The sequence below is a fragment of the Acomys minous genome (assembly GCF_964271855.1).
Source record: "Acomys minous genome assembly, chromosome: 14".
In the NCBI taxonomy this organism is placed as follows: domain Eukaryota; kingdom Metazoa; phylum Chordata; class Mammalia; order Rodentia; family Muridae; genus Acomys; species Acomys minous.
The window spans coordinates 77324265-77598362 of record NC_140496.1 but is presented as its reverse complement, the minus strand read 5'-3'; the positions used below and the strand labels follow the sequence as shown (position 1 = coordinate 77598362).

General features: G+C 44.8%; 3 protein-coding genes, 1 long non-coding RNA gene and 1 pseudogene across 9 annotated transcripts; 2 read left to right on the top strand and 3 right to left on the bottom strand.

Moving 5' to 3' along the window:
• Nucleotides 1–23490: 23490 nt before the first annotated feature.
• Nucleotides 23491–60708, top strand: LOC311582576 (interferon alpha/beta receptor 1-like). Its single transcript, XM_084755766.1, has 14 exons — nt 23491–23704; nt 24747–24852; nt 29527–29714; nt 31685–31869; nt 32615–32774; nt 34349–34454; nt 39096–39283; nt 41225–41409; nt 42109–42268; nt 52090–52195; nt 56119–56306; nt 57138–57316; nt 58047–58206; nt 59838–60708. Exons 1-14 carry the CDS (start codon nt 23617–23619, stop codon nt 59945–59947), a joined length of 2109 nt encoding a protein of 702 aa, XP_084611892.1. The 5' UTR covers nt 23491–23616; the 3' UTR covers nt 59948–60708.
• Nucleotides 60709–66484: 5776 nt separating this feature from the next.
• LOC311582577 (tissue factor-like) lies at nt 66485–77063 on the bottom strand. Its single transcript, XM_084755767.1, has 6 exons — nt 76845–77063; nt 75634–75739; nt 71533–71720; nt 69510–69694; nt 68615–68774; nt 66485–67271 (listed from the first exon to the last, which is right to left on the bottom strand). The coding sequence occupies exons 1-6, from the start codon at nt 76930–76932 to the stop codon at nt 67162–67164; spliced, it is 837 nt and encodes a 278-aa protein (XP_084611893.1). The 5' UTR covers nt 76933–77063; the 3' UTR covers nt 66485–67161.
• Nucleotides 77064–96282: 19219 nt separating this feature from the next.
• On the top strand, nt 96283–201538 carry LOC311583879. 5 transcript variants are annotated; one of them, XR_014774703.1, is made up of 5 exons: nt 177763–177863; nt 192846–193259; nt 195293–195449; nt 196872–196923; nt 198230–201538. It is a non-coding gene; the product is annotated as an uncharacterized lncRNA (long non-coding RNA). The 5 variants fall into 5 exon arrangements; XR_014774704.1 differs by having other exon boundaries at nt 196868–196923; XR_014774700.1 differs by lacking the exons at nt 177763–177863; nt 192846–193259; nt 195293–195449 and adding an exon at nt 96283–96425.
• On the bottom strand, nt 125939–135653 carry LOC311583341 (tissue factor-like). The gene is made up of 6 exons (XM_084756839.1): nt 135373–135653; nt 134184–134289; nt 130052–130239; nt 129086–129270; nt 128290–128449; nt 125939–126850 (listed from the first exon to the last, which is right to left on the bottom strand). The coding sequence occupies exons 1-6, from the start codon at nt 135458–135460 to the stop codon at nt 126717–126719; spliced, it is 861 nt and encodes a 286-aa protein (XP_084612965.1). The 5' UTR covers nt 135461–135653; the 3' UTR covers nt 125939–126716.
• Nucleotides 201539–250242: 48704 nt separating the features above from the next.
• Nucleotides 250243–253423, bottom strand: LOC311583129 (peptidyl-prolyl cis-trans isomerase A-like; annotated as a pseudogene). Its single transcript has one exon. The product of its transcript is annotated as a peptidyl-prolyl cis-trans isomerase A-like (transcript).
• Nucleotides 253424–274098: the final 20675 nt, after the last annotated feature.

The following is a 274098-nucleotide window of genomic DNA, read 5'->3' as shown; positions in this document are numbered from 1 at the left end:
AGCCAATGAGGCATTAGATTAGATTTTAATACCCAACATTGTATTCATTCCACTCAAGTAAATCATAGTCTTTCTGTGTGGTTAATTGGGGAACTGGCTGGTTAAAGAGTAATTGCCTCCGTACTGATTTCCTGGAACATTACATAATAATGACTAATTCAACAATGGATGCTATTGTCCAGGCCTGTAGAGTAATGTTTTGAGTGGATGTAACAACTATCAATAAAGCACTGTTTAGCCAATCAGCTGGGCAGAAGGACAGGAAGTGGAAGGCGGGACTTCCTGGAGAGAGGGCAGAATGAAGAATTGACAGTTGGTGGGAGAAGAAGAACCGTCCGAGGATCAGATTGGCAAGTGGTTGGGAGATATATATATATCCCAAATATATATGGTTTAAAGTAGTTTATTTTAGTTTATAAGTCGATTAGAATCACTTTAGATTCTGCCCGGCATAGTGCTTGCAGCTTTAAAGTAAAGTTTCAGACTTTGTGTCAGTTATTGGCTTCCGAGGCCGAACGGATACAATTTATTGTAACACAGGTAGTCCCCGTGAACTGCTCTCTAGGCTTAGAAAAGCCTAAAGAAAGTCCAGATGCTTCCCTCAGAGTCTGCCCCGGCAGGCCACCACTGCAGACTGGCTTCTTTTGTCCATGCCACAAGAGTAAGAAGGACCTGCGTGCAGGGTCTGCGTCTCCTCTGACCTGAACACTAGGACCCAGTCACTCCAAAGGAAGCTGTGGGAGGCCTGTTCTGTGGTCCCAGGTGAGGCCAATGGGCATGTTCTGTGGTGGATGACTCCGGGCTAACAGGGGACTTTGAGGAGAAATGGGAAGAAGATGGAGTGAGAAATCTAGAAAGACAAAATGGCCCACTGCCATTGCCACCACCACCTTGCTCCCATGAGCCGAAAGGGTTCCCCACCTTTCCACCCCAGCCTCAGCTGTTCCAGGATCTGCTAAAATGCTGGACCCTGTCAGAATGGTGACACCTCCTCAGCAGGAGCTATCCATGGTGGGACATCTCTCCTACCACAGCCTACAGGGGCCAGGGGAGCTGTCCATGGTTAAGACAGAAGAAAGAGCAGAGGGGTTGTGCTAACGCTGAGTAAAAGTAATGAAGTAAAAGGGAATACATTAAAACACTGTACCATGACCAAGAGCACTCACTGCTCTTCCAGAGGTCCTTAGTTCAATTCCTAGCAACCACATAGTGGCTCACAACCATCTATAATGTGATCTGATGTTTTCTTCTGGCCTGTGATGTATATGCAGGCAAAACATTGTATATATAATAAAAAAAAATCTTTAAAAAGAATTGCTAGAGAGAGTTATATTTAGAACACAGGATAATGCTTGTATTCTGCTTACACATATAAAGTTGTATTTGGGATACACTGATAATTCCTTGTACCCTGTTCGTATATATTAGTTAACAGTTTAAAAACAACACAAGGCATTACCTTTTAGAAGCAAATCTTGTTGCTTGGAATCTCCTTTTGGTACCAGCCTGTGGTTGGACATGGCACACAGACACCCCAGCACCTGTGGCATGACACTTACCTTCCGACAGTGGCTGTAAAAGTAGTCTTCCACATCCACACTAACTGCACTTGTGCATTCATCCAAAATAGCAAACTGGGGTTTATGATAGAACAATCTTGCCATCTAAATCATAAAAGGAAATAGTCTGTGTAAGTAGAGGCTGACCTAAAATAAAATTAATAAATATAAACTTACTTCATTAAATATGCCTTTTTGAGTTTTGTAGAGCTAAGATATGAAAATTACTCTAACTTAAAGACATCACCCACAAAGATAAAGATAATATAAATAAAATGAATTGTTTTTGCTGTCACCTTAAACAAAAGGAGAAATTTAATGTCTGGGAAATATTTATTGCTAAGAAAAAAACCAGTGTGAGATGGGATTGAGTTTTAAAATGAACACTTATTAAGTAAACAAGTTAACATTTACATGAGTAACAGCAAGCCACAAACTACACACACCTTTTAGGTCTTTAGGAAACCATGTTCAGGGGCTGCAGTAAAGAATTAATACCAAAAATCCATTCCCTACCTTTGACTTGTTATGAAAAATAGTAAGATAACAGCAGCAAGAAGCTAAAAAGAGGAAAATTTGCAGGAGCAGTCTGCAGCCAGCGCTTTCAAATGAGGGTCATAATCCCTACTGTAGAGTCTCACATTGGAATGTGGCAGGAGCTCAGATTGGGAGTGACTGCTCCATTGTGTGTAGAAGTTCTAGGGAAAAATTCCACATGCGTCTGCAGTAACTTGTACAAATACTGAAATAAGTGAGACAAAAGTTTGAATATCTCATGAATAACATGGAACTCACCGCTTTTTTAAACCTCATGTTTTACTGATTCTAAGAAACTACAACATAAAAATTGTGTGTTCCCACTCCAACACAGGAAAAAACTGCACTGTTTCCACTACCAATGGATAGCACTGTGTGGGTAACAGACATTTTATTCATTGTTTCTCTTCTATTGCACTCCTCTTATCTGTCCCTCTAAACTTAGGATGATCTGATTGCAGAACAAATTCTTGTAATGACTGGACCAAAGTGATGCAACTTTGAAATTTTGAGTCACTGTCACTTACCTCAATTTAAATGTGCTACCAAGACAAAACAAGGTGACTTCCAATTCCCTTTTTGATTTTTCCTATTGTGCATTTGACTTGACTTATTTTTAGAGACTCTCCAAGCATACATATTTTTTTTCTTGGCATCAATAATACTATCACTCCTGGAATTTTCTCCAATTCCCTTCTTGGGAAATGGGAAGCATTCTGCCCTAGGTTTGCCCTATCACTCTGGGCCATCTGTGTGCGATAAGCTGGAAGTGTGAAAACAGTTTACACTCAGGGAAGAGGGTGTCCCCCAGAGGCTCAGGAGATGGCTTCACACCCTACCCTGACATTGGACTTAGGCAAACACTCTACTAGTGCGCTACACCCAAGCCCTGTGCCTGCAGTTGAATCTCACCCATCACTGTTTCCAAAGAAGGCAAGAGGACCAGTTGCAGTGAGTCTGGATCAAACTTGAGTCTGTCAACTCAAATTGTCGATTCAAGTCAAATTTGAATTTCAGAGTAACAATGGACAATCTATTTTAGCACAAATATCATTGTGGTTTTAATGTGGGCCTGCCTCCAAAATCTATGTTGAAACTTAATCTCCAATGCAACAGTGTTTAGAGTGAAGTCTGTAGGATGTGACTAAACAGAAGCAGGACTCCACTTGGATGGGACTGGAACCTTTGTAAAAGGCCTGTGGGTAAGGGTTTGCCTTCTCTGTCTCCTCCCTGTGAAGACACCACAGTTTCTTCTCTGGAGGACTCAGCAACATGGTGCTTTCTGGAAACCTGTAACTGACTGTTTAGGAGATCTGAACCTACCAATGCTTCACTCTTAGTTCCAGAACAGTGAGAAATGAAGTTCTGTTGTTTACAAGCCACACTGAGGGTATGCTGTTCGAACAGAGCAGCTGACCGAGACAAGTGCTTCACAGTTTTGCATGGGATGGACACGATTATCCGCTGTTCCCCAGAGAGTCAAATTTAACTGGGTGTCCAGGCTCCCCCCAACCTTCTTATCTTTCCCTCCCTCCTTTTGGCTAAATTTGGCATCTCTAGGCCACACCCACAGCCATCACCGTGATGTGATGTTCTTCCAGAAAGTCATGATTCTGTGCCCACGGGCCCTGTTCTTTACCCGCATGTCTTTCTTCAAGGAGGCCTCCCTGAGCCTGTTTCTCAAGCCTAGATCCCTGCCTGATTTGTTCCCTCACAGCCTGACATCATCCTGTGTAGCCATTGCCCTGTCTGCCTCCTCACTAGCGTGCCTTCCTCAGAAGCTCGGGGGCACATGTCTTGTTGATAGCCATTCCCCCATACAGCCTGGCCTAAAGTGAAACAATCCCCCTCCCTCCCTCCCTCCCTCCCTCCCTCTGTATTTTCTTTCATTTATTTCTCTCTTCAGTGCACCACTGTGAAGAGCAGGCTGGTTTTGAACCTGTGCCCCTCCTGCCTCAGCCCCTGCCAAGTGCTGGGATATTAGTTTGTATAGGTGCCATCACACCTGACCAGAAACGATTCCTTGAATAAATGGCTTGTTCTGCATGATCAAAAGAGATCATGGAGTCTCTATGAAGCCTAATAAATAGATGTAGGAAAAGAAGATGCTGAGAGCATTGCGGGGAAAGACTGGGGAAAACCAGAGGGAGGAGAGAGACAGAAACAGATCCAACAAGTCATGAGAAAAGGCAGATTCGTCCTGAGGTTGTGGTTTCATAAAGAGGCTGTGGGAATAGTCAATGTGCACACCCAGGGGCAGATGCGGGGCCAGAACCTGCGTCTCTTCACCCACCATCCCATACTGAGCTGCTGCCTGGTGCTGCCTGTCACCAGTAAGATCCACTTTGGTTGATTCCATGTCACATGGAAGCACCTGTGGTCCTTGTGGCCATGGTCATGGGTCAGATTGAACATGTGAGATGCAAGTTCAGTGTGAAAGAGGCCATCAGTAGGCAAAGAGAAGCCAGCTGACACTTCTAATCATGGTGGAATAAGTTCTGTAACTGAAGCAATGTCATCACAAAGACTCTTCCTCTTCCAAGGAAGCAGAAGTTTCACAGAGAAAAGGTGGATCAGAGTCCAGCCAGGTGTCCCCTGAGGCAGCCACGCCTGTCACTGGGTCGTTTGCATCATGGTTGACAAACTAAAGAACAGGGAGGGGAGCGTGTGGCATCTTTCTCTAGGGTGTATACTTTCTACTTCGTAGTTTCCAATCTCTCAATTTCACAACTGTCTTGGCACGTTCTCCTTAAATAATTATTTTAAAATTTCTGCATCAAAGATAGAAATATAGATCTCATTTTCACAAATGTTAGTGGTATATTAAAAAAAAATCAACATCTGACTTTGACGTCAAAGAACAACTGGGGAGAAAAGACAGATACAGTGGTTGAGATGTTACAGACAGAAGCTATACAGCCTGGTGGATGTTGGCTAATCATGTGGCTTTGGGACAGTTGTGAATCCCTCAACACATCAGATTATTCATCAATATAATGTGGACGAGGGCAGAACTAATTAAAGAGAATTACTGAAGGGTCGATGAGGTTAATGTACAGCAGCTGGAATGGTACATGTGGAAAACATAGGAATAGGTAGAGGTAAAAGCTAATGTCAATTCATAATAGTATTATTTATATAGTAGAGTATTCCACATCCAAAATTATGCAGAAAGTCCATTTGTCAGTGGGTCTGAAAGTGGCTTAAGAATACTGACAGGGTACAAGAGTCTAGGATGCAACAGGATTTAGGTAATATTTGGCTAAACCTGGTCTACAGGCATCAATGCAAGGTGAAAAGCACATTTTAAGTTAATTTCCCATATGATGTGAAGGAAAGACCTAACCTTATCCATTTGTACATTTCATTACATTTTATCTTTTATAATTTCAGGAAAAAATTCACCCCCATGTCCTCAGATAAAAGGTGTGTGAAATTATCACTGAATTTTTATGAATAGAACAAACTTATGTGTGTGTACCCAGACCGTGAACCAGACACAGACAGAATCCTGGAGGCCCTCTCAGGCCTCCTTTTAGCTCTCATCTCCTACACAGATAACTACTGTCTTGACTTTTATTTATTTATTTATTCTGAGGCAAAGTCTGACCATGTAGCCCAGGCTGGCTTTGAACATGGTGTTGCCTGCCACGGCGTCAGAAATACCAGGATGGCAAGTGTATACTCCAAATGCCACAAATGCTGAGATTGCAGGTTCTTGGCTTGATGGTGACTTTTGTCTGGTGAACCTTGTCTGTTTTTGAGCTTCATGGAAATGCAATCGTAGGGAATATACACTTGTGTGTTTGCTTTCTCTCAGTAAACACCTTGTGTGAGAGGTCCAATCATGGCAGTGCACATAGTGAGACTTCTTTTGTCACCACAGCTGTAGAAGACTCCCTCGTGTACACATTACGTCTCCTTTGTGCATTCTCCCACTGGCATTTGAGGCCATTTTAGGTTGGAGCTGTTTAAGTCATGCTGCTACACACATTTCTGCACATACATGCATTATACATTTACATACATTTCTGCTTAGGATTGCTGGGTACCTGTTGGACCTCCCACTGGTGAAACCAGCTCCCACTCCCACTGAGAGTGTTCTAGAACTTCAGTTGCTTCACAGCTTCATCTCCGTCATTGTAGTATTACGCATTTGCTTCCTTGTCCCTCAGCTGAGTGGGTGGTGGTAGAACACTGTGACGCTAATGTGCTGTCCTGGCTCCATCTTTCTAGGCTGCCATAGCAATAAACCAGAATTTTATAAACAAGAGAAACTTGTCTCATGGGCCTAGTGATTGGGAGACAGACATCAAGCCAAGTGTATGGTGAGGGCCTGTCTTCTGAATCATAGGCATCTTCCTGTGTCCTCCCAGGGGCTCAGAGGTCACTCAGGTTCTTTCATGGAGACATTGAAGCTATAGATGAGGCCTCTGATCCCATGATCTATTCAGATTCCCAAGGCCTGGGACCAGAATCTATCATTTCCACAGCAGGGGAATCGGATTCCAATGTGTAACTTTAGGGGAGATCTAAGCATCACAGGACAGTAAGTCCTATGGTGACTAGAAGTGAAGCATCTGTTTTGTTTTGGTAAGTTAGATATTCAATCTATGGAGTATGCCACTGGTTCTTGGACTTTTCAGTCCTGGTATTTTATATCTTGCATTTCTCTTATCACCAAGGGATCACATTTCCCTCTATTCATTTTTTTTATGGGTATATCTCTCTTTCTCTTTTCCAATTAATTTTTGACATTCTGTTCTTCCTGCAAATCTGTGACAACATTCATCAGGAGATGGAAAATTGGAAAGAACAAGTCGGCACTTCCTTCTGTCTGGGTAGAGCAGACTTCCTCATGTAGGATGGAGGAGCATTGTCAGGAAAGCTTGTACACCCTGGACCTCCTCTCCCTCCACAGAGATGTCCCCTCTGCTCTGTCTATTCTGACACATTTGTCACATTCCTTCTGTGACACTGGTCTGCTCTTCTCCAGTTGTTCATGGTCATGTGCTGTGTGTCCTGCATGCCAATGCATTACTTAAGGTCAAGAATGCTGCTGTCTCCTCTAAATCTCCTTCTGTTTCACCCAGAGCCACTTGTAGGGACCAAGTCTTTCAACATCTTTAAGATCCTAATCAATCTAAGAATTTAGAATTCTGAGTGTCTTATGCTTCAACTGTGAGGCAGTCCTTCCTATGGTCTTAACTCTATGCTTTTTTAACTTGGAGGAAGCCTGTGACACAGAAAACTCTGTGTCCTACATCAGTTAGCAGCCATCCCCTATCATCAGAAATCTGTGCCCAAAGGCTGAAATCAGGGATGTGTTTGAATTCAAGACTCATGACTCTTCTTCTTCCTCAAGCTTTAAGAAAAATATGTTTCCTATGGAGAAGAATAACCATCTATGCATTTTATAGAAAAGATGTGGGTTGTTTTTTGTTCTGTTTTTCTGTTTTTTGTTTTGTCTGAGAGCCTAGCAAAAGGAATATAAACAGTTTCAAAATTACTTTCACACAGTAAGGAAAGTGGTGAAAAACATAAACTTTTATAAATGATGTGATAGAAAGTTTGAAGCTGAGTGTGGAAGCACACAGTTTAACCAAGAACTTGGCTAAGGCAGGAGGATAAGTTTGAAGCCATCTTGGATCCCCTGGGGAGACTTTTTTGAAGCAGAAAAATTATTATTTAGACACTCATCTGGTATATATGTATTTTTAGTGAAATCTAGTCACTGGCTCACCGTTGAGTGCCACACAGGCCAGGAACAATGTTGAATGCCAGTCTTCCTGTAAACAGCCCACATGGCTGGGCACCTTCTTAGAACTGGAATGAAAATTCCCTTCAAGGCTCTCAGTGCTAACACAAGGGTTATTTGGGGCTATCTGTTGTTCAACAAGACTTTCAATGTGTCTCTAAGCGCCAGTTTAGTTAAGTTTCTAAGGTATGGGAAATGGAGTATATTAGAATCTCCAAGCACAGGGTTTTTCAAAGTGGTTTGATTTATTCTTATCAAGTAACCAGGGAATTTCCAGAGACTGAAGTCACTAATCCTGGGGGAATCCTGCTGAGGGTATTCTGGGAGGCACCAAAGCTCAGAGGTTGGGGAAATTGTTACAAACTCAAATTTCTCTTCTCCATGCATATTCTATCACCCTGTGGCTAAGAATTCTGATAAATATGTTACTTCTTTATTTCTCATGGAGAGTAAATATCAAACCAATGCAGACTGAAGAAAGAGAGGGAAGAAGAAAAAGGAGATGAAGAAGCAGAAGGAAAAGAAGATGAAAACAGAAGGAAGAAGAGGAGGAGGAGAAAGAAGAAGAAGAAGAAGAAGAAGAAGAAGAAGAAGAACAAGAAGAAGAACAAGAACAAGAACAAGAACAAGAACAAGAACAAGAACAAGAAGAACAAGAAGAGAGACATTTGTCTAATCTTGGCTGTTAAACACTTGTGCCCATCTGGAGGCCGATAGCTAGAATAACATGGTAGATATGAGGCCCTAAACGAACAAGAGTGTGGCCAATAGCCAGGTGTGACAGTCAAATACTTTATCAAGGTGTGGGCTTTACCATCTACTGGATTGGGGTGGAATAAATTCTGTGAACCCTATCTCTTCATCTGAGAAACCCAAGATAATGATACTTATTTTAATAGGCAGATTTGAAGTCCAAACGATGAACATGAAAACACCTGATAAAACATGTAATGATACATGCAGTAGGACCCTCATTGCTTTGTCGTTTTCTTCTGATCCTCCATAGGAACCATTCCTTCTTCCCAAACCCAAGGAAGAACTCCAGGAATCCAGTAAATATCTTCTCATCTAGGTGAACGCAATCTTGAGTGTATGAATGGATTCTGTGCTTTAATAAGCACTTGAGTGCCTACTTGAGTCCAGCCCACAGCCTGCAGGCTGCCTATGCCCAGGTAGCTAGGAATGTGGCCCAACTCAAAATCATAAACTTACTTTTAAAATCAAGACATTATTAGTGTGTGTGTGTGTGTGTGTGTGTGTGTGTGTACTCAACTGCTCTGCTCTTGTGTGTGAACTCTGTAGACAACAACCTTTCTTCCTATTGTCAAAATTTGTATGCACCTGCTTGATACTGTGAACAAATTAGACAGAAGTCTGGCATGGAAATACCAGATAAGGGAGAGCCTCTGACCAAGTACCTCACTACACAGAGAGGATGCTATCTGTCAGGAGTGTGAAAAGGAGATGTGTGACTGAAGTGTGAGGCTCCCACGAGGATGAGGGTCCAGGTCTTTCTGCAAGCTCCAGTTCCTAGTTCCAAAGACTGAATTCCTTAGGGATGACTTGCCTTTCCAGGCCCTTCACTCAGAATGCCTCATCTTCCTCCCCATTGAGCCATCACTGTGGTCTCAAGCACCCAGGCTCCATGTCAGAAGCTCAGCAACAGCTACAAAGAAAAGCAGTGACCAGGTGTGAAAAGGAGTATGGGACAGCACTTGAGGTCACCCAGTCTTCACCATTAGATCACCCTGGGCAGGACGCTCCACCTGGCTGTGCTCAGTGCCATGCTTTCTTGAGTAAAATGGGACAAAGTCCAGTTTTGTGTACCTCAAAGTCCTTCCTTGTGTGTACATGAAAGCCACGCTCCTGTCCAAACTCGGTGAGACTAACAGCTGCTTATTTCTTGGCAACTTTGCCCTGGTGTTTCTTGTGTGGGTGGAATTAGTCCTGGTATAGTAACACACATTTATGTCCCATGAAAATGTTCCCCCCCCCCCCCGGAAATTTTTCTTCCTTGTCTACACTCTACTCAATGTCCACCTGAACCATCCTTGGCCAACTTAGTAAGAATTCCACTGCAGCTTCTTGGCAGTGGGATTAAAAGTGTGCTGCGTAAGTCAGAGAGTTCACCACAGCCACCACAAGCTACGTCCGGACTTTATGGAATCATTTGCTTTCCAATTCAAACCCACTGGAGTTGACAGATCTACAAGTGATATGAACTCTTCTAAGTCCAAAGGGAAAAAATGCCATATAAAATTGTGTAGTCAAAGACAGCAGGTGGACTCTGCCAATCCCATAGAATTGAGGTCAGTGAGGAAGGCAAGATAACTGCCTGGGAGGAGAAGCAGAGAGCGATAATGTCTACAGTCACAGGGACAGCGACGGGGCCTTCCCCTTCTATATTTAAGAACACAACCTGGTTCTGTCTTTTCATTTAACTAACCAGCAGCTGGATTCTTATCACATTGTGGAAGCCGTGTCTAGATTGCAGAGCTTTCGAGAAGTTATGGAACCTGAAATCCAGACTTTAGATTTCCATTTGAGCATTATTTCAACACTAGCTGTGTGTGTGTGTGTGTGTGTGTGTGTGTGTGTGTGTGTGTGTGTGTGTGTGTGTGGTCTCATTGCTAAGGTTCTGGGAGGGAATACATCCATGAGAGGGAGAGGTTGTGACTTAGCAGGCTCTGTGCAATGTCAGCCATATACATGCGTTCATCAGCCGCCCCTAAGTTCCCAGGCCAGATCCAGCTCTTTACCCCTGCCAGCTGGGCTACATATCTGAAGAAAGAGAGTCCTGCCCAAGCAGAAATCAATCCAGAGGCCCAGGGCCTAGCCTCCTCCTGATCCTTATCCCGATGTTACCCACCTCCTGCCATCAGATTGCCCTCGCTGTTCTCACCTCTCCAGGTTTGGTAGCTTAAATATGTGGTGGGATGCACAGCATTGCCTTTCTTTCTTTTCCAGAGTGATTGTGGACATCCATCAAAAAGATATTCATATATGGATAAAACTAGGAGTGTTTTGTCAATAGATTGTCTTTGGGTTTTAAAAATGACATAAGTCCTGGCTTGACTCACTTATTTACTCTCTCTTGGGATTAAGACCTGGATTGGTAACAAGCCTTCATCCTGGTCAGACTTCCTCTTAGGGGTCTGTTTTATCCTTCCATTAAACCAGTCGCTTCTCTTAAGTGTGTCCAGCCCTCCTGAAACTTGGGGTATAAGAAGAAACATTGTTTTGTTCAACATTTATTATGGATACAGGACTTGGGGGGAAAATGCTGTGAATTAGAAAGGAAGCAAGGGGGTATTATATGAAAGGGCTTGGAGGGAGGGAGGAAGAAATGTGTAATTATATTATAGGCCCCCAAATAAAAATGTACTGAGCATGGGCTGGAAAGATGGCTTAGTGGTTAAGAATATTGACTGCTCTTCCAAAGGACCCAGGTTTGATTCCTAGTACCCACATGGCAGCTCACTACTGACTGTAACTACAGTCCTGAGACTGCAGGTGTGGTTCAGATATATAGGCAGGTGAACCACTCATCCTCATGCAATAATAAAAAATATATTTAAAAAGAATAAATGACACAATAATGCATCTGACTTCTGTAAACAGAACTGGACTTCCCCAGGAGCCAACACAACAAGCCTGAGGAAGACAACGCCAAGCGTTGCCCACCCATTCATCTCAATTCTTGTCTCCACTGACCCTTCCTGTGCTCATGGATGGAGTTTTTCTCCAATCTCTCCTCCTGCACCAAGTACATGGCCTGACACACGGAGCCTGGGAAAGGCTTTTGAAAACTAAATAACTGGTTTACTTTTGACAACCATTCTATACTACATAGGCCCCATTTGTTTTCCTTTTAGCAGATAAAGAGCAAAAAGTGACAGGATCCAAGAAACATCTCTGGGGCCTCAGATGGAAAGAACCTAGCTAGTATGTTTCCAGACCCTGTGTCCTGTCTCTTCTGTGGATCATAAATCATGACACATCTCTGGACTGGCTTCTCTTATCTGTTAATTCAGAGATCAAGCTGGATGATTCTATGATCTGTTCAAACTCTATATACCATAAGGGGTGCCTAAGATGGTACAGGAAACACATTTTAGTCATTGTGCCCGGGAAGGTTCCTATGCTATTTTTATTGTTATTTTTTTCTATCCAACTGAAAGACTTTATTACAGCTGGGTCGGACTACACTCAGGTATTTAGGACCCAAGTGTGGTCTCAGTGGCTAGGGTAAATTTATTCTTTTTTTAATTTTTAAATTTAATTTTTAAATTTAATTTTTAGCACATACATTTATTTTATTATATATGAGTAAAACAAACTACGTACAGCATAGAGAGCCATGAGACAATCATGAGTTATATAAATTGTTAGATTCATAGTGATTTGGCTATTTACATTTGTCAAACTTGAAGTAAACATCTTTCCTATCATGTTGGGTTTAAATTTCTGAATGAAATTCAATATCTATCCTACCTCATCTCTATTAACTTAAATCCTTTATCTTGATCTAAAAAGATCTTATCCCCTAACCAACTAAACTTGATTGTAAAACTAAACTATCTGGTCTTCAAGTCCTCTCAGAGACTTGAGAAGAAATAAAACTTAAATGCCCGAGTGAATCGGTAGTGCAGGTTAGCAGCTTCCAAAATGAAAACATGACTGAGACAGTTTACTGCCTGAACAGTCACCCAACACTCTCTGTAACGTTGGAGCTTCATCTTCAGCTTTCTAGCACAATCTCTGTCAGACTTATCTGTGAGGCAGGAACTATTGAGGACTTGCTTACCTTGTCTTGGCAGAGTTCTACAGTCGACTCTCCCTGCATCTATCCTTGCCCATTTTTAGGCAGAATTCTGTCTGTGCCAGAAATGAGGACATTTTGCCCAGTGACTGGTTTACCACATTTGAAGCCATCTCCATAAGGAGGTTCATTGATGCTCATCATCTTCTTTAGGGTTGGCTGGGTGTTGTCAGAGAATCTTTAGAATAATAAAAACATCTTTCAATGCCATATTCTGAAGGTCTCTGAGGCATTTGAAGACCTTTTTTAACTATTTTACCATATATATATATATATATATATATATATATATATATATATATATATAATCATATCTATCTGTTAGACTTAGGATATATATTCTTGTGCTAAATCAGACTAGTATTTGACAGGACCATGATTTGTATCAATATACAAAATTCAATACCAATGACTTAGAGATAACCTTCTTTGCAAGTAACATTAAGGCCTTCAGTTAAGGAGTAGGTTCAACCATCTGCCTTTTGTTCTATCCTCCCTCTATATTTCTATATATCCCCTTCTTTTTTTTCAGCTCCTATCTCTTTACCTACAGATGAAAGATAAAGGGAAAGAGCCTAGTTTTCTCTCTGTATAAGGCCAATAATAACTTATAACCACTTCCCGATGGAAAAAAAATTGTAGACCAAGAGAGCAAACAGAAGCCTACCCAACCCCCTTAGAGGGAATGGGACATCGTTCTCTTAAGGTTTCTTCAGGCTGAATTGGATGAAAAATACCTTAGAAGGAGCCAAAAAAAAAAAAAAAAGTTGGGAAAAATGGTTAAGCAAGCCAAGGATTGCATTCGTGGTCCATTTTCTAAATATTGAGATTCCAAGCTTAATAGGAGTCCCGTGTGGGACAGATTGAAATGCTGGATCAATTGGGATCAGAAACTTTCTACAACGCTGTCTGGGAAGCTGTCCAATTCTGATGGGTAACAGCAACAGAGGCGTCTGGGGCTGGAGCAAGGAGGATGCAGGATGTCAGTGTGCAGCATGCTGAGAGGAATGGATCCTGCAGGTTTGATCCAGTGTCAGTGTCCAGTTCTTTTGTTTTGAAAACATAATTTCTCACAAGCATCATACAGTTCTAACATTATAATTGTATGAGGTGTATGGGATGTACAGAGCAATTAAGACTGATTCTCTGCTCACTGTATGAGCAGAAGCAAGACATCTGCAAATCTTCCTTCATGTCATACTAAGAATGCCCTCTAGTAAAAAGTCACAGAGAGTCTGTGGCCAACATGAAGCCTCACTATGCATGTACATTTGTATCTCTGCCAGTCTCAGCGCTATTGTCTTGTAGTGGGAGTAGCAATATAAGTTACCTGCTTGTTCTGCAGTTTATTTACATCCCAATTGCCACCCCCTCCCTCAACCCCTCCTGATCCCACCGGCTCCCTCATCCTCTCCTGATCCTATCCCCTCTTTCAGACCCTTTCCCTCTTTCCCCTAGTCCTTAGAAAAGGCAGCCTTCCTCTCTTAACATCTGCCCTCAGCTTATCTCGTGTCCCCTGTACTGTATATAAACTCTTCCTCTGTGGCCTGGGAAGGCCACCCTACACTCTCAACACTGCCCAGTATCTAGCTTTGAGTCTCGGTAACTGTCCCTATCTCCCGCTGGGTGGAGTCTCTCAGAGGACATCTATGTTGGGCTAAAAATCCACATATAAGTGAGTATATACCATGCATGTCTTTTGTGTCTGGGTTATCTCACTTAGGATGATCATTTCTAGTTCCATCCATTTGCCTGCAAAATTCAAGATTTCCTTGTTTTTAATAGCTGAGTAGTATTTCATTGTGTAGCTGTACCACAGTTTCTTTATCCATTCTTCGGTTGAGGGCCATCTAGGTTGGTTCCAGATTCTGGCTATTACAAATAAAGCTGCTATGAACATAGTTGAGCAAATGTCCTTGTTGTATGGTGGAGAATCTTTTGGGTATATTCCCAGGAATGGAATGGCTAGGTTCTGAGGTAGAGTTATTCCCAATTTCCTGAGAAAGCACCAGACTCATATCCAAAGTAGTTGTACAAGTTTGCGCTCCCACCAACAATAGAGGAGTGTTCCCCTTTCTCCACTTCCTTGCCAGCATGTGTTATCACCTGAGTTTTTGATCTTAGCCATTTGGATAGGTATAAGATGGAATCTCAGAGCCGTTTTGATTTGCATTTCCCTGATAACTAGGGGTGTTGAGCATTTTTTAAGTGTTTCTCAGCCATTTGATATTCCTCTGTTGAGAATTCTCTGTTTAGTTTTTTACAGATCCATTTTTAATTGGATTATTTGGTTTGGTGGTGTTGAATTTCTTGAGTTCCTTATATATTTTGGATATTAGCCCTTTGTCAGATGTAGGGTTGGTGAGGATCTTTTCCCAGTCTGTAGGGTGTTGTTTTGTTTTGTTGACAGTGTCCTTTGCCATGCAGAAGCTTTTCAGTTTCATAAGGTCCTATTTATTTATGGTTGAGCTTAGGGCCTGAGCTGTTGGTGTTCTCGTCAGGAAGTTGTCTCCTGCGCCAATGAGCTCAAGGCTCTTCCCCAGTTTTTCTTCTAACAGATTTAGTGTGTCTGGTTATGCTGAGCTCTTTAATCCATTTGGACTTTAGTTTTTCGCAGGGTGATGGATATGAATCTATTTTCATTTTTCTACATGTAGCCATCCAGTTAGACCAGCACCATTTGTTGAAGATGCTATCTTTTTTCCATCGTATGGGTTTGGCTTCTTTTTCAAAAATCAAGTGTTCATAGGTGTGTGGGTTTATTTCTCGGTCTTTGATTCTACTCCATTGATCAACCAGCCTGTTGCTGTGCCTGTACCATGCTGCTTTTATTACTGTTGCTTTATAGTACAGCTTGAGATCCAGATGCAGATTCCTTCAGAATATCTTTTATTATACAGGACCATTTTAGCTATTCTGGGTGTTTTGTTTTTCCATATGAAGTTTAGAATTGATCATTTAAGGTTGGTAAAGAATTGTGTGGGTATTTTGATGGAAATTGCATTGAATCTGTAGATTGCTTTTGGCAAGATGGCCATTTTTACTATCTTGATTCTCCCAATTCATGAGTATGGGAGATCTTTCCATCTTCTGAAATATTTTTCAAATTCTTTCTTCAGAGATTTGAAGTTACACCAAGATACTTTATATTAAAAAAAAAAAAGATACTTTATATTATGTGTGGTTAGTGTGAAGGGTCTAGCTTCCTTAACTTCTTACTCAGCCTGTTTGTCATTTGTATATAAAAGGGCTACTGATTTTTTTTGAGTTGATTTTGTATCCAGCCACTTTGGTGAAGGTGTTCATTAGATGTAGGAGTTCCTTGATAGAATTTTTAGGGTCACTTATATATACTATCATATCATCAGTGAACAGTGATAGTTTGACTTCTTCTTTTCCAATTTGTATGCCCTTGATCTCTTTTAGTTGTCTTCTTGCTCTAACTAGGACTTCGAGTATTATATTGAAGAGATATGGAGAGCGTAGACAGTCTTGTATTGTTCATGATTTCAATAGAATTGATTTAAGTTTCTCCCCCATTTAATTTGATGTTGGCTATAGGCTTGCTGTACATTACTTTCATTTTATTTAAGTATGTGCCTTGTATCCCTGCTCTCCCCAGGATTTTTAACATGAATGGGTGTTGGATTTTGTGAATGTTTTTTCAGCATGTAAGAAGATGATCATGTGGTTTTTTTTCAGTTTGTTGATATGATTAATTACATTGATGGATTTTCATATATTGACCCATGCCTGCATGCCTGGGATGAAGCCTACTTGATCATGGTGAAAGATAGTTTTGATGTGTTCTTGAATTCAGTTTGTGAGTATTTTATTGAGTATTTTTGATTGGAGTTTTGAGGGGTTATCATGAAGCTCATAAGAATTTTTATAAATATGAGTTTAATTCAATAATATGAGCTAAATGTGGTGGAGGAATAAAGTCCATCCCCAGCCCAGTGTTGCCTATGTCCTAATTTCAGAACCTGGGAATATAGCAGGTTGAATGAAAGAAAAGTAAAGTTACCTATGAAATTAAGGGTCCTACGCAGCTGACTTTAGAAGGCACCATCTAGGACCAGACATTCACCAGATACAGATTCTGTTGGTGATCTGATCTTAGCCTCCTTGGCCACAGATATGTGAAAAAGACATATTTATTTATAACCCATCCTGTCTATTTTGTGATTAGCACAAACGAGCTCAGACAATAAGCTGAATAAAATAGGATGGGGAGAAGCCAAAGTACTGAGCGAGTTGTAGGAGATTCATGGGAAAGAGCCCTCATCTCTCAGTGCTCCTGGTTGCTAGGAAACTGCCCCTCTTTTTTCTAGGCATAGTTGCAGAGGGGAAAGGGGACTTCAGAGAACCCAACTACAGAACCTCATGGAGCCAGAGGCTGGCACACTTGAATCTGATTCATACCTGCCTAGAAGGATTCCCTTGCTAGGCTCATCTCCCACACTGGGCACCTCTATGTCCCCAGATGACTCATTCCTCTTCAAAGATCCTGGAGTTATAACTCCAAGTTTCTTTTTTTTCCCCCTGATTTTTGAGACAGGATTTATCTGTGTAGTGTTGGCTGTCCTGGACTCCCTTTGTAGACCAGGTTGGCCTTGAACTCACAGAGATCCATCTGTCTCTGCCTCCCAAGTGCTGAGATTACAGGCGTGTGCCACCATGCCCAGCCCAACCCCAAGTTTCTTTTCCATGCACCAGAACATCCCTTCCCCCAGCTTCTCCATGGAGAGGCCTGGCTGTGCTGCTTCCCACTCATCACTGTCCAGGGCCCAGGTGCTGAGTCTCACCAATAAGGGGTAATTGTGGGGATTAGAATGGGGAATAGATGGCACCATTCCATGGGCTGATGCCCCAGACAGTAAAAAGGACAAGGCAAGGTGAACAGCAGCGCTCCCCTCTTCCTGTTTCCTGACTGCAGACACCGTGTAACCAGCTGCCATGGCTTCCCGACCTTGATAGGCTGACTGCGCCTTCAGAGTGGAGCCAGCTGGAGCTCCTGTCACGTGTCTGTCACAACAATGAAAATATCACCAATACAGGATTTCACTCCCTTGGTGAACACTTTCATTCTGACAGACCAAACACTGACTGCTCAAGCCCCAGCTTTGCAGCATTTCCTTGAGGCAAGAACCATGGATGCTACGTGTGGTAGTCACAGAGAAGGAGACAGGTCATGAGCCACAGTCTCTCAATGAGCATTGGGACAAAGCTGGGACTTTATAGTTACATATATGTATATATATATGTGTGTGTGTGTGTGTGTGTGTGTGTATACATGTATATATACATATATTTCCACTTGCTTGGTAGACATGTCATGGAAACCACAGTGTGTCGTGCAGACTCCAGAAGGTGCCCAGATCCTTTCCTGGTCCCAGAGAACACACGTGTGGGCCTGAAAAGCAGCTGCAAGAAGCTTCCTCAGGCAGCACCTGCCCTGCCAGCAGCTAAACCTTTGAGTACACTAGTGCGGGAGCCATTGTGGTGAGGCTCACGGCTTGACCTAAGACCATCTATGGAGCAAGAAACATTATCACAGATGTGTAGGGTAATTGCAGTCTGTTTCTCAGAGCGTTTACAGCTTCGGTGGGCATCTTTTCACAAGGAAGTGCTGGAAGAAGCAATACCTCAGGGTGAGGGGACAGCTCCTGCAGGTGAAGCGCCTGCCACAGATGTGAGAGAACCTGGGCATGGTCCCAGAGCACACATTTAAAAAAGAAGTCAGATGCAGTGTTGTGTGGCTGTCATGCCAGCGCTGAGCAGGCAGAGACGGGTGGAGCTTGTTGGCCAGTGAGGGAAAGACCCTGCCTCCCATCAAATAATAACCAGGGCCAACCCTGCTTATCTCCTGAGATCAGGGGATTTAGGTCCATCCAAAGTACAAAGTGGACCAAAAATGAGGAACAACACCAGAGGCTATGCTCTGACCTCTATACACCCAAGAATACACATAAGTATAATAATGAAAATAATATATCATATTTTATTGTATATATGATATGTATATTATATTGTAATATTGTGATATAATAAATTATATATGTATGATATAATATGAAATACAGTATGTTGTGAATGTATGATAAAATATGACACATAATATTATGTATTATATCATATGTGTATAATATATCATATATTTAACTTTATAGTATATTATAATCATATATACTAAGGTACACTAGCCTGCCCTGCCTGTTCACCTTATTCCCTCAGGAGTCCAAGAGCCTTCTGCCTACTCTTCTGCCGTTTAACTCTGGATGGGTCTGTAGAGTTGCAAGCAGAATAATGAACCTTTCAGAACAAGAACTTTGCCCCTGGTCTGTACTGTCAATCAGCAGGCCTGACTCCTCCCCAGCTCTGCAGATGCACCTTCTGCTGCTAAGTTCTGCATGACCTTAGTTAGGTGCAATGACCAGAGAAAACCTGTGATCTGTGCCATCCCACTCACCTGGATGGCTAGACCTATCACTGCCATAACAGTTAAGCTAGGGGCCCTTTCTGACCTTAATGATACTCCTGAATGCCCTACCTAGTGTATAGTGGAAAGAGTTGGGAAGAAGGTAACAGGTAGCCTGCATTTGTTAGCTGTGTGATGTTAGTTGACACAACCTTTTGGAGCCTCACTCTATACCTTATAGATGGAAGCATCTGTTCCATCCCATTAGTGTGAACAGTTAGTCCAACTCTACCTCCTCGTATCCTCTGGGATGTGGAGAGTGAGGCTGGAGGCAGGCTGTGCAGCTATTGACAGTCATGGCAGGAGGGGTTGATGTCTAGAACTCACTCAGAGACCATCTTCTGATTCTATTCCGTGTGTGTGTGTGTGTGTGTGTGTGTGTGTGTGTGTGTGTGTGTGTATTCCAGCTGGGTGTAGATGATTGTGCAATTGGCATCATCTTAGAACCTTCCATAGAACAGTGGGCTGAAAGGCCATGTCGTGGTGGCTATAGAAGTGGACCCTTGTCCTCAAGAAGGTCAGAGATCAGATAGCAGCTCTGTCTGTAGCAAGCCTTGTGTGTTGGGTACATGATGGCTGCTTCCCTGGGAAGCAGAGATGATCTGGCTTTGGAGAAGCCTGACCGTGATAGGCTTAAGTCTTTTGGATTGGGAGAGAGTAGAAAAAAAATCACTAAACAACACTATAGAATTATTTTCTCTCTAATTCATACACGGAGAGGAATGCATTTAAACCTTGGGGATCTTGACCTAAGTAGGAAAGACGATATATTTCACAGGACAGAGACTTTTTGTTTTACTCTGCACATCTGTGGTCTAGCACAGCATCCAGAAGCTGCTCAGCATTCGAGTATCTGCTGAGTGAATGGATTGCTCCACATCAAATTCAGTTAGATGTCTCAGGGATGAAGAACTAAGGCAGTCTTGAAACAGTGCTGTCGCACAGAAGTTTAAGCCACATGGTGTCATATTAATAAAAAAAATACTGGTTAAAGATTTTTTAAAAGTGTATTTTGTTACTGAGATTATGGCTATTAATCTTATTGTGATTTATCTATCATCATTGCTTGTACATAATAGTGTTACTGTTTGATTGCTAGGAAAGGTGCATCTCAGGCAGTCAACTAAGCCTTGAGTTTGCAGAGGTATTTGTGTGTTAAAAATTGCAAGACTTAGACTAGAAAATTATTCTCTAAAATTGTGGGTTTTGGTTTTCTGTTTCTGTTTGTTTTGTTTTGTAAGCTGGGGGTTGTAGCACACAGCTTTAACCCCAGCACTCAGGAGGTGAAGGCAGGTAGATGTTTATGAGGTGGGTGCCACTCTGGCCTATACTAGTTCCAGCCTAGCCAGGGCTATGTAGTAAGAACTTGCCTCAAAATGTTCTAGATAATAAATGAATAGATAGATAGAAACAAAGAGTGCTTTTCACAATCCTGGTGCTGTGTGATAACTAAGTAAGTGACCAAACCTGTGAGCAGAATTTTGAATGGTCAAGATAACAGATTTTCACTGTGTAGTTTCTCAACTGATTTTGGTTGAAATATAAACTGTGGATACTACATAGTTATTTTCACAAAGACCCATAATCATAACTGCCAATTTCTCCATGACTAAACCTGCCAGATGTTTCTTTGGTTTTGCTGAGTCACCTTTTCTCCTCCACTCAGAACTCTGTGTTCTCACTAACTTTGAATTCCCTCTGGCCTTTCTCATATTTTGCTTTTTAACCTGAATATATTTTGTGGGAAATGGTAACATTGCTCATTTTACTATATCACTCATAATAGGTTTTAAAAATAATTATTTTCAATTTTACATTTGTCATGAATCTTAAACCATCCTTTTCCTGGGAAGACAGACATTTTGAGGAATTTATGCTAAACAGCCACTAACCTGGCTTTCAGCAGTCTCCTCACATCCCATGACTGGGCAGATTCTGAATCACCCTAGAGTGCAGGCTGTTAGAAAAGTGAAACCAGCCCCAAACTTCTCCATTCTGCCCTGAAGCTCCCTCTCCTCCAGTCAAAAGTCCTGGAAGTCAGAAAGAGCCTCAGCCACCTTGGGGCAGCTGGGACTGGCTGGGGAGCGGTGCCTTTGCATGTGGTGGATTTGCAGGTTCCTGGCAATCAGATCATCTCACTGTAGCTCCTAGACAACACAGCCCTCAGTGATGGAGCTCGTCTCTCGAATGCTGGTGAGCACTTTCAGCTGCATGTGTGGCTGCATGACAATCTTCATTGATTCACCAGTGTGCAGAAAGGACCTCCTAGGTGCTAAGGGCTAAAGGGGGAAACCTGATGCCACCACCCAACTCCAACCAAAAATAGTGTGAATGGGGAAGATTGACATATGAGTGCACAACTGCAATTATGTAAAGCCCTTGATGAACGTGAAGTGGTAAAGATGTTAGCGCACTCAGTAAACGTGCAGAGGAAGTGCTGAAAGAGAGTCCTGGTCATTTGCAGACTCCTCATCAGCCACATTTCACCACTGCTTATGCAAAAGGAAATTGAGCTTTCTACATGTCTTCATGCAAGTGTACTGTAAGGAATAGCCAACAGGATATTTCTGCCTATGAACAGTAAGTTCCTCAAACTCCAGTGTTTTCCACACCGGCTGCAGAATACTCTTGAGTGTCTGTTGATGGAAAAACTAACCATCCTCTACACAGTTTTCTTGATGCAGTCTTCCTTTGCTCGGCTGGGAGTAGGAGAAGGCAAGGTCAGGGAGGAAAGCCCCTGAAGCAGTACATTGAGTAGTTGGGTATTGTAAAGGGATATCTAAAAGGTTCTACCTTGTCCATTCTCAGACTTAATCAGGAAGTGTAATCAAAGCCACTATGACAGTGACAACACCTTAGTAGCTTTTTACACTTCCCAAGGCCTACAAGATGGACCTAAACTTGTCTTTTCTCAAGGAAGATCTATACAGTTCTCAGCCTGTGGCTTGCAACCTTTTTGTAGTCAGGGCATGCTTTCATGAGGTCGCCCAATACCATCAGAAAACACAGATATCTACATTACAATTTATAAGAGTAACAAGAGTTGTGAAGTAGCAATAAAAATAATTTTATGGTTTAGGGTCACCACAACATGAAGAACCGTGTCAGAGGTAGAGGCATTGGGACGGTGAGAACCAGTGGCATAAAAGGAAGGGACGACATGGACAGAACCAGGAACTACAGGAAATCTTTTGACAAGATGTTGGACAAATGCTACCAATAGGATAAGTGACGTCCTCCGGCCTGAACAACTTCACAGCATAGCGTAGAAAGGGAAGCTAGGACATGTGTTAAGAAAACCAAAGTGTGCAAGTGAGACAAGGCTGCCTCTAGGATTAGTGACAGAGTGTGCTTGGATAGGGTGGGATCCTGTGTCCACTCCCAGTATCTTGAAAGGAAACAACCAACGAACCAAACAAAGAACCAACCAACCAAACAAACCCCCATGGAAACCCTCAATGTTATTTATTTTTCAGTTTATTTCTTTTCTTTTTTCTTTCCTTTCCTTTCCTTTTTCTTCTTCTTCTTCTTCTTCTTCTTCTTCTTCTTCTTCTTCTTCTTCTTCTTCTTCTTCTTCTTGTTCTTGTTCTTGTTCTTCTTCTCCTCCTCCTCCTCCTCCTCCTCTGCTTTTTGGAGGAATTCACTCAAACCCGCCACTGTTTTCCTCAACTCGAGAACCATTCTCCTGGAACCCCATGGCTACAGAAGTTACCCTTATATTCTGCCAGGCTTCAAGCTGCAGTTCCTCAGTCACTGTGGGAACGGAGGGTGCGGTTGCCAAGTGGCCTTTAGATCTAATTCAGAGAACTTGTCCATGGCAGACACGTGCATTTACTGCACCACCCTAGGCAACTTACCAAGGGACTGAGAAAATGTTCTGCTCACTGCTGGAAGCTCAGGCAGGGGGTCTTGGAGCTGCTCTGTAACTGGGATGGTCCAGGGGCCCTGATAAATCCTCTGCTAGGGGGCGCAGCCTACATCTAAAGCACAGGAAATGTATGGCTCCCTTGACTTTCAACTCTGGTCCCGCCAAAAGGACTCCTTTCTCCTGGGCAAGCCACCCAGGCTGGTCATCCATGGTTTGCAAGGGAGCCTGGGTCTCCGAAGCACATTCATTCACCTGCGCCAAAGGCTCAGGTGGATGTGCTCCAAGGCTCAATTCAATTTAGTCAGCCCCTTCAGTATCTCTGAAATTTTCTACGGGAGGAGGCTGGGCAGGTGTGTGCACCGACCTGGAGCCGCCCACCGCGAAGGGGAGTGACCCGGGCCGCTGGGCGGGGAGGAGTCGCGATCCGCGCAGAGGCGGTGAGAGAAGCCGGTGTCCTCTAGGCTCTTTAAAAGGCGGACCCGGGTAGCCTGGGTGCAGCTTCACCTCTCTCCTGCTCCCTCTGCTCGCTCCCATCTCGCAATTCTCGCCACCTTGACGGGAATCCCGCGACCTGCCCACTAGCTCTTGGACATGGCGGCCCTCACGCGCCCTCTCCTCCTAGCTGCCCTCGGGCCCACCTTTCTTGCCTGCCTCCTAGCCCAGGTGGCCAGGGCTGCAGGTGACTGGCACCAGTCCTGAGAAGCCCGGGTCGCGCCGCCCACGGGAGACAGGGGACCCCGACCTTGTTGGCTGGGGGCTGCTCTGGTTCGTAGGGGATCCCAAGGTGTCCTGCCACATCTGTGGACTCCACTGCGCTTGACCTGAGGGTTTGAATGAATGCAGGGTTGGGAGGTAGTTGGTGCTGTTGTCCCTGCTGAAGCTGCTGGCTCTGTGTCTTCATCTTGATTGCATTAGGTGATGTGGGGTTCCCACTTTAACTATGAGGAAAAGAGCTTCCTAGGAAGTTACGCCTTTGAAGATGGTGGCCTCCTGGGTCCCTCACTGGTCATGGTCACCTCCTGCTTTGCTTGGCTTGCGTATTATCTTTGACAAGGCATGAGCCTTCTCATAACAAATAGCTGATGTGTGGTTTTTGGTTTAGATCTGATAGAAGCAACGCTGCTGTAAGCCCTAGGAAGACAGAATGCACACCCAATCTGCCCACTCTTTGGGGTGAGGCAGAAACTGAAACCCAAGGACTTGCAGAAAGAGACCTTGATAACAGGGCATTTTAATGGGATGGCATCCCATCATGTGACAGCTGCCACGTGCACCTTGCTCTCCGTGGGAGTTTCGGTGTCCGGATGTTTTAGGTTACACTGGGAATTGTTGCGTTAAGGTTTTTTCCGTTATGTGAATTCCTCACTGGCTGCTTCAGAAGGTCTGGGACTCTGGCACCTGCGTGGAACCTGAGCCTTCCTTCCCTGTCCTTATAAAGTGGGCTTTTCCTTGAGCAGCTTAAAGAAGGACTCCAGGGTCTTGAGCTGTTTTCACCAGTTGTGTGAATGTTGCCAGGAGGACGATTCGGGTCTAGGAAAAAAATTAGACACAACACACACACACCACTCTCTTCTCTATAAGTTATCAACGTTGTTGTGATTGACAACAAGGATGTGCTCCTTTTGAGGGTAGAGGCCAGGAGAGTGTTGTAGACTGTTAGCATAGGCTGGTGACCACAGAAAGAACTACATGCAATTACAGTGCTTTTGTGTCCTCTGTAGGCATTCCCAAGAAAGCGGTTAACTTAACTTGGAATTCAACTAATTTCAAGACAATTTTGAAGTGGGAACCCAAACCCGTCAATTATTTCTACACTGTTCAGATAAGGTAAGCTAGGTTAAAATAAACAGGCAATCACAGTTTGGCTCTTGTGGCTCTTGTGCACTGAAAAAAAAACCTCTTTGAAGCTGATTGTTGGATGAGGTTGTTTGGCTAATGAAAAAGTTTTCCTAGCAATTTTCAGGGGACTGTCAGGTTGCACCAACATTTCCTCCTTCTTTCCTTCCTTCTTTCTTTCCTTCCTTCCTTCCTTCCTTCTTTCCTTCACTTTACATCCTGGTCATAGTCCCATTCCCCCACTTTCCAGCCACCCCCTCCCCTATTTGTCATATAAGTGGAGCCCCCTTCTCCATCCATCCCAAACATGGACTCTGTTGTTTGCTTCTAGATCACTTCCCTCTGGCAAAGCTGCATTGCTCAGCCTCAGTAGAAGAGGATGCAGCCAGTCCTGTGGGACTTGATGTGACATGATGGGTTGGAGGTGGCAGAGGGGCTCTCCCCTATCCTGAGGAATAGGGAAATGCAGGGGTGGGGGTAGAAGAGAGAGAGAGGGTGAGACCTGGAGGAGATGTGCGAGGGCACTATGATTTGCATGTAAAATGAATAAATAAATAATTAATACCTAAATAAAATAAAGAAAAGAAAACACTGAAGGACTGTCTACATTCTTTGCTGTCTAGGGCTGTTTAACTCAATCAAGCCTGTTTACTCATTGACAGTTCTGGGGAACAAGTAATGCAACACTGTTAGTCTAAGTCTCAGTGTTGCCATGTGGTTTCCTTGATGGTTTTTACTTATTCCTGAGACGCCTTTGGTTTCTGAGAGGTTCTAGGAGATGTGCAAGGAACTTGAGAAATCCAGTCGGCCTGGTGTTGAAATAATTTCAGTAGTGGTAATTGGCAAGAATCAGGCATGTTTCCCCTCCTTGTTGTGCTGTTTCGGCCTGTGCCAAGCCTTTTAGAGCACTAGGATGCCAGTCTCAGGTGTGGGCCTTTTAAATGGCTTTCCTGTTTATCAACATGAGCTCCAGGATTACTATTGCCAAATCACAGGGGAAGAGAAGCTGTGTGCACGCATGCGTGTGTGCATGGATAGCTGTGCACAGATACATAGAGATAAAGGAGTTGCCTAATCTATAGTTACCAATGAGGTCAAATGTCTCTGCTCAAAGGCTAATGATACAGTTCAGTGATGCAGTTCTTGTCTGCCCTGTACAAAGCCTTGAGTCCCATCATAATCCATGTGCCACGCCCACCCCCAATTTAGTTGAGCAGGTTATGGTGACACTCTGTAATCTCTGCATACCTTAGTTATATGAAGCAGGGTCTTATGAGTGCAAGGCTACATGTGTGTTCCAGGACAACTGGAACTGTACAGTGAGACCGTTCCTTAAAAATATTCTAATCTTACCAATTCATATCCTAACAGTTGAGAGTTATTATTTCTTAGGAAATTAGTTACTGACATTTACCTTAGACTTTGGGTGGAATTGTTATCTTGTAATATATTGTCTTAATTGGAACAACATTGGAAATAATATCTTGGGTTGAGTTGAACTTTGAAACACGAGCTTTTATTAGCTGTAACATTGAGAGCCTTTTTTGTTTTGTTTTGTTTTGTTTTGTTTTGTTTTCTGAGACAGAGTTTCTCTGTGTAGCCTTGGCTGTCCTGGATTCATTTTGTAGACCAGGTTGGGCTCTAACTCACAGAGATCTGCCTGTCTATGCCTCCCAGAGTGCTGGGATTACAGGCCTGCACCATGGTGCCCAACTAACTTTTGGAGATTTTAAGGTGGGCATCATTGAGATGAGTCAGGCTCATCATCTGCAAACACCAGAGCTCAGGGCACAGCTTAAGGATTCCCACAGGCTTGGGTGTCACCCTCCTCAGGCCCTTGCTGCTGAGCTGGGTGATCCTGGATGCATTTCCATCAGTCAGTGCCTGAGACCTGAGCTAGTCCTCACCCTTCCCAGGGGGCAGGAGGCTCCAGGGCTAAGGGAATCCTAGCAGTCATTTGTCCAGATGGAACTGTGGCTCTGGGAAGCCAGGGCTCACACTGCCTGCCTGCCATGGGTGCGCAGGCTGCCTGGAACTGAGGTGCACCATGTCTGCAGGAGGCTCTGCCAGTCTGCTGCAAGGCCCCACCGCTGGGAGGGAGGGAGAGCTCTGCTCATCACTGCTTCTCCTGAATCCCCTTTATTCTGCTCCCCCACCCACCCACGCCTCTGGAGCTTGGCTGTGTGGTGCTGGCCAAGGGCCGCGCTATGGCACCAAAGCCCTTGGCTGAGTGTCCACAGTATCTTCTCTGCAAGGAGCTGGGAAGCATCAGAGGCCGTGCCATGACTTGTGCCTTCTAGTCCAGAGTATGTGCTGTGTCTGAAGGTGAATATAGAAGCTTCCAGATACAACCTCTCCCTCAGGTGGTGAATGTCTGTTTCCTGTTGGACCTCCTCAGTAAACTAGGAAGGGCTTTTATTTCCAAGCTTGGGGAGTTTATCACTAACCTAGAGAAAACTTGAAGCCTTTTGAAGTGGATGTGCTCTTAGCAACACCCAGAGGACCTCACTGGAGAATGTCCTCTCATTGACCTGTTCTCACAGGGTGATGTAGGCCTGTGTCCTATGTTTTTTTCAGAGAGCACACTTTTTGCAGGGTATTTGATCTCATTGTGAACCTCCAGATCATGACCCATGAAAACCTGTTTCTTGTTTTGTGTGGTTCGGCCCTACCTAACACACACCTTTCCTCTAAAAACATTCTGTTTATTGTAAACAGTGAATTATGGTGTGGCTCAGCCCTAGCACACATCTCTAATGCTAGTGTTTTCTGTACACAGGATTTAATAAAGTAAACACTGCATCAAGAGGTGGAGCAAGAAAGCAGTTGACAGGGATTAGGTGGTACAAAGGAGGGACTTTGATAGAACTATATGTAAGACAGTGTGGAGGAAGTAGAATTTCTTTGGGTTTTTCAGCTTTTTGGCATTTAATTCTTGGCTTTTTCCTTCTGTGCTATTGAGAGAGCTAGCAGGTCTTTTCCTCCTGGGCCATCAGCTTAACTAGCAGGCTCTTTGGCTTTTGGCTTTTCGTTCTGGGATTTAAGTTGAGTAAGAAGGTCAGCTGGGTACTTTCTCTGCCTCTCTGAACTAGCAAGTTTTCACACCAGCATCTGGCTCTTGAGTCTTTATTGGTGAAATCAAATGATTCAGGATTTCTCATTCTTTGAAACAACATGCATGGTCCGGCTCATGAGCTGGATGGAACAAACCAGCGCATCTGTCATGTGTATGTGTTCACTCAGAGCCCGGCCACCAAAAGGCTTCTTTACCATATCCATGGGAAGAAACAATTAAGCTACCATTGGCTTTTGATGTAGGAAAAGATGTAATCAAGGAGCATTTTGGTCATTTTGGATCCAAATAACCTCTTTATATTTATTATAGAAGAAAGATCCAAAATAAAAGAAACTAAACTACGCCAATTTTAATGTTAGTGTGTAGTTAGAGGACAAAAGATATATGTACCCACATTCTTTCATCTGGTTCTTTAAGGTTTTGGAGAATCCATATATGTGCCTCTTCTCTGTAGATAATTGAATCTATGTGTGACTCCTCTGCTCATTGTTAGATCATATTATATGTGTATTGATTAATAAACTCTATCAATAATAATTCCCTGAATAATTATATTCTATCATGATCACTACATATGTATGGTTAGTGAACCCTTGGCTCTTCTATTTGCCAGATATTGGGGTAGGCCCCTAGCACATGTTTCCTCAAGTTACAAATCTCCCCAAGGAGGTGCTGGTTCTTTTCATTTTGTGTCGTCATGGGAAGTGTACTCAACATGAGGGGGAAACAGTCTCATACTTGGCAAAGACCAAAGACTTGCTGCTTGGCAGAGGTGAGAACCAGAACTCTGGGTCCAAGGAGAGCCTGCAGGGTCAGAGCTTTCATGGCAGCAAGGTTAGGGGAGCCACCAAGGGAGAGGTGAGAGCTAAGCAAGGTTATATGGAGATGTGGAACATGGCTTGAGTGCTGGAGTCTGTCTGGCAGGATGATATGGACCCCAGAGCAGTGACTCCTGCCGTCCATTTGATGGGAGTTCAGGGGGCAAGATATAGATAGTGGTGCTCGGCTAATCATCATTTTAGTCCTTTTGAAGAATTTAGTGTTAAGCAGAAAAATTTCAAATTATTTTCTCTTTGATACACACACACACATATACATATATACATACACACAAATATATATACATATATATATATATACATACATACACACACACACACACACACACACACACACACACACACACATGTCCTTTACCCTTGGAGGCACAGACTTTGTTAACTGTCACTACCTGTATTGTGTTTCTCTGATCTTTGTGGAGATGTGTTCTTAATCTTGTAGCTACAGCTAGCATGTGGCAATGTAGGCAATGTGGCAAACAGGACCAGCTTTGCTCCTAGTTGCTGTGTGACTTTGAAAGTCGGTTGGTGTCTCTGTTTTTCCATGCTCACATACATTAAAGAAAAATCTGACTCAGCCACCCTGGCGGCTGGTGACCTTGCATTCCCACTTCAGGGCTCAGGGTGGGAAGTGCTCTTCAGGTTCCCTGTGCTGCAGTTGGTAGCTCAGGGCACTCGGGTAGAAGGCCGTCCATCCTGATGGACACAGAACCCATAACCTCCCATTGCTTTTCTCCTTCCTTCCTTTAGATCTGGATCTCAGGACTGGAAAGACAAATGCAACTTAACCACAGACACTGAGTGTGACGTCACAGACGAGATCATTCAGGATGTGTACCAGACCTATGAGGCAAGGGTCCTATCTGTCCCCCAGAGTAAGACTAAATGGAAGGAAGTGCTCTTTTCAAATGCCACAAAGTTTACACCTTACCAAGAGAGTAAGTAGCTTGGTGCGTGATGTCTTCACTCCTGGCCTGGGTTTCTGCACATTCTTGAGCTTTGAGAGCCACTACTGGACATTAGACTAACGATGTATCTGTACACACACACACACAAACACACACACACACACACACACACACACACACACACACACACACGGTATCTTATAAATAAGCATCTCCCTCTCTGCAGATGGACAGGATGTTCACAGAATGTAACCCTGTGTGTTGATCACTGCATCATCTATGAACTTTCTCCCCCAGTCTCCCTTGGTTCCTACCAGTAACCAGCGTGGGGTCACAGCAAGGCTGGGCATGTGGCTTTTCCTCAGGATACTGTGTCAGGATACATGTCACATGCTCAGGTTTACATCCATCATCAGAGCAGAGATCCTAGGTTTGGATTTCCCACAAACAAGCACAATTCACAGGGAAGCCACTTGTGCTGTAAATAGGCTCATTGGTTCCTCAACCAGCTGAGCTTCATGTGGTCCTGAGATGAGCCAGCAGGTGCCAGCTCTCCCTCATGATGGTTTGAACCTGTGGCGTGCTTTCTTTGTCCCAATGTGCAAGGCTGCCATCTTATAGGAAAATGCAATATCCTTGTTAGATAAACAAGTATCCAACTTTTTCCTCTAATAAGGAATGGAGTGATATCTTATGATGAATTACAGAATAAAAATATTATAGAATAATAATAAATATCCTAATAAATAAAATATTACAATAAAGGAAATAAGTAGAATTCCTGTCAGGCAGGAGAATGTTTTCTCTTTCTTTTTCTTTTTAATCTGAGTGCATGAGAGCGCATGTGTATGTGTGTGTGCATGCATGTGTGTCTCTGTGTGTTTGTGTGCATGTGTGTGTTTCAGAAGCTGATATTTCACAGGCACACGCAGCACATTAGGGACACTATACTCCTTCTGCAAGGCCTGCTGGTTAAAACAAAAGTGTCCTATTTTTGGTGTCCCCTCTCCGTACTCTCAGATTGCTGAGTGACTGGATGGTGAGAAGGATGAGTGACAAGTGACCAGAGTTTTTCATCTGACATTCACTCTGATGGTTCAATTACCCAGAGGGATGTGGCTGTCTTCCTAGGGTCCCCATTGACAAGCCCCTCTCTTATGACACCTCTGTGTTCTTACCCTTATGTTTCTCCATGTCACCTTCCTGTCTGTCATTCTTCCTGAGCCATGATTACCCTTTATAGACCTTAAGCTTTCAGCAATCCAGACCAAATCCTTTGTGATACAAGACAGAAAACACACACACACACACACACACACACACATACACACACACACACACACACATACACACACACACACACACACACACACACACACACACACACACACTCCTGTGACTTGCATAGAGTGAGGGCTTGTTTGACCATCACATAACCAGAGCACACGAGTTGAGCTAACTGAGCCAGCAACCAATAGCTTAAAATAGATTTCCTGATGGACCAGGAAAATTTCTTTGCCTCCCAGCCTCTAATTTACTGTAGCTAAAATATGGAAGCTTGAAAAACTGCATTGTCCAGCATGGTCACCATCACCCAAACATGGCCACCAAAATCTTGAAATATGGATAATGCTGCCAAGGTGAAATATATGCCAGTTTTTAAAGTGTAAAATACCCATAGAGTGTTCATATTAAGTGCATGCTAAAATGCTAATCTATTAATGGATCTATTAAGGTCTGTGATTACAATGAATCCCACCAGCTCTTTTCACATTTCCTAGTGGCTGTAAGGAAGATTCTCCTTATGTCTCCAGAGGATGGCATTGTGCTGTGCTGTCCTGGGACTCAGCTCTAGGACGGCCTCCACTCCTTCTATGGCAGCTGACTCTGTACAGGTGTTCCATAGGAGCCAAGGAGAGGCTGTCAGTTGTGATAACTAAGTGATCTTCTCTTTGTATTGATTTTAATTTCCATTCAAGGGCAATTTTTCCCCATTTCAGCACAAGTTGGACAGCCAGTAATTCATCGGTTTACACAAGATGGTACAAAACTGAACGTGATGTTGGAAGACTCAAGTACATTAGTCAGAAAGGACAAGAATGGGACATTCCTCACCCTGCGGGGAGTTTTTGGCAAGGACTTGAGTTATATACTTACTTATTGGAACAACTTAAATACAGAAAGGGTGAGATGATTTTTCATTCATTTTATGCCTTGTTTTATAGATCCTAGATTCTCCACAGGCTGCTTCCTTCCCAGTTCAAATATACAGTAATAGGGGTTGACATGATGGTATGGACAACCGATCCTCGTTCTGCCTGTCACTTCTGAGGTAGCTGCCTTGTGTTCTTGAGCAGGGTCTTTTCAGAGATTCCAGTTTCCCAAGCAAGTAGCTGGACCAGACTGTCTGCTCCCACATCCTCATATGGGGGATCCCAAAGGAAAAATAACATTAACTAATCTTCATTTATATGCATGCATGTGTGTTTGAGAGTGTGTGTGTGTGTGTGTGTGTGTGTGTGTGTGTGTGTGCATGTTTGTGTGTGTGTGTGTGTGTGTGTGTGTGTGCATGCTCATGCAGCTTGCGACACTGGGCATTGTTACTCAGGACCTTGTACCCTAGACCGGTTTTTCTACCACTGAGTTACATCCCCAGCCCCTAATTGTGCCTTCTTCGGTGATTCCATCTTTCTTTTCCTACAGAAAAAAAAGGGACTGGACTGAGTTGTATGTACTTGTTGTATCTTTAAGCCTTGGCAAAGGTCCCTTAGCAGTTATCAGGGTGACTGATGAGCCAGGTCACTTCTAATCCTCCCTCAGTGATGTCTGCATAGACTCTGCTTAGAGCCCTGGTGTCACCTTCCTTCGCCACTTATGGGGAAGAACTCAGTCTGAGCCTGTGTGAATAAGGACTTTTGATCTTTTCACAGAAAACAGCTGAAACAAAGACTAATGAATTCTTGATTGATGTGGACAAAGGAGCAGGCTACTGCTTTACTGTACAAGCTCAGATTCTGTCCAGGAAAAAAGACCAAAGGAGGCCAGAAAGCACCCAGGAATGCACAGACCAATGGACCAGTATACTGGGAGGTGAGTGGCCATGGCTGGCAGTGCCCTGGGAGGCTTCGCTGCCCCCACGTCAGAGCAACATGTAGCTCTGTGATTCAAACATTCACAGAAGAATGACCTTAGGTTGTTGTTGTTTTGTTTTGTTTTTGTTCTTGTTGTTGTTTTTTGTTTTTGTTTTTGTTTTTGGTTCTCCTAGGGAAATGTAGACTTGATCCCACATGGTTCCCTTGGTTACCAAGTGCTGCCCTGAGCTCCTGCAATGGGCCAAGTTCTATCGGCATTGTGCACATTACAGTTCTGATGTGAGTAGTTAAGTGTCAACTCACAGCTTCTCTGCCTGTTTTTCCTACTGACACAAAGATCTGTGAGGGTAAAGGATGGGGGGAGTGGTCTGTGGAACAGCCAGCTTGTGGACCCGGAAGAGTGCTGGGATTAAAAGCGTATGCCACCATGCGTGGCAAGGCTTGTGACCACTACACCAGCCCTTGGGTGTGTTGATCCTCATGCGCCCTCGCATCCTAGACCTTTCTTGGTTTCCTCCTTTCTCAGGTGACTGGGCTGCAGGTGAGTGGCACCAGTCCTGAGAAGCCTGGGTCATATACCCTTGGGGGAGACAGGGGACAGACCTTGCTGGCTGGGGGCTGCTTTGGGTCCATGCTGTTCTGCCACACTTGTGGACTCCACTGCGCATGCTCTGAGGGTTTGACTGAACATAGGGCACGTAGATAATTAGTGCCTGACCCAGGCTGTTGTCCCCATGGAAGGTGCCTGCTCTGTGCCTTCGCCTTGGTTGCATAAGGTGATCTAGGGATCCCGCTATAATTCTGAGGAAAAGGCTTCCTAGGAAGTTGCTCCTTCGAAGGCGTCTGGCTCCTTTATGCACCTCTGCTGAAGTTGGCATATTTTCGTGGCTTGCATGGTATCTTTGAAAAGGTGTGTGCCTTGCCCTAATTAGTAGCTGGGTTTGTGACCTTCAGTTTTGACTTGATAGAAGCAATGCTACTGTAAGCCCTGGGAAGACAGAGTGCACACACCCAATCTGCCCACTGTTTGGGGTGAGGCAGAAACTGAAACCCAAGGACTTGCAGAAAGAGACCTTGATAACAAGGCATTTTAATGGGATGGCATCCCACCATGTGACAGCTGTCACATGGGCTCCATGTCTACCTTGCTCTCCGTGGGAGTTTCGGTGTCCGGATGTTTTAGATTACACTGGGAACGGTCGTGTTAAGGTGCATTCCACACTGGCTGCTTCAGAAGGTCTGGGACTTTGGCACCTGCGTGGACCTTGGGCCTTCCTTCCCTGTCCTTATAAAGTGGGCTTTCCCTTGAACAGCTTAAAGAAAGACTCCAGGATCTTGTGCTGTTTCCACCAGTGGTTGTGTGGCTCTTGCCAGGAGGACAAATTGGGTCTAGGAAAAAATTAGACCCACACAGCCCTCTGTTCTCTATAAGTTAGCAATGTTGTTGTGATTGACAGCAAGGATGTGCTCCTTTCGTGGGTGGAGGCAGGGAAACTGTTGTAGACTGTTAGCATAGGCTGGTGACCACAGAAAGAAGTGCATGCAATTACAGTGCTTTTGTGTCCTCTGTAGGCATTCCCGAGAAAGCAGTTAACTTAACTTGGAATTCAACTAATTTCAAGACAATTTTGAAGTGGGAACCCAAACCCGTCAATTATTTCTACACTGTTCAGATAAGGTAAGCTAGGTTAAAATAAACAGGCAATCACAGTTTGGCTCTTGTGCACTGAAAAAAAAAAACCCTCTTTGAAGCTGATTGTTGGATGAAGTTGTTTAGCTAATGAAAAAGTTTTCCTGGCAATTTTCAGGCCACTGTCAGGTTGCAGCAACATTTTCTTCTTCTTTTTTTCCTTCCATCCTTCCTTCCTTCCTTCCTTCCTTCCTTCCTTCCTTTTTTCCTTCGTACACTTTACATCCTGGTCATAGTCCCATTCCACCACTTTCCAGCCACTCCTCCCCTATTTGTCATATAAGTGGAGCCCCCTTCTCCATCCATCCCAAACATGGACTCTGTTGTTTGCTTCTAGATCACTTCCCTCTGGCGAGGCTGCATTGCTCAGCCTCAGTAGAAGAGGATGTGCCTGGTCCTGTGGGACTTGATGTGACATGGTGGGTTGGAGGTGGCAGAGGGGCTCTCCCCTATCCTGAGGAATAGGGAAATGCAGGGGTGGGGGGTAGAAGACAGAGAGAGGGTGAGACCTGGAGGAGATGTACGAGAGCACTATGATTTGCATGTAAAATGAATAAATAAATAATAACTAAATAAAACAAAGAAAGAAAACACTGAAGGATTGTCCGCGTCCTTTGCTGTCTGGGGCTATTTAACTCAATGAAGCCTGTTCACTGAAGGACAGCTCTCAGGAGCATGTAATGCAGCACTGTTAGTCTAAGTCTCAGTGTTGCCATGTGGTTTCCTTGATGGTTTTTACTTATTCCTGAGACGCATTTGGTTTCTGATAGGTTCTAGGAGATGTGCAAGGAACTTGAGAAATCCAGTCGGCCTGGTGTTGAAATAATTTCAATAGTGGTAATTGGCAAGAATCAAGCATGTCTTCCCTCTTCGTTGTGCTGTTTTGGCCTGTGCCAAGCCTTTTAGAGCACTAGGATGCCAGTCTCAAGTGTGGGCCTTTTAAACAGCTTTCCTGCTTATCAAAATGAGCTCCAGGATAACTATTGCCAAACCACAGGGGAAGAGAAGCTGTGTGCACGCATGCGTGTGTGCATGGATAGCTGTGCATAGATACATAGAGATAAAGGAGTTGCCTAATCTATAGTTACCAATGAGGTCAAATGTCTCTGCTCAAAGGCTGATGATACAGGTCAGTGATGCAGTTCTTGTCTGCCCTGTACAAAGCCTTGAGTCCCATCATAACCCATGTGCCACGCCCACCCCCAATTTAGTTGAGCAGGTTATGGTGACACTCTGTAATCTCTGCACACCTTAGTTATATGAAGCAGGGTCTTATGAGTGCAAGGCTACATGTGTGTTCTAGGACAACTGGAAATGTACAGTGAGACCGTTCCTTAAAAATATTCTAATCTTACCAATTCATATCCTAACAGTTGAGAGTTATTATTTCTTAGGAAATTAGTTACTGACATTTACCTTAGACTTTGGGTGGAATTGTTATCTTGTAATGTATTGTCTTAATTGGAACAACATTGGAAATAATATCTTGGGTTGAGTTGAGCTTTGAAACACGAGCTTTTATTAGCTGTAACATTGAGAGCCTTTTTTGTTTTGTTTTGTTTTGTTTTGTTTTGTTTTCTGAGACAGAGTTTCTCTGTGTAGCCTTGGCTGTCCTGGATTCATTTTGTAGACCAGGTTGGGCTCTAACTCACAGAGATCTGCCTGTCTATGCCTCCCAGAGTGCTGGGATTACAGGCCTGCCCCTGGTGCCCAACTAACTTTTGGAGATTTTAAGGTGGGCATCATTGAGATGAGTCAGGCTCATCATCTGCAACCATCAGAGCTCAGGGCAGAGCTTAAGGATTCCCGCAGGCTTGGGTGTCACCCTCCTCAGGCCCTTGCTGCTGAGCTGGGTGATCCTGGATGCATTTCCATCAGTCAGTGCCTGAGACCTGAGCTAGTCCTCACCCTTCCCAGGGGGCAGGAGGCTCCAGGGCTAAGGGAATCCTAGCAGTCATTTGTCCAGATGGAACTGTGGCTCTGGGAAGCCAGGGCTCACACTGCCTGCCTGCCATGGGTGCGCAGGCTGCCTGGAACTGAGGTGCACCATGTCTGCAGGAGGCTCTGCCAGTCTGCTGCAAGGCCCCACCGCTGGGAGGGAGGGAGAGCTCTGCTCATCACTGCTTCTCCTGAATCCCCTTTATTCTGCTCCCCACACCCACCCACGTCACTGGAACTTGGCTGTGTGGTGCTGGCCAAGGGCCGCGCTATGGCACCAAAGCCCTTGGCTGAGTGTCCACATTATCTTCTCTGCAATGAGCTGGGAAGCATCAGAGGCCCAGCCTCAGCACCGTGCTGTGACTTGTGCTGTCCAGTCCAGAGTGTGTGCTATGTCTGAAGCTGAATATAGAAGCTTCCAGACACAACCTCTCCCTCAGGTGGTGAATGTCTATTTCCTGTTGGAACTCCTCAGTAAACTAGGAGGGACTTTTATTTCCAAGCTTGTGGAGTTTTTCACTAACCTAGAGGGACTTTGAAGCCTTATAAAATGGCTGTGTTCTTGGCAAGACCCAGAGGACCTTATTGGAAAATGTCCTCTCATTGACCTGTTGTCATAGGGTGATGTAGACCCCTGTCCTATGTTTTTTTCAGAGTGCATACTTTTTATATGATATTTAGTGTCTTTGTGAAGCCCCAGATTGTGATCTGGGAAAACTTGTTTCTTGTTTGGTGTGGTTCGGCCCTACCTAACACAAACCTTTCCTCTAAGAACATTCTGTTTATTGTAAACAGTGAATTATGGTGTGGCACAGCCCTAGCACACATCTCTAATGCTAGTGTTTTCTGTACACAGGATTTAATAAAGTAAACACTGCATCAAGAGGTGGAGCAAGAAAGCAGTTGACAGGGATTAGGTGGTACAAAGGAGGGACTTTGATAGAACTATATGTAAGACAGTGTGGAGGAAGTAGAATTTCTTTGGGTTTTTCAGCTTTTTGGCATTTAATTCTTGGCTTTTTCCTTCTGTGCTATTGAGAGAGCTAGCAGGTCTTTTCCTCCTGGGCCATCAGCTTAACTAGCAGGCTCTTTGGCTTTTGGCTTTTCGTTCTGGGATTTAAGTTGAGTAAGAAGGTCAGCTGGGTACTTTCTCTGCCTCTCTGAACTAGCAAGTTTTCACACCAGCATCTGGCTCTTGAGTCTTTATTGGTGAAATCAAATGATTCAGGATTTCTCATTCTTTGAAACAACACGCATGGTCCGGCTTATGAGCTGGATGGAACAAACCAGCGCATCTGTCATGTGTATGTGTTCACTCAGAGCCTGGCCACCAAAAGGCTTCTTTACCATATCCGTGGGAAGAAACAATTAAGCTACCATTGGCTTTTGATGTAGGAAAAGATGTAATCAAGGAGCATTTTGGTCATTCTGGATGCAAGTAACCTCTTTATATTTATTATAGAAGAAAGATCCAAAGTAAAAGAAGCTAAACTACGCCAATTTTGTAGTTAGTTTGTATGTTTGAGGACAAAGAATACATGTACCCACGTTCTTTCATCTGGTTCTTTAAGGTTTTGGAGAATCCACATATGTGCCTCTTCTCTGTAGATAATTGAATCTATGTGTGACTCCCTAGCTCATTGTTAGATCATATTATATATGTATTGATTAATAAACTCTATCAATAATAATTCCCTAAATAATTATATTCTATCATGATCACAGTATATGTATGGTTAGTGAACTCCTGGCTCACTAGCACATGTTTCCTCCAGTTAAAAATCTCCCCAAGGAGGTGCTGGTTCTTTTCATTTAGTTTGGTCATGGGAAGTATGTATTTACCCTTAAGGGGTACCAGTCTCATGCTTGGCAAAGGCTGAACTCTTGCTGCTTGGCAGAGTGATGCCTTTGGACCAGAACTCTGGGTCCAAGTAGAGCCTGCAGGGTCAGAGCTTTCATGGCAGTAAGGTTGGGGGAGGCACCAAGGGAGAGGTGAGAGCTAAGCAAGGTGATATGGAGATGTGGGACATGGCTTGAGTGCTGGGGTCTGTCTGGCAGGATGATATGGACCCCAGAGCAGTGACTCCTGCCGTCCATTTGATGGGAGTTCAGGGGACTAGATATAGATAGCGTACTTGGCTAATCGTCATTTTAGTCCTTTTGAATAATTTAGTGTTCAGCAGAAAAATCAAATTATTTTCTCTTTGATGGTGATATATATATATATACATATATATGTATGTATATATATATATATATATATATATATATATATATATATACATAACCTGTCCTTTACCCTTGAAGGCACAGACTTTGTTAACAGTCACTACCTGTGTTGTGTTTCTCTCATCTTTGGTGAGCTGTGTTCTTAATCTTGTAGCTACAGCTAGCATGTGGCAATGTAGGCAATGTGGCAAACAGGACCAGCTCTGCCCCTAGTTGCTGTGTGACTTTGAAAGTCGGTTGGTGTCTCTGTTCTTCCATGCTCACATACAATAAAGAAAAATCTGACTCAGCCACCCTGGCGGCTGGTGACCTTGCATTCCCACTTCAGGGCTCAGGGTGGGAAGTGCTCTTCAGGTTCCCTGTGCTGCAGTTGGTAGCTCAGGGCACTCGGGTAGAAGGCCGTCCGTCCTGATGGACACAGAACCCATAACCTCCCATTGCTTTTCTCCTTCCTTTTATTAGATCTGGATCTCAGGACTGGAAAGACAAATGCAACTTAACCACAGACACTGAGTGTGATGTCACAGAGGAGATCATTCATGATGTGTACCAGACCTATGAGGCAAGGGTCCTATCTGTCCCCCAGAGTAAGACTAAATGGAAGGAAGTGCTCTTTTCAAATGCCACAACATTTACACCTTACCAAGAGAGTAAGTAGCTTGGTGTGTGATGTCTTCACTCCTGGCCTGGGTTTCTGCACATTCTTGAGCTTTGTGAGCCAGAAATGGACAATAGACTACCGATGTATCTGTACACACACACACACAAACACACACACACACACACACACACACACACACACACACACACACACACACACACACGGTATCTTATAAATAATCGTCTCCCTCTCTCAGATGGACAGGATGTTCACAGAATGTAACCCTGTGTGTTAATCACTGTGTCATCTACCTAGTTTCTCCCCCAGTCTCCCTCGGTTCCTACCAGTAACCAGCGTAGGGTCACAGCAAGGCTGGGCATGTGGCTTTTCCTCAGGATACTGTGTCAGGATACATGTCACATGCTGAGGTTTACATCCTTCATCAGAGCAGAGATCCTAGGTTTGGATTTCCCCCCAAACAAGCACAATTCACAGGGAAGCCACTTGTGCTGTAAATAGGCTGATTGGTTCCTCAACCAGCTGAGCTTCATGTGGTCCTGAGATGAGCCAGCAGGTGCCAGCTCTCCCTCATGATGGTTTGAACCTGTGGCGTGCTTTCTTTGTCCCAGTGTGCAAGGCTGCCATCTTATAAGAAAATGCAATATCCTTGTTAGATAAATAAGTATCCATCTTATTCATCTAATAAGGAATGGAGTGATATCTTATGATGAATTACAGAATAAAAATATTATAGAATAATAATAAATATCCTAATAAATAAAATATTACAATAAAGGAAAGAAGTAGAATTCCTGCCAGGCAGGAGAATTTTTTCTTTTTCTTTTTCTTTTTAGTCAGAGTGCATGAGTGCGCATGTGTATGTGTGTGTGCGTGCACGTGTGTCTCTGTGTGTTTGTGTGTATGTGTGTGTTTAAGGAGCTGATATTTCACAGGCACACACAGCACATTAGGGACACTATACTCCTTCTGCAAGTCCTGCTGGTTAAAACAGAAGTGTCCTATTTTTGGTGTCCCCTCTCTGTACTCTCAGATTGCTGAGTGACTGGATGGTGAGAAGGATGAGTGACAACTGACCAGAGTTTTCCTTGTGACATTTGCCCTGATTGTCCAATTACCCAGATGGATGTGGCTGTCTTCCCAGAGTTCCCATTGACAAGCCCCTCTCTCAGGATACCTTTGTGTGCTTACTCTTGTGTTTCTCCATGTCACCTTCCTGTCTGTCATTCTCCCTTAGCCATGATTACCCTTTTATAGACCTTAAGCTGCCAGCAATCCAGACCCAATGCTTTGTGATACAAGACAGAAAACACACACACACACACACACACACACACACACACACACACACACACACACACACTCCTGTGACTTGCATAGAGTGAGGGTTTGTTTGACCATCACATAACCAGAGCACACGAGCTGAGCTAACTGAACCAGCAATCCATAGCTTAAAATAGATTCCCTGATGGACCAGGAAAATTTCTTTGCTTCCCAGCCTCTAATTTACTGTAGCTAAAATATGGAAGCTTGAAAAACTGCATTGTCCAGCATGGTCACCATCACCCAAACATGGCCACCAAAATCTTGAAATATGGATAATGCTGCCAAGGTGAAATATATGCCAGTTTTTAAAGTGTAAAATAACCATAGAGTGTTCATATTGAGTGCATGCTAAAATGCTAAACTATTAATGGATCTATTAAGGTCTGTGATTACAATGAATCCCATCAGCTCTTTTCACATTTCCTAGTGGCTGTAAGGAAGATTCTCCTTATGTCTCCAGAGGATGGCATTGTGCTGTGCTGTCCTGGGACTCAGCTCTAGGACGGCCACCACTCCTGCTATGGCAGCTGACTCTGTACAGACGTTCCATAGGAGCCAAGGAGAGGCCGTCAGTTGTGATAACTAAGTGATCTTTTCTTTGTATTGATTTTAATTTCCATTCAAGGGCAATTTTTCCCCATTTCAGCACAAGTTGGACAGCCAGTAATTCATCGGTTTACACAAGATGGTACAAAACTGAACGTGATGTTGGAAGACTCAAGTACATTAGTCAGAAAGGACAAGAATGGGACATTCCTCACCCTGCGGGGAGTTTTTGGCAAGGACTTGAGTTATATACTTACTTATTGGAACAACTTAAATACAGAAAGGGTGAGATGATTTTTCATTCATTTTATGCCTTGTTTTATAGATCCTAGAGTCTCCACAGCTTGCTTCCTTCCCAGTTCAATGGGGGTTGACATGATGGTATGGACAACCAATCCCCGTTCTGCCTGTCACTTCTGAGCTAGTTGCCTTGTGTCCCTGAGCAGGGTCTTTTCAGAGATTTCAGTTTCACAACCAAGTAGCTGGACCAGACTGTCCACTCCCACATCCTCTTATCGGGGATCCCAAGGGAAAAATAACCCATTAACTAATTTTCATTTATTTGCATGCATGTATGTTTGAGTGTGTGTGTGTGTTTGTGTGTGCCCGCGCGCGCACACCCGAACGCGCTCATGCAGCTTTGTGACATTAGGCATTGTAACTCAGGACCTTGTACCCTAGACAGGTTCTCTACCACTGAGTTACATCCCCAGCCCCTAATTGTGCCTTCTTTGGTGATTCCATCTTTCTTTTCCTACAGAAAAAAAGGGGCTGAACTGAGTTGGATGTATTTGTTTTATGTTTCCACCTTCGCAACATCTTTAGCAGTTATCAGGGTTACTGGTGAGCCAGGTAACTTCTAATCCTCCCTCAGTGATGTCTGCATAGACTCTGCTTAGAGCCCCGGTGTCGCCTTCCTCAGCCACTTAAGGGAAAGAACTCAGTCTGAGCCTGTGTGAATAAGGACTTTTCATCTTTTCACAGAAAACAGCTGAAACAAAGACTAATGAATTCTTGATTGATGTGGACAAAGGAGCAGGCTACTGCTTTACTGTACAAGCTCAGATTCTGTCCAGGAAAAAAGACCAAAGGAGGCCAGAAAGCACCCAGGAATGCACAGACCAATGGACCAGTATATTGGGAGGTGAGTGGCCATGGCTGGCAGTGCCCTGGGAGGTTTTGCTGGCCCAGCTTCAGAGCCACATGTAGATCTTTGGTTCAAACATTCAAGGAGAAATGACCTTAGGTTGTTTAGGTTTCTTTTCTGGGTTCTCCTAGGGAAATGTAGACTTGATCCCACATGGTTTCCCTGGTTACCAAGTGCTGCCCTGGGCACTTGCAGTGGGCCAAGTTGTATGGGCATTGTGTACATTACAGTTAGGATGTGAGTAGTTAAGTGTCAACTCACAGCTTCTCTGTCTGTTTTTCCTACTGACGCAATGACCTGTGAGGGTAGAGGGTAGGGGGAGTGGTTTATGGAACAGCCAGTTTGTGGACACGGACTATTTTGTTGTTGTTGTTGACATGGCAGATATTTAAGTGCACTTAGGATGGACTTTTACCACAGGGCTATGTGTGTACGTGAACACACTCTCTGGGTGTGCAGTGTTGTGACTAAAAGCCTATAAGTATCCCTCTGGGCCACTCAGACAAGGGGTTCTGAGTGCTTTCAGGAGAAAAGCATCAGGGGACAGTAGCAGTGGCCCTCTATGGGGCACGTGGACTGTGACAGGGGAAAGTGGTTTGTAGCTAGGGTGAGGTTGAGACATGTCCAAACTCTAAGAATTTCAGTCTTGAGGCTGGCAGTTGTAGGGTCCCCTCCCTGTGTTTGCCTACATTGCCCATTGCAAGTAGTTCAGTGGCTGCCACCCCTGCAGTTTTGAGGTAGTTATGTAACATAGAACCTGGAATTCCTCTCCGTGCAAATAAAGCACTCAAGGCACCTGAGCCCTGACCAGTACTCACTATGGAAACTTCTTCCCACTCCTCAAGATTCCTATAGCTGTTGTTGACCACAAACAATCGCACACGAGCTGGTTGCCTGAGTATCATCAAAGAGAGCTGGACCACTAAAATCCTCAGAGGAGGCTTTCTTCCCATCCCTCCCATCAGCCCTGTTATTATTAAGAATGAGATGCCATACGACAAATACAATATCGAGCAATTGATTTGGGGGAAGGAAAGAGGAGAGCAGATAAGGCCTGAGTGGGCCATGAGCATAGAGAGAGACTGAGGCAGGAGACCGTGGGAGAGGGAGAAATGGAGGAGGCAAGGGTGCACCAGACACAGGGATGGAGAGAGAAAACCTAGGCAGAAAGAGTGCAAGACAGAGATGAGGTGGCAGGTTGGTCTTTTTAATGTGGTGCACACCTGCCAGAGGTTATTAGGAACCTAGAGGCTGGCTAGTGGATTGCTTGTGAACAACCCCCACCCCAGAACTCCCAGCAGATCCTGCAGACCCTAAGCTGTCTGAGCTGCACTTCATCCTTTCTAGCCTGGTGTGCAGTGGCGCCCCGAGGGAAGGAGCAGCACTCAGACTCATAGCTGGCACTCAGGCTGAGTCAACCAGACCTCTGGTTCAAGTAGAAACTTTGAGTGGCCCTCCATGCCCTGAGTGGTCCCCGCCCTTGCCTTTGGCATCGGCCCAAAGGCCCAACCCTCCATACTCTGAGGGAAGACAGTCTTCTTTTTTCCTACTTTGTTCCCTAGATCTTGGGTTTTCTTTCCTTTTTCATTATAATCTAGAAGGATGGACAGTGGCTGGCTGCCTGTGGAGAGGAGAAGAGATTTAGAGTGAAAAGGAAGGAGACTTTTAGTTTTCATACATGTTCCCATTTGATTCAAATTATACAATAAGAGTTAGCTATTATTTTTAAACTTTAAATTTGAACTCACAGCATACTCATAACTATTGAGTCAAAGTCTTGAGATGATTAAAATGTATATATTATTATCTGGTTCCACCTGTCCCAGGTGGTTAACTAAAAAGCATTTTCTCTTAGAAAGGAAGTATACAAAACAGTTAATAGGTATTATTTATTTGGTTAATATGCATAAGAAAGTAATATGGGACAGAATTACTTTACTGAGACATGTGCTCTATCATTTAGGTTATTACTGGGCAGAGTGATGTGACTCTGTGACAAGTACTGAGCATCTGTCTAGTGTGTCAAGAGATGCTGGAGTTAGCTAGCTAACACTCTGTGTGCTCTGAGTGCTCACCTGACTTATTTAGCTAGCTATGTTGGAACCCATACTTTACCTTATGCATAGTAACAGCTGTTCTGATGTAGAATTGTAAAAATTTTATAGAATGGACTAGGTAAGAAAGATGCAAACACAAATACTTTGCAACAGTAATTTTTTTGGGTTTTTTTTGGGGGGGATGGGGGTCGGGGTGGGCAGAATGTAGGAATGAAATGCTTAAAATTGCTGCTTGCACAGGCCTGAGCAGAATGAGCAGTAAAACGTTATTTACACACAGATGTGATTCTCCCCTCCTGAGGGTATTTTGTCAGTTCTTCTTTGTTTGTTTGTTTGTTTTTGTATTAGTTATCTCATAACTATGAGTTGGCAGCCAAAGCCGTTTTTCCTACATTTAAGGTGGGGTCTATTAACGTCTCACATTCTCACGCTAGGCCAGCATATGTAGTAGCGGCTGTTTTTCCCATGAGGTTCCAGGTGCCCATCATCCACTGTGCTTAACACAATGCAGAGAAGCCTTCCCTCGCTATCTGACCTGAAAAACAAACGAAAAACCAAAAACAACAACAAAGATTTATATAAAGAAGTAATTTCTTCCAAAACTATCTCAAACAAGCAAAGCTAGCATTTGAATTTTGGGGTGTCTGGCCCCAAAGACCACATCTTTCCCGCTGAGTCTTGTGTCAATTGAAATCTTCAGCCATGAGTCATCTGCTGGGTTCTTTGAGATACTTGCCCTGTGTCTAGATTTGAGTTCACACAGGCATCCATGGCTGAGGCTCAAATGACCTGAAAGGCCTGGGATTCAGTGAGTGATAAGTGAATATCCACAGCTGCCTCCAGTGTTAGAAAGACAACAAAGTCACCCCCCCCACCCCCGTCTCCTCAGCCTGGAATAATGGAAATTAAATGGGCAGTGTGCAGAGCACAGAGCTGACCCTCTATACCTGTGAGAACCTCAAATGATAAACATTCATGAACAAATTGCATCTACGTTGAACTCATATAGACATTTTTTTCCTTGTTGTAATTCCCTAGTCAGTGTACTACAACACCTATTTAGATAGCACTTGCATCATATTAGGTATTGTAAGGAACTAGAGATTATTTTAAAGTATGCAGGAATAAGTACATAGTTTACTTGCAAGTTCCATATCACTTTGTAGAAGGAAGGCACTATGTTTCCTGGATACTGAAACCATCCTTCAAAGAGAGCCAAAGACAGCTGCATTAGAGTGCCAATTATGACATATATACCATCTTTCCTAACAAACGAGCCGCTCCAGCACGTCAGAGATCTTCCACAAGCAACGGGTTAGCACAGTTACTTTGTGAGGTGCCGATCCTTTTGTGAGAGAGCTTCATCCTACGTGGCAGTTGGAAGGAAAGTGAGGGCTCCCACAAAGTCAGACCTAGGATGTGACATTGTGAGAGTCTGGTCAAGGAAGAAAGAGAGGGAAGGAGGGAGGCAGGGAGGAGAAAAGAGAAAGAAAGAGAAAAGAAGAGACAAAAATAAACCACTCTAGGTTCATAAGCAGAACAGATTTGGAGCAGGGGATTGGTCGATAAGATAACGGAAGAGGTGAGAAAGCAGAGAGCAATCTCAAGAAGAACAAAAGACACGTGATTCCACCTATGGTGTCAGGGGAAAAGGGGAAGAGATGATTCTCCCAAATCCCAGGAGTAGATTTCCCAGAGGCATCTAAGAACCCATAAAACCAGCCTCAAATCTAAAGCCAAAAATGCAAGTGATTGACATTGTCCTGAAATCAACATTGAAGAGTAGATCAGAAATACTCCAGGAGGAGGTAGGACTGACAAAGAGAAGGACTGAATGCCATGAAGTCAACAGGTCCCCTCTGCCACGTGTTCAGTCTCTCCACAGTCCCACAGCAACAGGGCCAAACAACCATAGATTGATACCTCAGAAACCATGGACCAAAATAAATGAACCTCCCCTCTTCTCTAGTTGATTATCTCAGGTACTCGTTAGAGTAATACAAAGACAAATATTTAAATTTTTTTCTTTTTAGAAAAATGAAAAAGATACATAATAAAATGGAGCAAAATTCAGGACATATGAGTCCAAAGAAATGTTAAAAAAGAGTGAGTGAATTCTTGATGTGAAATTAGGCTAAGAGGCATCACGGAACTAAGTTCTTGTGCTCACAATTAATTCACCGTGATGAAGCTGTTAGACAAATGAGGAGGCTGCCAGCTGCCAGAGGAAGATCAGCCTGACCTGAACAGCCAGCCCCACCCAGGGAGGGCTGAGGGTGGAGGCTGAACACCCTGAACACCCAGGCCTCCATGTGGCCGTGCCCATGCCCAGGCTGCAGCTCATGAGGCCTGGATGTCCGTGAGGTAAACAACCAGCGGTACATTCATCCATTCCACAGAAATCCATGGAGTCCCATAACACCCTGAGAACCCCAGAGAACAAGTAATGAGAACATCTCAGCATCTCTGTGAGTCAGAGTGATGCTGTCCAAGACATCTGGAGCCGAGGGGAGGGTACTCTGAGGACAGAGTTTGGCCAAAGAAAAGCACCAACACACACCTCCTCCTCCTTTGTCACTCTTAGTTCTGATGTACACAGATGCTTCATTAATAGATACGTTACCAAAAAACTGTCATGGTTTCTTCTAGGTTCTGTTGTATTCTTCTCAATGCAAGAAGCACCTATGATGTGCCAACTAGAGCTGTAAAAATAAACATTCTTTAAAAATGGCCTTCCTTCCTCAACAAGGTGGAAATGGCACATCTAGGCAATTTAAATTCCGCATATTGCTACCACACACCTGAGTTTCCCCATAGGTTACTGTAAGGTGTATGTTTGTGTGAGTTTCCTTCTGGCCCAGGACAAAGCAATGGTGACACTGGTCAAGGCCACGGGCAGCTGGCCTCAGCCTCCTCGCCTCCTCTACAGCCCTCAGACGCGGCTTTCGGCCATGAGGAAAGCTGTTCACCTCCATGTGTCTTCAGGCTTCAGAACAGGCTTCCAGCGTCTGCAGGTCTGGCAGAGCTTCCTCTCTGTTCTCAGCCCTAGAGGCCTCACTGTCCATCTGTCCTCATCCAGAGCAAGGCAGAGAAGAGAGATCAAGGTATCTCCTTTACAGTGAAGTCTGATTTCCCTCTGTAGTTTAATGCTTTCTCCTTACTAGTTGTGTTTTCAGTACCTGTTAGAGCCACACATACAACTGGATTTTTGCCACATAAAGTCCCATGGTCTTCTCTTTCTGCAACCTCTAACCTCCCGTCCTTCTCTACATCTCTGGATAGTCCTCCAAGGTCACCCTCCTCCTTTAGCCACACTTCTTTGTCTTAGGCCCAGCAGTAGCTCCTGTTTCCTCTTGTGATGGTTTGAATGACAACTGTCTCCCATAGGCTCCTGTATTTGAACATTTGGTCTCCAGTTATGGTGCTGTTTGGGGGGAGGGGGTGTTATAGAACTCTTAAGAGCTGGAGCCTTGCTGGATGAAGTACATCATGAGGACAGGCTTTGTAGCTCCATCCTACTTCCTGTTCCCTCTGTCTGTTTCCTGTGTGGATAAAATGCCATCTCTCTGATTCCTAACTGCTGGTCCAACTGCATATTCCTGCTTTTGTGCCTTCCCCACCCCACAACGGACTCTACACCTCTGCAATCACAAATCCTCTCTGGAACTATAAGCAACTACAAATCTTTTCCTCTTTAACTTGCTTTTTGTCGTGTTATTTATCAAAGCCTCAGAAAAGTAAGGAACGTGTTGTCTGCACAGTAGTTTTTACCAACTTTTTCCTCTGGTCTCAGACCCAATCTCTGCCTCCAAGACAGGTCACATGACGTAAACTTGGATGTTCCTCTGGCAACAGAGATTGCTCACAAGTGGTCCCAGCCTCAAGCAGAAACAACTGAATCCTTTAATAGTACTGGTATTTGTATCCTGGTATGACAAAGCCAGGAGGATGTGAGTCTGGGGTTGTTGGTCTAGCTCCTATGACACAGAAACTGATTGAAAGGAGACAGGGGAGTCAATACCATTTATTCTAAGAGCTTCCTGGGCTCAAGAATGGTAACACATTCCTTTACCTCAGGCTGAGTAGCTCCTGTCACTTGTTTTAGAGTTTCTAACACTGTAGATGTTTCCAGGAGGGTGTTCTACATGGCTCCTGATTTCTCCCTTCAGCCTCATTTTCCTCTCTAAGCCAAGATGAACTTTCTACCCTGGTAACACTCCCAGGAACCCCTCAGCTTCAACATCTCTAAGCTCCTGTAAGCTACCCACCTTTTTGTGTTCCTGACCAGTGCTGCCCTCCTGTGTCCCCACACCTTCCCCTGCTCCTCCTGCCCCACCCATGTCAATCACTAAGCCATTGCTGTTTCTCTCCTTCTTCCCTACAGCTGTCTCTTCCTCTTGTCTTTCTACCACCATGTAGGCTGCGGGTTTTATTTTGTTTGTTTGCTTGCTTGTTTTTATGTGACTTCAACTCAGTTCTTCAGTTCTCAATCCTGCTGACATGCTATAACCAGAAGAGTACGCTTTCTCAGGGATAGCCTGGTGACTGTAATTTCAGGCCTTGCACCAGGGCTGACTATGTGTCCTTCAGTGTGGAGACACGTGCCTCACCTACAGGATTCCTGTACTCCAAAACCCACCACACCACCTCTGGTCACAGCCCTCAGCCCTCTGCCCCAGGCCCTGCTGTTCCTCTGTGCTCCAGCTCACCATGATCTGAGTGTGAGTGTGTCTGAAAATTCCTATGTTGGGACCTCGTGCATGATATGGTACTGTCAGGAGGTAGGAGTGTTTTTCTGAATGTGATTAAGTCAAAAGGTCTCCCCTCCTGGAGTATATAAAGCATCAGTGCCCTTATGAAAAGGACAAGGGCATTCCCTGCCCTCTCTGGCTTTGTGAGGACACAAGTCACCATCTTGGAAGCCCAGAAATGAGCCTCTGAAAAACACCGAGTCTGCTGGTTATTTTGTGTTAGACACTTCAGCCTCAGGCACTGAGATTTACGTTATTGTAAATTATCCAGTCTAAGGGAGCCTTCCCTTCTTCTCTTCTTTCCTCCTCTTCTTTCTTTTTTTCTCCTCCTCTCCTTGTATATGCTAAAGTGAGCACTAAGGTATTTTGTTAGAGTGGCTGGAAAGGATGGATGAAGACATAACTCAAACTCTGCTTTCCCCAAAGAATCTCTCTGATGACTTGGTCAGAAGAGAGTTCTCCAGTGGGTCTGGAGCAGCTTTACATCATAAACAAAGCTTTCTGGACTTGGGATCCTGCTGTGTGCCAGGAAGCCTGTGTGTTACCAAAGCTGACACAGTTGCCACCAGCATGGAGTCCTTGCTCCACTAATGAGATGTGGCTATGCCTCTCATCCTGCAGTTCTGCTCTTTCGGTGTAGGAAGTGTGTAGCTGCCTTTTCTCCCTGAGGAGCTGACAGGCTATTCTACAAAAAAGACCCAGACATCCTTTCTGGTATATTGTCCTATACACAGTAATCCCTTACTAAATAATAAGTTGAATAAATCAGGATCTTTATTACTTCCTTCTTGTTCTTGTTCCTTTTCTTCTTGTTCTTGTTCTTCTTGAAGATTTTATCAAATGCTTTCTCTGCATCTAAAGAGACGATCATGTGGTTTTTTATTTTCAGTTTGTTTATATGGTGGATTACATTGATGGATTTCCATATATTAAACCATCCCTGCATGCCTGGAATGAAGCCTACTTGGTCATGATGAATGATATCTTTGATGTGTTCTTGTATTCGTTTTGCAAGTATTTTATTTAGTATTTTTGCATCGATGTTCATAAGAGAAATTGGTCTGAAATTCTCTTTCTTTGTTGAGTCTTTGTGAGGTTTAGGTATCAATGAGACTATGGCCCCATAGAATGAATTTGGTAATGTATGAAGTGGTCGCAGCATTGGGATGGTTGAGAACCAGTGGGACACAGGAATGAATGAGGTAGACAGTCAAACAGAAACAACAAGAAATCTTTTGACAAGATGTTGGACAAATGCTACCAATAGGCTAAGCGACGTTCTCAGGCCTGAACAACTTCACAGCACAGCCTTGAAAGGGAAGCTAGGAAATAAGTGAAGAAAACCAAAGCTTGCAAGTGACATCATCAATGACGGAGGTGTGCTTGGATTGGGTGAGCTCCTGGGTCCACTCCTAGCATTTAGAAGGCCATAGGAGGTGGAGGTGGGGGTGGAGCAAACCCCTGGAAAGTCAGGGTGTTATTTACTCTTAAGTTTCATTTTTTGTTTCTCTGCATTTGGGAGGAATTCACTCAATTCCTGCCTTCCTCAATGTGAGAACCATCCTTCCTGGGACTCCATGGCTACAGAAGTCCCCCTCATATTCTGCCAGGCTTCAGGCTGCAGTTCCTCAGTCACTGTGGGAACGGGCCTGAGGGGTGCCAGGTGGCCCTTAGACCTAATCCAGGGCTCTTGTGCATGGCAGACATGTGCATTTACTACACCACCCTGTACAATTTACCAAGAGAATCACAGATGATTCTGCTCACCACTGGGAGCCAGGCAGAGACTAGAAACTGCCCTTGGCTACCAGGCATGGTCTGGGGACCTTGATAAACCCTCTGCCAGGGGCGCAGCTTACATCTAAAGCACAGGAAATGTAAGGCTCCATTGACTTTCAACTCAGGTCCCTCTAAGGGGAATCCTTTCTCCTGGGCAAACCACCCAGGCTGGTCATCCAGAGATGGGCCCAGGAACCTGGGTCTCTGCAATGCAAGGATCTGCCTGCACCAAAGGATAAGCCCTTTGCTCAGAGGCGCTTTTGAATCCGGGTTGAGTCACTGCTTTCCGAGTCTCTGAGTTTCCTATGAAAGGGAACAGTGTACATGTATGCACTGACACTGAGCCGCCCGTTAGGAAAGCGAGTGACCAGGCAGGGGGCAGAGAGTCACATTCCTCTGCACAGAGGGATGCTGTGCAGAATAGAAATGTGAGGGTGTCCTTGTGGTTCTTCATATCGCGTCCTACAGAGATCCTGGCAGCCTGAGTAGAGTCCTTACCTGTATCCCACACCCTCGGATGGATCTAGTAGCATAGCCTCCACATGTTGCCTCTGCGGAAGACTTTCTGCTTTTTTTTTTTTTTTTTTTTTTGAGACAGGGTATCTCAGTGTAGCCTTGGCAGTCCTAGATTTGCTTTGTAGACCAGGCTGGCCTCGAACTCACAGCGTGGGAGTTTCGGTGTCGGAATATTTTAGATTACACTGGGAAAGATCGCGTTAAGGTTTTTTCGTTATATGCATTCCTCGCTCGTCTCAACGTTGTGTGGGACGGTCCCTCGTTCAAACTTACGGAAACCCTTCCTGGCTGCCGCTATCTGAGTCTGGGTGCTTCAGAAGGTCTGGGACTCTGGCACCTGCGTGGACCTTGGGCCTTCCTTCCATGTCCTTATAAAGTAGGCTTTCCCTTGAGCAGCTTAAAGGACTCCAGGGTCTTTAGCTATTTCCACCAGTTGTGTGGATGTTGCCAGGAGGACGATATGGGTCTAGAAAAAAGATTGGACACACACACACACACACACACACACACACACACACACACACACACTGCTCTCTTCTCTATAAGTTAGCAATGTTGTTGTGGTTGACAACAAGGATGTGCTCCTTTTGAGAGTGGAGGCCGGGAAACTGTTGCAGACTGTTAGCACAGGGTGGTGACCACAGAAAGAAGTGCATGCAATTACAGTGCTTTTATGCGTTTTCTCCTTCTTCTTTTTTTCTTTTTTCTCTTTTAGGCATTTCAGGGAAAGCATTTAATTTAAATTGGAAATCAACTAATTTCAAGACAATTTTGAAGTGGGAACCCAATCCCATCAATTATGTCTACACTGTTCAGATAAGGTAAGCTAGGTTAAAAAAAAAAACAAAACAATGATTAGGGTTTTGTTCATCTGTCTCTTGTGCACTAATACAGATTCTTTAAAGCTGATTGTTGGGTGAGGCTGTTTAGCAAATGATAGGGTTTTCATGGAAAATTTCTGGCCACTGTCAGGTTTTATCAAGGCGGAAGCATTTCAGTACTTTAAACTGATAGGATAGGAGCCCTGGGTGAGCTCCTCAGTGTCACATAGAATTGGCATGATGTCGCTCAGGAGGTGAAGACAGGCGGATTAGAAATTCACAGTCACTCTTAGCTATGTATAAGGAGTTCCAAGCCATCCAACAACACATGGACTCCTATATCAAAATAAATAAAGAGTATAAACCAAATAAACAAATGGTATGATGTCTGTTATTCAGGTGTAAGTTTAGGAAAATTAATAAGTGCATATAAGCCGTGGAGTGGTGAACCTGCTCACACAGGCAGTCTTAGTATGCTTTGGGATCAATGGCAGCTGATCTCTCTGAGGCACTAGTGCCTTTCCGGTCGCTAACTGTCTAGACTGAGCTGCTCCTGGCATGTGAGGGCGAGGTAGGAGGAATTCCAGTGTCTATATTTGCCTGAAGCAGTGTTTGATTCATTACTGTATGGACTCTGTGAATTAAAATTTGGTTGTACACAGGATCTCTGTGGAGGCCAGACTCCTGAGTCACTGAGCGGCTTAGAAAACACTGAAGGGTTGTCTGCATCCTTTGCTGTCTGGGGCTGTTTAACTCAATCAAGCCTGGTCACTGATTGACAGCTCTCGGGAGCAAGTAATGCAACACTGTTAGTCCAAGTCTCTGTGTTGCCACGTGGTTTCCTGAGGGTTTTTACATATTCTTGAGAAGCTTTTGGTTTCTGATAGGTTCTAGCAGATGTGCAAGGAACTTGAGACATTGGGGCTGTCTGGTGTGGAAATTATTTTAATAGTGGTGACGTAAATCCATGAGTACAACTGACAAAATTCAAGCATGTCTTCCCCCTTTGTTGTGCTGTTTCAGCCAGAGCCAAGCCTTTTATAGCACTAGGATGCCAGTCTCAGGTGTGGGTCTTTTAAACGGCTTTCCTGCTTATCAAAATGAGCTCCAGGTTAACTATTGCCAAACCTCAGGGGAAGAGAAGCTGTGTGCACGCATGCGTGTGTGCATGGATAGCTGTGCATAGATACATAGAGATAAAGGAGTTGATTAATCTATAGATACCAATGAGGTCAAATGTCTCTGTTTAAAGGCTGGTGATACAGTTCAGTGGCACAGTTCTTGCCTGCCCTGTACAAAGCCTTCAGTCCCATCATAATCCATGTGCCACGCCCACCCCCAATTTAGTTGAGCAGGTTATGGTGACACTCTGTAATCTCTGCACACCTTAGTTATATGAAGCAGGGTCTTATGAGTGCAAGGCTACATGTGTGTTCCAGGACAACTGGAAATGTACAGTGAGACCGTGACTTAAAAATATTCTAATCTGGCCATTTCATATCCTAACAGTTAAGAGTTATTATTTCTTAGGAAATTAATTATTGACATTACTTCAGGAAACCATATTCCTTCCAGGAATAAAGATTTAATGTGGAGAGAAATGGTTATCTTCTAATATGTTGTCTTAATTGGAACAACATTGGAAATATACCTTGGGTTGACTTGATTTTTGAATAGAAGCCCTTATTAGCTGTAATTTTTGAGTTTTTAAGGTGGCTATTACTGAGACATCTGCAACCATCAGAGCTCAGGGCACAGCTTAAGGATTCCCGCAGGCTTGGGTGTCACCCTCCTCAGGCCCTTGCTGCTGAGCTGGGTGATCCTGGATGCGTTTCCATCAGTCAGTGCCTGAGACCTGAGCTAGTCCTCACCCTTCCCAGGGGGCAGGAGGCTCCAGGGCTAAGGGAATCCTAGCAGTCATTTGTCCAGATGGAACTGTGGCTCTGGGAAGCCAGGGCTCACACTGCCTGCCTGCCATGGGTGCGCAGGCTGCCTGGAACTGAGGTGCACCATGTCTTCAGGAGGCTCTGCCAGTCTGCTGCAAGGCCCCAGCGCTGGGAGGGAGGGAGAGCTCTGCTCATCACTGCTTCTCCCTAATCCCCTTTATTGTGTTCCCCACACCCACCCACACCACTGGAGCTTGGCTGTGTGGTGCTGGCCAAGGGCCACACTATGGCACCGAAGCCCTTGGCTGAGTGTCCACAGTATCTTCTCTGCAATGAGCTGGGAAGCATCAGAGGCCCAGCCTCAGCATTGTGCCATGACTTGTGCCATCCAGTTCAGAGTGTGTGCTGTGTCTGAAGCTAAATATAGAAGCTTCCAGACATAACCTCTCCTTCAGGTGGTGAATGTCTGTTTCCTGTTGAAACTCCTCAGTAAACTAAGAGGGCCTTTTCTTTCCAAGCTTGTGGAGTTTTTCACTAACCTAGAGAAAACTTGAAGCCTTTTAAAGTGGCTGTGGTGTTGGCAGCACCCAGAGGACCTCACTGGAGAATGTCCTCTCATTGACCTGTTGTCATAGGGCGATGTAGGCCCCTCTACTATGCTTTTTCAGAGATCATATGGTCCAACTTGTAAGCTTAGTGGAACAGAACACTTTCATGTGTTTGTCTTCACCCAGAGACTAGCCACTGAAGGCTTTGTTTGTTATATCCGTGGAAAGAAACCATTAAGTTACAATTGGCTTTTCATACGGAAATGATGTAATGAAGTTACATTTTGGTCATTCTGGATCCAAATATTGCCTCTCTATAATTATCAAAGGAGAAAACTAAAAACTACATGAAGCTAAACTATGCCAATATTAATGTTAGTTTGTGAGTTTGAAGACAAAGGATACAGGCACCCAGGTTCCTTCATCTGGTTCTTTAAGGTTTTGGAGAATCCACATTTGTGCCTCTTCTCTGTGGATCATTGAATCTATGTGTGACTCCTCTGCTCATTGTTAGACCATATTCTATACATTATGTTGAATGGTAAAGACTATCAATAAAAGATTCCCTACCTGATTACATTCTCTCATGATCCTTTTATATTGTTAGTCAACCACTGGCTCTCCTGTATGCTCTTTATACGTTTCTTCATATGCAAATCTCCCTAAGGAAGTCCTGGTTCTTTTTAATGTGTGTGGTCATGGGAAGTGTGTATTCACCCTGAAGGGGTAGCAGTTTCATATTTAGCAAAAGCCAAAACCTTGCTGCTTGGCAGAGAGATGAGAACCAGAAAACTCTTGGCCCAAGGAGAGCCTGAAGGGTCAGAGCTTTCATGGCGGTAAGGTTGGGGGAGCCACTGTGGAGAGGTGAGAGCTAAGCAAGGTGATACGGAGATGTGGGACATGGCTTGAGTGCTGGGGTCTGTCTGGCAGGATGATATGGACCACAGAGCAGTGACTTCTGCTGTCCATTTGATGGGAGTTCAGGGGTAATGATATAGCCAATGGTCACTTTTGTCCTTTCAAAGAATTTTACTTCCAGTGATGATTTTCAAATTATTTTCTCTTCAATGGTGCCTTATAAAAAGAAGGACCTGTCATTTAACCTAGGAGGCACTAACTTTGTTAGCCAGCCCTACCTGTATTGCTTTTCTATCATCTTTGGTGAGATGTGCTCTAATCATTGTAGCTACAGCTAGCACGTGTCATTGTCATAAAACAAACAAGCACAGCTCTGCCCTTAGTACTGTGTGACTTTGAAAGTCAGTTGGTGTCTCTGTTCTTTCATGTTCACATACATTAAAGAAAAATCCAGCTTAGCCAACCTGGTGGCTGGTGACCTTGCATTCCCACTTCAGGGCTCAGGATGGGAAGTGCTCTTCCGGTTCCCTGTGCTGCAGTTGGTAGCTCAGGGCACTAGGGTAGAAGGCTGTCCATCCTGATGGACACAGACCTGGTAACCTCCCATTACTTTTCTCCTTCCTTCCTTTAGATCTGGATCTCAGGACTGGAAAGACAAATGCAACTTAACCACAGACACTGAGTGTGACGTCACAGATGAAATCATTCAGGACGTGCACCAGACCTATGAGGCAAGGGTCCTTTCTGTCCCCCAGAATAAGACTAAATGGAAGGAAGTGCTCTTTTCAAATGCCAAAAAGTTTACACCTTACCAAGAGAGTAAGTAGCTTGGTGCGTGATGTCTTCACTCCTGGCCTAGGCTTCTGCACATTCTTGTACTTTTAGAGCCACTACTGGACATTAGACTAATACTCCCTTTCTACACACACACACACACACACACACACACACACACACACACACACACAGAGAGAGAGAGAGAGAGAGAGAGAGAGAGAGAGAGAGAGAGAGACAGAGAGACAGAGAGACAGAGAGACAGAGAGACAGACACACACACACACACGCACGCAGACACACACACACACACTGAATGAGGACTTGTTTGAACATCAGATAAACAGAGCATACGAAGTTACTGAACCAGGAACCAATAGTGTAAAATAGATTCCATGATGGACTAGGGCTTTCCAGCTCCTAATTTATTGTAGCCAAATATGGAAGCTTGTAAAACGTCATTGTCCAGCCTGATCACCATAACCCACACAAGGCCACCAAAATCTTGAAAAAATGGCTATTGCTGCCAAGGTGAAATATATGCCAGTTTTTAAAAATATAAAATATTCATAGAGTGTTCATATTGAGTGCATGCTAAAATGCTAATCTATTAATGAATCTATTAAGGTCTGTGATTACAATGAATCCCACCTGCACTTTTCACATTTCCTAGTGGCTGTAAGGAAGATTCTTCTTGTGTCTCCAGAGGATGGCATTGTGCTGTGCTGTCTTGGGATTCAGCTCTAGGACGGCCACCACTCCTGCTAAGGCAGCTGAGTCTGTACAGATGCTCCATAGGAGCCAAGGAGGGGTTGTCAGTTGTGATAACTAAGTGATCTTTACTTTGTAGTGGTTGTAAATTTTTTCCCATTTCAGCACAACTTGAAAAGCCATTTATTGAGATGTTTGAGCAAGATGGCACAAAACTGAACGTGACAGTGGAAGACTCACGTACATTATTTGGAAAGAACGACACATTCCTCACCCCGCGGGAAGTTTTTGGCGAGGACTTGAATTATATACTTTTTTATCAGAAAAGCTCAAGCAAGGATGTCGTAAGAGATTTTTCATCCATTTTATGCCTTGTTTTATAGATCCTTGATTCTCCATAGCCTGTATCCTTCCCAGTTCAAATATACAGGGATGGGGTTAACATGGTAGCGTTGACAACAGATTCTCGTTCTGCCGTGACTTGTTGTCTTTTGACCTTAGGAAATGTCCTTTCAGAGTCTCCAGTTTCAAAACCAAGGTGTTGGATCAGACTGTTCTCTCCAACCTCCTCATATTGGGGATCCTGGATGGGAAAATAACTTATTAATTTATTTGCACATTTATGCATAAATATGTGTGTTTATGCATGTGTATATATATGTGTGTGTGTGTGTGTGTGTGTGTGTGTGTGTGTGTGTGTGTGTGTGTGTTCTCCTTCACGCTGCTTTGTGACACTGGGCATTGTTACTCAGGGCCTTGTATACTAGACAGGTTTCTCTACCACTGAGTTACATTCCCAGCCCCTAATTGTGCCTTCTTCGGTGATTCCATCTTTCTTTTCCTACAGAAAAAAAGGGGCTGAACTGAGTTGGATGCACTTGTTGTATCTTTCTGCCTTGGCAAAGGCATCCTTAGCAGTTATCAGGGTGACTGATGAGCCGGGTAACTTCTAATCCTCCCTCAGTGATGTCTGCATAGACTCTGCTTAGAGCCCTGGTGTCGCCTTCCTCCGCCACTTATGGGGAAGAACTCAGTCTGAGCCTGTGTGAATAAGGACTTTTCATCTTTTCACAGAAAACAGCTGCAACAAAGACTAATGAATTCTCAATTGATGTGGAAGAAGGGGCAGGCTACTGTTTTTCTGTACGAGCTCAGATTCTCTCTAGGAAAACTAATCAAATGAGTCCAAAAAGCACTGGTGAGTGCACGGACCAATGGAAGAGTGTACTAGAAGGTGAGTGGCCGTGGTTGGCAGTGCCCTGGGAGGCTCAGCTGCCCTCACGTCAGTGCAGCATGTAGGTGTTTGGTTCAGACATTCAAGGAGAAATGACCTTAAGTTGTTTTAAAGTTTTTTTTTTCTGAGTTCTCTTTGGGGCATTTAGACACTAGACATGATCCCATGTGGTTTCCTTGGTTATCAAACGCTGCCCTGGTCACTTGCAATGGGCCAAGTTCTATGGGCACTGGGTGTGCACATTACAGTTAGGATGTGAGTAGTTAAGTATCAACTCACAGCTCCTCTGCCTGTTTTTCCTACTGACACAGTGATCTGTGAGGAAGGGGGTAGGGTGGGGAGTGGTCTCTGGAACAGCCAGCTTGTGGACACGGAAGACTTTGTTGTTGTTGTTGTTGACATGGCAGATATTTAAGTGCCCTTAGGATGGACTTTTACCACAGGGGCTATGTGTGCACGTGAACACGCTCTCTGGGTGTGCAGTGTTGTGACTAAAAGCCTGTAAATATCCCTCTGGGCCCCACAGAGGTGGGGCTCTGGATGCTTTCAGGGGAGAAGTGTTAGAAGTCAGTAGCAGTTGCCTGGCCCTCTGTTAAGTTTTCAAGTCATTATGTTAGTCAATAGGATACACTCAAGCAGACAAATGCCATGTATGTGGAAACATAGATTTAAAATTATATATATATATATATATATATGTGTGTGTGTGTGTGTGTGTGTGTATTTATATATGTGGGGGGAAGGTCATGAGACTAGAATGGAAACCGTGACAGAGAAGGAGGTGATATAAAAGGGAGGGTAATAGAACAGATGTGATAAGAAGGTAGAGGTGTGGCCTATGTAGGGCAAGGAGCTGGAGAGAGACGAAGGGGTGTGGGAGCCAGGGATAAATGACAACAGAGTCTAATTTTGTGTCAATTATGAAAATGCCATAATTAAACCCATTATAGTACATGCTAAGTTAACCTAAATTTTTTGAATGCAAGAATACATTGTAGTATTCTGCCTCCTTACTGCTATTGACAGAAAGTTCCTCTTCCATTGGAGCCCACGCCCCCATGGGCAGCTCCTGAGCCACAAGCCTCCAGATTCCCTTTCCTAGGCCCTGCTCTAACTGATGCCTCAGCCTCTGCCTCAGTTTCCCTGCCTCATCTCCACCCAAACAGATCCTCTGAGGTGTTTCCAAGGCTGCCTCCAGGAAGCTCCTGACTATACTGGCCAACTACCGGTCTCTTCATCTCCTGCATCATCACTTTGGCTCTTCTTCTTTGCCCTTCCCATCTGTCTTCTAAATTACAATCTCTGCCACCAAGATCAGGGTCTGTTTTGGCCTCAGGGTCACTTTTGGCCACATTTCCAACCCGTGTTTTCACATCCAACTCCTCGGGGTCTTCTCTGGCTGAGGAGGCTCATGTAACGCTGTAGCCACTGTCAGCTTCTCTCAAGCATATGAGGTCAGGTAGATTCTTAATCTAAGAATGGTGGAAACAGTGGAAGAAATAAACTTCTAAGTTTCAAAAATGCAAATTAGTATAGTTTGAGTTCATGCCCACCTGGAAGTGGGATTTGAGCTCCCAAGTTGAATTTGTGTCCTTGATTTTTTTGTTTGTTTGTTTGTTTTTGTTCTTCAGAAACAATCATCATTGTGGGAGCGCTGGTGCTCGTGGTCTCCATGTTTGCCATCTTCCTGTCCATATCTCTGTGCCAGCGCAGAAAGGGCAGAGCAGGGCAGAATAGATAGAACACCCTACCGTGCTTGGCATAGAGGAAGGAGGCTGAAGCTGCTAGCATCACACTGTCTGCATGGCGTTGTTACCAAGACATTGGGTGGAACAGAGGATGCGGGTCATGGAGTTTGAGGATCCTAGTCAGAAAGGCTCCCTTTGTGTCCTGTTATCGCAGCCAATGATTTGATTCTGACACTCGCCTTTGTCACTTTAGAATGTACTGGACTGTACAAACTGGCTAACACTACAGCGCCTTTTGCACAAGGGCTTTAGATTATGTACTCTATACTCAGGAAGGCAAGAAGTCACCCAGGCGGGTGTATCATGTATCATGGGTGGACTTTTGGAGAACATCTGAGAAGCTGACTTAATAGGCTGTAAAACAGTAAATTGTAAATAACAGTTGTTCTTTTGTAAAGTGGTATTTGGTTTCCTTTTTTTCCTCTACTAGTTACTTTTGGAAGTTCAAAGCAATTGGCAAACTTTCATATTAAATGCAGGATATTTCTGCTTCTGTATGATACAGCTGTATGATATATATATTATGATTTAGCACTTTAACTGTCTATGGTGGGGATTAAAAATTTGACAGCCAACTCTGTTTTTATAAGACTGCTATCCAAAGAAACAACACACAGTTTTATGATTTAAGGAATTAATAATGTCTATGGTTAACATTGTATAATTTTATATATGGGATTTTCTATTTATGGAGCTTCTATTTGTATATATTGAGATAACTTATTTAATATACTTTTACATAAATAAAGGTGATTGGGAATGTGACTGTCACATTTATATCTTCCATTTATTATTTACTACTTGGTCTTTGCATTAGGTGACTTTGTTGCGGTAACAATGGATTCCAGCTATCTTAGTGGCTTCCAACAATGTGTAGTTTGTACTCACACTAATGTTGGTAAGTGTTGGTAGGTGGTAGTTCCTTACAGTGTCTTCTCATTACAACACCCAAAGAAAGAGGGGTCTCTACTTGGATCAGAACAAAGATGAATACTCTCTCTCTCTCTCTCTCTCTCTCTCTCTCTCTCTCTCTCTCTCACACACACACACACACACACACACACACAGGGAGGGAGGAAGGAAGAGAGAGATCAAAAAGCAAAAACAAACAAACAAACAAACAAACAAACACACACCCAGGTAGCTGGACCTTCAATGTTTAAACCACTTTTTAAAAATAACTTTTTGGTTATACTATACTTACCTTGTTTTCCCTCTTTCCTGCCCTTTGACCCTTGGACTCATTCAAAATCATGGTCTTGGCACTTCTGCTCCACACTTTGGTTCACATGGCTAAACAAGCCATGTGCCAAGCCTGACAGGACTAGGCCTATTGAGAGACCCTAAGGCTCATGGTGGGGATGTACTTTTACAGAGGAGGAAGAACGCGCTGTGTGTAGCCTAGTAGAGACTGAGAGAGATTTCTCCCCATAGTCTCTCACTTGCACTGTGGATGAGGCTGAAAGAGAAAGAAAACTGCCTTCCATTTTATGTTGACAAAAACTAGAAGGATCAGGAAGGGAGTGAGGTAGACGGGACGAAGTCTCCAGACTGAGGCTTCTTTGTGGGCAACCACTGGGTTTGGCTCATTGGGGAAACTAAGCACAGGGACTGGGTCCTGATGAGTTGACTCAGTGACTCTGAAATGGAGAAGTGAGTGAGCCCTTCAGATGCAGCAGAAGTCTTCGCTGCGCAGAGAGAGGATTCAGACAGGATGAAGATATTCTGAGCTGGGTGGACTGCAAACTTGCCTTGGCTTCCCTCTGGAAGGCCGGGAGTTGCCAAGGGCCAGTTTAACTCATAGGTTTTGTATGTTCACTCGATAACAGACTTTCTCAGTCTGCCCCACTGCAGGAGCTGAACCTGCTTGCACCAGTGCAGTTTCTGTTACCATAGCAACAAGCCTGTGCTGCAGAGTCCAGAAAGAGCCAGGTCATGTCCTCAGCGAAGGGAGCCTTCGCCTTATCTTGAGTTCCTGCTCACATGTGTTGCCCAGGACAAAGAGCTCCATGTACCACATGAAGGACAAAGCAGGCTCCAGGAGCTCATGCCTAACCTTGCATCTCTCTGCCAGAATAATTATAGCATTATGTAAGTCCCTAGCTTCATAATCTAAGGAATTTGAATTATCTGTAGACGGAAAACAAGTCTGGATATAGTAAAGTACGAAGCTGTTCACAGTGGGAGGAAGTCACTATAGACGTGGCGAGGCAGCGATGCAAGGATCAGAAGGTTCAGCGCCAAATGTTGACCACTGCACACAGCCATATTTCTCCTTATGGTTGGCATTAAGCAGCTGCTCTTAGATCAACAGCATTAAGGGCTTTGCAGCTAAAACTAGACAAACGGGGATCTGCTGCCCTCTAGTGGGCCAAACTGCCTGTCTCCTTACAGTGCTAGACCCTCTCAACCTTAATTCATAAGCACAGCTTGAATGCACTCTACAGATTTTTTTTTTCCGTTTTAAACTACTGTTTGGTATATTTTTAATAAACTAGAACTTGTGAACACTCAGTCGGAGTGTCTATCTCTTGCTCCATCAGAAAAAACTCATTTCTAAATAATCTTTATACACGTTCTAGGGCATCTGTGTTTAACATGTAATCTTCCTTCAACTGCTGCCTTTTAAAACATTTAATCTTGGCTCTAATACAGTGGGATTAATCCTATTTAAGGAGAAAAAGCTCTCCAATGGCTGTCATGTAAATCTGTTTTACACAGCAGGAACCCTTGCTTAGTCATGCACAGAAGGACCATTTACCTGTGTGGAGCACATACTAGATGAGCTGTGTCACAAAATGAGGGGACACTTTCGGGGTGTGACATAGACTTCTGGGATATGCTTTACCACAGTCCCTAACATGGACTTTGCACTGGAAATCCAATTAATTATTTCAGCAAGCTGGGCTCGGTTTACTGTTCTCTGTGATCAGGTGTTCTGTTCCTTGTAGTAAAAAACAAAACAAAACAAAAAACCCAAACAAACAAACAAAGAAAAAAACCACCCAACCTAACACTGTATCATCTCTAATATGGATGTAAGAATAAAGAAGAAGCCACCTATGGTGGTGCGAATGACAATGGCCTCCACAGGCTCATACACTCAAAGGCAAGGTTCCCAGTTGGTGGGCATTCTGGGAAGGATTAGGAGGCGTGGCTTGTTGGAGTATGTGTGGTGGGGTGGGAGATGGAGGGGGCGGGGGGTGCAGTGGGGGTGGGGGTGGTGCTTTGAGGTTGAAAAAGCCCATGCCAGCCCCATTAGCTCTCTCTGCCCCATGCTTGGGAGCCAAGACATAAGCCCTCAGCTGCTGCTGCAGCCCATGCCTGCTGCTGCCATGCTCCTCACACCAGCTGCATGGACCCTGCTCCTCTCTGGAACCGAGAGCCCTGAATCACGTGGAGCGTCATCACGGCAAGTGGAAAATAACTAAAACAGGACCTAGAATGGAGCCTCAAGATGCAGAGAACTCCTAGTATGAATACATTTTATTTTTACTAGTTCACAACTATCTAAAGACTTTGCCCCTGAAATCATCTTTCTCTTGCATGACCTTTCTCCCTTGTTTGGTTATTCCTATCAGAATAGGACATATTATTTTCTGTTCCAAAATACACTCTTTCCTCAACTTATAAAAGCCCGTCCTTTGGACAGCATCCCCTGACCTCCAGCTTGTAAATGCTGAGTTGCCTCAGTGCTTGAATGCATCTCCACAAACAGTCAGTTACTCTGCATTATGTCCACGGCCATGGCCTAGGATCCAGAGCGCATGCTGTCTGCCTGCAGTAGCTAAATGTGGTGCCTTCCAAATATGCACTGCAGCCCCCACTTCTTTTTTTAGTTAATTTATTCAGATTACAATTTAATTGTTATCCCATCACTTGTATCCTCCTGTTCCTCCCTCCCTCCCACTTTCACTCTATTACCCTCCCCTAGGTCTATAACCGAGGGGGATCCCCTCCCACACTTTATGGTCATAGGCTATCAAGTCTCATCTTGGTAGCCTGCTTATTCTTACTTTGAGTGCCACCAGGGCTCCCCACCAAGGGGAGGTCATCAAATATGAGCCCCCACTTCTTTTAACGCTTAGAACTGAAGTGCAGCCCCAGCTGCTTACACAGCATGCTTGGTATCCAACAGGGATCTTGTCCACACCATCCAAGGAGGAACTAGTTCCCTACCCGTTTCAAACCTACTTCTCGCCAATCTTCCGCATTTCAGGGAATGACCCCACCATCAGCTCAGGCCAAGCCCTGGCATAATCACCAACTTCTCCTTCCATTCCCTATGCCCCTTCACTCTAAACGAAGTTGGCCAGCATGGTGGTGGTTAAAGTAGATTCCAGTTGCAACAGTTACCTCCCCTCACGTGACTTGGAGTCACTTTGGTGGGTCTGCCCTCCCAGGCAGGCCACCCTTCCTTCACTACCCACCCCCTTACTCCCTGCTGCCGCCATGGCATCCACAAGAGTATCACAAAGCCCAAGGACACAATTGTCATAACATGCTGAACTTTAAGACATTAACATAGGCTCCCCCTTATTTCTCCTAGATGGCAGAAATCACCCAAGCCGTCCAGTGATTCCCCACTGCTGTATGGTGTTTCCCGAAGGCTGTGAACAAACAGCTGCTCACAGCAGATAGGACACCAGTGACAGACCAAAGAAACAATCACACCTTGTTGCTGTTGTTAGTTTTTGTTTGTTTGTTTTAAGTTTTGTGAGACAGGCTTTCTCTGTGTGACAATCCTGGCTATCCTGGACTTGCTTTTGTAGACCAGGCTGGCCTTGAACTCACAGCCATCCACCTGCCTCTGCCTCCCAAGTGCTGGGATTAAAGGTGTGCGCCACCATGCCAGGCTCATAATCCCACCTTGGGCTGGCTAACTTTAGGTCAACTTGACCGAAGCTAGAGTCACGTGAGTAGAGGGAACCCCAGTTGAGAAAAGACCCCCATAAGATCAGGCTGTACACAGGCAAGGTTGTAGGGCACTTTCTTAGTACGTGGTTGATGAGGGAGGGGATAGCCCTGCTCATAGTGAGTAGGGATATTTCTGGGCTGGTGGTGCTGGATTCTAAGACAGCAAGCCATGGAGAACAAGCCAGTAAGCAGCATTCCTCCATGGCTTCTGCATGAGCTCCTGTCTCCAGGTACCTCTCCACCTGGTTTTGAATTCCTGCCTTGGCTTCTTTCAGTAGACTGTAATTTAGGATATGTAAGCCAATAACCCCCTTGCTCCCCAAGTTTCTCTTGGTCATGGTGATCCACCACAATATTAACCCCAAGACATACGTAGATGTAGTTTGCTGAACCAACGTGTTTAACTGAGGTGATATACGGCATGTGTGAGGGGGCACTCACGGGAGCAGGGACAAGTGCTGACAGAAGAGTGATGAAGGGTGAAGCTTGCTCATCGAAGCAGGCATCCTTAGGGAGGGACCTTATGCACCCTCCCTCCCTTAGGATCCCCTGTCTGTAATCACAGCCACACTGATTTGATGGCAACATTTACATCATGCTCGGGAGCAGAGTTAACCAATGAGTTAAAGGGGTGCTTGGAATGGTCCAGCCTTCCACAAACGGAAGACAATGCAGGTTCGAGGCCCACATAGTTCAAAACTTCTTCATGCTGTCCGAATCCTCTCTGCACAGCGAAGACTTCTGTCGCATCTGAAGGGCTCACTCACTTCTCCATTTCAGAGTCACTGAGTCAACTCAGCAGGACCCAGTCCCTGTGCTTAGTTTCCCCAGTGAGGTTGAACCCAAGAGCCAAACCCAGTGGTTGCCCATAAAGAAGCCTCAGTCTAGAGACCTCACCCTGTCTACTTCACTCCCTTCCTGATCCTTCTAGATGTTGTCACCATAAAGACCAAAGGCAGTTTTCTTTCTCTTTCAGCCTCATCCACAGTGCAAGTGAGGAACTATGGGGAGAAATCTCTCTCGGGCTCTACTAGGCTACACACTGCGTGTTCTTCCTCCTCTGTAAGAGTGCATCCCCACCATGAGCCTTAGGGTCTCTCAATAGGCCTAGTCCTGTCAGGCCTGGCACATGGCTTGTTTAGCCATGTGAACCAAAGTGTGGAGCAGAAGAGCCAAGACCATGATTTTGAATGAGTCCAAGGGTCAAGGGGCAGGGAAGAGGGAAAATGATGTAATTATAACCAAAATGTCCTTTTATAAAAAGTGGCACCAACCTGGGTGTTTTGTTTTGCTTTTGCTTTCTCTCTCTCTCTCTCTCTCTCTCTCTCTCTCTCTCTCTCTCTCTCTCTCTCTGTGTGTGTGTGTGTGTGTTCACCTTTGCTCTGATTAAAATAGAGACTTTTGTTTGGGGTCATGCAATTAGAAGACACTGCAAAGAGCTACCACTTCCCAAGACTTACCAAAGTGTAGTGTAAGTAAAAACCGTACATGGTTGTTAGCACTAAGATTGCTAGGATTCATTGTTACTGCAACATAGTCACCTAAGCAAAAAGAACAAGTAGTACATAATAAAGAAAAGATATAAATGTGACAGTCTCATTCCTAATCACCTTTATTTATATAAAAGTATAGTAAATAAATTATCACAATATATACAAATAGAAGAGATATAAATAGAGAATCCCACATACAAAACCTTTAATATTTATATGAATATACAGTGTTAACCATAGACATTATTAAGCACCTCAGATCATAAAACTGTATGAAGTTTCCTTGTATAGTCTTATAAAAATAGAGTTGGCTGTCAAATGTTGAATCCTTACCATTGTCAGTTAAACTGCTAAACCATAATACATATCACAAAGATGCCCCAAAGCAGAAATATCCTGCATTTAACACATTAATTTGAAAGTTTGCCAATTGCTTTGAACTTCCAAAAGTACCTAGTAGAGGAACAAAAAGAAACCAAGATCTCACTATACGAAAGAAGAACTGTTAAAAAAAAAACTCCACCCTATTTCCATTTCACTGTTCTATAGCTTATGAAATCAGCTTCTCAAATATTTTCCAAGGTCCACCCAGCATATATGAAAGACGTCTGCCTGGGTGCTTAGTGTCTTCCTGAGTGTAGAATACATAATCTAACAGGTCAAAAAGGGAGCCTTTCTGATTAGGACCCTCAAACCCCATGACCCGCATCCTCTGTTCCACCCAACGTCTTGGTAACAGTGCCATGCAGGCAGTGTGGCGCTAGCAGCTTCCTCTATGCCAAGCGCACTGGGGTGTTCTACCTTTTCTGCCCAGTTCTGCACTTTCGGCACTTGCACAGAGATACGGACAGGAGGATGATAAAAATGGTGGCCACAAACACCACAGCTCCCACAATGATGAGTGGGCCTGAAAAACAAAAACAAAGAACAAAACAAAATCAAAGACATGAATTCAACTTGGAAGCTCAAATCCCAGTTGCCTGTGGGCATGACCCCAAATTACAGCACCCTCCTTTTGTGAAACTCCAAGTTTATTTCATCCACTGTTTCTACCATTCTTAGATTAAGAAAGAACCTACTTGACCTCACATGTGTGAGAGAAGCTGACCATGGCTACAGCATTACGTGAGGCTCCCAATGTTCCTCAGGTAGAGATGATGTGTAGCCAAAAGGGAATCTGGAGGCTTGTGGCTCAGGAGCTGCCCAGAGGGGCGTGGGCTCCAATGGAAGGGGGAACTTTCTGTCAACAGCAGTAAGGAGGCAGACTACTTCAATGTATTCTTGCATTCAAAATTTTTAGGTTAACTTAGCATGTGGAGTACTGGGTTTAATTATGGCATTTTCATAATTGACATGTAATTAGACTTTGCTCTCATTCATCCCTGGCCCCCACACCCCTTTGTCTCTCTCCAGCTCCTTGTCCTAGATAGGCCACACCTCTACTTTCTTATCACATCTATTCTATTACCCTCCTCTTTATTTCTCTTTCTTCTCTGTCATGGTCCCCATTTTAGTTTCATGACCCCTGCCCCACACACAGATATGTAAAAAAAATGTATATCGTTTTAAATATAGGTTTTGACATATAAGAGAAAGGTGTGGTATTTGTGTTCTTGAGTCTGTCCTACTTGGCTCAACGTAATGACTTGAAACGTTAACAGAGGGCCAGGCCACTGCTGCTGTCCTCTGATGCTTCTCCCCTGAAAGCACTCAGAGCCTCTTGTCTGAGGGGTCCAGAGGGATATTTACAGGCTTTTAGTCACAACACTGCACACCCAGAGAGTGTTTTTACATGTGTGTGCATGCGTATACACACACACACACACACACACACACACACACACACACACACACACACCCTGTAGCAAAAGTTCTTCCTAGGTGCACTTAAACAATCTGCCATGTCTACAAACCAGCTGTTCCAGAGACTACTCTCCCATGGCCCCCTACCCCAACAGATCATTGTGTCAGTAGGAAAGGCAGGCAGAGAGACTGTGACTTGGTATTAAGTACTCATGTCCTAACTGTAATCTGTGCACTCAGTGCTCATAGAACATGGCCCCTTGCGAGTGCCCAGGGCACCACATGGAGTCATGTCAAACACGCCTAAGAGAATCCAGAAAAAAAAAAAAACAACTCTAAAACACTCGAAGGTTATTTCTCCCTGAATGTTTGAACCAAAGAGGTACAAGTTGCTCTTATGTGGAGGCAGCTGAGCCTCCCAGGGCACTGACAGCCATGGCCACTCACCTCTCGGTGTACTCCTCTCTTGGTCTGTGCACAGAGTTTTGCTTTGTGGGCCACTTTGATTAATTTTCCTGGAGAGAATCACAGCGTGTACATTAAAGCAATAGTCTACCCCTTCTTCCACATCAATAAAGAATTCATTAGTGTTTGATTCAGCTTTTTTCTGTAAAAAGATGGAAAATTATTCTTCACCAGGGCTTAGACTGAGTTCTTCCCCTTAAGTGGCTGAGGAAGGCAACACCAGGGCTCTAAGCAGAGTCTATGCAGACATCACTGAGGGAGGATTAGAAGTGACCTGGCTCATCAGTCACCCTGATAACTGCTAAGGATGCCTTTGCCAAGGCAGAAAGATACAACAAGTGCATCCAACTCAGTTCAGCCCATTTTTTCTGTAGGAAAAGAAAGATGGAATCACTGAAGAAGGCACAATTAGGGGCTGGGGATGTAACTCAGTGGTAGAGAACCTGTCTAGGGCACAAGGCCCTGAGTAACAATGCCAAGTGTTACAAAGCAGCGTGAAAGAACACACACACACACACACACACACACACACACACACACACACACACACACACACACAGAGACATATACCCCACACACAGACACATACACATACTCATGAGAATACACACACATTTATCAGTCATTTCCCCCTCTGGTGTCCCTGATATGAGGATGTGGGAGTGGACAGTCTGGTCCAGCTACTTGCTTGGAAAACTGGAATCTCTGAAAAGACCCTGCTCAAGAACACAAGGCAATTAGCTTAGAAGTGACAGGCAGAACGGGGATCGGTTGTCCATACCATCATGTCAACCCCCATTGAGCTGGGAAGGAAGCAGCCTGTGGAGAATCTAGGATCTATAAAACAAGGCAGAAAATGAATGAAAAAATCTCTCACATTTTCTGTACTTGAATCATTCTTGTAACTAAGTATATAACTCAAGTCCTTGCCAAAAACTCCCCGCAGGGTGAGGAATGTGCCGTTCTTGCCCTTTCTGACCAACGTTCGTGAGTCTTCCACTGTCACGTTCAGTTTTGTGCCATCTTGTTTAAAATGCTGAATTACTGGCTGCCCAAGTCCTGCTGAAATAGAAAAACAGTTTGCTTGGTTGGAAATTACAATCACTATAAAGAAAAGATGATTTAGTTATCACAACTGACAACCCCTCCTTGGCTCCTATGGGGCATCTGGACAGACTCAGCTGCCTTAGCAGGAGTGGTGGCCGTCCTAGAGCTGAGTCCCAAGACAGCACAGCACAATGCCATTCTCTGGAGACACAAGGAGAATCTTCCTTACAGCCACTAGGAAATGGGAAAAGAGCCGGTGGGATTCATTGTAATCAGAGACTTTAATAGATCCATTAATAGATTAGCATTTTGACATGCACTCTATTTGAACACTCTATAGATATTTTACATTTAAGAAAACTGGCATATATTCCACCTTGGCAGCATTATCCATATTTCAAAATTTTGGTGGCCATGTGTGGGTGATGGTGACCAGGATGGATAATGGAGTTTTTCAATCTCCTATATTTAGCTACAATAAATTAGGGGCTGGGAAGCCCAGGAAGTATCCCTGGTCCATTATTAAGGAAATCTATTTTAAGCTATATTGGTTCCTAGTTCAGTCAGCTTAGATCATGTGCTGTGTTTATGTGATGGTCAAGGAACCCCTCATTCAATGCAGAGAGAGAGAGAGAGAGAGAGAGAGAGAGAGAGAGAGAGAGAGAGAGAGAGGAGTGAGTTTTCTGTCATGTACCACAAAGGATTTGGTCTGGATTGCTGAAAGCTCAAGGTCTATAAAGGGTAATCATGGCTCTGGAGAATGACTGACTGTCAGTTAGACAGGAAGGTGACATGGAGAAACACAAGGGCAAGCACACAAAGGTGTCCTGAGAGAGGGGCTTGTTAGTGGGGACCCTAGGAAGACAGCCACATCCTTCTGGGTAATTGGACAATCAGGGCAAATGTCACAAGGAAAACTCTGGTCAGTTGTCACTCATCCTTCTCACCATCCAGTCACTCAGCAATCTGAGGGTGCAGAGAGGGGACACCAAAAATAGGACACTTCTGTTTTAACCAGCAGGCCTTGCAGAAGGAGTAGAGTTTAGTGTCCCTAATATGCTGCATGTGCCTGTGAAATATCAGCTTCTGAAACACATGCACGCACATGCACAAGCACACATGAAAAAATAAAGAAACTGAAATTTTCTACTACTTGGCAGGAATTCTATTTCTTTTCTTTATTCTAATATTTTATTTATTAGAATATTTATTATTATTCTATAATATTTTTATTCTGTAATTCGTGGTAAGATATCCCTCCATTCCTTATTAGATGAATAAGATGGATACTTATTTATCTAACAAGGATATTGCATTTTCTTATTACATGGCAGCTTTGCACACTGGGACAAAGAAAGCATGCCACAGGTTCAGACCATCATGAGGGAGAGCTGGCACCTGCTGGCTCATCTCAGGACCACATGATGTTCAGCTGGTTGAGGAACTAATGAGCCTATTTACAGCACAAATGGCTTCCCTGTGGATTGTGCTTGTTTGGGGGAAAACCTAACCTAGGATCTCTGCTCTGATGAAGGATGTAAACCTCAGCATGTGGCACAAATCCAGCCTTGCTGTGACCCCAAGCTGGTTACTGGTAGGAACTGAGGGAGACTGGGGGAGAAAGCAGGTAGATGACACAGTGATTAACTCACAGGTTTACATTCTGTGAACATCCTGTCCATCTGCAGAGAGGGAGATGCTTATTTTTAAGATACCCTCACTGTGTGTGTGTGTTTGTGTGTACAGTGTGTACAGATACATCTTTAGTCTAATGTCCAGTAGTGGCTCTCAAAGCTCAAGAGTGTGCAGAAGCCCAGGCCAGGAGTGAAGACATTACACACCAAGCTACTTACTCTCTTTGTAAGGTGTAAACTTTGTGGCATTTGAAAAGAGCACTTCCTTCCTTTTAGTCTTACTCTGGGGGACAGATAGGACCCTTGCCTCATAGGTCTTGTGCACATCCTGAATGATCTCGTCTGTGACGTCACACTCAGTGTCTGTGGTTAAGTTGCATTTGTTTATCCATTCTTTAGATCCAGGGCTAAAGGAAGGAAAGAGAAAAGAAATGGGAGATTTTTGGTCTGTGTCCAACAGGACGGATGGCCTTCTACCCAAGTGCCCCGAGCTACCAACTGGCAGCACAGGGAACCTGAATAGCACTTCCCACCCTGAGCACTGAAGTGGGAATGCAAGGTCACCCAGGCGCCAGGATGGCTATGCCAGATTTTCCTATATTGTATGTGACCATGGAAGACCTGAGACACCAACCAACTTTCAAAGCCACACAGTTAACTAGGGGCAGAGCTGGTCCTGTTTGCTTTATTACATTGCCTCATTCTAGCTGTAGTTACGAGAGTGAGAATACATCTCACCAAAGATGCGAGAAAAATAATACAGGTAGTGCTGGCTAACAAATTTCATAGCTTCAAGGGTAAAGGCCAGGTCTTTCTCTTGTAAGGCACCATAGAAGAGAAAATAATTTGAAATTTTTCTTCTGATCACTAAATTCTTCAAAAGGACAACAATGACCATTAGTCGAGCACCACTAACTTCCTCCCTGAACTCCCATCAAATGGACGGCAGGAGTCACTGCTCTGGGGTCCATATCATCCTGCCAGACAGACCCCAGCACTCAAGCCACATCCCACATCTCCATATCACCTTGTTTAGCTCTCACCTCTCCCTTGGTGCCTCCCCCAACCTTACTGCCATGAAAGCTCTGACCCTGCAGGCTCTTTTTGGACCAAGAGTTTTCTGATTCTCATCTCTCCGCCAAGCAGCAAGGCTTTGGCTTTTGCTAAATATGAAACTGCTACCCCTTCAGGGTGAATACACACTTCCCATGACCACACACATTAAAAAGAACCAGGACTTCCTTAGGGAGATTTGCACATGAGGAAACATACATAGAGCATACAGGAGAGCCAGTGGTTGACTAACCATATAAGAGGATCATGAGAGAATGTAATCAGGTAGGGAATCTTTTATTGATAGTCTTTACCATTCAACATAAGGTATAGAATATGGTCTAACAATGAGCAGAGGAGTCACACATAGATTCAATGATCCACAGAGAAGAGGCACAAATGTGGATTCTCCAAATCCTTAAAGAACCAGATGAAGGAACCTGGGTGCCTGTATCCTTTGTCTTCAAACTCACAAACTAACATTAACATCGACATAGTTTAGCTTCTTGTATTTTTTTAGTTTTCTTCTCTGATAAGTGTAGAGAGGCATTTGGACCCAGAATGACCAATATGGACCTTGATTACATAATTTTCATATGAAAATCCAATGGTTACTTAATGGTTTCTTTCCACAGATATAACAAACAAGTCCTTCAGTGGCTAGTCTCTGGGTGAAGACAGATGCGGTGTTCTGTTCCACCAGCTTACAAGTTGGACCATATGGTCTCTGAAAAAGCATAGGACAGGGGCCTATATCACCCTGTGACAATGGGTCAGTGAGAGAACGTTCTCCAGTGAAGTCCTCTGGGTGTTGCTAAGAGCACAGCCACTTTAAAAGGCTTCATGGTTCCTCTAGGTTAGTGAAAAATTCCCAAGGCTTGGATATAGAAGTCCCTCCTTGTTTACTGAGGAGTTCCAAGAGGAAATAGACATTCACCACCTGAGGGAGAGGTTGTGTCTGGAAGCTTCTATATTCAGCTTCAGACACAGCACACACTCTGAACTGGACGGCACAAGCCATGGCACGGTGCTGAGGCTGGGCCTCTGACACTCCCCAGCTCCTTGCAGAGAAGATACTGTGGACACTCAGCCAAGGGCTTTGGTGCCATAGCGCGGCCCTTGGCCAGCACCACACAGCCAAGCTCCAGTGGCGTGGGTGGGTGTGGGGAGCAGAATAAAGGGGATTCAGGAGAAGCAGTGATGAGCAGAGCTCTCCCTCCCTCCCAGCGGTGGGGCCTTGCAGCAGACTGGCAGAGCCTCCTGCAGACATGGTGCACCTCAGTTCCAGGCAGCCTGCGCACCCATGGCAGGAAGGCAGTGTGAGCCCTGGCTTCCCAGAGCCACAGTTCCATCTGGACAAATGACTGCTAGGATTCCCTTAGCCCTGGAGCCTCCTGCCCCCTGGGAAGGGTGAGGACTAGCTCAGGTCTCAGGCACTGACTGATGGAAATGCATCCAGGATCACCCAGCTCAGCAGCAAGGGCCTGAGGAGGGTGACACCCAAGCCTGCGGGAATCCTTACGCTCTGCCCTGAGCTCTGGTGTTTGCAGATGATGAGTCTGACTCATCTCAATAATGGCCACCTTAAGAACTCCAAAACTTACAGCTAATAATGGCTTCTATTTCAAAAATCAAGTCAACCCAAGTCTATTTCCAATGTTTTCCCAGTTAAGACAACATATTACAAGTTAACAATTCCTCCCCAAATCTAATCTTCACATCTAGAAGGAAAGAATTTCCTAAGGTAAATGTCAATAATTAATTTCCTAAGAAAAAAATAACTGAACTGTTAGGACATGAATCGACAAGGTTTGAATTGGACTCACTATATATAGCTCCAGTTAGCCTTGAACACACAATGTAGCCTTGCACTCATGAACCCACTGCTTCATACAAGTAAGTTGTGTAGGGATTAGACAGTGTTGCCATAACCAGTTCAGTTAATTGGGGGTGGGGGTGGCACATGGATTATGGACGGGCAGCGCAGACCAGAACTGCGCCACTGAAATCTAGCACCAGCCTTAGGGCAGAGACATTTGACCTCATTGGTAACTATAGATTAATCAACTCCTTTATCTCTATGTATCTATGCACAGCTATCCATGCACACACACATGCGTGCACACAGCTTCTCTTCCCCTGTGGTTTGGCAATAGTCATCCTGGAGCTCATTTTGATAAACAGGAAAGCCGTTTAAAAGACCCACACCTGAGACTGGCATCCTAGTGCCATAAAAGGCTTGGCACAGGCTGAAACAGCACAACGAAGAGGGAAAACATGCTTAAATTTTGTCAATCTGCACTTTTAAAATAATTTACAAATCAGGCAATCCGGGTTTTTCCAATTTTTTTTGGACATGTGCTGGAACTTATCAGAAAGAAAAGCTTGTCAAAGATATGTGAAAAACATTAAGGAAACCACGTGGCAACGCTGAGGCTTAGACTAACAGTGTTGCATTACTTGCTCCCGAGAGCTGTCCTTTAGTGACCAGGCTTGATTGAGTTAAACAGCCCCAGACAGCAAAGGATGTAGACCAGTGTTTTCTAAGCCACTCAGTGACTCAGGAGTCTGGCCTCCACAGAGATCCTGTGTACAACCAAATTTTAATTCACAGAGTCCATACAGTAATGAATCAAATACTGCTTCAGGGCAGTGTAGACACTGAAATTCCTCCTACCTCACCCTCATGCCAGGAGCAGCTCAGTCTAGACAGCTAGCAACCGGAAAAGGCATTGCTGCTTCAGAGTGATCAGCTGCCATTGATCCTACAGGATACTAAGAGTCTGTGTGTGAGCGGGTTCACCACTCCACCTCTTATATGCACTTGTTAATTTTCCTGTAATTACCCCAAATAACTAGACAATGTATCATTCATTTATTTGGTTTATACTCTTTATTTTGAATTGGAGGTCCGTGTATTGCAAGATGGCCTGGACCTCCTTATATATAGCCAAGAGTAACTGAATTTCTAATCCTCCTGCCTCCACCTCCTGAGCACACCATGACAACTCTATGGTATGCTGAGGATCTCACCCAGGACTTCAGCTGTGCTAAGCACATCCCAGGGCTCCTATCATATCAGTTTAAAGTACTGAAATGCTTCCACCTTGATAAAACCTGACAGTGTCCAGAAAATTACCATTAAAAAAACCCTATCACTTGCTAAACAGCCTCATGCAAAACCAGCTTCAAGGGATCTGTATTAGTGCACAAGAGAAAGATGAGCAAAACCATTAATCCTTGTTTTGGTTTTTTAACCTAGCTTACCTTATCTGAACAACGTAGAGATAATTGATGGGTTTGGGTTTCCACTTCAAAATTGTCTTGAAATTAGTTGAATCCCAAGTTAAATTAAACGCTTTCTCTGGAATGTCTACAAACGACACAAAAGCACTGTAATTGCATGCACTTCTTTCCGTGGTCACCACCCTGTGCTAACAGTCTACAACAGTTTCCCGGCCTCCACCCTCAAAAAGAGCACATCCTTGTTGTCAACCACAACAACATTGCTAACTTATAGAGAAGAGAGCAGTGTGTGTGTGTGTGTGTGTGTGTGTGTGTGTGTTTGTGTGTGTGTCTGTGTTCAAGTTTTTTTTTTCTAGACCCATATCATCCTCCTGGCAACATCTACACTGCAATTGGTGGAAACAGCTCAAGACCCTGGAGTTCTTTAAGCTGCTCAAGGGAAAGCTCACTTTATAAGGACATGGAAGGAAGGCCCAAGGTCCACGCAGGTGCCAGAGTCCCCGACCTTCTGAAGCACCCAGACTCGGATAGCAGCAGCCAGGAAGGGTTTCAATAAGTTTGAACCAGGGACCGTCCCACACACGTTGAGACAAGTGAGGAATGCACATAACGAAAAATCTTAACGCGACCTTCCCCACTGTAATCTAACATATCTGAAACTCCCATGGAGAGCCAGGTAGATGTGCAGCCCACGTGGCAGCTGTCACATGGTGGGATGCCATTCCATTAAAATGCCCTGTTATCAAGGTCTCTTATTGCAAGTCCTTGGGTTTCAGTTTCTGCCTCACCCCAAACAGTGGGCAGATTCTGTCATCCCTGAGCTTACATCAGCGTTGCTTCTATCAGATCTAAACTAAAGGCCACAGGAACAGCTTTTTATTAAGGGAAGATTCATACCTTGTCAAAGACAATATGCAAGCAGTGTGTGATCCAGGAGCCTGTCACCATCAAGGGTGCAACTCTTTAGGAAACTCTTTGTTCAGAGTAGGAACCACCAGGCAACCAGGGCAACCAGGGCAGACACACAAAGCAGCGTCAGCAGGGACAACAGCATGGGTCAGGCATCAATTACCTCCCAGTCAGGTATTTACTTAAACCTCCAAGGCACGAGCAGCTAAGTCCACAGATGTAAAGGGACACCTCGGGGTCCTCAAGGAACCAGGCCATCCCCCAGCCAGCAAGGCCAGCAAGGCCATGAGCCCTGGGCTTCTCAGGACCGGGTTGCCACTCACCTGCAGCCCTGGCCACCTGGGTGAGAAGGCAGCCTAGGTAGGTGAGAGCAAAGGCCTCTAGAAGGCGCAGGCACATGGGGATCTTCATTTCCAAAGGCTGTTGGGGAGGTTGTGTTGCTTTGTTCGTGGTGGCGCAGAGGTGAGGTTTGGGAAAGAGCAGGAGGTGCCTGCCTCCAGGTCCTCCAGATATAAAGGGCAGCAGGGACACCCACGCCTCTGCACCCCTCCTTGCCTTCGCGTAGGCCCAGCCTCTGGCCGGGTCACTTATCTTCTCTGCGGGCGCCTCCCACTCAGTTCACACTCCTGCCCCGCCCCTCCCGTAGGAAACTCCCAGACACAGAAAGAGGTGACTCAACTGTGATTCAATAGCGCTGCCTACCCGTGAGCCTCAAGGTGCAGGCAGATTCAGGAGATGCTCTGATTCAGGCTCTCAGGGCAATCCGTGGATGACCAGTCTCGGGGGTTAACACAGGAGAAAGGAGTTCTTTTGCAGAGACCAGAGTTAAAAGTCAAGGGAGCCTTACTTTTCCTGTGCTTTAGATGTAGGCTACATCCCCAACGCAGGAATTATCTGGGTCCATGGACCATCCATAGTCGTCAAGTTCAATTCCAAGGTCCTGACTAAGAGCCCAGCTGCAGGCAGAACTTTCTGTCAGTCCCTTGGTAAATTGTGCAGGATGGTGTAATAAATGCACTTGTCTGCCACAGACAAGTGCCCTGGATTAGGTCTAAAGGCCATTTGACAACCCTGCTCCCCCCACCCCCCACTTATGTCCTAGTTTCCTGTTCTAGGCTTTGCTGTGAAGCTGTTCAGGACTGAGAATATCACGTATCCTATGGCTAAGCATTTGTCCAATATCTTGTCAAGAGATTTCCTGTTGTTTCTGGTTGACTGTCCATGCTGTCCCTTCCTTTACACCAGTTGTTCTCAACCTTCCCAATGCTGCGACCCTTTCATTCTTCATGTCGTGGTGACCCCACGGCATAGAATTATTTTCTTTGCTACTTCATAGCTGCAATTGCACTGTTATAAATCGTAATGTAATATCAGTGTTTTCTGATGGTACTAGGTGACCCCTGTGAAAGGGTCTTTCAACCACCAAGAAGTCCAAGACCCACAGGTTGAGAACCATTGTTTCATATACATTGCTTCATATTCATATAATTTCATATATAATATATATATTAAAGCTTAGGTCTACCGTGAGAGGTGTAAGAATTTACTAAAGTATTGTCACACTCACGGTGGCTTTGATTAGGCTTCCTGATTATGTCAGAGAATGGATAGGGCAGAACCTCTTAGACATCCTTTCCAATACCACTGGCCTAACTCCACAATGTAAACAAATATGGTCCCCTCCTCCAGGGGCTTCCCCCCCTGACCTTGCCTTCTTCTACTCCCAGCCGAGCAAAGGAAGATTGCACCCAGAAAACTGTAAAAAAGATGGTTAGTTTTTCCATCCACAGACACTCAAGAGTGTTCTGCAGCAGGTGTGGAAAACACTGGCAGTTTAGGGAACTTACTGTTCATAGACAGAAATACCCTGCTGGCTATTCCTTAGAGCGCATCTGCGTGAAGACACATAGAAAGCTCAATTTCCTTTTGCATAAGCAGTGGTGAAATGTGGCTGATGAGGAGTCTGCAAATGACCAGGACTCTCTTTCAGCACTTCCTCTGCATGTTTACTGAGTGCGCTAACATCTTTACCCTTCAGTTTCATCAAGGACTTTACATAATTTCAGTTGTGCACTCATATGTCAATCTTCCCCATTCACACTATTTTTGGGGGGTTGGTGGCATCAGGTTTCCCCCTTTAGCCCTTAGCACCTAGGAGGTCCTTTCTGCACACTGGTGAATCAATGAAGATTGTCATGCAGCCACGCATGCAGCTGAAAGTGCTCGCCAGCATTCGAGAGACGAGCTCTGCGTCACTGAGGGCTGTGTTGTCTAGGAGCTACAGTGAGATGATCTGATTGCCAGGAACCTGCAAATCCACCACATGCAAAGGCACCGCTCCCCAGCCAGTCCCAGCTGCCCCAAGGTGGCTGAGGCTCTTTCTGGCTTCCAGGACTTCTGACTGGAGGAGAGGGAGCTTCAGGGCAGAATGGAGAAGTTTGGGGCTGGTTTCACTTTTCTAACATCCTGTACTGTAGGGTGATTCAGAATCTGCCCAGTCATGGGATGTGAGGAGACTGCTGAAAGCCAGGTTAGTGGCTGTTCAGCATAAATTCCTCAAAATGTCTGTCTTCTCAGGAAAAGGACAGGTTAAGATTCATGACAAATGTAAACTTGAAAATAATTATTTTTAAAACCTATTAAGAATGATATAGTAAAATGAGAAATGTTACCATTTCCTCCAAAAAAATATTCAGGTAAAAAGCAAAATATGAGAAAGGACAGAGGGAATTCAAAGTTAGTGAGAACACAGAGTTCTGAGTGGAGGAGAAAAGGTGACTCAGCAAAACCAAAGAAACATCTGGCAGGTTTAGTCATGGAGAAATTGGCAGTTATGATTATGGGTCTTTGTGAAAATAACTATGTAGTATCCACAGTTTATATTTCAACCAAAAGTAGTTGACAAACTATACAGTGAAAATCTGTTATCTTGATCATTCAAAGTTCTTCTGCTCACAGGTTTGGTCACTTACTTAGTTATCACACAGCACCAGGATTGTGAAAAGCACTCTTTGTTTTTATCTATCTACTCATCTATTATCTAGAACATTTTGAGACAAGTTCTCTTTATATAGCCCTCAGAGTGGCACCCAATTCATAAAGATCTACCTGCCTTCACCCCTGAGTGCTGGGATTAAAGTGTGTGCCACCATTCCCAGTTTACAAAACAAAACAAACAAAAACAGAAAACCAAAAAACCCACAATTTTATAGAATAATCTTCTAGTCTAAGTCTTGCAGTTTTTAGCACACAGATACCTTTGCAAACTCAAGGCTTAGTTGACTGCCTGATAAGCGCATTTTCCTAGCAATCAAACAGTAACATTATCATGTACATGCAATGATCATAGATAAATCACAAATGAATCATCGTCATAATCTTAGTAACAAAATTCACTTTAAAAATATTTAACTAGTATTTTTTATTAATACAACACCATGTACTTAAACTTCTATGTGACAGCACTGTTTCAAGAATGCCTTAGTTCTTCATCTCTGAGATGTCTAACTGAATTTGATGTGTAGCAATCCATTCACTCAGCAGATACTCGAATGCCTGGCAGCTGCTGGATGCTGTGCTAGACCACAGATGTGCAGAGTAAAACAAAAAGTCTCTGTCCTGTGAACTATATCGTCTTTCCTACTTAGGTCAAGATTTCTGTTGTTTAAATGCTTTCCTCTCCGTGTATGGGTTAGAGAGGAAACAATTCTATAGTGTTCTTTACTGATTTTTTTTCCTATTCCCTCCCAAGCCAAAAGACTTAAGCCTGTCACGGTCAGGCTTCTCCTAAGGCAGGCACATTTGATCATCTCTGCTTCCCAGCGAAGCAGCCATCATGTACCCAATGCACAAGGATTGCTACAGACAGAGCTGCCATCTAGTCTCTGATTTTCTTGAGGACGAGGGTCCACTTCTAAGCCACCATGACATGGCCCTTCAGCCCACTAATCTGTGGAAGGTTCTAAGAAAATGCTAATTTATTACACAATCATCTATACCCTGCTAAAATATATATTAGGATGGAATAGAATCAGAAGATGGTCTCTGAATGAGTTCTAGACACCAGCCTCTCCTGCCATAGCTGTCAATAGCTACACAGCCTGCCTCCAGCCTCATTATCCACATTCCAGAGGATATAGGAGGTAGAGGTGGACTAACTGTTCGCACTATTGGGATGGAACTTCTGCATGAAACAGATGTTTCCATTTATAAGGTGTGGAGTGAGGCTCCAAAAAGTTGTACCAACCAATATCACACAGCTAAGGAGAATTAGACATGAAAACAGGCTACCTCTTAACCTCTTACAAATTCTTTCCACTACACAACAACCAAGGGAGGGTATTCAGGAGTATCAGTCAGCTCAGAAAGGGCCCCTTGCTGAACTGTTATGGCAATGATAGGTCTAGCCATCCAGGTGAGTGGGATGGCACAGATCACAGGCTTTTTCCAGCCACTGCACCTAATTAGGGGCATGCGGAACTTAACAGCAGCAGGTGCATCTGCAGAGCTGGGGAGGAGTCAGGCCTGATTGACAGTACAGTACAGTTCCTGCCCTGCAAGTTCCATTATTCTGCTTGTAACTCTACAGTCCAATCAAAACAAGCTGTGCATTCATGAAAGCATTCTCTTACTTATATTTGGTTTGTTTCAACCATTATCTCTATGGAAATATCCCAGAAAGAATCTTGGATATGCACATTGTAGTTAGCTATTTTTTAAAATATGAATAATAAGATCAGCTTAGGTAAGTTTTGTTAACAGACCAATTTCTCAAAAATTTGTACAATATTTGAAAACTATGCTGTTTTTATTTCTTGAAGGAAATTGTCCTATAGAATAAAAACCATCTTCTGCTGTGTGATCTCTTCCATCACATACATACACAAACTCTTGGGTAAACCCCCTACTGGAGAAACGGTGAAGAGCTGTGGAAACTAGTCTTACAGTTTAGTTGTAGGTTACAATGGCTGCCAGGCATTGAACATCTGAGCTGTGGGTCTATCTATCCTCAACTGTGACCTCATTTGGTGCTTCTGCAGGCTTTAGTGAGGAAGGACTAGAGATAGAAATCTGAAAAGCCAAGGGATGTGTTTGTCTTGCCCAAGGTCACAGTGGTGGTGAAGGTCATGGCCCATCATACACTCTGCTGACTCTGCCATCCAGACATGAAACCACTGTGAGCTATGGCTGGCAGGTGCCACTGAAGTCACTTCTATGTGACTGCAAGGCTGTCAACTCCTGGTGAATCCCCAATATCTTACACAGGTTAAGTTCTTTCTGACCTGGGCTGTGCTCTGTTCATGGTCAAGGCTGGCCTCCTGTGATGCTCTTTGAATCTTCTCAAGAGCTAGGATTAAATCAGGCCAAGAACCTGTCTTAGGACAGGGCATGGCAAGACCAACTGACTGGTGAGAGAAGGAGAAGCTAACTATTTAAAGCTTCCAAAGCCAAGAGCAAGTAACTAGTTGTTTGTTTGTTTTGTTTTGTTTTAGCACCTTGACCTGTAGAGTCAACTTTAAAATCAGGAGCTCACCTATGTAGGTGCTTGCTTAAGAACGCCATAGTAATTCCTCTTGAGATGACCAACTGGGAGCTGGGCCTGACCTCAAATGATGAAGTGGATCTGTGAGCTGTATTGAAGACACTGGTCCTGGGAATAACCCAAATGTATGTGTGCATATATCTAGTCTTCAATTAGTTCACGGATTTGCTTTCAAATTTGAGTCCAAGGAATCCATTTTGTGTGTGGTGTATCTCCCAAAGAAGACTGTTTGGGCATGGGTTTAAACCAATAGAAAGTGTTTATTAGTTGGCTGGCAACTATACTGGGTGTTGGGGATCCTTGTATAGAACCAAGCCTTTCTTAGGTGAGTTTTAAGCACAAAAAACATGTTTTGGGTTGGCATACTTCAGTTAACAAGTTAGACAGATGCAGAACTAAAGAAGTCAAAAAGCAAGGTTAGTGCCTTTAGAGACTTTCCTAGAACTATGCATTTGATGGATTAGGTCTGTGTTTTCATTTTGGCAGGTGGTGCTGTCCATGTGCTGAGCTTTATGGCCTGAATGGTACTTCCATCATGGAGTCAGTTGTGCTAAGGTCTGGGTCCCTGTTACATCATTCAATTTTCTGGTCTCCCCTGAAGGTATCCATGTACAAAAGTGAGGATGCTGAGGATTGGGACTGGGAAAGGCAAGAACTAAGGCAGAGAGGAACGTCTGGTGAAGACTGGGTCCCTCCTGGAATCTATCATCAGCCGCACTGAGGGTCATCAGTGGCATTTCCAGTAAAACATTGATCCCCTGGGAGAGGAACCTGGAAACAGTTCCTGTCTCCCTTCTCTCCACCCTCCTTCTCCCTTAGAGGTTCCTTTCCCAAGGGAAAAAACCTGAAGCTGCCAATGTGAGATGGCCAGCCTGCTCAGCACCCAAAGATCATGGAGACTGACTCAGTCCCACATAGTGCCCAGGTCTGTTGTCCCCCGACACTTCTCTGAGGGGGCAGCACACAGTTGGGAGGAGGTGAGACTGTCTGGTGTGATTCATGCCAAGGAAGTGGGAAGCCAGGAACATTTGGGTCATGGAATCCTCCCAGGTCATTGCTTGTGCTTACTAAGCCAGACAGTGAGAACAAACACTGAAATCAAGGTAGAAACTCGGGGTCCCTGGGGAGCTCAACCATCTAAGACCTATGGGTAGTATTCCATTGTGCAAATGTACCATTGAAGAATGGATAAAGAAACTGTGGTACATTTATGCAATGTTATCTGAATCAATTATAATAATTTTTTAAAAATGAAAAGACCTATGGGTGACAAATATGACCTGGTGGTGTTACCATTGGCTTATTTCTCTTTTTTCTTTTTTAAGCAATTAGGTGATTTTTCAGAAGGCTGTAACAGGACAGATTCCTGAAGTATATTCCTCGGCTCAGATGTAATCAGAATCCCTCAATGTGTTATTTTTGTCTTGAACAGCAAATGTCATAGAGAAAGTACCAAGTAATGAGAACAGAATCTTAACTAGTCCATGTAACGATAACTAGTCCATGTGACTAGTCCACCAACCAGTCCAGCTGGTCAGTTATTGGGGGGTCGAGGGGGGTCGCAACCTGTAGGTAAAGACATGGGCGAGAGAGATGTAGAGCTCAAGCGAACAGTTGCTTGTCAAGAGCCGTTTATTGAGGGTAATGGCAGGCTTTTTAAAACCTGCTTTAGGGAGGGCGGGGGTACGCAAGGAGAGTAGTGGAAAAGTACAAAATCTTCTGGGTTGAGCCCCGGGAACATTTGCAAGGGGAGGGGTCTTCCAGGTGAAACAAAGCAGGATGTCTCTGTGGTTATCTTAGGATCAGATCGCTGTCTTCTCAGGACTAAGCCGGATGCCTTGCATACCTAATGAGTGGCCCAGCAGGATGTTTGCTGCAAATACTGAATGGGTGGGGGTCAGCCTCAGGCCTTTTGGTCCCTGGCATCTCATCCCTTTTTGTTTGTTTTGGCCTGAGGGAGACCTTACAGCCCAGCGAATGACTTTTAGGAGGTCACCAGTCATTGTTACAGGATGGCGGTATATTTAAGAATCACTATTGTCCAAGTGTTTCAGGACAACAGTTATTCTGGACCGGCCAAATTCCCAAGGAAAGGGGGCCTCGCGATGGCCTGAGCCTGCTAGAGGATCGATGCTCAATCTTACCACGCCTATGGTCTGTCCTCCCACCAAGGACCGACCGACATCTGATAACCGAGACTTATTTGATCGCTCCGTCTCTGACTTACCAGGCACTATCGCGGGTCAGGTCAAGGTGGGCTCAGGCCAAAAGATATAGGGGAGGGCTTGCACAGGTTTACCAAAGGCACCGAGGGCACAACCAGGCTCACCATCCAGCATTCTGCATCCTCGGGAACTGCAAAGGCCGCCCATAGGAACTGCAAAGGCCGCCCATAGTTAACCGACTGAGGCATAGGTGAAATCTCCTGGATGGAAATAGAAGTCTCATTTGAGTCCTCAGTCTCCAGGCTGCGGTAGTGAACCTGGATATTCTTGGTGGCAGCTTCAACCTGACTTTTAACAAACCCTGTAAGACGGTTTAAAGTCCATGGGCCAAAGGATAATAGAAGGAGAACACCAACAAGGGGCCCGAGCAGGGTGGGGAGAAGGGTAGTAAGCCAGGGGGAGGCAAGGTTAGGGTTAGGGAAATTCCCCCTTTCAGAAAATTTAAAAATGAGTCGGGGTCATGAATAGTAAAACGGGGAAGAAGAATAACAAGGACACACCAGTCTTTGGAGGAAAGGAAGGTAGGGGCATAGACGATCGAGGTTAAACCAGAGGAGCAAGCAAAATGGGTGTTATTTGGCGCGGGAATGTAGGGGAGGGAGAGGTAGGGAATGACAGTCTGGGCGCGAACGCCGCTGAGGGGAAGAGGAAGGAGCATATGGGGACCCAGGAGGCAAGTACCTATGCCGGAAACGGACTGGAGGGTAATGCGATTGTCGGGAGCTAAGCCGGTGAGGGTGGGGTAACATTAGTAAAGAGCAAGGTGGAAAGAAGAGCAATACCCTCGTAAAAGGGCGGGGAGGGGGAGAAACACATCCAACATTCAGGAAATGACAAGGAGGAGTCATTTTTCAAGGCCCATATGGAGGCATTTGACAACTGGAGAATGACATCAGCCGAACTGGGGGGGGGGGCCCACGGGGAGGGTAGGTCGGAAGGGAGGGGGTGAAATGGACTGAAGGAGGACGTCCGAGGGGGTAGGCAGGGAGGGAGGCATGGGGGTGGCGGGTTTAGGCAGGGGGGCCAGGAGCAGGAACGGGAACAGGATGATGGAAAATATGATTAGGCCCAACCACTGCAGTGCCCTTATTGGGTACCTTTTTCAGGAGGTGTAACCTGAACGTAAGTCCAAAATCGTACTCTGATTTATAAACACGGAGGCCCCATTCAAATCCACGACCCGTCCAACTGGCACGTTTACCGGGCTCAGTGAAGCGAATGGTCAGGGGGTTGTACCAGCCATTGGTGACTGAACGAGCTGCATTGCAAAGGTCTTTAACGGCCTCACCATAGGGCTGAGGATGAACCCAGGAATCAACAATGATGTAGTCCCAAGAAGAGGATGGCTTCCAGTACGTGTTGCCAGTGGTCTCACACCCCCAAGAGGCACAGTAAAAATCTTGGGCCCCACCACAGCGATGGTTATCAGGACGGGGCCGATGAGAGGGTCCCGGGCAAACATAGAGTCCTCCGGCCCAAGCAATCCCATCCTGGTGTAAGGTTTTGTGGAGCATGATGCGCTCCAGGTCATTACGGCAGCCGGGGCTGGGACCACCAACCGAGCGAGAGAAAGGGGGCGTCTCCTCGGGAGCCTTAGGCCAAAAAATGTCTTCCACGCCCCAAGAAGAGGGGCCTCCCAGGGCCAGGGCACAGAGGTCAACCTGTAAATCGGGCCACTGGGGGTTAATGCCCTGAGAGGAGGAGGAATTAACAATATCTCCCGCTTGGTTAATAATGACCCAGGTAAAATTATAGATTGTATAAGGCTGAGGTTGGCGCAGGAATGCGGCGAGAATCACTTCAGGAAGGCAGAGGCAAAGGAGCAACGCGGTGAGTAGCAACATGATGAATCGGCGGTATCTTTTTTATCCTAAAAAAGAGCACAATTACATCTTTTCCTCAGGGGAGTTCCTTGGGAGAGGGGGGTTAAAAGGTTTGATTAGGCGCTCAGGTAACCAGCGCGCATTTTGTTCTTTTTGATCATAAATGCAGGCATGACCTTTGCCCCAAATAAGGACTGGGTCGGGTCCATGCCATTGGTGGGTCAGTGGATCCTTCCACAGAGCCTTGGCATAGGTGGAGGAGGTGGAAGAGTGCCAAAGGCGATCGGCCGTTGAATGGCCAAGATCATCCTTTTGTAGAAAATTTAGGACGAACAATGCATGATTGAGAAGCAGGCGAGGCCCTGCTGTAGAGGGATATAGGATTCCTTTGGAAAACTGTAATTTATTAAGCATTGTTTTAAGTGTCTGGTGGGCCCTCTCGACAATTCCTTGTCCTTGGGGATTGTAAGGTATCCCCGTAACATGTTTAATCTGCAGTTGGGCACAAAAGGACTTGAAGGCAGAGCTTGTATACCCAGGGCCGTTATCAGTCTTTAATGTAAAGGGTTTGGGGGCAACAGTAAGGCAATACAAAACATGATCAATAACATCTCTAGTAGACTCTCCAGCATACAATAAGGCAATACAAAACATGATCAATAACATCTCTAGTAGACTCTCCATCGTACAATAAGGCAATAAAAAACATGATCAATAACATCTCTAGTAGACTCTCCATCGTACAATAAGGCAATACAAAACATGATCAATAACATCTCTAGTAGACTCTCCATCGTACAATAAGGCAATACAAAACATGATCAATAACATCTCTAGTAGACTCTCCAGCGTGCGGAGAGGCGCAAATAAATCCATTAAAAGTATCTATAGACACATGAATATACTTAAGTTTCTTAAAAGAGGAAAAATGAGTAACATCTATTTGTCAGACCTGTCCAGGCATGAGGCCACGAGGGTTGACTCCCGTATGTGGCTCGGGAAGAAAGGTGACACATGCCTGGCATTCTTTAACAATAGCCCGGGCTTGTTCCCGAGTGATGGAGAACATGTGGCGAAGGCTTTGGGAATTAAGGTGGTGGAGGGCGTGAGCCTCCCTGGCCATAGCAACGGGGTCGCTGGCGGATGGAACGGCCAGCCCTGAAAGCAGGGGGCGCGTGGCTGAGTCCACCTGGGCATTAAGTGTAGTCAGAGGCCCTGGCAGGGTAGAGTGAGCGTGAATATGACCAACGAAAAAAGGCTGAGAGCGCAAAAGAATAAGCTGTTGGATACGGGAGAAGAGAGGGGAGGCATTAGTAGCAGGCTTAATACGAGGAACCGTCTCGAGGAGTGGAACAGAGGACGCGACATAGGCACTATCAGTATATAGATCAAAGGGAGTATGGGGAAGCAATGTAAAGGCGTGTGCGACAGCTTCCAGCTCAACAAGCTGAGCAGAGGTATGGGGGGTTTGTTTTTGCAGGATAGCTCCGTCCACAGAGAGGGCAGCAACCCCGGTAGAGGAGCCATCAGTAAAAACCAGGGAAGCTTGGGGGAGGGGTCTGGAGCGGGTGACTCTCGGGAAGATGACAGGTTGTCGCTGCAGGAATTGAATTAGTTTATCTGGGGGATAATGATTATCTAATAGGCCGCAAAAAGAAATACAGGAGACCGCCCAATCATCTGAATTTTGAAAAAGCCACCTTATTTGTGTGGCCGAGTAAGGCGTGATAATAGAGTGAGGGTCCCTTCCGAAGAGCCTGGTGGCCGCTTCCCGCCCCTGCCGAATGAGAGACGCAACCAGAGTAGGATAAGTAGGAAGGACCTTAGTGGAGGAGGAGGGGAGATGAAGCCAAAAAAGAGGGGCCCGTTGCCAGAGCAGTCCTGTGGGGGCAAAGAGGGAAGGAAAAATTATGAGCGCGAAAGGCTGGGTAGGGTCAGGAGCCGTTCCACCACCTTTCTGTTCTCCCTCCGAACCTGAGGAATCATGCTCACTATCAGAATCTAAAAGGGCCGAGGACGACTGGGAGGGTGTAGGGGCAGGTGGCTCTCCCGAAGCAGCGCCTGAATCAGTGGCCTCAGTTTTCGCCCCGCTCAGGGCGGGTTGGCTCTGGGAACGGGTAAAATAAACGGGGCTGTGGAGGAAAGGCGCGTTGTTAAAAGTGAAAGCCGTTGTTGAAGTTGAAGAATCTTCGTCGCATGGGAGATCTGGTGTTGGAGATGGGCCTCCATCTGGCAAAAGCAGTTTGGGAGGGAACAAGGTGGCGGGAGCCGGGAGGCAGGGTAGGGCTTAGTAAGGGGAGGGGGAAGAGTGAGCAAGGTAGAGGAGGGAAAGGTTGGCGCCGCGCGGAGGAGGCCATCATCGGAATGATATCGAGCAGCCTCCTCCTCAAGGGTGGCAGCAGTATCCGGATCCAAGGGCTCATCTGGGGCCTGAGAAAGGAAAATGGCGGAATGGCGGGAGGCGCGTGAAGGGCCGACCGACGGAGGGGGAACAGGAGAGGCTGGCGGACCGGACCGGACAGAGGGTGTCCTTTTTGGGGGAAAAACAGGGGCACAAAGTGGTGAACACCCGCGTTCCATAGCGGAAATGGGGTCCTCATAGGTGGGAGGAAGCGACGGATAAAGACGGCGGGGGGAAGGGGAAGGCTTGGACGCAGGCGCAGGGGAAAGATTTTTTAAGGGCTCCGAGGATGTAGGAGGAACAGAATCGGGGGGCATGTCAATGAACGTAAGAGAGGAACCCTGCAGAGAGGAACAGGAAGGAACACGAGAAGGAGGGAGAGATTCGCACAGGCAGAGTTCAGCCACGGAGAGGAGCTGCCTCTGTCCGCTTTCGTTTTCGCTGGACTCAATTATGTCCCGTATAAGGCCCCAATAAGAAAAAATACTGTTCGACACCGCTGTATTACCATCTTTTTTAATAAGTGCATTAAGCTCACGCCCCACCTTTTGCCACTTTTCAGAATGAATAGTAGGTCCATCAATCATGAACCAGGGACAGGTCTGGTCAATAAAAACAAAAAACTCAATCAAATGTTTCTTTTTTACCCTAATACCCCTCTCTCTGAGTACGTCCTTTAAGCCTCTTTGCTTCTTTGGACAGCGAATGGCCCATTCTTGAGATATGCGAACGGATGACTCACCTAATGACGAAGCCGGCCGGGCAAACTCGGCTGGTCATGAAAACTCCTGTGGACCGGTCCCTTAATCCGTTCGGGGAGAAACCCGCACCTCGAGCCCCATGTTGGGCACCAGATAACTAGTCCATGTAACGATAACTAGTCCATGTGACTAGTCCACCAACCAGTCCAGCTGGTCAGTTATTGGGGGGTCGAGGGGGGTCGCAACCTGTAGGTAAAGACATGGGCGAGAGAGACGTAGAGCTCAAGCGAACAGTTGCTTGTCAAGAGCCGTTTATTGAGGGTAATGGCAGGCTTTTTAAAACCTGCTTTAGGGAGGGCGGGGGTACGCAAGGAGAGTAGTGGAAAAGTACAAAATCTTCTGGGTTGAGCCCCGGGAACATTTGCAAGGGGAGGGGTCTTCCAGGTGAGACAAAGCAGGATGTCTCTGTGGTTATCTTAGGATCAGATCGCTGTCTTCTCAGGACTAAGCCGGATGCCTTGCATACCTAATGAGTGGCCCAGCAGGATGTTTGCTGCAAATACTGAATGGGTGGGGGTCGGCCTCAGGCCTTTTGGTCCCTGGCAAGAATCTAGAATCCAAAGTGTGTGAGGCTTGTAGAAATAGCATCTAAAGTGGCACAAATATCTTGTCCTGTCCCCAGCACCCAGCAACACTCAGCTCAGGACTGGGCGGGCAACCCCAGCACTGGGCTTCTCTCACCTGTGTACTGTGAATGTACCATTGTTAAGGTAGGAGCCCTTAACTGGTGAGCCAGCCTTGAACTTCAAGTTGATTTATCCAGTACTGGAGAAAATGCGATATAGCAATGCCACAACATTTTTTTTTGAGACTCTGCTTTATAAAGCTCAGCCTGTCATCAAACTTAGGTAGCTGAGGATAACCTTGAATCCTGGTGATCCTCCTGCCTCCACCTCCCAGGTGCTGCTGCTACAGTCACATCCCGCCATGCCTGGTTCAGTGCTCTCACTACTGCTCAGCTAGTGGGAACTTCGGGTGCATAGAAGACGTCACAACCAGCGCCACTCTTTCTCACTTCACAGCTGAGTTCCCTAGGAGACCTCTGCTGAGCATCTGTTGGGAACCTACTTGTGCCTCGTAGGTTCTAGGCACTGAACAAATGAGGATAAATAAAGCAAACTTTCCATCGTTGGCCTCCAGGCTTGAAACACTTGATGAGATATTTATTTCCCCAAGCACAGGGAAGAGAGGCCACTGCCCACTCAATTATTTGCTACAGCCTAGTTTTCTCCTGCATTTAAACCTAATGCTTTACTGAAGGAGTTTCTCTTGCTTGAACTTTCCTCTCTCTGATTTTTCCCACCATGTGGGGCTTGTGTGGGTTGATGAGGAAAGGGTGAACACAAGCTATGTTGAGTGAGCAGATTCCCTCGTGGGTCACCTTGATCATCCCACTGGGGACCTCGGGTAGTAGAAGAGAATGTGCCTCACCTTGTCCACCCAACAGCTGCAGAGGCTGGGGATGTGTCCACACTCACTGCCTGTCAGTCCCTGACAAGCCTGGCCTGCCCTGGCTGTGGGCCCAGCATGTACCTACAGAGAGAAATCCCTCAGGTTGCAAACAGCCTTCAAGAGAAGGCCAAGAGATGAGGAGGAAACAGCAGGCCTGTGGCAGTGGAAGTGTTAATCCCGAAAAGGATCAGGGGAAAGCGACACAGAGGTGACAGGCTCTTGGACTCCTGAGGGAGTAAGGTGAGCAGGCAGGGCAGGCTAGTGTACCTTAATATATATATAATATTATGTGTCATATTTTATCACACATTCACAATATGCTATATGAAATATATCATACATATATAATTTATTATATCACAATATTACAATGTAATATACATATCATATATGCAGTAAAATATGATATATTTTATTATTATACTTATGTGTATGCTTGGGTGTATAGAGGCCGGAGCGTAGCTCTGGTGTTGTTCCTCATTCTCTGTCCACTTTGTACTTTGAAACAAGGCTTCATCTCTGGATGTAAGACCCTGAATGGACCTAACTCCCCTGATCTCAGGAGATAAACAGGGTCAGTCCTGCTTAGTATTTTAATGGGAGACAGGTTCTTTCTCTCACTGGCCTGGGGCTTGCCTCTTAGCTCACTGGCCAATGAGCTCCACCCATCTCTGCCTGCTCAGCGCTGGCATGACAGCCACACAACACTGCATCTGACTTCTTTTTTAAATGTGTGCTCTGGGACCCTGCCCAGGTTCTCTCACATCTGTGGCAGGTGCTTCGCCTGCAGGAGCTGTCCCCTCACCCTGAGGTATTGCTTCTTCGAGCACTTCTTGTGAAAAGATGCCCACCGAAGCTGTAAACGCTCTGAGAAACAGACTGCAATTACCCTACACATCTGTGATAACGTTTCTTGCTCCGTAGATGGTCTCAGGTCAAGCCATGAGCCTCACCACAATGGCTCCTTCACTAGTGTACTCAAAGGTTTAGCTGCTGGCAGGGCAGGTGCTGCCTGAGGAAGCTTCTTGCATCTGCTTTTCAGGCCCACACATGTGTTCTCTAGGACCAGGAAAGGACCTGGGCACCTTCTGAAGTCTGCAGGACACACTGTGGTTTCCATGACATGTCTATCAAGCAAGTGGAAATATCAGTGACTAGAAAGGGTTGTCTTTGTGAGGCCTAGGCTGGTTACAATGAGCCAGGACATCTAGGAACAACACAAGTCATTTTCATGTCTCAACAGCATCCGGACTCAGCAGGGCTAGGAAAGTCCAATTCAAAGTGTTCATCAGGGTCTACACTTAGGCTCTGTTGATGCTGGAAGTCAGTTGGCCTGGTCTCCAGGTGCCACAGAGTGCGTGGTACTTATGAGCTGTTCCTTAGCTTCAGAGAAAGCCAAAGCCCTGGTAGGAGGACAGGGAATGGCAGGGGAGAAGGGATGAAGGAAGGGGAGGGGAAAGCAGTGATGGGAAGGGGAGGGCCGGGGAGGGCTGCCTTTGCCCTGTAAGTGTGTGTGTCTCAATAGTTTGGTGTTTGGTCAGCCACCTCCTGTTTGTGGAATTTGTGATGCCCTCACCCATGCCAGGGCTGTGATCTGGAAAGGGGAGGAGGACTCAGTTGGCATCCACTGACCCGTTTTTCCACCACCCAGGTTCTGACTGTGTGAGCTCAGCTCCTTCAGCGCCCCACTAACCCTTAGAGGATCTTCTCAATCCCCCTGACTCTCAGCTACATCACACCAGAGTTAAACGGCAGAAGAGCAGACAAAAGGTGGCTTTCTTCCCTCTTGACAGAAGAGCTCTTTCTGTCGTCTGACTCTAGTTCCCTGAGCAGGTTGTGGAGCCCAGGGCCCTTTCTGGAATGGATTCTGGAGTCTCCATGGAATCAGATGCTGAGAGGGTCTGCTCAGTCTGTGTTGTCAGTCCTTCCTGTCAGCCATAGACAAACACTGGCCCTGGACTTTAGAAGGAGCAGCAGCTGGTGGGGGAGGGGAGGGGAGGGGAGGAGTGGGCATTCCCAGAAGACCTTGCCTAAAAAGCAAGAAATCAGAGTTGAGCCCGAGACCAGTCTCTGACTGCAGGGACAATGTGTACCTGTACTGTTTTGGAGGATTTTTCCTCTCCTTCAGCGAGTGTGCGATTTGTTGATAAACTGGCTGTGCTGTCCAACTGAGTGCTTCTTTTAAGGACCAGAGATCCTTCTGGAAGGGAGCTCAAACCACTGGACCACCACAGGAAAGAAGAACATGTTCAATCTATCTCAGGTCAAACCATCCAGTTGTCTGGGTTTAGCTGAAGAGAGAAAGGTCACACACACACACACACACACACACACACACACACACACACAGAGAGAGAGAGAGAGAGAGAGAGAGAGAGAGAGAGAGAGAGAGAGAGAGAGAGAGAGAGATTTTTGTTTTATCACATGTCAAAATAGAACTTTAAAATCCCAGCTTTGTCCTAAAGCTCATTGAGAGACTTTGGCTGGTGTCCTGTCTACTTCTCTGTGACCATCACACATGGCATCCATAGTTTTTGCCTCAAGGAGTTGCTACAAAGCTGAGGCTACCAGGAGTCAGTGTTTGGTCTGTCAGACAGACTTCCTGTATTAGTTACATTCTCACTGTTGTGACAGACACGTGACAGGAGCTCCAGCTGGCTCCACTCTGAAGACGCAGTCAGCCTATCAAGGTTGGAAAGCCATAGCAGCGCAAGTGTGAGGCAGCTGGCTACATGGTATCTGCAGTCAGGAAACAGGAAGAAGGGAGCGCTGCTGTTCACCTTGCCTTGTCCTTTTCACTGTCTGGGGCATCAACCCATGGAATGGTGCCCCTTACCTTCAGGGTGGGACTACCCTAGATTGGAGTGAAAGGAGGTTAATAGGGACAATGGAAGTTGACCCAGTTCTATGGGCTGGTTTTGCTCTTTGTCCTCAGGATTCCAGTAGACCCATTAAACAGCAAACAAGAAATTCGATAAAAGTGACCACAATCATATAAGGCAGAACCTCCAAGCATTCTCTGGAGTATATTTCTGTCAGTGCATCTCAAACAGAGTGGTGAACAGCAAGCAATGCAAGGTGATGCAAAAGCAACTCTCTTTGTTATTGGGACTATTTATACTCTCCCATAGTCCACACGGGATGTTTGGCAGCTGGCAATGGGGCAGTTCCCCTTCTAGAAGACAAACATCATGGGCCCTCTCAGAAGTCTGTTCCACACCTCACACTTGAGGACAAAACAAAAACATGTTGGCAACCACTGCTCTCCCCCAGCACATTTAGCTCATATTGCTAAATTCAATTCATTTTATAAATATTCCTATGAGCCTCATGATAATCTACCAAAAATCTGATCATATTTCTCATGAAGAGAAGCATGACAACCAAACAGTAACAAAGAGATTGTCCCAGGTCTTTGTTTATGTCTGGAAGGCCAACGAAGGCTGTTCAATGCCACTTAGGCTGCAATCGAGGAGACTGGAGGACACGGGCCCTGTACTCAGCCCTAGAAGCAAAAAGAGCCAACCACAGCCTCCTAGCATCTTCACCCTTTCCCAAAATCATGACATTCTGATCAGCACCTTAAGCTCTTTATGGGTGTTTTACCATTGCTGTCAGTACTTCATCCTTATTCCTTGACCACAGTCCTACTTGTTACCAACGGTCACTCTCTCTGCCTTTGTTTCCAAGGGTTCTCATAACTCCTGGCCAGAAGTTTGGAAAGACTTTGCAGTCAGAACCTGCTCTCAACTAATAAGTACAGAATCAGCATATAAGCACCCAAGGCCCTCATCCTGGGGTGGGATTTGCTCATTTTTAAATGAGTTATTTATTCTTTTCACTGTTGAGTTATGAGAGCTCTGGGAACCCTTTGCAGATCACATGATCTGTGAAAACTCTCTCACACCCTCTGGCTCTCTTTTTACAAACTCCATAGTATCCTTTTGGTGTGTCTACTTTGGCAGAACACTGACTTGCCCCCTCTTGTCCTTGATTGTGCTTTGGGAGTCGTAACTAAGAAACCACCATCAAATCAGGGTGATGAACATTTACACCTATGTTATGCTTCTTATAGCTTTGTGATGTTGACTATTGTACAAGGACCTTGATCCATTTAAAATTCATTTTTGCATATGTGGTAGGAATCCACCTTGACTCTCTTGCATGGTGTTTCCACCAGTTCCTGAATCTAAAATCTTTCTTTCCCTCCCTGGACTGTCTTGGCACTCTTACCAAGACCCAACTGTTAGCTGATCTTCAGTGTAATAAAGGATTTTTCTGCACTCCATATTCCTCGTATCAGAACCATGCTGTCTTGGTCACATAGATTTTGTATTTAATTTTGAAACTAAGACATACCAGTATTCAAAACCTGCTCTTTTTCCAATAACTTTGGCTATTCTGGGTTCCTTGAATTTTCATATGACTCTTGATATTAGCTTATCAGTTTCTCCAAAATGAATCAGGGTGAATTTTAATCAGGTTTTTATTGTATGCACAGTTCAATTTAAAGAAGAATATTACCATCTTAACAATATTAACTTTTTAGGTTGCAAATATTAGAATTTTTATGTTTAGATCTTCCATTTCAATAATATTTTGTAATTTTCATTGTGTATAAGACTTACATATGCATACTTAAAAGGCTTTACTTGTAAGCCTTTTGTCATTTTTGATGTAATTGCAAATTACACTTTTAAAAGTTCATATATAAAACTATATATTAAATTCATATATATAATTCATATATATACATATACATATATATATGTATAAGTGTATAAAATGACTGGACATATAAGACAACCCAATTTTTTTCTGTTAAAATATAGAATTTGGAATATAATCTCCTCTTCCAATGCACACCCTGTGTAGCAGACTCAGGCATGTGTCTATTTGCAAGGAGGGCACAGACAGCCAGGTGTGTTATTAAATGCTGGCAGACAGCCAATGCCAGCCTACACTGCCCCTTTAAGGTATGCTCCACACTCAACCCGAAGCCAAAGCCATTCAGCCCTCTGAATCGAGTGGGCAGGTTCTGGTAGAGGGCCAATCCATGCTCACACTCTTCTCTTGAGGTATAGGAAGATGTGTGTAGCTTGCTTCTCCTTGCTTCATACACCCTGCACAGAGCTGGGAATTGGCTGCAAGACCCCTTACTATATGCAAAGAAAAGCAAGCTGCAGGTAAGTACTCAGTGTATAAGACGACCCCTAACTTAGGCACAGATTTTTGGGGGTTAAAAAGTCATCCTATATGCCAGAAAATAAGTTATGTACATCTGCATGAGTTTTAGTGTGCTGTGTGCAAGTCCCCTTGGAGCCCAGAAGGTATCACACTCCCTAGAGCTAGAGTTACAGGTGGTTTTGAACAGTCTGATGAGAGTTTGGGGCAAGTGAACTTGGGTCCTTGGCAAGAGCAGTAAGTGCTATTAGCTACTGAGTCATCTCAATGGCCCCAAGATTAGAAATTATGAAATTCATCTTGAATGTCCATTGTTAATGTATAGCCATAATTTAGAATCTTTTTTCCCCTTAAAATCCAAGAATTTATTATTTCCAAGAAACATCTTCCCTATCTTAAGACAAATGATTATTTGCAACAAAGCATGTGAAATTTGCTACTGTCCTTAAGAGAAAAATGGAGGAAGCTCGGGTATTGGGGAGTGAAGAGCATGGTTCACTTTTTCCTTATGATATAGTAAGCTTCTAGAAAGTCACAAGCTTTTGAATGCCTGGGAAGTCTTAGAGCACAGAACATAGGCCTGTAAAAGGGTACATGTAGTGATAAAGTGAAACATTAAGTGATCATGGCTGGTACTATAATGATCGCACAAGAAACACATGCTATAAAATAAAAATAGTATAGGAGCCCTTCCAGGCACAATGACTAAAATGTGTTTCCAGGTCCATCTTAGGCACCACTTATAGCATATAGAGCTTGAACAGATCATAGGATCATCCAGCCTGATCTCTGAATTAACAGATAAGAGTCCAGAGATGTGCTTTGACTTATGATCTACAAAGGAGACAGGGCACGGGGTCTGGAAACACATTAGCTAAGTCCTCTCCATTTTGAGGCCCCAGGAAAGTATTTTGGATCCCGTCACTCTTTGCTTTCTATCTGCCAAAAGAAAAACAAATGGTGCCTACTGTGTAGAATTGTTGTCAAAACAAAACCAGTTATTTAGTCTTCAAAAGCCTTTCCCAGGCTCCGTGTGGCAGGCCATGTGCTTGGTACAGGAGGAGAGTAGAGAAAAACTCAGTCCATGAGCACAGGAAGGGTCAGTGGAGACAAGGATTGAGATGGATGGGTGGGCAACGCTTGGCGTTGTCTTCCTCAGGCTTGTTGTGTTGGCTCCTGGGGAAGTCCAGTTCTGTTTACAGAGTCAGATCCATCACTGTGTCATCTATTCTTTTTAAAAATATTTTTTTTATTATTGCATGTGAATAGTGTTTCACTTGCATATATGTCTGTACAACACTTGCATGCTTGAGGTCAGAAGACAGGGTTGGCTCTCTCAGGGCTGTGGTGGTGAGCTGCCATGTGGGTACTGGGAATCAAACTTGGGTCCACTGGAAGAGTAGCCAATACTCTGAACCACTGAGGCATCTCTCCAGCCCATGCTCAGTTCAGTTTATTTTGGGGACTATAATATAATTACACATTTCTTAATTCCCTTTCCTCCCTCCAAGCCCTTCCATAAGCTCCCCTTTCTTCCTTTCTAGTTTGCAGCATTTTTCCCAAGTGCTGTATCCAGGGCCTGATACATTAGTCTCATAGTAAATGTTGAACAAAACAGGGTTTCTTCTTGTACCCCAAGTTTTGGGAGGACTGGACACACTTAAGAGAAGCAATTGGTTTAATGGAAAGAGAAAACAGACCCCTAGGAGAAAGTCTGGCCAGCATGAAGGCTTGTCACCAATCCAGATTTTAGTCCCAAGAAATAGTAAATAAGTGATTCAAGCCAGGGCTTATGTCATTTCTAAAACTCGAAGGCAATCTATTGACAAAACACTTGTGGTTTTATCCATATATGAATATATTTTTCTACCAAACAAATCAGCTTAGTTAAGAAGACTATTTTAAAGTAGAAACAATGTATGTCCACATCACTCTGGAAAACAAATAAAGGCAACTCTGTGCATCCCACCACACACTTAAGTTGCCAAACCTGGAGAGATAAGAACAGCATGGGCAATATGATGGCAGGAGGCCGGGGTAACACCAGGACGAGGATCAGGAGGAGGCTAGGCCCTGGGCCTCTGTGTTGGTATCTGCTTGGGCAGGACTCTCTTTCTTCAGATATGTAGCCCAGCTGGGAAGGGTAGAGAGCTGGGTCTGGCCTGGGAATTTAGAGGTGGCTAATGAGCATGTGCATGTGCCAGATATTATACAGAGCCTGCTAAGTCACAACCTCTCCCCCTCATAGAGTTATTCCCTTCCTTAGAAATGAGACCCCCCCCTCTCTCTCTCTCTCTCTCACACACACACACACACACACACACACACAAAACAGCTAGTGTTGAAATAATGCTCAAGTGGAAATCTAAGTTATGGGAATCTAGATCCCATAACTTCTCACAAGCTCTAGGATCTAGACACGGCTTCCACAACGTGATAAGAATCCAGCTGCTGGTTAGTTAAATGAAAAGACAGAACCAGAATGGGTTCTTAAATATACAAGAGGAAGGCCCCGTCACTGTCCCTGTGAATGTAAACATCACCACTCTCTGCTTCTCCTCCTAGGCAGTTGCCTGTACCTTCCTCACTGACCTCAATTCTATGGGATTGGAGGTTTCAACCTGGCATCTTTGACTACACAATTTTATAAGACATTTTTGACATTGCACTTAAAGGAGTCCATATCATTTTTAGATTTGTCAACTCCCATGTTTATGAAGTAGAAAACAAATGATTCCATGAATTCTGGCCATAGCTTGTGGCGGGTGTGGTGAACTCTCTGACTTACGCAGCACACTTTTAATCCCACTGCCATGAAACTGCAGTAGAATTCTTACTAAGCTGGCCAAGGATGGTTCAGGTGGACATTGAGGAGCAGGGGAGACAAGAAAAAATAATTCTGGGGAAAAAAACAACAACATTCTTACAGGACAGAAATGTGTGCGACTATGCCAGGACTAACTCCACCCACACAAGAAACACCAGGGCAAAGTTGCCAAGAAATAAGCAGCTGTTAGTCTCGCTCAGTTTGCACAGGAGTGTGGCTTTCATGTACACACAAGGAAGGACTTTGAAGTACACAAAACTGGACTCTGTCCCATTTTACTCAAGAAAGCATGGCACTGAGCACAGCCAGGTGGAGCGTCCTGCCTAGGGTGATCTAATGGTGAAGACTGGGTGACCTCAAGTGCTGTCCCATACTCCTTTTCACACCTGGTCACTGCTTTTCTTTGTAGCTGTTGCTGAGCTTCTGACATGGAGCCTGGGTGCTTGAGACCACAGTGATGGCTCAATGGGGAGGAAGATGAGGCATTCTGAGTGAAGAGCCTGGAAAGGCAAGTCATCCCTAAGGAATTCAGCCTTTGGAATTGGGAACTGGAGCTTGCAGAAAGACCTGGACCCTCATCTTCATGGGAGCCTCACACTTTAGTCACACATCTCTTTCCCACACTCCTGACAGACAGCGTCCTCTCTGTGTAGCGAGGTACTTGGTCAGAGGCTCTTCCTTGTCTGGTATGTCCATGCCTGATTTTATCTACTTTGTTCAGTCTTAAGCAATTATGTCCAACCTTTTGACACTGTGATGCACGGTTGTCAACTACAGAGTTCACACACAAGAGCAGAACAGTTGAGTTCACACACACACACACACACACACACACACACACACACACACACACAGTGTCTCAGTTTTAAAAGGAAGCTTATGATTAAGAATTGGGCCACATTCCTAGCCAGCCTGAGCACATGCAGACTACAGGCTGTGGGCTGGACTCAAGTAGGCACTCAAGTGCTTATTAAGGCACATAATATGCTCACATATTCAATATTACATTCATCTAGATAAGAAAAATATTTACTGAATTCCTGGAGTTATTCCCAGGGTTTGGGAGAAAGGTAGAGCTTCTATCAAGAGTCAAAAGAAAGGAACAAAGAGGCAAGGGCCCTATTATATGTGTCATTTCCTAGCACTCTCACCATTTGGACTTCAAATCTGCCTATCGAAGTAAGTATCTTTATCTTGGGTTTATCAGATGAAGAAACAGGCTTCACGGAATTCATTCCACCCAAATCCAGTAGGTGGTAAACCCCACACCTTGACAAAGTATTTGACTGACACTCTTGTTCCATCAGGGCCTCATGCCCACCATGTTACTCTAGCAATTTGCCTTCAAGATGAGCACAACTGTTTAATAGACAAGATATGGTAGCTGTCTCTCTTGGGATGAGAATATCATGTGACTAGTTACATGCTCTTCTTTCTTCTTGTTCTTGTTCTTGTTCTTGTTCTTGTTCTTGTTCTTGTTCTTGTTCTTGTTCTTGTTCTTGTTCTTGTTCTTATTCTTGTTCTTGTTCTTGTTCTTGTTCTTGTTCTTGTTCTTGTTCTTCTTCTTGTTCTTCTTCTTCTTCTTCTTCTTCTTCTTCTTCTTCTTCTCCTCTGCCTCCTCCTCTTCCTCTTCCTCCTGCTCCTTCAACTTCTTAATTGTTCTATATTCACTGTCTTTTTCTTCTCCTCATCTTCCTTCTGTCTTCATCTTCTTTTTCCTTCTGCTTCTTCATGTCCTCCTCTTTCTTCTTCTCTCTCTTTCCTCATTCTGCATTGGTTTAAGATTTCTACTCCCCTGTCTCGAAAAACCAAAAAAAAAAAAAAAAAAAAAAAAAAAAAAAAAAAAGGAAAAGATTTCTACTCCATGAGAAATAAAGAACATAAATTTATCGGGAATCTTAACCACAAGGGTGATATAACATACATGGAGAAGAGAAATTTCAGTTTGTAATCATTTTCCCAACCTCTGAGGCTTGGTGCCTCCCAGAATACCCCCAGCAGGATTCCCCCAGGATTAGAGACTCATTCCCAGGAAATTCCCTGGTTACTCAATAAGCATAAATCAACCCACTTTGAAAAAGCCTGGCCTTAGAGATTCTTTCTAATATACTCCATTTTTCCAATCCCTAGAAACTTAGCCCCTTAACCTCTAAACTGGCACTTGGAGATACATTGAAAGTCGTTTTGAACAACTGAGAACCCCAAATAACCCCTCCCAGCATCAAGGCCCAGCCTTGTGTGAGTTCCGAGAACCTTGAAGGGAGTGTACATTCCAGTCCCAAGAAGGTGCCCTCCATGTGGACTTTTTACAGGAAGACTGGGGTTCAGACATTGTTGCTGGCCTGTGTGGCACTCAAGAGTGAGCCAGTGACTAGACCTCACTAAAGATATGTTTATCTCAAATGAGTGTTTAAATAATAACATTTCTTCTTTAAAAAAGTTTCCCCAAGAGGGTCCAGGATGACTCCAAACTGAACCTCCTGCCTTAGCCTCCTAAGTACTGGGCTAAAGTGTGTGTTCCCACAACGAGCTTCAAATTTTTCATCACATCATTTATAAGAGTTTATGTTTGTAAACCATATTGCTAATTGTGTGAAAGTAATTTTGAAACTGTTTTTGGTTCATTTCTTTTGCTAGGCTCTCAGGACAAAAAAAAAATCTATTCTATAAAATACACAGATGGCTATTTTTCTCCATAAAAAAAAAAAAACATGTTTTTCTTTAAGCTTGGGGAGGAGGAGGAGTGGAAGGAGGAGTCACGAGCGGGTTGTGAATTGAAACACATCCCTAATCTCAGCCTTTGGGCCCAAATTCTGGCTGTTAAGTGATGGCAGGACAGAGTTTTTTGTGTCACAGGCTTCCTTCAAGTTAAAAAGCATAGAACTAATACTGTAGGAAGGACTGCCTCACACTTGCAGCACAAGACACTCAGAATTTTAAGTTCTTAGATTGATTAGGATCTTAAAGATGTTGGAAGACTTGGTCCCTATAAAGTGGGTGAAACAGAAGGAGATTTAGAGGAGACAGCAGCATTCTTGACCTTTAGTAACGCACTGACATGCAGGACACACAGCACATGACCATGAACAACTGGAGAAGAGCAGACCAGTGTCACAGAAGGAATGTGACAAATGTGTCAGAATAGATGGAGCAGAGGGGACATCTCTGTGGAGGGAGAGGAGGTCCAGGGTTGACAAGCTTTCCTGACAATGCTCCTCCATCCTACATGAGGAAGTCTGCTCTACCCAGACAGAAGGAAGTGCCGACTTGTTCTTTCTCATTTTCCATCTCCTGATGAATGTTGTCACAGACTTGCAGGAAGAACAGAATGTCAAAAATTAATTGGAAAAGAGAAAGAGAGATATACCCATATAGAAAAGGAATAGAGGGAAATGTAATCCATCAGTGATAAGAGAAATGCAAGATATAAAATACCAGGACTGAAAAGTCCAAGAACCAGTGGCATACTCCATAGAATGAATATCTAACTTACCAAAACAAAACAGATGCTTCACTTCTAGTCACCATAGGACTTACTGTCCTGTGATGCTTGGATCTCCCCTAAAGTTACACATTGGAATCTGATTCCCCTGCTGTGGAAATGATACTTTCAGACCCCAGGCCTTTGGAAATCTGAATAGATCATGGGATCAGAGGCCTCATCTATAGCTTTAATGTCTCTGTGAGAGACACCTGAGTGACCTCTGTGCCCCTATGAGGACACAGGAAGATGCCTATGATTCAGAAGACAGGCCCTCACCAGACACTTAGCTTGATGTCTATCTCCCATTCACTAGGCCCATGAGACAAGTTTCTCTTGTTTATAAAATTCTGGTTTATTGCTATAGCAGCCTAGAAAGATGGAGACAGGACAGCACATTAGCGTCACAGTGTTCTACCACCACCCACTCAGCTGAGGGACAAGGAAGCAAATGCGTAATACTACAATGACGGAGATGAAGCTGTGGAGCAACTGAAGGTCTTGAACACTCTAAGTGGGAGTGGGAGCTGGTTTCACCAGTGGGAAGTCCAACAGGTGCCCAGCAATCCTAAGCAGAAATGTATGTAAATGCATAAAGCATGCATGTGCAGAAATGCGTGTAGCAGCGCTATTTAAACAGCTCCAACCTAAAATGGCCTCAAATGCCAGTGGTAGAACGCACAAAGGAGACATAATGTGTACACGAGGGAGTCTTCTACAGCTGTGGTGACAAAAGAATTCTCACTATGTGCACTGCCATGATTGGACCTCTCACACAAGGTGTTTACTGAGAGAAAGCAAATGCAAGTGTATATTCCCTACGACTGCATTTTCATGAAGCTCAAAAGCAGACAAGGTTTACCAGACAAATGTCACCATCAAGCCAGGAACCTGCAATCTCAGCGTTTGTGGCATTTGGGGTACACACCTGCAATCCTAGCATTTCTGACGCCGTGGCAGGCAACACCATGTTCAAAGCCAGCCTGGGCTACATGGTCAGACTTTTCCTCAGAATAAATAAATAAATAAAAGTCAAGACAGTAGTTATCTGTGTAGGAGATGGGAGTTAAAAGGAATCCTGAGAGGGCCTCCAGGATTCTGTCTGTGTCTAGTTCATGGTCTGGGTACACACATGTAAGTTTGTTCTATTCATACAAAATTCAGTGAGAATTTCACACACCTTTTATCTGAGGACATGGGGGTGAACTTTTTCCTGAAATTATAAAAGATAAAATGTTATTAAATGTACAAAAGGATAAGGTTGGGTCTTTCCTTCACATCGTATGGGAAATTAACTTAAAATGTGCTTTTCACCTTGCATTGATGTAGTTCAGGTTTAGCCAAGCATTACCTAAATCCTGTTGCATCCTAGACTCTTGTACCCTGGCAGTATCCTTAAGCCCTCTTCAGATCCACTGAGGCAAGGACTCTTTGCATAATTTTGGATGTGGCATTTTTGACTATATAAATAATACTATTATGAGTTGACATTAGCTTTTACCTCTACCCACCCCTATGTTTTCCACATGTACCATTGCAGCTGCTGTGCATTAACCTCATCAACCCTTCAGTGTTGTTCTCTAACCACTACGGTCCTCATCTCCACTATATAGATGAATAATCTGAGGTGCTGCCAGACTCACAAACTGTGCCAGAGCCACACAATTATCCAACGTCCACCAGTAGTCAGCAGCAGGCTGTCTAGCTTCTGAGTACAACATCCCAAACACTGTGTGTTTCTCTTTTTCCCAATGGTTCTTTGATATCAAAATTAGACATTGATTTTTATTTAAAATGCCACTTAGATTTGTGAAAATGAGGTCTACATTTCTATCTTTGATGTAGAAATTTAAAAATAATTATTTAAGGAGAATGTGCCAAACCAGTTATGAAATTGAGAGATTGGAAACCGGGACGTTGAAAGTCTACACCCTTGAGAAAGATGCCACACGCTACCACCCTCCCTGTTGTTCAGTTTGTCAACCATGATGCAAACGACCCAGTGAAAGGCGTGGCTGCCTCAAAGGACACCTGGCTGGACTCTGATCCACCCTTTCTCTGTGAAAGTGCTGCTTCCCTGGACAAGAAAGAGTCTTTGTGACGGCATTGCTTCGGTTACAGAACTTGTTCCGCCCTGATTAGAAGTGTCAGCTGGCTTCTCCTTGCCTACTGATGCCCTCATTCACACTTGCATCTCACATCTTCAATCTGACCGGTCACCACTCAGGGTCTAGTCAGTCCACCGTCCCTAGCATGTCCAGATCGAGCATCTGTGCTTCCCCTCCTGTGAGAGCATGCGCTTACACACTCTGATCTTTCAAATTTTCAAGCTGAAACATCTTCACCCCTCCCATCTCTCACGTGTCCCGTTGAGTCTGTCCAAAAACTCTACTACAGACCAGGAACATATCACCCATCCCTGCTACGAGCTGTCCTGAGTGGAAAGGCCTCTGGTCCCACAGTGGTTTCCTAGTTTGTCTCCCTGCTTGCATTCTAACTTTGGCTCCTGGACTTATCAAAACCTGATCTTTTCCCTTTGTGTGTTTTGAGATAAGATCTGTGCACCCCGGCTAACTGCAAACTTATACTGTAGCTGAGGATGATCTTGAATTCCTGATGCTCCTCCTCCACCTCTCAAGCTGCCATTATAAGCATGCACCCTTTCAAGTTATGTCTCCCTGCTCCAAACCTTTTACCAGCTTCTCATCCTCCACAGCATTCTGCCCTGAGGACATCCAGGCCTCCAAGCACACACATGTCTCACTGTTTGTTTGTTTGTTCCTTGTTTATAGACACAGTATTTCTCTGGGTAGCCCTGGCTCTCCTAAAACTCAATCTGTAGAGCAGGCTGGCCTTGAACTCAGAGATCTGCCTGCCTCTGCCTGAGCACTGGGATTAAAGGCGTACACTACCATTGCCTGGCTCCATGTCTCACTTCAATACCTCCCTGTGCGTGTCTCAGCCACAACATGTTACTTCACATGCTGGGGACACTCTTGCCTTGCGACCCTGACCTCCTTAGAATGTTTTGCTTTGCCAGCACCCACACAGTGCCGTCTGTCCTACTTTCTTTAGGCTTTGATCAGTGGTACCTTCTCCATGGGTTCTCCCACACCATTTACATCTTCTGCACGTGATGTACTCACCAGTACACCTGTGATGCTGTATCCTGTTACTTGTGACTGTCATCTCATTTACACCTGCCTTGGAACGCTTAAGGAAACTGAGGACTAGAGAGGCTATGGATCACGTGTGGTCTAATCCTATGTGAGTAGTGAAGGTCAGACAGCTGTGAGCTGTGTCCTGCAAGCCTGTGCTCTGAAACTGTGTAACAGCGCCCTGCTTAGCCCTGGCATCCTACAGCCTTTATAGACACCACAGAGTTTGTGAAACCACAACCTCAGGACAAATCTGCCTTTTCTCATGACTTGTTCTATCTGTTTCTGTCTCTCTCCTCCCTCTGGTTTTCCCCAGTCTTTCCCCGCAATGCTCTCAGCATCTTCTTTTCCTACATCTATTTATTAGGCTTCATAGAGACTCCATGATCTCTTTTGATCATGCAGAACAAGCCACTTATTTAAGGAATTGTTTCTGGCCAGGTGTGATGACACCTATACAAACTAATATCCCAGCACTTGGCGGGGGCTGAGGCAGGAGGGGCACAGGTTCAAAACCAGCCTGCTTTCCACAGTGGTGCACTGAAGAGAGAAATAAATGAAGGAAAATACAGAGAGGGGGAGGGAGGGAAGCAGGGAGGGAGGGAGGGAGGGAGTGGGATTGTTTCACTTTAGGCCAGGCTATAAGGGGGAATGGCTATCAACAACACATGTGTCCCCGAGCTTCTGAGGAAGGCACGCTAGTGAGGAGGCACAGGGAATACACAGGGCAATGCTAGGCTGTGAGGGAACAAATCAGGCAGAGATCTAGGCTTGAGAAACAGGCTCAGGGAGGCCTCCTTGAAGAAAGACATATGGGTAAAGAACAGGGCCCGTGGGCACAGAATCATGCCTTTCTGGAAGAACATCACATCACGGTGATGGCCGTGGGTGTGGCCTAGAGATGCCAAATTTAGCCAAAAGGAGGGAGGGAAAGATAAGAAGGTTGGAGGGAGCCTGGACACCCAGTTAAATTTGACTCTCTGGGGAATAGCAGATAATCGTGTCCATCCCATGCAAAACTGTGAAGCACTTGTCTTGGTCAGCGTCTCTGTTGGAACAGCATACCCTCAGTGTGGCTTGTAAACAACAGAACTTCATTTCTCACTGTTCTGGAACTAAGAGTGAAGCACTGGTAGGTTCAGATCTACTAAACAGTCAGTTACAGGTTTCCAGAAAGCACCATGTTGCTGAGTCCTCCAGAGAAGAAACTGTGGTGTCTTCACAGGGAGGAGACAGAGAAGGCAAACCCTTACCCTCAGGCCTTTATGAAGGCCCCAATCCCATCCAAGTGTAGTCCTGCTTCTGTTTAGTCACATCCTACAGACTTCACTCTAAACACTGTTGCATTGGAGATTAAGTTTCAACATAGATTTTGGAGGCAGGCCCACATTAAAACCACAATGATATTTGTGCTAAAACAGATTGTCCATTGTTACTCTGAATTTCAAATTTGACTTGAATCGACCATTTGAGTTGACAGACTCAAGTTTGATCCAGACTCACTGCAACTGGCCCTCTCCTTCCTTGTAAACCGTGATGGGTGAGATTCAACCGCAGGCACAGGGCTGGAGTGGAGCGCACTGGTAAAGTGTTTGCCTAAATCCAATGTCAGGGTAGGGTGTGAAGGGTAGGGTGTGAAGCCATCTCCTGAACCTCTGGGGGACACGCCTCTTCCCTGGATGTAAACTGTTTTCACACGTTCAGCCCAGGGTGATAGGGCGAACCTAGGGCATAATGCCTCCCATTTCCCAAGAAAGGAATTGGAGAAAATTCCAGGAGTGATAGTATTATTGATGCCAAGAAAAAAAAAATACATGTGCTTGGGGAGTCTCTAAAAATAAGTCAAGTTAAATGCGCAACAGGAAAAAGCAAAAAGGGAATTGGAAGTCACCTTGTCTTGTCTTGGTAGCACATTTAAATTGAGGTAAGTGACAGGGACTCAAAATTTCAAAGTTGCATCACTTTGATCCAGTCATTACAAGAATTTGTTCTGCAATCAGATCATCCTAAGTTTAAAGGGACAGATAAGAGGAGTGCAATAGAAGAGAAACAATGAATAAAATGTCTGTTACCCACACAGTGCTATCCATTGGTAGTGGAAACAGTGCAGTTTTCCCCTGTGCTGGAGTGGGAACACACGGAATTTTTAGTAAAAGATGAGGTTTTAAAAAGCAGCAGGTCCCATGTTATATGACACGTTTCAGGCAAGAATTAAGCCACCAAGCTGATAGTTAAACTTTTTGTCTCTCTTATTTCAGTATTTGTACATGTTACTGCAGACACATGTGGAATTCTCCCATAGAACCTTCCAGACTCAATGGAGCAACCACTCCCAATCTGAGCTCCAGCCACATTCCACAGTGAGACTCTGCAGTAGGGAATTAAGACCCTCATTTGGAAGTGCTGGCTGCAGATTGCTCCTGCAGATTTTCCTCTTACTGCTCTTAACTTACTCTTTTTCATAATAAGTCAAACATTGTGGGGATTTACTTTGGCATTAATTCTTTACTGCAACCCCTGAACATGGTTTCCTAATAACAAGTTTAAATATGTGTGTAGTTTGTGGCTCGCTGTTACTTATGTAAATTTAACCTTGTTTGTTTAGTAAATGTCCATCTTAAAACTCAATCCCATCTCACACTAGTTTTTTTCTTAGCAATAAATATTTGCCACTCACTGTATTTCTTCTTTTGTTTAAGATGACAGTAAAAACAATTCATTTTATTTATATTATCTTTATCTCTGTGAGTGATGCCTTTAATTTAGAGTAATTTTCATATTTTAGCTCTATAAATCTCAAAAAAGCATATTTACTGAAGTGAATTTATCTTTATTAGTTTTATTTTAGGCCAGCTCTACTTACACAGACTATTTCCTTTTATGCTTTAGATGGCAAGATTGTTCTATCATAAACCCCAGTTTGCCATTTTGGATGAATGAGCAAGTGCAGTTAGCATGGATGTGGAAGGTAAGTGTCATGCCACAGGTGCTGGGGTGTCTGTGTGCCATGTCCAACCACAGGCTGGTACCAAAAGGAGATTCCAAGCAACAAGATTTGCTTCTAAAAGGTAATGCCTTGTGTTGTCTTTAAGCTGGTAACTGATATATATGAACAGGGTACAAGGAATTATCAGTGTATTCTAAGTAAAACTTTATAGATTTGAACAAAATACAAGGCATTATCAATGCATCCTAAATATAGTTCTCCTTAGCAATTTCTTAGTTGTAGTACAGTGTTTGATTGTATTCCCTATTACTTCATTACGTATACTCAGATTTAACAAAAGCAAAACGAAATAAAACCCTCTGATTGTTCTTTAGTCCCATTAACTTGACCTATTTAACACTTTTTAAATGAAAAAAAACCAATAGTAACCATGTGATAATTTAAATTTTTTTTCAAATTTTTATTTTTTGTGTGTATGTGTTTGTGGCTTATGTGCCTGTGCTTGTGTGTGTTTCCATGTATGGCCGTGTGTATGCATAGGGTGCATATGGAGGACACAGTGTGTGTCCTTAGTCATGCTCCACTTCATTTACTGTGGCACCTGGAGGTTGTTGATTGAGCTAGTTCAGCCAGCTGCTGCCCTGTCTCTGCATCCTCAACACAGGACTACAGGCGGGCCACCATGCCCACCCAGCTATCGCCCACGTAAAAGCCCTCACGCTTGCACAGCAAGTGCTCTGTCTACTGAGCCATCTCTCCAGCCCTCCACGTGGTAGGGTTTTTGTTTGTTTGCTTGCTTTTGTTTTTAAGATCTTCACTTTTTCTTTTTCACGTACAAAGACTAGCATGACCGGTTTCACTGGGTAGATAGACTTGAATAACCAATTCAAGGTCACTTAGTCTAACTTAATGAAGCCTACGTCCTTTGCGTACTGACAGAAACACTGAGGGCTCATTTTCAGCCTGTATTCCTGGATCAGACCTCGGAGGTTAGGGCAGACACAGCAGGAGTGGGAACCCTGCCAGACTTCAGTAGAGCTGCTGGCGACCCGTCTTGCTTTCAGATGAACGATGAAGAAAAGGGCCATTTGGTACTTTTTAATCTACCTTTTTTATTTTATCTGGACAATATTTTACCAATTTATTTTAGTTGATAACTATGAGGCTGGCTGTGCTGCCATTGTTTAAGTACTTGTTCAGTAGCCCTGGTGAGTTTTTGTTTTGAGGAGTTGCTGCAACCATCTGTACTCTTGTTAGATTTGAAAAATATTAGCATATTCTGTTTTAGAGGTCTGGCATAAATAAATGCATCACAGTAGCACCTTAACACTTTCTGTGTATATTTGGGGGGGGTTACAATAAATAAGTATAGTCCTGTTCATACACACATGCTCACATGTACATGCACACACATGCACACTTGCTTGTTAGCAACTCTCCAACTTTGACAAGTAGAACAGCATATTTATAGTGATTCCATTGCTTCCCCAAGCCACCTTGTCACCCTGTCATCCCCACCACCGAGAAGATAGATGAAGTGGCCCACTGTCACCCCCACCTCCACCCCCACCACAGCAGAGATAGCAGCAGAGGCATATGTGCATGCCTCAGAGTCCACGACATCCCGCCCCTCCAACAGGAGGTGGCCCACTGCTGCACAGCCAAAGCAGCCTGCTAGGGAAGCCTGTTGTCCCAAGACATGGTGGCCTCTACCACACTCCCTTCCCCCACCAAGGCAAAGGGATCACCCTGCAGCAGCATCCACAGTGGCCTGCCCAATGTGGTGGCCCAATGCACCCCTTCAACCAGAGCTGGGTCTAGCACTCAAGCATTGGTCCAGTAAAACTTTAAGTGGCACGCTGCCACCCTCTTCTTGCCTCAGCACTGCCAGACTCTCCTTTCCACCTGAGGACTGTGAGCTCCTCCTTCCTACCTGGGACTGTGGAGACAGGAGACAAAATAGCTGTCCATGGTGACTTTTCGTACTTCAGCCTACTGCTATGATGGAGTCTGATACCCTTCCTGCCTCAGAATGCTACTGCCACCATAGGAGCTATCCATGATGACAACACCCTGTCCTGTTTTAGCCCATTACCGTCTTGAAAGCTCCTCTTCAGTCTCTGTCAGGTTATTCCTGCTGCAGGGAAAGGCTTCCCTGCCATGAGCTCTTTGTGCATTTTGTAAATGTTTAAACTTTATAATCCCTCAGGATAAAAAGTGGCCAGAGCCCTGCCTAAGAAACCTCCAGCAGGCAAGCTCCTCCCCCCAGATGTCTGACACTGTTATCTCCAGTAGGACTCATCCCAGATTATGTTAATTTGAGGTGAAAAGGCTGCACAAAATCCCACCAATTCCTGAATAGGAAAGCCCACCGATCCCTGGGCTCCCCAAACTCAGCATTTGTAATCCCATTAATCCTCACCCTAAAAATCTTTGCCCTAGAAATCTCCACTCCCCCTAAGAAATCCTATATAAAGGCTGGGTCTGCCCAGTTCCCTGGTGCTTTCTCCTGGGAGCAGAGGCAGCCACTCCTGGATTCATCCCTCCTCTCCTGGGTTAAATCTCTTCTAAGAGATCTACTTTCTGGTGTGACACATTTGAAAAAGAAAAAGAAGAAAAAGAGAAGATGCCAGGAAAGGAGAGGATCTCAGGCTCCTGGGTTCCTCAGCTTGTCAGGGTTTGGGTTAACCCTCCCCTGGAAGCCGCACTGGCTGGAGAAGGAATGGAGGCTCTTAACCTCCTCGATTCCTTAGAGGTTGGAGTCCCTTCCTTGGCAGCTGTAACATCTCTGCAGAGGAGGCCTCCTCTCAGAGTTGTGTGGTTCCTGGACTCCCTGTGCCTCAGGGTACCCTTGGGACACTGTCCCACCACAAAGCTGTGTGGTTCCTGGCCTTGTAGGTCCCGGAATACCCTTCCATCTGAGTACTGGGAAAGCAAAACAAACCTTTGGTTCCATGACTCAGATACCCTTCCCTTGGGACACTGCCCCACCTCAGAGCTGAGGGAACCTTCCCAGGCCTCAGAGTTGTGGGATTTCTGGACACCTTACCACTGGATCAGGAAGGCAGACCAACCGAAACAGCAACAATAGTATCAAAACTAATTTCATAAAATGGTCTGAAAAGTAGGTGTGATGATGAAAAGCTCTTAAGCAGTCTTCTCCATTGGAAGATATGCAGTGCCAATTGTGTTGGCCTTCCTGACAGGATGGAAGGGTATCCGAGGACTCAGAAGCCCAGCAACCACACAGCTCTGAGAGGAAGCCTTCCCAGCAGAGGCATCACAGCTCCCAGTGGAAGGTGTCCCCAGCTGAGATGAGGAGCCTCAGATCTAATTCACTTTTTCCACTTATTTCTCTTCATTGTTTCTTGGCTTCTTGCTATGAGAGAGTCACAGCAGGCAGCAAGTCTTTTCAAGGAGATTTAGTGGAGGGAAAAATTCAAGGAGGAGAGTGACAAATCCAAGAGTGGCTGCCTCTGTTCCCAAGAGAAGGCAGCAGAGAACACAACCTTTACACGGGATTTCTGATGGGGCATAGCTTTTCATGGCAGAGATTTCTAGAGTGAGGATTTTTGGAATTTCAAGTCCTGAGCTTACAGGGCTCAGGGATTGATGGGTTTTGCTACTCAGGGATTAGTGGCTTTTCCATAGACTTTTCACCTAAAATTAGCATAACCTGGCATGGGCCCTATTGAGGGGCTGGAGATGACCTTTGTGACAATTGGAAACATTGTTATGACAGAGAGGTTTGGGGGAGGGACCTGGCTGCTGGAGCTCTTTGGGCAAGGGTCTGGCCGCTTTCCTGCCTTGAAGGTTTACAAAGTTTACAAAGAGAGTCCAATGCTGGGAAATCTTTCCCTGCAGTTTGGGTCAGTATGAGTACTGGAGAGAAGATGTTGCCACCATGAACAGCTCCCGTGTCGGTCTCTCTCAGCAGGCTGAGGCAGGAAAGGTGCTAGCACAGAGGTAGCATAACAGGATGGCAGCACCCAGATAAGGTTTCACCATTTTGACAGCTTCTGTGGTGGCAGGAAGTGGGGGGGGGGGCTCTGACAGTTCTTGAGGTGCACTGCTCAGAGACTACAGATCAGATTTCTTTAATGGCTTCTTGACTCCTCTTTAGCAATTATTTGTATGTAGTTTTTGGTTTTACAGGTATTAGAGATGTTTGTACTGTTTTCATTCATAAGACCTTATAGACTGTATTTGCCTTGAAGGCTTTTCCTTGTCAATCCTATGTTGTTGGCTCTTATGTTTTTAAGATTGTGCAAATCTGTAAAACACATTCCATTTGAGGGAAGAAAAGTTACTTGGAGTTTTGATGATAATTTAACATTGCCCTGATTATGAATAGCAGAAAATGAGGGAATAAACCCTTAAGTTTATAATCTTTTAAACCCTCTTGTTGATGTAGCGAATGTGTGCATACCATGGTGTCATGTAGGTCGGAGGACAACCGAGGGAGGCAGTTCTCTTCCACCATGCCAGTCCAGGAACTAAACTCAGGTTGTCAGCCTTGGTGATAAACGTCTTTACCAACTAAGGCATCTTGCCACCCCTAGAGCTTTTTCTGAACACAAGATAGCAGAAATTTACAAATGAAATAAAGCAACACTTAAGCTCAATTCAGAATGTTCAACATTGAAGAGAACAGTGGTGCTTCCTTTCTGAAACTAAGCCATGAGCGTGAGATTTCCCTTTGGGAAGGCAGCGTCTGCTTTTGCTTTTGTACTTTGGCTTAAGTAACTCTAGTCACTCCAATTATAAAATCAGCAACAGAAAAATTTGTCTCAGTAGGCTTTTAATACAGTTGAAATGTATGTTTAACAGAGCGATAATGTGCGTATCTTCTTATGCTGCTCTTCCTAATTGTACACGGCAGCCAGACTTATGACACAGCTTAAGGGATATCCCTTGGTGCCAGCAGAATAATCCAGTCATAAAATTTCATGGTAGAAATTATCCAGAACTTACTTAGACTCATCTTTTAAATAATTATTGAAATAAAAATAGAATTAAGGTCTGGAGAGATGACTCAGTGGTTAAGAGCACTTGCGCATTTGACAAAATTCAACACCCATTCATGTTAAAAGTCTTGGAGAGATTGGGGATACAGGCACATACCTAAACATAGTAAAGGCAATATACTACAACCCTCTAGCCAACATCAAACTCAATGGAGAGAAACTGAAATTGATTCCACTGAAATCAGGGACAAGGCAAGGCTGTCCATTCTCTCTATATCTCTTCACCATAGTGCTGGAAGTCCTAGCTAGAGCAATAAGACAACTTAAGGAGATCAAAGGGATACAAATTAGAAAAGAAGAAGTCATAGTATCTATATTTGCAAATGATATGATAGTATACACCAGTGACCCCAAAACTTCTACCAAGAAACTCCTACAGCTGATTAACACCTTTAGCAAAGTGGTTGGATACAAAATCAATTTTAAAAACTGGTAGTCCTCCTTTATACAAAAGACAAACAGGCTGAGAAAGAAATTAGGAAAGCAACATCCTTCACAATAGCCACAAAATAACATAAAGTATCTTGGTGTAGCGCTAACCAAGCAAGTAAAAGACCTGTATGAAAAACACTTCAAGTCTCTGAAGAAAGAAATTGGAGAAGGCATCAGAGGTTGAAAAGATCTCCCACGTTCATGGATAGGTAGGACTGGCATTGTAGAAGTGGCCATCTTACCAAAAGCAATCTACAGATTGAATGCAATTCCCATCAAAATGCCAACACAATTCTTTACAGACCATGAAATAACAATTCTTAACTTCATTTGTGTGGGAAGCCGCGCTCACATTCGCCATTACAAGATGGCGCTGACATCCTGTGTCCCATGCTGACAAACAACTAATCTGCGCATGTGCGAAGGGATTTTCCACTCGTTGTGCTCTGCCTCTCCCGTCGCGTCATCTCGCCCGATGAGCAACAGCCAATCAGGGACTGACAAATCCTAAGCGGAGGACAGTTTCCTATATAAGGGATGGGTTTCTGCTGTTTGGGGTCTCCATTTTACTTGTGTAAGCTTATGCTCTCCCTCTCAAGATGCATTAAAGCTTTACTGCAGAAGGATCCTGTTTGTGTGTGCAGCGTCCTTCTTGCTGGCAAGATGGTAACGCTAGCCACATCTGGTGCCGAAACCCGGGAAGACCACACCATCGTCAGCACCTTCGGAGAGCCCCTGACTACAGAGAGGATTCAGAACTGCAGGGTTGGTAAGTTCGGAGAGGTATGCATATTTTTGAAATTCTTGGGCTGATTCTAGCTGTAATATTTACTGCCGTAATTGTCAAGAGGGCAGTAGATGAAGCACAGGTCGCCCTAGAAGAAGTTCAGGATAGCATGTCAGAAACCGAACGTAGTGAGAGGTTGGGTGCGCGCAGGAAAAAGGATGCCCATAAAAAGAAAAAAGCTCAGGACCCTCCTGTAAAAGGAGTGCAACCCCCCTCAGGACCTAGTTCACTGCCGAGAGAAACATCGCAAAGGTTTTAAGATCCTTTAAAGGATCTTGAGGCATTGAATATTGATAGCTCTACAAGCTCTAATACCTCTGACAATGAGACTCCTGATTCGGAGGAAGAAGCCGAATTAGAGGAAGAGGCAGTCAAGTATGAGGAAGAGAGATACCACCTAGACGAACGAGAGGGTAATAAAAAACCCTCCCTCAATTCATCTCGCAGGGTGGCACCCACTGCTCCTCCACCCTACGAACTGCAGTCTGGATTTTCCTTCTGGCTGGAAAAGATTCGTAAAAAATTACATATTTTTTTTCCTGTGTTTGAAACAGAGAACGGGAGTCGAGTCCATGCGCCAGTGGAGTTCAATCTAATAAAGGACTTGGCTGAATCTGTTCGCAAATATGGGGTTAATGCAAATTTCACCCTGGTAATGTTAGAAAGAATTGGCACTGGTGCCCTAACTCCTTCTGATTGGCAGATGGTGGCCAAGGCCGCACTTCCAGATATGGGCCAATATATGGAATGGAGAGCCCTGTGGTTTGAGGCCGCTCAAACACAGGCTCGGGCCAATGCCCTTGCACTTACCCCTGAACAGAGGGATTGGACCTTTGATTTGCTAACAGGTCAAGGTCAATTTACTGCAAATCAGATAAATTACCATTGGGGAGCTTATGCTCAGATTTCACAGACTACAATTAGACAAGTTTTTCAGTCCGCGGTAAAGCGGGGGAAGGTTCTCAGGCTGTTGAGACAAGTTTTTCAGTCCTCGGTAAAGCGGGGGACCCTTTAAAAGTGGGAAACTCTTCGTCATGTCTAATCAGGGCGGCTCAGAAAGGGCTGCTGAAAACTAAAGACTTGAGAGACTCATGCTAAAAATGGAGTCGCTCGCGCAGAAACAGCACGAGGAGGGTAGGAGGAGGAAGAAGGCGGAAGAGGCCGCGCCCAAACGAGATAATCTGCCATCTTGGCATGCCTCGGAACTGGCACCACCGCCTTATGCGGACACTTCACCTTTGTCAGCACCACAGGGGAACTCTCATTCTCTGTGCCCAGAGGTTTGGAAGCAGGCTCGTGCCACCTTCCCAGTGTTTGAGGATGCCAACACCAATGGCCATGATTAATGGAGGAGCATTTGGTAATGCTACTCTCAGCTGGAATACATCTGACCTTTTTGAAACTTCTAACAGGTGATTCGGCTCAGATGCGAATGAAAATGTCAGGGTTATGCATTACATCTGTGCCAAATAACAATTTTCTAATTTGTCTAAGAGTCTTTCAGCTTATCTCCAGGGGAACTGGTCCGCAGAGTTTGAACATACCCTAAGAGATCTGCACCTCGCCATTGTCACTGTGATGCATCATCTTAAGGAGTGGGCAGGTATCAGGGCTTTAGCTATGGCCCTTCTGATTATCAGCTTCCTCTGCCTTGTGTTCCTTCGACGCTTGGTCATATCCCAAAACAGAGACCGTGCCCAAATTGCACAAGCCTTCTATGCTATTGAGGCTGGACAGTCCCCTCAGGCTTGGCTGGCGGCCTTTAAGTCCTGATCCTCGTCACGTTCGGGGTGCAAGGCAAAGCACTGCACAGGAGGTACATTGTTTGCAGTTAATGGCTTCCTGGAGAGCACGTCTGATTGCATGTGGGCTGACACCCAAAATCCCACCTCCAGAAAAAGGTGTCGGTCAGGTCCAGAGCTAGGCTGGGGCCGAGCCCCTAGCTGAGTTCTGTTGTACATCAGTGGCCAAACTTCAGGGCGGGTTTCGCACATGATCAAGGTGAATAACCTGGGTTATGGGCGGTCATACATCAGTGCCCTCTGGAGATCAGACCTCTACTCTCACCCGTTTCGTCCTGCTCTTACAAAATAAAACAGGGGGGACTGTGGAGAGCTGCGATGTGCCGTGCCTTAACAAGGCGCAGGTTTCCACCATCCCGACGGCAAGCGCTCTCTAAGATAAACAAGTCCTTATATGGCAAAAGGCTGTGCAAGGGTAACTGGTGATCTGATGACGCGCACTCCTGCTCTGACGCGGACCTATGAGGAGGTGACACCTGGCATGAGCTGATTGGCCCTTGAGTTGTACTTAAGCTTGGCCCTTCCCTTCTTCGGGGCCATTCCCACTGAGCTTAATCCTGAGTAAAGATCTCGAGAAGAAGTCTGGTTGTTGGCTTCTTATTTCCGCTGGGTGGTCCGGCGCCGACAAGTGGTTTTAACTGGCCCAACTGGGCTGTGAACAAAAATTCCCTGGACTATGTGTTACCTCGGTTCAATATGAAAATTTCACTAAAGCAGCTAATCTGTCAAAGAGTCTCTCTCAGTTTATTTTACAGAATTGGACAGTGGAGTTTGAACAGACCTTAAGAGAATTGCGGACTGCTATCATTCAAGTCAATTCCACACAGCTGGATCTGTCACTTGCTGAGGGATTCTCATCGTGGATATCCTTAGCCTTCTCCTTCTTTAAAGAATGGGTTAGGGTTGGATTGTTTTGAGCTGTAATCTGCTGTGGATTAGTGTTGACCCTATGGTTGGTCTGTAAACTCAGGGCTCAAACAAAAAGAGACAAGGTGGTTATCACCCAAGCACTTGCTGCTTTAGAGTCTGGGACCTCCCCTGATATATGGTTAACCATGCTTAAGCAGTAAGTCGCTGGCTGCTCAGCTCTTGCACCCTCAGAGTCTCATCTCATTGCACGAGGTAGAGTGAGTAAGCTTCAGCAGCCCTGGAGAGTTGCATAGCGAAGCATTGCAGTAGAATGGCTCTGCGGCATATATGAGCTAATTCTAGGGAGGCATGTCATCTTGCATGAAGGTTGCGTGCCCCAGTGTCCTTCCCCCAGAAAAAACGGCACAGGGCCAGGCTATGACCTCTCCGGGTAAAGAGCTTAGGGGAGAGTTGTGTATGCAGGCCTGATATTTTGTTTGGGGATTTGACCTCTGTCTCCACTCTCCCTGTTGGGTGTCTTATTGCTTCTTAATAATAAGAAAAGGGGGAGATGTGGGAAGCCGCGCTCACATTCGCCATTACAAGATGGCGCTGACATCCTGTGTCCCATGCTGACAAACAACTAATCTGCGCATGTGCGAAGGGATTTTCCACTCGTTGTGCTCTGCCTCTCCCGTGGCATCATCTCGCCCGATGAGCAACAGCCAATCAGGGACTGACACATCCTAAGCGGAGGACAGTTTCCTATATAAGGGATGGGTTTCTGCTGTTTGGGGTCTCCATTTTACTTGTGTAAGCTTATGCTCTCCCTCTCAAGATGCATTAAAGCTTTACTGCAGAAGGATCCTGTTTGTGTGTGCAGCGTCGTTCTTGCTGGTGAGACGGTAACGCTAGGCACACATTTGGAAAAACAAAAAACCATGAATAGCCAAGACAACCCTATACAATAAAAGATCTTTGAGAGGTATCTCCAACTCTGATCTCAAGCTGTACCATAGAGTAACAGTATTAAAAGCAGCATGGCACTGGCATAGAAACAGACAGGTGGATCAATGTAATTGAACTGAAGACCCAGAAATAAACCCACACACTATGGACACTTGATTTTTGACACAGAAGCCAACACCATACAATAAAAAAAATATAGCATCTTTAACAAATGATTCTGGTTTAACTGGATGGCAACATGGAGAAAAATGTAGGTAGACCCTTATTTATCACCCTGCACAAAACTAAAGTCCAAATGTATTAAAGATCTCAATATAAAACCAGACACACTAAATTTGCTAGAAGAAAAAGTGGGGAAGTGCCTTGAACCCATTGTCACAGGAAACAACTTCCTGAACAGAACACCAATAGCTCAGGCTTTAAGATCAACAATTAATAAAGAGACCTCATGAAAATCAAATGCTTCTGTAAGGCAAGTGACACTGTCAACAGAACCAAATGACAACACACACACTGGGAAAAGATCTTCACCAACCCCACATCTGACTAAGGGCTAATACCCAATATATAAAGAACTCAAGAAATTAAACACCACCAAACCAAATAATCCAGTTTAAAAATGGAGTACAGAACTAAACAGAGAACTCTCAGCAGAGGAATATCAAATGACTAAGAAACACTTAAAGAAATGTTCAACATCCTTAGTCATCAGGGAAATGCAAATCAAAATGACCCTGAGGCTCCATCCTCTACCTATCAGAATGGCTAACATCAAAAACTCAAGTGACAGCACATGCTGGAGAAGATGTGAAGAAACGGGAACACTTCTCCATTGCTGGTGGGAGTGCAAGCTTGTACAACCATATTTGAAATTAATCTGGCACTTTCTCGGAAAATTGGTAATAGTGCTACCTAAAGACCCAGCAATACCACTCCTGGGCACATACCTGAAAGATGCTCAGCTACGTTCATAGCAGATTTATTCACAATATCCAGAACCTAAAAATAACTTAGTTGTCCCTCAACCGAAGAATGGTTAAAAACAAAACAAAACAAAACAAAACAAAACAAAAAAACTGGTACATTTACACAGTGGAATACTACTCAGCTATTAAAAACAAGGAAATCTTGAACTTAGTAGGCAAAAGGATGGAACTAGAAATGATCATTCTAAGTGAGGTAACCCAGACCCATAAAGACACACATGGTATATACTCATTTATAAACAGATATTAACCAAATGATACAGGATGGCCACACTACAATACACAGGCCTAAAGGAGCTAAATAACAAGGAGGACCCTAGGGAGGATGCTTAATTTTCACTCAGAAGGATGAATAGAATAGACACTGGAAGCAGTTGAAGAGAAGGAACAGGAAGGGATACCATAGAGATCCTCTGAAAGACTCCACCCAGCAGGGGATCCAAGCAGATGCTGAGACTCACACACAAACTCTGGAGTGGAGCACAGGGAGTCTTATGGAAGAGTTGGGAATAGAGGGACCTAGAGAGATGAGAAGCTCCACAAGGAGACCAATGGAGCAAACAAATCCAGGTACTCAGATGTAGTAGATAGGCAGAAGAGTCTCCTTGTGGATCCCATAATAGGGCAAGTAGGGACTACTTCTGACATGGACTCTGGCCCCCACACATTGATCACTTTCCTCTGGCAGAGCAGCCTTGACAGGCCACAGAGGAAGAGGATACAAGCAGTCCAGATGAGACTTGACAGTCTGAGGTCAGTTGTTAGGGGAGGAGGGCTCCCCTTTCTGGGGACTAAGGGAGGGAGTAAGGGTGGGATTTTGAGGTGACTGTAAGGGGGTTACAATCAGGATGTAAAGTAAACAAGTTAAAAATTAAAAAAATTAAAAGCAAACAAAGAAAAAGAGCACTCTCTACTCAAAGAGGATCTGGATTCAGTCCATCATCCACATGATGGCTCACAACTCCGGTTTAACTCCGGTTTCAAAAGATCTGGCACCCTCTTCTGGCCTCCGAGGATAGACACTGGGACTCGCTATTAGGACTCCACGTGAGAGTGGTATGGAAGAATAGGGAGATAGAAGGACCCAGAGGGTTCTGGAACCTTACAAGAAGACCATCAAGGCTGGCAGATCTGGACCCAGGAGCCTACACAAACTACTGTACCAACCAAGGACAATGCATGCAATAAATCTAGACCCCATATTCATATCTAGCCAATGGATAGCGCATCCTCCACAGTTGTGTGGAGAGCAGAGACTGACTCTGACATGAACTCTGGTTCCCCCTATTTGATCACTTCCCCTTGGTGGGGAGGCCTGGGGAGGAAGGGGAAGCAGGTTATCTAGATGAGACCACATAGGCTGTGATCATATGGTGAGGGAGGAGGTCCCCTTCTGTCACAGGCCTAGGGGAGGGGAATAGGGTGAAGGAGGGGGAACAGGAAGATACAAGTGAGGGGGATAACAATCTAGATGTAATCTGAATAAATTGTTTAAATAATTAAAAAAAGTAAAATGGAAACATGCATTATTGTATGGATAGGCATTCATATTATCTTGAACCTTGGTGTTGGCACCTACTAAATACTAACTTCAGGAAGTTTCTCTGATAGAATTGAAGGAAAAGGGATCTGATGCTCTAAACATTCATGAAGCCCAACATTAATGCTGACATCACTAAATAGATGAGATAACAGTATTTAAAGATGTTTGCTTCCTAGCACTGGCAGAGCTTCCTCAAATCCAGCAAAGAGTCTGCAGATTCTAAAATGTCAACCTCTGTATTTATACAAGAGTCTGAGAAGTTGTACTATGCCCCATAATGTACTTATTTGTTTGGGTGCTGGGTTCTAACCCAAAGTCTCACATGGTCAGCAAGTGCCCACCATGGAGTCACATCCCCAGCCAATACAACCTATAGTTTGAAGCGTCTCCCTTTTTCTGAAGTGTTTGTTGTGTTTTAACTGTCAATAAAAGAAGAATGAAACAATTGCAGACCCTCAAATGATAATACATGCACCCCAAGTTGGCATAGACAGTTTTCTTTCTTAGAGAACTTTTTTTTTTAGTTCATACAACATATGTCAAGGAGTTAGAGGTGAACATGGTTAAATGATGCAAAATACTCTCCTAGGAAGTGAAGGTATTGTGTCTCTGAGAACACCATTCTTAGTGTGGAAAAAAAAAAAAAGAAAAAGAAATGTCCTATCGTAGGATCAATTTCTTGGACCAGAACAAAAAGCACTATCTTAACCTTCTTGCCTTTAGAAGTTATTTCCCCATGGTAAGAGATGAACAAACTTGTAACCATTCAATGATTATTAAAGTAAAAAAAGATATTTAAATTTTGTCTCATTTATTTCAGTATTTGTACAAATTACTGCAGATGCATATGGAATTATACCTTAGAACCTTCTAGATGCAATCACTCCCAATCTGAACTCCAAGCCACATTCCAAAGTGAGACTCTACAGTAGGGATTATGACCCTCATTTGAAGGCGTTGGCTGCAGACTGCTTGTGCTAGTTTTCCTGATTTTAGCCTCTTGCTGCTCTTATCTTACTGTTTTTCAAAACAAGTCAAATGTAGAGGATCTATTTTGACTTTAATTCTTTACTGCAGCCCCTGAACATGGCTTCCTAATAACAAGTTAAAACGTGTGTACATGCAGACAGCACTGTATACATAATAATAAATAAATTTTTTTTTAAAAAAATGGCTTCATTAGCTGTTCTATTCTAACAAAGTTATAGGCTTTGATCTTTTACAAACCTACTTTATTTGTTGTTCTTTAATGACTCTACTTCCCTTCCAACCCACCGACCCTAGACAGGAGAGAAAAGAGGTTAATTGGGAACAGGAGAAGTAGACATTTTTACACTTAATTCCTTGGGCCCATTCCACTCTTCGTCATCAGGATCCCAGCAGACCCATTAAACAGTAAACCAGAAATTCAGCAAGAGTGACTGCAACCACAGCAGCCAGAGCCCAGACCCTCGAAGGATTCTCTGGAGCAGTTCTCCCTAGGAGCATCTTGAAGTGAAGCATTGAGCAGCCAAGAAACAGGAACTGATGCAAAAGCCAAAAGCCACACCTCTGGTTTCAAGACCATCTATATCTCCTCTCAGAGTCCATACCAGGACGTTTACCAGTTGACAAAAACCAAGGTCCTGCATGCAATAGTTCCCCGTCTAGCGGAAAAACATCATGTGCCCTCTCACAAGTCTGTTCCCAGTGAACGAACGTCACAGGCTCTCACACAAGTCTGTTTCACATCCCACACCTGGGATCAAAACAAAACCATGTTTACATTCACTGCAAAAAAGTAGTCTTGAGATTTATTTTTTGTGCCCCATGGTAGTGGATACCAAACCAATAGCAATGTATTATTAAACTATATACCATTGCTACAGGATATCAGTTATTACAGAATAAAAACTTTCTTTAGCAGCTATATTTATTCTCGTTCCTCCTGCCTTTGACTTCAGGAGAGCCATTTGGGTTTTCTCTAGCTAACTAGTAAATGTTTCCCTCTCTCAGACTGAGTTGTGTGAAGGATCTTTGTGGCGGTGTACCTCAATGTGTGTAAGCAATTGTGCTTACAACCTGTGGTTGCACCGAGTCTTCTCAGTGTTTGGATGTTCAGCCCAAGGTCTTATGAGAATTTTAGATTTTTGTGAAGAGAATTGGACCAGTCTATCAGGGATGTGGTTGTGTAGTGGTGAGCACCACACGTCTGTAGAGGCACTACATGAAGTAACGCACTGAGTATGCAATGCAGTTGCTGTCCTTGACTGTGGCTTTCGTTTTTAAAATGCTAAACATTATCATGCACACCGGGGAGTGACATGTCCTAGGAACTGTCTCTGCCTCCTGTAGAATTGCTTTCGTACCTGGATTACTGTGTTGAGAAGTCAGTCTGGCTCCCCGGGCACCATTAATGACTACATGCGTTGTTTGCACGAAGAAGAGCTGAGACTGGACGTGATCAGTTAGTGGTTATGAAATCAGTTTTATCCAGTGGGCTCTGAAAGGGCATTTGATAATCTTGTTTCTGCATAACTCAGAATCACTGGCTACCAAAATAACCTTGGTGGATTGATTCCGTAAATATGTCACATTCTGTTCAGATTAGAATAAAAATTTGGCTAGCCTACCCAAGCTTTGCTTGTTCTTTTTTATCCTTGTGCCTAAATACTGACATTCAGAAAGTGCTTTTAGCACTTAGATGGTCTTTTTTTTTTTTTTAACAAAACCTTATTAAGTGAACTTTACACTCACTATGAGCTCTGGCTGGGATGGGACTCACTGTAAAATCAGGCTGCCCTTGAACTCAAAGACATCCACCTGCGTTTGCTTCCTGAATTCTGGGATTAAAGACACTATGTTCACCCAGTAAATACACACTTTTTAATTTGCATTTTTTCTTAGAAAAGATAATCCCCACCAAATGTTTATATCTCCCAAATGCTACCAATTATCCAGGAGATCCTAAAAGATGATTTGTCCCAGGAAAAGTTTTGAGGCACAAGAAAACTACAAAATTTCAAATTTCTAGGCTACCCCAAGGCTGCCAGCAGACTTACTCATCTTGTCTGTCTCCAAATTTCTTTCTTGTTTAAATCTGGTAACAAAGCATCTCCTCATTTGAAAGAGGAGAGTCTTCAGGAGAATCGTAGTGTATTCTAACATAATGATGGTTTTCTAGGGCTGACTATAGAGCAGTGTTCCCAAACAGGAATGGCACTGCTGAGTCATTCTCTGCATAAGTATCACAAGCTACACTGAAGATGCTAGTTTAACCCGAACAATAAATACAAAAGTAAATGGAAAAGCTTTATGGATGACCTGTGCGCCACACAGATAGATGATCCTTTCGTGTATGATTAAGCCAGGGTTCTGCTATGTTATGCAGATTTACATGACAGTCATTTGAGAGCTTTTTCTCCTTAAATAGGATTGATTCCACTCTATTAAAACCAAGATTAAATGTTTTAAAAGGCAGCAGCTGGAGGAAGATTACATGTTAAATACAGATGCCCTAGAATGTGTATAAAGATAATTTAGAAATGAGTTTTTTTCTGATGGAACAAGAGGATTTCTTAAGAGGTAGACACTCCGACTGAGTGTTCACAAGTTCTAGTTTATTAAACGTATGCCAAATAGTAGTTTTAGATGGAAAAAAAAATCTGTAGAATGCATTCAAGCTGTTTATGAATTGGTACTAAGGTTGAGAGGGCTAGCACTGTAAGGAGACAGGCAGTTTGGCCCACTAGAGGGCAGCAGATCCCCGTTTGTCCAGTTTCAGCTGCAAAGCCCTTAGTGCTGTTGATCTAAGAGCAGCTGCTTAATGCCAACCTTAAGGAGAGCTATGGCTGTGTGCACTGGTCAATATTTGGGGCTGAACCTTCTGATCCTTGTATCACTGCCTCTCCAAGTCTATAATGACTTCCTCCTGCTGTGAACAGCTCTGTACCTTATTATATCCAGACCTGCTTTCAGTCTGTGGATAATTCAAATTCCTTAGATTATGAAGCTAGGGACTTACATAATGCTATAATTATTCTGGCAGAGAAATGCAAGGTCAGGCATGAGCTCCTGGAGCCTGCTTTGCCCTTCATGTGGTACATGGAGCTCTTTGTCCTGGACAACACATGTGAGCAGGAACTCAAGATAAGGTGAAGGCTCCCTTCGCTGAGGACATGACCTGGCTCTTTCTGGACTCTGCAGCACAGGCTTGTTGCTATGGTAACAGAAGCTGCACTGATGCAAGCAGGTTCAGCCTCTGCAGTGGGGCAGCCTGGGCAGGTCTGTTATTGAGTGAACACAGAAAACCTGCAAGTTAAACTGGCCCTTGGCAACTCCCGGCCTTCCAGGGGACGGCCAAGGCAGGTTTGCAGTCCACCCAGCTCAGAATATCTTCATCCTGTCTGAATCCTCTCTCTGCACAGCGAAGATTTCTGCCACATCTGAAGGGCTCACTCACTTCTCCATTTCAGAGTCACTGAGTCAACTCAGCAGGACCCAGTCCCTGTGCTTAGTTTCCCCAATGAGGTCGAACACAAGAGCCAAACCCAGTGGTTGCCCACAAAGAAGCCTCAGTCTAGAGACTTCGTCCCATCTACCTCACTCCCTTCCTGATCCTTCTAGTTTTTGTCACCATAAAGATCAAAGACAGTTTTTTTTCTTTTTCAGCCTCATCCACAGTGCAAGTGAGGGACTATGGGGAGAAGTCTCTCTCAGTCTCTACTAGGTTACACACTGCGTGTTCTTCCTCCTCTGTGAGAGTGCATCCCCACCATGAGCCTTAGGGTCTCTCAATAGGCCTAGTCCCGTCAGGCTTGGCACATGACTTGTTCAGCCATGTGAACCAAAGTGTGGAGGGGAAGAGCCAAGACCGTGAGTTTGAATGAGTCCAAGGGTCGAAGGGCAGGGAAGAGGGAAAATGATGTAATTATAACCAAGATGTTCTTTTATAAAAAGTGGCACCAACCTGGGTGTTTTGTTTTGTTTTCTTTTTGCTTTTTGCTATGTATGTGCGCTCACCTTTGCTTTGATCCCAGTGGGGACCCCTCTTTGATTGGTGTTGTAATGAGAAGACACTGTAAGGAACCACCACCTACCAACACTTACCAACGCTAGTGTGAGTGCAAACTAAACATTGTTCGAAGCCACTAAGATTGCTAGGATCCATTGTTACTGCAACAAAGTCACCTAATGCAAAGACTGAGTAGTAAATAATAAATGGAAGATATAAATGTGACAGTCAGGTTCCCAATCACCTTTATTTATATAAAAGTATATTAAATAAATTATCTCAATATATACAAATAGAAGCTATATAAATAGAAAATCCCATACACAAAACCTTTAAAATGTATATAAATATATACATTGTTAACCATAAACATTTTTAGTACCTTAAATCCTAAAACTATGTAGTTTCCTTGTATAGTCTTATAAAAATAGAGTTGGCTGTCAATTGTTTAATCCTCACCATTGTCAGTTAAAGTGCTGCACTGTAATACATATCACAAAGATGCCCCCAAGCAGAAATATCCTGCATTTAATAATTTGAAAGTTTGCCAATTGCTTTGAACTTCCAAAAGTACCTAGTAGAGGAACAAAAAGAAACCAAACACCACTTTACAAAAGAACAACTGTTAGAAAATTCCACCCTATTCCCATTTCACTGTTCTATAGCCTATGAAATCAGCTTCTCATATGAGTTCTCCAAAAGTCCACCCAGGATACATGAAGGACATCTGCCTGGGTGAATTAGTGTCTTCCTGAGTGTAGAATACACAATCTAAAGCCTTTGTGCAATAGGCGCCGCAGTATTAGCCAGTCTGTACCATTCAGTAGATTCTAAAGTGACAAATACTAGTGTCAGCATAAAAAAGTTAGCTGGAGTAACTCATCAGGAAGGGAGCCTTTCTGACTAGGATCCCCAAGCTCCATGCCCTGCGTCCTCTGTTCCACCAGAGGTCTTGTTAACGATGCCATGCAGGTAGTGTGACGTCAGCAGCTTCAGCCTCCTTCCTCTATGCCAAGTGCAGTGGAACGCTCTTCCCTTTCTGCTCAGCTCTGCGCTTTCTGCGCTTGCACAGGCATACGGACAGGATGATGATAAAAATGGTGACCACGAACACCACTGCTCCCACAATGATGAGTGTCTCTGAAAAACAAAAAACAAGCAAATAACCAAACAAAATAAAACACAGGAATATAACTTGCAGGCTCAAATCCTACCTGTCAGTGGGCATGGCCCCAAGTTATACCACCCTGCTTTTTTTGAAACTTGAAATTTGTTTGTTCCACTGTTTCTACCATTTTTAGATTAAGAACCTACCTGACCTCATATATTTTCGAGGACTGACCATGGCTACAGCGTTACATGAGCTTCTCAATGTTCCTCGGCTAGAGAAGACCTCGAGGAGTTGGATGTGGAAACATGTCTTTGAAATGTGGCCAAAAATGACCCTGAGTCCAGTGGCAGAAGACGAATGGGAAGGCAAAGAGGGAGAGCCAAAGTAATGCGCAGTAGTTGGCTAGTGTCATAAAGACTTAGGAAAGGGAATCTGGACACTTGTGGCTCAGAGAGACCTGGGCTCCAATGGAAGGGGAACTTTCTGTCAATAGCAGTAAGGAGGAAGAATACTTCAATGTATTCTTGCATTCAAAATTATTAGGTTAGCATGTACAATAATGGGCTTAATTATGTCATTTTCATAATTTACATGTAATTAGCCTTTGTCCTCATTCTTCCCTGGCCCCCACACCCCTTCGTCTCTCTCCAGCTCCTTGCCCTAGATAGGCCACACCTCTACCTTCTTATCACATCTGTTCTATTTCCCTCCCTTTTATATCACCTCCTTCTCTGTCATGGTCCCTTTTCTAGTCTCATGGCCCATTCCACACACATATACATACACATTATGTGTATAATTTAAATCTCAGTTTCCATATATAAGAGAAAGATGTGGTATTTGTCTTCCTGAGTCTGTCCTACTTGGATTAACATAATGACTTGGAGCTTTATCAGAAGGCCAGGGGACACTGCTACTGTCCCCTGATGCCTCTTCCCTGATGGCACTCAGAGCCCCTTGTCTGAGGGGCTCAGAGGGATATTTACAGGCTTTTAGTCTCAACACTGCACACCCAGAGAGGGTGTTCACGTGCACACATAGCCCCTGTGATAAAAGTCCATCCTAAGTGCACTTAAATATCTTCCATGTCAACAACAACAAAATTTTCCATGTCCACAAACTAGTTGTTCCAGAGGCCACTCTCCTTTGATACCCTCCCACAGATCACTGTGTCGGTAGGGAAGACGGCAGGCAAGCTGTGGCTTGGTATTAAGTATTCATGTCCTAAGTGTAATGTGTACACCCAGTGCCCATAGAACCTGACCCATTGCAAGTGCCCTGGGCAGCACTTGATAACCAAGGGAGCCACGTGGAGTCATGTCTAAATGCCCCTATGAGAACCCAGAAAAAAAAACTTTAAAACACCCTAAGGTCATTTCTCCCTAATTGTTTGAACCACAGAGATACATGTTGCTCTGATGTGGGGGCAGCCGAGCCTCCCAGGGCACTGCCAGCCATGGCCACTCACCTCTTGGTGTACTCCTCTGTTGGTCTGTGCACAGAGTAATGCTTTCTGGGCTCCTTTGATTGATTTTCCTGGAGAGCAGCACAGCTTGTGCATTAAAACAGTAGCTTGACCCTTTTTCTACATCAATTGAGAATTCATTAGTGTTCGATTCAGCTCTTTTCTGTAAAAAGATGGAGAATTATTGTTCACCAGAGCTCAGACTGAGTTCTTTTCCTTAAGGGGCTCAGGAAGGCAACACTGACACCAGGGCTCTAAGCAGAGTCTATGCAGACATCACTGAGAGAGGATTAGAAGTGACCTTGCTCACCAGTAACCCCTGATAACTGCTAAGGATGCCTTTGCCAAGGCAGAAAGATACAACAAGTACATCCAACTCAGGTCAGCCCCTTTATTCTATAGGAGAAGAAAGATGCCCTGGGTAACAATGCCCAGTGTCGCAAAGCAGCATGAAGGAACACACACACACACACACACACACACACACACACACACACACACACACTTATGCACATACACTCAAATTAATTAATACATTTCCCCCCTCTGGTGTCCCTGATAAGAGGATGTGGGAGTGGACAGTCTGGTCCAGCTACTTGGTTGGGAAACTGGAATCTCTGAAAAGACCCTGCCCAAGGACACAAGGCAACTAGCTCAGAAGTGACAGGCAGAACGGGGATCAGTTGTCCGTACAGTTGTCATGTCAACCCCATTCCTGTATATTTGAACTGGGAAGGATACGGGCTGTGGAGAATCTAGGATCTATAAAACCAGGCGTAAAGTGAATGAAATAGCTCACCCTTCCTGAGCTTAAGTCTCTTCGATAAGTAAGTATATAACTCAAGTCGTTGCCAAAAAGTTCCCGCAGGGTGAGGAATGTGCCGTTCTTGCCCTTTCTGACTAACGTTCGTGAGTCTTCCACTGTCACGTTCAGTTTTGTGCCATCTTGTTTAAAATGCTGAATTATTGGCTGCCCGAGTTTTGCTGAAATAGAAAAACAAAATTGCCTTGGTTGGAAATTACAATCAATACAAAGAAAAGATCACTTAGTTATCATAACTGACAACCCCTCCTTGGCTCCTATGGAACGTCTGTACAGACTCAGGTGCAGTAGCAGGAGTGGTGGCCGTCCTAGAGCGGAGTCCCAAGACAGCACAGCACAATGCCATCCTCTGGAGACATAAGGAGAATCTTCCTTACATTCATTAGGAAATGTGAAGAAAGCCAGTGGGATTCATTGTAATCACAGACCTTAACAGATCCATTAATAGATTAGCATTTTAGCATGCACTCAATATGAACACTCTATGGATATTTTAACATTTTAAAATACTGGCATATATTTTACCTTGGCAGCATTATTCATATTTCAAGATTTTGGTGGCCATGTGTGGGTGATGGTGACAAGGCTGGACAATGGAGTTTTTCAACCTTCCATATTTTAGCTACAATAAATTAGGGGCTGGGACTCTCAGGAAGTTTTCCTGGTCCATCATGGAATCTATTTTAAGATATTGGTTGCTGGTTCAGTTAGCTCACCTTGTGAGCTCTGGTTATGTGATGGTCAAACAAGCCCTCACTCAATGCAAGTCACAGGACAGTGTGTGTGTATGCACGTGTGTGTGTGTGTGTGTGTGTGTGTGTGTGTGTGTGTGTGTGTGTGTACAGATATATCTTTAATCTAACAGCCAGTAGGGGGTCACAAAGTACAAGCATATAAAAAGCCTAAACCAAGAATGAAGGCATTCCAAACCAGGCTACTTACTGTCTCTGTACGGTGTAAACATTGGGGAGGTTGAAAAGTCCGCTTCCTCCCCATCGGTGCCACTTAGTGGGATGGATAGGACCTTTGCTTCATAGGTGCTGTGCACATCCTGAATGATCTCATCTGTGACGTCACACTCAGTGTCTGTAGTCAAGTAGCATTTGTTTTTCCAGTCCTTAGATCCAGAGCTAAAGGAAAGAAGGAGAAAACAAATGGGAGGTTATGGGGCCTGTGTCCAGCAGGACGGATGGCCTTCTGCCCAAGTGCCCTGAGCTACCAACTGGCAGCACAGGGAAACCTGAAGAGCACTTCCCATCCTGAGCACTGAAGTAGGAATGCAAGGTCACCAGCCACCAGGTTGGCCATGCCAGATTTTTCTTTAATGTGTGTGACCATGGAAGGCCAGAGACACCAACCAACTTTCAAAGCCACACAGTAACTAGGGGCAGAGCCTGGCTTGTTTGCCTCATTACATTGCTACATTCTAGCTGTAGCTGCAAGAGTGAGAATACATCTCACCAAAGATCACAGAAACACAATCCATAAGTAGTGCCAGTTTTAAAAGTTCATGCCGCCGCCGAGGACAAAGGACAGGCCTTTCTTTTTTTTAAGGCTCCATTGAAGAAAAAATAATTTGAAAACCTTCTTCTGAAAATAAAATTCTTTGAAAGGACAAAAATGACCACTAGTCGAGCACCACTAACTTGCTCCCTGAATTCCCTCCCATCAAATGGACGGCAGGTGTCACTGCTCTGTGGTCCATATCATTCTGCCAGACAGACCCCAGCACTCAAGCCACATCCCACATCTCCATATCACCTTGCTTAGCTCTCACCTCTCACTCGGTGGTTCCACATCCCCACCCCCACCCCCCCAACCTTGCTGTCATGAAAGCTCTGACCCTGCAGGGCTCATTTTGAGCCATGAGTTCTGGTTCTCACCTCTCTGCCAAGCAGCAAGGCTTTGGCCTTTGTTAAGTATGAGACTGCTACCCCTTCAGGGTGAATACACACTTCCCATGGCCACACACATGAAAAAGAACCAGCAGCTCCTTAGGGAGATTAGCACATGAAGAATCATGCATGTAGCATATAGGAGAGCCAGTGCTTGACTGACCATATAAGATGATCATGAGAGAATGTAATTATGTAGGGAATCTTTTATTGACAGACTTCACTATTCAACATACATACAGAATATGATTTTACAATGAGTAGGGCGAGTCGCATATAGATTCAATTATCTAAATCCACACAGAAGAGGCTCAAATGTTGATTCTCCAAAAGCTTTAAATAACCAGATGAAAGAAGTTTGGTACATAGATCCTTTATCCTCAAACTCACAAACCAGCACTAAACCTTGAATGTTTAATCTTGTATTTTTTAGCTTTCTTCTATGATAAGTACAGAGAGGCTAGTTAGATCCAGGATGATCAAAATGCACCTTGATTTATTTTATTTTTTTCATAAAATGGTTTGTTTCCACAGATGTGACAAACAAGCTTTTCAGTGGCTAGGCTCTGGGTGAAGACATACACCTGAGAGATGCGGTGTTCTGTTGCATCCAGCTCATGAGTTGGACCATGTGCTCCCTTAAAAATATGTAGGGACAGGGGCCTACATCACCCTGTGATGACAGGTCAGTGAGAGGACATTCTCCAGTGAGGTCCTCTGGGTGCAGCCAAGAGCACAGCCACTTTAAAAGGCTTCATGTTTCCTCTAGGTTAGTGAAAAACTCCACAAGCTTGGAAATAAAAGCTCCTCCTAGTTTACTGAGGAGTTTCAACAGGAAACAGACATTCACCACCTGAGGGAGAGGTTGTGTCTGGAAGCTTCTATATTCAGCTTCAGACACAGCACATACTCTGGACTAGAAGACACAAGTCATGGCACGGTGCTGAGGCTGGGCCTCTGATGCTTCCCAGCTCCTTGCAGAGAAGATACTGTGGACACTCAGCCAAGGGCTTTGGTGCCACAGAGCCGCCCTTGGCCAGCACCACACAGCCAAGCTCCAGTGGTGTGGGTGGGTGTGGGGAACACAATAAAGGGGATTCAGGAGAAGCAGTGATGAGCAGAGCTTTCCCTTCCTCTCAGTGGTGGGGCCTTGCAGCAGACTGGCAGAGCCTCCTGCAGACATGGTGCACCTCAGTTCCAGGCAGCCTGCGCACCCATGGCAGGCAGGCAGTGTGAGCCCTGGCTTCCCAGAGCCACAGTTCCATTTGGACAAATGACTGCTAGGATTCCCTTAGCCCTGGAGCCTCCTGCCCCCTGGGAAGGGTGAGGACTAGCTCAGGTCTCAGGCACTGACTGATGGAAACGCATCCAGGATCACCCAGCTCAGCAGCAAGGGCCTGAGGAGGGTGACACCCAAGCCTGCGGGAATCCCCAAGCTGTGCCCTGAGCTCTGGTGTTTGCAGATGTATCAATAATGGCCACCTTAAAAACTCGGAAATTACAGCTAATACGGGCTTCTATTTCAAAAATCAAGTCAACCCAAGGAATATTTCCAATGCTGTTCCAATTAAGACAACATATTAGAAAATAACCATTCCTCCCCAAAATCTAATCTTCATATCTAGAAGGATAAAGTAATGTCAGTAATTAATTTCCTAAGAAATAATAACTCTCAATTGTTAGGATATGAATTGGCAAAGTTAGAATCTTTTTTTTTACATCAGGGTCTCACTATATAGCTCCAGTTGGCCTCGAACTCATAACCCTCCTGTATTATATGACTAACTTTACAGGGATTATAGTGTGCCACCATTACCAGTTCTATTGTATTGGCAGGTGGAGAATGGATTACAGATGTGGCACCAGGCTTTGTACAGGGCAGACAAGAACGCTATCACTGAACTGTACCCCCAGCCTGTGAAATGATAACTTTGACTTGATTTGTAACTACAGATTACGCAACTCCTTTATCTCTATGTATCTATGCACAGCTATCCATGCACACACGCATGTGTGCACACAGCTTCTCTTCCCCTGTGGTTTGGCAATAGTTATCCTAAAGTTCATTTTGATAAGCAAGAAAGCTGTTTAAAAGACCCACGGCTGAGACTGGCATCCTAGTGCTATAAAAGGCTTGGCACAGGCTGAAACAGCACAACGAAGGGGGAAGACATGCTTGAATTTTGTCAGTTGTACTCATGTATTTACATCACCATTATTAAAATAATTTCCACACCAGACAGCCCCAATTTCTCAAGCTCCTTGCACATCTCCTAGAATCTACCAGAAATCCAAAGCTTCCCAAGAATATGTAAAAACCCTCAGGAAACCACGCGGCAACACTGAGACTTGGACTAACAGTGTTGCATTACTTGCTCCCGAGAGCTGTCAATCAGTGACCAGGCTTGATTGAGTTAAACAGCCCCAGACAGCAAAGGATGCAGACAACCCTTCAGTGTTTTCTAAGCCGCTCAGTGACTCAGGAATCTGGCCTCCACAGAGATCCTGTGTACAACCAAATTTTAATTCACAGAGTCCATACAGTAATGAATCAAACACTGCTTCAGGGCAGTGTAGACACTGGAATTCCTCCTACCTCGCCCTCACATGCCAGGAGCAGCTCAGTCTAGACAGCTAGCGACCGGAAAAGGCACTGGTTCTTCAGAGAGATCAGCTGCCATTGATCCCAAAGCATACTAAGACTGCCTGTGTGAGCGGGTTCACCACTCCACGGCTTATATGCACTTACTAATTTTCCTGCAGTTACACCAAATAACTAGACAATGTATCACTTATTTACTTGTTTTATACCATTTATTTCTTTTGGATCCAAGGTCCATGTATTGCAAGATGGCCTGGAACTTCCTACATATAGCTAAGAGTGAGTGAATTTTTAATCCTCCTGCCTCCATATCCTAAGCAACACCAAGCCAATTCTATGTGACCCTAAGGCTCTCATCCAGGGCTTCAAGTGTGCTAAGTAAGTACATCCCGGGCTCCCGTCATATCAGTTTAAAGTATGGAAATGTTTCCACCTTTCATCAGTGGACAGAAATTTAGCATTAAAACCCTACCATTTGCTAAACAGCCCCTCGCAACAATCAGCTTCGACAAATCTGTATTAGTGCACAAGAGACAGAGGAGCAAACACAAAATATTTTTTTTTAAACCTAGCTTACCTTATCCGAACAGTGTAGAAATAATTGACGGGTTTGGGTTCCCACTTCAAAATTGTCTTGAAATTAGTTGAATCCCAAGTTAAGTTAACCGCTCTCTCAGGAATGCCTACAGACGACACAAAAGCACTGTAATTGTATGCACTTCTTTCCGTGGTCGCCACCCTGTGCTAACAGTCTACAACAGTTTCCCGGCCTCCACCCTCAAAAGGAGCACATTCTTGTTGTCAATCACAAAAAAACATTGCTAACTTATAGAGAACAGAGGGCTGTGTGGGTCCAATCTTTCCTAGACGCGAATCGTCCTCCTGGCAACATCCACACAGCAACTAGTGGAAATAGCTAAAGACCCTGGAGTCCTTCTTTAAGCTGCTCAAGGGAAAGCTCACTTTATAAGGACATGGAAGGAAGGCCCAAGGTCTACGCAGGTGCCAGAGTCCCAGACCTTCTGAAGCAGCCAGACTCGGATAGCGGCAGCCAGGAAGGGTTTCAATAAGTTTGAACCAGGGACCGTCCCACACACATTGAGACAAGTGAGGAATGCACATAACGAAAAATCTTAACGTGATCTTCCCCACTGCAATCTAAAATATCTCGGCACCGAAACTCCCACGGAGCAAGGTAGACGTGCAGCCCACGTGGCAGCTTTCACATGGTGGGATGCCATCCCATTAAAAGGTCTCTTTTTGCAAGTCCTCGGGTTTCAGTCTTTGCCTCACCCCAAATCTGGGAAGACTGGGTGTGCACTGTCTTCCCTGGGCTTACAGCAGCATTGCTTCTATCAGATCTAAACCAACGGCTACAAGAACATATCTTTATTACGGGAAGGCCCACTCCTTATCAAAGACAATATACAAGCCACGCAAAAGACTTGGGCAGAGGCGGCCCACCTTCAAGGGCGCAACTACCTAGGAAGCTTTTTCCTCAGATTTAAAGCAGGAACCCCAGATCATTTTAGGCAACCAAATGGACCCACTGGGCAGGCATCTTCACCTGGTTCTAGCACCAACTACCTCCCTGCTCTGTGTTCATTCAAACCATCAGGGCAAGCGCAGCCGAGTTCAAAGGTGTGGCGGGACACCTTGGCGGTCCCCCAAGGAACCAGAGCAGCGTCCTAGCCAGTAAGAGTCCGTCTTCTGTCTTTCGCGGGCCGAGCAGTGTGCCTTGGCTTCTCAGGACCGGTGCAACTCACCTGCAGCCCAAGCCACCTGGGCTAGGAGGCAACCGAGAAAGGTGGGCGCGAGGGCCGCTAGGAGGCGCGGGCGCACGATGATCTCCATGTCCAAAGGCTGGTGTGGAGGTCCCGGGGCTTTGGCGGCAGCAGCGCGTGGGCTGTGATCTGAGGCTGAGGGAGACCGGTACCGAATGCACCCAGGCTGCCCGGGTCCGCGCGGGGCGCGTTATAAAGATCCGCGCGGACACCGGCGCCTCTCCACCGAGCGCCGCCTCCGCAGAGGCCCGGGACTCCCCGCCCCTGGTCCGGGTCACTCTCCTTCGCGGTGGGCGGCTCCCAGTCAGTCCACACCCCTGCCCCGCCCCCTCCCATAGGAAACTCCGAGCCCCCGAAAGTGGTGACTCAACCGTGATTCAGCTGCGCCGCCAAGCACCAAACTGTCCTTTAAGCTCAGGCGGATCCAGGTGCTTCGGATTCAGAGCCTCCTGACTAAAGGGGCCCTGTTGGAGGGACTTGTTGAAGGTCAACGGAGCCTTACTTTTCCTGTGCTTTAGATGCAGCCTGCACCCCCTAGTAGAGGATTTATCAGGGTCCCTGGACCATCCTGGATAGCCCAGGACAATTTCAAAGTCCTCCCTGAGCGGCCAGTGGTGAGCAGAACAGTCTGTCAGTCCCTTGGTACTTTGTGTACGGTAGTATACTAAATGCTCGTGTCTGCCATGGATTAGCTCTAAAGACCACTTGGCAACCCCTCGCGCGTTCCCACAGTGACTGAGGAACTGCAATCTGAAGCCCGGCAGAATATGAGGATGACTTCTGTAGCCATGGGGTTCCAGGAAGGACAATTCTCACATTGAGGCAGACAGCGATGGGCTTGAGTGAATTCCTCGAAAATGCAGAGAAACAAAAAAAATGAAACTGAAAAGTAAATAACATCCAGACTTTCCAGCTTTGTTTTATTTTGTGGGAATTGTTGTTGTTGTCTTTTTTTTTTTCTTTCTAGATGCTCACCCATCTAGACCGCGGAGCCCACCCATTCCTACACGCCTCTGTCACCGAGACTAGCAGCAGCGAGGTGTCACTTGCATACTTTGGTTATCTTCCCTTACTTCCTAGCTTCTCTTTCTAGGCTTTGCTGTGAGGTTGCTCAGGCCAGAGAGTGTCACTTATCCTATTGGTAGCATTTGTCGAACATCTATCTTATCAAAAGATCTCTTGTTGCTTCTGGTTGACTGTTGAACTAGTCCCTTCCTTTATACTAGTGGCTCTCAACCTTCCCGTCACTGCGACCCTTTAATACGGTTCTTCACGTTGTGATGACCCCCAAACCATAGACGTTTTTTCATTGCTACTTCATAGCTATAATTTTGCTACTGTTATAAGTTGTCATACACATATCCCTGTTTTTCCATGATATTAGGTCACACCTGTGAAAGGATCTTTCGTGCACAAAGGGGTCAAGACTCACAGGTTGAGAACCATTGCTTCATTATGTGTGTGTGTGTGTGTGTGTGTGTGTGTGTATTCCTTTGAGTAAAGTCAAACTCAGGTCCACCTTGTAGGCTATAAGAAGTTATAAAGCATTGTCATACTCAGGTGGCTTTGATTACACGTCCTGATTAAGTCTGGGAAGGGACAGGACAGAACCTCTTAGACATCCTTTACAATACCCAACTCCACACAGTACTGCTTCAGGGGCTTTCCCCCCTGACCTTGCCTTCTTCTGCTCCCAGCCGAGCAAAGGAAGATTGCATCAAGAAAACTGTTAAAAAATAATGATTAATTTTTCCATCCACAGACACTCAAGAGTGTTCTGCAGTAGGTGTGGAAAACACTGACAGTTTAGGGAACTTATTGTTCATAGACAGAAATATCCTGTTGGGTATTGCTTGGAGCACACGTGCGTGAAGACACATAGAAAGCTCAACGTCCTTTTGCATAAGCAGTGGTGAAATGTGGCTGATGAGGAGTCTGCAAATGACCAGGACTCTCTTTCAGCACTTCCTCTGCACGTTTATCAAGCATGTTAACATCTTTACCCCTTCAGGTTCATTGAGAACTTTACATAATTGCAGTTGTGCACTCATATGTCAATCATCCCCATTCACACTATTTTTGGGGGGTTGGGGCAGGGGATGGTGAAATCAGGTTTCCCCCTTTAGCCCTTAGCACCTAGGAGGTCCTTTCTGCACACTGGTGAATCAATGAAGATTGTCATGCAGCCACACATGCAGCTGAAAGTGCTCACCAGCATTCGAGAGACGAGCTCCGTCACTGAGGGCTGTGTTGTCTAGGAGCTACAGTGAGATGATCTGATTGCCAGGAACCTGCAAATCCACCACATGCAAAGGCACCACTCCCCAGCCAGTCCCAGCTGCCCCAAGGTGGCTGAGGCTCTTTCTGGCTTCCAGGACTTCTGACTGGAGGAGAGGAAGCTTCAGGGCAGAATGGAGAAGTTTGGGGCTGGTTTCATTTGTCTAACAGCCTGCACTCTAGGGTGATTCAGAATCTGCCCAGTCATGGGATGTGAGGAGACTGCTGAAAGCCAGGCTTGGTGGCTGTTTAGCATAAATTCCTCAAAATGTCTGTCTTCCCAGGAAAAGGATGGGTTAAGATTTATGATAAATGTGAAATTGAAAGTAATCATTTAAAAAAAACCAGAAACCTATTATATGCATGTGAGATACTAAATTGGGCAATTTTATTATTTGTTTGTCAAAAACATTGAGGTAGAAGGCAAAATATGAGAAAGGCCAGAGGGAATTCAGAGTTAGTGAGGACAGAGTTCTGAGTGGGGGAGAAGAAGTGACTCAGCAAAACCAAAGAAACATCTGGCAGGTTTAGTCATGGAGAAATTGTCAGCTGTGATTGTGGATTTTTGTGAAAATATTATGTATTATCCACAGTTTATGTTACAACAAAAATTAGTTGGAAATCTGTATAATGAAAATCTGTTATCTTGATTATTCAAAATACAATTGGATTAATAGTCATAATCTTAGTAACAAAATCCACGTTAAAAAAACCTTTAACCAGTATTTTTATTAATATGACACCATGTGCTTGAACTTCTGTGCGACAGCACTGTTTCAAGACTGCCTTAGTTCTTCATCCCTGAGACGTCTAACTGAATTTGATGTGTAGCAATCCATTCACTCAGCAGATACTCGAATGCCTGGCAGCTGCTGGATGCTGTGCTAGACCACAGATGTGCAGAGTAAAACAAAAAGTTTCTGTCCTGTGAACTATATCGTCTTTCCTACTTAGGTCAAGATTTTAAAGCTTTAAATGCTTTCCTCTCAGTGTATGGGAGGAAGAAAACATGGGTTAAAGAAAACAATTCTAATAGTGTTGTTTACTGATAATTTGTTTTCTCCTCTCTCCCAAGCCAAAAGACTTAAGCCTGTCATGGCCAGTCCATCTAACAGCCTTTTTTTTCTAAAGATTCGTTGAGGTTTTTTTTTTAAGTGTGTGTGTGTGTGTGTGTGTGTGTGTGTGTGTGTGTGTGTGTGTCTGTCTGTCTGTCTGTCTGTCTGTCTATTTGACTCTGTGTGTGTGTGTGTTTGACTCTGTGTGTATGTGTGTGTGTATGCTTGTCTGACTCTGTGCGTGTCTGTGTATGTTTATGGGTGTGTGTGTGTGTGTGTGTGTGTGTGTGTGTGTGTGTGTGTGTGCCAGCCAAGAAGATTGAGATGAATGCCTTGGAGATACTGCTGTACTTGCTCTTAAGCTGCACCAAATGAGTGCTGGAAGCCAAACTCCGGTCCTCTGCAAGGACAGAACATGTTCTTAACCACTGAGCCATCCTCCCAGCTCCAAATAGGTATCTTTCACTTAAACAATTATCTATGAGTTTGAGAGTTCCTTAAACGATTGAAGAAAATTAATTAAATAAGCAACCTAAAAGCAAATGTGTAGGACATTTCATTCTTGTTTATATAATTGCTTATTGACATTTTCTAATAACCAAGTTTACTGATGTTCTTCTCAGTTTTGAAGTCTACCCAGTCACTTTTTTTTGCCTTTGTTGATGGAACTTCATTTTATCCAGAGTTTTTGTTCAAGGAAAGATCTCACAGTGAAGAGTAACTCCCTAATACATGAAGTTATTAGATATATAAGTTGTAGGATGTAACTTAAATATATAAATTTGAATGGTTATAATTACTATCTTAAACCATTATCATTTAATGTAGCATATTGTAAAACACAGTTCTCATGAAATAGCTATTTATTTTTCTCTACCATTAGGAGACTAACAGGATGCTTTAGTGTGTGTGTGTGTGTGTGTGTGTGTGTGTGTGTGTGTGTGTGTGTGTGTGTGTCCCTCTTGCTTCTTCACAAATTTGTAGGTAGAAATCCTAAACTCCTGTATTATGATTAGGAGGTGGGACCATTGACCAGCAGTTAGGTCAAGTGTGGAATCCTCATGGATGGAACTAGTGCCCAAGAAGAGATTCTGTAGAGCTCTCCCTTCCCTTCCACTATGTGAAAAACAAAGAAAAGGTATCCAGGAGTGAACCAGGAAACTGTGTCAGGGAGCCAGGCTTTCTGAGACACCAACTATCAGAATCATAGTCATGGACCTATGAATCTGCAGGACCACCAGACACTCAACGTACAGTCCTCCCGCTCCCAAGTCAGAGATAACTGAAGAGATGCAGGACCTGTGCCGTGGACAGTGCTTGCGATGTCTGGGCTGTGAGTGACTCAGAATGTGGTAAACTTTATGGACAGCTATGAGAGAGACCCTATGGCAAATCTTAAGCTTTGGTTTCCTTTAATCCTAGCACCTGGGAGTCAGAGGCAGGCTTACCTCTGAGTTCCAGGCCGGTCTGGCCTTGTCTATAGAGTAAGTTCCAGGTCAGCCAGGGCTACACAGAGAAACCCTCTTTCCAAAAACCAAGGCGGTGCAGGGGAGGAAAAACAAACAAACAAACAGAAAACCCAAACAGAATGAAAAGCATTTCTCTTTCCAACCACTAGGAATTAACCAGTATCCTGGTTTACAAACTTACTATTTAGTGAGGGATTACTGTGTATAGGACAATGTACCAGGAAGGATGTCTGGGTCTTTTTTATAGAATAGCCTGTCAGCTAGTCAGGGAGAAAAGGCAACTACACACTTCCTATATGGAAAGAGCAGAACTGCAGGATAAGAGGCATAGCCACATCTCACTGGTGGAGCAAGAACTCCATGATGGTGGCAACTGTGTCAGCTTTGGTAACACACAGGCTTCCTGGCACACAGCAGGATCCCATGTCCTGAAAGCTTTGTTTATGACATAGAAGCTGCTCTAGACCCACTGGAGAACTCTCTTCTGACCAGGTCATTAGAGAAGGTTCTTTAGGGGAAAGCAGAGTTTGAGCTATGCCTTCATCCTTTCCAGCCACTCTAACAAAATACCTCAGTGCTCACTTTAGCATATACAAGGAGAAGAGGAGAAAAAAAGAAAGGAGAGGAGGAAAGAAGAGAAGAAGGGAAGGCTCCCTTAGACTGGACAATTTACAATAACAGAAATCTCAGTGCCTGAGGCTGAGGCGTCTAACACAAAATAACCAGAAGACTAGGTGTTTTTCAGAGGCTCATTTCTAGGCTTCAAAGATGGTGACTTGTGTCCTCACAAAGCCAGGGAGGGCAGGGAAACCCTTTGGCCTCTTCATACACTGATGCTTTGTATACTCCAGGAGGGGAGACCTTTTGACTTAATCACATTCAGAAAAACACTCCTACCTCCTGACAGTACCATATCACTCACGAGGTCCCAACATAGGAATTTTCAGGCACACTCACACTCAGATCATGGTGAGCTGGAGCACAGAGGAACAGCAGGGCCTGGGGCAGAGGGCTGAGGGCTGTGACCAGAGGTGGTGTGGTGGGTTTTGGAGTACAGGAATCCTGTAGATGAGGCACGTGTCTCCACACTGAAGGCCCAGTGTCAGCCCTGGTGCAAGGCCTGGGACTGGGATTACCAAGCTATCCCTGAGAAAGCGTACTCTTCTGGTTATAGCATGTCAGCAGGATTGAGAACTGAAGAACTGAGTTGAAGTCACATAAAAACAAGCAAGCAAACAAACAAAATAAAACCCGCAGCCTACACAGTGGTAATGAGACAAGAGGAAGGGACAGCTGTAGGAAAGCAGGAAAGAAACAGCAATGACTTAGTGATTGACATGGGTGGGGCAGGAGGAGCAGGGGAAGATGTAGGGACACAGGAGGGCAGCACTGGTCAGGAACACATAAAGGTGGGTAGCTTAGAGGAGCTTAGAGATGTTGAAGCTGAGGGGTTCCTGGGAGTGATACCAGGGTAGAAAGTTCGTCTCGGCTTAGAGAGGAAAATGAGGCTGAAGGGAGAAATCAGGAGCCATGTAGAACACCCTCCTGGAAACATCTACAGTGTTAGGAACTCTAAAACAAGTGACAGGAGCTACTCAGCCTGAGGTAAAGGGGTGTGTTACCATTCTTGAGCCCAGGAAGCTCTTAGAATAAATGGTATTGATTCCCCTGTCTCCTTTCAATCAGTTTCTGTGTCATAGGACCTAGACCAACAACCCCAGACTCACATCCTCCTGGCTTTGTCATACCAGGATACAAATACCAGTACTATGAAAGGATTCCGGTTGTTTCTGCTTGAGGCTGGGACCACTTGTGGGCAATCTCTGTTGCCAGAGGAACATCCAAGTTTACGTCATGTGACCTGTCTTGGAGGCAGAGATTGGGTCTGAGACCAGAGGAACAGGTTTGTAAAGCTACTGCACAGATGACACATTTCTTACTTTCCTGAGGCTTTGATAAGTAACACGACAAAAAGCAAGTTAAAGAGGAAAAGATTTGTAGTTGCTTATAGTTCCAGAAAGGGTTTGTGATTGCAGAGGTGTAGAGTCCGTTGTGGGGCAGGGAAGGCACAGAAGCAGGAATATGAGGCTGGACCAGCAGTTAGGAATCAGAAAGATGGCATTTTATCCACACAGGAAACAGACAGAGGGAACAGGAAGTAGGATGGGGCTACAAAGCCTGTCCTCATGATGTACTTCATCCAGCAAGGCTCCAGCTCCTAAGAGTTCTATAACACCCCCTCCCCCAAACAGTACCATAACTGGAGACCAAATGTTCAAATACACAAGCCTATGGGGACATTTCTCATTCAAACCATCACAGGAGGAATCAGGAGCTACTGCTGGGCCTAAGACAAAGAAGCCCTTGGCTAGAGGAAAAGGGTGACCTTGGAGGACTATCCAGAGATACAGAGAAGGATGGGAGGTTAAAGGTTGCAGAAATAGAAGACCATGGGACTTTATGTGGCAAAAATCCAGTTATATGTGTGGTTATAAGAAGGCGTAAAAACACAACTACTAGGGGTAAATTTGCATAGATCTTGTTAAGTTTCTCACTTTTGGGGTGCTAAAGCTAGAAAGGAAGCTGCTGTAGACGTGAGAGATGCATATCAGTGATTCAGATCGACTTCCCAGGCTTTGATTTCTCCATCATCAAGGTTACTCATGGTTTCGGTCTAGCTTTCTCTGACCTAAGCATCATTTGTCTAGGAATTTGCCTTTATCTTGCTCTCATACCTAGAAACTCACTGTTGTGCGAAACTATTTTTGGAGAGATATGAGCCAAAGTCTACTCATCCCAGATAGGGCACTTGTGACAGATTAAAGTAACACCACCACCAAAGTCCAGTTCAGTAAACAAACGAGCTTATTAGGGTTACTTAAAGGAGTATGGGTGAAGGCAGGGATGGTTTAAATTCAGCTCTGTCACCAAAGCCCACCCCAGCATGAAAGAAGACTCACAAAAGCTGGGACCTTTTGTGCAACTTGTAGACAGTTTGACAAGTGGGAGAGTATCTCCTCTTCAACAGTCTTTACTGAGTGTATAACCGTGATAACCATGGGAAGGGAGGATCCTTATGAATCTGATAAGTTTTAGGGACTTCCTGAGACTTCTGAGTTGTTTGTTTCCTCAGCCTACCTTTAAAACTGTCTAAGTATTGGGGGCTGGAGAGATGACTCAGCAGTTAAGAGCAGTTGCTGCTCTTGCAGAGGAGTTCAGTTCCTAGCACCCATATCAGGCAGCTCACCTTGTGGCCTCCACCAGCATTGCCTGCATGTAACAAACATGTGCCCTTGAACACACACACAGATGCGTTCACATGCATCTACTTCCTGAGTATTGATGAGCTTCTCTCCATGAATTTTTTTTTAGTTCAAAGGAGGTTGCTATGCAACACCCAAATTCTCAGATGCTACCAGCAGGCCTCAGGCAATAATAAAAGGACAGCTCAGACATGGTTAGGGTGAGTTCTGTCATGGGCAGGATCTTCTAAGAATCCAGGAACTCTATAAATAACTTTGTTACATCTTATTTCTTCTTAACTGACATCATGTGACCAGTGGAAAAAGCAGATGATCATTTGGAAACTCAGAGTGGATCTCAGGACTATGCTATGATCCCCCTGAAACTGAAAATGGCCAGGAAAAAAAAAAGCCATTTATTAGCCACTAAGTATTAACTCATTTAGTCCTCACAGGAATCCCATTTGAGATAGATAGAAAAGTACCTTCTACAGATGGGTTAACTGAAGACAAAAGTGGTTGAACAAGCTGTTCAGAAGTCACCTGGCTGCATAGTGGCAAGCTGGAGCTGCACGTAATCACTGGAGCCCCAGAGTGCAACGTTACAACCACAGTGCTACACTCCCTGTCTCACCAAATGTGCTATGACATAACTTCCCATGGGGGCACTGTAAAAACTGCAGCACAGATTCAAGTCCCTTCCTCTTCTGGCCTCAATGTTCTCTGCCTTGTGAAGCGTAGCCTCTCTGGGGTTCCTGGCTTCACAATACAGGGATTTTCCAAAGGAAAATGAAGCCAACCCTGGCCTTAGTAAAAAAGAAAGGGCTCTTTCTTTTTTTTTTAATATCTTTTTTTATTAATTCATTCATATTACATCTCAATTGTTATCCCATCCTTTGTATCCTCCCATTCCTCCCTCCCTCCTCTGAGGGCCACCAGGTCTCTGAAAGGGCTCTTTCTTTTGCTTTATTTCCGGCTTATTTTGTTCTTGTATTTCCAATCCAAGTTGCATTCCTACCCAGAAAAGAGAAGAGAAAAGGACTTGTACCTTAAAATGGCCCATTTGCCCTGAGAACATGACATCAGCGCTCCCTCAGCACTGTCTGTTATTCATCGAGAAATATGGGTCATGATTCCAACTAATAACCTGCGGTAGGGAGGCCCTTGCAGGCTGACTAATTAAACTGATGAGCATGTTTGATCGTAATCACTCCTGCCTAGCATCCTGCCACTCCGTTTCTTCTTTCTTACCTGTCGCCTCGTGTCTTATTTATCATTATGACACTACCACCCTGGCTCCAGATGGCACTCGTGATGGAGTCACCTGCATTTGCTTTGCTCTGTTTGTTCAGTGGTTCCTCCCTCCCTGAGAACTCCATTGACCTGGCTCGCAAAAACCACTCGCTTCCATAAACCTGATCTCCCTGGTGATGACTTCAGAGCCTTCCTCTGGGACAAGTTAAAGTATTAACATATTTATTTCCGCCTCCTGTATGTATGTCTAGGGGACTAGGGGTGGGGAGAGAGTGAGTCTGTTCCACATGTGTGTGGGTACCTGCAGAGGCAAGGAGTTGGGGCCTCTGGAGCTGGTGTTACAGATGTGTGTGAGGCACCTGGTGTGAGTGCTGGGAACCGAACCCTTGGAAGAGCGGGCTTAACCCAGTCAGCCATCTCTCTCTGGCCCCATGGGGCAGGTTAGATGGCACCAGTTCTTGGGTGTCAGGCTACCTTGTGCTCTTGCTCTGTGGTCATCCTCAGATCACAGCCTTTGGGGCAGCCTAAGAAAAATGTCATTGGTGTCTGCAGAGCCCACAGCTGAGGCTGATCCCAGGAAAGATAACATGTACTTTTTGTCCCTCCTGTGGGAGGCACTTGGGCGTTTGGCAGCCACGTTCCCATCGTCATTAAGGGTGGCGTCAGGAGAAAAAAAAAAACCCAATGGGAAGCAGTTATTATGGAAGCAGAATGTGTTTGTGATAAGAATCGGGGTAAGTCTCCAAATGGCCCAACAAGAGCGAAAGGAACACTGGATAGTAGATCAGAGAAAGTCGCTCTGCCTGTTTCCAGCCACACTACAGACTCTAGTTCCAGCCACTTTTGAGGCTCTTGCGGTAGGAATGGTTTATCAGTCTCCACCACGATGGGGTGTATTGACAGTGAGTGTGTCTAAGAGCACCTCAGGTGTGGTTCCTTCACAGAGCCCCACACACTCTACAACGCCCTCCAACCCATTTCAGCTCCTGCCTCTGTCTCTTTTCCTGATCTCTCAGATGTCCCTGCTAGCATAGGCTTGCTCCTGGACCCCTTTAATCTCTGAAGATGCTGTGCCCTCTTTCCACATGGGAGCAGGAAGAAATGGTTCCAGGACTTTGTTGCAGTGGCTGGGGAAGAACGTTCTGGGCTTGACCTCCTTCCGTGCCTGTGACCCGTTGCGCAGGGTACTAAAATGCTCTTAAGTCAGCGTTTTGGAGAAATAATTACAAGTTAGGCATTTATTTCAAAAGGTTCAGTTCTCCCGGGAGCAATGAACACTGAGTTATGAGGTTATGTTAAGCACCCTGCTTGTGAAGATTGAATACAGATATGGAAAAGCACACCTGCTCCTGACACTAAGGGAGATGTGTGCTTATGTGTCTGCATGTGTGTGTGTGCGTGCATATATGAGTGTGTGTGTGTGTGTGGTATGTATGTGCATGTGTATATGTGTGTGGTGTGTGTGTGTGTGTGTGCACATGTGTATGTGTGTGTGGTGTGTGTGTATGTGTGTGTGGTATGTGTGTATGCGTGGTGTGTGTGGTGTGTATATATGTGGTGTGTGTGTGGTGTGTGTGTGGTGTCTGTGTGTACATGTGTATGTGTGTACATGCGTATGTATGTCTAACCATTTGATTTCTTGGAAATTGGCCTTCTCTATCTCTAAAGCGAGCGTGGGACCAGGGCTTTGATCTTGTATTCTTTGCTCTGCAGCTGAAAGTCTTGATTCTTTGGGTCAGAACTTAGCTGCCCTTTGCCAATTGTATTGAATACTGACTAAGTCCAAGTTTATCTTAAAGTTTTAGTTGTGCTTTACTGGTGTTTAGTGATTATAATTAAGAGTTCCTCCGAACACACCTTCTAAGGTGACTTACTCAAGAAGTCCCGGTGCAGCTGGTTATAATGGTATGATGAAGAGAAATGAACAGGCTGAGCTGGCTGGAAGTCACTCAGACGTGGGGACTATTTGCTCGTTGGTCTGGACGTTTTGCTTCAGTGTTGGCACACTCCACACTCACGGATTGTGGTTGTGCACTCTTAGTATGGTGCACGTGACTGACACTCAGCAGTGTCACTGATCCCGTGAGGTCTGTGGTAGTGAGTCCTTGGCAGAACACCCAAGTGGCACACTGGCAGGACACGTCACACATGCAGAATAAAGGGACACGAAGCTCTGCACCTGCTCCCAGCATCACTTCCCGTTGTAAGCAGTGAGATGCTTTCAGCAGGGGAGACCTTGAGAGGTGCAGGCCAGAGAGTGAGGCAGGAAGCAATTGTCTGGGACTGTGCCTGAGCAGGACAATTGTCAGCCGATGCCGCCTTGGGGTCTCCCTCCACTTCTTCAGTTTTTGTGCTGACAGTAGACACGTACTGATGACATTTCCTCAGGATTCACCACCCGGTAGTGCCACCTTCATGATGTCGCTGCTGACACCAGCAGAGTGCCCTTTGCCTGGACAGTCACTGTTTTATCAGCATAGATAAGCTCTGTCTGGCTGCTCATGTTTACGAGTCAATGACACCTCAGCCTTTGATTTATAGCTCTGTAAACCCTGGGAAGCAGATACCTCCAGTTCCTGTCACTTTCCTCTTGAGGAAACTGCAGATTGCCAAGAGAGCAACACCACTTGCCCAGGATGAGTTGCCAGGACCCATAGCGCTGCGGCTCACACTGCAGTCTGATCTGAGAGTGTGTGTGCTTGGACCTACCCAGCCTGCAAGCGTCTACGCCTAAGTTTCCATAAAGCATCATCACAGGGGATGTCCCCCCCCTCCCCCAGAGACTAGAGGGCTGAGAGCAGAAACATGGCTCTACAGGGCTATGTCACATCCATGACACGTGTTGAACAAGAGTGTTGCTGGGGCTTAGGAAACACTTTCGTGGGGAAGCATTTTTCCTTTCAATCTTATCAGGCTAAAAGGAGTTATTTATTAAAGCGAGGACTCAGAGTTTGAAAACTAGTGAAAGTTTCTTTGTTGCACAAAAAGAAAAAAAATGGTAGCATGGCTTCTAGAAAAGCTGCAGAGCCCCCTTACTCGTGGCCCATGGGAGATAGGGAAATTTTCTTTTTAATTCCCATTTTCGTTTTATTCGGTTTTTCTCTCATTGTCTATTCTCTCCAAAAGTGAATTCGGCTTTGGTTGCTTTGTTAACTGCAGAGGCATTAACTAATGTTGACATAGTGTGCAATTAACACTGAGGGAGGGTGGAGGAGGAACATTCTGGTAAGTTGATCTGCCCTTTCCCACACCTGCTCAACTGCCCCAGCCACTTCAGTCAACAAAACCAACCAAAGAAGCAAACAAGGCCCTGGTCAACCCAGCCCTCAAGTTTATTTCCCAGACACTCATCTTCGGAGTGATGTGTGACATCCTGACTTAGCCATGTAAGCTGGTGACAATAGTTGCTTTGAGTATGCAAAGCTAGAACCTTCACTCATGTCATCAGGTGTTGAAAGTAGCAAATTCCTTGGCAAGTATCACAAGTACAGAGCTATTTTGGACTCAGTCCAGGCAGGTCTCCTTTCTAAACAATCTCCCTCAGAATGAGGCAGCAGGACTCGGGTGGGGGGGTGCCCTGGGTTAAGAGGTCAGCCCTAAGCAGGCATGAAGGAGACCCAGAGAGCTAAGCAGGCAGCCCAGGCAGCCCCCTTAGAGTTATAGGTTGCAAACCCCCATGAGGGGAAGGGTTGGGAAGATGGCAGCCGTCCTGTGCTTTCCTGAAACAAATTAATCAAGAGCTCTGTACAAAGTTTGACTTGATACCCCACATCCTGGAGGTAAGTGGAGACACCCAGCAGTTGCATTCTTGCTTAAGCTTTGCAAATACATAACCTTCCTTTGTGTAGCAAAAGAATTCAACTTTTCAAAGCAAATTGATATTCCAGGAAGCAATTTTTTACACCAAAAAAAAAAAAAAAAAAAAAAAGGCTAGATTTGGATGTGACTCATTCCTTCTTACTAAGCAGACTATAATCTCTACTTTAAGATCACCTTAGGAATGCAATTTTGTGCAAAAAAAAACCAAAAAACAAAAAACAAAAAACACCACAAACCATGAGCCTCATATGTGAAATGAATGAAGTCCTTTATCAGCCACATGAACACTTTTTTTTTTTAAAGAAAAAAGGTTGGCAAAGAGTTTTTCAAGTATATATTTTAAATTATTAATAGGCCAGAAATAGATTATAGTACTGAGTTAAATTACACAGGTACTTTTTAATAAAGCATTAATCTAACAGGGAGAAATTAGACTTCACTGTAAAGAAGATATCCTTGAGCTCCATGCTCTCCCTTGACCCTGCTGGGGAGAGATGCACAGTGAGGCCTTTACGGCTGAGGACTGGAAGGAAGCTCTGAAGGGCCCAGCAAAAGTTGGAAGCCTTTTGCACTGTCTGGCTGTTCTGAAGTCTGAAAGCACAGTGAGAGCAAAAGCTTTCCCCATGGTTGACAGTGGGGGCTGAGGAGAGAAGGAAAGCAGAGGTGGCTCAGCCCAGCTTCCCCTGGTCCTGACCAGTGTCACCATTGCTTTGTCTTGGGAGGAGGAGGGGGGAGCCAGGAAACCACCCTCCCTCCTCACAGAAACCTATAGGGAAACACAGGTGTGTGGTAGCAATGGCTGGATGGATTTGAAGTTGCCTAGGTGAGGCACTTCTGCCTTGTACATCAGAACTAAGTGTGACAGTGGAGGAGGAGGTGTGTGTTGGTGCTTTTCTTTGGCCAAACTCTGTCCTCAGAGTACCCTCCCTTCGGCTCCAGATGCCTCGGAGAGCATCGCTCTGACTCACAGAGATGCTGAGATGTTCCCATTACTTGTTCTCTGGGGTTCTCAGGGTGTCGTGGGGCTCCATGGATTTCTGCGGAATGGATGAATGAATGTACTGCTGGTTGTTTACCTCACGGACATGCAGGCCTCATGTACTGCAGCCTGGGCATAGGCACAGCCACATGGAGGCCTGGGTGTTCAGGGTGTTCAGCCTCCACCCTCAGCCCTCCCTGGGTGGGGCTGGCTGTTCAGGTCAGGCTGATCTTCCTCTGGCAGCTGGCAGCCTCCTCCTTTGTCCAACAGCTTCATCACGGTGGATTAATTGTGAGCACAAGAACTTAGTTCCCTGCTGCCTCTTGGCCTAATTTCACATCAAGAATTCACTCACTGTTCTTTAATATTTCCTCAGACTCATACTTCCTAGATTTTTGTAAATCTCTTTTTGGCTTTGTATTACTCTAACAAATCCCTGAGATAATCAACTAGAGAAGAGGGGAGATTCATTTATTTTGGTCCATGGTTTCTGAGGTATCAATCTATGGTTGTTTGGCCCTGTTGCTGGGACTGTGGAGAGACTGAACACATGGCAGAGGGGACCTGTTGACTTCACGGCATTCAGTCCTTCTCTTTGTCAGTCCTACCTCCTCCTGGAGTATTTCCGATCTACTCTTCAATGTTGATTTCAGGACAATGTCAATCACTTGCATTTTTGGCTTTAGATTTGAGGCTGGTTTTATGGGTCCTTAGATGCCTCTGGGAAATCTACTCCTGGGATTTGGGAGAATCTTCTCTTCCTCTTTTCCCTTGACACCAGAGGTGGAATCACGTGTCTTTTGTTCCTCTTGAGATTGCTCTCTGCTTTCTCACCTCTTATATTCTTGACCCTGCTCCAAATCTGTTCTGCTTATGAAACCTAGAGTGGTTTATTCATTCTTTTTTTCTTTCTTTCTCTTTTCTCCTCCCTGCCTCCCTCCTTCCCTCTCTTTCTTCCTTGGCCAGACTCTCACAATGTCACATCCTAGGTCTGACTTTGTGGGAGCCCTCACTTTCCTTCCAACTGCCATGTAGGATGAAGCTCTTTCTCACAAAAGGATCGGCACCTCACAAAATAATTGTGAAAACCCGTTGCTTGTGGAAGATCTCTGACATGTTAGAGCGGCTCGTTTGTTAGGAAGGATGGTACATATGTCATAATTAGTGCTCTAATGCAGCTGTCCTTGGCTCTCTTTGAAGGATGCTTTCAGTGTCCAGGAAACATAATGCCCTTCCTTCTACAAAGTGATATGGAGCTTGCAAGTAAACTATGTACTTATTCCTGCATACTTTAAAACAATCTCTAGTCACTTACAATACCTAATATGACGCAAGTGCTATCTAAATAGGTGTTGTAGTACACTGATTAGGGAATTACAACAAGGAAAAAAATGTCTATATGGGTTCAATGCAGATGCAATTTTTTATGAATGTTTATCATTTGAGGTTCTCTGGGTCCCACAGGTATAGAGGGTCAGCTATATGCTCTGCACACTGCCCATCTAATTTCCATTACTCTAGACTGAGGAGACTGGGGTGACTTTGTTGTCTTTCTAACACTGGAGGCAGCTGTGGATATCCGCTTATCACTCACCGAATGCCAGGCCTTCCAAGTCATTTGTGCCTCAGCCATGGATGCCTGTGTGAACTCAAATCAAGATACAGGGCAGATATCTCAAAGGACCGAGCAGATGACTCATGGCTGAAAATTTCAATTGACACAAGACTCAGTGGAAAAGGTGTAGTCTTTGGGACCAGACACCCCAAAATTCAAATGCTACCTTTACATGTCCTGAGATAATTTTGGGGCAAATTACTTCTTTAAATAAGTCTTAGGGCCTTTTTCGCAAGTGGAATAGAGAGGGAAGGCTGCTTTGCCTTGTGCCAAGCACAGTGGATGATGGGCACCTGGCACCTCATTGGTGAAAACAGCTGCCGTTACCTCTGCTGGCCTAGCATGTCCTGAATATGAGAAGTCAAGAGGTCCCATCTTAGTTGTAAAAAATATGGCTTTGGCTGCAAGCTCATAGCCATGAGCTAACTCAAAGAAAAAAACAAAAACAAACAAAGAAAGAAAAATCCACAAAATACCCTCAGGAGGGGAGAATCACATCTGTTTGTAAATAAACCTTTACTGCTCATTCTGCCCAGGCCTGTACTGGCAGCAACTTTAAGCATTTAGTTCTTACAGTCTCTCCACCTCAACCCCCAAGAAACCAACTATTGCAAAGTATTTGTGTCTTACCTAGTCCATTTTATAAAATTTCACAATCCTACATCAGAACAGCTGTTACTATGCATAAGGTAAAGTATGGGTTCCAACATGACTAGTTAAATAAGCCAGGTGAGCACTCAGAGCACACAGAGTGTTAGCTAGCTAACTCCAGCATCTCATGACACACTAGACAGACGCTCAGTACTTGTCACAGAGTCACGTCACTCTGCCCAGTTATAACGTTAAATGATAGAGCACATGTCTCAGTAAAGTAATTCTGTCCCATATTACCTTCTTATGCATAATAACCAAATAAAAATAATACCTATTAAATGTTTTATATACTTTCTTGCTAAGAGAAAATGCTTTTTAGTTAACCGTCCAGGACAGGTGAAACCAGATAATAATATATACATTTTAATTGTCTCAAGACTTTGACCCAATAGTTATGAGTATTCTGTGAGTTCAGATTTAAACTTTAAAAATAATAAATACTACCTATTGTTTAATTTGAATCAAATGGGAACATGTTTGAAAACTAAAAGCCCCTTTCCGTTTAGCCCTAAATCTCTTCTCCTCTCCACAGGATACCAGCCACTGTCCATCCCTCCAGATCATTTTCCATGTACATTCATATTCATGTCCACATCTGAAACCTGACATTCTGTTTATCATGTAATTACATAAATGAGACTGAAGAATACGTTCTGAAGAGAAAGAGGGAGTTTCTTCTGCTCGTGGTTTGTTTTCTGTGCCTTAGAAGATGCTATGCTACACATTGACTGTTTTTCCCCTCACCCTTTAAAGAACTGCAAGGGTACATGCTAACACTCTGTGTGCTCTGAGTGCTCACCTGACTTATTTAACTAGTCATGTTGGAACCCATACTTTACCTTATGCGACGGGCTTGGAAGGGCTTCTTCCAGGCAGCCTGGAGTCCTGGCTGCAGAGGTGAGGGTGGTTCTGAGGCACCGTGGGGCTTGACTACAGTGGGTTTCCCTTTAGAGTGTCATCAGGGCTCTCTGTTAAAGCAGCTGCCTCCTAGGAAACCCAGGGCGTAACATCCCAGCACTTACAGCCCTAAGATGGAGCCCCTGAGTCCTGCGTCTTCCCCTCTGCCATCCCATAATATAGAAGGTGAAGTCATGCTTGAGACCAGAAAGACGACTCTCATTCATTTCCAGACATAACCCTGAACTTAAGATACTTAAAGAAACCAAATAACTATTTCTACAAACATCAGACTCCTTTAGTGAGTTCCTTCCTGTGTTTTTACTCATTGGGCCTGTTCATCACATGCTTGCCCTTTACAAAGAGGACACACACACACACACACACACACAAAAGGTCAAGACTGGAAATGTTTGACTTTCATAGCGCAGAGGACTTGGTAAATATTGAACAGTGCTGACAGAAATTCGTGACCTTGACAGATTGAACAAATTGTCCTTTTTTTTTTCATTATGAATTGTAGACTAAATTTCAGCTTGACCAAACTCTAAGCTTGAGGATTTGACATCAGTGTTGTACTCCAACTAGAGCTCTGTTGGATGCACCTGATTTAAGATAAATACTGTTGATTTTATTTGATAATTTTGTTGACTTTTTAAAAGCATTTTATATTTTTTAAATTTATATATTCACTTTACATCCCAATTGTGCTCCCCTCACTCCCCTCCTCTTGGTCCTACCCTCCCACCCTCTTTCCCCTAACCCCCCTCCCTTTCTCCTCAGAAAAGGGGAGCTCCCACAACCCACCCCCAGTACATCAAGTCACATCAGGACTGAGCTCCTTCTTATCCGCTGAGGCCAGGCAAGGGTAGGGTGAAGTGATCGAAAGCAGGCAACGGAGTCCATGCCATAGACAGTACCTGCTCAACTTACCAGAAGACCCACATGAGGGTCAAGCTGCTCACTCCTTGCCCATGTGTAGAGGTGTAGGTCCAGTCCATGCATGCTCTTTGTTTGGTCCTTGCATCTCTGTAAGTTCCCGTGAGCCTAGGTGAGTTGACTCTGTTGGTCTTCCGGCATTCTTGTTTCCTTCCGGCAGAAAGGAGAAGGTTCTGAAAGAGAATGGAAATAAGTGGTGTGTCATCTCTAAGAGGAGCAGGAGACCTGGCATGAGGGAGGCTCCAAAGACTCTACAGGAGTGACCCTACATGAGACTCCTAGCATCAGGAGATATTGAATCTGAAGTGGCAACTTCCTGTAGCCGGGCAGGACTTTCAGTGGAGAGAGGGGAACACCAACCCACCCACAAAACCTTTGACCCCAAATTTGTCCTTCATACAAGGTATACAGGGATAAAGATGGAGCGGAGATTGAGGGAATGACCCACCAATGACTGGTTTAACTTGAAATCCATCCCAAGGGAGAGAACCACCCCCGGACCTGACACTCGTAATGATACTTTGCTATGCTTGTTTAGCAGTCTGTCTGTCTTCTGAGAGCATAGCTGTCTTTTGAGATGCTTAATCCAGCAGCTGATGGAAATAGATGCAGAGTCACATAGGTGAAGCACAGGGAGTCTTGGGGAGGAGTGGAAAAAAGGACGGAGGGAGCCTGAGAGGTCAAGGACACCACAAGAAGATCTACAGAATCAACTAACCTGATCCCATGAGGGCTCACAGAGACTGAACATCAATCAGAGAGCAGGCATAGCTGGATTTACACACCCAACATATATGTAGCAGATGTGTAGCTTGGTCCTCATGTGGGTCTCCTAGCAATTCGAGCAGGGGTGGTGGGGGTGTCTCTGACTGTGTTGGGTTTCTTTCCCCTAACTGGACTGCCTTGCTTGGCCTCAATGGAGAGAGAGGATGTGCCTGGTCCTGTTGTGACTTGATGTTCCCATGGGTGGGGGAGGACTCCCCGTCTCTGAGAAGAAGGGGATGGGACGAGAGAGAGGATACGTGAGGGACAGACTGGCAGGAGGTAAGGGATGGGGCTGTGATTGAGATTAAAAGTGAATGAATAAACAAACAAACAAATGAAAAAATAGAGGGGAACTGGCTTTGAACGTTCTTAAGGAATAGCGGCTTTTGTCTAACTGCCAGAATCTGGGGAAATGGAGTTGCCACTGGACCTGACAGTCTTAATTGGCCATTTAGTAACTCCTACATATTAGATGTCATGCTACAAGCTAGGAACCTTAAAAAAAAATCTATTTACTTATTTTAAGTGGCAGTGTGTATGATTCCTCTAGCCATCTTTTAATTAATGGACATTTAATAAATATCACTATGCTGGACATTTGTATACACATAGCTTTAATATATGACAGAGTGTTCCTCTAGAACAATTTTGTTGTATAATACTAATTTCCCTCTAAAAGAAAATGTGTGCCAGGAGTTTAGCATATCTTACTTATTATTTAATGACAATCCAGTATGTAGTTAAAAAAGTCTAGCATATACATATACATATGTATACACATTTATATATATTTCATTGAATTCCTATATAAAGTTAGGCAGATTTGATCATCTCTGTTTCCCCAGAAGCAGCCATCATGTACTCAACACACAAGGCTTGATGCAGACAGAGCTGCTATCCTTGACCTTCTTGAGGTCACAGGTCCACTTCTGTAACCTCCACCACACTGCTCTGTGGAAGGTGCTCAGCAAAAGCCAGATTATTACACAATCATATACCATGCTGGAGTATATATTGGGCCCTCCCCTATAGATTTCAGTGTCCCTTGGTTTGGGGCCCAACTCATGACTTCTCCATGTATTAGCTCTACAATTATATACGGTTATATATAGATATAGATATAATTCAATGTGTGCTACTTTCTCAAAAGTATAATATCATCTGCGACTTAAAATTTCCTGTTAGCCACATTTCAAAAAGAAAAAGAAAGAAATGAATTTTGAGTAGTGTAAAATGAAATTTTATTCTCCTGTTTCAATCATTGTCTCAGAGGTTTACTGCCTCCTTCTGCTAACCCAGGCCCAGTCCTGGAAGCTTTCAGCCTCCACATAGTCTGACTTAGGCCTAGAATGTTTTCAGCCTCTGAGACTTGCTGTCGAAATAGGCTTATCTTTTCTTGTTCTCTCTGAGCTCTGGGCTGGTTCAACTCAGCTGTTCTGGCTCAAACGCCTCTCCCAGCTGACTTATTCAATCTGGCTTTTCTCTCAGCCTCTGAATTGCTCTGCTTGGCCTCAAACTAACTCCAGCCATCTTTTCTAATCTTCTGGCTCCTTCTCATTCTCTGGTTTGTTCTGCCTTCACCTGTGTCTAGTTTGTTCTCTCTCTCTGCAACCTCTCTATTACTGTCCTGGTAAAAACTGCCTCCCCTCTCCGTGTTACCCCTTAAGTAGCTTCCTTCTCCTCTCTCTTCTCATGAGAGTTGAGTGTATCCTATTCTGTCAATTTTTTCTCTGATATGTCACCTATGCTGCCACTTAATTAGACATCACTTTCAAACATGGGTGCTCCCTTCAACAAACTAACTTTACCTTCATTGCTTGGGATTAAGTGCATGTCCCACCATGCGTGGACCTAAACTTTTTCTTTACCTGAAACTTGCTCTGACCTTGAACTCAGATCTGCTTGCCTCTGTCTCCTGGATTAAAGGCATTTCTATATTCCAGCCAGATCACACAGACCTAGAAGGTCTTTGGATGTGATCTCTTGCCAGAGCAGCCATGTTCTGAATTAAAATTCCTCTAGACAGTACAAGTTTTACTTAACCCAGTGTTTCTCAAACATTGTCCTCTGAATTTGGGATTGATCTAAAAATCACTAATGAGATGTTTGCATGGGTATTGCTTTTTTTTTTTTTGTAGCAAGTCTTCAAACCATACATGGCATCTCAGCTTGGGGTAGCTGCATTCTAGGTTCTCATGTTGCCATTATGAGACCTTGTATGGTCTGTTCATCAGCTCTAGGACATTCAGGTTGGAGCCTAGAGATAGCTCAGTCCCATGGCCATGGGCTGCACGCCTGCTCTGTACGGCTTTGAGGCCATCATGGAATCATATCTCACAGCCTCATGGTGTCACATGTCTAAAAGTTCCCTAGCAAATGCACTGTCGTCGTTTTGAATAGTCTTCATCTCTATTGTCTCTATAGTCTTTATCGGACCCAGACATCTTCCAAAGTTGCTGTCCCTGTTGAGGTGGAATTGGCATTAACACTGGTGGCTAATTTAGTCCAAGAAGGATGGCAACATGCAGTGAGAGAGGAAGGAGACTAAGGGTCAGGCAGAAGCTGGGAGCTCCTTCCTGTATATTTACTCAACCAACCTTTGCTGAGACTCCACTGCTTGCTCCAAGCACTGTGGAAATTGGTGGCCAGAGTTCACAGCAGCGGGCGAGGGGTGGCGGGGGGAGGGAGGGTAGCTTCTCGGGCCACAGGATTTGGACTGAGCATAACAGATGGACTTGTAACCAAAGGAAGAAGTCACGCGTTCAGGTCATGAATGTGTTATTCCTCTGTGGCCGCAGGGAAGACATTCATCTACACATGGTCTTTATTCTCCCGTGTTGGAGAGAAACTGTGGGTCAGGTGCTGCACGTGGCTCATTCTCCCTCGTGATTCTATTTTTCTACAGTTCTGCTTCACACAGAGGGAAGGGTGGATCCTGTTTGATGAAAATTCGGTCTTTCGGAGCTGGATTTTAGCACACAGCTTCTCTGTAATGAAGATGATGTATGTATCATATGAGCCTGGACTGGGGAAAAGTTAAGTCTATAGGTGACTCAGAAAGCTTGGAGATGAGCGGTCAGAGGAGCCGCGGCTTGGCGTTCTTCTCCTGGCCTGTAGCAGCAGTATTGAAGAGTGTCACTTCCTCGCTAGCAATTTAGAGCCTAAGAAAGAGCTCATTTGTGCTGTGTAGAAAATGAGAGGCCTTGGGCTTGAGAGATGGCTCAGAGGCTAAGAGCACTGACTGCTCTTCCAGAGGTCCTGAGTTCAATTCCCAGCAACCACATGGTGGCTCACAACCCTCTATAATGTGATCTAATGTCCTCTTCTGGTGGGCAGGTGTGCAGGCAGAGCACTGCATAGACAATAAATAAATAAATATTTAAAAAAAAAAGAGAAGAAAAAGAAAATGAGAGGCCTAATGTGAGTTGTTGAAGTGGTTTATCCAGATGCCTGCAGTTAATGCAGACATTCACAGCCATCATTTACCCAAATGAACAGACACTGTCATCGCATTGGTGTGTTTTGTGTGTGACGTTTCTATGTTTAGCAGTGCTGAGCACTCAATGGATGTCGTAGTTCTTAATCTCCAAGTGGGATCTCTGCGTCACCTGTTTTAAAACAGGTCCAAAACCCAACCCAAATTTAATACTGACTCCCCATTAACAGCTGGACAGCTGCATTTCATTACTTTAAATAAATTCAGTAGAAGGTATATATCCCTCGAAGTTAGCAATTTAACCTCCTTTCTCTAGGCCCTTCCGGTGTCCCCGTGTTTAGCTGGTATCAGCCCCGTGGACAGCTTGCACTATAGGAAGTTAGTACATCCCTGTGGTGAAGCCGTGGGCTTCTGGCTGGAGCAGGATTTCAAATTCTGGTTCTGTTGCCCAGAGCCCTGTCACTTTGCCAAGTGCTATCTTCTTTAAGTCTGTTTTCCAAATCTGTAAAAGGAAGATGATACCATTACCTCCCTCACTGAGTCATTGTGAAGATGTCGTTTTTCTTAGTTGCATTAAAGTACACAGTAATTAGCACAGAAGCCAGAACTATAGAAAACATTAGCTTGAACTGCTGCCAGTTATGAGTTGGACAGAGACCATTCCACGTCTGTTCATCCCCTGCATTCCGCACAGCAGAGATGATTCCTTTCAGTGTTACTTAAGACTGTATGTTAACTGCGCGAGGCAAAGGATGCTTCTGGGCCACAGCATGGGTCGTTGTTCAACCTGAGATGGTGCCAGTCATTTGTCTGACGTCCCTTTAGCAACACTCCAGAGACTGCTACTTCGTATTGTTGCAATGCTTAAATAGCCAGGAAGAAACACAGTGAAAAGAAATATGCAGCCAAAGAGGGACAAGAGGAATTTCAAAAATTAAATTCCCAGCCTTTAGCCTTTGAAAACAAATTTGTGATCACTTCATATATTTGTTTGTATAGACAGTAGCATACTCTTGATGAAATGTTTAAAATCTTTGAGGTTATACATATAACTTCTTCAAAGCCTTGCTGAGAAGCTAAGCATAAAAAGATCCTCAGTATAAACACATTTCCAAAGTGTTTTCAAACCAGTTATACAAACAGTACTCTATTTTTCCAGCCTCCTCCATCAAATGAACTCTGTCTCTGTCTCTCTCTCTCTCTCTGTCTCTCTGTTTCTCTCTCTCTCTCTCTCTCTCTCTCTCTCTCTCTCTCTCTCTCTCCTTCACCAGTGGAACTTGATTTCATGTACTGGTAATCAGAGAGAAAACTTAGTCCCTTTGTCTCTGCATATATCTCTCTGCATGTCTGTCTCTTTCCATGTGTCTTTCTATGTCTCTCTCTCTCACACACACATGCACATACATACATGTGCACTTACTCCAGTACTAGAGGTTGAACCTAGAGCCTTGTTCATGCTAGGCAAGTGCTCTACCACGGAGCTGCATTCCCAGCCTCTTTTCACTTCTTGCCCTGAGACAGTCTCATTAAGTTACTTGGGCTGGCTTTGAACATCTTGTGTAGCCTAACAGCCCTTGAATTTGCAATCCTACCATGTCAGCCCCTCTACGCCTGGGGTTACAGCTCAACACTGTCTGGCCTGGCTTAAATATATTGTAAATCATTATACCAGGATAAACAAAGACTAGCAGTAAGCTAGCTTCCCCTCAAGTTACTGGAAACTTATTAATATTTTAGAATCTCAAGGGCAGTTTTAATCAGAATATTTATTGCATTCTTGGAAAAAGGAATGAAAATGATCTAAATAGCAAAGAAAAGCTTCACCCAAATTATGTCTAAGATAGGGAGACAAATCTGCCAGGACCTAAAATTCCTAGGATCTAATCTCTAGCCACGGCCTTTTTCTTAAAAATTTTGGAGATAAGAAGAAGCCAGACATCCAAGTTTGGTGAGAAGATAGATGGGAGCCATAGTCTCTGGGGATGAGTGTGGGGAGGTGGGAGGGGATGTCTTAGTCACTTTGATGTGTTTACAGAGCGTTCTGAGAGACCACACGCATCTTTGATGCTTACGTACAATCAGCTTCCAGAGACTCCTGAAGACCCAGGTTCTTCCTAACTCTTTACAACTCCAGACCTTATCTCCCTGTTACAGTTCTGCCCTCACGAGCATCTTCCTTAGGCTGGGAGGAAGAGAGCAAAACAAACCAACAAAGTCAGAACCAATGAAGCATCCCCTCCATTCTCTTCTTCCAACTCAGGGTACAACTCCCAGGTGCAACTGTTTTTGACCATCCAAATTCAGACAGTAAGTTTTGCTTCACAACTTGTGAGCCAAAATGCACAGCAGTAATAGAATATTCTAGGGGCAAACCCACCACAGTGGAATGCATTATGGCAACGAGAATGAACAGCATTCTGTCCATCGAACAGTAGGGTGATGACCACACACATATGGCTGAGGAAAGGAAGCCAGGCAGAGAAAGATGAAGACTATATGATTTCTGCTACATGAAGTCCAGGAAAAGGAATCTGGTTGGAGATTCCATCTGGGGCTTTTCTGGGGTGCTGGATACACTATGTTCTTTGTAAAACAAACAAACAAATTATATACACATCATATGTACAGTTCTATATATTCTACTTCATCCAAAACATTTTAAAAGGTGATTTGTGGAAAGCCGGTGAAGCAAGCCACTGGCCTCAGTCCCTTTGGACTGTTCCCTGAGATCTCTTCCTTGTCACTCAGGCCTTTCTGCATTTTGTGATCCACGTCAGGAGAAAACTCCTCAAGACCTTTTGAAAGTTCCCAAGATAGCATCCCTGATAAGCATAATCAAGAATTTGTAATTTTTGAAGCTTAGTGACTTCCAGAGGTCTGTACTATTAATTTTGGATGCTGATAACAGCTCGTTGTTATGGACATCTCAAAAATAGGCTTTTCCTGTAGGAATCATGTGAGCCAGTAATTAAACCATGTCCTTTCTATGAGTGGATCAGAAAGGGCCATGTGTTTTTGTAGCAAGATTGCTGAGGTGATTATGGGCTGGCACGGGCTCTGTGTACTTTACTTAGTGATATGAGATTTCTCGCCGTTGCCTGTTGTTACAGGGGAGGGGGGAGTAACCCAGCTAGGAGGAAGGCCATCCCAGCCTGTTTTGAACATTGCTCTCTAATTGTATGCAGGTTAGGTGACTTCCTAATTCTTCTAGAGATTATTAAGAAAGAAAAAAAGTGAGTGCCTTAGTTTATATTTATTTAAAGAACAAAATTAGGTTTAAAAGTTGCTTTATGTTAGTGATGATGTAGGAACCTGGACCTTTCCCAAGATCATCAAAAGGACAATCTTGAGATCATTTTTAAATGCTTGAATCTTTAAAAATATCAACACGTGGGGCTGAGGAGATGCTTACCTTGCATGCGAGGGTTTGAGATGGGTGCCCAGGTCCTAAGTTAAAAAGCCATGTTTTGTGATGTCCTCTTGTTATTCTAGCAATGGTGAGACAGCCACAGAGGTCCCCAGAAGCTGACTGGCCAGCTAACATACCACACTTAGAGAATCCCTAGTAGCTTACTGACCAGATAACACAGCATGTTTGTCAAGGGTCCAGTGAGAGACTCTGTCTCAAACAAAAGATGGAAGGCACCTGAAGAAACAGTACATGAGGTTGACCTCTGACTTTCATGCGCTCACACTTGCAAGTGCACTCGCACATGCATGCCTGCACACATGCAATGTAGTTGTTGTTGTTTTTTTTTTTATTAAAAGATATGGTTAGAGGAGAGCCAAATCAACTTTTCATTACTACCACTGAGGTTTCCTAGGGAATAATGTGGAGATGCTCAAAATGCTTTAAACAATTCTCTTTCAAAAACCCTTCAAGTAAAAAACTGTATCTTGCCAAGGATGACAAGTCCCATCTTAAATCCCTAAAAAGATGACTTTGGAATAAATATATTATATTTAAAAAAGTTTCATTTTATTATGGATTGATTAGCAGCCAAATAAAATAATTCGTTCTTCTATATCTTAATGAAACTATTTGAGTTTTGCCTTCAACTTCATTAGCAGGTACCCTCTAAAATGAAATAGGAGAGTATAACTGTGCAGTGTTGGATCTGTCAGAAGGGTTGACTTCCTTGTGGAGTGCTACAGTGCTCCAGAGACAACTTCTATTTTCTCTTGGCCTCAGTTTCCAAATTTGCAAATGGCATCAATAATTTCTGTTCTGGCTAAGTCACAGCTGTGTCTGCAGTTGTGTTGTGAGTGTTATTTAAACCCAGTTTTGAATACTGTCCTTAGTTATTTCAAATAGCGGGAGAGAGGACGGGAAGATTGTAAGAGCCAGAGGATGGCAACAGTATCTTCTATACATGGCAGGGTGTGGCACTCAGGAGCTCAGAGCCACCGTGGTTGCCTGCACAAGACCTGTGCAAGTTTAAGCCAAACGCGTCCAGCATGAGGGGGAAGAGACTCATGAGTCCCCAGCCTTGGTGGATTCCGAAGGAAGGTGAGTCGGGCTTCCTTAAGAGTGTTTGTGCTGGTAAGCTGACCACTCACTAGTGGAGAACCCATGCCCAGAAGCATGTGGAAAGTACAAATGGAAAATTGATGGGTTATTAAGTGTTTTTTTAAAGGACAAAAAGTTGGGCCAGAAGGAAGGAGAGGAATAAGAGGTAAAAAATAATAAGGAATACATTTATGAAATCTCAGATAATTGCTAAAATGTTAAAAAGAAAGAAAAAAACACTCCTCCCTACTCCACCTCTCTTTTCTTCTCCAAATACTGACCCACAGGGGCGGGCCCTTTGGACTCTTCCGGTCTTCAGGCCTGGTGCATCTGTGCTTCCCATATGCCTGTATATTTTACATTTCTAAAAATGCAAGCATTAGCGATGCAAAAATAAAGCAAAGTAATGCAATGGAAAGAATTTATAAATAAGGAGCCCTTCAATTTTTAAAAGTTGATGATCAAAGTAGTAGAACTTTTGGCAAACAAGCCGCCTGTACAGAAACCCCAACCTCCTTCTCTAAAGCTGCCTGGAGCCATCACTAGACTGGCACACCACAGGACAGCCACTGTGGCTTTGGGGACTTCCAGCTAATGGTCCTACTGCTCTCTCTCCCTCTCCCTCTCTGCCTCTCTCTGTCTCAATGTCTCTCCCTCCCTCCCTCCCTTCCTCCCTCCCCCTCTTCCTCCCCCCGCCCATCTCTATCTCCCTCTCTCCTCTCATACACATCCTTCAAGAAGCACAAAACTTCCCGAGTCACAGCACAATTTGGGAAAGTGTAACTATTACAAGGAGGCTGAGAATTAAAGCTCACAAATGCAACATTTCTAAAAACTGTCTACCTAACCACCCTTCTTTCTGGAGCAGATACTATGTGTTGAAGGCACCTGGCACCAGTGAGTAGGAGGAGTTGAGAGTCTAAGAGAGCCTCAAGCCTCTGATGAGCTGGTTCACAGCTCTCCATCCCAACTGTGCTGCGGGAAACAACAAGAAGCTGTCCTCCAGCTGGACAGCAGCTCTGAGGGACAGGCCTTCTTCCTAGCTTTGAGAGCTCTTCTCTGGCTTCCCTTATATTCAAAGTGAACATTAAGGTTCCTTCCTGTGCAGCTGTGGGCTGTGGAAGGAGAGCAGAGTGGACCAAATGGTGATGGAAGAATTTCAGAAATTCCTACCGCAGCTGGAACTTCTGGATCAAAACCTGAGACCATCTGAGGAGCTTATTGATTTCTTCTAAAGCAGCACTTTGATTTTTTTGTCCTTCACAAAATCCTGAAGCTCACTGAACACTGAAAGCACCTCACATGAAATAATTTCATGCAAAGTGAAGTAACATCTAGTATGCTCATCCATCAAATCAGACAGCCAAGACTGTTCTGCTTTGCCAGAGCCAAAGCGTCACATACGGTAAACACCATATTTTCAGATGCTTCTGTCGAAAAGGACCACTCTGAGCCATATCTGGTTCACAGGATCTCTTCTCCATGCCTTCAACCACAAGAAATGGCCTGGAGTGTCCTGCCTCATTAGGATGATGTAAGAGATTGCTCAGTGGTTAGGAGTACCCTCTGCTCTTGCAGAGCATACAAGCTTGGTTCCCATCACCCATATGGCAGTTAAAAACTGTCCGCAACTCCAGTTCCAGGGAGTCTGACATCCTCTTCTGGGCCCCAAGGCACTTCATACACATGGTGCACAAACGTGCATGCTGACAAAGCACCCATACATGTAAGATAAAAATGCAGAGAATAAAGAAAAAATGGAGATAGGAGGAAGAGGAGGAGGAAGAGGAGGAGGAGGAGAAAGAAAAAGAGGAAGGAGAAGTAAAAGAAGAGGAGGAAGAAGAGAAAGGAAGAAGTGAAGAGGAGAGGCGAGGAGAGGAGAGGAGAGGAGAGGAAGAAGGTCTTTTAGATTCTGACTGGGAGGAAAAGGAAAACACTATAGACATTGATTTTGCATAGCCGGCTACTAGGTATTAGAACCATGATAAGCAGCTCAGGGAGATGACATAGTGCGTAAAGGTGTTTGCCACCAAGCCCGGTGACCTGAGTTCAATCTTGGGGACCACATCCTAAGAGAAGAGAACTGATTTCCTGCAAGTTGTCCTCTGACCTGCACAGTTCTGCAGTGGTGTGTCCATAGCTCCAACAAATAAATGAAAAAATTTTTTTAAAAAATTAAAAGAAAAATGTCTCAGCAAATAACCTTGAACTTTAGGGCAGTTCCAGCTCACCTGGCATCAGTCATGGATGGATGTAAGTTCTGTCCCTGTGTGGAAGGTACAGAAGTGTCTGTGCTCATGCTTGCTGGAGGCTCAGAGCCACCAACCCAGACATCTCTCCAGGGTGTTTCCTCTATCTTCCACACACAATTCAATGATTTATGGTTAGTCAAGTTTTTTCGCTGTAGAATTCATTGAAAGTTGATTTCCTTCATTATTTCACTTTTAAACTGATTCTCTTATGGAAAACCTGCCTTGTGAGTCAAATTTTAATGCAAGCAGGCAGATCTGACTGTTTCATTCCACCTTGAAAAATATTTGAAGCTGCTTGCCAAGGAAATTGTACTTTTCTTAAAACGTCACAGCTCATTTCTTCCAGTCTTTTAATGGGAAAACGGTCTGTGAAAGCCTCTTTGTGATGTACTTTTAACCTGCAGGAGCCATTGGGATCCAGACAGTGGGCTGTGGAAGGAGAGCAGAGTGGACCAAATGGTGATGGAAGAATTTCAGAAATTCCTACCGCACAGGTCACTGTGGGCACTGTCATAATCAGAGATGCTCAGCTTCGTCCTTCCCGTCCCATGCCAAGAGTCTCAGGAGCCTGCTTCCTGTTGCTGTGGTCTGCTGCTTAAAACGAGTAAGTGGATCACATGCTTTCCCTGCCAAGCTTGAAACAGAAGCCCAGTTGTGCTGCTCCTCTTTTTCATCATCTTGGTTGTTGTACCGGAATAATCTGCTTTTTGAAAAGAGTGAGCAGGAGCCCTGAAACGCAGTTCCCATCCTCCTACCCCCAACTTCACATCTCATTGTTCCCCTTTCTTGCTACAGATAGTTCCCAGCAGAGGCATGTCCCCACTTTACCTCCAAATACCAGCCCCCTTGAGTAAGGCATCCAAAATATCCTAGGAATAAGAATTCTGATTGGCAGGATGGCATTCCTCCCTAATGAGAGGAGGGAGCTTGTTGTTCCCACTGATTAATGAATACTGTTACTAAGCAACCATTTCTTGCAGATCTTGCAAGATGACAGAGAATGAGGCCACTAACTTCCCAGACTTTGCTCATTACCAGCACATGGCTTTGTCTGAGTGGACTGTAAATACACAAAAGTGTCCCCAAGTACACTGTAGTGGTGACGATGTGTGTCAAGACAGAATGACAGAATATAACAATGGCCTTCAAGCGGGCTGGGTGTGGGGGCCCACCATATACTGCATGGATTCATTCATTCCATTCGAGCTGTGTAACAGTCCTGGACAGCAGATGAGCTTTGTTTACAGAGTTTAGAGAGGTGAAGTAACTAGGCCAAAGTCACACAGAAAGCAAGTAGCTGAGTCAAGCCTGGGGTCCTGGTGCTACGTGGTGCAAAGCATTCACTCTCCCATCCACTGAAGAAGCTGACAGATTTCTGTCTTATAAAGGAAGTGAGCTGGCCAGCTACACAAGAGACAGTGTCTATTAATAGCTAAATATTTGCTAATTTAAGAATCCAATTGAATTGCTCATCAGGTAATCAGGATTTGATTTCTTCCTGGACAAAGTAGCTTAGCATAATGGTATGCTCCTGTAGGGGTTGTGGGATGTGCTGAGCCTGCCTGGTCAGACACAGAAAGGAGGAACAGAAAATGAAGTCACATCTTCCCAGTAGGATGAGGGGAGAGCTACATTCTCCGGATTCCACTAACATCCCTCACTTGCAGGTCCATCAGACAGTAGTCCATAGGCATCTTATGTACCTCCTTTGCTGCCTAGAAACCACTTTTCTTCCTCAAAGATGCTTCTCAGCAATGGCACGATTCCTCCCAGCTGTCCGCTGCTTCCCTCTCAAAGCACAGTGTGGCATGGAACACAGCACTCAGATCTTCATTTATTGGCAGAAGCTCTGTGGATAGAGCATCATTAGGTAGGACTGCACCAGCTGCCCAAGTCATGGCCCTGTCCAATGACCCACACATACAAGAATTGATTAGCACGGAGTCTAAAGTCTGCCTTGGCCTAGCTTGGGATAACTCTGCAGGACCAGAGCTTCCCTAGGGGTTCCTGAGGCCATCCTTAGACCTGTATCACAATTTAACATCCCCCTCCCTTGAACATCCTGCCTCCTCCTTCCTTGCACAGCCATTGGTCTCAAGGACAACTTGGATGCTCACCAACTCTTTCTCAGAGTCGGCTTCCTAAGGAGCCCAAAGTGCTACAGTGTTCCCCAGACCTTCTCTGTACCTGCCTTGCCTCTTAGAATGTGAGCTCCATCGGGGAAGAGGTATCTTGAGCTTGACATGACATGAACCAGTCATCGTATCTGTAGATATGATGCTTCTGTGCCTTTTGGTTATTCCTGGGAGAGTATGTCTTCCTATTATCCACCCCACCCTCAAAGAACTTCCATTATCCAACAGAGAATAGCATAGGCTTTCTCATCCTCCCCACAAATCTGCTCTTGCTTGACCGAATTCAGGCCTTGTGGTCGGTCCTCAGGAACTACTGAAGTACTGAGAAGTGCAGAATCCGTGCCAGCAGCAACGCCAACGTGTGGCCAGAGGTAGTGACTCCAGCATATTGGGGCCCTGTTTGCCGAAGCCCTTTCCAAACACACATTGCTTTTCTTTTAGATTATTTCTGTTGTAACCTAATTTTTAAAATACCATTTCAGGGGCAACATATGTGCCACTTGCACACCTACTCAGCCGAGCCCCAGGGATGACCTGTCATCAGCCATACTGCTGTCCTAGATGGAGGAAATGTCCTAAAGAGTTTGGACAGTGAGATAACAATACGAGGGATTTGGGGAGACAGAATTCATTCACTAACGTCACTTCAAAGGATTGGGGTTCTCTTCTCCAAGGAAGGGATAAAGCTGCACCCACAGGAAAAGGATGCATTGGCACCTGAGGGTCTCGTGTCATCTGAACTGCTTTGGTATTGTTATATCACTGTCTTTCCTATTATTGACTAAGTAATACTTTTGATCCAGCCTGGATCTGATGAGAAGTCCCTTGATAGCCTTCTTCATGGACTGGAACTCTTAATGCAAAGAAATACTGAAATCAAGTCCCCACATTCTAGTGGGACTATAGATGAGAGAATCATGGGAGAATGGTAAAGTAGAAGGACCCAGAGGGTCCTAGAAGCCTACAAGTAGAACATTATGATAGGCAGTTTTGGGCACAGGGGTCCCGCTCAAACTAAGGCACCAGCCAAGGACAATACAGGCAGTAAACCTTAAACCCCTACCCAGATCTAGACAATGGACAGAACACTCTCCACAGTAGAGTGGAGAGTGGGATATTACTTTCTCACATACTCTGGTGCCTCACCTTTGACCATGTCCCCTGGAGGGGGAGACCTGATGGCACTCAGAGGAAGGACAGCAGGTTACCAAGAGGAGACTTGATACCCTATGAACATATACAGGGGGAGGTAATCCCCCTCAGGAACAGTCATAGGGGAGGGGAATAAGGGGAAAATGGGAGGGAGGGAAGAATGGGAGGATACAAGGGATGGGATAACCACTGAGATGTAACAAGAATAAATTAATAAAGGAGAAAAAAAAAAAGAAAAAAAAGGGTCTTCCCCATACAGGGGGCATGCCTCCCCTCCTATCAAGCTCAGAGTGGTCCCTTCTGATGTGTTTGCTGGAGACCTTCCTGTTTAGTGCAGCCATCTGTGTTTATAAGAACAACGCTGTCCAAACAGTCACCAATGAGCACACACTGACTCTTAAGGTAAACAGAATGCATACTAGTTGGGAGCTTCTCAATGTCCTTTTAGCTTCTGCTTACTAGTTTTGACCCTTCCCTGCTGGTGGGTAAGACCTCCAGCAGCCACACAACGTCATGTTTTGCTTACTCTAAGGTAGCAGACAGTTCTGGACTCTTTGTAAACAGTAAAATCTGACTTCATCCGGCAGTCAGAATGTCTAGGGTGGGAGAGCAATCACAGTTCTGAGCCTGCAAAGATGTAGATTGCTTTCTCATCCCAGCTGGAAGCTAACCCTGGAGAGCCGGGTGGTGGTTAGGACGAATGCTCCCTGGCCCCGGTGGCTGTGGCCCATGAAGAAGGAAGAGAGGAAGGGAAGAAAAGTTCCACTGAAGTTGCAGTTGTCACACCTTAGTGTCACCTGAAGCTGGCTCTTGGTGTCTTGGGATGCTGGATAGTTCCCTTGACAGTGATTTTGGATCCAAGTTAGGGCAGCTCTGTTTGGAGGGTTGGCTATCGTTCTTCTTCATTCACCAGGCACGTATATGCAACATCTTTCTGCTAGGATCTCTTAGACACTCCCAGTGACCTTTAGGACATAATCCAGGATAATCCAACATGTCTCTGTCCTTACAGTCCATTGACACAACACTACTTAGTCCTTGTCCCCAACAAACTTGCGGTGCTTGGTAACCCAGCCACACAGCAGCAAAACAAGTGGTTGGCCAAGATCTCCGCCGGTGTACTCTGAAGAAGAATAACAAGACGGTGGCCACAGGACACCCCAGGAAAAGACAACAACTATCATGAAAGATCAGGGAGGGCATCAGGAAAAGTCACTGGGTCAGACTCTGATCCCCAAATGTAGGACTCATAAACAGGTCGCTTTGGAGGATGAGGATGCACACACTATCGGTGGGCACTGCGTGGACCTGTCCACCTGAAGGCTGCCCCTCCGGTTCTTCTTTCCACCCTGATGCTTAGGCTCTCTTCAATCTCCTGAGCGGTGCGCAGGCTCAAGAGCCTTGAGACATGGTCCGTGAAGTTGCAGACAGAGTGTGTCTGGTTGCCTGTACAACACCTGTTACAGTTTATGGATGTTGTTTAAGGCTTCAGTTGATATTCTGTATGTCACAGTAACTTTTAGTTACTTAAGACAAAACCACACAGCTCATTGCATGTTAACCTTGAATGAAAAATCACAGAAAGAGGGTTGACTCCCCCAGACTCAGCCCTGAAGGAGAAGAACGTTTGCGATGCTGCTTACACAACTTGAGGACCAGAGGAGAGGACGTTCATGAACACTCCTGTGTCTTCTGAGGGGTGATTAAGGAAAGGCCAGAGAAGGTTTCTTAAGCTGCTTTAAGGGACAGCATAATGAATAGCAGAGAGGTTTTCCTAACTTCTTCCTTTCTCCCTCTCCCTCTCCCTCCCTCCCCTCTCTTTCCTCCCACCCCACCCCCACCTCTTCTACTTCCGGTGTACAGGAACATGTGCTCATTCACACATACATGTGGAGGCCAAAAGACAACCTTTGGGTGCTCAATGACAGCCACACCAATTGCGAGTAGTATCCTCTTGGGGTCAGCACTGCCAGGACCAGAGAGGAAACGAGTAAGGACCTGGAGATGGCATGGGAACCTAGTACACTGTCCACCCTGAGATCTACTGTCTACCCTGAGATCTGGGAGCTGACTCTGAGTCTCCAACTTGCTTTGCTGCAGTACTCTTTGCTTTCCCAGCAGCCCAGCTGACTGGGCCAACATGCCAAATCTTTACTGCCACCTGTCTTTAGTGCACAGACTCTGGAGTGGATGCTTGCCGGGCAACACAGACAGGAAAGCTTCAGTGTTGAAATGGCCAGCAGAGAAGCCAGTAGTGCAATTTTCATTTCCTTCCAGCTTCCTGCCTTGTGGCTCCCTTAAGAACTCAGGACTTGTGGTCTCACTTGAGTTTAGTTAATAGCCGGTGAACTTTAGTCCAAGCAAGATGCCAGACAAAGCTTGAAGGCTTCAGAGCAGAGTGAACATGGTCTTACCCTTCGTGAGCAGAGAAGGTCACACAGGTCATTCTGATGGATGGCCCAGGAGATGCAAAGTGACGTGAGGGTACAGCAGGAGCTTGGAGGACAGTCAGGAAAGAGGAAGCATTTGAACTTGGCTTAGAGAAGTGGTTAGAATAACGATTTGAGTAACTTGAGGAAATGGCCAAAGATCACCGCAAAGAAAGCCCAAGTGTGAGCACGAAAGAGCAGAGAGAACCTCAGGCAAAGTTTTCAGCTTAGAGCCTTTGGGATGGGGTTGAGGGGGGGGCGCGGTGGGGAGGGCGGTGAGTGGGCGGGGCTACTGGATGAGCTTATGCGTGAAGGATAGACCTGACATGGAGGCTGAGTGGGATGAGATGAGAGAAGATGGGAAGGTCGTGTAAATTAGGTGACAGACGAGTTTGCATTCTACAATGAGAGTCCCAGGCTGAACTATGGAGGAAGTAGGGAGGGAGTGAAGAAAAGATTTTGAAAGAGAATATTGCAGTAGATTTCCATTTCTGCCCTATTTGAAACGAACAAACAGTATTAAATGGCGGTCGTCCTGTAAGAGTCTAGAAGTTGTCGATGGGGATAGCCTCGAGGCCTCTCTAGCTTTCCATAGGCACATTCTGTCCTTCCCAAAGGGAAACACGGAGCAGGGTTAACAACCACTTTCCATTGGCTTCTGAATCGACTTAGCTGCAGCTGATGTCATTTGGGAGGAGGCTGTACAGACCTGTAGGGCAACGCTTGTGTGGACTCGTCTTCTGGCTACCCTGGAGCGGGGCAGCTCTATCTGGATAGGAGCTGATCAGCAGGCTGGCTGGGCTGTCAAGAGGCTGAAGCACCCTCTACCCATGCTCCATGCTCAGGTGCCCGGAAAGCCGACCTCTTCTGGAGGGGTGAAGTGGGAAGCTGAGATCTCTACTTGTCTTGTCACTTAGTGTTTAACTATCTGGGGAGCCCTAAGGACCGGGAATACATTTTACTACAGAAAACATATCTTGTTTTGTGTTCACTGAATACTTGATGCATGGAAATTGGAAAGGAGTAAAGTGATGCTTTGGCAAGTCTTTACTGCCACCACAGTAAATCGCACAAAGTTTCATTCGCTATCAATGATTTGAGAAATTTAGAAGATCATTGAGTAAAGGCTACTTTCATTTTATAGACTGCAACAAGATAGTTCTGTAAATGTTACCCTTAATTATTGTTCAGTTAGCCTTTGGGGATCTGAATACTTCTGGAAAACAGCCTGCAGGACCCCACAGCTTTGTGTGTCTAAACTATGCCATTCAAGTCTCCCTTTAACCAAAATACTCGAGGTCTGTCTGAAGTGTTTCAGGTTACATTCATTTCCTGGTTTTGAAATGTTTACATGAGATTTCTCAGGATGAAACCTAATTCTAAACACGATAATTCATACACATTCCACATATACCTTAAAAGTATACCTTATAGATAATCTTATACAATAAAAAAAATAAGCTTGTATGTGTGTGTGTGTGTGTGTGTGTGTGTGTGTGTGTGTGTTTGAATGTGGAGGCCACAGGTCAACCTTGGGTACTATTTCTCTGGAGCTGTCTGCCTTGTTTTTGGGACATAGTCTCTCACCAGGGCCTGGGGCTCACATCACTAGGATCTGTCCATCTCTGCCTCCCCAGTGCTGGGATTACAAGCACATGCAACAATGCTCACTTTCCTTTTTATTTCCTTCCTTCCTCCCTTCCTTTTTTTCTTTAAACATGAATTCTGGGGATAAAACTCAGGTCTCCATAGAAGGCAAACACTTTACCAACAGAACTATACCCCAGCCTTAAGCAATATCTGAAAAAAATCAAAATAAAAAGCATTGTTTTGGGGGGCTTAGATTTGTTTATTTTCTGTGTATGAGCGTTTTGTTCACATGTCTGTCTGTGTACCACATGCACTCTTGGTGCCTTTGGAGGTTAGACAAGGCTGTTGGACGACCCCCCCAACTGAAATTATGGACAGTTGTGAGCTGTCAGTAGGTACCAGGAATCGAACCTGTGTCCTCTGCAGGAACAAGCGCTCTTAACCACTGAGCGATCTCTTCAGCTTCTCATGCAATTCTCAGGTTAGAGGCCTTCAGTTTGTAATACATGACCTAGAATCCCTACTGCAGCCCTAAGCTGGTTTAGGGGCTTACTCTGGTAGACAGAAAAATAGAGTGACCCGTCAGGCTCACTTCTGTCGTGTTTGTATAAGCACAAACTGTGGTCCTGGAACTTGTACATAAGCTGGGGCCCTGCTTACAGTCCAGACTTGGTCTGACTGCCCTGCTAGGAATAACCTTGCAGTGGAGCCACTTCCTTATTTTGTAAATTCAGGTTAACCACAAACCAACTAAATGGCCAGTTTCTTACTGCACAAGGAAGCAAGGAAGGTCCAGCCTACTGAAACATACAAACTCTCATTCAGTACAGAAGAAAACCCTTCACTTTTTTTTTTTGATTTCCCAAATAATCAATGCAAATATTATGAATACCAAAAAATTGAAAAAATTTAAAATTGAAGATAGATTTGTTAATTTTTAAAACTTCATGCTCATAATTTTTATGTATTTAGTGGAACCTAAAACTGATTGGTTCAGAGGCTGATGTTCAATATTCTCATAATAAAAGCTTGAAAAAAAATTTAAATGTATAAGGACCTTGAGGGTTTTTATTGGCACAAAATGCAGGTTTTAAGCCTCATAACAGGCCACTACTTCAGCATGGGATTAAATGGTCAGGCAGCTAAGGTGATGTTCTTTGCTGTTATATAATGATATCCCAGTTTTTAAACATGTTTTAGAAAAACCATCATTGGGAGAACTCAGCATCCTTCCCCACAAAAACTTGCAGAGCCATTTACAGAGGAAAGGCACAAGGGCTCAACACACCATACCAATACACCAAGGAGACTTTAAAGGTGGAAATGAGGCAATGGTGGGCAGTAGAAACAAGCTTTTTATCTTGGGGATACAGTTAAAAGGCAAGGCAAATAAAATAGCCCACAGGACAGAGCAGCTGAATCGTAAGTGGTAAGCACAAAAGCCTCGAGGTTTGGGCCACTTGGCGAGAAGCAATCCCACCTGTGGCTTTGGTAATAAACCCTTTCCTGTTACTAAGAGCAAGGCATGGGATTGATACAGGCGGGCTCTTGCCCACACTGTTCATTGTTTGCCTTCTCCAGGTCATTACCTGCTCGACCGGATGCAAGGGATGAAGGAGCTAATACGTGCCATGTGCCTCATAAATCATTAAATAAACCATGTTGGTTGGGGATAGTGAATAGTGACTTTCTTCTCTCTCCTGTTTTTTTTCCATACTCCTTCCCCCACTTTGTCATGAGATCTGATCAAGTGTTGAGAACAAGTCAGGACACTTTCATTTACCCAACTGAGCTCCCACTACGTGCCAGGTGGAGGGCTCTTCTAGCCCTGCAAATCACCTGAAGAGGATGGGGGGGGCGGGGAAATCCCAGTTTACATCCAAGGGTCTGTACGCCGAGCTATTAATGAATAGGAATTGCATTTCAAAGTTCAACAGGCAAAGGCGGACAAAGGAATGGAAGCGAGCAGGTGGAGCTGAGTCTTATTCTACATGGAAAGATCACAGAAAACTCTCCGGAGAAAGCAGCATTTTGACAGTCTTTAATGAGGTGCGGATCTGGTTCATGAAGGATCCTGAGGAAGTATTCCAGGGCAGTGGCAGGGAAAATGGCAGGGACAAAGGTCCTGAGGTGACAAACTCAGCACAGTCTTAGGAAACCAAGGAGAATCAGAATGGTTGAATCACACAGGGCCTCCTGCCTCCCCCCCGCCCCCAGGAGAGCTGGGATTGATGGAAAAGCTATTGGAGGGTTTTGCGTCGTGCTATATAAAAGGGGCCATTGACTACTGCAGATTACAGGAGGGCAAGAGCACAGAGGTCATCCCGAGAGCTAATAATGGGGCTAAGAGTGGGTGAGGCACCGGGCTCACTGCGAGGATAAAGTATGCCTTTGCCGTTGTTAGGCACTGTAAGCTCAAGCAAGTAAAACCACCGCTCTGTGAGTGGGGGTATATCAGAAGGGTTGCTGTGCTGTGTAACTCTAGTGAGCCCAGGGGCCGTGGTACCAGTTGGATCCCGCTGTGATTCCTGCCCCTCTGCAATTCCTGCCCCTCTGCTTTTCCACGTGGAGTGGTTTAAACAGAGCTCCACATTGGTATATACTCAGGTACTCATGGTCACGTGGGGCTGAGGTGAGCGATGGTGGCAGCCTCATATCAGGATCAGTGGCATGGTGGTGTGGCAGGTGAGGCAAGGCAAAGTAAAATGACAAAGATTCCTCTCTGGCTCCCAAAGGCAGAACTGCTGTGGTTGACAGAACTCGATGTCAGAGCTTTATGGGGACTTCAGGGGAGGTTTCTGTCTTATTCCATTCTGGAAACGAATTCCTTAACTTCATCCTCACGTAAAATACATGTTGCAGGATGATTGTGAGGTTAAGAGAGGTCCTATATGTTGGCCCTCAACTTAGGGTCCAGGGCATTCGAAGTTTTGTGAGTGAGGGCATGATTCAAAAGGTGTGATTCACCATTTGTGGTTATAAAAGTCTGTTTATATTCATCAATTTGGCCATAATGATTCTCAGACCCAAGGATTATAGGTAGAGGGAGGCCCCAAAGCTGCGGACACCTTCATACCCTTCTCACCCTCCCAGGGAGCAGGAAGTGTGGGTGACTGCTCTGCCTGCCTGAATCGGATGAGCTGGTCATCTTGCTAGAGTTACTCGGCCTCTGTGAGCTGACACCCCCATTTTATTTGTTCTCTGAGGTGTGAACCACGTAATTTTCTTCTTCCCAAGTTGTAATGCCGAAATGCCAGCCAATCACTGCCACATAAAACGAGGCTGCCACTGTCTCACTCTCGGTGTTGGTAATGATTTCTGGCTGTGAGCCAGGCGTGGAAGTGACTCCGCCCTTCTCTCCTATGTTAATGAGATTTTATTGTCTTCAATTCTGGACTCAGTAGAGAAAAGAGAGGCTCACAGTCACTGTACTGGAGTGCCACTATGTAATCCAGATGTTAAGCAAATAGCTATCCCAGCAGACCTGCCTTCCTTCCCAGCCTGCTGCAGCCACAGCCCAGTTCACACAATGGGCATGTTCCCATTTTCCTTACCTGCCAGGATGCTGTGACCAATCTCTCATGTTCTCCTCAAAGCCTAATCAGGCTCTTTAAGACAGCCAGCAGGCTGGATTCTAAATCATGATCCCCAAATCTCTAATACTAGCTGCTTGGGCTCTTGTTAGAAGTCCTAATGAGAGACCTGACCCAGAGGACGGTGTCCAGAAAAACTGCAGACTTCCTGGGGACTCTCCGTGAAGTTCTCTCTTTTCAGTTGCAATTACCATTCTGGGCCACTCCAAGGGTCCTGGCAGTTTAGACGCTAGCCACAGCCAATGCTTTATTCAATAGACATTATCCCCCACCAAGTGTTAGACATGACTAGGTTTTGAGGACTGAGAGACAAAAACACACAGCCCCTTTGTTAAATTCTAAGGTTGAGAGTCCGGGATGGGCAAGACTATGATGGTTGTGTGTGATGTGTGACCAGTACAGGGATCCCAGAGGAAGGTGTGAGAGAGTAAATGATTCCTACAGATTCAGGAGCCCACTAAACAACGAAGGACCATGCATGTAAGAAGTATGCTTAACAAAGGTGGCTTCCTACAACTACCATTGTCCACTCTTTTGTTCCTTCCAGGCCATGCAGATGGAAGGCCCTTCTCAGTCTCCCTGGCAGTTAGATTTGTATGCCCCCTCCTGCACACCCAACAGGGTCTCATGTAGCCTAAGGCAGACCTGGAATTCTTTATATGTAGCTAAGGATGACCTTGGACTTCAGAGCCACCCGCCTCCACCTCCCCAGTACTAGGATTAAAAGGTCTACACCACCATGCCCAGTTCATATGGTACTGAGGATGGAACCCGGGTATTCACACAGGCTAGGCAAGCACTCTACCAACTAAGCTATGTCCTGCAACTTTGTGACAGTTCTGACCAATGGAAGGTGTGCAGAGGTGATGGGTGAGCATGGCTCATGCGGCCTCTTGCATGTCCTCTTTACATGCTGCACTTTTTGGGGTTCAGAAACAGCTGCACAAACCACTCAGACACTGATCTCAGTCACATATGGGTGTCTTATTGAACTCATACCCCAAGACTGATAGATCAGGAATGCAGCTAGACTTGGGGGCCAAGACTGGGACCACTACGCAGTTGTCAGAGCCCATTTTTATATCAGAACAACCACAAACAGGTGCATTTGCAGCATTTAGGCTATCTAAACAAAGCAGGGCTCTCTAATCTTTAAGCTAATTGGCTAGATGTAACACCATAATAGTCTAGGGAGTTTTCCGAGACCAGCGGGCCTCATGATGGGGAGGTTCCAAGCTAGAGCAACAAGAAAGAAACATTAGGTCAATTTAAGGTTATGAGCGAAAATGGCAGAATTATTGTCAAGCTTAAGCTTAGCTTGTTGAGCCAGAGGAGTCAGGTCACAAAGGAGGCCCAGGGTTACCTGTAGGCATAAGGTTACTGTGTGCTTCAAATGATGATTTCTGTACACCCCCCCTCCAATATCTGGTTGCTCTCCTTGTTCTGAGAATCTCCTGTCTCCATGGTGTGTAAATACTGCTCCCCAATTGCCCCCTGATATGCCAATAAAGCAGCTTCCAGCCAATTGCTGAGCAGGGGAGAGAACAGGGCTGGACATCTTGCTAGCCAGGGGAGGAAGAGGTAGAGGACGAAGTAGGGAATTCAGCCAGGGGCAGGGGTCCAGGAGACATCAGGAGAGGAGCCAGAGCAGAGAAAGCTACCATGTGCAGATATCTCTGGGGTAAGCACTGGGAGGAAACCAGATTAGCTTAGAGGGTTACAAATAGAGTTATAACTGCTCAGTTTTTGTATTGTGAAGCTCCTTATTAAACAAACATAAATGAGTCTCAATTATTTGTGTGGTAGCAGGTTAAGAGAGAAACTGAGAAACAAATGCCATTTTATAAAAATAATAATAACAGTTACCTGAAGGAATTCCATGAGAGGGGGCAGGTAATAAGCAACTGAGCACAGCCCCAGCTCACTGAGCTATCTGCCATGGAATAGCTACCACCATCTGAAGTTCCTCTTGGCTCTCTGTCCCACCCTTGCTCCAATCTCTCCTGTCTCTTGCTCTAATCCCCTGACACCTCTGTCCCTGTCCTCTTTCTTGCTAGTTCCTCCTTGCTTTCCCTTCTCCTCTCTGGAGCCTCCACCGTTCCAATCCCTTTAGCCTTGTTGTTGATTGCAAGCTCAGGACAGAAAGCACCACAAGCAGTGACCAGCCAGGATCTGTGTTTGAATCTGCCTGGTTAGTACAACCTTCGACAGCTTTGAGCATGTGCTTCGTCCAAGGTACCTTGAAAGGTAAACATTCACTCAGAATGTTTAAACATTGACAGCTGATGACAATCAACTGATGAACTTGTTCCTTTCAAGCTGGTTGCTGAGTACAGTGGAAGAAAAAGAACACAGATGAGGATGCTGCCTTCCAGAACCTTCTGGTCCATTAGCCCAGGATCTCTCAGCAGGTCTGAAAACAGATTGGTAAAATCTGTATTCTGGTGGTTGGCTTTCCTTGCAGGCTCAGGAAGCTGCATGTGGCAAGCAGCGTGAGGGACACTGGAAGTTTAGTGTACGCAGGTGTGGGGTGGAGTGAGACATCTGGAGCTGAGGAAAAAGAGAAAATGGCTCCTTTGTGCAGGTTTTGGAAGCCCAGGCAGTTGGTGAGCCAGCCAGCACGGAACCTGTTTATACTGTGGTAAAGTTGAAGGGTCCATGGAATTCCTTCTATGACAGCTTTTATGAATAGACAGGCTTGAACCTTTTCTGGGAAATGATGGGCAAATCATGGGGCCTCGGTGGATAGGGACCGTAGTTCTGAAACTCTGGGGAGGCAAGCAATGAAAGGATATTTTCCTGAGCTCTGGCTTGTATGATGTGGTTTAGGCACAGAAATAGCAACAAAGAGCAAATGGAGTACATGCTCTTTCAGGAAGCTGATCCTTGAAGTAGAAGAGGATCTGAGGGAGGAAAGACAAGATCATCAGGAAGGGGTACGGGAGGGGTATTTTTGGGGTACCTCCAAAGTTTCCTAAGGAAAACAGCACTTGTATCATCCTGATGCCTTCTGCTCACACAACTCACAGATTCTCAAATTGTCCCAAATACGGGAACCTTGGGAAGATGATTTTGTAACACTGGGACTGCTGCCTGGGTTGGCCTGTGCACTGTTTGAGTTGTGTGTCCACAGCAGTGAAAAATGAAGAGATTTTGAGCCAAAGTTCAAGGTTCAGGCTAGATGATATTCTAGGGCAAATGTCTAGGTCCATTTGCAGGTTTCTTTCTTCTATCAACCAGGATATTTACAAAATATCTAAGTATACACTAAAAAAATTGACTTGATTGGTCCCCCATATATGTGTCCACCTGTCCTAGCCTTGGAGCACTTAGACCCTGACATCTTAACCATTATGGGAGTGGAATATAAAGGAAAGGGACTCCATCTATCTCTCTGCAGTGTGACAAAAGGTGTCATAACGTAGCGAGAACTCACTCACCATCTGTACTCAAGGAAGGCAGGCCAACGCTGTTAGCATCTTCATCTTCGATTTCCAGCCTCCAGAGCTATGAGAAAATAAAATTCTGCCATTTAATCTGTAGAGGAGGAGAGGGAAGAGGAAGAGGAAGAGAAGGAGAAGGAGAACAATTTTACCTCTTTTCACAAGTGGAGGAAGTGGGGTTACCAAATCATGTGACAAACACAAGTTCACACCATGAAGAAAAGTCACAGTGAGGAGCAGACTCTACATCCAAGGTCAAAGCCAAAGTCTGGCATGCCATGCCAGACACTCACCAGACACTAGACTAGCTTCCTCGGCCACTGAATTCTTCTCAACCAGTGGTAGCACAGATGGTGGCTCTGGCTTTGGATTGTAACTTCAGTGCAATCTTTTTATGTGAAAAAGTAGCATCGCACGCATAATAATAATAATAATAATAATAATAATAATAATAATAGTAATAATAATAATAATAAATTGAGTTATAATTGTTTTGCAGTTTCAAAAATTCTTGAATTCTTGCCATTTAGTGCTGATCACCCTGTTTAGGGTAGGTGCCATTGTTAAGAGATCTTGAGGAACAACTTAGTCCCTGGCAGTGTGATTGGCTGGAGGGCGGGCACGTGACCAAGTTGGCCAACCAAAGCAAAGGAGCTCTACAACGTTTGCAGCAGGGCTAGGACCCTAGGTGTTTGTTGCTCTCTGGCAGGGTTGCAGATCTGGTCAGAGGTAATGGCAGCTACCTTAGCCTCACTTGGGGTGAGTTGGTCTGAGTGTGGAGCCAATGCAAAGGGCAGTGTTCCTAGAGAAGAGTGAGGCACGTGGTCTGGACACATGGTCTGGACACACAAGTCCAGCAGTGTCAAGATCAGCTTCTTCTGGACTTCTCAGCCCATGGATCCTATAAATCTGACCATGCTTAGGCTAGTTTGAGTTGGGTTTCTGTCTTTTTATTTAGTGAAACGTCCCCACTATCATAGGAGGTTGGACTGAAGTCAATGACTCATCATTTTGATGATTTCTTAACTGTGGCTTCTGGGATAAAACTACCATCAGATTAAAGGCATCGTTGTGGACTAAACCACGTTCTTCTGTTTTCCCTTTTCCAGTCTCTTTGGGTAGAAGGGCAGAGGAACTGCCATAACTGGGGAAGAAGAGGAGGTGCTCTTCCGAGACACTGTTGGAAGTAAGACAGGACCTTTGTGTGAGATGCTTGTTGGGCAACATTAAATGTGATGCTAGGCACTCGGTAGGAGGTCAGAAGTGAAAACGCAGCCTTAGGTGACACACATGCAAGTGAAAGGCAACATTTCAGGAGCTGGGGCAGGTAAAGCATTGCCGATGGGTGGAACTGCATGTGCCACACATCCAGGGGACAGAGAGAAAGGTTTGGCAGATTGTATGCTGCTTAGCCTACTTAGCCCAATGTTGTCCAAGGGAAAAGTTCTGACATAAAATTTTCTGGAATGGTGCGTCTTTATACACGTTCATATTATTTTGAAATTGATCATTACTAGAAAAAGTTGCTTTTGGCAACTCTGATCATAGTAAGTTTCAAGTTGAAAACAATGTTAGACTGTCTGAGAAGGGAGAATTTTTCACATGAAATTCAACAGGCTAAGTTTGGAATCAAAACAACACAACACGTCATTCTCACTAGATAAGAGTGAAATATCACATCGGAGCAGGACCTTGTCAACCTTGTGTATATATCCGGGGTCTCTCAATGACTTTGAGACATCTGTAGGCTGGCCCGTGAATCACAGGGGCAGATCCTACACTGATACGGAACAGCTGGTGGAAACTTCTTTATAAGGATTTTCTTTTCCTGGAATGGGCATCATGGCCTAACCTCTATGTATATAGGAGAGAAGAGACAGACATGTTCCATTTCTAAGTTGAACACAAGCGTCCTGGATTATTGCAACAGGCCCACAGTGGCATTCCTGAGTTCCTTTGAGTTTTACTACTTTTCCCTGGGCAGCATGCATCCTCCACGTCACTGGATCTCAGTACATCTGTTAGGGAGAGTGATGATGATGCTACCGGCCTTTATCAGCAAAGTCCGCCACAGCTCCTAACACATCCCAAACTCTCCCTGACACGTCCTCTCTCATCAATGGGTAAACCACTAGAGGACTGCCCCTTCGTGTTTGAGGCATTAGCTTTGTGAACCCCAAGGAAACCTTCTACATCTGAGGTCTTCTGAACGAGCCTTAACTGCCCTTGTGTCTGTTTCTGTCATGGGGATGCTACTTCCATCCCCGAGTGTCAAGTAGAGTTAACTGACACTTGCACCTACGATGATGGTGAACATTATCTCCCCCAGACTTTCCTACCAAACTGCATCAGGTATGGCAGATCTGAGACATCACAGTTAAGGATTTGAGGCTCTCTTCTACTGGGAAGTGGACATCAGAAGCACAAGAAGTAGAGTGGAGCTACACGGACACAGGGAAGGTAGCTCCTTCTTGAGGCCTTTGTGGCTTCTGGGACCTTCTTTAATGGATGGTAAGTATGGTGGGAGAAAAGATGCTTTCTCGGTTGGTTCGTGTTTTCATCCTTGCACTTGCTTTTGTTTTGCTCCTTCTGATAGAGTTTTTTTTTCTCCTCCTGCCAATTCAAGAATTAGAAGGCAGGAAAATTCTTGAGTACCACAGGTAGCTGCAGAAAAACAGTATCTCAAACACCGCAGAGAGCAGCCGACAGAATCAGCTGCTGAAGAATGATGCATGCTGTGGCTTATGTTTCCGAAGAGTTTTCCTCCTCCCGCTCCCCAGCCTCCAGTTTAAGGTTAATTAGTTGGAAGGAAGATAGGGTGGTCGGCCCGGGACTATTACGACTATTATGTAACACTTCCTCATCTGGCTCTAACTTGTTGAGCCAGGCCAGCAGCAGGCAGTCTACTGGAAGGAGCAAATAGCCTACAACCCGCCCCCTCCTTCTCTTTATTTTTTAAAGCTGCCAGGCTTTTGTCTGAGGTCAGTTTGAAAAGTTTGCCAACTTTATTACCTAGCCATTCACCACCCTCCATCACCCCTCCCCCTTCCCTTGCCCCTCCCCCTTGCCCCCCCTCCCCCATCTGCTTAGTTAAGAATTAGTCCCAGGCTCTCCAGCTCCATAGCTCCCTCCACCCCAACTCTGCTGCCTGCAAGTGTGTGAACACAGATCAACTTTGATAACTGGGGCTCAATATTTTTAAGGAAATCCTAAGGAGTTTTGAGACAGATGACAGAACTCCTTTGGGAGGTATGTTCTCCATCCCAAGCCTTAACCTTTAGTCTCCATGGTATTTTCAAGGAAGTCTCTTGATATGAAAAGCACCAAGACAGCCAAACAGAGGCTAACTTTTTTCTGTTTTCAGTCTTCATTGATCAGAAAGGTGAGGAAGGCTGCTGAGTCAGCAGAGTGGCTTCCTGGTGGCTTGTGACTGTTTCGTTCAAAGGAACAGTTATCTAAAAAGCACCAATGTTTCTGCCTTTGGGAAGCAGCTCATCTATACTACCAAAAGGCATGGGGAGGATTCTCGAAGGTGTCTAGAAGTATGGAAAAAGTGGGGTGCAATCATGAAAAGCAGAACAGCCATGGCATTCTGGGATGTAGTTCCAACCCTACCCTACCAGCTACACATGGGACCTGTGACAAGTCCTTGATGCTCAGCTGTAAAACAGTAATCCCTTACTGACAGTGGGATTGCTAAGAGCAGTCAGCAAAATCCGGGGAGAATTTTGCTCATTCTTGGCGTGTCATAAGTACTCAATAGATGGTAGTTATTGTGATGGATGGTGGTTTTCCTGCAGAAAGCAGAACAGGCACTTGATAGAATAAGTCTTTCTGGGTCACAGAGTTGTAGGAGAGGATGAAGCAAAATAAAATAAAATAAAATATTACAAACTTATTAACATAGCCCACCTTGATAATGTTAGGATATCAAAATATAGCAGTTGCATGAGGAAACAGTCCAAAAACTTACACAGGATGACATGTGGAATAAATAAAGGGAATGGATATATTCCAGACGTAAGAATTCAAGCATTTATCATACTAGGGTTCAGAGTAGGTCTCCTTGCCCATCAAGGAGGCCTGCTAATCTGGACTCTTCCGGGATCAAAAAGATGCCTGGAATTCCTCTGGAATTCCTCTTTGCTGAGGATCACTGAGTGCCTGCCCTTCTATCTGTGAGATCTTTACAAAGAGACCTGGGCTTGCCTCTGCAGAGAGATGTTCAGAGCTTGAGGCTGTTTGCTTTGCAGTGAGTAATTAACCACAATTAAAAAAAAAAAAGTATTCCCGGAGGCCTGTGTGTCCTGTTCCAGAGCCCCTGTGAGCTCATTCTAGGGATCCTGCAGAAACCTGCAAGTAGCGTCTTAGAGACATAGGAAGAGAGGGGACACAAGGGTCACGGGATGAATTCTGAGCCCCAGTCCATCATCTTCCATCTCCCTTTTAGACACATCTGAACACTGGCCTGCGCAGAGGCCAATGATGCTTTTTATATTAACAGACAATATTGCTAATATTAGTGATTAATTACTAATAATAGTCATAGTATAAACTGACAACCTGATGACTCCATGGTATGCTTAAGAGGAAGTTTTTTTTTGTTTTGTTTTGTTTTTGGTTTTTTTTTTTTTAATAGTAGATACGAGGGGGAGAGCAGCCAGAGGCATCTAGAAGAATCCAGAGCAGAAAGAGAAGTTAGACGACTGCACATGGCCAGCCAACTGGGCCTGGCTAGGAGAGAAACAGGAGCAGAATAAAGACAAAGAAAGGAGCAAGAGAGGATACAGCTGAAATAACACGGTTATAGGGAGAAAGAGAAGCCGGTGGGGAAGGAAGCCCGTGAGCTGAAGAAGTTGCGGGGTGGTAACAGAAGACCCGAGAAGTCAGCAGGAACTCTGGAATGTGTACCAGGTATTTATGATGCTGAGGAAGCCTGGAGGCCAGCACGAGCTTTGGTGTGGCAGTACGCATCTCAGATAACCACGTGTCACTTCTGCCAGTGATAAGGCCAAATGGCTCCTTAAATAGATCGAAACTGGCTTCACAAGATCCTGAGGAATGCTGGCTTCTGTCGAACTGACGGAATTTCCGAAAATTAGTTTCCATCGGAGCTGATGCTTTTGATCAGTCGTTCCGTAGCTGCTGCGTGCTGGATGTCAGGCTGGATGCTAGGAACTTTTTAAAAATCTATTTAATTATTTAAGGTGGCAGTGTGTATGATTGCTCTCAGTTAATGGACATTTAAGTAAACGCCACTCTGCTGGACGTGTGCATACACATAGCAACAATATGTGACAGAGTGCTCTTATAGAAGAATATTGGAATCATTGTCCAGTATCAAAGGCATACATGCACACTTAACATTGTGTTGGATAACACTGATTTCCCTCTAAAAGGAAATGTGTGCCAGGGACTTAGCAGGTTATACTTATTACTTAACAACTATCCAGTCGGTGACTTGAAATCCATCTAGAGAGCTTAATGTATATTAATGTATTAACATATTATGTTGAATTTCCATATTAAACCCGGCAGGTTTGATCATCTCTGCTTCTCCAAAAAGCAGCCATCATGTACCTAACACACAAGGCTTGCTGCAGATGGAGCTGCCATCTGGTCTCTGACCTTCTTGAGGACAAGGGTCCACTTCTGTATCCTCCACCACATGGCCCTTCATCCCACTGCTCTGTGGAAGGTGCTCAGCAAATGCCAATTTACTTTACACATTCATCTACACCCAGCTGGCATACACACACACACACACAGACACAACACACACACACACACACACACACACACACACACACACACACACACACATATATGGAATAGAATTGAGAGATGGTCTCTGAGTGAGTTCTAGACACCAGCCCCTCCTGCCATAACTGTCAATAGCTGCACCGCCTGCCTCTAGTCTCACTCTCCACATCTCAGAGGACACCAGGACTTAGAGATAGGACTGCCTGTTCACACTACTGGGACAGAGACTCTGCCTGTAGCTGATGCTTCCATTTATAAAGCTGAAGAATTAGGCTCTAAGGCCAATGTTACAGAGCTAAGGAACAGCAGAATTGGACACTAATACAGGCTACCTGTTAACTTCTTCCGAACTCTTTCCACTCTTCCACTTTCCAAACTCTGAAGGCAAGGCATTCAGGAATATCAGTCAGCTCAGAAAGGGCCCCTAGCTTAACTGTTATGGCAGTGATAGGTCTAGCCATCCAGGTGAGTGGGATGGCACAGATCACAGGCTTTCTCCGGCCACTGCACCTAACTAGGGGCATGCAGAACTTAGCAGCAGCAGGTGCACCTGCAGAGCTGGGGAGGAGTCAGGCCTGATTGACAGTACAGTCCAGGGGCAAAGTTCCTGTCCTGAAAGGTTCATTATTCTGCTTGTAACTCTACAGACCAATTCAAACAGGCTGTGCATTCATGAAAGCTGTTACATTTATTTAATTTATTTCAACTATTATCTCTATGGAAATATCCCAGAAAGAAACATAGGTATGCACACTGTGGTTAACTATTTTTAAAAATAAGAATAAAAGTAATTTAAAGAAGTTTTATTTTAAAAATTAATTTCTCCAGAATTTGTACCATATTTCAAAACTATACTGTTTTTATTTCTCGAAGGAAATTGTCCTATAGAATAAAAACCATAATCTGTTGTATGAACTCTTCCATCACATCAACAATCTCTTGGGTAAAGTCCCTACTGGAGAAACGGTGAAGAGCTGTGGAAACTAGTCTTACGGTTTAGTTGTAGATTAAAATGGCTGCCAGGCATTGAACATCTGAGCCTGTGGGTCTAGCTCTCCTTATTTGTGACCTCATTTGGTGCTTCTGCAGGGTATAGTGATGAGGGACTAGAGCTAGAAATCTGAAAAACCAAAGGATGTGTTTGTCTTGCGAAGGTCACAGTGGTGGTGAAGGTCATAGCCCACAATACACTGCTGACCTGCAATTCAGACATGTAACCACTGTGAGCTATGGCTCACTGGTACCACTTAAGTCTCTTCTATGTGACTGCAAGGCTGTCAACTTCTGGTGAATCCCCAATATCTTACACAGGTTAAATCCTTTCTGAACTGGGCTGTGCTCTGTTCATGGTCAAGGCTGGCCTCCTGTGATGCTTTTTGAATCTTCTCAAGAGCTACGATTAAATCAGGCCAAGAACCTGTCTTAGGACAGGGCATGGGAAAACTAACTGACTGGTGAGAGAAGAAGTTAACCATTCAAAGCTGCCAACGTCAAGAGCAAGTACCTAGTTTTTACAAGCAACTTTACCTGTTATACTGGAGACTCAACTTTAACATCAAGAGCTCACACATGTAGGAGCTTGCTTAAGAATGCCGTGGTAATTCCTCTTGAGACAACAAGCTGGGAGCTGGGCCTGCCCTCAAATGTTGAGCTGCACTGAAGGCACTGGTCCTGGGATTAAACCAAATGTATGTGTGAATATATCTAGTTTTTAATTTGTTCATAAATTTACTTTTAAATCTGAACCCAGGGGTCCTATTTTTGTGGGGTGTCCATCAGAGAAGACTACTCAGATATGGGTTTAAGCCAGTAGAAAGTCTTTATTAGCCAGCCATCAACTATACTGGGTGTTGGGGATCCTAGCGTAGCACCAAGCCTTTCTTAGGTGAGTTTTTAAGCATAAAAAAAACCATGTTCTGGGTTTACATACTTCAGTTAACAAGGACAGTAAGACAGATGCAGAACTTAAGAAGCCAAAAGGCAAGGTTAGTACATTTAGAGACTTTCCTAGAACTATGCATTGATGGATTAGGTCTGTGTTTTCATTTTGGCAGGTGGTGCTGTTCATGTGCTGAGTTTTATGGCCTGAATGGTACTTTCATCATGGAGTCAGTTGTGCTAAGGTCTGGGTCCCTGTTATACCATTCAATTTTCTGGGCGCCCCTGAAGGTATCCATGTACAAAAGTGAGGATGCTGAGGATTGGGACTGGGAAAGGCAAGAACTAAAGCAGAGAGGAACGTCTGGTGGAGACTGGGTCCCTCCTGGAATCTATCATCAGCTGCACTGAGAGTCATCAGTGGCATTTCCAGTAAAACCTTAACTCCCTGGGAGAGGAAGCTGGAAACAGTTCCTGTCTCCCTTCTCTCCACCCTCCGTCTACCCTAGAGGTTCCTTTCCCAAGGAAAAAAACCTGAAGCTGCCTATGTGAGATGGCCAGCCTGCTCAGCTGCCAAAGATCATGGAGACTGACTCAGTCCCAACATAGTGCCCAGGTCTGTTGTCCCCCGACACTTCTCTGAGGGGGCAGCACACAGTCTGGGTGAGGTGAGACTGCCTGGTGTGATTCATGCCAAGGAAGTGGGAAGCCAGAAACATCTGGGTCATGGAATCCTCCCAGGTCATTGCTTGTGCTTACTAAGCCAGGCAGTGAGAACAGACACTGAAATCAAGGTAGAAAATGGGGCTCCCCGGGGAGTCCAACCATCTAAGACCTATGGGTGATAAATATGGCCTGATAGCCATTGGCTTCTTTCCCTTTTTTCTTCTTTAATCAATTATGTGATTTTTCAGAAGGCTGCAACAGGACAGATTCCTGAAATATATTCCTCAGTTCAGATGCCATCAGAATCCCTCAATGTGTTCTTTTGTCTTGAACAATAAATATCATAGAGAAAGTACCAAGTAACGAGAACAAAGTCTAGAATCCAGAGTGCATGGGGCTTGTAGAAATGGCATCTAAAGTGACACAAATATCTTGTCCTGTCCCCAGCACACAACAAAGCTCAGCTCAGGACTGGGAGGGCAGCCCCAGCACTGGGCTTCTCTCACTGGGTATTGTGGATGCACCATTCTTAAGTTAGGAGCCCTTAGACTGGCCTTGAACTTCAAGTTGATTTCTCCAGTATTAGAGAAAATGTGATACAGCAGTGCCAAAATTTCTTTGAGACTGTTTTATATGGCTCAGGCTGGCATCAAACTTACGTAGCTGAGGATAACCTTGAATCCTGGTGATCCTCCTGCCTCCACCTCCCAGGTGCTGCTGCTACAGTCACATCCCGCCATGCCTGGTTCTGTGCTCTCACTACTGCTCAGCTAGTGGGAGCTTCAGGTGCATAGAAGACGTCACAACCAGCGCCACTCTTTCTCACTTCACAGTTGAGTTCCCTAGGAGACCTCTGCTGAGCATCTGTTGGGAACCTACTTGTCCCTCGTAGGTTCTAGGCACTGAACAAACGAGGATGAATAAAGCAAACTTTCCATCCTTGGCCTCCAGGCTTGAAACACTTGATGAGATATTTATTTCCCCAAGCACAGGGAAGAGAGGCCACTGCCCACTCAATTATTTGCTACAGCCTAGTTTTCTCCTGCATTTAAACCTGATGCTTTGCTGAAGGAGTTTCTCTTGCTTGAACTTTCCTCTCTCTGATTTATCCCACCATGTGGGGCTTATGTGGGTTGATGAGGAAAGGGTGAACACAAGCTATGTTGAGTGAGCAGATTCCCTTGTGGGTCACCTTGATCATCCCACTGGGGACCTCAGGGAGTGGAAGAGAATGTGCCTCACCTTGTCCACCCAATAGTTGCAGAGGCTGGGGATGTGTCCACACTCACTGCCTGTCAGTCACTGGTAGAGGCACTAAGTCCCTGACAAGCCTGGCCTGCCCTGGCTTTGGGCCCAGCATGTTCCTACACAGAGAAATCCCTCAGGCAGAAAATAGCAGAGGAAGCTTCTTGGATCTGCTTTTCAGGCCCACACGTGGGACCTCTGGGACCAGGGAAGGATCTGGGCATCTTCTGGAGTCTGCACGACGCACTGAGTGTCAGGGGTCGGTTTCCATGGCATATCTATCAAGCAAGTATCGGTGACTTAGAAAGGGATTGTCTTTGTGAGGCCTAGGCTGGTTACAATGAGCCAGGCCATCTTGAAGCAACACAAGCCATTTGCATGTCTCAACAGCATGTGGACTCAGCAAGGCTGGCAAAGTCCAATTCAGGTTGCGCGTGAGGGTCCACAGTTAGGCTCTGTTCTTGTTGAAAGTTAGTCGGCCTGATCTCCATCTGCCAATGAGTTTGTGGTACTTATGAACTGTTCCTTATCTTTGGAGAAAGCCGAGCCCTGGCAGGAGACAAGGGCAGAGCAGGGGAGGGGAGCATGCCTTTGCCCTGTAAGTAAGTGTGTATGTGTGTGTGTGTGTGTGTGTGTGTGTGTGTGTGTGTGTGTGTGTGTTAGTAGTTTGGTACTTGGTCAGCAGCCTCCGGTGTGTGGAGTTTGTGATACCCTCACCACACCAGGACTGTGAGCTGGAAGAGAACGGAGGACTGACATTTACATACCCTTCCCATTCCCATCCCCCATCACCCCTCACCCCCCCACACACACCTCCAGGTTCTGAAAGAAGCACATGTTGAACATATCTCAGGTCAAGTCACTCATTGCCTGGGGCCAGCCTAGTAAAGAAAAGATCAGCAGTAATTAATGAATTAATTATGTATCTAGCTAGCTATATATGTGTGTATGAATATATATACTTTGTTTTGTCATATATGTATATATACATGTATACACACACACACACACATATATATACATACACATATATATGTAACTATAAAGTCCCAGCTTTGTCCCAAAGCTCATTGAGAGACTGTGGCTCATGAACTGTCTCCTTCTCTGTGACCACCACACATAGCATCCATGGTTCTTGCCTCAAGGAAATGCTACAAACTGGGGCTTGAGCAGTCAGTGTTTGGTCTGTCAGAACAATGAAGTGTTCATCAAGCGAGTGAAATCCTGTATTGGTTATATTTTCATTGTGACAGACACGTGACAGGAGCTCCAGCTGGCTCCACTCTGAAGGCGCAGTCAGCCTATCAAGGTCGGGAAGCCATGGCAGCTGGTTACACGGTGTCTGCAGTCAGGAAACAGGAAGAGGGGAGCACTGCTGTTCACTTTGCCTTGTCCTTTTTACTGTCTGAGGCATCAGCCCATGGAATGGTTGCCATCTACCTCCAGGGTGGGTCTTCCCACCTCAGTTAACTAAATCTGAATGCTTCCCCACAGATATGCCCAGAACGTTGGTGATCCCAGATGGAGTCAAGTTGACAATTAGCAGCAATCCCCACTTACCCCTTGTTGGTGAGACTCAGCACCTGGGCCCTGGACAGTGATGAGTGGGAAGCAGCACAGCCAGGCCTCTCCATGGAGAAGCTGGGGGAAGGGATGTTCTGGTGCATGGAAAAGAAACTTGGGGTTATGACTCCAGGATCTTCATGGGGCAGGGAGCCATCTGGGGACACAGAGGTGCCCAGTATGGGAGATGATGAACCCTGGCATGAAGTCCTTGTAGGTCGGTATGAATCAGGTTCAAGTGTGTCAGCCTCTGGCTCCATGAACTTGTGTAGTTGGGTTCTCTGAAGTCCCCTTTCCCCTGTGCAACCCTACACAGAACAAGAGGCAGTTTCCTAGCAACCAGGAGCACAGAGAGAGATGAAGGCTCTTTCCCATGAATCTCTTACAACTCGCCCAGTACTTTGGCTTCTTCTGGTCCTATTTTATTCAGTTTATTATCTGAGCCCATTTGTGCTAATAAAAAATGGACAGGATGGCTTATAAATAGGCATGTCTTCTTCATACTTCTGTGGGCAAGAAAGCCAATATCCAATCACCAGCAGAATCTGGATCTGGTGAATGTCTGGTCCTAGATAGCTCCTTCTAAAGTCACTTACTTAGCAACTTTAATATCACAGGTAACTTTACTTCTCTTTCATGCAACCTGCCATATTCCCAGGTTCTGGAGTCAGGACATAAGCAACACTGGGGGTGGGGGGGCAGTGGACATTACTCTCCCATCACAGTTACCTCATATTGCTGAATTCAATTCATTTTATAAATATTCCTATGAGCCTCATGATAACCCATCAAAAATCCAGTCATATTTCTCATGAAGAGAAACATGACGACCAAGCAGTAACAAAGAGATTGTCACAGGGCTTTGTTCATGTCAGGAAGGCCAACAAATGTTCAATGCCACTTGGGCCCCAAATAAGGTAACTGGAGGACATGCACGCTGCACTCACCCTAGAAGTAAAGAGGTCTAACCTCAGCCTCCTAGCAGCTTCACCCTTTCCCTGGTCATGTGCTCTGCTGACACAAGGCTTTAATCTTCTGAAATGATAAGCATCTTCTAGTACAGGTACCTGGATTTCACAACCTCAGTTGACTATAGGGAGTTTCAGTTACTGCAAGATGTTACCAGCTTAGAAGATAAGAAAGATAATGAAGTCCCTATGGCAGCTTGCTAAGTGGTGGGGTACATCTTTCTCTCTGATGGAATCTTCTGGAGAAAACTCTGTGTTTGTAATGACGATAGAGCCTTTTCCTCCTCCCTGGAGAGAGGGCTGGATATGGAAGACTCCCTGAGACTACGTCATTGAACTCTTCCTTGTGCTCCTGAGGTGAGAGATGTGAGGCAGCAACCTTGCAACTTGGCTGTATCTTGGAATGTCGGTATCTAGTCACCTCTGTTTCTGACTTAGGGTGTGTTAACAGTCATCAACCTGCCCCTAGATATGTAAGTAGGATTGTGGGTACCCCACACAAGATCTGGTCTACTAGATTTCATGTGCACTCCACAATGAGTTAAGCAGAGCTGGGAGAAAAAGCAAGGCTTCCATTGGGGCTGAGAGCTCTCACCTCAACCAGAGTGTTAATCCATTCTCAGGTCGGTTGTCCTTGTTGGGACAAGGACAGGCATTTGGACAGCACAACCCTTGGACATTGGCTGTCTCTCTACAGTGTTCCTTCTCCAAGCCACACTGTTGAGACACTTCAAGGACAGCAGCCCTGCCATCAGCCCACCTAAAGTCACGGAGACACCCATCTGTCCTGTGCTAGCAGAGTCTCAGGCCAGCTCTTCAGCACAACAGCTCTCATTCTCTTTCTACTCTTACACAATAAGGCTCAGTGGTCTCTTGGACAGGACATTATGACCCATTAAAGCAAAACTCCAAACATGAAAGAATTCAATGACTTGTTTATTCTCTCAGAGAAGAGCCATGCTCCCTCGGGCACTAAGGGGAAGGATAAACTAGCCAAGCATGGGTAGAAGCTTTTCAAGAGAGTCAGCTTAGGTCTTTACATCAGTGATTCTCAGCCTCCCTAATGCTGTGACCCTTTAAGACAGTTCCTCATGTGACCCCCCAACCATACAATTATTTTTATTGCTATTTCATAGCTACAATTTTGCTACTGGCATGAATTGTAAGGTGAATGTTCGTGTTTTCTGATGGACTTCGGTTCAATCCCATATGGATCACAGCCCACAGCCTGAGAATCACTGCTTTATAGGATCACGTGTGCAAGTTTGGTGGCTTCTAGAATGGCATCTTTAAGGGTTTGCTGAGGAAGGTAGATGAGGTCCTAGGATGGTTTCTGAGGTGGAATGGACTGGATTAGAGAGCCCGTGAGGTTAGGTCCTAGATCACAAGAGTTAAAGGAGTCTACAAATGCCTCCATTGTTAACTAAAGTTAATAGTCTTGTTTGCGAGATTTCTGGAAAACATCTGGGAGAAGATCAAGGCCACACACACATTTACAAAAGCTCAGGGTTTTAGCATGCTTCATTGTTATTTTAACACTCTTAGTTGAAAGTATTTCTCTATAAAAAGAACTATTAGTCCCATGTCGGTGACCTTTTTGACAGTGCTTTTAATTTGTAGGAATTTAATTTGTCAGCTTCAACCAGTCTCTGGAGTAAGTGAGCGGTTCATTTCCCATCCCACTGTCCCCCATACTTTTAACCATCTTTCTATCTTGCCTGCCTGTAGTCCTGCCTGACAAGGCCTGCAGAAGGCCATAGAAACTGTGACACCCTGAGATGTCACTCTCATCTTGTCTCTCCTCTCAGATGAAAAGCATGCATGCTTTGCCTTATCAGCAAGCCTTAGGCTCTCTCTCTCCACCTAGGCTGGATATTTTGGTGTCTACAGCAGCGCTTTCACTCGGCTATGTTTCAGTGGTGATGTCACAAGATTCTGCCCTGGGTGAGAAGTCACCTCTGTTCACACAGCGTCTGGTCACATTAACCTGAATTCACCCTTCCAGAAAATATTTAACTCTCCTCAAGAACTTTACTCTTCAAACCATGAGTTAAATGGCTGTCCAACTTTTCAATAATTAACATCAAGCAGTGATTTCCTGTTCAAGACTTAATAAAACCCTCACCTTGTAGCTCTGGCTCTCTAATGTCAGTCTTCACTGTGCTGTGCTCTTTACCGAGCTCAAATCAAGCTTTTGCAAACAAACGTGCTGGAGCCTAGACCCCATACACTGAAGTGCCATAACTCTGCGCTGGAAGAGCTCCTTCCCTGTGGTGAGCAGGTAACTCCATTTTACCCTCTCAATGGATATTTTTGAACAATGGTATTTGGCAAACATCTACTTTTGGCATCTTCTCGAAAGACAGCTGTTGCCTTGCCAGAGAGAGTTCTTTGTCTCCTGACGTTTGTTTTCTCTGCCCTTGAACTAATTCGTGACATTCTGATGCATTTAGTATATTCTTAAACATCACCTTCAACTCTTCATGGAAGTCTTGCCGTTGCTCTCAGCACTTTATCCTTAGTCCTTGACCACAGCCTTGCCTGTCACCAATAGTCACTCTCTGCCTTTGTTTCCAAGGGTTCTCATGACCAGAAGCTTGGAAAGACTTTGCAGTTAGCATCACCTCTCAACAAATGACTGGAGAATGCACCCAAGTCCCTCAACCTGGGATGAGATTTGCTTATTTTCAAATGGAGTTAATTATTCTTTTTTTTTTTCTATTGAGATACGAGAACTCAGGGAACCCTTCACAGATAACATGATCTGTGAACACTCTCTCCCACCCTCTGGTTTTTCTTTTTCTTTTTTTTTTAGGCAAGACAGGTTTTTATCGGAGAACGTGGCAACATAAATACATAGACCTGGAAACCAGAACACATAGGCAGGAAACACCCTGTTGCTCTCTCACCCTGGTCACATGCACTGTCCCCTCCCTTGCTTGGCTTGTCAGTCACATTTGTAGGCATGAGCCAGACCTCAGGAGATTCAAGGGGTGGCTCAGCATTTCTCCTTAAGGCCAAAGGGAGATGGCAGACCAGGAAGGATCCTCCACAGTGCTGGCCATACAGCAGGGCCACCCAGGCTGGCACTGGATGTGGGGTCACTCAGCACAATAGGCCAGAAACAGCAGGCGGTAAACAGGGTGCCTGCTGGGAGGGAGGAAAAGTGCTGGGTCTGTGGAGGGAGGACATGGCCTTCAGGGTTTTCACCAATTCCATTGAGTCCTTTGAAGAACAAGTGCGTTTACTTTGGCTGAACTCTGACTTTCCCCCTCTTGTCCTTGATCCTTTATGCTTTGGGGGGGGGGTCATATTTAAGAAACCACCATCAAATTCAGAGTGATAAACATTTACATCTATGTTTTCTTCTTAAATTTTTGTGATGTTGATTTTTATGTAAGGACCTTGCCCCTTTTGAAATTCATTTTTGCATATAAGGTAGGAGGAGTCCACCTTCATTCTTTTTCATGATACACAACCAGTTCTAGAACCTTCTGTTAAGATCATTTTTTTTCTCTCACTGAACTATTTTGGCACTCTTACCAAAACCCAACTATTAGCTTATCATCAGTATAAATAAAGAATTTTTGTGCACTCTACATTCTCTCCCACTGTTGGGTATGGTTGACCTCATATCAGAACCATGCTGTCCAGATCACGTAAATATGCATTTAATTTTGAAACCGGGATACATCATCCTTCAAAACCTGTTCCTTTTCCAGATGAGTTTGGTTATTCTGGGTTTCTTGGTTTCCATATGATTCTTCATATTTGCTCATCAGTTTCTCCAAAATGAGCCAGCCTTTGACTTTGATTGGGTTTTATGTCATATGCAAAGTTCCATTTGAGGATTGCAACCATCTTAACAATATTAACTTTTTAGGTTGCAAACATCAGTTTTTTATGTTTAGATCTTCCATTTACAACAATATTTTGTAATTTTCAGTGTGTACAAGACTTATATTTCTTTAAATTTGCTTCTAAGAATTTTATGATTATTGATGTAATTGTAAATTACTTCTTTTTTTAAAAAAATTCATGAGTATATATGTACATTCACTTGAGTTTTGGTATGCTGTGTGTACAGATCCTCTTAGACCAGAAGGTATCAGATTCCCTAGAACTGGAGTTCCAGGTGGTTTTGAAGAGTCTGATGAGAGTTGGGGGAAAAGAACTTGGGTCTTTGCAAGAGCATTAAGTGCTATTAGCCACTGAACCATCTCACTAACCATACTTAGAAACTATTATTAATTTCATTTTGAGTGTTCATTGCTAATATATAGACATAATTTAGAATCTGTTTTCCTCTTAAAGACCAAGAATTATTTTCAAGAAACATTCTTCTCTAACTTAAGACAAGTGATAATTTGCAGCAGAGCACCTGAAATTTGCTACTGTCCTTAAGAGAAAAATGGAGGAAACTCAGGTGTTGGGGAGTGAAGAGCATGGTTCCCTTTTCCCTTAAGATGCGGTAAGCTTCTAGAAAGTCACAAGCTTTTGGATGCCTGGGAAGTCTTAGAACACAGAACATAGGCCTGGGAAAGGGTACACGTAGTGATAAAGTGAAACATTAAGTGATCATGGCTGGTACTATAATTATCGCACAAGAAACACACATTGTAAAACAAAAATAGCATAGGAGCCCTCCTGGGCACAATGACTAAACTGTGTTTCCAGGTCCATCTTAGGCACCGCTTATAGCATATAGAGCTTGAACAGATCGTAGGATCATCCAGCCTGACCTCTGAATTAACAGATAAGAGCATCGAGTCCAGAGATGTGCTGTGACTTACGATCTACAGAGGAAGCAGGACACAGGGTCTAGAAACACATTACCTAGGTCTTCTCCATTTGAGGCCCCAGGAAGGCTTTTTGCATCCTGTCACTCTTTGCTTTTTATCTGCTAAAAGGAAAACAAATGGTGCCCACTGTGTAGAATTGTTGTCAAAAGAAAATCAGTTATGTCATCTGTCAAAAGCCTTTCCCAGGCTCTGTGTGGCAGGCTGTGTACTTGGTGCAGGAGGGAGATTGGAGAAAAACTCCGTCCATGAGCACAGGAAGGGTCAGTGGAGACAAGGATTGAGATGGATGGGTGGGCAACGCTTGGCGTTGTCTTCCTCATGCTTGTTTATTGGCTCCTGGTGAAGTCCAGTTCAGTTAACAGAAGTCAGATGCATTAACTGTGTCTTTTACTCTTTTTAAATATATATTTTTATTATTGCATGAGGATGGGTGGTTCACCTGCATGTATGTCTGAACCACACTTGCAGTCTCAGGACTGTAGTTACAGGCAGTAGTGAGCTGCCATGTGGGTACTGGGTATCAAACCTGGGTCCTCTGGAAGAATAGTCAATATTTTTATCTCTCCAGCCCATGCTCAGTTCATTTTTATTTTGGAGACTATAATATAATTACACATTTCTTAATTCCCTTTCCTCCCTCCAAGCCCTCACATATACCCACCCCCTTGCTTCCTTTCTAGTTCACAGCAATTTTCCCCAAGTGCTGAATCCAAGACCTGATACATTAGTCTCGTAGTAAGTGTTGAACAAAGCAAGGTTTCTTCTTGTACCCAAAGTTTCAGGAGAACTGGACACACTTAAAAGAAGCAGTTGGTTTAATGACAAGAGAAAACAGAGACCCTTAGGAGGAAGTCTGGCTAGTCTGAAGTCTTGTCACCAATCCAGGTCTTATTCCAAAGAAATAATAAATAAGTGAGTTGATCCAGGGTTTATGTCATTTTTAAAACCCAATGACAATCTGTTGACAGAACACTTCTAGTCTTATCCATACGTGAATGCCTTTTCCTCCCAATCAAATCAGTTTAGCTAAGAAGACTGTTTTAAAATAGAAATAAATGTCATTTATGTCCACATCGCTCTGGAAAAGAAAGAAAGGCAACTCTGTGCATTCCACCACATGTTTAAGCTGCCAAACATGGAGAGGTGAGAACAGTGAGGGCAATCTGATGGCAGGAGGGGGGTGGGGTAACATCATGGTGAGGATCAGGAGGAGGCTAGGCTCTGCACCTCCTGGTGGGTATCTGCTTGGGCAGGACTCTCCTTTTTTAGATATGGAGTCTATCTGGGAGGGGTAAACAGCTGGGTCTGGCCTGGGAACTTAGGGGTGGTTGATGAGGATGAGCCACATAATGTCAGACGTTACACAGAGCCTGGTCGGTCACAGCCTCTCCCCCTCATAGACACATTCCCTCCCTGAATCTTAGCAATGAGATCACATACACACACACACACACACACACACACACACACACACACACACACACACACACAGAGAGAGAGAGAGAGAGAGAGAGAGAGAGAGAGAGAGAGAGAGAGAGAGAGAGAGAGAGAGCTAGTGTTGAAATAATGCTCAAGTGGAAATCTAAAGTCTGGATTTCAGATTCCATAACTTTTCACAAACTCTAGAATCTAGACATGGCTTCCACAAAGTGATAAGAATCCAGCTGCTCATTAGTTAAATGAAAAGACAGAACCAGGTTGTATTCTTAAATATAGAAGAGGAAGGCCCCATTACTGTCCTTGTGACTGTAGACATTATCGCTCTCTGCTTCTCCTCCCAGGAAGTTATCTGTGGCTTCCTCACTGACCTCAATTCTATGGGATTGGCAGAGTCAACCTGCCATCTTTGACTTCACAATTTTATATGGCATTTTTGCCTTTTGACCTACAAGAGTTCACATCACTTGTAGATCTGTCAACTCCAGTGTGTTTGAATTGGAAAACAAATGATTCCATAAAGTCCGGACATAGCTTGTGGTGGGTGTGGTGAACTCTCTGACTTATGCAGGACACTTTCAATCCCACTGCCATGAAGCTGCAGTGGAATTCTTACTAAGTTGGCCAAGGATGGTTCAGGTGGACATTGAGGAGCAGGGGAGACAAGAAAAAATAATTCTGGGAAAAAACAACAACATTCTTACAGGACAGAAATGTGTGCGACTATGCCAGCACTAATTCCACCCACACAAGAAACACCAGGGCAAAGTTGCCAAGAAATAAGTAGCTGTCAGTCTCGCCGAGTTTGGACAGGAGTGTGGCTTTCATGTACACACAAGGAAGGACTTTGAAGTACACAAAACTGGACTCTGACTCATTTTATTCAAGAAAACATGGCACTGAGCACAGCCAGGGGAGCGTCCTGCCCAGGGTGATCTAATGGTGAAGACTGGGTGACCTCAAGTGCTGTCCCATACTCCTTTTCACACCTGGTCACTGCTTTTCTTTGTAGCTGTTGCTGAGCTTCTGCCATGGAGCCTGGGTGCTTGAGACCACAGTGATGGCTCAATGGGGAAGAAGATGAGGCATTCTGAGTGAAGAGCCTGGAAAGGCAAGTCATCCCTAAGGAATTCAGCCTTTGGAATTGGGAACTGGAGCTTGCAGAAAGACCTGGACCCTCATCTTCATGGGAGCCTCACACTTCAGTCACACATCTCCTTCCCACACTCCTGACAGACAGCGTCCTCTCTGTGTAGCGAGGTACTTGGTCAGAGGCTCTCCCTTATCTGGTATTTCCATGCCAGACTTGTGTAATTTGTTCACAGTATCAAGCAGATGCATACAAATTTTGACAATGGGAAGAAAGGTTGTTATTTACAGAGTTCACACACAAGAGCAGAGCAGTTGAGTTCACACACACACACACACACACACACACACACACACACACACAAATAATGTCTTGACTTTAAAAGTAAGTTTATGATTTTGAGTTGGGCCACATTCCTAGCTACCTGGGTACAGGCAGCCTGCAGGCTGTGGGCTGGACTCAAATAGGCACTCAAGTGCTTATTAAAGCACAGAATCCGTTCATACACTCAAGATTGCATTCACCTAGACGAGAAAATATTTACTGGATTCCTGGAGTTATTCCCAGGGTTTGGGAGAAAGGCAGAGCTTCAATCAAGAATCAAAAGAAAGGGATGAAGAAATGAGGGCCCTATTGTATGTGTCATTTCATGGCATGTTCATCGTTTGGACTTCAAATCTGCCCATCTTTGTCTTGGATTTATCAGATGAAGAAATGAGGTTCACAGAAATTATTCCACCCCAATCCAGTATGTGATAAAGCCCACAGCTTGACAAAGTATTTGACTGTCACACTCAGCTATTGGCCACACTCTTGTTCCTTCAGGGCGTCATACCCACCATGTTATTCTAGCTATCGGCCTCCAGATCGGCATGAGTGTTTAACAGCCAGGTCTGATAGATGTCTCTCTGGGATGAGAATATCCTGTGACCAGTTACATGCTCTTCTTCTTCTTCTTCTTCTTCTTCTTCTTCTTCTTCTTCTTCTTCTTCTTCTTCTTCCTTTTCTTCTTCTTCTTCTTCCTTTTCTTCTTCTTCCTTTTCTTCTTCTTTCTTACTCTTCTTTTTTCTTCTTCTCTTCTTCTCATCCTCCTTCATCTTCCTCCTTTCTTCTTCTGTCTCTTCCTTTTCTTTTGCTCCTGCTTTCTCTCCCTCCTTCTCCTTCTCTTTCTTCTTCTCTATTTTCAACTTGCATATATTTGAGATTTCTACTCTATGACCAATAATGAAGTAATATAAATTTATCAGGATTCTTAGCCACAGGATGATAGAACACGCACGGAGAAGAGAAATTTGAGTTTGTAATCATTTCCCCAACCTCTGAGGTTCGGTGCCTCCCAGAATACCTTCAGCAGGATTCCCCTAGGAGTAGTGATTCATTCCCCCCAAAAATTCCCGGGTTACTCTATAAGCATAAACGAAATCCGATTTGAACAAGTTTAGTCTTAGAGATTCTTTCTAATATACTCCATTTTTCCAGTCCCTAGAAACTTAACCCCTTAACCTCTAAACTGGCACTTTGAGACACGGTGAAATTCGTGTTGAACAACTGAGAACCCCAAATAATCCCTACCAACATCAAGGCCCAGCCTTGTGTGAGTTCTGAGAGCCTTGAAGGGAGTTTTCATTCCTCTTTCGAGAAGGTGCCTAGCCATGTGGGCTTTTTACAGGCAGACTGGGATTCAGCATTGCTGCTGGCCTGCATGGCACTGAAGGGTGAGCCAGTAACCAGACTTCACTAAAGATACATATATATCTAATGAGTGTTTAAATAATAACATTTCTTCTTTAAAAAAAAAAAAGGCTGGCCCTCACCAGACACTCGGCTTGATGTCTATCTCCCAATCGCTAGGCCCATGAGACAAGTTTCTTTTGTTTATAAACTTCTGGTTTGTATGATGGAGACAAAGCTGGGGAGCAACTAAAGATCTAGAACACTCTCAGTGGGAATAGGAGCTCGTTTCATTAGTGGGAAGTCCAACAGGTGCCCAGCAACCCTAAGCAGAAATGTATGTAAATGCATAATGCATGCATGTGCAGAAATGCCTGTAGCAGCACTATTTAAACAGCTCCAACCTAAAATGGCCTCAAATGACAGTGGTAGAACGCACAAAGGAGACGTAATGTGTACATGAGGGAGTCTTCTACAGCTGTGATGACAAAAGAAGTCTCACTATGTGCACTGCCATGATTGGACCTCTCACACAAGGTGTTTACTGAGAGAAAGCAAACACAAGTGTATATTTCCTACAATTGCATTTCTATAAAGCTCAGAAACAGACAAGGTTCAGCAGACAAAAGTCAGCATCAAGCCAGAAAAGATGGCACACACTAGCAAATCCCAGAATTTCTGATGCTGTGGCAGGCAACACTAAGTTCACTGACAGCCTGGGCTACATGGTCAGAATTTTCCTCAAAATAAAGAAATCAATAAAAGTCAAGGTAGTAGTTACCTGTGTTTTGGATGGGAATGAGAATGGGTCCCAAGAAGCCTTAGAGGAGTCTATCTTTGTGTGGGTCGTGATCTGCATACATACATGTAAGTCTGTTCTAGTCATGAAAAATCAGAATTTTCACATACCTTTTACCTGAGGATTTGGGGGATGAATATTCTCATAAAACTATAAAAGTTAAAAATGTAAGGTAAGGTAAGGAAAGGTTGGGTCTTTACTTCACATCATATGGGAAATTAATTTAAAGTGTGCTTTTCACCTTGAATTGTTGCCTTCTAGATGGGGTTCACGTAGTGTTACCTCAATCCTGTTGCCTCCTAGACTCTTGTACTCCTACAGTATTCTTAAGCCCCACTCCAGATCCGCTGAGACAGGGACTCTGTGTATAAATTTGGATGTGGCATATCTAACAAGACATCCAGTTATATAAATACAATTATGAATTGACACTAGCTTTTACCTCTACCTATTCCTATGTTTTCCATGTGTAGCATTCCAGATGCTGTACAGTGACCTCATCAACCCTTTAATAATGCTTTTTAACTAGTACTGCCTTTGTCTCCAATATATATATATGAATAATCTGAAATGTTGGGGGATTCACAAACCATCCCAAAGCCACACGATTAGTCATGTCCAGCCAGGTGTCACCAGCAGGCTGTCTAGTTTCTGAGTACAACATCCCAACCACTGTGTATTTCTCTTCTTCCCAATGGTTCTTTGATGTCAAAGTCAGATGTTGATTTCTTAATTAAAATGCCATCTGCACTTGTGAAAAATGAGATCTAGATTTCTATCTTTGCTGTGGAAATTTTTAAAAAATTACTTAAGGTGAATGTGCCAAACCAGTTGTGAAATTGAGATTGGAAAATAGGACATTGAAAGTATACACCCATGGGAAAGATGCCACACACCCCGCTCAGTTTGTCAACCATGATGTAAACCACCCAGTGAAAGGCTCAGCTGCCTCAGAGGACACCTGGCTGGACTCTGACCCACCCTTCCTCTGTGAAGCTTCTGCTTCCCTGGGCAAGGAAGAGTGTTTGCTTTGGTTACAGAACTTGTTCTGCCACAATTAGAAGTGTCAGCTGGTTTCTCTTTGCCTACTGATGGTCTCTTTCACACTGAACTTGCATCTCACATCTTCAGTCTGACCCCTCACCATGGCCACAAGGACCACAGGTATTTTCATGTGACATGGAATCACCCAAAGTGGATCTTACTGGTGACAGGCAGCACCCAGGCAGCAGCTCAGTGCGGGATGGTGGGTGAAGAGACGCAGGTTCTGGCCCCGCATCTGCCCCTGGGTGTGCACATTGACTATTCCCACAGCCTCTAAGCCTCACATTCTCCTCTGCAGCACAGAGATAGTGATGGTTTCCCACAGCAAGACAACAGTGAAACAGCTTCCGAGCATGTTGGTGTCATGCCGTTATCCTGAATCACCTCTCTTCTAACTCTGGACTTCCTCGTGGCCAGATTGGCTTTATCTCTGCCCTGCCTCATTCCGAGTGTCATCTGAATTGATTAACGCAACAGATAGTTACTGAGTTCATGCTATGTGGCAAGTTTTATTCTAGATACTGTCCTGAACACATGAGGCCAAGGCCCCTCCACATAGAAAGCTTACAGCCCAGTGGGGGAAATGCACAACAAACCATCAGATACAGCGATAGTAATAGGATGGAAAGTAAACTAGACAAGAATGGGGTGTGAAGGGGAGTTACAGGGAAGGCTGGGGAGGATACATGGAGATGGTACCATTTGAACAAAGCCTAAAGAAAGTAAGACTGACAGGACTATGTGGGCGCTGGCGAAACAAAACATTCAAGGGAGGTCAGGGTCCCAAGGCAAGGGTGCTAATGTTGATGTGGAGCCAGTATGCCTCCCAGCTTTCCAGTGCTCACTAGGTGCAGCCATAAAAGCAACTTGGTCACTGAGTCATAGTGCCTATTCATCACACCCAGTCAGCTCCTGCTGCTTGCCCAGGAAAAGACACCACTCTCCCCAATACGGAGACCAGAAGGGAGCTCTTATCAGGAGCCATTCCAAAGAGGCCGCCGTGCTATGACCCTGTCAAGAAGGACCAGTGGGCCCCAGCACGATGTGCAGTGTGTGTGATGCCATACGCAAGGCATAATTATGTAGAAACATTGCATGTACCCAGAACATCGCAGCCCCTTGGCACAGCTTTCTGTGTCCAGACTGATCTGAAAGACAACAGAAGGACAGACAAGTTTTGTGGATGCTGCCCTTTATCTCTCTGTCTGGGTTTTAAATACTATTTATTTATGTACGGAGTGGTTCACATGGGCTACTCTGTTCACGTGGAGGTAAACATGAGCAGCACAGACAACATGCAGGAATCAGTTCTTTCTACGCATTATATGGATCCTGGCCATCAAACTCAGGTTCTTCGCCTCGGTGGCACTGGCCCTCAGAAAAGCTTTTGCTGGATGCTGAGTAACAGAGTCGACACTTGGTGTGTCTCAATCTATTGTATTGCACAACTGCTGAGCAGTTGACAAGTAGTCTGTGGAACCAAGGCTCTGCTGGCACATTGTAAGAGCTGGGTCAGCATGACCTTGGACATGCTACTGTGGTCCATGTAAGTGGTACGTCTTAGGGCAGCGCAGTGCAAAACGTGTGCAACCCTTCCAGTTAGAAGCTGGATAACTGTAAAGACTTGACCAGCAGCCTGCAAAGCTTTGCCGTACATTTATAAAGTGTTCAATGCCCCCAAGGGGACAGACAGCGTCCCATGTATTAGAGGAGCAGGCTAAAGGAACAACAGAGAGCAGAGCCATGGTACTTACTTTAGTTTGGATCTTAAATGTCCCAGAAGGCTCAGTTCCAGCATGTGGCACTATTGGAAAATGAAGAAACCTTTAAGAGGTGTATCTTAGCGGGGCCTGGGGCATGCTTTAAGGAGATACTGCTGTTTAGGCCTTTCCTCTTCCTCTTTTATTTAGTCGCCATGATGTCAACAACTTGCTCTGCCATGCGTGCACTCCAGCCAAGATGTACTGCCTTTGCACAGACTTAAAAGCAACACGGCCTATTCCAAGTAACTATCTGTTGAAATAAAATTTTAAAAAAAATAAATTTAAAAACCTCTAACGCTGTGAGCTGAAATCTTTCTTCTTTTTAAGTTGGTTACCTCTGCTATTTTGTTATAGTAGTAAAAAGCTCCTTACAAATGTTCCATGGCAAAAATTTGGAGCTGACTGACTCTATCTGGGAAAAAAAATTCAAAGCAGTCAAAGCCATATGGTGCTTTTCATGCGAGCTATATAAAATCTCAATGAGTCCCTACAAGCTCACTTGAGCAGTGTGATTTTCCTAGCAAGAAACTGTGAAACACATGTCAAGGTAGATGACTGAGTTACATTGCTATTCGAGACTACGAACTGTAAGCAATTAAATTAGGGACAGTTACCAAAAACTCATGACTGAAGTAGCTTTCCCGTCAAGAAGTTTAGTTCTATAATATTTACAAATATTCACTCCACTGAGCGTGCTAGCCATTTTGTTTTCTGCCCAAGATTTCCTAACTCGTTCGTGACGCGGAAGTCGCTCCCTGTGTCTATGAGCATGAAGTGCATTTCTTTTGAATCCTGTAGTGAGTCAAAGAATTTCTTAAGAGTTACATTACACACATACACACATCCAAAGGCACGTTGTTTTCTTGCACTTATTGGAGGATATAAAGAAATTGCACAGTAATGAAACTGGGAAAATATGCAAGGTGACATCAGCTAAGCAAGGTCCTCAGATTTCCTGCTCTTGGCTGACTGAGTCAGCAGGAATGCACTCATTCTCAGCCAAATTGCCTTCTAAGCTTCCTGTGCCTTGGACTCTGTCTTTTCTGGTGCCATTTTGGGGAGCTGGGAAGCAGAAGACATGGCACTTGACATTCAGTGTCTCAGAGTGCAGTGAAAGAATTATGACTTAGCTGAAGTTGGCTAGCACTCTGTCTCCTGAGAGGTGAAACCATGTATGGTCTGGTGGCTGAGGGAGCGTTAGGTCTTCCAAGTGTAGGGGCTGGGCCTGAGCTGGTGTTCATAAAGGTCACAAGGTAGAAATTTGGGTAGCCAACCAACCACTATTTCTGCCTGCTTTTTGAACACTATTGGGTTGAGGTGTTAGGGGGTGACTTTGATATAGCAGTGGAGCCCTGTAACTGTCTAGGAAACCTCAGGGGATTTCCTTCTCTGAACATATGCAACCTTGTGTGACTCAGCCGGTAAGGCGGAAGTACAACTACAATTAGCCAGGCATTATCCCGCTCTCTGGGCAACGGCTCTGACCTTCCACCGTGCCCTGCAGGAGCTGTCACTCACTTTGAGTGATAAAGAGCAGGACAGAGATTACCAGAGGCAGCAGAAAAGACCAAGGACCCAGATAGGACCTGGTGCTTACAGCTGCTCACACGTGATTGGCTGCAGGCAGGAGGGAGTCCCAAAGGGCAGCCTAGTTACCCTCCTGGGTCTTTCTTCATTCCTGGAAGTTACGAACAACAATCCCTGGTGTCCTCTTAAAGCCTCGTGAAGCAGGCATTTTTTTTTTCCACACGAAATTTGGGAAACATAATCATTTAGAACCTGAAAGCCATTTGGGAAGTTCCCGTTTTGACTGCCTTGTTTTTACTAAGGGGAGATCACAGACACAGGAAGACAACAGTGATTAGAGAAGTTGGCCTGGAGAGATGGCTCAGGAGGTACAGGTGCTCGCAACCAAGCCCGGTGGTCAGAACGGAATCGCTGGGACCCACGTGGGGGAAAGAGAGACCCGACTCTCACAAATTGTCCTCTGACTGCCATCATACATACATACACATACATTAAAAAAATAAAATAATAAAATAAAATAACTTAAAAAGAAAAGTTAAGTGATGCCTGACCACGTTATAGCTTCATTCATCACAGCGTACTGCTGGCCTCTCACCCACAGCACTCCCAGGCAGGCTGCGGGAAAGTCAGGGATCTGGGTCCTCTTGCAGACCTTTCCCGTCCTTGTCCAGGCTGGAGGTCAGGCAGTGATCAAAGGTGCCTCGTGCTGACAGAGAGATCAAGATTAGAGGCAGGCCTCAGCTCCTTGTCCCTAGAGCCGAACCTTGACCCAGTTTTACAGTGAGTCAGCCTGGCGGCCCTAGGCTCCCGGCCCTTTGTGCTTCCCTGGATTATTTACCCACCCTGTGCTCTACCCTCTCTCGCCACCTTTCTGAGAAAAGCGTTAGACCGCTTAGTCGAGCATAAGTCTAACCTGGAGTGCGAATCCACATTTAGACTGGCACTCCGAACATCAGTGAAAAACAGAGTGCTCATCAAATAGCCTTTAGATTCCTCCAGAAAATAGACTGAGGCTGGGGATGGGGGAGGTGTGGCTGTAGTAAGGGAGAATGGATGACGTCATTGGGATAAGGTGTGAGCAGCAGCTTGTACCCTGAGGAGCTTGTCCACGCTGGTCTGTATCTGAGAGCTCAGTGCTGCCTGTTGTTAGAAAGATGCTTCTGGGATGAAATAAGGGCACTTTATCTGTCTAGGGAGCTCACTGCCTTCCTGCAAGACTCCTGACTTTAACAGGCTGAGTCAGGGATGGGCCCTCTGTTAGATAAACTCAGTTACAGGTTTCTCAAGACTTTGTAAACTGATCCCAGGAGGGAGTGCTTCTCTTTCCTTAAATGGATCATTAGAAAAGGCTGGATGCAAATCAAGAATTCCATTTTTAAAGTAAATAGCTTCCCACCCACGCGGGCAGCTTGCCTCATATTAGTACAGGCAGCTTCTAACAAGTTAAGGATTCTCCTCGTCTCCAACACGGGCTTTTCACTAGAAGGAGGAGAGGATTTAGGGGTTCTATAAAGGTTTCTGTCCGGACTTCCGTCACTGTCACAGCTGAGAATTACCACATGCCCATCAGAGCCTTTGAACCCACACTCTCACCTTTGCTGCTTATGCCGCAGCTGTAATGGAGACCATTTCAGCAAGAAAGCACAGGCCCAAGATGCTCTCAGCGTCCACAGGACCCTGTTCTGATCAGTCAGGTGTGATGTCAGAGTCTGGTCCAGGAAACGTGGACAAAACCTTGGGCACGGCACTTAACCACCCCCCGCCCCCCTGCCCCGGGGCCTTGAAATTTTCTCCATCCACAGAACAAGAGCACAAACTCTTACCTCCCTGCAGTGCTGCCAGGACCCCAAGCAAAGCACCCAGCGGCAGAATCTCTCAGGTGTGTGCCAATCTGGACACAAAGAATTTCTCTAAGCCTCTCAGCCACCCCCCTGTGTGTGTGTGTATGTGTGTGTGTGTGTGTGTGTCTTCGTGTGAAATTGTCTTTCCTGGTTATGTAGAAAACTATGATTGTATACAATTTATTTAAAAATAAAAGTAAAATTAGAAAAGCAGAGAAAGACAAGAAGGCTTGCCTGTGCCATTAGTACTCAGAAAGCATTGCTAGTACTTTGGCATTCTTTAACATCAGACACCACACAGTCACACACATGTACAGTTTCTTAGTTAGGGAGGTTTATTGTTGTTGTGTTTACCTTCTTCATCTAGCATATTTTAGGCATTTTCTCATATCAATAAAAACATCAAAATTATTTTCAACATCTTAAAAATAATATTTTTTATTTAAGAAAGAAAGAAGTGGCATAACCAAGCCTAAAAGCCTGACTCTGATCTCTAGAACCCTATGGTAGCAGGAGAGGTTGGACTGCCAGAGGCTGTCCTCAGGCTTCCACACATGTGCCCTGGCAGCTGTCCTTCCACACGTGTGCCCTGGCAGTTGTCCTCAGCCTTCCACATAAGTGCCATGGCATACACACCCACATACTTCCCACAAAAAAATGGATAAATAATATCCATTACAGAAAACAAAATAGGTATTAATATGTTTATTATTATTAATTAAGGAACTTTGAAAACAGAATATTGAGCATTCATGACTTTGCTATTTTTCTATGTATTTTCAGTTTAGAAGATGGGCTGACCTATCAAAACACAGGAACTGTTTTATAGAAAGAAAGTCTAGTGAATTCTCTCGAATAAAGAAAGTTTAAGTTACACAGAATCAAAAAATATTAGAAGTCTAAACATGATAAACTTATTATGAATTAGCAACTTCCAAGAACATTTATAAGTTAAACATCTGCACAAATACACACTCATTTTTGTCTTTGGCAGAGGGATAATGTCTGTGGACCTGTTGATGAATTAGAGGGACAGAGAAAGAGAGAGAGAGAGAGAGAGAGAGAGAGAGAGAGAGAGAGAGAGAGAGAGAGAGACTGCAGTCGGGGAGATGGCTCAGTGGTTAAAGGACTTTCCATATAAGTGTGAGGAATCCCAAAATCCATGAAAAAGAGGGTGAAATAGAATACATCTGTAAGCCCAATGCTTCTGTAGCAAGATGGGGGCTGGGGGAAAAATAGCAGGACATGAGCCAGCTCAACTGGCGTACATGGTGCAAGCAACATAGTTTGTCACAAACAGGATGGAAGGCAAGAACAAAAACTCAAAGTTGTCTTCTGACCTCCAAAGGCACAATGGAGTACATGCACTATGTGTACACACACACACACACACACACACACACACACACACACACACTTAAAAATAAAAGTGTTTCTGAAGGCTGGGGTGTAGTTCAGTGGTCAGAGCATGTAACCAGCATGTACAGTGTCCTAGGTTCACTCTCCAGTAACACACACTCACACATGTCAATAATGTTTATTTATTGTGGTACCTTGCAGTAAATCATGCCTTGCTTTTTATATAATACAAACTATATTTCCTGAGTTAAGATCCAGCAGTCCTTCCATATGTTACAAATATCTGTATAAATCCCACCCACAACAGGATTCGTGTTCATGGTGGACTGTCAACTACTTGACTACCCTTGGACGTGTCCACATGAATGTGAGCTTGTTAGTGAGTGCATTATACAACTTTTTAAAGACAAAAAAGCTGTATTTTCTTACAAAAAAAATCACATTCCTTAGGAGAGACACTTTCCTGGAACTAGGGTAGTCCAGGGATGATTTGAATAACTACTTATACACATAGTTATGTCTGGGCATTTCACAGCTTCTTCAACTGTTTTATTTAGGTAAAGAACAAGTCTGAAGATGTGTTATCATATCCTCATTAGTTAAGGTACAAATCTGCCCCAACCCAGGAACATCAATGAAATGATTCTTAATGTTACTATACATGATCTAATTTTTGACAGTGAGTTGTCAGAGTCTCTCAGACGCTGATGTCTTGAGCAGTGCAGAGTGTGTCAGTCCAGCCCTGGCACCAGCAGCCTTGAGTGCCCCTCAGCTCCCAGGTAGGTTCTACTCGGACGGATGTCAGTGCAAGGTCCCCTGGGAGCACTCCCTTGTGGTTGGAGCAGCACAGGCTCTGCCCGATGGTGTTCCTAGCTCCCTCAGATCTCCAAGGGCCTGGGAGAAAGGCAAAGAGCTAGAGGACCCGTTGCTATACTAAAAGCACAGGCATAAGCAATGTTACCAGTTTGCTACTCAGACAAATCGCCCTGGTTTAGCTTGCATCCATCCACAGGGGAGAAACAAGCTGTGACAATGCTGTGGTCTGCTGCTCTGTGCTGCTATAACAATATGCCCGACACTGAGTGCCTTTAAAGGGGAAAGAGGTCTATTCGGCTCAGAGTTTTGAGGACCGGAAATTCTATATCAAGCAGTTCCATGGGTTTGCCTCTGGGGAGGGTCCTTTGACTAAGTCACAGCATGGTCGGCGGCATCCTAAGTAACAGGCGTGTGTAAGAACAGCATTAGTGCCTGCAGAAAAGACCGTGCCACGAGAGAAGCAGCAAGAAATCTCATAGGGACCACACTCTGTATAAGGCACCAGCCAAGGACAATACAGGCGGTAAACCTTAAGCCCCTACCCAGATCTAGCCAATGGACAGAACACTCTCCACAGTAGAGTGGAGAGTGGGATATTACTTTCTCACATACTCTGGTGCCTCACCTTTGACCATGTCCCCTGGACAGGGAGACCTAGTGGCAATCAGAGGAAGGACAGCAGGTTACCAAGAAGAGACTTGATACCCTATGATCATATAGAGGGGGAGGTGGTCCCCCTCAGGAACAGTCATAGGGGAGGGGAATAAGGGGAAATTGGGAGGGAGGGAAGAATGGGAGGATACAAGGGATGGGATAACCATTGAGATGTAACAAGAATAAATTAATAAAGGAGGAAAAATAAAATAAAATAAAATAAAATGTCCCACCCCCAAAAAAAAAAAAAAAGAAAAGAAAAGAAAAAAATTATTTTGCCAAAAAACAAACAAACAAACAAAACACAAAAAAACTTGGTCTGGTCCACTAAGCCCGACTTCCTGAATGCCCTACCACTTTGCAGTATGGTAGCACTGGGGGCCCAGCATGGGAGGTTTTGAGATGGCATCGCCATCCAATGCCAGGATGCATCACAGTGCCCCCAGGCCAGTTCTCCTTATTTGCTTCGGCAGCAACTAACAGTAAACTCAAAGAGAGACAAGATGGTCTGTGTTAATTACCTTTTTCACCACCGTGACAAAATACCTGCCCGCAACACCCTACAAGAGCCGGGCTTTGTTTTAGCTCACATTCATAGAAGGATCCTATGGCCGGTAGTGAGGCAGCACATCGAGGTGGTGAGAGCCAGTGGCAGAGCCTGCTCCTTTCTATGTACAGAGGACAAGACCAGGAACCAGACTTATCCCTCGACCCTCAAAGACTTTATGGCTCCAGCTTCTTCTACCAGGCCAGCTTGTGTGGCCACAGGCTGGAGACGTGGCTTTTCCGGTTGCTCTTCCACTAGCGAACAGGGGGAGACTCTCAAGTGTGTCTTCTGGGAGTCCCTAGAGTCAGACAATATCCCCACCTCTGTTGCAAAGTCTGTAAACATCCTCATCCTTGGATACACAACGTGCTGCTCTTCTTAATCACTACCCCGCCCCTCTGAGGAAAATGATGATTTCAGCCACTTGAAGAGGGAGAAACAGCCCTGACTTTTCCTGCAGGACTGATGATAACTCACTCCTTATAAGGAGAGGACAAACAAGAAGCCCATGCTCATGGCTCAGGAATGCACCTCGGTGTGTGTTCTTCCCAGCCGTACCTGGTAATTGGACTTTACACCTGAAGGCAGTGTTTCCTGTGGGCAGTGGAATAGGGACAGCCTCCCTTCCCACTGAGGAGAGTCGGGGCAATTAGAGTTCCTCACAGCCATAAAGATCCTGAGTCAGCTTCACAATTGCACTGAGCTCAATGGGAGGACTGCTTAACTGCGAAGCTGGCTCCTCTCCCGATTATGTAAGACACAAGCCTTCTGTCCACGGGAGCACTGCCTTCACAGTGGGTGATTTATTATTTCACCAAAGAAGAAGCAGCAGCTCTGCATATACAGGACCAAAGTCAAAGTTATTATAAAGCACCAGTAAATTTAGCTCTTGTTCCTTCACATGCCCCAGTGGTATTCACTTAGGGTCCGCCAGTGTCCCCACTATCTCAGCAGCTACACCCTGTTACCAGAGGCAGGATCGAAGCTCAAGGAAAGGCTGTGCCATTTGCCTGAGATCTCTCTGCTGGCAAGTAAGAAATATCTATGAACCCACAACTTTCTGAGTCCACAGCCATCAGAACCCCTTCAGGGGAGCTACAAGTCCCCCCAAAGCTCCCAAGAGAGCAGAGGCTCTGGGCTGTGCAGTGTGAGGGCCAAGCTCAGCTTCCCCAGTGTGCTTCATGAGGATTTCCTAGAACTTAGGGACTAATGAATGTGTGTGTGTGTGTGTGTGTGTGTGTGTGTGTGTGTGTGTGTGCAAGTGCACATGCAGGTATGTTCATATATGTATAGGTGTGTGCATATACATGCAGATACTAGAGGACAACATTGTCCCTTGTTCCTCAAGAGTCACCCACTTTGTTTTTTGAGACAGTCTCTCATTGGTGACTAGGCTACGCTGCCTAGTCAAGAAGCTGCGGGCACTTGCCTGCCTCTACCTCCCAAAGCTAGGATTACAAACGCACAATGCCACTCTTGGCTTTTGGTTTTTAGACGTCGGCTTTGGAAAGCATCAGGGACACTTCTTTACTGACTGAGCTGTCACCCCAGCCCTGCACTCCCTGCTGAACTGCTTGCCCTCTAATCACATGCTGCTCCCAGAATGACGGAACCAGAATGCCAAGTGCTAGAACTTTCCTCTTCACTCAGCACTGGAGGGGCTTACAGGACTGTCTGAGGGCTTTCTGTGCAGCGCACCATGCCTGAGCCTTCCTGTTGAGTTGGCCTGCCAGCCCGTCCTCTGGCTGCTCTCACAAGCCACCCAGGCTGCCCCTCCTGTGTGTTCCTCTGTGGTTGTCCAGACAGTCTGCCCTGCCGTGACCCCCAGTCTTTATCTATCGTTTGCTTTTTACATATGCAGCACACAGTGCTGAGCTCCAGGGGTCAGGACAGGCGATCTCTGCCCTCATGGAGCAGACAGTCAGGACTGGAGAGTAAATAGCTACTGCATTAAATAACTCATCACTTTTTGTGATTGTATAAGCCCTTCAGAAATTGTGAAATTGCTAAGAGAGTGTCTGGCTGAAGTGAGGACAAGGGGCCTGCTAAAGACTAGGACTGAGGAGATACCTCTTCCAGGAAAAAGACAAGATGGCGGAAGGGCTCAGAAAGAGAGGGCCATGGCAGAGTGAGGTCAAGAAGTCATCAAGATGAAGACATATACATATACACATGCACACATACACACATGCATAAACATGCCTATATACACCTGTGGGCAATACACACAACACACCTGAACACACATACATAGAAACATACACTTACACTGGTACACAATACACACATTTACACGATATATATATATCACCCCCACTAAAAGCTCCTGCCAGGGCTCCTTGTATGATTTATCAGCAGTCCCCAGAGGCTCTGCTGTGTGCTAAAAAACTGGAAAGAAAAAAAAAGAGATGGTGTTAAACTTGAATTTAATTAAAAAGCTAAGAGAGAATTGAAAATCAACCAAATGCAGGGGTGGTGGTGCGGGGGGCTGCTTCTCAGTTGACATAGACTGATAAGGAATTAGTGAAAGGCCAAACTCATGTGGGCGAGCTGTTGTCCCTGCTGTGCCTGTGGCCAGCCAAAGCTTTGTGGAGTGTCTGCCTGGGACAGGCTGTCTCTCAGCAGGGTGAAAGGAAGTTTCTCTGCGCACTTCCAATTGCCGCAATGACTTTACCCTGCCAGGAACTTAGGGAAGAGTCCCAAGCCAGCTCTGCCTTAGTTGTGTGCTTAGGCCAAATCTCCTCACCCACTGGAATCTCTATTACTTGATCTGTAAAATGTCAGCAGCTTGCCCTTTAACTGAGTGTGGCCTGTGCAAGGCCGAATCACATGAGACTTAAGGCGTAGCCATCATCCCCACAAGGGCAGACACATCCTGCCGAATAAGTATCCCATGCATTGACTCCTACTTCAAATCACATATGGTACTTATTAATTTGTGGGCATTGATAAGCATCCTCGTGATATCATTTATACACTTAAAATCATATCATTTTTACAAGGCAGAAATCGTAGTTTTATTGACAAGGCATTATTTCCAGCCATACTTTTCTAGTGTACCTCTGACATCGTTGTCTCTCTAAAAATTAACTTTGACTTTTCATTCAGACCTATCTGCTGAGTGTATCCCTCCTTGCCCACCAAGTCCCTCCACCCCCCTCATGCCTTCCCCCTTCTGTTTATCCCTTGTTCCCTTAGATAATTAATATGTACATTCATGATTTTATGTGACCATAAAACCCAGGAACCACAGTGAGAGAAGATATGACATTTGTCTTTTCCTAGAATAGCCTAATTTGCCTACTATGATTAATCCTAGTTGCATCCATTTTCCTGCAGATGACATAACTTCATTCTACTGATTGTATTGATGACAGTATCTTTAAAGGCAATTAAGCTTCCTTAAACGGAAGCCACAAACTAAACTTCTTTCAATTGGAATTCGATGGGAACTTGGGGTGGAGGCAAGCAGAGGAGAGTCCCGGGGGAGGGAGAAGAAAGGTGACAAGTCACATAGCTGAGTGGCTGTGGAGCTCAGTGCAAGAAAGCCACTCAGAGTGTGAAGACATTTGTCCTGACTGACTCTCCCCGCCCCCAGAGTGTGAAGACATTTGTCCTGACTGACTCTCCCACCCCCACCCCAGAGTGTGAAGACATTTGTCCTGACTGACTCTTCCCCCCCACCTCCCCCTCCCCCCCACTGCCCACCCCTGGCCAGGCTTCCTTAGCTCTGGCATTTCATAGACCTTCAAAGAGTGAGAAGAGGAGTTGGAGCAGCACAGCCATGGTGAGCGTCTATGGGATGGGGAGGAAGGCAAAGAGAGAAGCTCAAGGAATTCAGAGGCAGCAGGAAATAGGAGCCAGGACTAAGCACAAACAGGCTCCCTAGCAATGGAAAATGCCTTGGCCGGCCTGTTGTGTGTTCCATGTGGGAGAGTCATGAGCCCAATCTGTGGTTCTTTGAGCACTATGTGGGACATACATTGAGCTAACCCAATTATGTAATAGCCCTGGCAGGCATGAAGAGATTCCGAAATGACACTGGTGTCTTTTCGTTGGCCACCAGACTATCAAAAACAACGATTCTTCAGAAATTCTAATTTCCCAGGAATCTCATGGTGTCTGCCAGAAGAGCATGTCTACCAGAAAGAAATTTTACACTGCTCCGCCAACCTGTCAGAAGCACTTCGCAGGAAAGACTAGAGATGGATAACGAGATGGAAGGAGCCCATCACACCAGGACTAGCTAGTTATGCCCATCTCCTGCCCTGCATTTCAACTAAACATGCCAGGACCTTAGAATTGCAGGGGACTTCTTTGTGCTTCTGACGGATGTGGCCACACTTACTGAAATCTCCTTTTTCTGCTTTTCATCATTCCTTTTTACAACTTTATTTCATTTAAATTGCCCCCATTGAGACCTGGTGGCCGTGCCTAGCTTATGAAGGTTAGCAGGACCCAGGCTCCGATCTAAACAACTCTGGTGACAATTGAACCATGCACTTCCAGGGCGGCCCCTGCTGCAGGTCGGCTCATTGGTGGTTAGTCTGCTCCATCTGTCCTGGTAGCTGGTCTCCCCAGTTTGGGGTTTCTATGCTAGAAGGAAGAATTCTCTGGTCTCTCAGCTCTTCGGTCTTCATAAGATTTTGTGCTGTGGTCTGAGCTGTTCCTTGATTTTTCCCTTCTGGCAATATAGAAAGAGCCTCCTCAACCTCCACTGCAGGTTCCCCAAAGTCACAACAGCTGTCTCCCATCACCTGTTTAGTTCCCTGTCCCCAAATTGGAAGGACCTACTTGTTAATCCCAACATCTCTCTCTCTCAACATGTCCCTGATCCTCCTGGTCCAGGAAAACAGCTGGCCAGGAGCCTGTGGATTTAAGAGTGTTTGCAACTCTTCTGCCAAGGACAGTGTCCTCTGACCTCTGTGTCCCCAGACAAATGATTCCTGACTTGGGTCCCTGCTGCCTTCAGACATTCCTGTGTCTTGGCTGAAGTATCCATGTTGGTTGAAGGAACCTTTGGCTGTTGTCCTTGCTGCAACTTCTGACCTTTCCCCATAAGTTGCTTCCTTGAGGGATTATTAAACAGAGAAGGACCAGGACTCCCCCAGGCTTGGAGACTCTCAAGGCCACAGCTGGCTCTCCTGGTGGCCAGCCTTCCCATCATGGTCCTACAGGATTTCTGGACTGGGTCTGTTGACTTTGTCCCTTTACGCTTCCTTGGCTTACTCCTTTTCCTCTGGCTTTTGTCACCAGGGCCCTTTTGGCCACAGTGTTTGTTTGAGCCATTCCTGGGCCTCTGGAAAGATGAAGACAAACATGAGGAAAACCTGAGATTTTTAGCTCCCTCAGCTGTCTGCTCCCTTCATGCCCAGCAGCTGGACATTTGAGAAGGACCCCCCACCCTAAGAGCCTGGTGTGGCTCCTGCCACATCTTTCAGCTTCTTAAGAACCCCTCCTCGCCTCTTCACTGTCCAGATGGCAGAATTCTCTCCTGGTTCTCCAAACACCCCACTCATAATGCTAATTAAATTTATTAGGTATAAGACATGCCAGTTACTATGCTAAGAGCTTTACCTCCACTGTCTCCTTGCCAGTGCACACCGTGTGCTTCCTGCATTTTACAGAGGAGGAAACCGAGGCCCTGAAACATTAGAAAGTGACCTAATCATATTGACAGCTTAGTCAACAGCTTAGGTGCTTTGGCATCTTTTGGTGTCTTATTATGTCTGTAAGCCATTTCCTATACCAGAGAGGACTCCGTCCATCCTGCCCATGTATACATAGATGGGTATAGATGACTGGCATCCTTACCTTAGCACATGCACTATTTCTGTAGTAGCACGTGAAGATGTGTGCATAGGTGGATGGGTAAGGGATGGACGGCAGGATAACGGACAGAGAGGTGGACAGGAGAGTGGCTTGACAGGCGAATGTATGGGAAAGAGGTAGATGGATGGGTAGATAATGGGTGGATGAATGGGTGGACAGGTGAACGTATAGGAGAAAGATAGACATGAAGACAGGTGGGTGGGTGGGTAGAAAATGGTCAGAAAGATGGGTTGGACTTCCTGTGATCAAAGGATGTTTTTTACAGAAAAACATTTTGGAATACGAGGAGCTCCAGCACCAGAGCTACCATTCCCTTGTTTCTTTTCTCCAGACCTGACAGCCTGTTCTATTCCTAGGAGGAGGGCTTTCTCTGGGTCCTCACCCACAGAGGGTAACAGCAGCTGTGCTCCCTTCCAGCAGCTACTTCCGCCTGTGTTTATTTTTACAGATGCTTCACACTAACTCTGGAATTCAAAATAAGTTTGCCCAGGGAGACTTCATTTTCTTTAGGGGTGACCGTCATCTGATCTCTGTGGGGCCCTGTGTCCCAAACCTGACTCAACAGTATCTGTCTGTGGGATGCGCTGTTTATGTCTGAAAGTCTGAGGCACTGCTCCGCAAAGGCAACGGGTGCAGAGCAGACGTGTACACAGCCTGGCCATTTATGGCCATTTAACTGAGGATGGGCTCCTGGGAAAGGTGAGCTTGCATGACAGAGAGAAGCTTACCCATCAGACCCTTAACTGCTCCACCTCCTAATACCTGCCTATCACCCTCCAGGCCACACAACAGCTAAGCGACTTCTCTTCCTGGATCCAGATGGCAAAGTCACCTTGCTAAATCAGTTGTGACTTTTTGCTTTCCTTTACCGTTAGAAGGAGTTCCTCCATCAAAGCGATGACAAACAGAGGCTAAGCCACCCAAACAGCTCTGTACTGGCAACACTTACTATCCTCAATGTTCTGGAGAGTATGTTCTAGGCCCAGTTTTTTTTTAAATACTAGTTTTATGCATTCACTGGTTAAAGTTATTGTATGCAGAGAATAACTCAAAGCCAGTTTCCTTTCCCATTGACTAGCAAACCTTTTTTTTTTTTAAGTCCCTTCTGTCATCTTCACACTGAGGGTTTGGGACACACAAACATGGTAACTTTCTCACCAACCTCCCCCTGCCCCAAGGTCTTTGGCCCTTGCCTCGCTGCAAGGGCTGCAACTTGACAGAAGTATCCTGGTCCTTCACTTACCTATGTTCATCTGTCCCTTCTCAGCGACTGAAAGACTCTGGCCATGAAGCATGGCCTTTGGCCAGCCTCCACCTTCATTAACGAGTGCCTATACACAAGAAGGTCATGTTATCACGGGACAGTGGTCAACATGGTGCCTAACATCTACATATTGATCCAGGCATGAAGTAGAGCCTTTACTCCCCTTGGTTTCACTCTGAGCTTTTCAGTAAACTCACCATGCCCAGCTCTTTCTTGCCTGGCTGTGAGCTAAAATAACAGGCAAACACATTCCTAGCTAATATGAAAACCGATTAAGTTTTCATGCTCTGTGAACCATGAACAGATTTGTAGATTACAGGTATGCCCCTGATCCTGGCAAGCCCATGCTGGGCCCTGAGCTCTTTTCTTTTTTTTTTTTTTAAGAAAAAGATTATGTGGAGGAGGCATGTCCTTTTGGCAGGGAGAGCCTTCTGTGGGCGCCTTTGTGAAATTTAATGTGTATCATCTTCCGAGTAGTCACAGTGCCTCCCAGTGCCTCTACTGGCATATGGGTTGGCCAGTAGAGTACAGAAGAATCTGTGAGTGAGAGTGAAGTACCTTGGCTCTGGGGCCACCCATCAGCTCTTGGAGGACTCTGCCTACCCCAGAGACAGATAAAGTTGTCTTGGCTTCGGGAATGCCTGTTGTTGTTTTACTGGGCACAGACCTTAAGAACAGCAATCATGTCAGTGCCTGGGTAGTGAGAGTGACAGGAGTTAGCAGACTGGCCACTGTTGGCATTGCTTACTTGATGCTTCAGAGGCATCTGTCATCCTTGCCCACTCAGCAAAACGCTAGAAATGTCCTTGGGAGGCTCTCTGGGTATGGGCAAAGCTGCTTTGAACCTATCCTAAAATATCCCTGATAGCAGAAGGGAGGTTGTTGGTTTGAGCTTTCCCTTAGTAAACATGCTGAGTGGTTTCTGAATACTTACATGTTTATGTTTTTTTAATTATGCCATATATAAAGGAAAAATTTTTCTGTCAAGATGAACATCAACCACCTACCCCATTTCTATCACCCCTACCCTTCTTCCCTTTGGTGGGTTTCCTGGGAGATGACTCTCAAAAGGAGATTCGTGGGCAGGAAGATTTTTCAGCCAAACAGAGCATCATCTATGAGGGAGTAGAAGAAGCAGGACTTGGGTAGGCAGGGACTACAGCACAGTTGTCATGGGAACCGCAGTCTGGCAACTCCAGAATAGGTATCCTTTCCTCCAGCATCAACGGTTCAGTCTTAGGTAAGTACTTTATTGGTGCAGAGTGCCTGTCCTTTAATCTAATTATTGTGATCAGGTCAAGAATGACTGTGAGTAGACACAGGTTACATGACCCCAATTCCCAGGAAAATAAAAACAATTGTTGGGGCCAACAAGATAGCTCAGTGGGTAAAATCACTTGCCACCAAGTCTGGTGACCTGAGTTCAAACCCTGGAATCCATGTGGTGGGAAGAAAAAAACAACTCCATTAAATTGTCCTCTGACTTCCACACAGAGCCTACAGTGTTGGCATGCCTCTTCCCCAACACTAAATAAATAAATAAATGCATGTGTGTGTGTGTGTGTGTGTGTCTGTGTGTGTGTGTGTACATATGCATATTGGATGGGCAAAAATAAGTAAGCTCTAAAGCTGCTTCTTAAAACTGTAATTAAAAATAAATAAATAAATAAATCTGTAAGTAAACCTGAATGGATTAGTGAAAGAAGAGTGGCCAAGAGAGACTACTCAGTGTGCAATTGTGCTTGCTTTCTCTGTAGGCAAAGGAATACAGGTTAAAGTCTTGGGGCAAACAGGAACTGATACAAATCAGCACTGGCTCAAACTCCATCCCCGAACGTGAACTGTGCCTGAACCTTTCTGAACAATGAACAGTGTTCGGCCACATCTTCTTCCAGCGTGTCTAATCGGCATGCCTCCCTGCACTCCCTGAGCCCGAGCCCGCTGAGCTGGGTCACCAGAACCATGAAGAGGATAATGCTCTGACGAGCACAAAGTATTTCTCGAGAAAGTCAGTGTCCCGTGTTGTCCCGACCAGAGCCAGTGTGTTTGGATGAAGTGGGAATACTCCCTACATACAAACTGAGAATCAGCAATGTCTAGTAGCCAAGAATGGGTCTTGTATATCTTTCCCTCCTCAAAACTGAGAATGTCTTTGGCACCTCCTAAAGAGTAAAGGGACAGATAGTTCTGGGCCTTTGGCAGCACGCCCACCCATTCATACCCTGACTTCAGCTCTACACTGTGGCCAGCTGGATGTCCCAATGCTTTCTAAACTCCAGGGCTACTCCCTTCTGCATCTTTAACATGCTCCTCCCTGAGAACACACTCGCTCTCCTGCACATCAGCCTCAGGATCCAGTCTCCTTCTCAAGGCCAACTCCAACGCCCTTACTATATCTTTAACCAGCTATCTTCTTGATACCTTTAATCTCCTTATGGAAGATTAAGCACTGTTCCTTATGTTCTGCTAATATGATAATAATCGGCTTCCTAAGTGTTTTTAACCCTCTTATCTAGAACCTGCCACACACCAGGTGCAGGAGGTGGAGACAAGTGAGATACAATTAACAAAGCCAGTGTGGTTGCTATAAGCAATAGTCTAAACAGCATGTATTTCTGCTTATCAGCTTCTAAGACTTTAGCATCCATTTGTTTGGTTTAGCTCATACTTCTGACAGTTCCTTCACCAGCCAGCCCTGAACTTTGGGCTACAAGGTCATCAAAGACCCATTCTCACTCAGTAGTTAGCAGTCTCTCTTACATGTTATAACTGCATTGTTGTTAGCCTTCAACAGTGACCTTTCTTCTTGATATCTTTATCCAGAGATCCAGAGGGGGTCTCTCTAAGCTTCAAGAATTGTGGGCAGAAGTTTGGAACTGGTGCACAGTAGCATTCCTGTACCTGCTGAATGTCGCCGGTGTGATGGCCAAGTTGGTGAAAAGACAAGACATGGCTTCCTAGACTTCTTTCTCTCTCCTTCCAAAATGTAGGGAGGCTTGTAGAAGTGCCCACAGAGGCTCCTTTCATAGCTCACGTCATATCTGGTCTACAATGACTCACTCTCATGCTCTCTCACAGGAACACAGTGCATTCTACAAGGACACGGCTGCCAAACCACCTGGCAGTAGAAAACACTCAACCACTCCCAGCCTCACCCCAAGGGGACATGCTGAGAGTTCAGAAGGCGTGAGATTTAGTTACTGGCCATAATTCCCAGCACAAACATAGGAACCAGTTGAACAAATAACTTGTGGAGAGGGAGCAGTAGCCAGCGCTGCTCTGTTGAATATCATTCACTTCTCTCTCCCTCCATGGGCAGCTTTGTTCCATGACACTCTGTCGCCTGGTCATCGCCACGGTTTGTTAGCTGGGATGAACCCCAGTCAGAGCACTCTGTTGAGTCTTCTTTAGACCCAGCATGCTTGTCATGTTAGGCAGGCGCTCATTACTCAGGAAACAACAGTTCAGTCAAATGACTTATGTCGCCACAAGCAACAAATAAACTATTTATATTGACCTCTTCATAGTCCAATATATATACATCACGGTTTCTGTCTTGGTTCATGTTTGTCCTGATTAGTTCTAATTACCAACTTGACACAGCCTATAGCCTCAACTCAGGGACTTCCCAGATCAGATTGGCCTGAAGCATGTTGTGAGCAATGGTATTGACTCTTACTTAAGAGGGCTCAGTCCACTATGGGCAGCACCATCCCCAAGAAGGGAGCCCTTGCCTAAACTTGCTAATCTCAAGTCTGCAAGCAAGCCAAGCTTTCTTCCATGGCTTCTGCCTCCAGCACCTGCTCGAATTCCTGCCTTGACTTCCCTCAGTGATGGACTGTGGCCTGGAAGTGTAAGATAAGGCAAAGAAACTCTTCCCTTCCACAGAATTGGTCAGAGTGTTTTATTACAGCAACCAAAATGAAACTAGGACAATGCTGCCACAATAAATATTTAAGACTGGGAATTTATAAGGAATGTAAACTGCTGATTTTATACAGTCCTACACACCACAAGTCAAAGATCAAGTAACAGAAGATCTGGTGTGTGGTATAGGCTTTTTCTCTGCATCCTAGATGGTGCCTTTTTCCCAAGTCCTCACATTGGAGAAAATCAAATGGAATCCTCCCCCCCCACACACACACACACACTCATCCACACTCCTTTTACAAGGGTATGAATCGATCCATGAGGCCATTACATCATAAGGATGCTATCTCCCATTGTCTTGAGAGTTAAGTTCTAACATACGAATTTTAAAGGACAGCATTTTATTCTTGTAAATGTGTGTTCACCAGTGCCTCTCAGTTAGAAGGCTGTACGCTGTGCTTCTGCTCCCGGCAGCTAAGCAATAAACTTCTGAAGAGTCAGGTACACTTGTCCTCAGGTCTGATTGTTGAAGTAATCCTTATGACAGTGTAATTTATTTGAACATTACATGAATTAATTAAATGCAAGTGTGTAAAGGGAGTGGTTGGTTATGTTGAAAGCACACTAAAGAGTGAAAACATTAAATTCCTAGATGCATTTGCAATCAATGTTGATAAATAAGTCATAGTGTTGGGTGAAAAATACAGAAAGATAAATTGTTTTATAATGTCTGTCACCCTTGCTCTCTCTTTGAAGATGCTAAAAGCAATTATGGAGAAAACATTTAACTGTTGCTTATGCAATCCAAATGCAGTCAGAAAGATTCATACTAAAAAAAATAGAAACCTGAACCCATGTAAAAACATTGGTTTGTAACTGTAGATTTTTAAAATCTTGAGTTACCTTCTTGAAAAATATAACAACTGGATATAATGACATATACTCTACAGTCCAGGAGTCTCTTGATTTATTTTATTTTTCATTCCATATTCAGATTTGGCATTGTCTCCATAGTCATTATGATTAAAAATTCTAAGTGTATCTGAAAGTAGAAGATAGAGAAAGAATGGCCATATCCTATATAGATTTTGCCACCCATGCACTATCTTTTTTTCTTCTTTTCTTTGTTGATACATTTTGAAGCAGATTCCAGATACTGTTGTTTTATCCTTACTTTAGTAGATGCTCTGAAAACACCACCATGTTCACCTGTAGCACAATGGTGTAGTCATGGCTGCCATAATTAGCAACAAGCCTTTGGTGCTGTCTAACACCTGTGGACACTCAACTTTTTTCGTAGTGTTCTCCAGATGTTTTTCTATTGTTTTGTTCAAACTATGGTACAAGCACAGTATATACATTATATTTGGTTGTTATGTATCATACTGTTTGATATTTAAGATAGTATTTTATCACTTATTTATTTATTTAAGACTTTATTTTTAATAATGTTTGTGTATGGATATGTTAATGTGAGCGCAGGTGCCCATGGAGGCCAGAAGCTTCAGATACTCCTGCGACTGGAGTTACAGGCTCTTGTAGTTTACCCAGCATGGATACTGGGAATTGAACTTAGGTCTTTTCCACGAAAGGAAGGATCTTAACTGTTGACCCATCTCTCCAGCCCCTCCCTCATATTTTATTAATGCTATTCATTTATTGAAAAATCCCTTTTGTAAATAGAGATGTGGAGATTTTAAATTTTAGGTTGTTGTTCGTGGTGGTGGTGGTGATGGTGTGTGTGTGTGTGTGTGTGTGTGTGTGTCTGTGTGTGTGTGTCTGTGTGTCTGTGTGTATGCAGGTACTCAAGGAATCCAGAAGAGGATGTTGCATGTGATGTGGGTAGAGTTACAGGTAATTGTAACCTGCTTGGCATGGGTGGTATGAGCAAGTGTTTGGTCCTGTGAGAGGGGGCAGCAAACGCTCTTAACACCTGAGCTATCTCTCCAGTCCAGATGTGAGAATTTAGAAACCTTCAGAGACTTTCAAATAAAAACAACTGACAAGAATTTAGTGGAAGCTGGGCATAGTGGTGCAGGACTTTAATCCCAGCACTTGGGAGGCAGAGGCAGGTAAATCTCTGTGAATTCTGAGCCCTGCCTGGTCTACGAATCTAGTTCAGAACAGTCAAGGCTACACAGAGAAACCTTGTCCTGGAAAAAAAATTAGTGGTGGTGAATCCCCAAACATACCAAAACACATCCAAAATTCCCTAGAATGCTCAGGGAGCTGATGTTATCATGACCCAACAAAGATTCCTTCCTACCTCATGTAAAGTGACACAGTAAACCAAGAATGAGAGACACTGGGACATGATGGGCTTCGTTATCAAGACCACTAGCTCAAGTACCAAGAAAAGGAAAGCCAACACAAAATGAGATATGGGTACCATCTTCATCAGTTGAAGATTATAGTCAGAGGAAGAAATTGTGAAATGGTGGTGAGTCAGTGAAGACACGGGGACCCCAATGCACTGCTATTGGGGTGCATTGTGGAAATAGGGGAAAAAAATTAAACAAGTAATCATATAACTCAGTAATTCTATTTTTGAATGTATACAGAAGATAAATGAAAATATGTTCATATAAAAACTTGCTCATGAATGGTTGCAGTGAAAATGACTCCAATGTTCATGGTAAATGAATAAATTAATGCAGCACACTCACACAGTAGAATATGATTGCACTATAGACAAATGTGCTGAAACATAAATGAACTTTGAAAATATTACGTTAAGTGAAAGAAGGCAGTCAAAAAAGCAAGCATTGGCAGGACATGGTGGCACATACCTTTAATCCCAGCATTCCAGAGGTAGAAGTAGGTGAAGCTCTATGATTTTGAGGCTTAGGCTGGCCAAGACTACATAGTGAGAGCCTGTCCAACTAAGAAAAAAAACAAACACAAGAGCGAAACACTCATACATATTATATGATTTCCTTTATTTGGAATGTCCATTATTTACAAATCTTTAGATGCATACAGTTGATCTGTGATTGCTTAAGACTGGGAGATTTGGGGGTGCTTAGGGGAAGCTTGGGTAAGGAGTGGGGGATTCCTTTTGGGAGTGATGAAGATAGTCACAATTAGTGGTGGCAGCTGTACAACTCTGTGAATACACTGTCGCCAAATGTTGATTAGAAGGAGGTGAACTGTATGGGCCATGCATTGTGTCTCAATAAAACTAAGTTAAACTTCAGGCAGTTAAAAAATATCCAATTGAGAAGTTTCTATAAGAACTGACAATCCCAGGTATAACAAGATATATGTGATGCCGATTAGTGTAGGCCACCAAGACAGAGCACACACAGTCTTCCTTGCAGGTCCCAACGTCTTCTGGAATGGCTTAGTCTTGGGCTATGAACTCAATGGCCTCTTGACCCTGGTTTCACTATTACTCCAAAAGGGATGGTTGAGCAGAATTCACTTTCACTTGTGCCCGTCCCCGAGTCCCCTTCAGGTTGTTCACTTCCTCCCTTCCTTGTCCTTCCTCCTTCGGTGGAAGACAGTGAGTCTTGGGTCTAGATGCTGAATAGAAAGAGAAAGAGGAGGGGCTGGGGTCGAGCAGCGCTCTGACTCCGTAGTCCTTTTCTCTGAAAATGGGAAAAGCCAACCAGGAACCTGTAAACACGCTTTCCGGAGTCCTCTGTGAGGTTTCAGAATGCAGCTGTGCCGCTGCGCCTGGTTGGGGTGGGTGGATGGTGAGCCACATGCAGCATGTGGTCAGAGCTGAGGAACAGTATGGCCTGGCCTTCCATGCCTATTTTAGAAATCTTCAGGCTGTTCAGTGTGCTGCTCCTGTCAGAAATGGACATCTGCCTGGGCCGTCCATCTCCAGTTACCCTCTGGCCGCAGGATTCTGAAGCCCGTAGCTGCGTTGAAATAGCAGGTCTTTAATGAAGCGTAATGTCAACACCCAAAGCTCCGTGTTTGAGGGGCAGAGACCAGGGAGCCTGGTTCCTGTGGAGAGTCAAAGATGCTCCCTAACCTCAAGGGAACTTGCAAGTCTCTCCAGGTTCTTTAACCACTCAGAGGGCCACAGCCCTCCCTGTCAACGCCAAGGAAACTGACCAATAGGGAAACAATCTTGATGAGAAACAGGAGAAGAATTCACAGAAAACACAGACCAGTCATCGGTCGTTGGGAGATGCCACTCTTATCTCTGTGCACTGCCGTCGGCCTGGGAGGAACAGATACTTCCCTTAACTTGCTCTTTTGGTTTCTAGTCCTTAGGACTTCTGAGCCGGACTCTCTGGCCACTTGGACATCACCACCTCTCTTCCGTCTCCTCTATCTGCCTTTTCCTTCCCACCTATACCCAGGCAGTCAGCTGCAAAGATAGGAGCCTGCACCCTCTCACTCTGTGGTGTGGACAAACCTCTGGACCCCTCCACTTCTTGATAGGCTGACACCTGGTGGTGACAGGCAGACTCTCTCTGTGAAAGGTTGTGGTAAAGCCTAAAGGAAAGATACACATCCTGCACAAAGCAACTCCATGCCCGTTTACTCCTCTCTTCCTCCTCCTCTCTCTTCATTCTTTTCACTATCTTTCCCTCCAGGACCAAGACTCCATTTCAGCTTGGCTTATAACCTGGTACTTTCAGTATGGTCATTTGAGAGTGCCATACAACACATTCTGAGCCCAGGGAAGGTTGAGCCGTGCCTAGTTTCCCCCACCTGCCTATCTCTGCAGCACTGTCAACCACTGCCTTATCCATCCCAATGCCCTGCTCCAGAGAGTGCCAGCTGGTCACACCGGTAAGGACTTCTGCACTTACCAACATTCAGTGTGTTGAAGCAGGGCACAGGTGTTGCCTTTTCAGGGCTTCACCTTCATTTCCCCCCAGAACAGACCAGTTTCAATGGAGGATGCCACTTTAGTTTTCCCTCTTTTCAACTTGTTTGAGTTTCTGCAAGGACCCATTTGAATTTTCTCTGAAGATCCCAAGGAAGCAAGCATGAAAGGATAAGGGCTTTGTCAGCTTTTAAAACTCCGTAAATAAGAAAGTAGTGCCTCACTCGGGTGCCCACACGTCACACCCCACCTCCAGGTGTGTCGCTCTGTTCTTGTTGGGAAGTAGGGTCCTCAGGAGACATGAGTAACACCTCTAAAAACCTAGGAGCTGCTTGAGAGGCCCTGTCCCTGTCAGAGAACACTCACCACCAGCTCTGAGACAAGACCGCTGCTCATCGCCTGCAGCTCTCACTACATGGAAATCTTTGCCTAATGGTGCCAGGCAACCCACCCTGCCCTACGCCCTCTCCTGCAGTGTGAGTCCCTGTGGTTGATGGAGGGCACCATTTCTGCGCTTTTCTGAAGTTGATAGATAGAACAGCTGTCTCAGAGGTGAGGGCATCATACAGCCTTTCTTGGGTCATGTGCCATCTTTAGAAATGCAGAGAGAGAGGGGGTGGGGCTTGAGAGAGATCAATAGAAGAGAGCAAAGTGAGAAAGTGGGGAGGGAGGCGGGGGCAGAGGGGAAGAGAAAATAAAAGAGAGATTGATTTTCTGTGTCAAATACACTTAGAAAACACATTATAGTACATATAGTATAGTACATATAGTATAGTACCTCCCAACTCTGCATCCTGGAGGTTTTTAAAGTGTGCTAGTTATGAGAGCAGTATGAGGTCCTGCCTTCAGTGCAGCTGCTCAAGGTCGCTAGACCCAGTCCCTTCCAGATCAGAGGAACCCCACTGGGGAAATGCTGCTCCGTGAGAGGTGCTGAGACCCTGGCTGGGGAACTTTACAATACTGTCCCCATTCTGGCTCCTGAGAGATCTAGAATTTGATGTTCCTCCATGTTCCATGGACTGACCTACACCCTAAGTGCACTGTTTGGGGAACCACCGTTCCACAGCCTGGGGAGAGTGGAGCACATGAAACCCAAGGGGCAAGTCGTCTGCTGCGGCCACATGTGGCATGCTCCCTGTTCACTTAGGTTGTCCAGGGAGGGGGGCCGACTTGTATTAAGTCACTCTCCTCCCCTTGCCTGACTCCCCATATGAGTGACTTGGCAGTGTCAGGAACGTGCTTCCTGGGAGTTGGCTCCCATTTTACCCCCGAGGCAATCTGAGGACAGCTTTCGCTGCCTGGACTTTTTGTTTCTGGCTACTGAGAAGCAGCGGGGCAAGGAGACAACCAGCTGATGGGGCAGGAGCTACATATTCAAGGCGCATGAGGAACTCATGGTCTCCAGGCCTGCCTGGTCCATCAGGTCCGGCTGGGTCCAGCAAGGCCCTTGCTTTCCTGAGTACAAGGCAGGATATAATCGTTTCATGCTGTATTGTTTCATCCTCTGCCTTTGCTTTCACTGTTCCCTCTAGCGGTTTTCCTTGCCTTAATGCCACTTTCAGGAACCTAAGTAACTACTTCTCCAAAATTTAGCCTAGAAGTCCCTTTCTCCTTGAAATCTTCTTAAATACCATGGTAAGCTGAAATCCACTCCTCTCTGCTCCTGTAACACCAGTGCAAATCCCCATTTTATCTTCCCAGACCAACTCCATCCACCTCTATTTTAAACCAGTAAAGTCTGTGTCTGTATATAGTGTACTGCAGTGTAGTGCAATGTTACATTTCAGAACATTTTGCTAAGAATATGAGCCATTTGACCATTTTTCCAAGTTATCTTTAATTGTATGTGTATATATCTCTGTGAAATGTGCACATTAGTGCAATTTCCCTCAGAGGCCAGAAGAGGGCATATGATCCCCTAGAACTGGAGTTATAGACATTGTGAGCCACTATGTGGGTGTTGGGAACTGAACTCAGGTCCTCTGCAAGAATAGTTAGGGCTCTTAACTGCTAAGCCCTCTCTTCAGCCCTAGGCTTGTGGCTTTACCTATCCTACAGAGTGGTTCTAGTTTTTTTGGGTCTCCAGAATTCCAAGAACCACTTGTCTTGCCTTCTTGCTAATCCTCTCCTGAACTGAATATTGTTTTGTAATGAACTGATTGGAGACTTACTGGCAACTTTCAGTTGCCCCTGGGGTAGGCTAAGCAGGTGCCTTCAGACTTCACTGTGCCAGTGACTGTGATGTTTAAAGGCTTAAAGTCGACATTTCAAGGCTGTATTCAGGGATCCTGACCAGGAATCCCAGCTAAACAGTTGCTCTGAACCACAGCCAACCTAAGAGTTCAGATGAATCAGTCAGTGTTCACCTTTTCCACCTTCAGTCCTTTACAATAATCTCCTTCTTAAAGAGAAGGAGGTGGGGAAGGGATCTGGAAGCTTCTCCCCTAGTGACAGGAGAAAGTTTGGTAGTGAAAACAATGGGGGATTGTTGTAGTATGAACATTTGTGACTTTAAGTAACTAAACATCCTGACAAGGAAGATTTCTTATTCACGTAACAAAGAGCCTTGTGATGAGATGGCTCCCAGGCAAGTGACATCATCCAGCTCACAGCCTCTGTCCACCTTTCAGCTTTCCATCATTAGTCTCAACTGTTGGCTTAGTCCAGGCTGTTAACATCAAGGTTATAAAACAACAGATATTGTGGCCTTACACACACACACACACACACACACACACACACACACACACACAAATGCCAAGCCAAAGGAATGCATATGGGTCTTTTTTTTTTTTCAAACAAGAAAGCTGTCTTTCTCAAAATCCCACAGGAAACCTTGCTTGAGTCTGGTTTTTCAGGACTGTGCCTAGTTCAGGCTTAGTGATCACAAGCAAGAAGTTCTCCTAGAGTGGAGTCCTCAGGGCCAAGTACTCTAGAATGCTAGCTGCTGGCATGCATTTTCTCAGGGTTCTCAGCAAGCTTTCTGGGTGTCAACCATCACTACCAGACATCCTGACCTCGATTCCTCGTTGGGGACAAGTGGGCACTACACACCTATGAGGAAGTCAAGAGCTTTCAGATAAACTTTCCAAATGTTTATTTAATTACCCAAATGTGAGAGGACATGTTTGCTTTTCTGAGTCACACCTAGTCGGTGACGATGATGATGATGGTGGCGGAAGAACTACTTAGTGAGTCTAGACTTGTCACACCCTCTTGCCCCCACGTCCCTGCCAAGAACACACCTGTCTGAATTGTGACTCACCTTCTAAAGAGCTGCCTGCCCCGTGCCCTTGATAGTCACTGGCAGCTTCCATTGTAGCCCATTCTTGACTCTTCTGCCACCTGAGTGAAAACTGTCATCCATAGGGAAAGATATTAAGGGGGACACTTTTCTAATCTTTAAGTATGTGACAACGAATTTTCAGAAACACCAGTTACATTGGAGAAGAAGTGATCTCTCCAGTGGATGACTAGTCCTGTCATGACAAAGCTGTACGTTCTCTGTCAAGAGCCATTGGTCAAGCTCAAGAAGTCAACAAAAAAATTCTACCTTTAAAGTTGAATAGCATTGTCTTCCTATTAGTCCATAAGGGTTCCACCTCTAGTGAATGAGATTAAGGTGCTTCTAAAAGGGGTTTTATAAAGCCCTGGGCTCATTTGCCCTGCCACTTCTGTCATGTGACATCTGGGCATTCTTTCCCTCTTGATGACACAGCAATGAGGTGCTATCTGGAAATGGAGAGCAGTCCTCCCAGACAACCAAATATGTCAATGCTGTGACCAAGACCTTCTAGTCTCCATAACTGCGAAGAAGCCCTTCTCTATTCTTTATTAATTGCTGAGTCACAAGTATTCCAGTACAGCAGCATAGTCATGTTCCTAAATGGAAGAACATCTACACAAGGGAGAGAGTACACTCTAACATCCTGAGTGCTTAGAACCCCAGGCTATTTTCTTTTCTAGCCTTTACTTCTAGGTCACTATAATTACAAGTGATCTATTTTAAAATTCAAAGAATCAATATGAAGCTGTCTTGTATTGTTCAGATCCTGGAACTGACTAGCACACACATGGCTCCTTGCTTTGGGAACTACAGCAAGGCTGTTCTGCAACTGAGTATGGGTGACAAGCAGTTCCTACTGTTGGGTCCGATGACTCGTGAGTCATAAGAGGTCTACCCATCAGAGCAGCTGTGAATATCAAGTTGAGAAGCTCCCTGTGGGATAAAAGAGTGAAGAAGGGAGAGAACAGCCTAGAAGATAAGAAGCACCACAGACGGGACAAGAGAGAAATCTTGGGAAGAAAGGGAGGGAAGCGTCTACAATGCTGCCTTTGGCTCTGGAATGCTGGCTGCCTCCTGAGCCAATACTACTTATCCCACAGATATCCTCCCAGCCACACCCCAACTTCTGAGCCAGTCGCTGCATCTCACAGTGAAAACAACAGAACCATGAGTTCTCTTAGCACTGTTTTCCCACGTGTATTACAAATAATTTTAGGACAGGCGGCATGCTTCCCACCTCAAACACGTGAGGCTCAAATCTGGACACATCTTCACTGATTCCTTCAGTCTAAACCCTTGAGTGTATGTTTGGGGTACGCCAAGTATACTTCTAAGCACCGGAGTATAATTCAACAGTGAACAAAACAGGTTCAAAAGCCCCTGCTTTCTATTCATAGTAGCTAAGTTAGAGAAGCAGCTGTGTGCCTAAAGTATGTTGAACTGAGTCATGTCTGTGTGTGTGTGTGTGTGTGTGCATGCATATGTGTGTATGTGTGTGTGTGTGTGTGTTTTACTTGTACATAAAGAATTAAGCCACATTGTGAGCAGGAAAATGGGTAGAAGTAGAGATTAGTATGTCAAGTGAAATAAGCCAGACACAGAAAGATAAATAATTCATGCTTTTCCTATACACATGTTAGATAATGGCCTTGCTAGTGTAAGATGTTGGATATCCTAAGTAGAAAGACCTTCTAACATGAAGAAATTAGGTCATGCCCCCTTTAGCTATCTCTCTATGACAGGCAGTTAAGAATCCATGCTGGGTTGTGGCTACAATGACCCTAATTTCTGGTCCTAGCTATGACCTGGCTCCTCCATGTTTTTTGTAACATATGCTAAGCTATGTTGAACTAAATCATAAAATGGTGTGAAACTTCCTGCCACCTCCTGAAAGGATGCAAAAGTTAGGGTTTTTCCCCCTTTGTTCTGAGTACTTTTCTGAAGATTATCATCTTGGGCCCCCACCTACACCCCTCCACAGTGATCCTGACCATGGCAGCTGTATCTTTTTTACTTTAAACTAGCCCTCTTAACAAAGTTTCTGCCACATTTTACTTTTGTGTGTGTGTGTGTGTGTGTGTGTGTGTGTGTGTGTGTGTGAGAGAGAGAGAGAGAGAGAGAGAGAGAGAGAGAGACAGCAACAGAGACAGACAAAGACAGAGACAGAGAGAGGAGGGGAGGAAAGCATCATGTGCATTTAGGAGCCTCAAGAGGTGAGAAGAGGCATCAGGTGAAAATTGGATGACAGATGGTTGTGACTCCATGTGGGTTCTGGGAACCAAACCAAGGTTCTTTGCAAGAAACAGGAAGTGCGCACACACACACACACACACACACACACACACACGAGTTTATTTCGGGCTTACATCATGGAGAAGAGCATGGCATCAGGCAGGGATGGGGGATGGGATGGAGGAAAGGAGGGAGGGAGGGATGGAGGAAAGGACAGAGAGAGAGGGAGAGGGAGAGGGAGAGGGAGAGGGGGAGGGGGAGGGGGAGGGGGAGAGAGAGAGAGAGAGAGAGAGAGAGAGAGAGAGAGAGAGAGAGAGAGAGAGAACTAGGAATGGTGTGGGATTTTGAAACCTCAAAGCATGCCTTCAAGGTCATGTCATCCAATCCTTCCCAAAATGTTCTATCAAGTAGGGACCAAACACCCAAACATGGGAGCATATGGAGGCCATTCTCATTCAAACCACATGGAATTAACCCACTGGCAATAGTCAAAACTACAGGGAATCAATTACTTTCCAAAGACCATCAGCTGCAATACAGCCTTTAACACAGCCATGAGGAGATATCTCTTTTACATTTGATTAATTTATTTATCCACTTTACATTCTGATCGTAGCCCCCATCCCCCATCCTCTCCTCCAAGTCCTACCCTTCCCCTCTCTTCCCCCCTCCCCTCCCATATTCCTCAGAAAAGGGGGGGGGGGCCAACCCGACTACCCACCTACCCCAGCTCATCAAGTCACATCAGGACTGAGCTCATCCTCTTTCCCTGTGACCTGGCAAGGTAGCCCCCGCCAGGCGGAAGTGATCAAAAAGCAAGCAGCAGAGTCCATGTCGTAGACAGCTCCCGCTCCCCTTACTAGGTGGCCCACACGAAGCCTGAGCTGCCCCATTGGCTACATCTGTGTAGGGGGGCCTAGGTCCAGTCTATGCATGGTCCTTGGTGGTGTCCTTGGAGGTCAGAAGAAGACATCAGATCCAATGGAACTGGAGGTATGGATGTTTCTGAACAACTATGTAGATGCTGGGAACCAAACTTGCATTTTTTGCAAGACAAGTGCTCTTAACCACTGCGCATATAAGCAGTCTCTATATTTATTTTGATTTTATGTATATGAGTGTTTTGTCTATAGGCTTGCAGGCGTACCATGTGTGTGCCTGTGCAGATCAAAAGGGACCCTAGATCTCCTCAATTTAGAGTTACAGATGATATTGAGCTATCATGTGGGTGCTGGGAATTGAACCTGGGTCTTTTACGAGAGTATCAAGTACTTTTACCATCCAAGCCGTCTGTGCATCCTTCTTTTCTTCTTTTTTATTATTCAAAACAAATTTTAAGCTTAAGTATGTTTTGATCATACTCTACCCCTCCCCCAGTGCAAGTGCTCTTAAGTGCTGGGCATCTCTCCGGCCTCCCTCTACATGATACCGGGAAGGAATCCTCTGCAGCTGCCTGTGGGGGCGTGGTGTGGCCCATGAGGATGTACTGTACAGGCACACTTGCACAGTGTCCTGTAGGCAAGTTCCACTAGTCGTCACAGATTGGTGTGGTAGCATCCAGGTTGTACCTAAGTTTGGCATTAGGCTTGAAAGAAAAGAAAGTCCTAGCACAGTTGTGTTGTGGGTTTGCTACTTCCATAGTTTTAGTTGACATGGTTCTGTGGTCTTGGAACACAGGGTCCTCTGGACTCAAAGGAACAAAGCTTAGCCAGGCCAGGTCTACAGGATGCCAATTTGGTGAATGCCCAGGAAGGCAGTGGTTGTGAGAATACATGCTGAGACTTGCAGGCACAAAACAGGGAAGGAACAATCCTTGCTCCTGCCTGTCTCAAGATTGAAATTTGTAAGGTTTGGACACATCTGGATGTTGCTCTAGCTCCATGCCAGATGCTGTACATGGTTCAGACTGGCCAAGCATAGTTTTTGTGACAGGCTCTAGCACATGATGCTGTAAAGCGTGCTAAGGTGAGCGTTTGTGTGTGGAACGGCATTATCTGACCAGCGGTACACACTGGTACACGAAACACAGATTATATTAACAAAATAACTGAGACTTAAAGATTATTTTGGGATACTTTTCTTTCTAGTGTCTTATCAGTGGATTGACTCACATTCTACATAAATCAGTGTTTTATGACCAGAATTTTAAGAATATTTCTTGGATTGTTTTGAAAGGAAAAAAAAAAAACCACCTAGTTTCTACTGACAGGTTTCAGAACTCCCAAGGATCAATTTCCAGTGGAGAAGTTTGTTTTTAATTTTCTGCCTATGGCTTGACTGGTCTTCCAGCTGCTATTTGATAGTAATTATATGTACTGTCGTTGATATAAACCTGTTTGGTTCAGCAAACACCAAAATGATCGTCTCAGACAGTGTTTTGTTTTTCTCATTGGTGTTGCTGATTTCTGAGCATGTTTTCATGGATGGTAACAGCCTTAAAAAGTCGTTGGCGCACAGTTCACATTCTTTTGTCCTGATATTAAAGCTGATTAGTGTACTGCTATTAAAATTTTGTTCAGTTAAAATGTTCTTCGCACATTTTTCAGGGTTCTCTTATTTCAGCAAGGGAGAAGTATTGGCTAACGCTCACGTGAGCTATGTACAGTTTACCTTTGTTCATTCAAATGTTAATTTCTCCACCCCACTCTCTGGATCAATCTGGACATTGCGTTGTGATGTTTTTATCCTAAGTATCTCCAGTTCCAAGTTTATATAAACATGTCACCATTTGTTCTCTATATTGTCAATAAAAACAAACTAGCCAATGCTGAACAATAACAGAGAATAGGGTGGGACATCCTGATGGAGTGAGGGGAGGAGAAAGAGAAGGAAGAAGAGGATGGAGCCACAAGCATAGACTGGAAAACATCAACAGAAATGAACTGGAGTTTGGAGATGGTTTAAAAGCAAGTACAATGTGAGAAATCTGAAGGGGAAGGAAACTATACTAGAATGGAGATTAGGATGGAGTAATTATTGTGCAGCATTGAGCTATAGGCTAATTAAGTAGATCCTGGTCTTTCTGTGTGGTTATTTGGGTATAAATCTGGTTAAGGAGTAACTGCTGATTTCACTAAAAATAATAATTAAATATTAATAATCATTCAACAGAGGGATCAAAGAGCTTTAGAGTTTTTGAGGGGAAAATAAAAAGCTATAACATAAACATACTATATCAAACTAGTTTACATGAGTGACACAAGAACAAAAAACTGAGCATTGTTAAAAAACAAAGTGTTCCATAATAAATTTATTTTTCATAAATCAAAACATGGGGAATATAGGATGATAGGATAAAAGGTGGATTATTGTATCTCCTTTTAGACTAGAAAGCAACAAGTCTCAAATATTTTACATTGTTATGAATTACTGTCTATTGATATAAACTTAAGGTTATTTGGTTTAACTCCTCATTTAAGAATGTAATATAACATTCTAGTCTTGTGAAAGCTATTATTTCAAACTGTTTAGAATAATAATAAATGCAAATTAGTCACCTACAAATAATCTTACTTATAGTCTTGTTAGAAACTAGTTTAGTTAATCACAGAAATAAACTTTATTTAGCCTCCTGTCTATGTTTTTAGTGTTAAGCAGATAGTAAATAGCTAGAAACAAGCAACATTTGTCTATTTAGATATACTATAGATAGACAAGTGGTCTCCAAACACTCCAGAGATCTGCAGAATATGGCATTTAAGATGTTTTAATAATAAAAAGCTTTTCTGACAGAGAGACACATCTGCTCCTGGCAGCACCTCCAATCTAATTCAAAGAAGATGATGGACACTGAGGAACCTCCACTTGGAGCTTGATTCAAATGTGGCCAAGAAGCTACTGGACAAAAAAAAGAAAAAAAAATTGTCCTTACCTCAACTGCTGACATCAGCATGTCCAAACTGTGAGCAAACAGAACACTGGAAAGTCGATGTACCCACTTTGCGGAGACAAGGTAGGCCAGTGCTTTACAATTCCTGCTTCACAGAGAAGTCTGCCAGATGTACCGGGGCTATAGCCTGAAGACTGAATGCCCCAATGACACAGGGCAATCTTGGGTGACTGTCTAGGCAGACAGCAATCTCTGTCATTGTTATCGTTTTGGAGGCTGTTGGCATTGTTTTGGTCCTATCTTTACTTCCTGGATTCTCAAGTAACATTTATCCTTTTCAGGTCTCTGACGGAGTTGAAGACTAGATAGTTATAGTCTCATAATTTTCCTTATTAAAGATTAAAGACATAAAAGCTTATATTGTTTAGGATCTAATAAAATTATTTAAGATCTAAAAAGATGTTTTGAAGGTGGTAAATGCAAGTTATGAAAAGAAAGTGATTTAGGTACAAAACTTTGGATTCACAAAGATAGGATAGATAGTGAAGTATTTTCTCCAAGTTTGTCAAATACACATAGACTGGAGACTGTAAATAAAATTTGTACTTGATAGTTCTCCTAATTGTTCTTATTGTATATAGTTTATTAATGTTAGAGGAAAATGCTTTTTTTTTTTTTTTGACTAAGAAATGTAGTGGGAATTTTGGTTTCTTTAAATACCCAGTTATTCTGTGTGAATATGTCGTTTTTGTTTTTTTTTTTAATTTAATCCCAGGTATGGGATATGGAGCTGCTCCAGTGGTTAACTATCATTATCTCATGCTCCAGGAGGGGGGTGTGAGTTTTGCCAGCTACAGATAGTTTAATTCTGGGAACTCCAGAGAAGGTATGAATGGAAGAGCCTTGAGAGGGCCCGTGGCAGCGGTTGCTCCCCTGCTGCTGCTGCCACCTCTGCTGCTGGTCCCTGTGTTTGATATTTCTGGATTGTTGTTTCCTGGATTGCTAGATTGCTGTTGGAAAAATTCTGACAATGAAGACTGAATTTGCCCCCCCAAGGAACTCAATGTCCATAGCCAGCAGGAAGTAATCTAAAGAAGTCTATGTCTCCTTTCCTCTCTAACCTTTCTTTCCTACCTAGTGTTGGGAGATTGAAAGCTATTAGGGTGGAATAAACGTTGGAAGGATGGTAGATATAAAAACCCAATAAAAAAGCTAACAAAACAAGACACCTACAAGTGTCTATTCCTTTTTAAGGCCTTATCATGTTGTCACTGATATAACACACTGTCTGCTATTCAACACTCCCCTAGTTCAAGGCTTTATCATGCCCTCCTAATAAACTCATCTCTAGAGGTGATGAGTGTCACCTCTTATTTAGTGTCAGATCCTTTTCAAACTTTTTACAGCCCCCCCCCTCTCTCTAGCAACATGAAATCTGGAATCATAACTTTCTTTAAAGTGGTCATCTAAATATAGAAAGAGACACTAACAGAGAAAGGAAGGAAAAGAGGCAAGAGACAAACCACAATGCACTTGTGTGTGTGTGGAAATACCACAGCGAAAATCCACTCATTTGAATAACTAACAATAAAAAAATAAAATAAGAAATTCTTTCGTGTGACATGAAACATAGCAAAATGTAATGTGAATTCAGTATATGACATGCTAGCTCAAGACTCACATGAGAATATTAGTGAGAAAAATAAGCACAGAAAGAGAATGAGTGCTAAGGATAAAACGTGGACAGAGTGGCTTTATAAATAGCACAGTTAGAGGAACTTCCCTAAGAAAGGAACGTTTGAGCAGCGTTCCAGAGGAAGTTGCAAACCCACCACACTGTTGTCTGGTACAAGTGTTCTCTGGGCACAGTGGATAGCTGAAAATGCTTTTAGACTAAGGGATGCTGGTGGATTTAAGAAATAGCAATGGCTCCACTATGGCCAGAGAGAAGTAGACAAAGGTCTAGTGAAATGAACTCTTTGTCTAAGACTGATATGAATTATGTTGAACTGAATGCGACTAGAGGTCCAGGGAGGCTCAACAAAGGTCAGGGGTCATGGAGAGACCTATGAATAGGAGGACTAGAAAGTGAAGCCCTGGCATTGTTTTTGGTCCTATCTTTAGAGGAGGGCAGAGAGGAGAGGAAAGAGCCAGACCTAGTGTGGTTAGATCACAGGGTCACAGACCTTTCTGGCATAAGATGACTCATGTTGCCTTTAGACAATAGGCCCTTTCCAAAGTCTCTGCCTGGATGAGTCTTCTTAACCTACTCCCACCTTTCATCCACCCCGACTGCTCACCAATTGTCCGAAACAACTGAAAGGACTACATTGTCTTCTTCAGATACTCTTATCAGGTCTTTGAGAATTATAGATAAAATAGCAAAAGTCCCTTTCAAAACCAGCTCACACGTTTTCTCAGAAGTGAAAAATAATTTCCCCATATCTTTGGGAAAGAATAGGCCAAAGCAGAGAGGGAGGCCGTGTGGAAGCTTCGAGTCTAGTGCCCTGGGTATAAAGCCTGCCTTGGATTGAAAGATGGGAGGAGTCGCAGGAGAATGACTAGAGAAACTTCTAGGCCATGAGTCACCAAAAAGAAGCATTATTATTAAACAATGGCTGATAGACCTCTAAATTATTATCCCCCCACCCAGACATCCTAACACATTACTAGGTAGGAACGTATCCTTTTAAGAAATGATTTGTCTTGCTCAGGCTGGCCATGTGCTTTCTATGAAATCAGGAGCCATCCCGACTCCCTATCTCTGTGCCATGCCAGCATCAAAAACCAGACAGCTTGGAAACATGCATTGCCCCCCCCCGCCATCGATCTTGCTTTATGAGACTATTTTGAATATGAATTAATAATCGTGAGAAAAAATGAGACCAGAAGCATGCCAGGAATTGAGCTGTTGAGTTTCTGAGTCAACCAGTGTCAGAACTAGCATCTGCCAACATATGTGTGAGAACTCAAGGAGCTGAGCTGGGTGGTGACAGGCTTTGCTGGAATTACTGGAATTTTTCAGGCCCTGTCCTGTTGACCTACCTCACAGGAGAGTCAGATAGAAAAGAATGTCAGAAGTGTGATTGCCCAAAGCGCAGTCCCGTGCTTTCTTCCCTGTCTGAACTTACTAGTTTACCCTAGGGGGAAAAAAACTTATGTATTTAAAGGCCAATAATCTGCTATTATGACCCCTCGTGAATGTAATTGCAATAGAGTAGAGAATTCATGAAAGAATTTAGTGAGATATTTGCTGAACAGCTAGCCCATAGTCAGTACGGAGTGAGAGATTACCATTACTGTAATCTTAGGAACATGGAATAGGGAACTTTATTCTCAATTTATCAATCCTGGCATATAAGAAAACCTGAGTAGTAAGAAAAAGATGGTTCTGACCTTCACAGGCTTCTAAAAAGGTCTCACTAGTCCATGCTAAGTTCATGCAATAGTGAATTATTTTATGTTTATTTAATTGGGTCACAGGTTGCCCAGATATTTAGTCAAACAGTATTCTGGTTATTACTATAAAGATGGTTTTGGATAAGATGAACATTTTAATTGATAGAAAGTAAAAGAGATTGCTACCCTTAACAGGAGTGGTCCTCATCCAATCTGTTGAAGACCTAAACAGAATAAAAAGGTCCACCATTCCCTGGATAGGAAAAAAGCAATTTATCCCTACTGAATTGAAACACACACACACACACACACACACACACACACACACACACACACACACAGGCACAGGCACACAATGGATAGAAGAACAAATAATTTAGGGTATGGCTGAAGACATCCCTATCTTCAAGTGAAACGTAAAGCAGAAAGGTTAAGAAAAAAAATCATCTATAGTCATTGAATAAAATCAGTGTATCAATGAGGTTGCTAGCTGGTGGCTCCAAACCCTTCGGAAAGGGGGCTTCAAGAAAAGCAGTTTTAGAGGTTGGGCTACAAGTCAAAAAGAGCCTTATCTTCTCTAGAATCCATGAAAGAAGCCTTCACACAGGTAGAATTGTGTTAACTTTTACAGAGGGCAGTGGCTCTTCTAGGAGGAGGGTGTTCCCTGCCGAATCCTGCTGGTCTCCATTACAAGTAAACCAAAGGGACACAGTAGTTTGGACTTCATGGCTTAGTTATTCTAGGCAGGTCTGTCTGGTGAGACGAACTAACATCAACTCAGGACGGCTTTGAGGTTTGGTATTTGGTTCGTAGATTTCATTTCCCTCATCAAGCTAGTCTCTTCAAAAATGTCCATGGACAACTTTTACCAGTGGAAAAGATTTCTAAGTGGCAAAAAAGGCAATGTAATCTTAAATCTACTGCTGAACCTGCAATTTCTTCCCAATTATATGTCCCCACAGAGCCCAGCTTGCCTCTATAAGCCCTATTGCCATTTGAGATGAGAAACTCATTCTATTGGAGAGGTAGGTCTATGTAGAAGACTATAAACAAGGCCTAAGCAAAGCCACGCCCAGGGTACGAGCTTACTAAAGCTCCCATAGCCCAGGGTTGTCATAAAATCCAAAAAGAAATGCTGGTAAAGCCAGGAGCTGTGTGACCCCGGGATTTGAAGTTCATGGGAAAACTGAAGTGACTCTTCACCACAAATGCATCATGGGAAGGGAAACATTTTCTTTTGGCTCCCAGGATAGTCAGGGAACATCAGAACCAAGAAGAGAACAAATGACAGAAGGTACAAAGGTATAGCATGCGGTGCAGGGCCTTGTGGGCTGTGAAGAGGAGAGTTGAAGTGCTGAGATGGAAGAAAGGTGCCTGAGGTTCCCAGATCTCAGCCTTGTGTCTTGGGACTCAAAAGTTTTCCTGGAAAACATGAGCAGTGCCAACTTGACATGCAATGGCCAATAGTAGTAAGATGGCCAATGGGAATCATACTAGTCAATGGTGAGACCAGAAGTGGCCAGATGCCACATACAAGGAAGGAGCTACATCATATACCCAGTGGAGCCCAAACTGTCTTTGGCTCAATCTTACACTGCCAGACTCTGTGTCTTAGATAAACCCATCTAGTTCCTGCTGAAGCTGCTAATGCTGTGCTGAAGGTTCCTACCATAACTGCAATTTATGTGGATATGGTCTGGGGTGAGCCACAGAAACACGGATTAAGTGTCCCAGTTAAACTTGGTTATTGCCTTCTCTGCTAATGTATTATACCATTTTCAAGTTACCCTTAGCTTTAAAAGGAATTATAACTTTAGTCCCATTCTATAGAAAGTGAATTAAAACACTGTTCAAGATCAAATAAACATATCCACAGCCAAGTATTTAGCAAAATACATTCTCACCATTTTAGTTTCTTTGAACACATTCACCTTTAACAAATAGATCAGTTATGCATTGAATGGAGTACAATGTCTCTATATTTTAGACAAGGATTGCTCGACAATTTATCATAAAAAATAAACAAAAAAACATAAAGGGAGAACAACCAAGGTCCTGATGATACCAATGGAGTACTCTTTTTATGTCTTAGCTGCCCATACCCCCAAAATCAGGAACTGTAAAGTAAAAAAGACTTTATCTGAAGGCCTCAGGTTGCTTGGAAGATGTGGTTTCAATAGCTCTAAAGTAGTTTTCTGAAGACAGAAGCTGGGAGCTTCTATTACTGAATATTGAGAAAGAGTAGCCACCAGACCAAATACAAGATAAAGAGAAGACGGTATGAGCAGAATGGAAATGCTCATGAGACAAGAGCCCACAAGACGTCTTGAGACTCAGGGTGCAAAGTAATTGTTCAGATGTTTTGTCATTCAAGACATCGCTTGCCAAAGGGTGGGGAAGACCAAAGTTCACATTCCAAGCCAACAGTTAGAGTCATACTAGAATCCTGCTCCCACAATGGGCCCGGGACTCTTTTTTGAGACGCTCTTTCAATGGTGCTTTCATTATAATTTTCTCTTTGTTTTCATACAAATTATCACTACTTTGGATGAAGGCAGGAATTTCTGTGTTATTTTCCTTCTCTGTAATTCCACATAAATCCATGCTCTATGACCCCCCCCCTCCCCCTTTAGCACATAGCTTCTCAGTTCAGGGGCAAAGAAGGCAAAGCCTGGGTTGAGGAGGTGTCTCAGTTATTAAATACCTAGCATTGTAAGCACAAGGCTGTAGCCCCAAGTTGTACAAAAAAAAACTATTGTCCTTGGACCACCTCAGAAACTCAGACCTTGGCCAATGGTGGGACAGCATTTGCTCAGCTCCCTGTATGGATCTGAGATGTCATCCTTGGGCCCCGAGTGGCCTTCACCTAAGGGAACACAGAGCACACAGTGTGATTTTTCAGTGGCCCCTGCTCATGGAGGAGGTTTGATGAGAAAAGTACCCGAATCCTCCCCCCTTGGCTTTGGAATGCACCTTATTCTTTCCAGATGTTTTTCCTAACAACAGTGTCTCAGTCTGTTCTAAGAGTGGGTCCACATTCTCTCAGCACATAGTGAACACTGGGGAGATGATCCAGAAACAAGTGAGGAAGCAGAGTATTTGGGGATGAAATAACTTTTTGACCACTGGGCTCAAGGTTTATAACATTTTCTTGATGACATACAACTGAAACGAAGAAAGAAAAGTGTCTTCACTCCCCAAGGACACGCGATCTCATTATCCCACACACAATCCCAGCCATCTGAAAGGCAAAAGACAAGCAAGCTAATAAACACAAATATTATTGAGTAATAGTTTGAAAATGTTTCAGGATACAAGTACTGTTTCTATAATATTAAAGACCACGTGGATACCAAAGCCAAAACATACTACCATTTACAGTGTCTCCCAATAAAATCTGTAGTGGAATTCCAACAAAACATGTGCCTTTCTGTTGATAGAATGATAAAAGAAATCAAAGAAGTTGTACATAAATAGAAAAATATACTACGTTCATGGATTAGAAAATTTAACGTAGTAAAGCTATCACTTCTTCTGAAAGCATACTGTCCATTTAACATAGCCCCTGTCAAAATCCCAGCAAGAGTTTTTGCAGACTTAGATAACATTATTATTGAATTTCTTTGGGACAGGAACAGAATTAGAGTAGCTGAAAATTGTTTGGAAAAATAACTGAAGTGGGAGAAATAATTCAATCTACAATACACTGTATCACTCTGATGATGAGAATAATGTACACAGTAGAAGGACGGGTAGCTGTCTATAGTTCGTTGTGTAGATGGAAATTATTACAGAAAATCACAGCCGAAGAGGGGGTGGAAAGACTGTAAAAGTCAGAAGACCAGGGAGTTAGCTGTGAGATTGCATTTCCTAGTGATGTCAGGAGCTACACGCATGAAGTCATGCCTACATGACTGCCCCCCACCCCGAAATGTGAGCTGAACAGGACAACAATAGACATGCCAAAGTTGATGAGGGAAAGCCCACGAGGCCCCAAACCCATACAAGGTTCACTGACTTCTTGACAAAGATCAAAACAAAGTCAGCAGAGGAGGACCATTATAGGATGAGATGAATTTTGACCCTTGCCTCACACTTTAAACAAAATTAACTCAGTATGAATCCTAAATATAAATATAAAATGTGACTATAAATATTTAGGAGAAAATATATGAAAAATACTTAGGATCAGTTTAAAACACAATACTAAAGCTATAATCAACAAAAAGGTATCAATTGTCCTTTCTCAAAAATAAAATGACTACAAAGACTCTATTTTTAAAAAATGAAAAGGAAGGACTGGGGTGCAATTCTGTACTGCAGAGGTCTGGCCTACAATGCTCAAAGCCCTGGATTCAGTCCCAGCTCTGCAATGTCCTGTGGACATAGGGGAAGGACGGGAGAGGAGAAGCAGAGGGAGAGAGACAGCGTATGCACTAAAAGACTAATGAAGAACACAGCAGCCACACACGTGACAGAGGACCCACTTCCTCGGATCACAAAGCCCTCTCAAAGCTCTACATCAGGAACTAGGTAGGCATTAGGTTGAAGGGGTTGTGGCTACAAAAACATAACACCAGGAGTACCTTTGCTGGAGAGTTGCACCTTCATTTTGATGGCCATTATATGACTGCACACATGATAAAACTACTCAGAACCCATGAAAACCCGAGCTGAATCTGAAAGGGGCCTGAATTGCATTGATGTTGGTTTCCTGCTTATGACAGGTGAAAGAGGAAAAGCTGGTGCCAGGTAACAGGGCCTGCTTATGCTAGCTATTCTTTACAGTTTTTGCCTATTAACAATGAAATTCTTAATAAAACTCTTTTTAAAAATGAAACCATTTCTTACATGGTCAACCCTGCTGAGACGTGCACATAATAACTAAGCTGTAGCTCTAGACAGCAGATCTTCCAGGGACTGTGCCTGCAGTTCTTTGGGGCATTCATATCCTGACCACGGACCAGTGTTTAGTGTGTTTCTAAATGGTGGGTCTCTTGGCTTCCTTTCAGCTTCCTCCTCTACCTCTCATCAGCCATGCCCTCGTTCTAGACTCTTCCGAGCCAAAGGGCAACAGAGGCAAGTGCAAGGAAATGGACTATTCTGTAATGTCCGCGGATGTGCGTTCTGAAAGACAAAGTTATCTTCTTCCTGTGCAGCACAGTATCACCTAAAGTAGCACCACCACATGGTAAAGACCTGGGAGTTAACTATCAACTGACTTACAGGAGGGAGGAAGAGAGAGAGGAGTGAGAGAGGGAGGGAAGGAGAGAGGGAGGGAGGGATGGAGGGAGGGACGGAGGGAGGGAGGGACAGAGGGAGGAAGGGAGACTATCTCTTGAGAAAATTAAATCCGGGTCTCAAGTCTTCCCAGAAAGAAAAAGGAAGCAACCTTACCTGTGTTCACCTCACTCAAGGCCCTTCTGAAGAGCCTTCCTCCATCACACTCCTTTCTCAGAATCCCTGCACACTCAAGCATGGCCTCTATACGGTACTCTCAGCCCAGGTCTGTTCGGAAGCATTCGCTCAGCGCTGCTAATGTGCCAGCAATGGAGACCAGAGATGGGCACTTCTGCTTCCTGCCACTGTGATGCTCCTAGCGCAGCAGGAGGCAGGAAAACAAGCAAGCTATCATGCCCGGTAACTCAGGCCAAGGAACTGGGCAAGGCCTCTCAAGTCCTTAGATGCACGGGGAAATGAAGAAGCCAGCAAACACACAGATGACCACTACAGAGCACCAGACCCCTTGCTGGACACTGTACACATCATCTCTCTGAGCTTTCACACATAAGGGTAGTTGTAATCTGTCCAACTCACCTTAGGTGGGTAAGAGGAAGGGAAATGTCTCCCAGGCCATTAGAACCTATGAACGGTCAAGGAGGCACAGAAACCTAAGAGTTGCAGGGCCCACACGCAGAAGTCATTTATATTGCCAAACTGGAAACTTGACCAAGACTCAGTGGGAAACAGACTAGGAATGAATGACAGAAGTCAGACTCTCCTGAGCTCTTGGGAAGTCTGATAGTCACAGGGCTGGGCCAGCATATCTGTGAGCATCAGGTTCAAATTGTGATCCAAATCTTAGAATGACGCCATACGTGATGGTGCAGGCCCGCCCTGCTCTCTAACATTGCAATGCGTATTGGCTTGCTTTAATGTCTGATTCTTGTGTAACTTTGACAACAGCTTTCCCTGACCACCGGAGTCCACTGGGCCTGGCCACGCGGCTGGCTGCCCACACTCCCCAGCTCTTAAAACAATAGAGCTGGTTATACAAACCCAACTTCATTTCCCTTAGGACAAATAACTCTGTGTCCTAAGTCCTGGTCTGGCTCCCAGCATCCCTGGCAGGATTTGCTCGTCTGCCCACAGGGGTGATTTACCGCATCTTCTTTCCATCCCCAGCTGTCATCCCTTCCACTGTTTTGTGCTTGGCCCTTCACAGGTGTTTCCTGGGAGTGGCTATTGGATGATCTGGTGTATAAATCTGTTTCTGGGGTAACCCAAAGTAAGACACACACACACACACACACACACACACACACACACACACACACACACACACGGGGGGCAGGGAGCAAGGGAGGGAGGGAGACAGAGACAGAGAAAGATAGACAGATGGACAGACAGACAGACAGGCAGGCAGGCAGGCAGAGACAGAGACAGAGGATGTCTTTCGCTTGTTCGAAAGATCATTGTTCCGATTCCCACCCTCTTTAAAGTCACCCCAGTGAGTGACATCTGAATCAATGTGTACAAATATAATACCCTGAGTCATAATCAGACAAATTCACATTAGCGAAGCCAGGTGACCCCCTTCCTCTCCTCCCTGTGTGACACCAGGCCAATGCAGCATGAGCGCATGCCCTATATTTAGTCTGACTTCTATACTGAATGTAAGATATGAAACCACTTGATGTTGTTGGTGCTTCTGTGTTAGAATCATAATGCCATCCTACTCTACAAGTGAGACCTTGGATATGTTTCAAAAATCCTGGTATTTCTAGTCAAGATTTTTTTTAAGCCTCTTCTCATTTATTTATTTTTAACTGACACACAATGAATGACACCGAAGAATGGGATATAATCTGACATTTCCATTCAAACACTTCTGTACAGTTCACAATGGTCACATCAGGATAGCGGGAGTGCCCCTAAGCTCAAATATTTAGTGTGTGTGTGTGTGTGAAACACCTGAGATACTCGCTACTTGCTATTTTGAAGGGCTCAGTTAATTTACAACCTTGGTTACTCTGTGAACAAGGTTAGAAGCTCAGGAGCGTGGTGCCCACTCTCAGGCCACACGTTGAGAGTCAACCTTTGGAGTTAAGGTTCTTAAGTCCCCTACAGGCCCCCAAGAAAAACTACCGGTCACATCATGATCTGTGAGTGCTTCTGAACTGATTTACTTACCCCATATTATACCTAAAGTTGTTTAAATGTCTCTATCTAGACAGAGTTGGTAGCGAGCATCTTTGGTTTGGTTCTAATTATGACATTAATTTTTTACAGGCATGCACCCACTAGTTACTCCCATATGAAATCTTTTCCTGCTGGCGCAGGGATGCGCAGGGCCAGAGAACGAGTGCCGTTTGTGTTTCACCAGGCCTGACATGTCTGTCACATAGACTGACAGGAAGGTGCCTCTCCAAATGTCTTTGTCCTCCCACTGCTTGTGGCCTCTGGATGATCCCTTACACTCTCTCCCCAGTCCGTTCCATCCCAAGCTCTTCTGGGCTTCTGAAGAACCCCCCCCCCCGCGCGCCCCTGTGTGGAGCTTGCATAGTGAGCTCACATGAGCCTCACTGTTGGTTTTCTGGGGTCCAGCTCTTGTTGCAGCTACCCAGAGGGTCCCGGTGGTAAGGCTTGGGGGAGGTCCCTGAGCTTCCTGTCACTGTGATTATCCACCTTGCTGTCCTGGCTCCTTTTCCTAAGTGGGAACAGAACAGAACCACCAAGATCAGAACAACGTCCTCAGTGAAGGAGTGGTCCTACTCCTAGGAAGATCCACGCCCATAGCACTGTTGTCCCCGCGGGATGGATGTTGACTAGTGTGGCCTCTACTGAGTTGGGACTGACTGTGGTCCCTTCTGGCTCCTCTCTGTCTCTCAGTTGCCATGTGCTGCTTTGTTTTGTGATCAGTGACACGGAAGTACAGTGTCATGGGGGAGAGACGGTGGGATGGAGGGCAGCATGCTCTCCTTGAAGGAGTGGGCCAGGTTGGGGTGATCGCAAGCACCTTCCTCACTACAGAAACAGAGACACTTGAGTCTCATAGAATTGCTTTCATCACCGAAGTCCTGTACCTAACTTTATATCATTTTCCTAAAGAAGGCATGGCCCTCCCACCTCCCCACCAATGCTATGGGCTTCCAGGACGCCCAAATCAAAGCCAGCCCTAGCGACCAGCTCACTCCGAGCCACTTCTCTCCTGATGTCACTTCCTCTGAACATCTGGCCTGACCTGCCCCAGGTTTCCCCAAATTCTTCTTTGGTCCAATGGGATCCAGTTACATGCAGAACAACGTCAGGGCCTCTGCCTGGGCTATTTCCTCCATCTAGAAGCTTTGTTCCCGATGTGCATGCCCTAGATTTGCTGCTTTCTTACAAGGCCTGTCCACCCAAGCCCACTACTCTCACAGATGCGCACTAACTCCTACCTTCCTGTCCTCCTGTGTTCCCATTCCCATTATCTGCTAACACTCTAGTGTCTAGAAAGTTCCACAAAGGGAGGGAAACTCAAAGCCAGTTTTATCCACTTATACATTCCTGCAACCTAGCTCATATAACCATGCCGTTAGTATTTGCTGAATGCATACATGAACTTTCAGGGGCTGATGGCAGCCCTCACCAACACACACCCAGGGAAGAAAAGGAGGTTTTTCCTCAGGCTTCTCAGGCCAATGTCATGGTCTCCGGTCCATCCTGTCCCTGCTCGGCCACCTCAGCCTGCGTCGTTGTGCAGGGCTCCACCCAAGGCTGGCTAGACATGTGGCTGGCTCAGGGCCTGGCTGGAGCCTACCCAGGCCGTGTCTGTCTCCTCGGTGCTTGGACTGTAGGACTTCCATGTGTGGCGACCAGGTCAAGAAAAGCACAGCCAGTTACTCATACAGCAAAGTGCTCAGTTACTGATGCTTGGAGCAGCTGTTGACACAGAACCACCACTGATTTCCTGCCTCTGCAGTGGCTGCCGACTGTGAAGCCCCTCTGGCTGGCAAGGATGTGCTGGGGCAGCCCTAGGGTATGAGCTTGTGTCATTTTAAATCCCATGGGGACACATCACTAATCCCATTTTGCCCTGGCTCCAGGGGGGGCAAAGGATGTGTGTATCTATGAGGAGCAGGGAGTGGGTGACATTAAGGTAGCCGTGGAACTGGAGATCACCAACTGAGTATGCAAGCCCCCTATCCTGCAGACAGTGACGACATCAGCATGACCCAAGGCTTTACATACCAGTTAACAATTGTAAAGCCCTGTGCCATACCCTTCTGCATCTCACGGCCATCCAAACCTGCAAGAGATAGCAGGAACCATCACAGCTTTCCTCACCACAGGACTGGGAGGCTCAAAAGGCTAAGTGGCACACAGCGCCCCTGAGATTGCCCACGTCATAGCTCACTGACACTAGCACCTTGTCCTGTGTGCTCTATGACTTGGGCCCTTGACACCTCCAGTTTGACACTTGCAGCTTCAGTTGTTTCCTAGAAATTTCAAAGGTCTCAGTGTATGCATTTACTGAGTCTGGATCCAGGCTGGCTTGCAGGAGTGAGTCACTCCGCTGGCAGGAGAGCCCTCCTGGCATCCATGGACACATACAGCGCCTCTGCCTGCCAATCTTTAATCCTATCTTGTACCCCACAATCAATCCTCCTACAGTGATTCAGAACCAAAAAGAAAAGGAAATAAAAGGTGCCTCTTAAGCCAGGCATGGTGGCGCACGCCTTTAATCCCAGCACTTGGAGGCAGAGGCAGGCGGAGCGATGTGAGTTCAAGGCCAGCCTGGTCTACAAGGTGAGTCTAGGACAGCCAAGGCGATACAGAGAAACCCTGTCTCGAAAAACCAAAACCAAAACCAAAAAGAACAAAAAAAGGTTCCTCTTTTTGAAAAGAGGCCATCAGCTTGAATCCAAGTAAAAAAAGAGGCAGTGGGTGAGTGTGAACTTCAGGGTCAGGATTATGGCTGCCGTGGAAACAGCTTTTATACCTGCTGCACATGATGTACTCACCGGTCCACCTGAGATGCTGTGTCCAGTGATTTGTGACTGTCATCTCATCTACATCTGCTCCTGGAACACTTAAGGAAGCCGAGGACTAGAGAGGTTACGGATCATCGCCTGTGGTCTGATCGTACGTGAGTAGTGGAGCTCAGACAGCTGTGAGCTGTATCCTGCAAGCCTTTCCTCTGAAACTGTGTAACAGCGCCCTGCTTAGCCCTGGCATCCTACAGCCTTTATAGACACCACAGCATTTGTGAAACCACAACCTCAGGACGAATCTGCCTTTTCTCATGACTTGTTCTATCTGTTTCTGTCTCTCTCTTCCCTCTGGTCTTCCCCAGTCTTTCCCCACAATGCTCTCAGCGTCTTCTTTTCCTACATCTATTTATTAGGCTTCATAGAGACTCCACGATCTCTTTTGATCATGCAGAACAAGCCATTTATTCAAGGAATCGTTTCTGGCCAGGTGTGATGGCACCTATACAAACTAATATCCCAGCACTTGGCAGGGGCTGAGGCAGGAGGGGCACAAGTTCAAAACCAGCCTGCTCTTCACAGTGGTGCACTGAAGAGAGAAATAAATGAAAGAAAATACAGAGGGAGGGAGAGAGAGGGAGAGAAGGAAGGAGGGAAGGAGAGAGAGTGAAGGAAGGAGGAAGAGAGAGAGCACGCGATAGGGAAGGGAGAGGGATGGAAGGATGGAAGGAGCTGTATAGGGGAATGGCTATCAACAACACATGTGTCCCCAAGTTTCTGAGGAAGGCACGCTAGTGCGGAGGCAGACAGGGCAGTGAATACACAGGGCAATGTCAGGCTGTAAGGGAACAAATCAGGCAGGGATCTAGGCTTGAGAAACAGGCTCAGGGAGGCCTCCTTGAAGAAAGACTTGTGGGTAAAGAACAGGATCCCTGGGGACAGAATCATGCCTTTCTGGAAGAACAGCACATCACAGTGATGGAGGTGGGTGTGGCCTAGAGATGCCAAACCTATAAAAAGGAGGGGGAGGGTAAGAAGAAGGTTGGGGAGAGCCTGGACACCCAGTTAAACTTGACTCTCTGGGGAATAGTGGATAATAGTATACATGTCATGCAAAACTGTGAAGCACTTGTCGCGGTCAGCGTCTCTATTGGAACAGCATACTCTCAGTGTGGCTTGTAAACAACAGAACTTCATTTCTCACTGTTCTGGAACTGTCTGAGAGTGAAGCACTGGTAGGTTCAGATCTACTAAACAGTCAGTTACAGGTTTCCTGAAAGCACCATGTTGCTGAGTCCTCCAGAGAAGAAACTGTGGTGTCTTCACAGGGAGGAGACAAGAGAAGGCAAACCCTTACCCACAGGCCCTTTACAAAGGTTCCAATCCCATCCAAGTGGGGTCCTGCTTCCGTTTAATCACATCCTACAGACTTCATTCTGTTGCATTGGAGATTAAGGTTCAACATAGATTTTGGAGGCGGGCCCTCATTGAAGCCACAACGATACTTATACTAAAATAAATTATCCATGGTTACTCTGAAATTCTAATTTGACTTGACTTGACCATTTGAGTTAACAGACTCATGTTTGATCTAGGCTCACCGCAACTGGTCCTCTTGCCTTTCTTGTAAACAGTGATGGGTGAGATTCAACCGCAGGCACAGGGCTGGGGTGGAGCGCACTGGTAGAGTGCTTGCCTAAATCCAGTGTCAGGGTAGAGTGTGACGCCACCACAGCTGCTCAGTGAAACTTAATGTGCAGCGTAGAAATGGAATTGAGTGGCCTCCTTCCCAAGGTTCTTCAGAATCACATTGCTGATTTCAGATCCAACAGGAAGGGAAGTAGTGCTGTCTGAGCCAGAACTGCAGAGAGTCAGCAGCGTGCTGGTCCCCACCCTTCCCAGGCCAGGGACATTGCTTCATCATGTACTGAGAAAATGAGCCAGGGAAGCAGCCAGCGCCAAGCATGGCAACTGCCTTATAAGGACATTGTCTAAGCCTGCCAGGTGTGTCATCCCAGAACCGAGAGGCCTCCTAGGGCTGTCCTCAGTGAGTCAAGGCCTTAGGGGGGCCAGGGTGAAGGAGCCTCAGAAGCCCCATGGTAGCAAGTGAGTTTTGTCACTTTCTCTCCCGGCTACTTGACCCCATGAATTCACCTTTGCATTTAGGAACGTGGGAAAGGATATTTTATTTGATTTTTTTTAACAGTTCCTGTTTACTTTTTATTCATAATCATATACTTAACTCGGCAATCCAGCTAAACTTGGAGGGGAAGGAGGACAGTATGGAACCCAAAGAGATTCAGTGAAAGCAGAGATTCCAGGGTACTGGGAGCAGGTGGGGTGGAATGTGCACCTGAGCTACAGAAGGAAGCGTCTGATGGGTAAGATGCCTGCAAGTCAAAAGAATTAGAGTTGTCCACAGTTGGAAATGGTGATCTTCTTGCTGGTCTTGCCATTCCTGGACCCAAAGCGCTCCATGGCTTCCACGTTGCTCGTGCCTTCTTTCACCTTCCCAGAGCCCACAGGCTTGCCATCCAGCCACTCAGTCTTGGCAGTGCAGATAAAAGACTGGGAACCGTTTGTGTTTGGTCTAGCATTTACCATGGACAAGATGCCAGGGACTGTATGCTTCAGGATGAAATTCTCATCCTCAAATGTCTCCCCATAGATGGACCTGCTGTCAGTGCCATTATAGCGTATGAAGTCACCACCCTGGCACACAAACCCTGGAATAATTCTGTGAAAGGAGGAACCCTTATATCCAAATCCTTTCTCTCCAGTGCACAGAGCACAAAAGTTTCCTGCTGTCTTTGGAACTTTGACTGCAAAGAGCTTGAAGGAGATGTGGCCCATCGACTAAGATGTCAAAGAACGTGGTGGGGTTGGCCATGACTGCAGCAAGCTAGGAGAGGGGACAGTGGCATCTACAAAGCCAGGAAAGGATATTTTAGTCAGGAAAAATAGGTTCTTTTAAGTTGTTGTAAGTGTCAGCTCTGGGGTCTGCTGAAATAAAGAAAAGGCAGAATTTGGAGACAATGGGTACAGAGTGACCCTCTAAGCAAGGAGATGCATGTACAACTCTGGACTGGCAGGGGAGTAGTCTACTAATCAGAAGATTGTCTTTAAAAAGAGAGATTTGAGCTGGGCGTGATGGCACATGCCAGTAATCCCGGCACTCGGGAGGCAGAGGCAGATGGACCTCTGTTTGAAGCCAGCCTGGTTGACAAAGACAGCAAGGGCTACACAAAGAAACCCTGTGTAGAAAAAAAAAAAGAAAGAAAGAAAAAAGTTTCAAAGAGAGGTTTGAGTAAAAGACTATTAGAAGGGAGGGGGCGGGGGCAGCACAGACACTACAGTGAAAGTCCTGGTGTAGCGACAGCGATCCCAGGAACTTTCAGAAAGCAGGAACAGCCCCTGTTGGACCACCTAGATGCAAACTTCATCTCGCCTAGATTCACCCACATGTTCCAAGATGGCAGACACTCGAAGGTTGTGTGCTGGTCTAGATGGAGAGACTTATGAGAGAAGAAGTAGTGGGTTAAAATTCTATTACCACCCTCTCTGTAGCCTTTGGTCTCTCAATGATGAGAGGTGGTCACCATCTTTCCTCTGTGGCTCACTCAAGATTTCACTCACTCTCAGCACCTCCGCTGGCCTAGGAGGCTTGCTTACTGGGATAGCATGGATTTTTTTTTCCCTGCCCTGTGAAAGGTCTATCTCCTGAGCCTCAGGAGGACACGCCTCTTTCCCTGGGTATACGGTGTTTTCAAACTTGCAGCTTCTCACATACAGACAGCACAGAGTGATACAATGAACACAAGACAGAATGCTGCCCGTTTCCCAAGAAGGGAACTGGAGAAAATTCCAGGAGTGAACGTATTACTGAAGCCAAGAAAAAAAAAAGTTATCTAAATAAGTCAAGCCAAACGCACAGGAAAGAGCAAAAGGGGAATTGGAAATCAGTTTGTTTTGTGTTGGTAGAATATTTAAATTGAAGTAAGTGACAGTGGCTCAAAATTTCAAATTTGCATCACTTTGGTCCAGTCATTTAAAGAATTTGTTCTGCAATCAGATGGTCCCAAGTTTAAAGGGACAGCTGAGAGGAGTAAAATGGAAGAGAGACAAGGAATAAAATGTCTAATACCCACACAGTGCTATCCATTGGTAGTGGAAACAGCGTGTAATTTTCTGCTATGCTGGAGTGGGAACACATACAATTTTTATGTTGTAGTTTCTTAGAATTAATAAATGATGAAGTAAAAAAAAAAGTAATAAATCCCACATTATACGACACCTTTCAGACAAGAACTAACACATCAAGCTGATGGCCCTCACAACAAAAAGAAATTGTTCCTGACAGCACAGTCCCCACAAGCTAACAGAGATAAATCTCTTAAATTGCCCCTTTAAGAAGAAAAAAAGTTTTCCCAAAAGGCAATATTTGTTGTCTTGGCTGTTGTTATAAGTGTAATATATGTTTGTTACAAAATCTTCAAGATCTGTTATAAAATATGGAATCAATAACAAGTTAATTTTGTTCTGTGTCAACTGACATTCGTGGTTTGATACATAGTCTTTCACTTTTCCCTTGATTGAAGAATGAAAGGCAAGAAGGGTGGGTAGGTAGATGGGTAAAATGGTTTATAACCTGTACCATTCACTTAATGTATTATGGATATCCCTCATAAAACTGCAGAGCTCTTAAGACACGCTTCTCTACTTCACTGCTGTACAATATTCTACTATGACTTGTCTATCCAAACAGCTACTGATGAGAGTTTGACTTACTTGGACTTGAACTATTGTTAACAGTGTTGCAGTTGCCAGTCTTTCATACAAACTTAGTATCTTTACTTGATTATTCCTGAAAGACAGGGTCCAGGAAAGGCTTATTTCCCCCCTAGAAAGATTCTAGCAGGTTGACATCCCCACAGGAGTATATGTGAGCACCATTCCTCACATCTTACAAAAGCCATCTTTGTGTTTCACACAGGAGGTGGAGCTTCTGCCATACACTTAATAGACATTTGCATTGTTTCTTTGTGAGGTTGTGTGGCATCGCCTCTGCTCAAGTTTTCCCTTGGGAATTGATTTTCTCCCATAGTGGTTTCTATGAGCAAATTATTCAGTAAGGGCATTAAACCCTTTGTAACATGGAGGAATGCTTTCAGAACAGGCCATCTCATCGAGACAGATGCTTCTGGTAAAAAGCAGAGAGGCAGAACACTGTGATGTTCTCATAATGTGGATCTGCTCACATGTGTGCATTGCATAGAAGCCATGTACTGCATAGAAGATACAGGCAGAAGCATTTTCCAGAACCCCTAGACACTGATGTGTAAAGGAAGAGATACACCAAATAAATAAACAGATAAATATCATAGACTACAAAAATACCCCAGGAGTTACAAGCAAGGTCCAGCAAGGGAACAGTAAAGGAGTAGTTGGCCCTAACCAGGGAAAACAGAAAACCCTCCATCTCTCTTTCCTTGGTTATCTTCTTGGTTTATTTTAGGTCATCTGTTGTTTGTTTGTTGTCACTGATTTTGTGCAGATTGCTCAGATTAATTGGTATCAGAATCATTAATATCAGGATTCTGAATTCAGACCGATGAAAAAGTGGAAGAGTGACCATGGTGGTGATTTTTATTTTAACAATTTCAGCTCTTTTTTTTTTTTTCTGATCTCTTGAGTTCTAACATCAGAGTCCTATGATGGTAGAGACCAGTGAAGTGATCAGCAGAGCCCAACCTGGAAACTGGGCTATTAGGCTAAGTCTCTGAAACAACTGACAGCCTACAGGAGAGGAAGGAAGTCACACCTCACTTGTGCCTCTTGGCTACTGTACCAAGAATGGATTCAAAGACACTAGGCAAGGAGCCCAAATAAGAATTGCCATAAGCCAGGCAGTGGTGGCACACGCCTTTAATCCCAGCATTCAGGAGGCAGAGGCAGGCAGATCTCTGTGAGTTCGAGGCCAGCCTGGTCTACAAAGAGAGTTCCAGGATAGTCAAGACTACACAGAGAAATCCTGTCTTGGGGGGGAAAAGAGTTGCCATAGGCAGATGATGCCACGCTCCAACGTCCCAAGGTGATCCAATACATTGGAAAGACATCACAGAGGAAGTGCTGTATAGAATGGAAGATAGAAAGCACTGGTGACAACCACTCACTGAATACATGGTGTAGGAGGCTAGTTTCAGGGAACTTAAATGAGAAGTGGGGATCAGAGGAACTGTGAACAAAGCTCTGAAGGCAGCCGCACACATGGCTCCATAGCTTATGGGACAGCTCTTAGCTGGGCCTCAGGAGTTGAGAATCCATTGCAGACCACAGAACATTGAGACCTTGAAAGTAGCTGCTATTGTCCTTGCAACGTTAGAATGAACCATGAGGCAGGTGCAAAGACTGAGGGGAGTTATCCCAAGAGAGGAAAAGACAGGATGGAAGATCGGATATCCTGGGATAGATGCCACTTTGCCACAGGCTCTGAGCCGCCACAGTGGTGAGTCAAAACCAAGCAAAAGACTTGCTCTTCTGCTCACCGCTTTAAAGGGCTCGCCGCTGTGCAGTGCTTGCTCAGCTCTCTGCCCTCAGCTTCAAAATCAGACAGTTTCTTCTCCCAGCCCGTCTCTTGCCATTGAAAAATCTCAGCTCGAGCCTGGACAATCTCTCCACGGCCGGATATTCCCTCAGTAACTCTACACAGTCCAAGCCGCCATTGCCTCCCTAAGTGCTTCCTTGCTTCCTCAGCACTCACCTTCTCGTATGCATCTGTGTGGGACAAATGTTGCAACTGCGTGGAGGAAAAGCTAACACGCCCTCGAAGTGTTCATGCTTTGGTTGAGATGTGGTGTATCTGCCAGCTGCCCACAGCTTCCTGGCTCAGCGTTGGGCAAATTGGGACTGCACTGGGAGTCATAAGGTGATGACTGGTCCACCAATAAGCACATCCAGCCCTTGCCTAAGAGAGAAGTGGGTTTCAGCACACATTAAGGACGGTTTTGCTATCCATTTAAAATGGTGTATTTTCCACTAAGCAAAATCCATTCGGCTGCTCTGTCGGCCGGGCCTGAATCACACTTGGGGAATTAATTATTCACTTCCTTGTGAGCCAATCATATCTTCAACTAGAATATAAGTTCCCGGAGGAATCAGAAACCATAGTGCTTACTTGAGTGGCCGGGAATGGGCTGCATGCCTCAGAGCCTCCTGATGAGATCAAGTGAGTCAGGGAGCGCAGATGAGCCTCCTCTATGGAGGAGCAGAACGTCATATCCAAACTCTCAAGAGCAGGGAAGCGGAAGCCCACAGAGGCTCAGCAGTGTGTGCAGTCACACTGCCCACTGGCGACAGGGCAGTTGCATAGGAAGTGAGAGAAGTAGCCAAGAACACCAACCTCCAGGCACCTCCTTCACTTCCCAGCCCCGAGACCTCACGCACATCTCCACATCTCTACTTCTGTTTCTATAAAACAGGGATGCTCCATGGGCTGTCCATGCGCAACGACAGGACCAGGATAAGTGCTCATGAATATCACGACAAAGAAAGTGCCGTACCACTTCACAGATGTATTCGCCACCTCCAACAGTTTAATACAAAGTCACTAACTAGATAATCCAGACTCCATCCTGGATGCAGTTGCGAGTTAGGGGCCCTTGGTTCCCTAAGCGTAGAGCATCCTTTCCAAGTGAGACTCATGTGGTTTTGAGTACCATGTGGGCGGCACTAAAGCAGACCCTGTCGGTGCAGCGGCCACAGCACCCTTGGATCGCACTGCTCTGCTTCCGTGACACCATGAAACCAGAGGGCGAATGAAGCGGTCCGTAGTCCATGAAGGCAGAGCGAGGACCACAAAAACAAGGGTTGTCCTGTTCTTGGTGTCATTTAAATGAGACGCAGTGCATCCCAACTTCTTCTGTGTCTATGAAATGAGACGCAGTGCATCCCAACTTCTTCCGTGTCTATTGGCTACTGTAAAGTCACAGCATCCGATTGTAGGTATCTAACCATCCTAGCTACACGACCTCCATGCTTATCTCCACTCGTCCATGTATAGGTGATTGCCAGCCCTCAACTTGAAAAGATGGAGATGATGACATTTATGCTATCCGTAATGAATTGTATGAATTAAAAACAATCATCCCAATAAAACAGGGCCTAGTGTGTAATAAGCATTACGTGAATCTGGTGTGTGTGTGGGTGTGTGTGCAGATGCACATGTGTGTATGTATAGAAGAGTACGTTAATGTCAGATGTCTACCTCCGTGTTTCTGCAGTTTAGTCTTCAACCAAAGTCACTCAGTGAAGCCAGAGCTCAGGGTTTGGCTAGTTGGGCTGATCAGCAAGCCGCTCCTGTCTCTGCCTGCCCATTGCTGGGATAGCAGGCGCACCCTACCCCACTTGGATTTTTGCACGGGTTCTGGGAACTAAGCGCAGTGTGTGCAGAGCAAGCACTTCACTAACTGGGCCGTGTGCGACACTGACACAGAGCTTTCACTTCAGAGAGAAAGTCTGAGAGCCTGTTCTGACTTAGTTTGACTGACTCTGAACTCGATTAAAAAAGTAAATAAAAATGAGTTGAGTGTCGGGCATGGTGGCTCACGCCTTTAATCTCAGCACTCAGGAGGCAGAGGCAGGTGGATTTCTGTGAGTTCGAGGCCAGCCTGGTCTACAAAGCGAGTCCAGGACAGCCAAAGCTACACAGAGAGACCCTCTCTTGGAAAAAGAAATGAGTTTAGCCTTTCGCTTATACATACAAAAGGAAAAAAATATGACACAATAGAACTATGAATGGCATATTTTCTTTTTTGTTGTTTTTTGGGGGGGTTGGCTTTTTATTAAATATTTTTTATTTTTTACATATACATTGATATCATTACACATCTGTATAATAAGCTACCTATAGGAAGAAGAACCATGACACAATCAGGAATTATATAAATGTTACATTCTTATGGTTTGGTTATTTGTATTTGACAGCCTTGCTGAAAACATCTTTCCCATCTTGGTGCGTCTAAAATTCTGAATGTGAATCAATCTCCATCACATCTTGTCATTATCAACCTAAAACATCTATCTACACCTAAAAACATCTTAACCCCTAAACAACTAAGCTTCGTTGTAAAACTAAGCTACCTGGTCTTCAACCCCATCAGAGACTTGAGAAGGAATAAACTTGATTACCTTGTGTATTTCATAGTTTCATCAAAATGTCTACTTCAAATGCATCATTTCAGATGTGTGGTCCTGTGAGCGATCCACATGATATATGTTTTTATCTTCTGCTTCCCTTTGCCCAGACAGAAACAAAAGAAGAGGATCCAGCTTCTCCTGGGGAAAGTTCCAAAGCCACCATCCTAGCTTTGAGCAGTCCTCCTGCCTCATCTGATACAAACCCCACCCACTAGGCTCCTCTGTCCCCTAAGGCCTCACACGCACCTGGGATCCAAGCTGTGATCTTAATTGCATCCTACTATTGACACCTCCATCTCCTTCCCTGACCCCTTTGTGTGTCTTTGTCTCATTGTGCCTGTCCCCATGCCAGGTTTCTCCTGCCTCCATGAACTTACTTCCTTTACTACTCTATCTTCTCCCAAAGCCCTTTAAGGAGACAAGGTTTGAATCAGAAAAGGGTATGGGGTGGGGGTGGGGGGTGGAGCTTCATGATTACCCTTGAAACCGTCTCTCTTACACAACACACACATGGCTTGGGGAAGTGAGTGCTGAGCTATATATACACATGGATGTGGTTTGTGTTTCCCTTGGGTAAGGAGCTTGTGGCTACACTCCAGGGACTGACTCCTCAGGCTTACCGTAGCCGTTCTGTCCATTTGGTACAGCTGTGGGATCCCCTGGTGGACCCATCTTAAAAGCAAAGCAACCTTTTCCTACCTACCCCGCCCCCACTGCTACCCTCATAGCGCAGCCATGCTAATCTCCTACCCAGAGCTGCTGGTCTCCTCCCTGACGCCTGGGCCCCGCTTTTCTCAAGTCTTGGTGTTGCAGCTCTTTATTTTTCTTGAACACCCTTGTGGTTATCATTGTGTGGAAGAGTCCATACAGCATAAATATTCAAGGTCAAGTATGGTGGGGCATGCCTGCAATCCCGGTGTCGGGGCAGCTGAGGCAGGAGGATTGTGGGTTGGCGGCCAGCTTAAATTGCACAGCAAAATCTTATCTCAAAACAAAAACGACAAATAAACACAAAAGAATGGATGCTTAAAGCGTGAAATTGCCTAGGAATGAATCTTCTCTTAATTACCCATGCTGTGATCTCAGGCAACATGCTTCCCATAAGCGACACTGGTTTCCAGGCAGAGAAGGGTCTTAAAATAGTTACAAAAGGAATGCTGTTATGATTATATCACATCAACAGTTTGGTCCAGTCCCTCACACATACCAGGGACTCAGAAAGTTCAGGAAGCATTATTGATTGTTTAAGCATTACAGAGTGCTTGCTCAAAGCCTTTTCACTGGAACACACAAGCTGAGTAAAGTTTCAGAAATCCCTCCAGTCAGGTTCAGAGAGTCTGCGACTCAGAATCCCAGCTGGAGACGGATCCGACAACACTGAGGGGAGAAAACTCTGAGGAGAACTTGCTAAAGGACTAGTTGCTGACGTCTGTGCAGGGCTAGGGAACACCAGGGTTGCCATGAGGACCTGGAGGTGTGAAGGTCAGGTGCATTTACTTGGGGGAACTGCATGCAGCACAGGAGCAGGCCTTGCACATCCATCTTGGGCTGGTCAGTGCCTGCCTCAGTCTCCTGCTGCTGCTGCTGCTGCTGCTGCTGCTGCTGCTGCTGCTGCTGCTGCTGCTTGGAACACGAAGAGTGCTTCAAGCTATGGGGCAAGGAATCTTGTATAGTCCTCTACGGTGAGCTGGATAAAGGCAGAGAACAACCTGTAAATGGAGACGTCCGATCACAGGGAATCGCCACGCGGGAGTGAGCCTCTTTTGGCCCACAGGCAGCCAGCTTTGCTTACACACCAGAGACGAGAATGACAGAGACCAGGCAGTGTTTTCTAGGATTCACTGGGCCTTGAAGAAAAGAATCAGATAGCATGCACTTTATATACTATACTGATTTTATTCTACAACCTTCTACTTTGTTGACATGTAACTATTCCTATAGGCAAGAAGTCCTTTCCCTGTGTCTCACATAAATGATTCCTTCCCTGTGTCTCACATAAATGATTCCTTCCCTGTATCTCGCATAAATGATTCCCACCAAAACAAAAATAAATTGCATCTTAACCATTTCTCCTTGGAGCAGAAAAGAACTGGATCATGTATACCATGAAATCACATAACTACCGTATTTTTACCTTTATAACTTAAGAGCACACTTCCCTTTTCATCTGTGATCACTCTTTCCATTCCTAGAGGTGTCTGTCAGATGTCCTGCTGTTCTCATAAACCCTGGTTTGCGGATCTCTCTGAAGCAGTCCTGGGAGATTGATAGCTTTCTTAGAAGGAGGCTATAATTATTTCCTGACTGTTCTGGAACTCACCCAGCTTCTCCGCAATTCACTCACACTGGTGAGGAGGACAGCTATAGCCAGGGTATCTATTGCACACCCTAGTTTCTCTTAAAGTTGGTGTTCTAAGCCTTTCTTTGTGCCTGCTAGTAGTTCCTGAAAATGTGACCCAAAGCCCAGTCCACAGGAATGAGGTGGAAGCAGAAAGTGGCAAGTGTCCAAGGACTCAGATTTTATATTACTGTCCTCATTGCATGAACAAATACCTGACAAGAGAAACTTAAGGAAATAAATGTTTGTTTTGGCTTACAGCTTGAAGGTGTAGCCTGTTGTAGCAGGAAAAGCAGTTGAGGCAGCTGGTCATGCTTTCCTCTGCCTCCTCCTCCTCCTCCTCCTCCTCCTCCTCCTCCTCCTCTCTTCCTCCTTAAATTTTTTGGGGGGGAGGGGGGTGGACAGGGTTGCAGCCTGGCATGGTTGCCCATGCCTGTAATATCAGCACTTGGGAGGCAGTGGCGGATGGATCTCTGTGAGTTCGAGGCCACCTTGGTCTACAGAGCAAGTCCAGGACAGCCAAAGCTACACAGAGAAATCCTGTCTCAAACAAACAAACAAATGGGTGAGGGGACAAAGAAAGAGACAGGGTTTCTCTGTGTGTAACCCTGGCAGTTTGGGCTCTATAGACCAGGCTGGCCTTGAACTCACAGAGAGCCGCCTGCCTCTGCCTCTGCCTCTGCCTCCCTAGTGCTTGAGATTACAGGCTGCACCACCACCTCCTGCAACTTTCTTTTTATCCAGTTCAGGACTTCAGCCCACAGAATGGTGCTGCCCACATTAAGAATGGGTCTTCCTACCTCATCTAAGCCAAGTTACAGACACCCTAAGAGGCATGCCTAGAGATCTGTCTTCTGGATGATTCTTAATCATGTTGACAATAGTGTTAACCATCAAGATTCAAGCCACACTGTGCTTCCTCTGGGCTAACCTGAGCCTGTGGGGCAGGAAGGACACTTTTCTGCTCACCCCATATCTGTGGAGCCTGCCTTAGTTCCTGACACATAGCAGACGCACAATATTTTGCAGAATTAAATGAATCAAGGGACATAATAGGCCAAACAAGTTAAGAGACTGGAGTTTTGCTCTTGGCATGATAAAAAAAACTAAAGCCCAGTATTATTTTAAACATTAGTGCTGGGGCCAGTGAGCTGGCTTAGCCAAGCAAATGCACTTATACAAGCTTGGCGTGCGGTCTGAGTGAGAATGGCTCCCATAAACACATACCTTTAAATACTCGGTCCTTAGTTTGTAGAACTGTTTGGAAAGAATTAAGAGGTGTGGCCTTGGAGGAGATGTAACATTAAGCTGGGCTTTGAGGCTTCAAAAGACTCATCATTGCCACTGTCTCTCTCTGCCTCGTGGTTGTGTCTCAAGATGTGAGCTCCCAGCTGTGGCTCCATTGCTATTCCTGCCTGCCTGCTGCCATTCTCCTCGCCATGATGGTCATGGACTCCGTCCTCTGAAAGCATGAGCACCAAGGTAAGCACTTTCTTTTATAAGTTGCCTCAGTCATGATTTATAACCCAGCAACAGAAAAGTAACTAAGACCCTTGACAACTTGAGTTTGACCCTTGGAACTCACGTAGAGGTAGAAAGAGAGAAACCAAGACCACAAAATTGTCCTCTGGCCTCCGCATGCGTGTCACAGCATATGCGCTCATGCACACATACAATAACAGATAGATAGATAGATAGATAGATAGATAGATAGATAGATAGATAGATAGATATTTTAAATGTGATGGTGAACAAGTCTTTAAGCTCAGACTTCTGTCATCCATTCAAAATAATGCTTTCCTTCATCAAGCTACCTTGTTCTACCTTCCTTGTTCCCTTGTCCAAGTTCAACCCTCCAGCAATATGTCTGGACCCTCAGGGACTGTCATAATCAAGAGCCCCTCTCCCCAGTTAATTGTTTGTACTGCCTTTCTTGGCCAAGGTCCCTTCCCTTTCTGATCTTAAGATCTGCAGCCACTTTGAGGGGTTCTGGATGTATTTTAGAGACGTCTTTGAATAAACCCTAATTGTGATAATAAGAATAATAAGAAATCATGATTGCCCCCAGAGCCACCATCTACCAGCACTGGTCTCTGTGGTCCAGTGTTTTCTCAGTTCTATGGGTGAGCATGACCTAGGTGGATGCCAGTTTGAGGCTGCCCTGCTATCAGCTCTATGCACTGGCTTTTATATTTAAACTCAGTTCCCCTTCCCATGTTCCTCCTATCCCTGTGAGTACTGGGCAAGCTTGAGCAAAAAGCCCCAGGAGAGGACAGTGCCTTGCTTGGTGGCCCTTCACCTTACCCTCCAAATCTAGTGACTCATTGTCTGGCTGTCTCCCCTCACCACAAGCTGATTGGTTCTGGACGTTCTGTTCTTCCTGGCATCCCTGATCAAGCAAAGCACTGGGTGAAAGACGTATTGTCTATGACATCCCATTTTGTCCATTTTTAGATGTAATTTTTATAAAGTTTAGTTTCCTATGCATTGGCCTCAGGACAATAAGAAGTACAAGACAATAACAAAAATGTGATTTGAAAGGAATTCCATTCTTTCCTCAACTTTATGCATATTATTGCAGAGGATAATACTGGATAAGAATGCTTAAACATTTATATAATACTAAAAATAGAAACTTTTCCATTTTCTTTCCTGTCTCCTTCACTCTGATCAGTTTGTCTTTCTATCCCTGGGGAAAGCTCTCCTAGCCCTGGTCTCCATGGTGACCCTTCCTCCACCAGTCCATTCTCCACATCTGTCAAGATCTCACTATATTATGTGACTCAGCAGCTCACTCAGCAGCCTTTTTTCCCCTTTTGAGGGGGGAGGAGGTTGTGCAGTTAAATAGTTCTCTTTAAAGAGCCAAGAGAAATGAAGACACACAGAAATAAATAGCCCACAGCTCTGTTTACTTTTTTCAGTGTAAAAAGAAAAAAGCAACTGATAAAAGCAACTCAAGGAAAGAAGGACTTATTTTTGGCTTGCAGTTTTGGGGTATGATCCATCATGGTGGTAAAGTCATAGTGGCAGGAGTGTGAGGTGGTGACGTCACAGTGGCAGGAGTGTGAGGCACTGACATTACATTGGGAGTGTGAGGTGGTGACATCACAGTGGCAGGAGTGTGAGGCGGTGACAGCACATTGGCAGGAGTGTGAGGTGGTGACATCACAGTGGCAGGAGTGTGAGGTGGTGACAGCACAGTGGCAGGAGTGTGAGGTCGTGACATCACAGTGGCAGGAGTGTGAGGCACTGACATTACATTGGGAGTGTGAGGTGGTGACATCACAGTGGCAGGAGTGTGAGGTGGTGATGTCACAGTGGCAGGAGTGTGAGGCACTGACATTACATTGGGAGTGTGAGGCGGTGACATCACAGTGGCAGGAGTGTGAGGTGGTGATGTCACAGTGGCAGGAGTGTGAGGCACTGACATTACATTGGGAGTGTGAGGCGGTGACATCACAGTGGCAGGAGTGTGAGGCGGTGACATCACAGTGGCAGGAGTGTGAGGTGGTGACGTCACAGTGGCAGGAGTGTGAGCAAACAGAGAGAGATGAGTGCTGCTGCTCACATCTCTTTCTATTCAGTCTGAGATCCCCACCCCTGCTCATGGGCTAGAGCTGTCTTATGTACAGGGTGGGTCTCTTGCTAAGTCCTTCTGGAAACATTCTCAGAGACATACCTAGAGGTGTCTTTCCACAGCATCCTAAATCCTGTCAAGTTGACAGTAATAATTAAGTCGCCATACCCACCCTTAGACACTGTTTAAGATTGAAGGCTCTTGTGAGCCTCATTGTTCCCTTACAGTAACTACTAGCAACACATTTTCTAGCAATCTTAGTCATAAAGTGTCACATTAACCATCGCCACTGGTGGGGGGTGCTTCCCTTTTCAGAGGAATAGGGGAGAGAGGATAGGGGAAGAGGGAGGGTGAATGGGAGCGGGAGGAGAGAAGGGAGGAGGCTACCATTGGGATGTAAAATAATGAATGGATGGATGGATAGATAAATAAATAAATATGTAAATAAATAAAAGTATTAGCTAAGGTCTGAGAGTTTATGAGAACATTGTGCTGGGCATATATTCACATCTGGAGCTTTTCTGACTATATCTGAATGTAAATGTTTTGTAACCCAAAGATGTTCTAAACTCCATAATTTGTTCTTGAAAAAATTCTAAAAATATTCTTTGTTATAAAATTCCTATGGACCATTATGGGGTACCTTGACTATCCTTACATGGCTCAAAGCATCCATGAAATAAAGTCCACAGTTGTTTAGATTGATGTATTACTGTTCTGTATATTAACAAGAGTAAAGAAACCTTGGTATTTCGTTGTTTTTAACTTGATACATACTGGAGACAGGATTACACAAAGTTCCCATTCCTCACTATCAGAAGCCTCTTCCAATATGCTTATGTAAATATTTATTTTATAAATTAAAATATAAATTGCCAACTTAAAAACAAACAAACAAAAACAATTACCACCAAGGGAGCAGGGTGGCTCAGCAGTTACAGACACTTGTTGCTCTTCCAGAGGACTCAGGGACAACACACAGTACCCACGCAGTAGCTTACAAACAACTGTAACTCCAATTTCAGAAGAGCTGACGCCCTCTTCTAGCCTCTGTGAACAGCAGACTCACAAGGTGCACAGGCATAAGTGCAGGCAAAGCTATGCATGGAAAATAATACCGATATTCCTTTAAAACTGTCACTTTGCCTAGGAAGAGCCCTCTAGCCCGTAAAAACTCTACATGGGACCAGTTCAGAAACAGGGCGGTGATGAGTCGGAGCTGGTAAGATTTATTAGAGTAAGGAAGGCTGTGGTCACCTTGTCTTTAGTGGAGGTACCTGCCCATCCATTCATTTCTTCAGCTGGTTGAGACGACCGTGTGTGGGAACCAGCCCTGACTAGGCTGCCTGCCTGTCTTGCTGTTGCATGTCCTGTTTTTTTAGCAGCTTCGTGTCTGTGCTTATGATGGTTAGCTAGTCATGGTTACCTCTCTGAGAATGCACCGGTCCCTTCCTTGGGATTTTCCCTCGTGTGCGCAATCACCTCTTGAGGGATTTCACCTGCAAGTGGCATTCTTTTTTCTTTTTCCATTTTCCTGTTTTGCTGCCTACAGAAAAGCTCTTTGAACGCTGAATAAAGGCCGCCGCTCTCTTAGCAAGAAGGACCCACTGTTTTATTGTGTGTTAAATCCACAGTCCCTCGCCCTTGACTCCGCCACACCTGTGAATCTATCGGTCCAGGATTAATGCAGAAGAAATGGAGATGAGGGAGCCTCGGCCTTCAGTTTCAGGGAGCCCTCCTCCAGCGGGGGAGACACCCACGTGATCACTTCAGCCGTAACACACAGTCGCTGAGAGTGGTGACACAGGGACGGAACAACTGTGAAATGAGTTATGGAGGATGCGATTGTGGAGGGCAGGCCGGAGGAAGTTTCATTCGATCTGGGTCCCAGATGGAAAGCAGATACTGGCGCAGCCAAGCATGCCTGTAGTCCCAGTGCTTGGGAGGATGAGGCGGGAGTATCCTGAGTTTGAGACCATCTTAAGCTAGTTATGGAATTGAGGTCAGCCTCCTCAACTATGGAGCAAGACCCGGTCGCAAAACAAACTGAAGCTTACCTCTCCGAGGCACCATTTTGAAGTTCCAAACCTAAAGGATACGATTGGCCTACCCTGGGTCAGGTGTTCACACTGGTCCAATCAAGTGCAGCTTGGGGGAGCTGCCAAAAATGATGGCTACAGTCTCTTCCCAAAGCAGAGCTAAATCTACAACGAGCTGCCTTAACTTTATGGTTCCAGGTTCACAGCCTGCGCTTTTACCTCATGCGCCCTTTTCTGGGAACAAAGCCCTGGGCTGAGGGGAAATGAAGACTCTACATCACAGTCACGGGTCCTTTTACTCCTGGCCCTGTCTGAAAGGGTCACAGGGTTGCAGTCCCCAGCCCCACTCTTCTCAGGCTCCCTCCTCCACCCGACCCAGCACTGCCCAAAGGTGTCTGGGCTTCAGAGGCAGTTGAGCGAGTCCAGATGGTAAAAAGCACAGTCCAGTCCCGGGAGGGGGCCTACAGCTGCGGAAGAGATATGGCCTCGGAGGGAGCCCTCTTGTTTTGTCGTCAGAATAAATAACTGGAGGCGGACTGCGGGTTCGTGTTTCCATCCAAGTGTGGGGGAAGCAGGGAAGGAGGAGGGAAGGGCTGACTAGAGAAATGCAGATGCTGGAGAAATGTGCCCTCCTCTTATTTACCTTGCTGCTGTTAGACAGGCTCTCCCACGCACACAGACCATGCCCCTAAATGGACATTTCTTCGCCCATCTCTTTAACTTGGGGTATAAGGAACTTCGCCTAACCACAAGAGATTTGTTTTCCTGCTCCTCAAAGCCTCACTCCTCTTAGGGCGTGGGTCTTAACATAACTCCACTTAACCGCAAAGACATGGAGGGGGGGGAGTTTTTATTCCTCCCATCTGCCAAGTTTTATTGCCTTATCTGTCCTTTGAATATCCCACCCCGGCCCCACGGTTTCTGCAATGTTCTGTCCCCCACCCACCCTGTAATTTATGGATGTGTTTTGCCTCGAAGAGCCAAAAAGCTGAGGAGGTTATGTTGTCACGCCAAGATACAGGACTTACTTGAGACTTAGAAGACCTTAGGTCCTAGCTCTAGCAGGTTCTAGTCCTGTGACCTCAAGCAAATGGCTGGGTTTTCTTCAAGGTTCTCTCCCTGCTCTGCCAAGGTCTGTTCATGCCTGCATCCCCCTACATGCCCATCAGTTATGTCTGCCCACCATGCCCCCAAACTAAGCTTTTACACAGCCAGTATACTAAAATATTAAAATTTAGCATCTTACAATCTAGAATATTAGAACAATCACACAAATCTGTAAATACCAAATGAAGCATTTCACATGATTTGTAAATTATAAAATAGAGTGAAAACATACACATCAAACTTGCAATCATGCTATTATAGTATTGTGGGTTCTGTTAAATCAGAAGGTTTGGAGTAAAGGACCTGCGGGAGAAAAGAGGCTTTCTCACTGGCAAGGTTTCGCTAAGCATCAGCCGTACTGTGCTTCTCAGCGCTTTTTCTCCTTGTTCTATGCTTGATAGGTGTGCTGCCAAGGATAAGAGGTGTAATTCAGGGCTGCTCAACTTCTACATCACTGACAGGTTGGCAGGCAAGAACACTCAGGAGCGACCCTAGTAGTGGCATTTGGAAGCTAGGTGTGTCCTCCTTTGGGGAGGGGCATAGTAGGATGCAGAGCAGTATCTCTTGCCCTCCCCCATCAGCTGCCAACATCACCCTCCCCTGGGATGCAACAGCTGGAATGTTTGATATACTGTTTTCTCTTGCGTTTTTGGTATGAACATTGTCGATATATTAAATGTATGAGCCTGAGCCGGGGTCCCTTAAGCACGGCACTCATGCCCAGGGACTTTTTGTTGTTGTTGTTGTTGCTTACCTAGGTTTGAAGTATATGCTGTTGGAATGCTCTTATCACTGAACTGCATCCTCAAGCCAAGAGTTGATGTTAGCTGCTACAAAACGATAATTAAGTTGGGATATTCTGCATGTATGTTACATAGTACTTCAATGTAGTTAAAAATCTCTTTTATAAACATCTATATCTATCTATCTACAATGAAACCTTTCAAAATCTCCTCACCTAGCTTTTTTTTAAATGGATGACTTATTACTAACTATAGTCACACCACTGTACAATAACTAACACATCAGAACTTCTTGTCCCCTTTGTAACTTAGAACCTGTTGTTTGGCTTTCCCCCCGCCCTTCCTCCCTACAGTCTCCCAGGCCTCTGGTTGGACCATTCTATTCTCACCTGTTGAGAGATGGCTCTATGGGATTAAAGGCGTGTGCCACCACGCCCAGCAGGACCTTTACGTTTATTCACTTATTTCTCAGGATCTCTAATGCCATTTTCCATCCCTGGACTAATTTACACACACACATACACACACACACACACACACACACACTCACACACACACACACACACACACACACACACACACACACATATGCCTGTGTGCACAGTTTGCAAGGATTCCCATTTCCCCACCTCCCGTCAGCACTTAGTATCTCAGGACTTTTGGATGACTGTCATTCTTGCTTGATGAGGGGCAGGTATCTCATTGTGGTTTTGATATGCATCTTCCTGAGGTTTGGTGATGTTGAATGTTTTCTTTAAATGGCCCATGAGCCATTAGCCATTTGTGTCTGTTCTTTGGAGCACTGCCTATGTAGATGTGCTACCTGCCTTTCAGCTGGGTGATTGAATTCACTCTACTGGGCCTTTGGAGTTCCTTCTGTCTCCTGAACGCTGACCTCTTGTCACATGTGTAGTTTTCAAATGTCTTCCATTCTCTTCACTCAGATCTCTACTTTGTTGAGAAAAAGGGTTGTAAGTTTAGTCAAATTTTGTTTGTTTGTTCATTTATTTGTTTGTTTGTTTGTTTTGCAAGACAGGGTTTCTCTGTGCAGCCCTGGTTGTCCTAGACCAGGCTGGTCTCTAACTCAGCGATCTGCATGCCTCTGCCTTCTGAGTGCTGGGATTAAAGGCGTGCACCAGCACATCCTGCCTGAGGATTCTTTCAAAAGCTATGCCCTTTCTGTCAAGGCTCTCCCCTATACTTCCTTCTCACAGTTTCAGATTTTTTAAATTATTTTATTTTTGTACATATACATTTATATTATTACACATATATACAATAGCTTACCTATGGCAAGAAGACCCGTGACACAATCAGGAATTATATAAATGTTACATTAGTGGTTTTGGCTATTTGTATTTGACAGCCTTGAAGAAGACATCTTTCCTATCTTGGTGCATCTAAATTTCTGAATGTAAATTAATCTCTATCACATATTGTCATTATCAACTTAGAACACCTATCTAGACCTAAAAACATCTTAACCTCTAAACAATTCTGATTTTATATTTAAGTTTTCAATCCATTTGATTTTGTCTCATCTTTTTCTTGTCAATGTTTCATAGTACAGTGCAGGGTGGCCACGGATGCACAGCCCCTCACCCTTAGCCTCCTGAGGACCTGAGATTACAGACTTGTCACCTACTTTTTGGTTTTGTTGTTTTGGTTTTTTGTTTTGAAAACAAGGTTTCTCTGTGTAGCCTTGGCTGTCCTGAGCTTGCTTTGTAAACCAGGCTGGCCTCGAACTCATAGAGATCCACTTGCCTTCCTGAGTGCCGGGATCACAAGCCTGTGATATCATGCCCAGCTTATCAGCTAGTTTTCAAAGTGAATATTCTGCAAATACCCAGGAGTAGTTAAATGAGATTCACCCAAGAAGGAAGGGACTTTCCATGGGTGTCTCAAGTGTCCCGTGTGTTTCAAATGGGCCTTTTCACATAGCAACTAGCGCCACCATTTCCTTAGTAATACACCATTGCATCTAACTCTCACCACGCCCTGTTTAGGAGTTATTGGGAATAAGCATCTTCATTCCACCTTAGGGGGGAGCAAATGGAGACCCAGATGTTGTGTCAATCAAAAGCATGTGATTGTTAAGTGGAAAACCTAAATTCCGTGCCAAGCCCAGTGGAGTGACACTGGATTCCAGCATCCAAAATAGAAACTCTGAAGCCCTGACACCCCTAAGACAGTAGAGGACTTCTTGCCTACTTCCCACAGCTACTGGATTAAGAAAAGACCCACCCCACCCCCGTCTTACAGACAAATATGGAAAGAAAATACACGCAAGATTAAGAATTACAAAATCAATATTTTGATTAAAATCTCTCTTTGCTGTCTTCTAGCTGAATGATCAGCATTTTTCATGAGCAATAAAAAATAGAGATTACAAGGCTATTGTGACTAATTATATATGAACTGGTAAGTTCTAAAAAATTTTTTTTAGTTCAGCCATTGGCATGTCCCAGGAGTTTCATCATCAAGCCACGGGAAGAACCTGGCTCCCTCTTCAAGTCCACTGGGAGAGCCACCCCTGAGGCTGTTCAAAGGCAATGTTCTCTTTCCCATAACATCAGTGATGACACAGGCAGAGTGAGCATGCTGGGCCATGGAGACCACTTCTAATACTCCAGGAAGAGGACAGTCAGACACTGGAGTGCATCTCCAAAGGCCTGGCCTGCATCCAGGGACTTTGGAGTCTTGTGGTTTGCCTCAAACTGGAAAGAGGGAAAAAGTCCCAGAGCCTAATTTAGTCGCTCCCTCAAAAGTAAACCAAAATGCGTCATGTGGGGATGGGGAAACCACCAGTGCCATGTGTCCATTTGAGGATCCTGATAGAGACCCACAGCTGAAGATGTGAGCACTCGAAGCACCTGGGCGGCCACCTGGGCGACTCCATTGTCATGAGTCACTACAAGATGTGCCAAGTGTGTGTTCCTGCTCACATGTGATGAAGGAAATGCCTTGTGTGTGCTTCTGCCTCCTTCTCGGGTCAGTTTGCCAGCTACGGCTCAACATCACCCAAGAAGTCTAGAAATATATACTATGTTATTAAAGGGGGCGCCTGGCTCTGTTTAATTTTACAGAAATGCCTGAGTTTACTCTTGGGTTGTTAATGTGGATCAGCTAAGAACCTGTTTGCCGAGCACGCAGGACGCCTTGGGTTAAGTTCCCGGCATTGCGCGAACCAACAGTGGTGACATAAACCTGTCATCAAACTCAGGAGGTGAGGGCAAGAGAATCATAGGTTCAAGGTCAAGGAGAGGAGAAGGAGCCTCAAGGAGAAGGAGAGGAAGTGGAAGGGAGGGGAGGGAGGGAAGGAGAGGGGAAGGAGGAGGAGGGGAGGGGAAAGGAAAGGAGAGGAGCAAGAAGATGGGAAAGGAATACAAGACTTCGCTTTCACTAACACAGCACTGGTAATATTACTTATTTTCAACCCATCTGCATGTGGTGAAGAGTACATTCAAGTAGTAGAGTACTAGGAAACACCTCCTCCTCCTCCTCCTCCTCCTCCTCCTCCTCCTCCTCCTCCTCCTCCTCCTCCTTCTCCTCACTCCACCCCTATCCCTATTATAGCCAACCTTAGCCAGTTCCTATTTCAGTTTTTCTGCTGGTAGCAGCCAAATAGTAAGCCACGTGGCATGACTCTCTCCCCCATGACCTTTGGTCAGAATTTTCTGACCCTTGCTCATGACAGTGTGAACTGATTCATCTTCTCACCTTCATTGTTTCAGGCTGTGTCCCTTACTCTGTAAATGAGAAATCCATTGTATTTTCTTTCTCTCCCCTCTTTTCTCTGTCTCTTTGTCTCTGTGTCTCTGTCTCTGTCTCTGTCTCTTTCTCTCTCTCTGTCTCTCTCTCTCTGTCTCTGTCTCTGTCTGTCTGTCTCTCTCTCTCTCTCTCTCTCTCTCTTTCTCTCTCTCTGTCTCTCTCTCTGTCTCTCTCTCTGTCTCTCTCTCTGTCTCTCTCTCTCTCTCTCTGTGTGTGTGTGTGTGTGTGTGTGTGTGTGTGTGTGTGTGTTACTACTGAGGTTACTCCAAGGGCCTTACACATTCTATGAAAACATTGTCCTTGAAAGCCATTTTATTTTTATTTTGAGAGTACAACCAGAACATGCTGCTCCTGGGACTAGGGAGATGGCTCAGTTGACTTGGAAGTGGGAAGCTAGCCGGGCACAGTGGCTCACGCCTTTGATCCCAGCAGGCCGACCTCAATGAGTTCAAGACCAGCCTGGTCTCAAAATGAGTGCAGGAGAGCCAGGACTACACAGAGAAACCCTGTCTAAAAACAAACAAACAAACAAACAAACAAGAAGGAAAAAGAAAAAAGAAAGAAAGAAAGAAAGAAACTGGGAGGCCCTGAGGCCAGATCCCTAGAACTCATAAAGAGATGGGTATGGTCACGGCAGGTAGAGACAAGTGTGTCCTTGGCGCTCACTGCCTAGCTAGCTTAGCCTACTTGGTGGTGCTCCAGACAAACGCTCTTTAATTTGAAGAAATAGACTTAATGCCTTTCTGAAAAATAGCCCTTGAGGAGGGAGTCATGATAATGCTGGCAAAACCTGGAACCTTGTGTACACTTCTTAATGGTTAAGTATGATTAGGACTTTGTGTACCTGTGTGGCTGTGCATTAAAAGCAATGGGCATAGTTAGGAATTCTTCCCTTTCTCCTTTGCTGGGGCCACTGTGGACATTACCTGTGGCAGGGATATACCACAAAAACTCTAGCTTTGAGGTATAAGTATATTGTTCGTGCCCTACGTGCCTGATTGAGTGGTTCATTGTGCCATGTGAACCAACCAGAACCACACTGGGGTCCTTCCTGTGCACGTGAGACCTCATGTGACTTCTGAAGATGTCCCTTCCCTGTCAGGTTCAGTCTTGGGTTCTGTGTGAGGTCCTCAGAGCCATCGCTATCCTCTCTTGACTCCATGGGACATCATGCCTCAACATTTGTTTAAACAATAAAGCAACTCCTACCAAAATGTTTTGACTTCAAAATGTTTTGAATCTGAACATTTCCCCACAGGCTGATATCTTGCATGCTTGTTCCACAGCTGGTAAGGCTATTTTGGAAAGTGTGGAACTTTTAAAAGGTGAGGGTCTATCGAGGGAAGGGAGACCCTAGAAATAGGCCTTTGAAGTTATAGTCAATGCCTGCCTTTGGTTCTCTGTTTTCTGACTCAGAGTGATGTCGGAAGCCCCAGCAACCACACACCCCTGAAATCACGCAATGTCCTGCCTCCCCTCCCCTAATGGTCTCAAACCATGATCTTCCCTAAATTGTTCTCACCAGGCATTTCTAACTAACCCTCCAGAACCCCTGCAGCTGTGTGAGTAGCACTCCAAGAATTTCTAGCAACTTAACTAATTATTGAGAAAAGGATAAACTGCAAGTAGGAGAGGAAGTGAGAGAGAAAACTGGGGCCAGATCACTACGGCACTACATGTGCAATTTCTTTCTTTCTTTTTCTTTTTTTTTAATTAATTAATTAATTTATTTGTTTGTTTGTTTGTTTTTCCAAGACAAGGTTTTTCTGTGTAACCTGGCTATCCTGGAACTCTCTTTGTAGGCCAGTATGGCCTCGAACTCACAAAGATCCGCCTGTCTCTGCCACTCAAATGCTGGGATTAAATGTGTGAGCCACCACTGCCCAGCCACATGTGCATTTTCTATCATGGTAAGATGCTTGAATTTAAGTGTATTCAATGTGGTAAAATAGGAGCCTACTGGTCCCAAAGGCCCTCCTTGTCCCAACCAGCAAAAGACTGGGTGCTTCTTTGACTTACACACACACACACACACACACACACACACACACACACACACACAAACCAATAAATACTTTTTAAAAATGATACCACCAAAAGCAAGATTGTCACAAACTTTGGGATTTTCAGTTAGACAAATATGTTGATAAAACACTTGATCTTACCCAAAAGGCCAAGAAGCAATGGACAAATATTTTTGAAAAAAATATGATATCAGAGCACACTTTAAAATATGCTCAGGAGTGGCTCAGAGGTGGTGGCTTCTGGGTTATCAGAAGTGATGACTGGCTGACTCTCCACTT

What these genes read in the sequence shown, in the direction of transcription:
- LOC311583341 (XM_084756839.1), bottom strand. Translation starts at nt 135,460, where the DNA reads ATGGAGATCATCGTGCGCCCGCGCCTCCTAGCGGCCCTCGCGCCCACC. An exon ending in TTCTACACTGTTCGGATAAG is followed by an intron (nt 130,240 to 134,183) that starts GTAAGCTAGGTT and finishes TCTTTCCTTTAG; the next exon opens with CTCTGGATCTAAGGACTGGA. An exon ending in ACAGAGGAGTACACCAAGAG is followed by an intron (nt 126,851 to 128,289) that starts GTGAGTGGCCAT and finishes TTTGTTTTTCAG; the next exon opens with AGACACTCATCATTGTGGGA.
- LOC311582576 (XM_084755766.1), top strand. Translation starts at nt 23,617, where the DNA reads ATGGCGGCCCTCACGCGCCCTCTCCTCCTAGCTGCCCTCGGGCCCACC. An exon ending in ACAACTTAAATACAGAAAGG is followed by an intron (nt 41,410 to 42,108) that starts GTGAGATGATTT and finishes ATCTTTTCACAG; the next exon opens with AAAACAGCTGAAACAAAGAC. An exon ending in AAAGCTCAAGCAAGGATGTC is followed by an intron (nt 57,317 to 58,046) that starts GTAAGAGATTTT and finishes ATCTTTTCACAG; the next exon opens with AAAACAGCTGCAACAAAGAC.
- LOC311582577 (XM_084755767.1), bottom strand. Translation starts at nt 76,932, where the DNA reads ATGAAGATCCCCATGTGCCTGCGCCTTCTAGAGGCCTTTGCTCTCACC. An exon ending in ATGATTCAAGTACAGAAAAT is followed by an intron (nt 68,775 to 69,509) that starts GTGAGAGATTTT and finishes ATCTTTTTACAG; the next exon opens with AAAAAAGCTGAATCAAACAC. An exon ending in AGAGAGGAGTACACCGAGAG is followed by an intron (nt 67,272 to 68,614) that starts GTGAGTGGCCAT and finishes TTTGTTTTTCAG; the next exon opens with GCCCACTCATCATTGTGGGA.